Raw genomic sequence first — 210,519 nt, 5'->3', positions numbered from 1 at the left:
TTTTTTTAACATCTCAAAAACCTGGCATTTAAATAGGGGTATATAGACTTTTTACATCTATTGTATCCCATGAGATTCTAGGAAAATATGGGCTCATGGAAGAAAACAGAGCATGCAGCATTGCAAGAGATTTGCAATCATTTGAAATCCTGTGCTGTGTGTAAATGACTCAGATGAGAGATTACAAAGTATGATTATTTGAATTTTCAGAGACAGTAGATATGTCAGATTCTATTAATCTTGAATATTCAGGAAGATTCAGGAATGAACATTTAGGAACGGACCATTAATAGATACATCAATAATATACATCAATAGTGTCAAAATCAAGAGAAATTATAAATCCTCAACATTTGCAAGTCACACCAATGTGGGTCAGAGGTGGCATTCAGCAGGTTCTGACCAGTTCTGGAGAACCCATAGCAGAAATTTTAAGTAGTTCGGAGAACCAGTGAATACCACCTCTGACTGGCCCCGCCCCCATCTATTCTCTGCCTCCCGAGTCCCAGCTGATCAGGAGGAAATGGGGATTTTGCAGTATCCTTCCTCTGCCATGCCTACCAAGCCATGCCACTCCCTCCAAACCACGCCCATACAACCGTAGTAAAAATGTTTGAATCCCATCACTGGTGTGGGTCACTACATTTTAAGAAGAGCATTGACAAACTCAAGTGTGTCCAGAGGACAGCAGAAAAGATGGTAAGGAGGCTGGAAGGAAAATCTTCTGAGAAATAGCTGGGAGTCTCAGATATATTTAACCTGGAGAAGATGTTGGGAAACATAATCACATTCTTCTAATTAGGGGCTATGATGGAGAAAGGAGGCAGAATTATTTAGTATTGTTCCAGGACAAGAAACCATGGGGTTGAATTACAAGGAAGTAGATTTCAACTGGACATCAGGAAAAAAAAATCTCGATGGTAACAGCTGTTTAACAATGGAACAGAATTCCTCAGGAGATGGCCAAGTCTCCTTGGTTGGCAGTATTTAGACAGTGGCTAGATGGCCTTCTCTCAAAGCAAACAGTAGATTTCTGCTCTGGGAAGGGGCTTGGAATAGAGTTCTCTTAAGATACCACTGAATCATTGCATTTATTGATTATGTATTCCATGTATGAAAAAAATGACATGTAATGGGAAACTGAAGCATCTAAGAAAACTACAGTCCCTTCCATACTGGTACTGTTCAAAGTACTACTTTCCTGGATTCAGAGATTGCAAATTAATCTCTCTGATTACACTCAGCATTTTTAATACAATCCCATACATGTTTACTAGAGGTCTTAGTCTCAGGTGAGTATGCATAAGATAGCAATCTTATAAACTGCTGTATCTCCATTACAGCTCTTTGTTTTTTAACTCCATAGAAAGAACAAGAGTAAACACTGCATTGTTGCAAGTACTGTAATAAGAAGTTTGAACTCCCAATTTTTATTTTATTACAACATGCTGATCTGGTTCACACGTATTTTGTTAGCTACACAGTACTACACCGTTAATGTAGGGTATGAATTAGGCTCTGGTTAATTCAACATATTAAACCGCATGCTATGCCATTTGTTTAACGTATTGACTTATTGAATATACTGCAATAGACTATTTGCACAACTTGCTAGACAGAAATCAAACAAACAATGTAGCAGCAAAAGGGAAACACTGTGTGTGAGAGAGAGCAATAGCAGTAGACTTATATACCGCTTCATAGGCCTTTCAGGCCTCTCTAAGCGGTTTACAGAGAGTCAGCATATTGCCCCCAACAATCTGGGTCCTCATTTTACCCACCTCGGAAGGATGGAAGGCTGAGTCAACCCTGAGCCGGTGAGATTTGAACCGCTGAACTGCTGATCTAGCAGTAGCCTGCAGTGCTGCATTTAACCACTGCGCCACCTTGGCTCTTAGAGAGTGGGGAGGCTCTTAGAGAGTGGGGAGGGAGGGAGGGAGGGAGAGAGAGATAGAGAGAGAGAGAGAGAATTGCTTGGTAAGAAAGATTTGTTAGTCTTTATTTTCAAATGAAACTTCATTGATTTTTAGCTGCCTTCTCATACTTTGCATCTGCACCTCAATGATTAAAAATTATTTTCTCATGCTATCCTTCAAGTGATAAGCAGAAACAAACTTCCTACTTTAGAATGGATATTGTTACTTTAAAAATTGATTTTAATGACAATGATGTAACTTCATTTTTGAATGACTCCCTTGGGCTACTTCATAATGAAAAGCAACATCAGAATACAAGAAGCTGACCTAACCCAAACAGTCACAATCAAACCTTAAAATGTGGCTTGGGGTGCTATGTTGCCCAGTCAATTCTAATGTACTCACTAAATCATGATCAAGCAAACCATCATCTAGTTTGATATACAAATCTGGAAGCAGATCTCTGGTTTTCAAAGACTTTGAAGCCTAAGATGGTCACCAGAAACTAAATCTGGTTGTAAATTGTGTGTTTTGCTATGGATTTAGTCATTTCTCCCCTTAGACAGTAAATAAGTATGTTGAATTAAATGAATGGAATATTTAATAAGCCTGTGAACGGGGTGCAAGGGGAACCAACTATATATCGAGCAAATCCAAGTTAGAAATAAGAAAGCAAAAGCAAAATAAGAGACCAGGGTGACAGCAGGGCAATTCACTAGAAGTTCCTGTATTACTATATGCAAGAATTTTACATTACAAACATCATTCCTTAATCTGATCTACCCATTTGGGAAGAGGTCTGGAGTAAACCTTGGCTAGAGAGCTTTCCTTTCTTCCCCAGGTTTTTGCAAAGGCGATGCTATTCCCCTTAGGGAGAGGTGGGGAGAGAAGCTTAAGTCCTACCCAGGGCCCCTAATCTTAAACCATGGTCCAATCCACTCTCTCTTCTAGGCAACCAGCTGTTCCCATCAAGCTGCCAGCTGTGTCAGAACATTTCAAACAGCAGCCTATTGTAGTGGGACTGGAGCATTGCCAGGAAATGGGTGTGTTTGTGTGAGAGAGAAAGCTGTCCTCTGAATGTCCCCCACCCCATCCGGCAACTTAAGCTGGTCTCCTCAGAGCCCCAGCTTCTGTCAGGCCCCCACTGTGAGGCCCTCTCTCTCCTCCCTGGGACTGAAGCCCACTTTCTAAGCCACCAGTTTAGGAAATGTTTCCAGATAGAATTGGAGAATCACTGCAAATCCTGACAAGCAGATCAGGTCTCGTGCGTTTTTATGAGGCAACCTTCCTTCTCATTCTGATTTCCATTCTTTCTGTCTGAATTAAGGGGAAGAGAAAACAGCAGTTAAAGGCATGATACAGGTCAGGCAACAGGAGATTTCCTCTTTATCCACTGCATTGCATATCCTTCTTTTCAGGGGTTGCTGAGGCAATCCCAACTCCTAGTATGATCCATTTAATAGAATTCTTTATTGACCAAGTGTGATTGGACACCCAAGGAATTTGTCTTTGGTGCATATGCTCTCAGTGTACATACGTAAGGAAAATAAAATATATTCATCAAGAATAAAAAGATACAACACCTAGTGATAGTCACAGTTACTAATAAGCTATCAAATCGTACTATACAATAAAAACAATATAAATTTAAAGATACAAGCAACATGGTTATAGTCATAAGTGGGGAGAGGTAGATACTAGGAAGGAAGAGAAGAAGAATAGTAATACATTCTTAGTAAATTATTAAGTGTTGTGGGAATTAGTTTTTAAGCAGAGTGATGGCATTTCGGGGGGAAAACTGTCCTTGTGTCTAGTTGTTCTCTATAGTGTCATTTTGAGGGTAGAAGTTGAAAGTCCAGGATGTGAGAGGTCTGTAAATATTTTCACAGCCCTTTTTGACTCATGCAGTATACAGCTCATTTTGTAATCATCCTCCTTTTGGTAGATGTTGATTTATAATAGCATTTGATGCGTTGTGGTATTTCCCTAGTTGTCCAATTTGCCTGATAAATATTGGATTTCCTTTAAGGATTTCACACCCATTCCCAAGGAGCAATCTTCATCTCACATTTGCAAGGGAAGCCTAAGACAGTAAAGATTTTTCTTTTGTATTCGAGGTAGGAAGGCAGACATTGATTGAGCTGGAATGACACACTAAAGCCTACTCAATGACTTACCAATAGGATTCCAACTCTTTCCCAGTGCTTAATTCAGATTTTCAATCCCATTACATACACGTGCCAGCAGAGGCTCAGACAATTTATCAGCCTCTGGGTTACTTATTTTTTGTTATTGTTCAGTTGCTAAGTTGTGTCTGACTCTTTGCAACCCCATAGATCAGCAATCCCCAACCATGGCTGCATGAACCAGTGGCATGTGGCAGCGAGAGGGGGGGAATGAATTTGTGCACTCAGTGTAATGCCACATATGTGCAAATGAAGTTTTGCACACTCGTCCGCTGATAGCGAATCTGGAGCTTGGAGACTCCTACCATCAACCATAGCATGCCAGCCCTAACCTACCCACCCTGTCCTCCATTGTATCCCAAATTCATTTTCCTTGCATCCATAACACTATCTAACATCTCACCCTCTACCCTCCCCTTCTCATTTTGCCTTCAATCTTTCCCAATACCAGAGTCTTTGCCAATGGGCTCTCTTCTGCCACAAGCCATGTTCTACCCTAAGTTTATGTGCTCCTTCCTGGAATATTGGAATAATTTTTTTTTAAATCCCAGCTCCCTAGAACTGGAGTCATAAACTGACCTTTGCGAATTCAGATGTAATCTAGAATACATCTTAATTGTTTCTCAACTGTAGGATTTTAAGACCCTGTGGACTTCAACTCCCAGAATTCTTTGCTGTTTGGGGGAATTCTGGGAGTTGAAGTCCACTGGCCTTCCCATGTTTGAGAAAAACACTGCTAAATCTTTCTTTTTTGGGGTAGGTGGGTGTTACCCATTCAACAGTTGAAAACACCCTTGTAAAAAGCTACGATGAACGGTTGCAGGAACTGGGCATGGCTAGTCTAGTGAAGAGAACCAGAGGAGACACGATAGCAGTCTTCCAATATTTGAGGGTCTGCCACAGAGGAGGTGGGGTCAAGCTATTCTCCAAAGCACTGGAAGGCCAGAAAAGGAATAATGGTTGGAAACTGAACAAGGAGCAATTCAACCTAGAAATAAGGAGAAATTTCCTGACACTGAGAAGAATCAACTAATGGAACAGAAGTTGCCTTCGGAAGTTGTGGGAGCTTCATCCCTTGGAAGTTTTCAAGAAGAGACTGAACTGCCATCAGTCAGAAATGGTGTTGGGTGTCCTGCTTGGACAGGGGGTTGGACTAGATGACTTACAAGGTCCTTTCCAACTGTTATTCTGTTATTCCATTCTGTTACATTCTATGGGCAGCTGTATAAGTATTAATAAATAAACAAACAAATGATTCATATTCTGCAATTGTGGTAAATTGAATCATCCTGAGGGAGGGGACAGGCTATGAGCAAAGAAGCAAAGTCAAACGGATTTAAGAAATTTACCACCATTCTGCAATCGGTCAGAAATGGTGTGGGGTATCCTGCTTGGCCAGAGGGTTGGACTAGATGACCTACAAGGTCCCTTCCAATCTAATCATTAGGTGGCCAAAGTACTTGAGCTTCAGTCACCGTCCTTCCAAAGAACAGTTAGGGTTGATTTCCTTTAAGGATTGATTTGAATTACTTGACGCAGTGTTTATTGAATATGTCTGAATTTACTGCTTTTGCGCAACTCGGGGAGCCACAAAATAGCCAACCAGTTAGGCTACCGCCTTCACCGAAGGGGGGTGTACCGAGTACATGCAGTTTGGCGGGCAGCAGCCAACAAGATCAGGCAAACTGCTGCACTGCGCCCTCTGCGGGGGCCGCCCTGCTGCAGTTGTTACTCGAGTCTCGAGGCAGAGCCGCGGAACGATTTCATCTCGGTTCAGGACACGGCTTGACATCGGCGCTTCCGCGGGAATCCCCACGCCGGAAAGCTGCCTCCTCCACGATGCGGGATTACGCATTCCCTAACCTGAAGAGGCAGACCTGTTTGGTTTAAGGAAAGAATTTGCGCAGCCCGTCGCTGGTTACAGCTTCAGGGACAGCCCTTCACCCGATCCAGATCGGACTCCAGCACGTAAACCTGGCGCTGGAAATCCGCGCCTTTTGTCTCTCTCTCTCGCGCGCGCCCACTTCCCGGCCTGCCTGCCTGTTTTGGCGACTTCGAGCACGCGCGACGGCAGCTGCGTCGCGACGCGCGCGCGCACCTTTTCCCTCCCCTGCAGGAGCGAGGAAGTGGCTGCCCCACGGAGTGGAGTGTCTTTCATCAGCTGCCTGAGAGCCACAAAGAGAAGAACTTTCTCTGGACCGTTTTTTTAACTTTTATTTTACTACGTGGCAGCTTTAATAGGAAACTTTTAGCCCAGGTGTAAAAGCCCTGCGCTCCAGGAAACACTGTGCACCTTTTGGGTTTTTTTTTCTCTCTTTTCTTTCTTATTTTAGGCAAAGTGGAGCTCTTAAGTCATGTATTCTGGGCATCTTCCCCCAAGCCTTTGTGGCCCTCTTGACTCCCCTTATTAATAACCGTTCTTGTTTACGATGTTTGCAGGATGCAGTGAACCACAAAATAGCTACTCTCTCCGCATTTTAGCCTAGTGTGCCATGTGGTTATCTGTGTGGTTATTTTATAGTGGCTTGTAAAGTAGACACTCCCAAAATAGGGTTTATTAAATAAACCATAGTTAATGTATTATAACACATGCTATATTGAAATGTGAGTCCAGCCTTTTTTAATTAAAAAAATTAAATAGGAATGCATGGTGTAACATGGTAGTACTGAGTATCATCCTGATTTCCAGGAAAGTAGATGGTCCAATTTTGATATTTCTGGTATTCCTGGAAACAACATGGATGGCTGCAACCTAGCATTTTCTTTGGAAATGTATTCAACACTTAAAAAAAAAAAGACAAACCCAGGGTGATGAGTAAGGGGGACTGGCTTTGCCTGCTTGTCCTGCCCACTTTGGCAGCATTTTGTGTACAGTCACCCCATGGCAGCCATTTTGTAAAAATGCCTTAAATCTGTATAAAGGTTATTCAGTATGCCTAGTGAGTAGCACTTAACACATGCTTTTAAATGAAGTGGCATGTGCATAATGGCCAAGCCAGCCTTTCATAAATTTTCTTTACTCGTAGGCATCCACAGCAATCCAAGATGACAGAAAATGAAGTCATGAGGTCACTACATCCCATGCAAATCTTTGCCTTTCATATGTGCATCCCTGCTTTGGACAAATAGTATGTTCATGGGGTTTGGGTTGAGTTATCACGATGGTGCGCGTGTGTAGAAGGCAGAAGCAATCAAGGACAGGAGGTAGAGTGGCTACAAAAGCTACGGTCAGATAAAAGGAACCTGAGTCTAGGCCAAGAGAATATCTTGAGTAAATGCCTCATAAAAGCAGATCTCTAGTTCATACAAAAAGGGAGAGGGAAACACATTCAGACTTGCGAGATTCTGTTTCTATAGCTGTTACAATAACATTAGAAGTGGTCCTTGACTTACAACCAGTTGCTTGTTGACTGAAGTTATAGTGGACCCCTCCCTCCAAAAGTACGACCTCATTCTGAACTTCTGACAGCCCTCCAGTATCTTGGATACTTGGCAACTTGCCTCCAACTTGCAGCATCCCATGATTACATGACTACCTTTGCAAAGTTTGCCGTAAATTGGCATTTATTTCTGTTTTCCCACAAAAACGCTCCATAGCAAATAACTGGTTTGTATAAGGACCACTTAACAATGGCCATGTTTGCTTAACTGCTACAAAAAAATAATAATAATGTAATAAAATTGGGTCAATCACATGATGACCATTATGGTCATAAGTAGAGGACTACTTACAATCTTGACCTAAATGGCATTGATTTCCAAGTCCAGTATACCTTGTAAGGCTGGCTTTTCTTTCTTTGCTTTCCCAGTAGATGCTGATGTGTCTCCCTTGAAAGAAAGTGGAGGAGAGTCTGGGTCACAAAACTCCCTGGGCAAAATATATTCCCTAGATAAACCATCTACAGCTTATTATTACAATTTGTAATGTATATTGTATTAGTCACGCTTGATGGTACATCATAAAACATGTTCTCCTTATGTTTATCTATGCAAACAACCTCAAATGAGGAACTGAAAAAGAAACACAATTTAAAATGAATTGTGGAAATATATTTTTGTCATTTATACCCCTATCCAGCCATCGAGTAGCAAGTTAATGGGAAATCTCTTTGTGATTTAACTTTTACTACTGACAAGAAGATGAGACTGGGCTAAAACAAATGAACTGTTTGACCTGCACTATAAGGCCGCTTCCTGTATTTCTCCTAAGGAATAATTAGAGGTAGATTGCAAAAACAAAATATAAAGAAGAGCTCTTGTGTACAAACATCTCTGCAAGACATCCAAAGCCAGAACTTCCTGCATCGCTAGAAGGCCGACCAACCCAGACTTGGGCAGATAACAGTACTCAATGTTTTTGGTTCCCACTCTTTTCTACTCTTTCCCCACGAGACCTAACCAGTTGGAGAAAGGATGATGTTAAAAATAAAGGAGAATGGAAGAAAAGGTCAGAAGGGAGCAATGCCCCAAGTCGTGGGACGCAAATAAATGAGAGGACCAGTAAGGGAACAACGCAGAACGGTATAAATAGCTCTGAATTGCAGACGGTTCCCAGCATTTCGGTCCGTTCTTGTACCCGCTGCTGAAGGCTTCCGGTTAAGCTCACACCAGTACACCCCACCGGGTCAAGTTCATGGCATGGCCCCAATAACAGCATTCCTTTCACTTCTGGCAAGAGATTCAGGATAAAAGGTCTCCTTCCCCACCCCCCCTCCTGGTAGGCCTCGCAATTTAAAAAGACGTATGCAGAACTAAACCTTAGGAGACCACAGCATGGGTTGTGGAGTTCTCATTATCCTCAGTGAAATTCCTAGATTGATGTCTTAATTCTGTGGCCTTGTTCTATTGTATGACTTGACTTTGCCTGGATCCTTTCACCTTTCTTCAGTCTAGAATTTGTGATTTCCAGCTCCCAAGGTCTGTGCCTATATGTGCATGTCTGTGTCTACAGAGGTGGGTTGCTACCAGTTCACACCAGTTTGGGTGAACCGAGAGTTGAAATTGGGATTGGGTCGCCAAACTGGTAGGGAAGGCAGGCTGGCCACGCCCCTGAACCGGTTCCCCCGTCAGCCATTTTTAGTCAGATTTTTTAGTCATTTTATAACAGGCAACTACGCATGCACAAGCAACGTGCAGCATGCCCAGGCACCAAGCGAATTGGCAGTAACGCCAGCAGCAACCCACCCCTGTATGTCTAAGTATAAGCATGCATGCAAACATTCTTTCCCTAATACCAGTGGGTAAAAATATTTGTTTTAATATTTTTTCATTAGAAGATGAGTATTGGTTATAGCACACCACATATGTTATACAACTTACAAAAGTTCATTTAGTGACCGTTCAAAATTATGACGATACTGAAAAAAGAAACTTATGACCATTTTTCACACTTACTACTGTTGCGACATCCCCCTGTTCACGTGATCAAAATTCAGAGACTTGGCATCATGTCTCGCATTTATGATGGTTGCAGTGTCCCAGAATCATGTGATTCCTTTTTGCGACCTTCTGACCAACAAAGTCCATGGGGAAGTCAGACTCACTTAACAACCATGTTACTAACTTAACAACTGAAATGATTCACTTAACAACCGTGGCAAGAAAGGTTGTAAAATGGGGCAAAACTCACTTAACAAATGTCTTGCTGAGATTTTCTGTTGCTGATGGAAATTTTGGTCTCAATTGTGGTTGTAAGTTGAGGACTACCTGTGCGCATACAAATGTATAAAGGATATAAATGTTATTGAATTTATTTCAGTTCCTAGTGACTGATTCATTCATGAAGTTTTCTTGACGGATACAAATATTGTCTTCTTTGGGTTTTTTTAAACTTTCAATGCAGTCTATCAACTTGGACCATAGATCTGGATGACTCTCATCCAAGTGCTGGCCAGTTTCACTCCAGATTAACCTTTGAGCCCATAACAAAAGGCATATCGCTCTCAGATAAGCTCTTGCGCAGCTACTGCAAATCAGGTGGAGGGAAAGGTACGAATATTTCTGAAGATACAAAAGGCCCAGTTAGCCTTCTCTAAATATAGAGAGCAAGCACAGCAGTTAACAATTTCTAGAGCAGTGTTTCTCAACCTTGGCAACTTGAAGATGTCCGGACTTCAACTCCCAGAATTCCCCAGCCAGCAAATGCAGAATACAAATTGGTAATTTTTCAGGAATATAACTAAGATAAGAAATTACAGTATTTAAGAGCCAGTTATTAATTAAGGAATGCGGTTTCTTGGGCATGCGTTGTTTTAAATTGTTGTTTCCTAGTCGTTTTTGTGATTTGGGTTCTTTCCTTGGGCCACTGCTGTGCCAGTTGCTGGATTTCCATTCTTGTGTAGATGGATTAAATTCACGGATAGGGAAACACTTTTTTTTCTAAAAAAAAAAAAGAGGGTTCAGTGTTATCTTACCACCTTGGATATTCCTGGTCTTTTGCACCTAAGTGGACATCCTATGACCCTAAATCAACTATCAACTAAATGTAACTCTTGGCCTAGATTGAAAAACCTGGTGAAGCATTCATCTGCAGACCTTTGGGGTATTTTCTTCTAACAGACAGCGAGAAGGGGAAGGAGTTTCAAAGGATAAAAAAGTCACGACTTGGCCTGGGCCACATTGTGAGTGGTTTCCCACATCCTGTTTGTTTCAGCCCACTCCATCACCAGCAGGTGACCCTCAGAACATTATATTCAAGGGAGTAGGCTACAATAACAAAAAATGGCCAACCCTGTTCTAAAGCAGGGACGTGCAGTCAGGGGAGGCAAAGCCTCACTATTGTCATCATGAAAAGAAAAAAAATGTAAAATGAAAAAGGCAAGAGCTGAGGTCAGGCTGAGCTAGTTGCTGCCAAAGTCACCATGGATGACTCTGCTTAGTGCTTAACTGTTTAAAAAAGCCTCTAAAAAGTGCTCTCTTTAGGAGGCGGCAGGAGAATGTGCCTCATCTAGTTTGACTTTTTATGATCACTCGAACAGAGTTAAGCAAGGGTTAAAAGCCGAATAATTCCTGACATAGATGAGGCACCTCGTTCTCCTGCTTCCTGCAGAGGGCGTTTTTTAAGAGGCTTTTTTAAACAGTTAAGCAGAGTCATCCACGATGAACCTGACAGCAACTAGCTCAGCCTGACCTCAGCTCTTGCCTTTTTCCTTTTACATTTTTTTTCTTTTCATGATGGCAGGCAAGAGCAGAGTTGAAATCCTCTCTGAAACAGTTGGAAAAGGTACGTGTGGGTTGGAGGGAGGGGGAAGAATTCAAACTTCATCCTCCTGATGCAACTTTGTGTGTGTGTGTGTGTGTGTGTGTGTATGTGCGTGTTTGAGAGAGGGGGGAGGGAGCATATTGAGACAGCTCTTTAGTTTATGCACTATGTAACTCTAATACTATGCCTTTGGATCTTCTGAAATTTTAATTATCCAATCATAAGCAAAAATTATGTTTTCAGTAGAATGAATTTCCACTTCCACTTCCACCTGCCAGCCAAAATGCTGCTAGTGGTATTGCTAACATGGGCTGAGGAAAAAAAAACCTAAATTTTCTGAATCCTGGTGCAACTTTGTGTGTGTGTGAGAGAGAGGGGGGGGGGGAGAGGGAGGAAGGAGGGAAAGGGAAAAGAAAAAAGAAGGAAACTTATTTAGCAAAGGACAAAAACAAATGCTATCACTTTAAATTGGAACTGAGCATGCCTGGCTGTGGAATTCTGGGAGTTGAGTCCACAAGTCTAAAAAAATTGCTGCCTCACCAGTCATAAACCTCACTGCATGTCACTGCTTGACTGCATGGGTGGACCATTGATGGCCTTATGTCTGATCATTTTCTTAATTGCCTGGTAAGTGCACCCACCTCTTGGACTAGCTACCTGGCCTCTATTTGCAAGGCACACTGTGTATCCAGCAAGGGATCACCCTTACCACTCCCTGACTAAAGCCCAATGGTCAGGAGTGGTGTGGGATCTGCTTTCTCTTGCTAACAAGATGGTAACAAGGTAGGGAAAAAATCCTGCCTGTTTTTCACGCACTGGCAAATGTAGAAAAGGGACATTCGGCATAGCTGGGTGAATTGCACAACCCAGCTGGATCCTGTAAAGCAAAGATGGCTGACTAAACCTTCCAGTAACACCATAATATTGTGTTTCCCCAAAAATAAGACCGTGTCTTGTTTTCTTTTTGGCTTGAAAATAAGCATTTGGGCTTATTTTTCTAGAGGCCTTTTGTTTTTAGCTGCAGGAGGCGGGAATGGTCACTCCATGGCTGCTGAGCCCCTTAACCGCGGCCTGCAGATCAGCTGATCCAGTGAGGGCTGGGAGTTCTGTCTCTCTAGGTGTCTGGAGATATTTCAGCGCACTCTTGCTAGGCCATGGCGCCAGGCAACGCAGCTGAGGGCCCCTCTGTTCCGCACGTCACCTTGTGGCTATGTAGCAGGCAGTGAGCATGGTTTACGCTCTGCCTGGCCTGGAGATTGGGTGTTGCTTAGGCAGCTGCTGAGGTAAAAAGCCATGCGGCCTGTCGGAATTGGCTTTCCTTCGTCTCTACCCTGCTGCTGCTTCAGAAAAGGGCAGGCAATTGTGGAAGATTGTGGGAAGTGTGTGCCTACCATAGAAGCAAAGCCGAACCTGTCCCTTTCAAGCGATCAAATGTCTCGGTATTTGTGAGTGAGAATGAGGGAGAGAGAGAGAAATGACGGATGGGAATTGCAGGGAACACTGTTTGAAAGGATTTCCTCTCCACCGTTTTTCTTCTCCGCTCCATCTGCCTGCCCGCCCACTGCCCCTGGGCCTGCCGGGGAGGGGTAGGCACTGTCTGCCCCAAACCAAGTGAAGGGGAGGCTTCGGGACAGCACCCTTCTGGTACCCATCACCCTGGTAAAGGCAAATCTGAAGCAGGCAGGGGCTGCGTGGGCTTCTCCGATGGCCCAACCAGCCCAGCCCCATCGGGCGTGGCCCATACAAGAGGTATGAGTACGGGTTGAGTTTGGCATTTCACCTTCCTGCCTTTTGTGAACTTTGGCTGCATGAAACGAAAGCAGCAGAAGCAGCAGAAGTCTCTCTTTCTCACCTGCAAACTCCACCAGAAATTAGTCTTTGTGAGACTCATTGCGCCGACGCAGCCTCTCAGAGCAGGACGCTGCAAGACTTGTTGTGCTGTTGCGTGAACGGCAGGGTTCAACATACCGGCACAGGTGAGAGCAGCAGGACAATGGCTGTGCCAGTGTGCTGCTGTTTAGCTGATCTGTGGGCCACACTTAAGGGGCCCAGCAGCCATGAGGTGACCTGGGAAGGGAAGGGCTGCCTCCTGTGCTCGCCACACCCACCCTTTTCACCAGGGCTTATTTTTGGGGTAGGGCATATTGTCAGGAAAACACAGTAGAAGAAAGAGGAATGGTGTGTATCTCACGGGGTAAAGACTATATGGTTTGTTTGCTTATTATGGAGCTTGGCAGGATGCAAAAATAAGAGTTGAAGCTGGCAACTCGGGAACAGCAGATCTCAGGCCTGACATAACCTAAACATTAAACAAACTGACATAATTGCTACCTAAATGTTAAAAAAATCCAGATGTCTCCTATTCTCAAAGCTGTGAAAATAACAGTCAAAAGTTCATTAATTCATGAAGATAGAAGGCAAAGCCCAGACCTTAAATCTTGCAGGGGAGACGCACAAACACAGAATGTTTTCTTTGTTTTTCAGCGGGCAGATCTTATGATTCATTTGTTTTCTGTAGCAAAAAGTGATGGAGGCATTAGTTGGAACCTGACACCCACTTACCGAACTGTAATTTCTTCCGTAAGGAAGTTGCTGAGCAGAGACACTCAACTGAAAAAAGTAGATCCTACAGGTAGAAACCAGTGGTGAGATTCAATTTTTTTTACTACCAGTTCTGTGGGCATGGCGTGGCATTGTACCCGTGGCTTTGTGGGCATGGCAGGGGAAGGTTACTGCAAAATCCCCATTTCCTCCCCATCCCACTAACCTGCTTTCCAGCTCCATTCTCCTGTTCAGGGCAATAAAAGAAGATTGGCTGGGAAGCAGTGAGGGCTGGGCCAGCCTATTTGCCGGTTCTCCGAACTACTCAAATTTCCGCTACCGGCTCTCCAGAACCTGTCAGAACTGGCTGAATACCACCTCTGGTAGAAATCCTGTAAAAATATGTCAGAAGGTGATAAAACAGGTTGAAGAAGTAATTATTACTACGACCAGCTTCCCCTGTGAAACTACGGTTAGTTTGTGCTGGTATACAGCTAATTTTTGTTTTTCAATTCTCTTCAGTGCCTTCCAAAAGAGTGTTAGAGTAGAGGCCAGTCTAATGTCTAACGTAATATAAATATATTAATAGTATTTAAGAGATTGTTTTTAATTGTTGCTGTGCATATTTATTGTTTATTTGTATTTTTCAATGTTTCTTTGGGAGAATAACACAGTTTAAAATGATAAAACTTTAATTTTTGTATACTGCTTCCAAAAGAAAACATTTAATATTCGCCTGGACTTCAAAATATAATATAAAGTTGAACAAAGCAGATTATTTCCACATCTAATTCCATGAAATTATATATTTAACTAATCCTGAGGTAAATGCTCCCCCTACTGGACAAAATGTATCATTGTCCAGCCAAACACCATTGTTGGTAAACTGATCTTGTCTGAACTCCCAAAACTAGCTAGGATCAAATTGGCTTAGTACACGGATTGGAGACCACCAAGGCTTACTAGGTCTCTAAACTAACTTGGAAAATTTTAAAAACGTAATGTTGAATCATTTCTGTATTAACACTCAATAAATTACATAATGTGCCCATGAGGAAAAAAAACATGGAGCAAAATAGCTGTAGTGGAAGTAGAAAATAGAAACTGGTTGTTTGCTTGTCATTAACCATGGTTGATTGAATCACATAGCACTCAGCCCAATTTCTGTACACCTTGAACTCTAAATTATTTGCATTAATTAATTCATGTAATTGAAAATGATGCTAGACTTGGTTAATCAGTTTGCAGTTCAGAGTGCAGTTACTATATTGTGGTTGCAAAAACATTGAGTTTTTTTAGATGTTTGCAGCCAAGAATGGTAACAGATACGTAAAGGACAAATTCTTTGCTATCATTTCATGGTTGTTTAGCGTTTGAGCAGCCCAGATATATGTGTGCCTAGTTCAGGAAACATGACTGTGTATTCATTTTGTTTATTTGTTATATTACTTTCTTCCAGATAACACCCTTTCCAACTGCTGTTTCTTGTCTTAAAGACAAATTTCCTTGGTTTTCTATATTTGGACAAAATATGGGAGCCACTGAGTTAACAGACCAATGCATCAATAGAGTCAGTGACTTTTTCTCCCTTGTTTTCTTATATATTTTAAATGGCTTGCTAGCCTTGGGAAGAGTATGGTTTCCTAGGATTTTAGACTTAATCTTGGTTTCCATATCCTACTAAGCAGTAGTCTATGTTATTATGGTATATAATAAAGCACAACTGACTAGGTGTGCACAAGTAAACCCTAATAGCTATGTTTATGTAACATGGTCATATTGTCTGTTTGAGCAATATGGGACAAAGTCTTAGAGGTTGCTGTGCTGTCCTCCCAAAATTAGTTGATAACAAATCTAATATCTGATGCCAGTTGACTGTAGAAGGTCCTGTAGAAGAAGCCTGGAAGAGAGAGACATACATCCTAGGATTGAAGCTCTAGAAGTTTCTTCATCTGTGAGGTAGATCCTGCACCTCTCAGTTATCCAACTTTTGGTCATGCTGGTTGGCATTAATAACAATGGAAGCCCAGCAAACATTTGTAGGGAGTATACCATTTTTTGAAAACTAAAGAGTTCTGTAAAAGAAAAAAAAACTCCTCTGGAAATTCCAAGCAACTGCTTCACAGGCTGTCCCCCATTGTCGGTGTATTGGGTTTACACAGCTGCCTCATTGGAGTCCAGTTATCAGTACACACAATTATCAGGTGTTTTTGAAATATCAACTCAGAAAAGTCACTTTCACCACAATTCTGTTCCACTTTTTTTTCTATGCTCCTGGCTTCTCTCTTCAATCTAATTGTGTTATACCATATATCTATTTACAACATAACACAACACAAGCCCAGGTGTTATTGATAATGCAATCTGTTTCTTAGGTCACAACCTGATTCAACAGTAGAACTAGGGGTGAAATTCAACAGGTTCTGACAGGTTCTGGAGAACCAGTAGCGGAAATTTTGAGTAAATCAGAGAACCAGCAAATACCACCTCTGGCTGGCCCCAGAGTGGGTTGGGAATGGAGACTTTGCAGTATCCTTCCCCTGCCACACATCCCAAGCCATGCCCATGGAACTGGTAGTAAAAAAAATTGAATTTCACCACTGAGTAGAACCCTCCACTGAGGAAAACAGAGCTGAAAATAAGAAAGTAGGAAGTCCACTTGGGTCCTGGAGATTCCCTTGGCAGCCAGAGTGTGTTGGGCCATTTTGGAATAAAATTGACTAGGATTACAACTGAAGAAAAGAGTGTGCTTTTCTTGTGTCTTTATAAGGACCAGAGTCCTGAATAACACCGCTGAGTTGAAAAACAAGTGTCCATTACTTCAAAGGCCTCAGATGCGAGGATCAGTTGAAACTAAGCTGCATTTTCCTCTGGTTTCCACCTTGAACTCAGACTGATTCCTGCATTTAATGCCTTGCATTGTAGCAAAAAGCCTTACGCAGATAACACATTTTTCTCATTCTGAAGCCCTTCCACAGAGCTAGGCCTTTGAAGACAGAATGCTGTTCGTAGGCAAATATTTCCTTCTTGAAAAATGTACATCTCCAGTCACCGAGCTAACACAGGCTTCTTTTAGACCTCCGGGCAATGGGTGTGCCTCCCCCAAACCAAGTTACTCTCCCCTCTTTCAGTTTAAAAGGGAGGGTGGCTTTTCTCATACAAGATCAGGCCCAAGTGATCCATTCCTAAGGCTAGGCCCTCCTGCCATATGCTAAGTGTTAGAGCCAAGCATTTCCGGTGCCTGAGGAAGATTGCATTCCCACAGTGGAACAAACTGGGGGAAGGGAGCTGGCAAAGAGCCAAGCAAGCAGAGATATGGCTCTGTCTTCCAGGAGTTTAATTCACAGCATCCTCTTTGAAACAAGCGCACGATCTTGACCGTCATTTTATTTATAGAGGGGTGAAGCTGCCCCTGCTCCTTCACCATCTCCAGGGAGCCTTTGGCAATACTGCTTCCTGAGCAGTCCTCTTTTACCTAATTCTCAGGGCTCCGACTTGTCCTTGGCCCAGTCAGCAGAGGTGGGTTGTTGCTGGTTCGGCCAGTCGTAGCGGTGGCGGGAGGCTCCACGCAACTGCCTGGATGCTTCTGCGCATGCGCAGAAGTGTCACACATGCACGCAAACATGTGCGCAGGAGCACACCTGAACCAGTAGTTTAAAAGTTAGCAACCCACCTCTGCCTATCAGTGCTCCTTTCAAAGTCCTGGATGAAAAAGTGCATATTAGGAGCTTTAGGGGATGGTTTGATGTGGAATTCTGCATTAATTAGATCCTCCTTGATAGTATGATCAGGCTTTCCACTTCTTCAGGGAAGCCAAAAAGCCAAAGGGGCTTGTAGGAGAACAACTGCTTGGGGAATACCCCTTTTGCCCATATGTATGTGACATACTCAATTTCTGCCCCAGGTGTTATCTCTTATCCCTGCAATTGAGGGTAAGAATACCAGATAGCTGAACAGGCAAAAGAGGACATGGTGAATTGGAAAGGAGGACAAACAGGGGCAAAAAGGAGACACTCATTGTTTAACTTTCTTGACACCCGCAACCAAAAATACAGCAAAGAGCTGCAAAAAATGTACTTGGGGCTACATGTATTTGAAATTATTTTTTCCAGCATCAGAAAGACATCTGGTTTTTAATTTGCAATATTTTTCCCATAAGTCTTTACTTTTCAGAAAATGTGCTAGAGATAATATAAAATCAACATGCTTTTCAAACTTTGCCGTAGAAACATATGATAAGTCAATATGATCTCCAGACTACAGGGATAGTAGATTTGAAGGGGGTGGATTGTAGCTGAATATTGGAAACAGGAAATGAATTAAACAACATAAATATTGGGCTGCGAAATCTGTCAAGGGATAAGGGAAGGAAAGAAGCAAACTATTTTAAAAGTCACAAAACATGAAAGTTTCCATGATTGCTGATGTGAAAACACTCCAGAAAAGTAACCAAGACTCTGAAAAAGATGGACAATACTTGATTTTAAGATTGTGTCTGCGAGATGGAGGACATGAGGACAATTTGGCTGGACATCTCATAACCCTAAATGAGGCCATTGCTGCACTGTGTGCCTATTCCTCTGATGCAGGAGCTGCGCCTGCCCCAAAAAACAGAAGAGTAGCTCAGTTTCACTTCTCACTTTAATCTACAAGGCAACCTAAGCAGTTTTCCTACATTTGACATGAATATCAGTGCCACTCTTGCAAAAAGTGTTATATCCCCCTCATAAGACTCAAAGCTACTTTGTAGACTCAACCAGATGGCACTGTCCTCTCATGTTCTTGTTAGTTGCGAAGTCGTGTCCGACCCATTAGGACCCCATGGACAACGTTCCTCCAGGCCTTCCTTTCCTCTACCATCTTCTGGAGTCCATTTAAGAACACGCCTTCTGCTTCGGTGACTCCATCCAGCCAGCTCATTCTCTGTCATCCCCTTCTTCTTTTGCCCTCAATCTTTCCCAGCATTAGGCTCTTCTCCAGTGAATCCTTCCTTCTCATTAGGTGGCCAAAGTACTTGAGTTTCCCTCTTCAGGAACTGGCCTTCTAAAGAGCAGTCGGGGTTGATCTCCTTTCATACCAATTGTAAAATATGGCCCAAAAGCAGATGTGAAGAAGTTACAGGAAAACATGGACATACCAAGACATTTGTATACAGTTTGGAATTGACAAATGTGCAACAATGGCAACCAAAGCAGGCAAGGTCATAGAAGATGATGGAATAGAACTTGAGAATGAAGAAATGATAAAGGCAGTAAAATCAGAAGAAGGCTACAAGTACTTGGGGATTTTAGAGGCCTCTGACTTAATGCATAATAAAGTCAAGGAATTAACTTCAGCCAAGTACATTTGATGAATTCGCAAGAGATTAAAGTCCAAACTGAATGGAGGAAACATCATAAAAGCCATAAACACCTGGGCTATACCTGTGATTCGATACTCTGCAGGAATAATTGACTGGACTCAGATGGAGTTGGACAATTTGGACAGAAAAACAAGGAAGCTTATGACAATGAATCACGCTTTGCACCCTAAAAGTGATGTTGACCGATTATGTCTACCAAAAGCAGAGGGTGGTCGAGGACTCCTACAAGTAAAACAGACTGTGGAAGAAGAAAAACACAGCCTGAATGATTACATCCAGAAAAGCAAAGAACCAATGATTAAGGAAGTAAATAAAGGAGGCCTTTTAAAGACAACTAAGTCAAAAGTTGAATATAAGAAAGAAGTAATTGAGAAGTGAGCTGAAAATTGGAAAAACAAAGTTATGCATAGCCAATACTTGAAAAGTATTGAAGGCAAAGCTGACCAAAAGCTAACTTGGAACTGGTTAAGATCAGGAGCACTGAAAAAAGAAACAGAAGGCTTTATTTTGGCAGCTCAGGAATAAGCCTTAGCCACAAACTGCATGAAGGCAAAAATTCAACATGTTACCACCAACAGCAAATGTCGCTTCTGTAATGAGAAAGACGAGACAGTCGACCACTTGATCAGGGGGTGCACCAAAATTTCACAAACTAACTACCTACAATGTCATGACTGTATTGCTAACATCATTCACTGGAAATTGTGGCAAAAATTTGGATTTGAGTACAGCAAAAACCACTGGGAACATCAGGTTCAGAAGGTTTTAGAGAATGAGAAAGTCAAGATCTTGTGGGACTTCAGAATTCAGACTGACAGGCACTTGGCCCACAACACACCTGACATAACAATAGTTGAAAAGAAAAAAGTATGGTTCATTGACATTGCAATACCTGGAGATGCACAAATTGAAGATAAACAGCAAGAAAAAATCCCAAAGTACCGGGACTTGCAAATTGAAGTTGAGCGACTGTGGAAAAAGAAATCATGTGTTTTCCCGATTGTAATTGGAGCCCTTGGAGCAATACCTAAAGGGCTACCTCGCTATTTGGAAAATTTAAATTTATCAGACTTGAACATTCTGATTCTACAAAAAACCACCCTACTTGGAACAGCTTATATACTCCGACGTTACCTTAACAGTTCTTAGGTCCTTGGTTAGGACTCGAGCTGTTGAGCTACCAACCAGCTCCAAAGGCTGTGAATCTCACCAAAGATTAACCACATAATAATAATAATAAAAAGGGAATTGCTCTTTATGTCTTGTTGTCTCTGGGATTTATATTCTCTATGCATTGTGTGCAAATTGTGTCTCTTATGCAACATGGACTTACTTTCCAGCACAGTTCCTCTAACTTAAGGGGGATCAACATCAATTGGAGACTACATTGTGCTTTGCTGTTCTTTTATGTGAGATTTTTTTTAAGTTGCAATCTGTAATTTGAATGTTATTTCCCCATTATCTCACCTAAACCTTTAAATGCAACTGCCTAAAGCTGAAGAGGGCTGTTATATGTTCTTTCCTTTTTTAAAATGACTAAATCTTATTTCTTGTGACATTGGTCTATCAATCCATCCAAGAAGTTGCTCAAGAGGAGCCATATAGCCTTAGCTGTCTGCACTGTCTACAGTATGTCAGCAGGTGGCAGCATAAGGAAGGAGCATAGGCTGTATGTCTTTTCTTATCTTCCTTGAAAAGGAAGAAATGCTAAGCAAGGCACTCCCTAAAAAAAATACTACTAAGCCACAATGTGGAATTAGTATGTATCAATCTCAAAAGCTTCTGGGAAAGAAAGATTGGGGCTTCCAACCTTGCATTCTCCACATTCAGCCCTGCACCAGAGCCTGCTGACCCAAACAATCTATCAACTCAACCTTTTAAATAAATATCAGGTCCAAAATATGAGGATAAATGAAATCTCAACAACCCAAAAATCTTTTATCACAATTGCAGGCAACAATTATATTACCCAAATCTTGCATAGGGAGCATTTATATTACACTAAAATACACACATCATCATCCTTTTACATACTGAATAGTCTCTTTCCCGCAATTTATCATATATACATACAGTATATTTGACATTTCCTGCTACAGAAAGTCTTTGCTTTTTCTCTGTTTAGATTAATGGAGTGTTCAATATTTTTGCAAATAAGCTCTCAGGTAATTTTATGATATCTGCCAGCACAGTCATTCTTCCAAGTCTTTCATGGGTCGTGAAACAAATTCTTCATGAGGAATTGATAGTACATCCCAGGTTCATAGTTCAACAAGAGGCTGACTTCGTCATGAGAACTTTGATTTCAATATGATTCAAGCCAACAACTTCTTGTCTTTCAATCTTAGGCAGTAAGGAAGAGTTCAAGACTCAGCCACAGCAAGGCATGTCAACAAATATAGCTGAGACTTGCTTTTCTATTGTATTTTAATTCCATGGCGGTGCAAAATAGGAAGTGGAATCTGGGGAAATGCCAATTAAACGTTACCTGAGACTGGATTCCAATACAATGCAGACATCTCACACAAAACAAGGATCAGAAATCCAGAGCCAAGTGGCTGCTATTTCTTCACGCCAAGTAGTACAGATGCCTTTACTTTATAGAACAGTTACTTTAGCTCCTTATCACTTTTCTTCCCTTGAAGGAAATCCCATATCACTTTATTGACCTTGTCAGGCTGCTCCTCAGGTAGCCAATGGCTCGCGTCTGGGAAGAAATGTATGTGATAGCTGCCTTGGAGATAGGGCAGTATTTGATTCACCAGTCCTTCTTCCATGTATGCATCCTTCTGGCCCCAGAGCAGCAGAGTGGGCACCAAAATATCTTTGTGCTTTGGTGGTATCCAGCTGTAAAGGCAGGCACATGTTGATAATCATTAAAATGAGCCCCGTCTAATTAATAGCTTGCTGCTTTTACATGCTAAAAATGCTTTTACATGCTTACAACACCCTCACCCTCCCCCAGGTTTCATGCACACCAATCACTAAGAAGAAGCTAGGAGGATTTGTTAAGGACAGCATGTTCATATTTTAGCATCACGAATGAAGGGAAATATACATGTCCCGGGATAATGTTATAGGATCCAAACTGGGTCAGTCACTGGGACCAGAAGTTTGTTCTTTTGAGCTTTTGGACTCGTACTGGAACCCATCCTCAGGGAACTTCTCTCTCACCAGAATGTGTACTTTAGCATCAGCCTACCACCCAATACCTCCCAATTTTACTAGAAATAAAGGTCTGTCAGACTGCCTTTCAGAAAACTAGCAGGATTTTCTCTGGCCTGACATATTAAAAGAAACTGGGTTTTAGTTCAGACAATCCCAAGGGAAGGAAGAAAGGCTGATAGTACCCAAGACCAGAGCCAAGGTGGAGTGTTCTCCCACCTGAGAATATTCCTGTAGTAGTTAATAGGTGGAGTCAAGGCGTTAGGCCTTGAGAAATTATACAAAGTGAGGCTGCAATTCATCTGCTGTGAATCAACATTCTGGATTCTTGTCTTCTCGCATGGTGTGCCCACTTTTATTACCTAGAAATAAGACAAAACATGTAGATACAAGTCAGACACATATCCCTCTTGTATAACACCAGGTCTTTTGAGACAGAGCAAACCGTTGAAAATCCTTTTGAGAGTTTAAACATTTATGCATAACATTTATAGCCCTTTTTTCTTTCTGCAAGGAGTGTATGTAGCATTTGCACATCCATTTGTCCCATGATGTAATTTAACTGAGAGATAATGACTGGCCCAAAGTGAGCTTCTATGATTGAAGGTACTGTTGATTTGAACCTGAAACTTCCTGCAGCCCTAGTCCAACACCTTCATGATTAATACCCCACTGGAACTCTTGAAGCAATATGAACTTGTCTGATGTGTTTATCCTCCTGGATTCTGATTTAAAGAGACTAGATACCTGACAAAGTTGCTTCACTTAATCCAGAAGTATGGCTGTGTTGGTTGCAATTAAAGATTTATTAACCCCCAATAAATCAAGGAAAGAATGCAATCTTGCTTCTAGAATGGTTCTACTATAAGCCTTCTACCCATAGCAGCCACAGGCTTCCATGAAATAAAACTATGTGTTACCTGCATTTCTGTCTTTCCCACCTGTACTATCTGTACGTGTCTGTACACTGGGAAGCACAGAGGAAGCTGTGTATACTCTTCAATGGGTTGCATGACCAGCAAGGAACAGACAAGGGGACTGAACAGAATGAGGATTTTTTTTCCTCTGGATCTTTTGCATTTTGAACTCAAACTTCCTTTTGCCAGCTTCCCACTTTATCTGTTGTGGCTCAGCAGCAGAGCTGGCAGCAGACTCAGACAGTGAGAAGGTTGGGGAGGAACATGAGCCAGTCCTGGAGTCTGGGGAAGGCTCTGATGAGGGCTCTGTGTCAGAGGCAGAGACGGGGCCAGGGTCATCTGACAGTCATCGGCTACCTTCAGAATCGGAGATAAGTGGGACTGAAGAACAGTTGGAGCCTGTTCCCGATGTGCTCATGGGAAGAGCTGTCAGGAGGAGGGAACAATTAAGGAACAGAGGTCAACTCAGGAGTAAAGGCACAAGGGGACGCCAAATGGCCCCTCCCATAGGGAATAAATAGGAGCAAAAGGCGAGTAGTGTTTGCAGGAGACAATTAGTTCGTTAGTGTGAAGATTTGCTTATTTGAGAGACTGCTTGCCAAATATTTCCTTATACAGCATTGCATCTGGAAGCTATTGGCCTGGCAACTATCCAAGGACTGATAAGGTCAGTGGTTGCAATTGATCCTTGAAAGACTGTTTGCCACAACTTTGCTGGATGTGAATGGTAGGAATTCACATAAGCCAAATAAAAAGGGTTTTTTTCACGACAAGGAGTCTGTCTGAGCTGTCTGAGTCTGCTGCCAGCTCTGCTACCGAGCCACAACAGATAAAGGGGGAAGCTGGCAAAAGGAAGTTTGAGTTCAAAATGCAAAAGATCCAGAGAAAAAAAAATCCTCATTCTGTTTAGTCCCCTTGTCTGATTTGGGTGAAGCCTAGATCGGAACACTTTCTATCCCCACCAAACCTGCTCCCATCCTGTTCAGTTTCTAGAGCAGTGTTTCTCAACCTTGGCAACTTGAAGAACCTGGCTGGGGAATTCTGGGAGTTGAAGTCCAGACATCTTCAAGTTGCCAAGGTTGAGAAACACTGTTCTAGAGTCTTCCTGCTGACAGATGGACAGGCAGGCCTGTCCATCTATCATTCTGTTGTGTTGGAAAGACTATTGAGGATCAGAGCAACACAACTCTAGGCAGAAATGCAGGAAAATACACAGCAGGCTCCTCCTTCTCTTTCTAAACATATCAGAATCTAAGCATTTCATAACATCTTTCAGGTAATTAGAGCTGTTCTTTGTTTATCCCCAAGTCCTTCATGAAACAAATTCACCTTTGCCTCACATTCCATGGAGTTCTTTTACCCCTGAAAAATCCACTCTTGTCTGTTCCGCGAAGACAAACTGAAAACATGGAACAGCTTCACGGAAAGCACTATGGAGGGAAAGAGTCTGATTTTCTTTTTTAAAAAGTAGACAGCATCAAAGGGTTCAGATAAAACCAGGAAACCTGACAGAGGGACCAAAAGAAGAAAACTACCACCAATGTAGTATGACAAACCCAGGCTTAAAGAAATTACCCATAGTTCCTCCCATCAATTACTATATGTTTAATTTAAGCTTACTCTTTTAGGAGAGTAAGATCAATGCTCTTTAGACCAAGAGGTTACAAATTTTCAGGCTATTCCCTAATCTTTACTCACATGGAAGTCATCCAAGGAACACAGCCATTCCGGTATCTTTGGTAGTTGGAACAGGAATATGTACTTGGATTTAATCATTTGGGAGAGATTTTTGGGGACATAATCTGCAAGATTGAAAAGGAAAATAATCTGAGGCAAACAAGCAATGCTTCATATATATGAAACATCTAAAAAAGGCCACCTTGAAGAGCTAAGAAGCCTCACTGGAGTTATTTAAGCTAATTTTCAGATTATGTTTCTCTTGACGCCCTCTTGATACAAACATCTTTAAAATAGTCGAAAATTCAAATATTCAGTTTGGATTTCTATTCTTAGCATTTGGATCAGCTGCCAGCCCAAGCAAGGGAAGCAACTGATATTTTACAATGAATTCTGGGCCAACGTGCTATGCAATTAAAGCTTCCATCAAGACTGAGAACCTTTTTTTCATGCCCAGAAACACAACTTGATGTTGAAGAAGCACAAGTCACTTTAAAGAGGGTGGCTGACCCACAGGGTCAGGATTTTTATCCTTTTTGGGTGGATTGTTCTCTTTTTTGGTACAGAAGAATTTTCATCATTTTAACCAGGCCCATCCTATTTTAGGGTTCACTCTATAAAATCCCATGCTGGAGATGAAAGTCAGCAAACCTCAAAACGTCCTCCCTCTTCTTACTCCAAGTTCTTTGCCAAGAAAGATTGGCATTCCTGAATGTGATGGCATTGCTATTTGGCCTCCACTTCACTTCCCCTTGGCCTTTATTCTCATTCTAAAACAGGGTTTAGCACTGCCTCAAATCCCTCATACCCGGTTCCTGAATTCAAGTGTTGCCAAGGTGAACCAATATCGGTATCTATTGTCTCCTAGCTACTTTGAGCTACAGCTACTTTCTCACATGTAAATGTGCCACACTCATCTGATGCATTTTTAATAACTTGGGCCAGAGACCTCTCTAGAAACGATAAACAGATTGGTCTGGGCTCTCAGGTTGCCCAGCTCTAGCTTACTGAGATAGAATACCTGATTTAGAAAAGGCTTCCTTCCTCTATAAACAGTCTGATCCCCAAACCACTCACTATACAATTCCAATGGCCACTGAACCCTGAATAAGGAATCCCTTATGGTGAGCCCAAAGACACAGAAGATTGGACTTACCGAAGAGAACATGTGTTGGAATACCATTCATAAAAATCAGCTTCTCCACCATGTTAGGATAATTGGCTGCAAATTCACATGCAATTGCTGCTCCCCAGTCATGACCTACCAGGATGCACTTGGGACCCCCTAAAGAACAAAAGAGGAAAAACTTCCAGGAGGAAAGAAAGCCTGAACAAGTATCTTGGCCATCAATTCACTCAGTCACAAAAAGCTCCCTGGAGTAGTTTTGAAATATTTTTGAAAGCTTAGCCAGGAAAGCAACAGCAAGCGTGCCCTTCCCACTCCCACACCCAAGAATAAAGGGCTATTATAGCCACTATTATAGCAGATCGGATTGTCCAATCAGGGGGAAAAAAACCTTCTTACTGAACTCACCATCTTTTTCACTGGAGCCCAGGGCTTTGATGACATCTTGTATGTCTTCCAGAATAATATCCCTTTGATAGCACTCCCAAGCCAGTGGTGCATCTGAAAGGCCATAGCCCTTCAAATCAAGTGCCACTACCTTAAAGGCTTGGCTGAACTCCTTCAGTTGATGGCGCCATGTAAACCTGTATAATATATACCGAAACCACATAGAGTAAGGAAAAAGGACAGGGAAAGGCTCCCTTGCCATCACGTATTTTCTTAGCATAAGTTGATATCATTCATATTGACCTCCTAGTTCACTTGATTAGGAGTCATTATATTCCACCGGACATATATTTTACATTTCATTTGACATGTAGCTAACACTAAATAAATGGTGTATTTTGCAATTGTAATTAAAATTGAATGCCTGACAATGATTTAACTGCCAATCACCTCCCTACGACCAATTAGATCCCACAGATTAGGCCTCCTCCGGATTCCATCAACTAGCCAGTGTCGATTGTCGACCCCCCGGGGGAGGGCCTTCTCTGTGGCTGCTCCGGCCCTCTGGAACGATCTCCCCGTAGAGATTCGGACCCTCACCACCCTTCAGGCTTTCCGCAAAGCCGTTAAAACCTGGCTGTTCCGGCAGGCCTGGGGCTGATGAGTTCCCAACCCCACTCGAAAGGTTGTGGCTGTTGATGAGTTTTTAATTTGTTTTTTTGTGTGTCTTCTTTGTCTTTTGTACTTCCCCTTTCCCTATTTGGTTTGTTAGCCGCCCAGAGTCCCCTGGGGGAATAGGGCGGCATACAAGTTTAATCAAATCAAATCAAATCAAATTTATAGTGTCTTTTAGAAATGTAATTCCAATTAGCTGAATATCAGTTCTCTCTGGGTAATTTCCTGTCCCAATTATGTCATGCATCTCTCCTACATTTGTAATATACCATGTGTATGATATCTTTGGATTTTTTTGTAGCTATGGACATGATTGCACACTTATTCATTTCCTGAGTACAGATGTGTTACCTTATCATATGCTTAAATCTAAATTTGAAGTTCATTATTGTTCAAATCCAAGATGATTGCAATTTTGGATTCCTGCACATTGGGTTGTTAACTTATGCCAACCCTCAGTTTAAAACTGTCTGCACGACCATGTTCTACCACTACCACACCAAAGTAAGACTTACCAGCTCTGGGGAAATCCATGCAAAAAAAGCATCAGGCAGGCCCCTTCTTCGCCAGCTGTAACGTAGTGGAGCCGTATCCCTGACTTCTCAAATGTGCCAAGACAGAGAAAGATGTAAATAACACACCGTTATGCAAGAATCATGTGAGAAAGCACATTTTGCCTGCAAGAGATTTGATCTACAGCTAGAAAACTGGGTAAGAAGTCCTCTTCCTGCATTCTTGACAGCAGCTGCCATTCAGAAAGAAATTATTATGCTAAACAGGCAGGTAATCAAGGCTTAAGACATGCCCCTCCCAGCCTTTCAAATATATTCCTTCGCACTATGCTCCAAGATCTTATCTTCACATCTGAAGTAAACTTTGATTAATGTGATCTCAGTAAACTCTACCTTTACTTAAACAGGCTCACCTTGAGGGTCAGATACTTGTGTTCACCATAAGAGGAATCAGTGAGGATCTTTGGTGGGAGCCTCTTAATTTTCCGGAACACCCGTCTTGGGCCCTTTGTTAGTATCAGCTTGAACACCCACATAAAGTAGAAAAGAGCAGCAATACAACCAGCACCATAGAAGGTCAACTGCATCACAATGTTGGAGGCCTTCAGCATTATGCGAGTGGGCACCAGTAAGGAGCGATAGAGAGATACCATTTTGGGGATATAATCCTGGGCAAAAGGGAAGATTATTTTTTTCTTTTAGGTATTTTAGTTAAAACAACAGAGTTTTAATTTCAAATAGCATTAGACACCAACAAATACTTCAAGCTACATCAATTGCAACAACTCCCAGAGAAAAAGGGATTCCTGTTTGCCTCTGTGGCTTAGGATGTGCAGGATGCAGAAACAACTGTGGAATAGAAAACGAAAATCCATATCCAAACTCACTCTGATCAGGCCCAACCCTTCGTTTGAATGCTATACAGCTTCATAAAGGGCAGCCAGGATAATAAGAATATACTTTAGATAAATTTGCAGATAACACCTCTAAAAGGGAATAGAGAGCATCACCTGGCTGGCAGGAGAAATACATTTACATTAATTGACATTTTCCACAAGGACCATAGTTGCTTTCTTTCAGAAAAGGGGAGAGCTGGAAATTCAAAAGTTAATAACGTTTCTATTTAGGTTTTGCAAAATGATACCTCTTATTCAGCTTTGCAAAAGCCTTCTCGCTTTCCTAAATTCTTTAGTTTTCCTTCTCCACCTCGAAACGATCTGACAGATTTGCCGAAATTGCTTCTCTCGAACCTCTTTACCCACAGGGTAAAACCAGGGTTCCCCCGGGGAGCTAAATCCACAGCACCGGTTGCATTCACATGAACTCCGACGTTAAAACGCGATTGGCTACAACGCGGGCGCCCAGACTACCGAATGCCAGCCGGTGTCAAAGAGCTTGGGAGCTTGGCATGCCCCGACCCCAATCTACGAGACAGTTACCCGCACAAACCGCAGCACGAATCAACGAGGGTCAAACGGCCAAAGCTCAAACGTCGCCCCAAATCCCAGCTCCGACCTTCAGAGAAGCGGAAGGACCGCGCTTCCTCCGTTTAAAGCCAACTTCGCAGCTCCGCCCCACCAAGCGAAGGCTGGCGCTATTCCTGCGCACTGGCGAGGGCGGTGAGAGCGCCCACCGGCGGGCATCCTCCGCCGCCGGGGTTGGCAAAGGCGGCGAGTTGGTCGCTGCTCCGGGGAAGATTGGAGGTGGCGGCCGGGCCTGGATCTCGTCTCCAGAGCCTAATTGGGAGGGGTGGTGGGGGAGTGTGGGGATCGGCTGCTGCAAGAGGCCAGAGATCACGGAGGCGTTTTGTTTTTAAGGCGGAAGAAAACAACCAAGCTCAGGGAGCAGCAAGGACCCCCACAGCCTCTCCAATTGCTGGCAGGTTTGGGGTAGACTCCAAAATATTCTTGACTTGGGACAGGTCAGGATTTTTTTAAAATACTGGAATAACAGAATAACATAATAGCAGAGATGGACCTTGGAGGTCTTCTCTAATAGCATAACCATGAGCTATTTATTTACTGCTACTGGAGGGAGCAGCAGCTTTGAGCTTTGCTCTCCTTTTCTCTCTACATTTATCCTTTAAAAAAAATATTCTTTCTACTTTTAAATCATTTTTTAAAGGCGCAGGCTCGCCCTTCCAAGAACCACAGGAAGGCCCAGCTTCAAAATTCAACTAACGCAGCCAATGTAATCGAGCCTCTGGCATGCTGGGCGGTCGAGGCCTGTTTATTTTTGAAGGGGCAGCAAGCCGAGCAGGGCCAGATCTGCTACTGGTACGGGGAAGCCTCCGGGAGAAGGCAGCGATAAGCTGCTTCAGAAAACGGAGTCCAAGCCCACAGGCAGGTGCCTTTTTGGGCCCTCTGGCTGCACTTTCTTAACAACAGCCAAGGAAGATGCGGCTCGGGGGATGCTCACAACATTAAGGCTCCCCCTCTCCGCTTAATGGGAGAGCCACTCCAGAGGTTTCCCCTGCTGACCTCCGCATCCACCCCGTGTAACTATAGGTAGTCCTCATCTTATGTTTGTGAAGGTTAAGAGCAGTGCAAGGAATAGTGGCGGAAGACTGAACTTCATCTCAAGGGTAAAGGGAAAAAAATATAATACAGCCAATCCTTGACTTGGAACCACAATTGAGCCCAAAATTTCAGTTGTTAAATGAAACATTTGGTAAGTGAGTTTGCCTCATTTTATGAGCCTTCTTGCCACATTTGTTAAGTGAATTGCTGCAGTTGTTAAATTAGTCAAACTGTTGTTAAGTGAGTCTGACTTCCCCAATTACTTTGCCTGTCAGAAGGTCGCAAAAGGGGATCACATGATCCCGGGACACTGCAACGGTCATAAATATGAGTCAGTTACCAAGTGTCTGGATTTTGATCCTATGACCATGAAGATGCTACTATGGTCATAAGTGTGTGAAAACTGGTCCTAAGTCACTTTTTCAGTGCCGTTGTAACTTTGAATGGTCACTAAATGAAGTGTTGTAAGTGGAGGACTTCCTGTACAGGGTTAGTTAGCTACCTGTATAGGGTTAGTTAGCTAAGATCCATTTTGACTTTGCACTGGACTATATAAACTATGGAATGAAGGCAGATATATGTGTTCCAGGATAATGTTGCAAGATCCAATCTGAGTGGGTCACCAGAACCAGAGGAATGGATCTCCACATCCTGGTGATTGAGAAGTTCCCTGAGGATAGAACAAGCTGCTGGTCCCACTGACTGACTCAGATTGGATCCTGCTATTCAAACTACGTTTGGAGCCTTCTTCAATTATGAGATCCATGGCTAAGCACAATGTATGAACTCAATCCTTGTGTGCATTGTTTATGGGATAGTAAGCCACTAGGCTCCAAACAAGTCACTTTTAGTTTCCTGGAAGAAAACCATCTACCTTTCAGTTGTTGCAAAAACAGAGAGAGGCAGCTGATGTTGGATGAAATGCAATTCCAACAGTAATATAGAAATAAACTCTATAAAGTATGCACATGACTGATTGAAATTCCAACTGCTTTACAGTACATAAAACTGCAAGGATCTTGTTTGATTCATACTCCGGCTACTTCCTAGGTAGCTGACCCTGGAGCCTAGCGCAAGCATGAAATCCTCTTTACTACCGGTTCAGAACCAGGAGCATGTTTGTTTGCGTGCATGCTTCACTCATGCACGGTGCTTCTGTGCATGTGCAGAGCGTCTGATGATGTCTGGGCAGGTGGGCAGAGTCTCCCACCATCGCCACTACCGGTTTGCCCAAACTGGGGCGAACCAGCAGAATACCACCTCTGGCCTGCAAAAGAACTTATTTATTACACAGGTCTGCGACTAAAAAGCTGTTTGATTATTTTCATCTAATTTCCATGTATTTTGGTGTGCTAAAAACCAATAAAATATTGAAAAAACTCCTAGACGTCATGATTTGCCACTACATGCAAAATTGTCTTCAAATTTATCAATTTTTGGCATTTTTTTATATTATGGGTTTTTAACCAAATTTAAAGTCCAAATTACTATTAATTAATTCACATAAGTGCATTTAAGATATGAAATGCCAAAAAACCCTTAAAGGGTTTGTCCGAGTTATGTAAAAAAAATATAGCACTGTAAATTTGATGGCCAGCAATATATACATGAACTAAGTAAGTTTTAAGCAAGTTTAAAGCAAGAACTGATATGTTTCCAACCCAGAACTAGTAGAATTTCACTTCCATTCAGGGCAGCAGAATTTTTAAAAAAAATCTCAGATAATCTTAACTAAGGATGTATGAGTTTGTTTATTCAACTACTTTCACTCCATCGCAAAGAGGTTAAATACAGTGATTTGATTTTTCCCATTTTTACTCGGAATGCCACATGGTTGGCTAAGTTTATGTCGTATGTTTTGCCTCTGGGAAGCAGCGTTCCTATTCCTATCCTTCAAATCCCCCCCACAGTGGCCAAACAATGGATGTGGTGAAAATACAGGTAGCCCTCCACTTACGACCATAATTGAGCCCAGAATTTCTGTTAAGTGAGACATTGCTAAGTGAGTGTTGCCCCATTTTACGACTCTGTTTGCTTCAGTTGTTAAGTGAATCACTGCAGTTGATAAGTTAGTAACTGTTGTTAAGTGAATCTGGCTTCCCCATTGTTTGTTAGAAAGTCATAAAAAGTGATTGTGTGACCTCAGGACACAGCAACGGTCATAGATATCAACTAGTTGCCAAGCCACTGAATTTTGATCACATGATCATGGAACTGCTTCAAAGGTTGTAACTGCGAAAACGTCAGAAGCCCCCCCTTTTTTCCAGGGCTGTTGTAACTGTGAACGGTCACTAAATGAACTGTTATAAGTTGAGGATTGCCTGTAGGCTATAGCTATTTTAGTGAGGCCACATTTTCAACAATGGTTTCCTGTGGTCTTTGAGATCAAATTACACTACAGTTTAACATGATGTATCAATTGACATAGTAGTTCTGTATGTGTAGCTCAAGATGGGCAATCAGTGACTCCCCACCACTACCAAAAATCGGAATGGTCTCTTCTTTTGTTTATTTCCCCGTGAGCACAAATCCAAAACATGAAATCCAATGAGGAAATAGTTTTTTTGACATCCTCCCACACAGGGAGATCTCTACAGAATCAGAACTAAGTCAGCTATTAGTACACAGCAGCCTTCCTTGATGTGATATCATTAGGATTAGTGGAAGGTGTACACTAAAAGATTATGCAAAACAGTGCTGCCCTGCTGGGAAGGCCAGCCAGGATGCAAGGTGGCCGGGAAAAAGCTGGAAGCACAAGTTTATGTATACAGGCAGTCCTCAATTTACAGCTGCTCATTTAATGACTGTTCAAAGTTACAATGGCACTGAAAAAAGTGACATGATCGTTTCTCACTCTTACGACCGTTGAAGCATCCCCATGGCACATGATCAAAATTCAAATGCTTGCCGTGGTTCATATTTATGATGGTTGCAGTGTCCCAAGGGTCATGTGATCACCTTTTGCCACCTTTTGACAAAGTATTACTAACAATTTCACTTAACTACTGTGCAAGGAAGTTCATAAAATGGGGCAAACTCATTTGACAAATGCTTCACTCAGCAACCTAAATTTTGGGCTCAATTGTGGCCATAAGTCAAGGACTACCTGTAATCAGGAACTCCTGATATCAATAAATGGTGAAAGTGTCATGTTGAAGGAAGTGAGGGACCAGCTGAATGTGTTTAAATAACTGAAAATGTTAATTCTGCTCTCTCCAGTAATTTCACTATTGTCATAGATTTGTGTCCCTCAAAGACCTAACATTACAAAAATCCTTCAGTCCTTCAACTCATCCCTCTTCTAGATTATCTTTCTTTTGCAATGTGCTTCAGACTGGAATCAGACAGTACAATAAAATAAAACATGGTTTGTCTAATGTAGATACGTTGTGTGAATCCAGTTGCTGATGAGCATATAAGATTCAGAATGTGCACTAAATTCACAGCTGTGCTTATTCAAAGAATCAGTATAGTAAATGATAACACAGCATGCTATGTGAGTATTCAAGGCATTGTGTCGATGCAACCCATTTTCAGCTACACAGAAAGGACGTTGGTCTTACCTGAACGTCTATTTTCTGATGGGAGGAGGGAATGGTCACACGTGGGTTTTATCACAGCCTGATTGGTCCAAGGCTGAGAGGAAATCTATAAATACCGGTGCCTGTCCATTGCTAGCCCAGATTCTCGAACATGAACGGTACAACTGAAAAACAAGAAACAACACAACAAACCCCGGGAAACACCCCCCGGGCCCTCCCCTTGGCCCCAACAGACAGAACTCAGGGCGGGTTGTGACCATTCCCTCCTCCCATCAGAAAATAGACGTTCAGGTAAGACCAACGTCCTTTTTCCAGAATGGGAGGAGGGAATGGTCACACGTGGGACATACCCAAGCTAAAGTCCCAGGGAGGGAGAACAGGAACTCTAGGAACCAAGGGGAGCCTCAGCTGCCACCCCCTGTAGGACCCTACGACCGAAAGACGCGTCCGCTGACGCGAAAGCATCCAGACGATAATGCCGGATGAACGAGGTTGGAGAGGCCCAGGTAGCCGCCCGGCAGATGTCTTCAAACGGGGCCCTCGTGGCCCACGCTGCCGAGGTTGCCGCGCTCCTTGTAGAGTGCGCCGTGACGCCTGACGGAACCGGCCGCCCTGAGGCCACGTAGGCCTCCGAGATGGCCTGACGCAGCCAACGGCCGATGGTAGCCGAGGACACCCTCGAACCCAGAGCTCCAGGTAGGAAGGAGACAAACAAGGCCTCCGACTTGCGGAAATCCTTGGTCCGCCAGAGGTAGATCCGCAAGGCACGGCGGACATCCAGACGATGCCAAAGACGCTCCCTGTCAGTGGACGGACTCGGGCAGAAGTCAGGCAGGACGATCTCCTGAGCCCTGTGAAAGGGGGTATTTACCTTGGGGACGAACGCCGGGTCAAGGCGAAGGACCACTCTGTCCTGGTGAAAATGACAGAGGTCGTCCTTACAAGACAGGGCGCCCAGCTCGGATATACGCCGGGCGGAAGTGATGGCCACCAGGAAGACCACCTTCAGTGATAAGAAGCGCAAGTGCACCGAGCGGAGAGGTTCAAACGGGGCTCCCGTTAATGCCTTGAGGACAAGCGGAAGATCCCACGTGGGGAATCTATGAACGGGGGGAGGCCTGAGATTTGCCGCCCCCTTGAGGAACAGCTTGACCAGAGGAGACTGGGAAAGAGAAGAAGATCCCGCCCCCCCCAAGACCGAGGACAGAGCCGCCACTTGGCGACGCAAGGTGTTTTGCGAGAGCCCGTCCTCCAGGCCCTTCTGAAGGAAATCCAAGACGTTGGGGATGGTGGCTCTGACGGGAGAGATGCCCTTGGGGGAGCACCAGCGGACGAACGCTGCCCAGGTGGAGTTATAAATGCGGGTCGTTGAGGGACGACGGGCCGCCTCGATGGTGCGAATGACCCCGGAAGACAGATGAGCCCCCCTTAGAAGCCGCCGTTCAAGAGCCAAACGGTCAGCTGAAGCCACTGAGGCTCTGGGTGAATCAGGGCCCCCTGCCGTAAGACCACCTCCCCCTGCGGAATCCTCCACGGGGAAGTCACTGACAGCTGAACCAGGTCCGCAAACCAGGGTCTCCTGGGCCAAAACGGGGCCACCAGAATGACCAGGGCCCTTTCCGTCACCACCTTCCTGACGGTCCCCGGGATGAGTGGAATGGGGGGAAAGGCATAGAGGAGGCCCGGGGGCCACTGGCTCCTGAGGGCATCCGTGCCCTCTGCCGAGCTGGATTGGAAACGGGTGAAGAAACGCGGGAGTTGTGTGTTCTCGGGAGACGCAAACAGGTCCACCCGGGGGGACCCGAACCGACAACAGATCTCCCGGAACAGCGACGGGTGGAGTTGCCACTCGCCGTTGTCCAGAGTTGCTCGACTGAGCCAGTCCGCCTGGACGTTGGAGAGTCCCGAGATGTGCTCCGCCACCAGGGACTGTAAGTGTTTCTCCGCCCACGACCCCAATCGCAGAGCCTCCAGCCAGAGGGCTCTCGAGTGGGTCCCGCCCTGACGATTGATGTGCGCCTTGGTGGCCACATTGTCCGTCAGGAGGAGAACGTGGCTCCCTTCCACCGAGGAGCGAAAGTGACTCAGAGCCAGACGCGCGGCCTTCAGTTCCAGCCAATTGATGTTGTGATGGAGGTCCGAGGCCGTCCATCTGCCCTGAGCCATCCGAGAGCCCACCAGGGCCCCCCACCCGAACAGACTCGCGTCCGTGGTGACGGTCACCCTGTTCGGCTCCCAGAACAGACACCCCCGCTGGATGGCCGGGGAGAGCCACCACACCAGGGATGCACGGACTCCCGTCGAGATGCGGAGAGTCCGAAGGGAATTGCTCATTCGTCCCCTCTGATAGGGGATAAGCTCCCATTGAAGGGGCCGAAGATGGAGTCTGGCCCACGGGACAATCCCTATGCAAGAGACCATCTTGCCCAATAACTGCGACAGAGAGAGGATGGAAACGGAGCGCTTTGTGCGAACGCTCTCTGCCAGCCGACGAAGGCTGACCTGCCTCTCCTGAGACAGACGCACCTCCCCCAACTTGGAATCTATGACTGTCCCCAGATGCAGAATGCGAGTGGAGGGAGTGAGATGGCTCTTTTCGAAGTTTACCGAGAACCCCAGGGCCTGGAGGCTTCGAATGGTAATCTGAAGATCTGAAACGGCCTGAGACAGGGAGCCCGCCTGAAGCAAGACATCGTCTAAATAACATTGGAGGCGGACCGGGACCGATCTCAGATGGGCCGCCAGAGCCGCCAGGACCTTTGTGAAGGTCCTCGGGGCCGAGGCCAGGCCGAAGGGAAGAGCCCTGTACTGGTAATGGTGGGGCCCGTGGGAGAACCTCAAGAACCGGCGATGAGCGGGCAGGATGGGGATATGAAGATAGGCCTCCGTGAGATCCACGGAGGCCAGGAAATCGCCTTTCCTGATGCCCTGAAGGATGGACTTGAGCGATGACATTTTGAACCGCCTGTAGACCAGAAACCTGTTCAGGCGCTTGAGGTCTAGAATTGCTCTCCAACCCCCCGTGCTCTTCGGGACCACGAAGAGATTTGAGTAGTGGCCCCGGCCCCGTTCCCCTGCGGGAACCGCCTCCACCGCATGGATTTCGAGGAGGTGGGCGATCGCCTGACTCATCAGGCGGCGGCGCTCTCGACTCCGGGATGGAGGGAACGACCGAAAGAGATTTGGAGGAGTGGAGAGAAATTCTAACCTGAGCCCGTAACGAACCGTGGCTCGAACCCAGGCGTCCGACGTGATGTCGTCCCACCGGTCCGCATAAAGAGCGAGGCGGCCGCCGATGGGATGACTCGGGTTCGAGTCACTTCCCCCTGCGGAAGGGACGGCCGCCTCCCCCCCGAAAGGGCCGCCGAGCCTGGCCCTGGAAACGGCTCCTGTCCTGGAAGGGCTGCCCCAAGAAATGCCTGTCAGAAGAGAAAGAAGAGAAGCGCTGGTTATAGCCGAAGTTAGGGGCCCTATACCGTTGCCTACGGAAGGGACGTGACTTGTTCTCGGCCTTCTTAGCCGTGGAGGGTAGGACCTTCTTCTTGTCCTTATCCTCCACGAGGATGCGAGTAAGAGCCTCCCCGAAGAGATCGGGCCCCTTGAAGGGGGCAGCCGCCAAATCCCATTTCGCTTTGTTGTCCATTTGCCAATGGCGCAACCACAGGAGCCTACGGGAGGTGACCGAGGTGGCCAGGGCGCTAGAAGCAAACTTGACCGTGTCCAAGGTCGCGTCAGCTGAAAACTGACACGCCGCCAGAATCTTGACCAGATCCTGATGGATCCGGTCCTCCTGTATGGGAATGCGTGCCTGCAGCTTCTTGAGCCACATGACCGTGGCACGATTAAAGTAGGAAGCCGAGGCCGCCGCCTTAATGGCCCACGCTGTGGCGTTGAAGTTCTTTCGCAACGTAAGCTCTGCGCGCTTATCCTCCGGCTTCATCTTATCTGCCGCATCGCCCGACACCACCGGGGAGGAGGACACCAATGCGGCCACAGGGGTGTCAACCGTCGGGAGCTGAATGGCCTGAGCAAAGGTCTGCTCCATGTTATAATGCCGACGGTCGGTACTACCTGGAGAAGAGAAAGTGGAAGGTTTAGCCCACTGGTCGGTCAGAACCTCTAGGAACAAGGGAGGGGCAGGGATCTCTTCCTTGTTGGTGGCCGTGGCAGAGAACATGACCATGTCGGGATCCCTTGGGGGGGGCACAGAGGGATCCCCAGTTCCGACCTTGGTGGTGTGCCTCGCCTTATCCAAGAGAACTTTAAACAAGGCGGGCATAAATAGGACCTTAGAAGAAGGCTCCTCCGAAACAGTGGTATTCTCATCATCTGAGAATCCCATCTCCTGGGGTAACTCCCCCCCACCCAGGAAGGAAGCCTCACTGATCATGGAAGGGGAGGAAGCCCGAAACTGAGCCCTGTTCAGCCCCCCATGCCTAGAGTAAAGGGAGCCTTTGTCCCGCTGGGCAATGCCCCGAGTGATGGCTGCCGAAATAAGCCTCTTAATCCCTTCAGGGAGATTATCCAGATCCTCCACATCCCCATAAGTAGAAGCAGGGCCCTGAGGAGCCAACCTTTCGGGGGGAACAGGGGCCTCTGGACGTGCCCTCCAGAGGATCATCTATGGGGGATGGAGAACGCCCCCTCCTGGAGAAGGCCTGCGACCTACCAGGGGAGCTGCATGAAGAAGCCGGGCTAAAACCTCTAAGTAGAGACCTTTCTGAAATGGGCCTAACAGGGGACCTGGATCTGTCCCGAGATAAAGGCTTGGAGGACTGGGCCTGCCTTTCTGCCCTGGCAAAGGTCCTTTCCAGCGCCCTATGGCGAGCTGCCTCATCCCTAGAGACAGAACTGGAGGGGCGCCTTGAAGAAAGGGATCTCTGAGGGGGAGCCCCCCTCCCCACCTCCCGATCCAAGGCCTCCTCACTCCCAGTAGGGCCTGCCCCTTGCCCCTGGGGAATCTCCGCTCCCTCGTCCATGCCCCACTCACGTGTCTGACGAAAGGAGCAGGAATCGGCCTCCAAAGTCCCACCTGAGACCAGGGCCTGAAGCCTGTGGGGAGACCTAGGCTCAAGGCCTCTCACTAGGCCGCACTAGGCCCGTCAATAAGGCAAGGCCTCACGCACGTGGCAGCCTCCAAAATGGCCACCGGAACTCCGTGCGCGGGAGAAAAGGGCTGGAAATAATCACCAGCAGCCCAGCCAGGCTTCTAGCCGGCTTCACTTTAAATTGAGCAGGGAGAGCCGCTCTCCCCCCCTGCTCTGTCTCCCCGGCAACACAAACAAAGGAAGCCTGCAGCGAGGGGCCCCCTCCAGAGCGATCTGCAAGCTGGAGCCTCGAGGCTTAAAGTTTCACTTTCACTTTCCTGCTGCAAAAACACAGCCTCTTCAAGTAGTTTGAACGAAGCAGTTTGAATGCTGCAAAAAAACAGCCCCTTCAAGTAGTTTGAACGAAGCAGTTTGAATGGAACCGCACCCCCGCACCCGGGGACGGGCAAAGGTTCCTGGCCTGCGGGGGGGAGACTAGTGCCCCACTGGGCCCTCCCCCAGCCGCCCGAGGCAGAGATCTGTCCCTTGGGGCCGCAGCAGATCAATTTAGAATTTGAATTTAAAGTGCCCAATTAGCCAAATAGGAATCAGATTGAATAGAACTCACCCAAAAGGAGAAAACAAACAGAACCTATCCAACTACTCTACAGCTTGGACCAGGCTGAGAGAGAATCTGGGCTAGCAATGGACAGGCACCGGTATTTATAGATTTCCTCTCAGCCTTGGACCAATCAGGCTGTGATAAAACCCACGTGTGACCATTCCCTCCTCCCATTCTGGAAAATGCACTGTTATTTGTTTGGATTTAAAATGTTGCCTGAATCCAGTCATTGGGGTTTGTAAGGGAGGACAAAGTATAGATCAGTGATGGGTAACCTTTTTGCCATTGTATGCCAAAAGCGGGAGAAGCGCAGGGGGGGTCATGCGCAGGCGTGGCCACACCCATAATTCTATGCGCATGACCCTTCGCATGCTACCCCCGCCCTCCCCCGCTTTTGGCGTGCGATGGACCCGTTTTTCGCCTTCCCCAGGCTCCAGAGGCTTTCTAGGAGCCTGGGGAGGGCGAAAACGGCCTCCCTCACCCCCCTGAGGCCCTCCAGAAGCTTTAGGAGGCTTCACTGAAGCCTCCGGAGGGAGAGAAATGGCCCTACAGGCAATCCAGAAGTCTGTTCCTGAACCTCCGGTTTGCGTGTTGGGTTGTTTTTTGCCCTCCTGCGGCTTCAGGGAAAAACGGCCCAACACACAAACCAGAAGTTTGGGAACAGAGTTCCGGGTTGCCTGTAGGGCCGTTTTTCTCCCTCTGGAGGCTTTCCTAAAGCCTCTGGAGAGATAAAAACGGCCTAACGCACTAACTGGAAGTCTGTTCCCGAACTTCCAGTTTGCACGTTGGGTGGTTTTTTGCCCTCTGGAGGCTTCAAGGAAGCTGCTGGAGGGCAAAACACATCTGGAAATGAAGGCCGGAGTCAGCTGGCCAGTGCACGCATGAGCGCTGGAGCTGACAGGGCAACGCCTCGCATGCCCTAACAAATGGCTCCGCATGCCACTTGTGGCATGCTTGCCATAGGTTTGCCATAGATAGTCTTCAACTACAACTGCAATTAGAACCAGAGTTTCCAATGATAAGCAAGGTTGTTAGGTGAGTTGTGTCCAATTTTACATATTTTTTTTTGCTACAGTTGTTAAGCCAATCACTCCAGTTAAGTTACAATCATTAAGTGAATTTGGCTTCTCCCATTGACTTTGCTTCTCAGAAACCAGATGGGAAGATCACAATTGATAATCATAGGATTCCTGGGATGCTGCAACTGTCATAAATACATGCCAGTTGCCAAGTGCCCAAATTTGATCGTGTGACTGCAGAGATGCCACGACAGTTGTAAGTCACTATATTCACTGCCATTGCAATTTTGAACAATCCTTAAGCGAATAGTTGTAAGTTAAGAACCATTGGTAAAAGTTTTTCTAAGTTAAATTGACCACTCTTACCAATTACATCAATAATGATATGCTTTTATACAATGGCTAATATAAGCCACACAGCGTATTAATTCTGCAACATATAATTGATGCAATCACATTAATCATTGTATTTTACTTTCCTAATGTCATATCAGTCATATTGTTAGTTTATTTATCTCTCTGTACTGTTACTCATTCACCATTTGAAAGACTTGGATTTGAATAGAATGTACTGTTAACGCATTAGCCTAGCATTTCCATTTTGCATATTGAAGGGCCCCAGACTTTAGTTTTGAAATGTGTGGCATTCCTAATGCAAATGAATCTGAGCCTAGAATTGCAAATTTTGCCTACAGACTTATAAGATATTTTGATGGCCAATAAGCACTGCAATAGTTATTATACAATGCCAGTACATTTTGTGCAGATGAAAGTGAACTGGGATTTTCACCTATTTTTTTGATGGGCTTTATTTTCCCTGCAGCTTTCTCATTTCTTATTTTTCAAGGAAGGAAAAACACAAGTTTTTAATGAATGGGAAGACTTGCAGCTTCAGGGCCTAAGTTTCACCACTTGAGACTAGAACCCGAGATATTTCAGGCAAATTGCAGATACTTTTTTATTCAATTTAGCCAGAAAGCCAACATATTAAATGGCATGATAGAAAAGTTTAGAGGGTTTATGGCTATATTTTACATTTTGTCACATGATACGGATTATTTTATTTTGTGTATCGATTGATACACCATGTTGCATCAAACACTAGATGCTATCTTTAAATTTAGTAGTATTGTTGCGTTCATCTGCTAATCTTCTCATACAGGTACTCTATTGTTACTGTTTGGAATTTTGGATTTGGCCAGGTAGGTTTCTCATTTAAATTAATTCTCAGTATGGCAAGACCTGAAATGTTAGAAAAAGCTTCTGCAGCTTGACTTCCATCGCACTTTTAGAATAGAAGCTGGGATTAAAGCCTCTGGAAATGTTGGGACCCATAACTCAATGCAGTCTTATCCAAAACTTGCTACTAAAGAGTGAAAGATGAAAGGGAAAAAGTTTACTTCATATATTCAGTACAAATGTTTATTTTTGCAATGAGAACTGCACAAAAAACCTTTAGTATATAAGTGAAAACTCTATGAATTCCCTTCTACAAATGTCTAAAGTGTTTAATACAAGTTTCAAATTCACTGACATAATTATTTGCCAAGCGTTCCGTGCGTTAAGTACAGTGGAATTGTACATTTCATTTATTTATTTGTACAGGACTGGAGGGAGAAAAAAAATAACCAAGGTTACATCATTTAGGCTAGACCCCTACACTTAAAACTCTGTAGTTATTAAACTTATACATGGAGGAGGGGGAAGAAGGAGAAATTAAATAGATGTCAGTCTGAATGATAACCATATTATAAATTCAAAACATTTTATAAAAACAAAAATAAACCACACTTATAGCCAAAAGAAAGAAAGAAAGAAAGAGAGAGAGAGAGAAAGAGAGAATAGCAATCCTTTGGCAGAAAAAAATGTCTCCAATTTAATGATACCATCCATGTTCATCATGTAGAAATATATAAAAATCAAAGACCAAGTACAGTTTAAAAAAAGAAAAGAAAATTAAAGTAAATAAGTGAAGGCCTGTAAACATTTCAAAAAAGTTGTAAAACACAGAAATGATCAGAAGAGGAAAGCGAGGAAGAACAAGACAACGGAGAAAGCCACCAAGCTAAAAAAATTTGCTATCACAGTTTGAAACTCTCAACTACAGACAAGAAAGTTTGGCAAATGTTCAATGCAAAAAGAAGGTTAAACATTAAAATAAAAAACAACTAATCTCGCTATTGACTAGATACAGGGAATGGGGTGTTGTTCATTGCATACATATAAATTATTTATTTTAAATTTTTTACAACAGAGGGTGCTCTCTTGATAGAAGTTCCAGCATCTCCACTTCGTTACGTTTTCATTTTTGTCAGTGTGGTGCGGTTTTGTTATGTACAATTGCAGTGAGTCATATGTGATCAACTTTCACAGCGGATGTGCACTTAAAGTACCCCAAAAACCCTGAGCATAAAATTAATAAAGGAGGGAGATGTTCATCCAAAGTGCTTTGTAAAAGAGGTGACTGGGAAGAGGGGATGGATAGATGGAAGGCCAAGGAATACTGTGAGAAATGACTGGCAATGAAAATGAAAGAATGGGAACATGTTCAGAGGAAAACCAACATTCCTACTTCCTCATCAAGGATCTAAACAAGAGCTAAGAGAAGATTAAGGCTAGTTAATTAGCTCATGGTAAAAAGACATGTGCAGTAACACAAGGACAACAAGAAGGGGATGCAAGGGACTTATTTTCATTCAAGTCTGAGCCGTTGCCAGAGATAGAAGCCCCCTTTCCTGACAATTCCTGGGATTAAGTAGAAGACTATAAGGGCTAATCCAACCATTAAGCCTTCATGAAGAAATTGTGTGAGCTGGTGATCTAACATTTCACCGATTCTGAAGTGTTAACACCCACACATAAGCAGATCAAGGGAGGAAACTAGTGTCCTATACAATCCAGCATATGGTAACTACCTTTATGTTGGTCCGGAAACAGAACATTTAGATGTTCTGTACGAGAGGTAATCTGAGGCCCAAGCGTGGTCCTCAGGAATTCAGATTTTCAGACCACTCAACTGCATTTTAATGTTAGATGTGGTTACTGGCCATGAGCCTAAGCCACTCCAGACACAAAAGTACTGCTTGGAGGCAAAGCACAACACTTCATGGCCTTCTCAAGACTGGCAACTCCCTGATAGAAGGAAAGCACAGTCAACTTTTTGTAATAGAAAACCTGATCTGCACTTAATTGCACATTCTTTTCAGCAAGAAGCCTTCAGAAAAAGCTGTCTGAGGGGTAATATTGCCCCTTCTAAACCTTCCTATTTATCTTTTTCAACAATTGAATACTTGATGGAGAAAGGCAGAGATCTTCTAATGTTGTAGAGTTAAAAGGCACCTTTAGGTAAAAATTCAGCGTGAGAACTGGCTGTTCACAAGACTGTCAAAGAAACAACTGCCTCTAGACCCAGTCTCATTTCTTCTGTACATGGCTACTAACCTGAGTTACCTATATTAATATGTGTGACCGTGCACTTCCAACTGCTTAAAGGCCTGGAAATTTTAACTGCACATTGGAAAGCCAAGGCCAAATTAGATTGAAAATAGGCAACAAATGACCTATCACTTGATCTTGGTGTTGTATAGCAGGTCCTATTATTCAACTCCTACAAAAAGACCTGAGAATGATGTTGAAGCAAATCGCAAGGTTAAGGGCAATACTATTTGGAGACAATAAATGCTTTCTTAGATGCCCCATTTCTCCTGATACATAACTATAATCATTTCAGGAGGGACAATTCAGGTTTTTTCCCCCCAGGTGTAGGGGCCTGGAAGTCGACTAACAGAAATAGCTACCTTCTTTTACTCCATCTGGGATCTCTGCTCTCTTAACGTGAGTGTCTCTCCATATTAGATTAGTCATAATTAAATTGGGCAGATGGTGTAGTTGTTGAAATCAGTAGTCCAATATGATAAAAATGAAGAGTTGAGACATTGGCAGGACAAGAAGTTCTGTCATCAGGAAAAACAGAGGTGTCTTTGGCTGAGGGTGCAAGTACAAAGTTGGTGGAACTACCCAAAGAACAGTTGCCTTCTCTACAGCTACTAACCATACCATTCTTGACCAAAATAAGCACTCTGAATAACTTTAATTCACAGTCCAAACCCACTACTTAGGCCAATTAAAGTTTTGAAGCAAGCAGTCGTGTTTTTTCAAAAGAAGTAGCAACAGAATGGCAATTTGCAAGCTCTGAACTAGAAAATCCATGTCCAGCAATTCATATTGGAACACTAATTTTGACCAACAGTGCAGAAAAGTGAAGTACTATTATCTTCCTCTGGATCCTCACAGGGTCAACTACAATAGTTCAAGCGCTCTTAATTTAGCACAATACAGGAAGCTGGGCTAAATTTTATTGCTGGAAATTATGTTACATGTTGAGATTCGCCCCAAATGGGAACAAGACTGAAAACAATCAGTGTGCTGTTCTCCTACTTTTGGCTTGATGCTACAGTGTGAAACCAGCCATGCTGAGAAAACACTATCTGCTTGATATTTGGTGTTCATCTTTCTACCATTTCTACAGAATGCTGTTGCTCCACTAGTACGACTCCCAGGGTAAATATTAGCTAGCTTGCTGATAAGATGAAAATTGTATGAATTAGCTGGAGATTTCCCTGCCTGCTAGAGCAAGACAGATGAATGGAACAAGTCTCCTTACAGCCTTTCTCACTTAAGCCATTTTACCATAAGCAAGATTAAAAGAAATGTCAGTACGACACCAACTTTAAAAAAAAAGAGATGAGTTTATTCCATGATCAGTACAGACCAAATGCATATTCACCGTATTAAAGTAAAACCAATTAATTACTCCAGAGATTGGCCAATACTGACACACCAGTATTGTACTGTATAGTGGGTATTTATGGCACATAAACGTGGAACATTTGAAAGAGTAAAATGAAAAGAATATGCTAAAAGTGCTGAGAAAATGATTACTGCTAAAATGTGAAAGGACTTAATGGAAGACAACAGGAACAGGTCTTCCTTCCTGCCAATCCAAATCCATTCCCACCTCCCTCCCCAGAGCTGCTCTGTTGTGTATAAAAACTAATTTTAACAGACTCCATGACATTTAAAACCCAAAATGTAGTTTTCTGGTATTACAGTTAAAAATATAGACTAAAAGTCTGGAACTGAGCAAAATAGAAGCAGTGTCTTTACAGAGTATGGTGAGCTCACCATAAAACTCAAACAAATATATGCCAACTATATTCACTATACAATACAGCCACAGTCAAACACTATTGACAGGGTGGGAGCTTCCCCTGGTGTTAAGTTTTCCCCACTCCACTCCACTCTGTAATGAAGAGACAAGAATACCTACTCAAAGAGTTGAGCAGTGCCAATGTATCTGGAGGAAAAGAAACAGATTGAAAGAAACTGACTTTGGTTGGTAGTCTAGCTCAGATTCCTGTCATCCACACAATGCTAAAACAAAACCTCACTCAAATGGCCAGTTACACTTACTTGACACCTCCACTAAATTATTCCCTTTTTCACAAGCAAACACTTACAGAGAATGGCTCCCAGCTAAAGGCTTGTGGGAAGTTTAGTTAAAGGCAAAGCCAGTGATGAAAGGACCCAAAACAGCTTGTGTGTCTTCCCTGTTAAAGCCCAGGCAGGGTCTTTCTGTACACAGCCTCTCAATGCAGAGTGTCTGGTGCTGCCAGCATACAGCACAGTAGCATCAAAGACATTCTGGAATTCAGAATGCTTTTGAATAGAAAAAGGGTAAACAGCATCAAGTTCTGGATATACTGCAAGTAGGTTTGGCATAGAGAATATCAAGTGATAGGGGGCACCCTTCCCAGCAACTGCATGTCCACTGATGCAAACCTAGTACAAAGTTGACTCATCTTGGTCTCGCTTTCTTCAGTGAGGTTGGGGGATGGGGTGGGGGTGGGAATTAAGTCAAATCGTAAGGCAGACTCTGCTGATCCTTCTGAGGCCACAACCGTCACACATGCAGAAAGGCTGCAGGAATGCTCTCCTCCCAGCTGCCAACAACATTATGGAGAGTCAAAAATTTGCTGGGAAATTAAGGAGTTCAGGTGAAGAAAACCAGGTGCTATTAGAAAAGATTCTCTTCAAATATTGCCAACAAATCACTCTGGAAATTCATGTCGATAGTAGATGCCATCTAAAGGGAAAGAGAAAAAGAATGCAGCAGTCATCCTGGTTCACAGAAAATTTTTTATCTCAATAGATTAACAGCAACTACCTGATCTAGAACTCTAGTCTATAAAAGTTTATCATGCAGATTAACATTAGCAGAGACCGAGGGGAAGCCATATTCACTTATCAGAAATCATTTCCCTGTCTTATAAAAAAAAGCCCAACAATACCAAAAACATTATACACTGAGGAATTTCCTGTGAAGGGGTGAAAAAAAAGAAAAAGAAGGTAAAGGAAAGAAACTGGAATGAGATTATAAAGTGATGGCGGCAGAGGATTTAACTTGCGAGAACTGATGGTCCAGATGTGTGAGACAGAGTTAAAAGAAAAAGGGAGGGGAGGAAGGTCAACATTTTGGGAGAAAGAACTGACAGACTTCAAAGTATATATGTGGAAGATATATATGTATTTATAGCATGAACAGCACGAGTTTTTCATGGAAGGCAAGTAGTTAAAAGAAATAAGAAACGGGGGGAGGGGGGAGAAAAGGTAGATATCTGGAGAGGAAAAAAATCAGAGGTGTAAAAAAGATCTTTCAAATGAACAGTACAATGTACAAGTATTCTAATTTCCTCAGTATCAACTGGCCCTGCTTCACAATGATTATTTCTTCCTAAATTCAATAGAATCAAATTCTAATCTCCAAATACACACTGTGATCTTTCTTCAAAAGGATCGAGGTACTCATTTTACTTTGCCTAATTTATATTAGGGATGGCAAGTGTATTTTGTTTTCCTGCAAAATTCCAATAATATTTCTTTTACAGAAAAGTTAAGTGCCATTCAGGTATGTTTACTGGAGACTAGCGTCACACTTGGGCCAAAGGCTGGCATTTCTGGCACTTTGAAAAAGACTTCAAAACTAAATTTCCAAGCACAGCCTCTTGCGCTACGGGAACTCTGAACCTTTTCAAAGCCCAGAGGGCACCGTTATCCTTCACTTACTGCCTCTCTGCGCCTTCGCTCCTGTTCCTGTTTTCTGAGTTCCTCTCTCTGTTGGTCCAGCATGGACTGCGAAGCCTGTGGCTGAGAGCTCTGTGACGGGGGAGCAGAGGCTGCTGCTGACACCTGCTGCTGAGCCTGGGGATGATGCTGGGGCTGCTGTTCCTGACGCCGCCGTGCTTCCTCGTGAACTCGACGTGCCTGCTCCAGAGCCTCCTCTTCTTCACGACTCCTATTCATGGATCAGGAATAACAGCGGAAATGATGATCTGGCCTCCGTTTCACAGCATTAGGGAAACTAGACATCCCACCTAGCCACAGGACATTGATTGGAAGGTACTGGAAGACCCGACATCCCAGAGAAACCTTGAACACATTGGCAGGAACTGTAGCCTGCAATACAGGTAGGCTTCATTTAGCTTTCACAATTGAGATTGACAACTTGGTTGCTAAATGGAACACTTGTGTCCACAACTGTGCTTATGATTTTATTTCAGCTTTGCTTTGCTTTGTAGTGACAGGACATGGCCCCAAATGGCTGGGTGAGCCCAAACAGTGGGAACATTTCCAAAACCTGACTCATGACGAAGCGGTGTAAAAGGGCAAATCTCCAAGCTGCCTTTCCCCACTCCTCCAAACCCTGGCATTGAGATAATTCCCAAGAAGAGAATTAATGGATTACAAGAAAGGAAGCAGGCACACCATGGGGCATACACGTACAAGGGAATGCCCCGCCACTAGTTGTATACCTAGCTGCTCATTGAACAATGTAGGAGTTAAACAAAAAGCTGAAGATGTGAACCTAGTTAAAGTCTTGTCTGTTACAGGAAGCAGCTGGGAACCAACTAATTAAGATGAAAGAGCTGAACTTGTTAACTTACAATTAGCATTTTTGGGGGAAGTTACAGCAGCTCAGGAAGAGATTGGTTGTTTAGGCAATCTCTTCATTAACAGTGCAACATGTACTGTCTGACTGTAATGGTGAACAATGGGACTGAAAATGATGCCATGAAGGCCATAAATGCCGATATTTAGGTGGCAAAGTTACTTTTCCATCATCACTGTAACTGCTGAGGCAGTCATTAAGTGAAGTCTACTTGTATGAAATTTCCCGTATGGGACTGAAAAGAAATAAGGCATGGAGGGCCAGCAGAAAAGTGAAATGAACAAAATAAATAAATAAAGGAAAAGTACCAGTTGCCAATGATTTAACCAGTAGTAAATACAAGTGCTTATGTTGTTGGCTGCCTTGTCTTTGAGTAACATAAGTTTCAAAAAGGATGAGGTCATGGCCAGAATATTTTGAGATTTTTTAAAAAAATTAAATTCATATGCAACCTGACTCCCAGAGACTCTGGTATTTTACAAATGATTTAAATTAAAAAGTTAAAAAAACCTGGACAATAAAAACAATAAGCAACAATAGAAGGGTAAAGATGGCAGGACAACAAACTGGATGGAGGGAAAAATAAAGGAACCAAAATAAAAACAATCTAGGTTGAAAGTAAGTCTACAGTCAACCTCATCAAAGCCCTAATGAAAAGCTAGGTCTTCAGGCTCCTTTAAAATTCCAGCAGAGATATGTTTATATTAAAGTACTGTTTTAGTTTTTAATGTAACTGGCAATGTTTTTAAAATTAAATTAATAAGAAAAGAAGTATTGTAATCCTTAAGATCAATAGTTTCCCTTGATTCCTCCTTGCTGCACTGTCTTCTTCCAGTTATGCCTTTTAATTTTTATCACCAAACTTCAAAAGCTATTAGCTATAGTCCCTGTCCAATGACAAGGAAAGAATGAATTCTGTTCCAAACCTTCACATGTGTTAAATTAAATTGATATGCTGACTGACTCCCAGCTACTCTGGGCAAAACATTTAAAAAAATAGGACAAAAATCACAATGACAACATAAAGCAATGGAACAAAGATGGCAGAGCAAGCAAACCCCGATAGGAATAAAGAAAAAGAAAAGAGCTTCAGTCAACTGCACCAAACACCTGGACAAAGACCTACTTCTTCATAGCCCTTTAAAGTACTGTGCGTGGGGTGGGTGTGTTTGAATCTCAGAGAAAATTCCCATTCCAGAGGGCAGGTATTGCTACAAATAAGGTGTTTTTCCAGATAGCATTGTTTAATCAAAGGAATCCTACCTCATCGGATCAGCTGGGCAGATGCTATGACCAGTAACCAGGCCTGATGTCATGAAAGGTGTTATAGATGGTAACCAGCATTTTGAATCACATCAGGAAACAAACTGGCAAGCAGTACTGCTTGCAAAGGTGAGGTATTACAGGAGCATCCACCAAGGTATGCTCATCACTGCCTACATTGCTGTTGTGGATCAGCTGAAGCTTTCGGGTGGTTTTGAAGGGTAGCTCTATTAACCTAACGGGGGGGGGGGGAGGGGGGGAGAGGGGTATTAAGCTGTTAAGCTGTGACCATGGCACGAGCTGCACAACCTTCAGGCACAGGGATAGAACCTCAATAGCCTCACTTAGTTAGCCTGGCATCAAAAGATATAATTATAAAAATATGATGATCATGAACCACAAAGTGGTAAATGTCCTCACCCAGCGGTTTCATGTACATGTTAAAAAGGAGAAGAGAGAAATAGCCTGCAAATATTAGCCTGCAACACATCATAAATGAGGAGTCTAGGGAATGATCTCCCCATCATCCAACACTGACTGGAACCAGGCTAAGAAAGAAGAGAAATCAACCCACAAAGCCAGCTCACGAGACACCATGGTTGATGGCATCAAGAGCCACCAAAACATCAAGGAGCATAAGAATGGATCCAAGATTGCCATCCCTGCTCCACCACAAGTCATCTATAAGCATGATCAAAGCAGTGTAGTACTAAATTAGAGTCTGAAACCTGTCTGAGGACTGTATCCAGAGTTCTTATTAGCTACGGAACAGCTATCTTCTCAACAACCTTTCCCAGAAAGAGAAAGTTGGTCAATAGTTATCAGAGACCATTGGGTCCAAGGAGAGCTTCTTGAGGAGGGAGCACACCAATAGCTCTTCCAAGCCTGGGAGCACCATGGCTTTTATATCAAAGAGGCTGACTCTATACCAAGGGTGTCAAATTGGATTTCTTCGAGGGCCGGATCATCATTGTAGTTTTCCTCTGTAGGTTGGGCGGGGTGGGGACACGGGATGGATGCCTCCTGCAGTACCCTGCCGGCCAAAACTATTTTGCTGTTGTCACGACAGTGTTTCCTTGTTTATTAGTTTTCTAGAGGGAAGGCTCAGAATTAATCTTGAAATCTTCCCAAATGCTTTCCTCCCATAACATGCGTTTGCAGAGACTTTAAGGATAACATAAAGTACCTTCTCTGTCACACAAACACAATGGAAGAATATAAATACACACACACACCTATCTCAACTAATTATGTTTCTCACCTCATTCTTTCCTGTTCCCTCCTTTGTCTCTCCTTTTCCTTCTCTGCTTGTTCAGCTTGAGCTTTCAAGGCTTTCTCACGCTCTTCCTTTTCCCGGGCAGCCCTCTTGAAGTGCTCAAAGCTGTCACTGCTGGATTTTACTGTTGAAGATGGTGTGGTGGGATGTTTCTGCACTAAGCTTGCCCAAGATCCCATATTTTTTATTTTCAAATCCTGGGGAGAAAAGAAGTGCAGGATCAATAACTAACTTGTAACATGATGTAATTGGTGCACATGAAAAACCAGAATCTTCCCTTGCCTTCAAGTAAGAGATGACTGAGATGATCCTAATGACTTACAATATCCATAGAAATTTAGCTGGTAACTAACAGGAAAAAAACCCTCCAAGCTAACCTAGGCTAATAATACCCATTTCTAAGGCACACAATAAAGGAGCTTGAATGCCAGGGGATTTTTCTGAATGTCTTTTGCATCAAAAATTGTGTGGTAGAGTTAAATTAGCTATTTCTTATGGGTGGTGAGGTTGGGAATATATTCACTACAGACAATCCTAGCCTTTTTGTACACCAAAGGCTAAACTAAAATTGTAAGTGAATATAAGCAAGGAAAGAAATATCCTCTGATTTCCCCAACTATTAAAATCAAGCTTGGTGATTCTTGAGACAGTATTTAGAAAATCAAAGATAGAAGTCAAATTGAAGCAAATATTTTCTTAGCTGATCCTCAAATACAACTTGGAATTAATCTAAGTATTATAAAATTGTACTTTAAGCAATGAATAATGAATGAAAGTCAATGAAAAGAAAACTAACTACTGCTACTATTGTGTACTGTTACACACCCAACTGATTGCAGTTAATCAATAGATAAATAGTAAGTCTAACCTATAACTCAGAGAAATTATAATAAGATGGGTTGGTAAATGAGGACCCAGATTGTTGGTGGCAATATGCTGACTGTGTAAACTGCTTGAGAGGGTTGTAAAGTACTATGAAGTGCTGCTGTTATTACTAATATTTCTGTATAAACACTTCAAACAATAACATCCTCTTACAGATTATCATAATTCAATTAAAGATTTAATATTGATCACTAGAGTTCTAAAGCCACACTAGAAATTTAGAAATACTAAAGCTGCTATGAAGGTTCATTATAACACAAAGTGAGCAAATCTTATCAACCATTTCTGCTTTTTTTTCCCCTATCGAGGAAAACAATATATAATTCAGTTACTTTTTTAGGTGCTACTGGTGTTTTTGGTTCTTGCTTCTGTCTCTCTTTGTCCTGGACTCCTGGTGGTGCATTTTGTTCTGAAGGTCTTATAACAGGCCGTCCACTGTCCACTGTCTTCATTTCTGTTCCTGAAATAAGAATTACAACTTTAACAATCTTTCTGTCTAGTCAGCATTATTGAAACAAACATCCTGAAAATAAACTAAATTGAAGAATTGGGCTGTCCCCCTTAATGTAAACTAAATCCAACAAAACACATGGGGCTTCTAGACAAAGTGATAAATCACTTACGTTGTTGGATATGTACAGGTGGCTTGATGCTCTCTGGGTGTTTGGTAGGATCTTGCCGCAAGGCAGGGCTAAAGGTCTCATTTCGAATGACTGGGGACTGCATCTTCTCCTCTTTGACCATAGGCTGTGACTGAACTACGGATGCTGCTCTCAGTTCCTGGCAAAGAAAGATAGACAAACAAAAGACCATAGTAATAATAATGTCTTTTCATGGCTTTCCCTGTATTGTCTGAGCCTCCCCACCAATAATAAAAGTTCTTGAAGGAATCTGCTTTCTAATGGATGCTGGAAAAATGTTTATGGAAACAAACATCTGTATAAACTTTTTTTTATAAGATGCCTTTACCTGCTTTTTTGGCTGAACATTTGATTGTGGTGGAGACTGGTGCGGCAACCCCTGGAACGGTGGCATCTGAGGGGAATGCATCATGAGAGGGGAAGGTGCTTCTCTCAAGTGGCCTGGAATAAGTCAGCACCAATGTTTTCAGAAAATAATAAAAAAAACTTTGGAAAATGCACTTATGATATTCAGCTGACAACTTGGAGAAAAAAAAGCTTTTGAGTTATCTGAGATTTGCTCATTTAAACACCTATTTACGTTCAGTAAATTTTAATTTGCAAAACTGTAAATGAGGAAATGTCAGTTTTACAGTTATTTGAAAAATAGTGGTATAGAAATGACTATAATAGAATGCAAGGTCAAAAAGGCTATAGTCACTTTTGAATGGGACAAATTCCATCAAAAATATTCATGCATGGCATAAAAACAGGACTATATTGTGGCAGGCCTGGACTAAAATTCTAGTGTTCCAGGCAGTTGACTGGGCAGGAATTGGGTAGACAGAGAGCAAGCTGACAACACAGACAGTAGAGGCTGGGGGTACAGCAAAAGAAACTGGGAAAATCTGGGGTGGACTACCTTGTTTCCCTGAAAATAAGACTTCCCCAGATAATAAGCTCAATCGGGCTTTTGAGCGCATGTGCTAAAATAAGCCCTCCCTGAAAATACTGCAACACAGCAGCAGCCATGAGGTGACCACGCTTGCTGCCTCCTGCACCTCAAAAAATAATAAGACCTCCCAGAAAATAAGACCAAGCGCTTCTTTCAAGGGTCAAAGAAAATGAGACCCTGTCTTATTTTTGGGGAAACACGGCAAGCTGGTGGAATAAACCATTCTGGGAATCACAATTTACTGTGAAGATTACTGCAGTCACGAATAAATGCACAGGATAGTACATTAACAGTGGGAGGGAGGTAAGAGCCTAGAAAGGTCAGGGTGGGGAGAATACATTGCATTGCCACATTAGCATTGGATCAGAAGTGAAGGAAAGGGAAAGTGTTAGGACAGTGGAGACAGCAGGGGCTGAAGCCAAGCAAGTAATTGGAAATACCACATGTGGATCAGAGAAGTGGAATGTACCCACACTAGGGAGCGCCTAAGAGGAGGAAGAATGCACACCAGAATTTTCTACTTGTCAAATAAATCATTCTAAGTTTTCTCTAGATTCTGCTTCATTTGAAACTTAGAAGAATTTAAAAGTTCTGGGTTTCTCTCTGCCAAAATGTGCCTGACCCCAAAAAAATTCAGCAGAAATTTCATACACCAAAGGCCTCAGAACAGAAATAAAACATTTTACATGAATATCCCTATTCTATTTGAATATTTAAAAAAAAACCAAGTTGTTTGACAATGGAATCAATTACTCGAAGATGTAGTAAAGTCTCTTTCATCAGAGATGTTTATTAAATGCTGGATCATTTTGAATTGGACTACAGAATGAGGGGTAGACTTAGTAGCCTAAACGGCCCCTTCCAGCAATTCAATTCTGTAATACCAGAGAGCAGGCAATGAAGAGGCAAAAATATCATTTGTGTATATCTTTGACAGGTAGCTTTTCCAATAAAGCGAGTCCACAAAGAGGGACATGGCACTGAAATGAAATCTAAAAATCTAAGCCACTAAAGAGTATTCTATTGCTCTACAAACATAACTGGATGTAGACCTGCCATTTTTGGAATTTGTAAAGCAAGACCAAATGAAGGATAGGGGAGAAACAAATGAAGGATATTTCACTGGACAAAGAACAGCAAGCACATTATTCCTCTTCGGGGATTTAGCTGAATGCATGGAAAACTAGAATAGAAAAGAGAATGGGGAGGAAAAGCTGCCCTGTCTTTTTCTGTCTCCAACTCCACCTCCAACTGAAGGTCTGAAACAAAAATAATGTTGCATTGGCTTGAATGCAAATGCAACTTTGTGCAAATCTGTACATCTCTTATTTTGGACTCTGGATTGCTTGTTGAACTCTATTTCTAGGAGGTTATGGAGAGGTAGAAAATAAAATGCATGTTAGCAAAATTTCAAATTTTTGGTTAAAATGAAATCAACACAGAAAAAAATATTGAAAACCATGCCTTCAGCAAGTTTTTAGGTTTGTATTTTATGAAGTCAGCCATCTTGAGTGTTCCCTCTGAATATGGAAGTGGGACATAAACTGAATAAGCAAGCAAGCAAACAAGCAAACAAACAAACAGATGATCTTAAGAGAAAAGGGAGTAATTTCCATCAGAAAAACCCAGGTTCCTTTAACTTGCTTTACTATATTTCCTCTTTACAGAACTCTCTTAAAGGCAACAAGCAAATTTTTCACAAGTGTTAAATCACTGTTATGACTTTCCTGCACCTATCCAGATGGCAAGCATTTATAGACCCATCCGTTCAGCTGCCATGTTTCAGACTCAAACAACTCACCTGCTGCGTAGGGGTCTGGCTTGTGATGTCTTGGTGAAGAGTGGTGCTGGATGACTTGCTGGGGTTTTGACGACTGCTGTGGGACTTGAGGCTGCTGAGGGGGCAGATGCGGCTGGGGCGGTGGAGGAGGCTGTGGGATATGGGGTGGAAATTGCATGGACTGCATATGCACTGGCCTCTGCTGGGACTGATGTGGTAATTGTTGCCCTGGAGGATGAGGAGGAGGTTGCAAGGAGGGCTGAGGCTGCGACTGTACTTTCACTGAAGGGAGGAGAGAAGTCTGTGGCTGCGCCTTCTGCAACTGCTGCAAGTAGATCTGCATCTGACTATTACTCAGCGACAGGGTGTGGTGAGGAGCAGGAGGCTCTTCATCCTCCAGAAGCACCTGGGGAGGTTGGGGGAGTGGGGGCTGGGGAAGCAGAGGCTGCTGGTTAAGAGCTGGTGACACAGCTGGAGGCCGAGAAGGTTTGGGGGGGAGTGCTGCAGCTCGATTACTGGGTCTTGACGGTTGCTGAGGCAGGGCATTGTGCAAAGCTGAAGAGAAAACAGTAATGTTATGTTAAATACTGCGCAACAGGACCTGTGATATTATTATTATTATTATTAATGTATTTTTAATTGTTCAATTAATCAGTTAAGATTATTGTTGCCTATTTCAAAAGAGTCAAGACAAAATCTATACAAGCAGCTGAGAACTAGATAACTCATTCTGGAGTAAAACTGTAGGAAATATTATAAACTATTTCATAGAAGGAAACTCCTCCTTCCCCCATCCCCAACTACTTCCTTCAAACTACTTTTCTAATTGAGTACATTTAACATAAAGTGACATTAACTAGATGTTAGTCTCCATTTGGAATAATGCAGTCCATTCTATCATCTCAAAATTTTGTCTTTGCTCCATTAATAGAATTGCAAACATAGGAATGATAGTCTTTATAACATTAGTTATGATTGTAAAACATACAACCCTGGTTGGCAAATTCCACCCTTTCCATCTAGTCTCTGTTTATGCGCTATTCTATGTAATAGAATTACAGTAATTGTAATTTATCTTATATACAATTATATTATTAATAAGAATTATTATTATTATACAATTGTATCACAGCGGCCAGTTGTTTCGCCGGATTTGGCATTGGTTACTAGTCGGGCTGCACCCAGGGGCCTAGGACGTCGTAACGTATTTTCGTAATATGCGTGCAGATCCAAGCAGTGATTTTGTCCATTTTAACTGTTTTAAATGTAATTCAGTGCTTTTGGAATAGCACCCAGTGTGCCGATTACCACTGGAATTACCACTGCTGGTTTGTGCCATAATCGTTGAATTTCGATTTTTAAGTCCTGGTATTTTGCGATTTTTTTCATATTCCTTCTCGTTGACTCTGCTATCACCTGGTATTGCGATGTCTATGATAGTAACCTTGTTTTTCCCAACCAGTGTGATGTCTGGTGTTTTATGCACCAGTATTTTGTCCATTTGTATGTGAAAATCCCACAAGATCTTGACCAAGATCTTGATTAACAACAACAATAATAATAGTAATAATAATAATATTATTATTACTGGGATTTTAGTAGGCATATGCAAAACCTAATATTCTGGGAATAGAATTTTCCAGACTAACTATGGAATTTCAGCAGTAATTGGACTCTCTTCAGAAAAGTACCAGGAAGAGACATAACATTATATAATCTGCAGAGAAATTGAAGCATTCTAGAGTTCTCTGGAATGTTCTTTCTTTGAAGGAAGATTTTCCACATCCCCAGAGTTTGGTTCAGTTAAACCAAGATTTAAATCAGTTCTCTTTCCCAGGTATCAGGCAAATGTAGCCTCACAATCAAATCTGATATTACAATGGACCTAGTCAGCTGGAAATATTTACAACTAAAATTGTAGTGTGTCTCACTTTGAACTGCTACTTCGTTTATAGTATTCTGGGTTGATCTGATGCTCATTTACTGCAAAACTCAACTGGGAAAGAATGATGTAAGAAGAGGTAGATTGCCAGTTCTCACAAACTCAACGTATATGTTCTAATGCATCTAAAAATGGTTTACCTGGAGGGGACACTACTGCATGTTGATTTAAATGAGGAGGAGTGCTGTGCTCAGGCTGCTGAGGGAGATGAGGTGGCATCTCAGGTTGGGGAAGGTGCAGAATAGGCGTAGTGAAATGTGAAATAGTGTCAACATGTTCCCTGGAAGTGGATGCTCCATAACCGGGATCTGCGTTGGAACAAAAGCTGGAGGAGAAGTCTTGATTGCAGGGGCTGCTTGCTGAGGGACAGGTGGAGGTGGCGGGGGTGGTAGCTGTGGTGGTTGCACCTGCTGCTGCTGCTGCACCTGTAGATGGTGATGATGATGATGCTGCAAGAAAAAAGCCAGTCCTTCAATCAATGCAAAGCAGTTTTGGAACGAGCCATTTTTGCACAGGAAATTAATAGTGGAACTTCTCCCTTTTGACAGAGGCTTTTTTTCTGTACATTTCCTCAACCTCTGCTGTTTTTTTTAAAAATATGAATACTTTGCAATTCTTTGCAACCATAGAAAGTGAACTTGCTGGGGACTGGTAGAAAACCATGCCGTGTCAGTCCCTACACATTTTGTAAACATTTAGGAGGAAAACATCGAGGTTCATATATAAATGATAGTATAAGTTGTTGGAAGCAACAAAACAACAGATGGATTCTGCTATGAAGGCAAGACACATGCAATAATTAAATATTTAACTTCTTGTCCCATCCAAGCAGCTATTTTATTAACTGAGTTAACTGAGTAATTACTTTTATTCAAGAAAATCATATTAGTAGTTCTTGGGAAAACTCAATGTATAGGAAAGCCAACACCAGCTAAAGAACTGGCAATTGTGACTTCACATTGTTGTGAATAGATGATAATGATAATGATGATGATGATAATAATAAGTTTCATGTTAGCTGAGTTTCATGTTTACTGAATAAAGTAAATAATAATAATAATAATAATAATAATAATAATAATAATAATAATGCCACACTTCTTGGCCTCTGCAAATATGCTACACTGATTCATTGGAATATCCTAGGTTATCTAGGGAAGAATTTTAGAAAGCAAAGGGCAACACCAGTTAAAGAACTAGCAGGTGGGAAGGCATATTGTGTATATATAATAAACAAATAGAACACCCTTGAACACTTTTCACACTGATCAATGACCATCAGTCTATTGCAAAAGTCAGCCTTACTTGGAACAGCTTGCATGCTGCGACAATACCTTTAACACCATCAAACGGCAACATCTGCCTATCTTGGATCCTCACGAATGACTCAATAGATGGAAAAAAATGCCAAATCCAGTTTAAACATCTGACTGACTGTGCAATCAGCTTTAATAAGAATACACCAACTGACTTTCAACTCTAGGCTGCTTATAACAAGTAAAAGAAATTACAGCAAAATCAATGAAAATAAAAGATGGCAGGAGTGATGAAGCAAGGTGGCTCAATCTCCTTTGCCACAAAGGTGAACACCCAGGTATTTGCAGGTCTTCTAAATGGCAGATGTTGTATTTTTTTAAAAATAATAATATTTCCCCGTTGTCTATTCTGCCAACTTAGTTTAGTTAGTTCCAACAGTAAACAAATTCTTGTCTGTGACCATGGCTAAGAGCAGAAATAATTAGAATAATTTGAAATTATTTAGAGCCAAAGCCCTGAATATAATGAAGGTAAACTATTCCTAATACCAGGAACCCTAAATAATTAAAACTCCTCCTTTTCCTTTCAGTAGGGCCTAAAACATAAATTGTTTAGCAAACAATTATCATTAATCAATGTGTTAATTTACCCCCTTAAAAATCTGTATTATAACATACCTTCTTTTGTTCTCGACAGGATGTCCTTTTTTCTTAATTTTGGGAGGAATTTCTGTAGGAAAAGAACAATAAAAGATTACTGAATGGCAATGTTTTTGAACATGAATCATTTATGATCAAGACACTGAAATCCAAAGGCACAACACTGATACTTCTAACATATACTGAACATTTGAATCTATTTGCTTACTTATTTTACAATATATATATATTTTATAATGAACTTTATTAATTAGTGTAAGTGTTTAGGCAATGCCTCAATAGTTCATTTCCCAGAATACCTCTCATTGTGTCTACCTTCCATGTAATTTTAAAGGCAGTAAAAAAAAACTGATTTTTTTTTGCATTAATGGGTAACACCTGAATTTACTACATTATTTGCTCAGGTTTGTGCTTCATATAAATCATCCAAGGTGTTTTTCACTCACACAAAAATTACATGTTGCTTTCATAACTTTGGCTGCTCTTTGGTACGTTATATACCAAAGTTTATATCGAAAAGGTATTTTTTCCTTTGGGGGAAAATTAGAAAACCTGAGGTAACATAACTGTTATCTGTTTCTGGAAGGATAGTTAGGGCTATTCTGCTTAAATTCTTAAGTAGATATGATAAAGCTGCACTGTATATGTCTCTTTTTCACCAGAAATTTTACACAATCCTATTATAAAATGATAAGAAAAATGTGGTCTAATAAAAGATAGTAATTCTTGAAATTCATTTTGAAGATAAATGTTTGTGAGAGAAGAAAAACAAAATTCCATCTCTACTCTCACAAACTAAAGACAGTAAATATAGCAAAATATTTTATTATAGTTTATTTTAAAATAGCAGTCACTCTTTTTCTACAAAACAGAAAGCATTAAACCAAAACACAAGAATTTGATAATTCAAACTATATTATTACTTTGCATATTGTGCTTCCAGTCCTTCTATTTTAATTTCTCTTCAGGTGAATTTAACTCATTATTCACAACTTATTTCAGTTTATTTTTTTAAAATATAGTGGCTAATTATATGAACTCAAAATATAGCATTAAGGTATTTTTTTTTTGGCACTAATGACAGCAACTTGCCAAAACTAACGGATTATTAATCTATTGTTACCAATTTGCTTCACTACAGAAAATTTACTATTATCTCCCTTTACTCCTTCAATATCCTTGCAATTTGTACAATGCTAAAAATTGTACTATTTGTCAAATCTTTATTGTGTCACATTTAGATAATTTATATGTGCGCAAAAAATGTGAAAAGTCACCACTGAAACAATTTATCCAGGAGGCAACAGCTATCTATGCACTGTGAGCCACAAAGTAAATTGAACAAAAGAATGATAGACACTCAACACTGAAAACCTGAAACTGAGGGGAAAATAGTGTCACTAATTCTGACCAGACACCTTAAAACAGTAATACTTGGGCTATTTGTTAAATTTTAAAATATGCCCAATACACAATAAACAGTAACGCTTTGACACACTAACACTATGAACATTAGAAAATATTATGTTATACATTTTGTTGGAAGAGAGAGTATATGTTAAAAACATAAATATATGGCAGCCTCTCCAAAATATATGCTTTGCTGGCACTATATATTCACCCAAACATAAGAGCTAACCAAAGAGCTATACGGCAATCCCATTTTATGTAAGAGAACAAAGAGGAATAAAGATATAAAATAATGATTATGGTTTTGATACCAAAATATGAATCTGTATTTGCATGGATGAATAGCTTTATTATTGTATTTGGCAAGATTAGGTCCCCAATTAGTTCATATAAATAAAAAGTTTAAAAAAACTTGCCAAGAACTTTAAACTCACAATCAAGATTTTCATAATCTAGTTCATGACATATTTAATACGTAATATAATCAAATATAATCAAATTCTAGGTTAATTTCCATCTGAAAAATCTACTCCTGTAAGAATGATACAGACTGCTTTTATCATTTTAATATGAGATGATTTCTAAATATAGAATTACCTTGTTTAAAAAGAAAACCTAATTTAAAAATAGTTGATGCTACTGTTCTATTGTATTGGGCAGACAAAATTAGGAAAAGCTTGGTGATGTGTTCAGCTTTTAAAAGCAAAACGGCAGGCTCCTGATTTCTTCACAGAAATATCCAACAAGTTTTCTTGGCAACAAACTTGGATAGATGGTTTGCTGCTATCTTCTTCAAGTATTTTACCACCACTCCCATTTTTTAAAATCCTGATCTAAATTATAACCATGCTTCCTCAAAAGTCTCCTATTCAAATACTTATTTTGAGCCCGACGTGGAAGTAGCTTTAGGGGGTAAACAAGTTCGGACATGTGCTGCCATCTCTTGAGACATTAGGCATAGATGTAATATTTAGTTTAAAATAAGATAACATTATTGTAATGTAAGGCATTTTCAAGGTCAGTTTGGCAGTATGCCTTCCCTGAAAAATCACTCTGCTGAGATTAAATCACCAGAGACTATTCCAATGTCTTCATAAATGGGAAGCTTTTAGTAGTATATACTTGTAATTTTAGTAATACACTTTTATGTTTTTCCTTTAGGAGCTTCAAGAGGAAACATAGGGGATAGTAACTGCTCAGAGTTATCCAGTGAGCTCTCCCTGGTAAAGTAAGAATTTGACCTAGATTTCTCGGGTCCTCAGTGCCATATCTTAATCTCAACATTTGCTTTCGCTGCATTTTATGTTCTCTAGTGCTGTATTTTACAATAGGGCACTATATTACTTTACATTATGTTATGTATTATTTGTTAGCATTTCAGATTTACTGTGCATTCTCAATTGGTTAAATCTCAGTAGAGGTACACAATAATATAGTCAAGATACATTAGTGCTGCATAAAACCTCTAGAAAATTAAAAAAATTAGAATCATATGGTAGTACAGGTACCTTGGTACTAAATTGCTTTGAAACTCATCGAATTTAATACTCAAAGCATTTTGACCTGAAAATTTTCTCCTGGTACTCATTGTTTGTTTGGTATTCAATGCATGAGCTAGAATTTGACAGTCTCAGCTGCCTTATGACTCACTACATTATTCCTTATGAGAAAAATTTGTTTGGTACTTATTTTTTGTGCTCATCGCAACTCCCGGAACCAAGGATGAGTAGTGAGATACCACTGTATATGGGTTGAACAAAAATGTAGGTTGGGTGGAGACAGTTGTTTGGTTTACAAGAATGCATTAAAACATAAATCAAAGTAAAGTTAGACATAGCTGTTCTATGGGAAATACATTCTAATTGGACAGCACTATAATATTTTTTTTGTGATTGCGTAACTCTGAAAGTTCAAAATAACTTTTGCACAAAAGGGTACAAACTAATTTTTTAAATATAAGTTTATATAAAACTTATATAAGTAACTTTGGTGGGGCAACTCAAATGAATAGTTTTTCAAACAAAATATTTTGGTCTTCTCCTTCCCCTCCTCTAGTTGCACTCAATGTGCATTGTCTATGTTTGTTTTAGATGATCATCCTGTAATCTTCCACAGAAGATTTGGAGAGGGGATTATTTCCCCACGCAAACACCCACTGGATTTAATTCTTAAAATATTTCTGGCATCATTTGACTGTAGTTCATTCTTGTAATGTGTGGTCATGCATTGCCTGAACTATTTCTCTTATATCCAAAGTATATTCCCCAAATAATGCAACATAAGCCAGAATTTCACTTTTAGTGCAATCTAAATTACACTAAATTTAATTGTAACAATTTAATAAACTATCTACAACAGTAGTTCTCAACCTTCCCAATGCTGCGGACCCTTTAATACAGTTCCTCATGTTGTGGTGACCCCAACCATAGAGTGGCATTCGGTTCCTAAGACCATCGAAAATGTTGTTTCCGATGGTCTTAGGCGACCTCTGTGAAAGGGTCATTCGACCCCCAAAGGGGTCGCGATCCACAGGTTGAGAACCGCTGATCTACCAGATCCTAAGTTGTTCTTCATTATAGGAACATGTAGCAACACTACCTAAACACAAGTTCTGAAATTAAGGAGTAGGCCAAAGCTGAAGTGTGTATTTTGTTTTAATGTCTCAATAGAAATCTTACTAAATACAGTTTCTCTCAATTTATGACCAAAATTGAGCTCAAAACTTCCACTCATAAGCAACATGGTTGTTGTGAATTTTGCCCCATTTTATGACTTTTCTCGCCACAATTGTTTAAAAGAATCACTGCAGTTGTTAAGTTAGCAACATGGTTTTTAGTGGATTTGGCTTCCCTACCACTGACTTTGCTTTCAGACGGAACACTGCAAGTGTCCAATATATGCCAGTTGCCAAGTGTCCAATTAATGATCATGTGACCATGGGGATGCTACAATGGTAGTTAAGTGTGAAAAGGGGTCTTAAATCACTTTTTTTCAGTGCCACTGTAACATCAAATAGTAATAAATGAATGGTTGTAAGTTGATAAGTATCCATAGCTAGGAGTTTAGACAAAGTAAAAAGAACATTTCAGAAATCTTCAAATCTGCTTAATCTCAGTTTTAAAGTAACATTTAATTAACATAACATTATTGAACACCTGTCACTGAGTGGATTCAAGAATCCATTTATCACGTGTTTGCCAATCCTTAACAACCATTCTCAAGTGGGTTGCCTTGAAAGTAGTGTATGGCTGCTCCTGTTTATATAGGTGAATCTTCTACCAACCGCCTAACTATTATTCATAAGATACCTACAAAGACTGAAGATCCTCTGTGAAATGCCTTTCCAGGGGGCATAAAATAGTCTTCCCTCAGCTGTTTATGCAGAAGTACTCTCTACACATAAATAGGGAGGATGATCCAAGTTTGTTTTTCCTGCACACTTCAAACAAGGAAAATAAAAATTTTGAATTCCTATTTGATAATCACACAATAGATATTTATGATGTAATGTTTAAATAATTGTTTATTCCTGTGAACGTTTAAAGATAGAGACTACTGTCTTATTTTAAAATGGGGACATAAATATTCATTTTCAGATGTCAAAATTAAGTGTTATTACAATGTTAGTTATCATAGAAAAAGTAGGTACATTTTTTTCCAGAAAAAAATAAATTCTTTATTTTTATTATTCAAACAAAAATATAGTAACTGTACAATGACAGCAGATACTCAATTCATGATTAATGCATTTTGAACAGTCAAGGGAAAGAGGAATTACAGCTTTACTTAAACATGCAATTTATACATTCCAATCAAAAAGGTCAATTTTTATCCCATCCCTTAATAAAAATTAAAAAACAAATGGTAGAAACAAATGCAAATGGAGAAAAAAATTAACAATATTAATAAAGACATTTATTTTAAATCCCCAAATACATATTTTTGTTTATAAATAACCTTCCCAAGTAAACTATATTTTTATGATGGATTTAGAGAATCAATATCTGGGTTTTTGAGTGACTAATTTCTTTGGAAGTTCTGTGTTTTCTTGAAACTGGAAGAATATAGCCACTACTCTCTCCAATATCAAAATTTATTATTATTAGATATGTAACCCAGTAAAACCATGAAAGTTTGGATAGTAACAATTCATATATTATTCTTTTCACTGACTGTCAAGATTACTGTATGATTCTGCTCCAAACGATCATTAAATGTGGAACTTAATATTCAGATTTTTCTTACATGTTTATTTGGGTGTGTACAAAAAGGGCAGCCACATATTTCCATAAGTTTTGATATATATCACAGTTTCATTTTATAAAGTTGTGTAGCATAAAAACTCATTGTTTTTTTTTAAAAAAAAATACCTGTTTAGAAACACATTTAATGCTATACCAAAATTTTGTAGATAATTGACTAAGTGCTTCAAATCATGGCTATCTTTATATGATTTTCCATAAGCTGACACATCCTGTTAGCATTGTTATTTTCTAGTGTAAGTTTTCTGTTTCTTTCATGTTCTGATTACTGAGCTGCTTTTAATGGAAGAAAATTTTAAAAGTTTCCCCATATAACATAAAAGCAACTTTTGTATATAACAATAAAGTTTCTGAGTATATGCACATACACAAGGTGGGGGAGGGAGAGAGAGATAAAATTTCTGTAAAAGCCTCCTCAGTCTGGATAATTCTTAATCAGGATAAAAAGGATTGATCTTTTTCCCCCCTTCAGGTCAGAAGTAATTAATAGGTTACAATACAAATTAAGATACAGAGACAGTAAATAAAAGAATAACAGATCAAGCACTAAATTATGCCATGCATTTAATATACAACAGAAGCGCGTTGCTAAGAAACTTTTTTTTTAAATATAGTTTGTTTGCCATATATTAAAGCAGAGGCAACGTTTTGAAGTGCACATTGTAACAGGTTGCCTTGCCTTGTGAAACAAGCCAGCTGATTTCTAGTCATTATTTAAAATTTCACAGCTGAATCATATTTCAACGAAAATGTTCCTCAGTGAATGCAATACACTAAGTTATGATGTAGATCTCAGGAGTAAGAGAGAATTTGAGAAAAAACATCATAGTTTTTCAAAAAGGCCTTAGTTTCATTCAAATAAAAATATGAACTAGATATAGTCAAGGACGGGGCATGAACTTTCTTCTTCCTGAAGGGAGAATTATGCAAGAATATAAATATAATGCAGGAAAGCACAGCCTCATTATTCACCTGACACTGTATATAAGTTCACAACTGATTCTCCTCCTTACTAAGTCACTATTAATTGTAGTTTGAAAAAACTGTGAAAGACTTATTTATGTCACCTGCTTCTGGAATATAGATTCTGGTGCAATCTATATTCCAAGGTAAAAAAAGCTTCTATAGGTGATCACCGACTTTAGGATTATTGGGACCAGAATTTTGGTTGCTAAGCAATGCAGTTGTAACGCATAATGTTACGTGTCTGCATTGCTTAGCGACGGCAATCCTGACTCCTAATTTGCTATCCTAACTCCAGATGTGCAGGTCGTTAAGTGAGAAGTGGAGGTGGTCCAAGGGTAGCAATACAGAGGATGAGGACTGTGTAGGCTGCCTTCAAGGGGGTGCTGCAGTGTGGCATAAGCTCAGGAAGGCTGGGGCGCACACATGCATGTGTACAAATGCAGGGAGGCCAGAAAAAGAATATGCTATAGCTCAGGGACTTCTTGGAGCATTGCGTTTCTGGGTTTTCAAGAAATCCCTGAGCTGCATCAAACTGCAGCTGCCATTGAAAGCCTCAACCTGTCTCAACACCATGGTATACAGGGGCTTCTTGTTGCCCCAGAGCTGTTCTATTTATTTATTTGTTTGTTTGTTTGTTTGTTTATTTATTTATTATTAAAATTTATATGCCGCCCAATCCCGAAGGACTCCGGGCGGCTTACAAAAGAAGAAAAAAGAAAGAAAGAAAAAAGGACAGTTTAAAATCATAAATTCACATGCAGTCATTCTAATCGGGGCTGGACCTCAATAATGAGGTCAACAGCCCATGGCCTGCCGGAACAGCCAGGTTTTAACAGCTTTCCTGAAGGCCATGAGAGTGGGTATGGTCCGGATCTCTGGGGGTAGCTGATTCCAAGAGTTGGAGCAGCCACCGAGAAGGCTCTCCTCCGGGGGCCCGCCAGCCGACACTGTCTGGCTGACGGCATCTGAAGGAGGCCCAATCTGTGGGATCTTACTGTTGCAATTCAAGAAGCCTCTTTCTGCCAAGCTGCTGGGCCAGGCCTGTAGCTCTGGGGCTGAAAGAACCCCTAAACCACAGTGCAAAGCCTAACACCAGCCCTGTCCAGCAATGTGGTATAAAGAAGCTTCTTGGCGCACCACGGGTCTGGTATACTAAGAAGCCCCTAAGCATCATGCTGCTGAGCTAGGTCTCAACTCTGGGTTGCAAGAAGCTCTGAGCAACATAGTGCAAAACCTTTCACACAAAAAGCTCAGCTTCATCCGAAGCACAAAGGGGCTTCTGGTGTGCCATGGCTCTGGGGCTGCAAGAAGCCTGGGTACAAGTCCAGCCCTAGCCGGGCCCACTACTGGCCACCCTGAGAAGCCACAGCTGCAGTTGTTCTGGCCACCTTGCATTCCATGGCTCCTGCTACCCTGCACTCTGCTGCCCCCACTTGACCTTTCTCCAGCGGCTGATGAGGCGTTCCAAGCCTGGTCCCCAGCAGCTGTTGACCGCGTGAGGCCATTTTCCACAATTCTCACAAGGAAGCCATTGTGCACAACCTGGGGAAAAAAAGTCTCATGTGTCAGCAGCTGCCTTGCAAAGGGTCAGACTGGCATGCTTGGTCAGCTATGGAAGAAAGATGGTGAAGGTCAGCTAGGGCTGCAGAGGCTGCATAATGCAGAGAACCAAAAGGACATAGATGGGGTGGGGTGAAAAGATAAATGGCTGAAGGGAATTGAAGCAATCCTGCAGGCGTTTAATTGTGGGCAAGCTGCCAAATGTCTGAATTTGGATGACATGACAGCAGGGGCATTGCCACAGCTGTAAGTTTGGGGACCAGTCTTAAGCCTCTTCATTCAGCACGGACATATTTGTGAATGGTCCCTGAATGAAGGGTCATAAATCAAGAACTAACTGTATTCAAGCAGGTATGCAATACAGGTAAAATATACAAAGTTACTGCATTATCATATTAATTAATTTGTTGAACTTCATTAACTGAATATTACTAATTTAAAATAAAAGGGTGAAGGTAAAGTTAAAGGTTTCCCAGCCAGTCGTATCACTCTAGAACACAATGCCAAGGGAGCCAGCATTGCCTAAAGACATTTTCTGTGGTATTTTACCAGCATGTCTACACACCAAAGGCGCACGTAACACTGTTACCTTCCCACCTAAGTGGCACCTACTAATCTACTCACATTTGCATGCTTTTAAACTACTCGGTGGGAAGAAACTGGGGCAGGACGGGAGTTCATCCTGTTGCACAGTGCTCGGGTCTCTAATCTGAGTTATCAGCTTGCAGCTGACAAGCTCAGCGCCTCTAACCACTAATATACAAAACAACTTGTATTCAAACTGGTTCAATTATTTTTGGAGAGTTTTAATTATCAACAACAACATAGTGTACTGTTTCAAGCTTAAAACACTCCCAAAGGAATTGAAATAACCATTTTGCAACCGAAATGGCACATTTCAAATTGGAGACAATTTAGACTCAAAACATACTGTACATTCATATATACAAGATACACTTTCTATGTTATGTGAAAAAACAGAAATGGATGAACAATTAAGCTCTCTTTTTGCTTTATGCCCGACTATCTAGAGATGTGACATTGGGCATAGTTTAATAATATATCTTTTTTAATATTCAATCCATGAAGCCACGTTTGCATTTTAAAGTGAAATTTTATCCAACCATAGTTTACCTATTGAAAACATACTTAGACCATGTGTGGAATGATCATTAGTACCCTTATCTACAAGCCCAGTTAAAACACAGAACAAGAGAAAGATCTCATTAAAAACCAATACTGACAAAAGACCAATATATTATCAGCTATAAGGTGGCATAAAATTTTATTTAAGCTGCTATCTGCCTGGTAAATACTACTGCCTTCTTTATATTCCACTTCTAGAATAAACCTCTTTAAGACACTTTATCAAAATACAATCCATGCTAAACCATCTAATAAACAAGCATATCAAGCCAATAATTAAAAATAAGTAAAAAAATACCATTTTACATTGATAAAAAACAATAAAAACCTATTAGGAGATACTGTAAAAATGCCCTTAAGGAATGCCAAGAACAAGGTAAGTCAACAGTCTAGTCATTTATGAAATAAATGAATAAACTCAATTGCTAACAAGAATTTTAAGGTCTGATAATAAAGTAAAGAGCAAGCCCTCCCTTTCCCCTTTTTCTAAACAACAACAACAACAACAACAACAAAATCCTATGATAAAAATGAATACTAAAGGAAAGGCAAGGCACATCATCAGAGCTATCTTCTGTGCTGCTGATGTTTTAGAAGGAAGACAAAATTAAAATGAGATTTTTCATTACACCAGTCTATGTAGACTATGTAAGGATTGTGTCTCAGATCTGGTCAAAAGCTGGTAATTTTTGTCTAGTATCAGGGTTTCAATCAAGATGACTTCAAAATTTATAAACAGCGGTTTAGTGCAGAAATATAATTAAAGTCAGCACTATTAATAAAAAATAAAAGCAGCATATAATATTGTTATACTCCTCTACACAGAAAGCTTCATTGCAGAATTGTGATTCTAAAGAACCTGTTTTTGAAATATATGGTAGCTTGAAGAAGAAAGGAAACATGAAATGATACTGTGTTTCCCCGAAAATAAGACAAGGTCTTATTTTCTTTTGATCCCTGGAATAAGCGCTTTCCTTTATTTTCAGGGTAGTCTTATTATTTTTGAGGTGCAGGAGGTGGCGAGCATGGTGACCTCATGGCTGTTGCTGTGTTGCAAGGGCTTATTTTCAGGGAAACAGGGTATCTATATCTGAAATTAATTTTAAAACAAAAAAAGCCTTTGTAAATTCCCTATCGCTTCAGCCAATATAATTTTTAAAAGTCTATTTGTATTATTTCCCTTTCCCTTTTATGAACCAACACCAACAGAAGTCTTTTTACAAGCAATATAAATAAAAAGAAATAAAGCTGCTTGTTTCTTACGTGAAATCCCAATATATTATACAGATTATTTTTAAGTAAAAATTGAGCATACTGTACAGCAAAATTCCATCTATTAATTCCACTAATTTTAGATCTATTTCCTTTCATGCAGCTGTTTTATTCTGACATAGTGTATATTGTGCTGGAAAGCAGCCAATTCCTCAACCTTCTGGAGAAAGTTCAGGCAATGAAAAAGAGGTAAAGATGAAAAATGGTTGTTTGAACAGCCTTCCATTTTAAAAATTCAGACTCAATTAAATATGTCTATTCAGAAAACTAGTTTGGTATAATGTTAAGGCACCATTGTAGAAACTGGGAGTCTTTTGAGTTCTAGTCCCATTTAGGCATGAAGCTAACTCAATAACCTTGGGGCCAGTCACTCTTACTTAGCATTGGAAAGAAGCAATGGCAGGACACTTCTGAACCATTGCCAAGAGAATTGCAGAGACTTGTGCAGATAGTCACCAGGAGTCAAAAATGGACTTGAAGGCACAATCACATTTGGAATAGTAGCTTAATGGATAAAACTATTCTTTGAATTGGCCAATACTTAAAAATGCTGTAAATGCCAAACATCTACAAAATTAACTGTGTATAAAATTTTATGTATTGTAAATACTTGTTCATTAAATTGTAAAAACTGTTGCCTCTAAGAGGATTAAATAACCATGTATGTTCTGAATTATACAAATATCAAACTTTCAATTTAAAAAAATTACACATACAAGTATAATCCCTAACGTTATTTTACAATGTTTGTATATTGAATTATGCGAAACTGGTAAAACCTCTCATAGCTAATATAAGTTAATATAAAGATTCTATCTGGCAAAACAAATATAATTGCCCTGCTTCACCTATTTTCCTCAAAAATCTTATTTTCTCTACATTATTTTTCTTACACAGACACACATGCAGGCTTTTATCTATTTGTTTTTTCTTTAAAACTAGTTTGACGTTCTGTACAAAAAGTGTTATTTTAGGCAATAAATCATTGTTTCTCTTAGCTTGTGAATTTAATTCATTACATATAAAACTGTATTGGCATAAATTATAAAAAGGTTCTGTCAAATTAAATTAATTACAATGTATAATGTAGTTTATATCAATTATATGGCACTTGTTCAACATATTATTTGATCCAAACTGGATGATTCCACATACATATACATACATATTACTTTAAATACAAATACCAAAATTAAAAATTAAAAGACCAAGCCAGTACTAAAAATACATTTATTTATACAGGAAACAGGTATGAGACTGAGTCTTTAAATAATCTGCATCTACCTGTTTCTGAATCTTCACTGTCGGAGGAGCTGGACTCACTGGTGCTCTCAGACTCTGAAGAGGAGAATCCCTTCATTTTAGAGGAACCAGCAATTACATCCACTTTCCTCTGCTGCAACAAGGTAATAGCATTGTCATTGGATCAGACAATAATCCAGAATCTATTCTTGTGCCGCGAAATATTCCTATTAAATATCAGACGTTTCAGTATCTGTTCATACAGTGGGACTTTATCTTGTTTATCTCCCCCTACCCCTGCTTTAGAAAATAAGGGAACAGGAGTTTGAAATTCCTCAAATAATGTAGCATTTTCATGCTCTTACTATTTTGAAATCTGGCTCACCCAGTTCTGGTCATCAACTGATCGCACAAGTCATTAAATGGAGAATTAGGGTGAGGACCCTCTGCCCTGGTATGCCTGGGAAGTCCTCTCCCCATCCCGCCCAGGACTGTCCCCCCTCACCATACCCAGGTCCACTTACCTTCGATCTTTTCTGCAGCAGGCTTCATTCCCGCCATTGCTGGAAGGTTTCTCCTCCAAACTACACAGTTTGGAGAAGGGGCTTCCAAAGTATTACGGGGAAAGATTAGAAAAATATTTCTAGTCTTTAGAACAATGGCGTTTGCTAGTTTTCCAGCACTCTTCCATGTGCAGAAGAGGACCCTTCTGCCAAGCTGCAGAAATGGATGCTCAGATCTTTAAGATCCGAGCACCATTTCTGTAGCTCAGCAGAGGGGCTGTGCAAATCACCGTGCGTGGAAAGGAACTCCTCTGCTAGGCTGCTGAAATGGGATCAGATCTTCAAATTCTGAGCAATGTTTCCACAAACTAGCAGAGGGAGTGAACTCCATTTGGCAGGCAGTACTTTCCAGTCATCCTCCAAGAGACTAGTTGTCTCAGCAGGTGATGGTAACTTGCAATATTCCCTGCTGGTTTCCCATTGACTTTCTGGAGAAGACAGGAGAGAAGATTGCAAATGATAATCACCTGATTGCAGGGCACTTGGCAACCTGTCATAAATGTGAACAGGTTGCGAAGCACCCAGAGTTCAGTCATGTGATCATGTGAGGGTGCACATCTTACAATAGCCAGAAGTGCTTTACGGATCATAAAGCGACCTTTCTGAGGCCGTTGTAACAACAACCTGTTATATGTTGAAAACTACTGTTTACTGTTCTGGAATAAAAATAATGTATTAATTGCTGGAAAGAGTACAATTTCAAAATGACTGACTCTGCATAAAGTTTAGCATGCTCCAATATTAGTATATTTTCTATCTCTGCACCATAGAAAGTGATTTAGTACATACGTCTGGTATTTGAAACAACTATTCTGAACTTGAAAAATACCTTGAGGTTTCCTTTTTTTCCGTAAACAAGATGTTACATATCGCTCCAGCTCCCGCAAAGTGGATGCCTTTAATGTTTCAAAGTCAATTTCAATCTCATCAGGATTGGAGTTTTTGAGCGAGGGTTCTCTTGATTGGATGATATGGACAACCCGGCCTAATTTTTCACCAGGGAGCTTGTTAATGTCCAGGCTCAATTGTCTTTTTTCTTCATAAGACATTGGCTTACATTTCTCCTCCTCCTCAGACTCATAAACTGGAGGCGGCTTGGTATTCTTCACAGTCACAGGCTCCTTCTTATTACTTTAAAGAACAATTATAATACATTATTATATGGAACAAAATGATTCCCTAGTTTCATACAAAGATGTTATTCTAGAATGTATTTAAATTTATTAGCATGATGTTCAACATTTGCAGAGCCACGGTAATGTCTATTTCAATGAGCTATAGCTTAAAAATCCAAAGTTTAATTTTCAAAAATTATTAGGTAGCCCTTCATAAGCAATTATAACAGCAATGCAAATCATATAGAAGGCAATCCATATTTAATTATCTTCTGAGCATTGATACAGATATACTTAAGAGGATCAGAAAAGACTTTGAAGTAGCTGAACTGAAGTTGTAAGGATTGTGCTCGCTTTTATATTTCAAACTGCAGATTCAGAAGGTTCTTTTTTGAAATTCCTGTATAAATGACTAGGCTGAGCCCAAGGGCAGGGTCAAATGACTAATCAAGGCAAATTGGCGTTACATAAAAGCCAACTGAATTCAAGCAGTGGGGACACAATGAACTTTGGGTCTCTTGTGGAAACATAGTGACTCCAAACTGATGGAATTTCCTGACAGTGATAACAATTAATCAGTGGAACAACTTGTCTTCAGACATTCTGGGTTCTCCAACACTGGATGTTCATAAGAAGAGCTGGGACAAATATCTGAGATGGTATAGGCCAAGTCTCCTGCTTCAGCAGAGGGTTGGACTAGAAAACCTCTAAGGTCCCTTCCAACTCTGTTATTCTGTTATTAAATTTGACCCTGCCCTTTAGCTCAGTCTGGTCATCTCCTACAATTTCCTTCTAAAACCCTCTGGCAACTCTACCTATTTAACAGACATACAATTTAAAAATACTGGTTTCATCTACACAGCTTTGGTGAGATGCTACAGCACCTTTAAATGTAAAATCTTTAATATGACTTTCATTTTCTAGAAGCACAAAAAGTGAATAGAGCTACCTGAATTAAAACAGAAGTCCTGTTTCTTATGCAATACCCTGCATTTTGTATACATTATTATACTTTAAATTTGTTTGTAAAGCCAATGTAAAACCTGCTTTTTGTGTTGTGATGTTCTAAGCACTGAATTAGGAGGTGGATGGCTGGATAGAAAGGAATAACCACAATAATTTTCCTGCATATATTTCTATTTCTTAAACAGGCAGAAGAATATTCCCTATTTATAGAGAATCCCCTAACAGGGTAACCCCATCCAATAGGGTTTGTCCCTTGAACCTCTTTAAAATGAATAAAACATTCATGGATAAACCTTCCAGACTACAACTTTTAGAAAGTGGTGTTGCTGAGGTAAAACTAACACTGAGATTGTAATTCCCAAAGGTATGCAATAGACCAGTGATGGCTAACCTTTTTTGGATCCCGTGCCAAAAGGGGGAGAGTGCAGAGGGACGTCTTGCACGGGCATGCCCACACTCATAATGCTGTGGGTGTGACCCACCACGTATGTGTGCTCGACCCAGCGCACATGCACGCTTGACCAGCACTCCCCCCCTGCTTTCGGTGCAGTTTTTTTCGCCCTCCCAAGGCTCCAGAGGCTTTCTAGGAGCCAGGGGAGGGCGAAAAACAGCCCTATGGGCAACCTGGAAGTTTGGGAACTGTGACTTTCAGTTTATCTGTAGGGCTGTTTTTTGCCAAAACGTCCCTAAGGACAAATCGGAAGTCTGTTCCTGAATTTCCGGTTTGCCCGTAGGACCGATTTTGCCTGTACAGCCTTAAAAGATGGCCAAAATCAGCTGGGCAGCGCGCGCATGCATGCTGGAGCTGACAGGACAACACCTCGTGTGCCCTAACAAATGGCTCCACGTGGCACATGTGACACGCGTGTCATAGGATCGCCATCAAGGCAATAGACAATCTTTATTCTGAGAATGTTTTGAAGAACGGACTGCAAATTGTAAGACAACAACAATGTAGTGAGAAAAGCCTCCTATGACTGTAATTTTGCTTCTTGATTGGGGTGGTCCCAGTTTTTTTTAACCTAACAGGTTCTGAGGCCTACAGGAATTTTTTTTTTGGGGGGGGGGGGAAGTGTTCTAGAATAATTAAAGGACTGCTTGAAATTGGACTCTCTGAGAACAGAAGAACGGAGTACAGCCAGAATCAATTTATATAACAAATAAATTACCCAATTATATTACAAATAAATTGCAAAAATGGAGCTGCTGAAATGGTTTCTTTAAAATGTTGTCCTGTATGTGCCTCTTTCAGATGCTATTCACTATTGTACTACATTGAATTGACTTAGGGATAGAAACCTTAACTATCTCTCAAAAAGTGGAAACAGAACTTCTACCTGAAGTGAGGCAATGGGCACTTATCCAGATAGCTTTAAAGGAAGTCCCATCATTCACAAAGAAAGACTGGTTATTTTAAAACTATATTCTAAGTCTTAAGAAATTAAAATAGTTTACCAGTTTTGGAAATTTCAATACTATAAGCAAAGAATATTCAATTCCAGAGAGAACACTACTGTAGAATTAGACCTTTAATATTATAGAACACATCTGCTAAAACCAAAACTGTACTTACACCTCAGTTAGCTGAAAACCAAGAAAGCATACAGTATATAATTTTGGAATCTTAAAGGTCAAATGCATGGCAACATCCTGATTTAAATTACACTGTTTCTAACCATATAATAATTACCCTTATTATATGGTTAGAAACAGTTGTATGCAAAATGTTCAAACTTGTAATGTCCTGCATTCAAAAATCTAGGTTTAATAGCAGTTCTGATTTGACCAAAGATACCAATATTCCAGGAGTGATCCAAATTGGAAACATTTGCTAAGGTCAGAATAACTGGTTTGTAAGTGTTTTAAGCCTGAAAATTTTTGCACACTTTGTTTAAAATTATGTAACTTCTACCAGGAATTCAGATAGATAAAATATAGAAGTTCTATATTTCTACACAAAAAAGGCCTCATACTACACATAAAACTGTAAAAAAAAAAACACCACCCTACAGATTAGCATATACATGGATATAAAGAGGGAACTGACCTTGAGCTATTGCTATTGCCATTATTCTTCTTAACCTTCTTAGTTGGTGGGTCCTTGGCTTTATTTTTTTATTTTCTTCTACTTCTTCTTTCTTTTTGTGCTTCTCTTTTTTCTTTTCTTTCTTGTCTTTCTCTTTTTTCTTTGGTTTATTCTGTTGTGGCTGTGACAGGGCAGCCAACTGTTCATGCACTGCTTTAAGCTAAGGAGCAGACACACAGATCAATACAATTTTGTTTTTTTAAAAAAAATATTGTTTTACCCCCTGTCCTATGATGTGATGACCCCACACTCACTTTGGTGTGGCAACTAATTGTTTTTTCCCCAAACACCTGAGCTATATGTTCCTTAGTGCTGTGCATGCTTCAAAATGATCTGCAGTTGATTTGGACCCACACCAAGCAGCAAAAGCGTTTCCAGTTTCTATGCAAGCCTACAAAATTTCCCCACCTTCAAGTGTTACACAAATTTCAATATGTCCATACTTTTAAAGCAGTGCCGTTTTTCCAGTCAAAAACCTGAAAAATGGCCTGCTTTAAATGAAACAGGTGCTGTGTTCATATAAGACCAAAGGTCTTTTTTCCAAATCATTTTCCAAGAATGCACACCTCCGTGTGTGCGTGTGCATACATACAGATATGTGAGAGAAAGAAGAAAAAGTGCAAAACAGCACAGATGAGCAGGAATATATTCAAACAGCTATCAATAATGCTGCTTAATTATCAAACGGCAGTAATTTGCTGTCCTTTCCTAAGACTGGAAGCAACAGAGTCAAGCTTCCATGATAGATTGGAAGGCAGAAATTGTATTGCTGCCAAGAAAACGAAATATACATATCCGTATTATCACTAGTGATTTCAGCTTGGCTTAAGGCCATCTTTATCTTTTTCTGAGTGGGTTATGATACTGAAAGTTTTCCTTAGCATTGTTAAATGTTGAAAGGAGAGCCTAGTGGCTACTATGTCCCCAGCACAGGCAATAAAAAAGCTTTTGCTAGTCTAATACTATCTGGTGAGCTTCTGTCTTGGAATTTCTCCCCTTACCCAATCAAGATAGGATAGATAAAAAAAGACTCAGGCACAGGCCCAACCAACCTCTTGTTATTCATGCATGTAGTGAAATATTAAAAACTGGAAGATGTGGGCTAGAACAGGGGTCACCAGCCCCTGGTCCGTGGACTGGCACTGGTCCGCATCATGTCAGAAACTGGGCCCCACAAACAAGCGAAGCCCCTTCTGCAGGATGTCGACAGCACAAAAAACTATGTCCCTCCCCCAGCTCCATGGAAAAACCTCTCTCCATGGAACCATCCCTGGTGCCCAAAAGGTTGGGGGCCACTGGGCTAGAACTGTACATGTGTAGTGGGTATGGAGGAAACTAAGCAAAACCTGATTCCCATCTAAAAACTAGAATTAAGAAAGTAACTGTAGAAAAGAGGATACAGTCAGAATCAAAAGCAGGATACACAAACGTTTTACCTGTTCCTGGAGCTCTGCTAGCCGCTGAGCTCGTTCTTCTTCAGAATCATCTGATGAACTGTCACTATCAGAAGAACTATCACTGCTGCTGTCACTGGATGATGGTGGGGGCACTTTGGGTTGTGGCTGCACTACTACTGGAGAGGAAGCTGGAACCACAGGTTCTTCAGGTTCATCTGGCATTTTAGCAAACCGCATTTCAAAGACATCCTGGCAAAATACAGTGGGCATATGAATGCTATGCTTGTAAAAACATATCCCAGCATTAGTCTGAAGAAGTCTTCTTGTGGTACACACCAAAATATTGGTATCTTCAAACAGAATTAATTCATAAAAATACTCTGATTTGTTCTTATCCTGAATATCCCCTTTCCTGGAGTTTATCAACCTAGACACTTTCTGATCAAAATCAACTTAATCTTGAGGTCCCGTTATATGTAAGAATAGGTGAAAGGTGTTATCCTATTCATTTGGCCATGGCGGAATGCAAGATGCATGATCAGCAACATAATAACATAATTGCAGGTGGGATTTCAAGGATTCCAGAAGTGTTGTTTGGATATTAAACAGGCTTATTAATGCTGACACAAATTTAATTTTTTCATGACTATTCCTATTAAAAATTAGGCCAAAGTATATGAGTGTTTTGCTCCTACATTTCATTTGTGTTTGAGGAGGGGAATCAGTAACATCAAAATAAGGTACAAAGGCCTTTACCCGATATTTGGGATACATATTTTAAAGATTGAGTAACAAATGAATTGAAGCCCCCCCAAATATAAAACATTTATAAGTTACTCTGAAAATTACTCTATGACTTATTAAAAATCATACATTTATGCATTTAAAGTGGGACATGGTTTTAAATAAATTTTAAGTTACCTGTAGTTTCCGTGCCATGGCCACTACCTCATGATCTGGAGGGTTATATTTGTAACAATTGGAAAACATCAATCGGACATCAGCTGAAAATTCCTGAGCATCTCTATAATCCCGGTTCTCCAATTTCGACTGAAGATTAAACAAAGAACTTTAATTATAAATAAATTTTAGATCATTTTAAAATACCATGGGTATTGTTTCCTATAAATAGAGCAAAATATTTTGGCATTTCAGAGATAAGATTATCAATTCTCTATAGAAATACTCTGCATGTTTTCTGAATGTATATAAAAATAACATTATTTTCAAACCAAATAATATTTAAAAAATGACAGGGTATCTCATTTGTTGATAATCCTGTTGGTTTTCTGTTTTAGTTTGTATATTCCATAAGATTACAAAGATACAGAAGTATCTACCCATGGAAATTAGCTCCACTTTTCAAATTGCTTTATTTTGTAAGAACAGAATGTGAACAATAAAACTAATATAAAATATATTTTTGAAACAAGAAATATTGCTTTAACAATAATTCTAACACAGAATGTTACAATTTGTGCAACTGCTTTCTTAACAGTTGATCCCTGATTTACCACTATTGTCTCAAAACTTTAGGTACATGACTAATTATTTACTAAATAATTCTAAAGTGTTTTTGATGAGAAATAATGTCTAGAAACTATATTTACCCAATTTGGGATAATTTACTCAGGTTTGGGAAACACTGCTATAAGGATAAAAGAGAATCCCTGCGAGGAAATGACTGTTAATACTTCCACAAAAGAAAGAATAAAATACTCTGCAAATATATTGTCAAACTTGTATGTTAGATTTCTACCATCTGTCAATGTTTTAAATCTGCCTAAAAGGGTTTCTGTTTTATATTATCCTCTATAAATTAAATTAAATCAAATCAAATCAAATTAGAAGTACAACTAAAGCCATCCTATTGCATAAGGCAAGGAAGACGCAGAAAAGACAGAGTAAGCATTGCCACAGATATTGATACTCTGTTTCAGGCTTGCACAATTCAGAGGGGAAAGGCCCATATTAATAATTAAAAACAATTGCCATAAAGACTAACTGCACACAAATCAGCTGTTTGGCAGCTAGCAGCTTGGCAACAGTGATGGAGCTGACAGTGTCAATGAGGTTTGGAGGCTCTCAACCATACAACTTCAGGACCACAAGTGTTCCTTCCTGGCAGTGGCAACATTTGGCAGAAGTAGATCTATGGTGGGCCACAGAGAAGGCTACTTTTCAGAGTGTAAGAGATCCATGGATGTTGTGTAGACTTGCTCTATTTGGTGCTGTAACAGAGTAGATCCAAAGATTTATTTCCAAAAGGAAACTGGACTTTGATTTTTTTTTTCTTTGAAAACATTTCTTCAATGAACTGAAGAAACTTCCTCAAATGAAGTAAAGAAGCTTCTTGGATGAGAAATGAAATATTTTCAAGAAAAAACCAAAAAAGTCTAATTGTCTTGAAAAAAGGACCTTTGGGACAACCATATTTTTAACATATGTATTTATTACCACATGAGAGTTAAAAAAATACACCCACACTTACTTTAATTGTACTCAGGTCCATGGGATGCTTAATGATCTCACGATAATCATGAAGTCCAAGAGCGTCCACATCCACAGGTTTGTAGAAGGGCCACGCATATGCAGCATGTTTCTTAGCAAACATCTCCTTTATGATGCCACCACAATACTTTAATTGCTCTGACACTTTGCTACTGTTACTTTTTTCTATTACATGTTGCTGAGAATCCGGAACATCCTTCTTTGGAGGTTTCACAGGTCGGCTTTCCCTTCGTGGACCTGTCTTGACAGACTTGGGTTCAGCTGGCAATGATGATGATTCATGAACTGGGTCTATTGTAGTAGGAGTTGTAGTGTCTGCTTTCCTCTTCACTCCCTTTTTTGTCTACCAAAGCAAACAGACATTCTATGTAGCCTTCTGTTCTTTATTTGCCACAATGTATACGTGTACATGAGGTTATGATTCCTTGACATAGGAATATGTTATTATCTATATTTTTAATTGTTGATTACTTTTGTTATCTTAACCTTGTTTATGCATGGTGGGAATGTAAGCCGCATGGAATCAGTTGACAATTGTAGCGGCATATAAGCCTATTAAAATAAATAAAATAAATGAATGTACCATGGAATTCTCATAACTAAGCAAACACTCCATATATATGAAAATAACCAGACATCACGTATAAGTATCTAAAATACTATATAAGGAACAGAAAACAATCAGAAAATCTGGCATGGAATTTGTAGTGAAGCTGAATTTGATGAAAAATCTGAGTCATGACTTCACTTAATAGTTTAATAAATTCAGAATATTTGCAATTTTTTTTGCTGCTATTACTTTTGTATTATTGTTGGTTGTGTTATTATTATTTCAGGGATGATGATGATAATGATTATTATTATTATTATGCATCTCAATGAATAGAAGGATTCCTTTCCCTGGTAAAGAAAGCAAAGACCAATAGGAAATCTTGCTGAGGGAAGAACTTGGAATAGTTACCGTATTTTTCAGAGCATAAGACGCATCAAGATTTTGAAGAGGCAAATTAAAAAAAAAAGTTTTTGCACTTTGCAGACCTCACGAAAGCGGGCCCATTTTTGGGGGGTTTTTTGGTCAAAAAAGGGCATGTATAGCCTTTAGGAGGCTTGTAAAGTGCTCCTGGGGACTGGGGGCAAAAACCAATCTGTTTTTCGTTCATTTTTGCCCTCCCCAGCCCCCAGGAGCACTCTGGAAGCCTCCTAAAGGGTATCCACGGCCATTTTGGTGAAGGGGCGGGGTTTCAGACCAAAAATGCTGTGTTCGGTGTATAGACGCACCCAGATTTTCAGCCTCTTTTTTTGAAGGAAAAAGGTATGTCTTATACTCCGAAAAATACGGTATTTCTGTCAATTCTTTTTATAGCCTTTCTCAGACATTATTTCACAATTCAAAGTAGATTTTCCACAGATTTTCCATATTCCACAGAAGACAAATAATTTAAAATAGGAGTGGAATTCCAAAATTGAAATGTTTTACATATCTATTATATCAATGCTATATGTCTTTATTTCAAGCAGGTTAAAATTGGATGTTTGCAATGACTCTCTCAACAAAAATGTAATATAGAAAAACTTCAGATTTAAGAATAAAGGGTATTTTAACTTCAGCCAAATAAATTTGGTGATCCTTACATCCTATACATTTAAATGTTCATACCCTAATAAGGAACACATTATTCAGCCATATAATTCAATTTATCTACCATGTCTCCCTGAAAATAAGACAGGGTCTCATTTCCTTTACCTCCCCCAATAAGCGCTTGGCCTTAGTTTCGGGGAGGTCTTATTATCTTTGAGGTGGAGGATGCGGCAAGTGTGGTCACCTCATGACTGCTGCTGTGTTGCAATATTCTCAGGGAGGGCTTATTTTGGGGGAGAGCTTATTTTAGCGCATGCGCTCAATAGTCCGATTGGGTTTATTATCCAGGGAGGTCTTATTTTCAGGGAAACAGCAACTATACATAATTTCAACACTTTTTCTTATCTACCTAGAAGTTATAACAGTGAATCTTATAATTTTATAAGCTAGGATCTCTTGTCCAAGGGTTTCTGCAATAATAATTAATCTTAATAAACCCCTGGTGTTAAGAGTCCCTAAAATAATAAATGTCTTGCTGAGTTAACGTTTTCATTTAAGATTTTCTTTGAGCAACATTTAAAAATTGAATTTCTTGACAGCATACAAACTGTGCTAGTTATTGGGAGCCCTGCAGAAATAGACCATTGCAGTGTCATAACATATTCCTGCTTCCTAACTTTCAAAAACAGAAGAATAAAAGCTAAGAATTTAATGAAGCAGTCTTAAGGAAAGCTATAAAGTACCTGAGCACCGTTTTGTATAACTTACGGCAAGTTTTTCCCTTAGGTGAACAATTAATAGGAGTTCTAATGTACGCACCTTCATGGGTTGTGCAGATGTTGGGATAATCGGGGTGTGTGTCTGAGAGGGCTGAGGAGCTGAGGCTGAAGGTGGGAGGGGAGGAGGCAGAGCTGCAGGAGGCTGGGGTGGCACCACTGTCATTACTGGTGTCTGAACAATTAGGTCAGGGGCTAGAGAGGGAAAGGAATGAGTTGTTTGCACCGGCTGAGAATTTTGGGGTGGAGCCTGCGTCTGTGGTGGGGATGATGCTTGAGTTGCATTCTGTACCGCTGATGCTCCTGGCTTTGATGTCACTGTAAGAGAGTCAATGTATATCAAGTCTCTAAAAATACAAAAGGACATTTTTTTTTCCATTTCAGACTTTTTCGTCTGAGAACTCATATTTGTATTTGAATTACAACACCATTTCTCAATGACTACATACTAATAAACTGATATTCCATTAGACCATCCATTTGAAAATACGTATTCTTTCTTTTTTCCTTTCTCCATTCTATTTTTGTTAATTATGCCCATTTCCCAACTTTCAAACTAAACTGCCAGGGTAAAGCTTTACTTTCTGGAAATATATACCCTTTCCCTAGATTTAATAATGAGTCAGCTTTCAGGCTGCACTAATCTATGGGTTACTTGAACATGACTTATACAATATAAAATATAATTGGCTGGATTCACATATGCAGAGCAGTAAACTACAGTTTATACTCACAATGCTTGGATTCACGCTACACATTAAATCAAAACCAAACAAATTGTATTACAACTGAGTACAATCTACAAAATTATCTTTTATCTGAAATATTATTTTTCAAGTACAATTACAAACATACATACACATAATAATATTTGCTAGTTCAAACAAAGTACAAAAACTGAAATTACAGAATGCAGCAAATGAAATATCATACCTGTTTCCTTTCTACCACGTCCTCTCCCTTTTGTTTGGACTACAACGATTTCTGTTTCTTCCTGGGTCATTTCAGAGATTTTTTGTAGGAAGAGTTTTTCTAGAGCTTCTGCCATCAAAACAATATCATCCCCTTGCTGAACAAACATATGTATATAAAAATAATCACACATATTAGGAGTCATCAATCTGAAGACAAACCAGCCATATTTTTGCTATTATATGACATTGTAGAATATACCATGAAATATAGAAGTTACAATGTAATCTGCATATGATCTTTGTAAGTAACTTAGAACTCACAGTGTGATGCAATTGTTGCTTAATTCATATGTCCTCTGCATTAAGTGACTAAAGTTTTATTATGTTGCTCTTTTATGCATTGCATCTTACGCTGTATATTATATTTTGATTTTTCATTTATATGTACTATGTTAGTTCCTCTTTTGTCATTAACAGATAAAAAACTGCAATCATTTTAGCTATCACCATAGAGGAGGACTATTCAACATACAGCTTTATACATTTACTCTATTTCATGGTTACAATTACTAAAAGAGATATATTTTGTGTGTGACCGAGTGAGAGACAGATACCCCGCACAATTAATTTACTAAGGTTTTTTGTTGTTGTTATCAAATGTAACTGTTCTGGATAGAAATTTAGGAGACTTCAAAGCACCTTTTCCCATTATAATCTCTAAGTATGAAAAACTGTGGAGGACAGATTCATGAAAAACTTATGGAAAAAACTTGGATCTGACCCTTTTTTTAAAACTCACAACTCTACAAATTCTTTGTTTCTTGGTTATATGTCACTCTTTCTTTGTATTAATTTTTGCAAGGAGAAAACTATGGTCTTCTGGATGATCATCCCCACTCACAAGGAAAACTGATGCCCCTGACTGATAGCTTTCCTAATGTAATGCTGAAGAACATATCATTTTAAATATAACAAAATAATGATTCAGCAATCACGAAAAGTTTCAAACCATTTTCATTCTACTATCAGACTGCAAAATATGCATTCATAATTGGCTCTTTCAGGGAAATAGTGTGAAATCAAAATTTGGAGGCATTATTTTCTATTTTTCATCAGTACAGCATATTAATATTATACGCTTGAAAGGTTTATTTAAAATATTTAAGATTTGTATTAAGGAAAACTATTGTTTTAAAAATGCTTACAATAATAAACTACAGTTGTAAAGTAACAGAAGTCATGGCTAGTGAAACTCTTAAACAAAGTAGCATTGATTAAGTGTGGAATTCTTAGGTTTTGTCTAAAGTTTGAATTTTAAAATAAATTATATTTATGTAAACTAAGAAGTGTGTACCTGTTATCCAGGGTTACATAAGACCTTTTGTTACATTCATGCATCTGTCATCAATTTCAGACCTCCTCTGGAAGAGTCTGTTTCAAATATCAGGCAAGAACAATCTGTTTCCTTCCTGTAACCTGCTCTCAACAGAGGAGGTACATTCAAGGTTGTTAGACAGAAAAACACAACTTTTCTCATTTCAGTTCAACAGGTCATCCCTTAGACATTATGGCCTTTTGAGTGAGTGAGTGAGAGGGGTGGTGGTGGAAAAAGAAAACTGTCCACATCTGAAATAAATACACCAAGAAAGGAAAGAAGGAAAAGAACAACTAATATACCCAGATTTAAGTCCATTCTTAACCACAAAACTCACTACAAAATTTATTATTTATTTATTTAAGTGATGATGAGCCAGTCACACACTATTAGTCCAATATAGGTCACATGATTGCTGCTGGAGAAAATGGGGGGGGGGGAAGAGGAGCAGCATGCACCAACTTCAGCTCCTTTAATTTAATAAATGTATTTAAAATTTAAATTTAATAAATACATATGTACAAACTAAAAACTGAAATCTCAAATTGGAAATACATAGATGATATATCATTTGAAAGTCCAATTTATGAGAAAACTAACCTTATTATAGATGTAACAATTTGTAAACATTGTATTGAAGTCCTGGATACATTCTTGAGCATTCCAGTAGTAGTTATTCTCCAAACGTTTCTTTATTGTTCCCATGTCCATAGGAGTTTTAATAATTTTGTAATAATCCTATGGGAAAATAAATATAGCCAATAAAAATTCCTTCAAGCAGCAACATATTTTCAAAAAATAAAATTTAAAACATTTTTCATATCTATTATGAGTTGTTGATGCAAATTATTTCATGACTGAGAAGCAAGCAGCTAGTCCTCATTTGCAACCATAATTTGAGACCAAAATCTCTGGTCATTGAGTGAAACGGTTGTAACAAATAACAGTGTGACTGCTTCATTCAATAACTGCAATCTCGGCACTCCAACGTGTAGTTGTTAAGTGATCTCCTGTGTTGTTAAAAATGTCAAAGCACAAAAGTTGTATGCTAGAGGAACACGGAAATCCTCAAGCAGGCAGCCTTTTTCCACTCTCAAAGAGCTGGCTGAAAAAGATCCATCTCAACATTCAAGCAGGATTTTGGTACACAGTGCTTGTAGCATGGGGTATTACAACCAGTCTGGAAAGACAAGAGGAAATTCTCTTGTTTATAGATATAGCATGCCATGTAAACAAACATGTGTTTAATAATGAAGGTTTATGATATAAATTACATTAATCTAGCCAACTGTTGATTTAACTGGGTGAAGGAAGGATTAGTGAGTTGTGCAATTCATTCAATCATCCTGACAATATTGTAATTGAGGGAGAGTCCAATTTTAGTTTAAAAACATTTTTAGCACTGTCTGAAGCTAAACACACAGTCAGCTACATCACTATCAACCAGTATCAATATAAACCAAAGTAAATCCTTTTGGCAGGGGCAGCGGCTTCTGACATTCTCTGGTAGTGTCCCTTGGGGAAGATGGAGAGAAGATCACAAATGGAGATCATATTTGTGAAGTGCTTGGAACTTATTGTACCACATTTTCCCGAAAATAAGACCTGCCCTGAAAATAAACCTTAGCCTGATTTTTAAGGCCTACTCAAAAAATAAACCATAGTGAAGATCGTCATCAGCCTGGGGTGGGGTGTTTGTGGCCAGCACCAGAGGCAGTGAGGGTGCAGAGGCCGACAGAGTCGGGCAAGAGCCACAGCCTGCACTGCACAGCAATGAGTTGATTACCTGTCCAAGCAGCAGACAAAGGCAGAGGTGGGGAGGGGGGGGGAGGCAGGTGATCCAATGCACCATGCGGGGCCACAGGCAAGCCAAGAGATGCGAGATGAGTCTCCCATGATTGGCTGCCCCCTGCATCCCATCATCTCTTGTTTGCCTGCTCATTGCAGCCGCAAGCAGCAGTGGGTCGGCAGCCATGTGGGGTTCTGCTGGATAGGGCTGCTGGAGCCACTGCTGCAAGGATGGCTTGGCTGCAGGGCTCTCATATGGGGCAGTGCCACATCCCCATTTTGCAGTAGCAGTACTGGCACGCCGTGTGGCCTCTTGGGGCGATTAAGATCACGAGCAAACAGAAGTGGGCCGCCCCATACATGGGGAAAAAAATAAGGCATCCCTGAAAATAAGCCCTAGTGCTTATTTTGGAGACACCCAATATAAGACAGGGTCTTATTTTGGGGAAAACATGGGGGAAGTGTGAATAGGTTGCCAAGGGCTCAGATCACAATCAGGTGATCTTGGGAGATTGCAATGGCTGTAATTTCTGGCACTGCTCTAAAATGCCTTCAGTCAGTGTCACTGTATTGTGAACAATCACTGAACAAATGGTTGTTAGGCAACAACTGCCTCTATCTTGATAATCTGATAGTCCTACTTAGACAAAGTATGGAATCTGTATCTAAAGTGCCATCAAACCAGAATTTTAATTATACTGACTAGACTGGGCGTTGCCAAAGTTTCAGCTCTTCTCCTAACCAATAGTTGAAAATTGGTTGTTGGCCAATTCTTTTTTATTACTTCTACCTTACTATATCTTTTTTTCTTTGAGTTCACTTAATGCAACTTACCATAATCAAGTTATAGACAAGTTCTGTAACTTTTAGGTTAGAATACTTCCACAAACAAAACAAAGTAATAAGCAGTATCTCTACTATAAGATTACTCCAGGCAATTATACTCTCAAATACAAATGAGGCCAAGAAGCTTTAGGGTATGTGTGTATATATGTATATAAATAATTTTAATTCACTAATTAAGAAAGATAAAGAAGCAAGAAAAGTAAAAAAGGTATCTTTTTCAAAACTTCAAAAACACATAAATGGTCCCTTTTCCAAGTAAAGAGCAGGTAGTCCTTGCTTAGTGATTGCCTGGACAGCAGTTACTATGGTGATGAAGAAGTAACTCTGCAACCAATGTCCTCATTTACAACTTTTTCACCATCTCTTTCGGTCACATGTCAATCATGAATCAATTAATGCGTATTGGCCTGAGTAAGATCATAAGCATAGTTGCAGTCATGATTTTTCACTTAGCAAATGCTTCACTTAACAATTGTGTTCTTGGCCCCAATTGCAATTGCTAAATAAGGATTACCTGTATTCACATCAAAACTTTCATTTGTCTAGAATTGGACAATGACTAAATCAAATGCATTTTCCCTCTGCAGTAAACTTCAGTAAGAACACAGCTTGAGCAGGACAGGGAAAAAGAATGGTCATGTCCAGTCAAGTCATAATAGAAACAGATTTCTAGTTGGAGAATACAAATCACATATGGCTGTTACTATGACTTTAAATACACTTTACACATCTTTCTGTTAAGACAATATTGTCCTATAATAAATACTTATTTAACACTGTTAATTCAGAGTGTAGAATGATATAACTTCTACTCAAGAAATTATGTATCTAAATTAGACAGACACGGTCGAAGAACTGAGGAATTGCATATCCAGTACCTATTATGGCAACTAATATAATCTATCTATATTACTATCCTTATTTACTATTCCTCTTTGGCTTCATATTCATATTTTAAAAAGTAGCCCACAGCATGTTTTTGATGTTTCCAATTTATCAGGGACTCTGAAGAAAAACTAACCATATTTGCTTTTTCATCCTCATAAAACAGCATATTTATAGTTTGTGGTTGTTATATCTTCCCAAACAAACCCATTCTTGTTTGCTGTCCACAAATGGTTTTTTAAAAATTCACTTACGTTTAAATTTCCTTTCCCTCATGTTAGGTGTACTTACAGGGAGGTTTAGCTTGACAGCATCCACAGGCTGCTGAAAGGCCATGAAAACTGATGTTTCCATAGTGTCTGAGCACCACTTTGAGTAGGTACTGTAGTTGGTTGGTCATGCGCTTGGGTTTACTAGGATTTGAGGTCTCAGGTGGAGATGGGTTAATGGATGAAGGATTGCCTTGTTGGGGTTGGGTCTGGCCTGTGTTGTAGACATTTGTGTAGCTTCTAGTCCATCCCCATTACTGACAAATTTCTCAGTCTTGTCCCAGGGCCACTCTCTGAAGACATGCTATCGATCCCATTGCATTCTGTACCAGTCACTCTGCAAAGCAAATTCATAAATTAATTAATTGTATATTCTGCCCAACTCCCAATGATGTTACAAATTATTAATACATTTTAAACAGTGAACAATATAAAAAGCACACAAAATAAACAATGGTAGCAGAGAAAAACAAAGGTGATAGGAATAAAGGAAATATGGCTTTAATCACCTTTGCCTGGGAAATAAGGGAAAATTGATGAGTGGCTGACGAGGTTCTAATCTAAGCAATAATATGGCTGAGGGCAATTTTGAACCAAGGTGAAGTCAATCCTAAATTGAGATTCCCCAATGATTTAAGTAATATATCACTTAGAACACGTCACAAAAAATATTAATATAAGAAAAGTGCTCTGGTTTTTCATAAAAAGAAAACCAGAGCAAGCCAATATGCATTCATTTTTCTTCTAAAGAATATGAGATAGCTGATGGTCCAACACTCATAAAGGTTTAAAAGTTAAATCCTGACTGTTTTCTCTAGAATTATTAGTATATCCTTAACTTCATTCTTGCCCTTCCCCCCCCCCCCAGTGTCCCTTTCAGAAACATACCGGAACCTAAGATTCTTTTAATATTCACCAAACTGAAAATATTATTTTAATAGTAGAATAATAATATACTTTGGGGGGAAAAAAGCAGAGACATCAGTTGTGTTGTGGCTATCCTAAATTCCACATTTATTCATTTTACATCCCTCTAATCCAGTGGTTCTCAACCTTCCAATGCCGCGACCCTTTAATAGTTTCTCATGTTGTGGTGACCCTCAACCATAAAATTATTTGCGTTGCTACTTCAAAACTGTAATTTTGCTACTGTTAGATTCATATGTAAATATCTGATATGCATGATGTATTTTCATTATTACAAATGGACATAATTAAAGCATAGTGATTAATCACAAAAAGAATATGTAAGGTATATATTGTGAAATGGTTTGCTAATGAAATAATATAATATGATATAACCTCTAACCTTGTTACAAAAAGTCCATGAAAATTTCAGTTGGTAACAAAATAAAAATAAAACGGAGCAGACAGACAGTAAAAAAAAATGGGTCAAAAAGAAATACAGTACTAGGTGGATATCCCCTCCTATTTTTCATCTGTTCTACTGGTCTTTATGATTTATCAATTGTTGTTTGTAACTATTGATTGTAACTATTATTATGACCTATGACCCTATTGCTGTTTATATGTACACTGTGATTTGGTGCACTGGAGACAATTCCTTGTGTGTCTTATCACAGTTCACCAATAAACATTTCTATTTCATTCTATTCCTATTTCATTCTATTCTATTCTATCCTATGCCTATTTCATTCCTATTCCCATCCCATGCCATTTTCCTATTCCATTTCATTCTATTCTAAGCATGGAAGCTTAAAACCTAAAACTAAAAAGAGGTAGTGCTTTATTTTTTTTTCAAAGCGGCTGCTGAAGATGTTTTGGGACTGCTACCTTTTTCCCCCTCCGCCCCTAAACTCCTGGAATCCTCTCGCTCCCAAGTTTTCCAACCACTCATTATTCATAGATATCGCGTGAAGAACGAAGGTGGGTCTTCTTGTGAATGGACAGAAGTTTTTAACAGAAAAGGGAAACCCGAATGTCTGGAGCCAGCTGTTGCAGAGCACCCGCGTAAACTGTCCGAGCCTCCGAGGAGGTGGAAGGGACATCGTCCGCCATCCTTCCCGCTTCGGTTCTCAGCTCCTTCTTCTCAGCGTCCCCTCCTCTCCCCTCACTGCTGGGAGACCGAACTCAGCCTGGCCACCTCTCAGGGCGCTGCCTCGCTGGTGCTCAGGCGCTCCATTCTCCCCTCCCTCGTCAAGCCCAGCTGTCCGATCCGCCCACCGGTGCCTCTCGTGTCACAATTGGCTGGGTGCCAGTTGTCCTCGTGCCGCGGCTGTCAGTAGCCCCACTCTTTCTCAAGGCAGCGCCTGCCGCCACCACTCCCCTGGCTCCAAACACTGGCACGCAGGTGTCTCGGTTCCTAAGACCATCAAAAAATATCTTTTCCAATGGTCTTAGGCGACCCCTGTGAAAGGGTCTTCGACCCCCAAAGGGGTCGCGACCCACAGGTTGAAGAACTGCTGCTCTATCCCTTTTATCAGTGGAGTCAGGGTGACTGAAAAGAGCTGAGCGCTTACTGCCTGGATGCCCTTCTTGCACCTATGCAGAGTTCGCAGCAGATATTTACTCTTTGTTCCCTGATAGAAAAACATCAGTTGCTGCCTAGGATGAACTCTCAGCCTCCTGAGTGTGAGGGCGACATCTTCACCTCTAGGCCACTGCGCCGCTCATCCTGAATTTAACTTATATCTAAAATACAATTTTTAGAAAAACAAAACTACAGTGATCTGCAATTCAGTATGAAGTTTATTCATAAATGCATGGCCAACATAGAAAAGAAACCCATCAGGACTAGATTCAGCAGTCCATCTGCATTTAAAAAATAGGCCACTGGTTTAAAAGAGGGGTCAAAGGAACCATATACGTCAAAACTTGAACAACCCTCTCTCAATATAGGGGGAGGCATAATGACAGCAGCGGTCTCCCGTCTAAAACACAGGTCCGTTCAAGACAGTTCCGAGAAGGCTCCACATCATTTGCATCACTCAGGTGACCCTGAGGATACAGATAAACCTCCTGGTGCCTTAATGACTCTCTAAAAAGATGCAAATTTCCAGTTGTCTGCAAGGAGTATAAATCATTCCGTTCCCCCACCATCCAGTCAGCGGCTGAAGAAGCTTCTTGGATGAGAAGCTAAACGTTTTCAAAGAAAAACCAGAAAGTTCAGTTGCCTCTTGAAAAAGCACCTTTGGAATACTTTGATAAGCGATGCAGTGGGTTTTTAAAAAATGTTATACTCAACTTTCAATGAGAAAACTAAACAATTCAATGCTTTTAATATTGCCATCCTAAAATAAACATTGATAGAATTTGAGTATTTTATTTTTATAATCTCAATAATCTATGCTACTTAATAATAGATGTTAATACATTTTAAACATATTATACAAACATACTTTTAGAGATACATTACTGGTATGACTAGTATATTGATCTTTATTCATTAGTCATTTTATTCATTATTTTGTTATAAGTCCTAATTGGTCATGTTTTAAAAGCTGGGGGAAAAATTCTGAAATGCTAAAATCATGAACTTAAATTTGTTAGCAGTTTATGGAAAGTGAATTTTTTTCTCTTTCCTATGCTTTAGTCTTGCATCCCAAAACAATATTTTGTACTATAAGAAACTGCAGTGAATACTCTTCTTACAAAGCACTGCAGTATAGAAGACACCCAGGAGAGGGTGCCAAAAGAATAGAAATATTACCAAGGACATTCAAGTTCACAGTTCAGAATTCTGTGTCTGCTAGCTACATTTACAGATACCCATTTTAAATGTTTCACTATATCGTTGGGCCTTAACAATAAAGCAATAAAACAATAAGCAATAAAACCAAAATCAAACTAGTGTTTAGGCTTTAAGAGAGCCAATTTCAAGGAATTTAGGATTGGGAAGGATTCCGTGAATGAAAATCTTAAAGGAGAAAATAAATGAAAAGGCTTGGGAGACTCTGAAAAATGGGATTATAAAAGCCCTGAAAAAATAAAAGAGATTCAAGAAAAAAACCAGGCTGGTGGCATAAACAACACCCAATAACTGAAAGTCAAAATGGATAAGTACAAAAAATGGGAGAGAGGGGCACATAACTAAGGCAGAATACCAACAAAGGCAGAACTTGCAAAGATAAAGCCAGGAAACCTAAGGGTCAAAACAAAGTAAGACTTGCAACAAATGTCAATAATAATAATAATAATAATAATAATAATAATAATAATAATAATTTACATCCACGTGGTGATACTGATAGACTATATCTGCCCCGAAAATCAGGTGGCAGAGGATTATTACAAGTGAAGCAAACAGTTGAAGAAGAAAAACATGCACTGGCTGATTATTTAAAAGAAAGTCAAGAACATCTATTAATCGAAGTAAAGAACAAAAATCTACTGAAGGCCCAACAGACAAAACAAGAATACAGAAAAGATGTGATAAAATCAAGAATGGAGAGTTGGCAGAACAAAGCACTGCATGGTCAATTTCTGGAAAAAATAAAAGATAAAGTGGACAGTGAACAAACTTGGTTATGGTTAACAACAGGTACATTAAAGAAAGAAACAGAGTCACTACTCCTGGCTGCGCAAGAACAAGCTATCCGCACAAATGCCATTAAGGCCAAAATCGAAAAATCCTCTGATGATGCCAAATGCAGACTTTGCAAAGAAGCTGATGAAACTGTTGATCACATACTCAGCTGCTGTAAAAAAATCGCGCAGACTGATTATAAATTGCGGCACAATTCAGTAGCACAAATGATCCATTGGAATTTGTGCAAAAATTATAATATTAAAACAGCAACAAACTGGTGGGAACATCAGCCTGAAAAGTCACCGAAAATCAGATGGTCAAGATCTTGTGGGATTTCCGTATACAAACCGACAAAATACTGGCGCATAATACACCAGACATCACACTGGTTGAGAAAAATAAGGTCACAATCATAGACATTGCAATACAGGTGATAGCAGGGTCGCCGAGAAGGAACATGAAAAAATCACAAGATACCAGGACTTAAAAATCGAATTCAACGACTATGGCACAAACCAGCAGTGGTAATTCCAGTGGTAATTGGCACACTGGGTGCTATTCCAAAAGCACTGGAATTACATTTAAAACAGTTAAAAATTGACAAAATCACCATCAGTCAAATGCAAAAAGCCGCACTGCTTGGATCTGCACGCATATTACGAAAATACGTTACGACGTCCTAGGCCCCTGGGTGGGGCCCGACTAGTAACCAATGCCAAATCCGGCGAAACAACTGGCCGCTGTGATACAATTGTACAACAACAACAACAACAACAACAACAATAATAATATTAATAATAATATTAATAATAATAATAATGGTTTCTTTCAACTTGTAAAAAACAAGAAAAAAGAAAGGAAATGTCCACAGCAGGAAGAAAGTAGAATTGCTTAATTCATTCTTTGCATCTGTCCTCATGCAAAAGGAAAAAATAGACGAATCTGACAGAAACAGACTAGAAATATAAATTAAAATAGGCAAGAAAATGGTAAAATAATACCTGCCTATCCTAAATAACTTCAAATAACCCAGGACCAGATGGATTACATCCCAGAGTTCTCAAAGAGATGGCAGATGTAATCCCGAAATCACTGAATAATATATTTCAAATATCTAGGAGCAATGGGAACTACAAGAGGTCTGGAAAAGAGCTGATGTGGTTCCTATCTTTTTAAAAAACGGAGAATAAAATGGATCCAGGAAACAGATCTATCAGTTTGACATCAATCCCTGGGAAGATTCTGGAAAAGATAATCAAGCAATGGATCTGTGAACACCTGGAACCATAGCTATTACTACATGGGTTCTAGTAACAGATCACATCAAACAGATCTTATTACAAGGCTCCCTTCCTAAAACTGGGACTGAGTTTATAAGGTATAGTCAAATGTGCTTACTTGGAAGTAAAGCTTAATGATTAGATTTGTTTAACTATGGAGGGTAGGCAAACATTCCAATCACAACCACAAAAATGTTGGCATGATTTTCCAGCATTTTGGCTGAAAAATATCTTAACACTGTACTGTACCATAGATTTAATATACATTAAAAGTGAACAAACAAAACACCCCTCCTTTTTCAAGAGGAAAAAATGAAAATCGTATCTTCCAGAAAGTCTTCTGGTCTCAATTTCAATTGTAAAAAAAAATATCAACGAAAACTAAACTGTACTACCATATTAAAAGATAACTGATTTGATTTGTTTGAGCACAGCATATTGTAGGAGTTGTGTAATTATAGTTGGGTGAAAAGTTTCTTACTATACAAGTGAATAATTAATCTATGAACATTCCTATGCCTCCCACCAGCTCTAGTAAAAAAATAAAAAGCTGCATTGCCAGCACATGCAAGAGAAATTCAGCAACTCAAGTAAAATATAAATGTTCTTAAGCTAGGAAGTGGGTAATGGGGAAGAGAAATGAATATGTTTTAATAGTTCTGCAAAACCATGGTTTTGTTGTTTTCTATTGCATCATGTCATGGCTTAGAAGTACCAATACGTGTGCGGGAAGGGAAACCTTCCCAGAAATAATGCATATTTGTAGTGTTAAACATGTGAAGAAGTCACAGAAATAAATGAATTAAAGATCATGCCTAACATTCAACTAAAACACTTTGGAGGTTAATGCATTTTGTGCATTTACCCAACTGCATAACTTGTTAAACAAGGCATGGTTTAAATAGATATGTTTTACAAAAACAACAATTACCACAGTTCATTGTTTGACTTAAAAATATGAACATTTACCCAGAAAAACAATGCATTTTAAACATTACAAATAACTGTATCCTGGAGACTAAAGATGGAAAAGGGAAATATCCTCATTAGTTTGCTGTTCTGGTACAACAATCCATATCATGTTAAGTGCCAACAATATGCTCTTAAGGCAGGGGTCACCAACCTATGGCCCACAGCCCACTAGCGCCATGAGGAAATTGCAACTGGGCCACAGAAACGACCAGCAAACACAGGCAATCTCACTTGTGTTAGTAGTGATCACATGCTGCATTTGAGTGAGCAGCAGGCGGGTGTGCAAACGCTCGTGTAAATGGAGCGGCCTGCATGTATGCTTGTCGTCCACTTGCATGAAACAATCCACTTCCCCAACAGTCTGAAAAACTGGAAACATTGGGGAACACTAGCCAGCAGAGAAGGGTGAAAATGGCTATCACATAAACGTGGGGTGCTGCAACAGTCCTAAGTGTAAGTCAGTTGCCAAGTGTTGCAACTATGTAATCATGGGGGTGGCGTGGCATGAGGGTTGAAATTTTGTTAGGCAGTGAGATGGGGTACTCTAGCTACACCATCATTCTGCTTCCTCTGCCAGCTCTATCACTCTGCTGCATGCATCCTGAAGCTCTGTCTTCACCCAGCATCTTTATCCTGGGCCAGCATCAGGAGCAAGAAAGTTGGTGGCAGGGGGTGACAAAGTAGGCAGTGGAGTGTGAGGCACTCAAAGGACAAGATGGGGAAAGAAAGGTGAAGTAGAGCCAGTTAGCACAGGGAAGAAATCATGACTATGGGATGCTGCAACAGGTTGTAAATGTGGATCATCACCAAATACCCAAATTATGCAGGGGTACTGCAACACCAGGAATTTTTGAGAAGTTGTAACTACCATTTGTCCCGTGAGGTTGTAACCCTGAATTGTTACTGAACAGATGGTTGTAACTCAATGACTACTTTTAAGTTGTCTAGTAACATAAATAAACCATGCAGAACTGAGAAGGAGAACAAAGCAAAAGAAAAACAATAGACAGCCACTGGAGTGGCTAAGGTGCTGGCCTAAAAACCAGGAAACTGTTGATTGTAAGCTTCTCTTAAGCATAAAAGGCAGCTGAATGACCTTGGACCAGTCATTCACTCTTGGCCTATGCATGCATACATACATCTAATAATAATTAGAATGGCTGAAGCAGGAAAAAAAATTCACATTTTGGAATGATTGAGCGAAAACTCCTAACCTTAGTCTGAACTGGCTGCTATGGCATAAGCTGAACAGAGCAGTTCATACAAGACAGCTAAAATACCGTATTTTTCAGAGTATAAGACGCATCTTTTTTTCCTCAAAAGAGGCTGAAAATCTGGGTGCGTCTTATACATCGAATACAGCATTTTTTTGCCTCCCAAAGCCCCGCTTCCTTCACCAAAACGGCCGTGCATACCCCGATGAAGGTTTCAGAGAGCTCCTGGGTCTGGGGAGGGCAGAAATGAGCAAAAAATGGACCATTTTGCCCCCCCCCAGCAGTAAAACGGGCCGTTTTTTCGGAGGTTTGCAGAGTGCAAAAACTTTTTTTCCCTTTTGGAAAGCTCTTTAACTGATGAGAATTACAATGATCAAGAGCTGTGCCAGCAGAAAAAAAGTCTTAAGGTATGTCAGTGATTTCCTTCTCCAGCACATGGATAAATACACCTGGAAACATCTACCTACCTACTCACTCTCTCCCTCCCTCCCTACTGTATTTCTCTCTCTGTCTATCCCTCTATCTACCTACCTACCCACACACCCTCTCTCCCTCCTGTATTTCTCTCTATCGCTCTACCTGCCTGCCTACCTACCTATTCTCTCTCCCTATCTACTGATTTCTTTTTCTATTTCTCTCTATCCCTCTACCTATACCTACCTACCTACCTACCCACTCTCTCCCTACCTATCTACTGTATTTCTCTCTTTCTATTTCTCTCTCTCTATCCCTCTCCCTACCTACCTACTGTATTTCTCTCTCTATCTCTTTATCTACCTACCTACCTACTCTCTCTCTACCTACCTACTGTATTTCTCTTTCTTTCTCTCCCTCTCCATCCCTCTATCTATCTACCTACTTTTAAAAATTTGCCTCTTCAAAACCTTGGTGCGTCTTATACTCCGGTGCATCTTATACTCCGAAAATATGGAATATCAATGAAGATGCAGTTCTGTAGAGCAATGGGCCAAAATGCTTCCTAATCAATATGTGAAACTGATGAGGTAAAGGAAACATCCGATTGAAATTGCTCATTAAAGGAGGTACTAAATCTTATGAAAACACTAATAGTACTTTGAAAGTAATGCCACAATTTTCAAATCTGGTTTAGTTCTTTTGCTTATTTATCTAGTCTGATTGTGAGAACGTATGTAGAATAATCGTGCAGAGTGCATTAAACATTTGTAAAAGATATCCCATGATTTCTTAACTTAAAGATATTTATAGTTGGTTCTTTTTTACTAACTATTCATTCAATAACTGTTTGAATGGTACTGAAAAAATAACTCTACAGCTCATTTACAACCTTCAATCCCTCAGAGAAAATCTCACGTGGCACCTGGGGCTGGGAACTGCAGCAATTACGAAAATAGCTTACTCTTCTGAAATCACTTTCTCTTCAATCTCTCTGCTCTGCAGAGGCAATGGGAGAGAAAAAGCAAGCAATTTCTGTAGACAATCTCTCCTTTGCATGACCTTTTTCCACTATCAGCATGATCACAATGCTTTCACTGTGCAGAAGAGCAAACAGCTTACTCATTCTCCAATCTCCCTGCTCTGCAAGGGAGATGGAAGATAAAGCAAGAGAGAGATTCTCTACAAAAATCTCCTGGTATTCCATCCACCCCTGCAGAGTACAGATATTTGAGAGAAAGAAATTTCAAGAAAATAAGCTATTTGCTCTTCTATGCATTTAAAGCAATGTGATCATGTCACATCAGTTGGGAAAGGATCAAAGAAAGGATTCTTCCTACTCTCTTGCAGAGCAGAGAGACTGGAGAAAACAGACTGCAAGTGTCTATGGAGATTCTTAGTCATCCAGGTCATGTTGTCGCAAAGGTGCTTTTTCAAGAGGCAACTGGACTTTCTGATTTTTCTTTGAAGATGTTTCACTTCTCATTCAAGAAGCTTCTTCAAGATTTCAAGAGAGTAAAACACATGCTCTTTTAAACTTTGAGAGGATGTGTTTATGCTGACAGTAGAAAAGTCAAGCAAAGGAAAGATTATCTATTAAAATTGCTTGTTTTTTTCTTCCCAAACTCCTTGCAAAGTGGATTGGAGAGCAAAAGATTTCAAGATAGTACTGTAGCTATTTACGTAGCATGCCCATGGCTCCCAGCTGCAATATAGATTGCGTTGCTTTAGTTTAAGACAGTAAACAGATACTCAAGTATCAAAAGGGTGGGGGAGTGGTTAGGAGGCAGACTTAAATCTGACTAACTTTGTCTCTTTAGGAATGGAAAACACAGATTTTCCAATTAGCAACTGCTTCAGGTTGCAGCGGAATTGCCAGTCCAAATTAGGGTCATTAAGAGAGGACTATGTGTACATAAATTTAGTTATGAAAACCTTATGGGGTGTGAATTAGTTTTCCCTGTTTTAAATTTTGTAGTCATCATATATGCTCTTATACTTTTCCCAATGACTATAACAAATGGCTATGTATGATGTTACAAACTTAAATGCCTTTATCTATGTAAGTATTCCATGAACAAGAATATGTATTGTTACAAACCCCAATAAGTAGGGAGAGAAGCTGTTGACTAAACAAAATTTGTTCATATTCATCTTGGAATAATCCTCATATTTTGTATTGTCACTTAGTGCTCCATGTATCCCCACCCGAAACCCTAACTTTAAGAATGAGATAATTATTTGTACATACTTGTCTAATTCTGGCATTCCAGCAGTATGAAATAATGGAGTGGCATACAGAAGTAGCAGCATGAAGTTGAAGAAAGGATATATGCATTAAATAAATATAAGTTGCTATTATGAAAAGGCAAAATAATTGAACAATATTTAGCTGATGTGTTTAACTTGAATTATATTTTGGTCAATTCTAAGAAGTATGCAGATACAAATTGGTAATGTGCTTTTAAAGCAATTAATGGCATCTATTGATAATCAAAATGAAGAGATGAACAAATGTAAAAATCGCTCTGAAGATAGTTTTTTCCTTACAATAATTAAATTATTGAAATAATTCTAATAATTTAACATAAAACTTGATGATGCATCAGTCTCACTTGATGTAAACAGTAAATGGCCATATCTATGCAATTAACCCACTTCCAAAGGTTCCACCACAAAACCACGTTCGACTAAACCGCGCTCGACGAAACCACGTAGCTGACGTCATCAACAGGGCGACAACAGCACGGAGACAGAAGCTAAACCTAAAATTAACCCCTAAACCTAAACCTAACCCCCCTAAACCTAATCCTAATCCTAACCCTTAACCTAACCCTAAACCTAACCCTTAACCTAACCCTTACCTTGTTGAATCGGCTTGCTTTCAAAGCGCTATTTAAAGCGCCCTTCTTTCTCCGCGCTGGCTGTTGTCGCCCTGTTGATGACATCAGCGACGTGGTGTAATCGGGCGCAGCTTAGTCGAGCGCGGTTTTGACGGGTCACGACTTCCAAAATCAATTCCAAAATTAAATTGATATTTCTACAGACTACTGCATGATCAAATCGCCAGAATGATCTTATTATCTGGGTGGATAATGCATAAGTCCTCCCTTACTGATAACGCTGCTAACTCTGAAATTCTCCTGGCCGATGTGATAGCTATGAGAAAGGTGGTCTTAAAAGTCAGATGCCGGAGGCTAGAGTATCTCAATGGTTCAAACGGAGCAGAAGTGAGTGCTTGTAAAACAATGGAAAGCTCCCAGGTTGGCTATCGATGAACTGCCTGGGCCAATGGGGAGTGACTAGAAGAACGTCTACCCCTTCTGCTGAGATCTTTCTGATCACCCTGGGGAGAAGAGGGAGTGGCAGAAAGGCGTACAGGAGACCCCAAGGCCAAGGGCAGCAGCGGGCATTGACACCCTCTGCTCTGGGTGACTAGAACCTGGAAAAAAACCAGGGAAAATGGGTGTTCTCCGGCCACGTAAATTGGTTGACTGTTGGTTGGCCGAACCTCAACGACAGCTGCTGGAAAAGGTCTGGAATGCAGGCGCAACTCTGAGTGATTGATGGTGGTCCTGCTCAGCCAATCCGCTTGGGTATTATCTACTCCGGAGATGTGCTGGATCTGACATACGCTCTCTGCCCACAGTCCTAGGGCCTCTGCCTCCTCCATGAGGGACTTTGATCGAGTGCCCCTTTGATGATTGACATGAACTTTGGTTGCTACATTGTCTGTCAATAAAAGAACATGGCGATCTTGTATTTCCTTCAGGAAGTGGCGGAAGGCCAGCCACGCTGCCCTCAGTTCCAGCCAATCGATGTTGGGGGACAGGTCCTCTGAAGACCACCTGCCCTGAGTTACCCGAGTCTGTAGGTGGGCACCCCAGTTGAATAGGCTGGCATCTGATGCAATGATCAGGTGGTTGGGCTCTTTGAAGAGGCAGCCCTTCTTCATGGCCAGAGACAGCAACCATCTGAGGGAGCGGATGACCTTTGGTGGAACATAAACTGTTGCAGTGGAGCTGCTGGTGCTGAGTCTCTGCTGTGGTGGGAGGAACCACTGGAGGGTTCTTGCGTGCAGCCAAAGAACTACTGTGATACACGAGATCATCTTCCCCAGAAGATGGGAAAGAAGGATCACTGTCAACAGTTTGCGACCTCCGAACTAGGGTCACAAGAGTTTTGATACTTACGTTCCTGGGAGAGGAAAACCTTGCAGCCCAAGGTGTATATCACTGCTCCCAGGTGGAGCAGTCTGGTGGTGGAAGGTGACTTTTCTCCAGGTTTATGGAGAAACCGTGGGTTTGGAGTGTTTCCATTGTAATCCGGGAGGTCTTGTGATGCTTGTGGTAGGGACGACGATTGGATGATGATGTCATCCAAGTAACATTGAAATCTTACTGGCCTTACCCTGAGGTGAGCTGCCACTGCGGCTAACAATTTAATGAAGGTCCTGGGCGCTGATGACAGGCCGAATAGCAGGACCTTGTATTGATAATGCTGCCCTGTGTAGTAGAACCTCAGGAATCTTCTTTGGGACAGGTGAATTGGAATAATAGAGATAACATTTTAGATCTATTGATGTCAAGTGGTTGCCCTCTCAGATGCATCCCAGGATCGTTTGAAGGAATTGCATTTTGAAACATTTGTACGCCAGGTGGACGTTGAGCTTTTTCAGATCTAGGATTGCTTTACACACACTCACACAGACACCAAATTATTTGGCCCTAGAAAGAAGATGGAGTAGAAGCCCCTCCTGTCCTGCCCTACAGGAATTGGTTTTATGGCCCTGATCTCTAGCAGATGCCACATTTTGGTTCCCATGAGGCTGTTTTTGGAGAGGCAGGTAGGGGTGGGACAACAGAAAAAGTGCCTTGAGGGCAAGGAGTTGAACTCCAAGGTAAGACCCAGCTTTATTGTCTGTAAATCCCACACGTTTGTGGTGATCATCTCACATTGGACAGCTACTGCCTGCCTCTGTCTCAAATGGCTGTCTGTCCTGAGGACGATCAGTTCCCTGGGGGTAGGATCCATTGAAATGAAGGGGAATTATTATTTGTGTCAGGTACCCAAAAGGATTGCTACAAAAGTAAGTTGGAGTTCTGCGCTCCACCCCACTCCACTCCATCATGTAAGGCAAAGCCTTCCTCTTTTCCTTGGTCTCGATTAGAATGGGATCAAGTGAGTCCCCAAAGAGGTTGCCTCCCTTGAAGGGAGCAGAGTCAAACTTCCATTTTGACCTCATGTCCACGTGCCAATGGTGAACGACAGAAGGTGACGTGAAATAACGTTGGACACTAGGGCCCTGGATGTGAACTTAGGGTAGCATCTGAGAAAACTCTGCTGCAGCTATCAACTTGTTAATGTCCTGGCACAGCCTGGTAACCTCTGGGGGCAACCTAGCCTGCATTTGGCGAAGCCAGAGAAGGAAACTATTGAAAAATGAGGCGGCAGTGGTAACCTTGATGCCCCAGGCAGCTGCCTGATGTGTTTTATGGAATGATTTTTCTTCCTTCTTATCCTCTGCTTCAAACCCTCCATCAGATCTGAAGGGAGAATAGATACTGAAGTCAAAGATGCCACAGGAGCATCTACAGAGGGCAATTGCAGAAGCTCTTCTAGGCTAGGACTGACTGTATAGAGCTTCTTATCACTGTCACGGGGGGCTGCTAGGGAGCAGGGCTGTGACCATGAGGCTGGATCACGTCTTCAAACATCTTAGGAGATGGAATAATCTGCTGTGCCTAACAGGTTCATTAAATAGTCCCTCACTGGGATCCTGAAGATCCGTGGTTATCTGTTCAGGGGTGACCCCATATGAGTGGTGGTCTTAGCCTTGTACAAAAGAGACTTGAAAGAGCCCGGCTTAAGGAGCCCCGTGAAGGCAGGCTTGTCCAGAGTAAGAACTTTGTCCTCCGATAGGTCTTGGTCAGCCTGGTCTTCCTACCCCACATGGATTCCTCACTGCATAAGGAGGCCTTGTGGAAGTGGCCGTTTTGGAGCTAGTCTGGCAGGACGCTGGTCCCTTTGTTGGAGCCCCTCAGCAATTCATTGGGAAATGGCCTGAGAGATGACATTGCACATCTCCTCAGAAAGGGCAGGTCCCTGGTCTTCTAATTGACGCAGCCCCGTTGCAGTGGGAGTGAATGTGGCCTATGGGGGTGACCATCTGATTGGGCCTGTTGCCTCCCTATCTGCAGGGACATTGCAGTCAAAGGGTACAAACTCCTCAATGGAGGGAGCTGGGGAACCTAGGGCTCCTGTGGTGCCATATAGCGACCAATCTCGATGTTCCTCTTCTAAAATGGGGGGGGGGGGAAATGTTCCAGTTGCAAGAACTTCTATATCCACCTCTCCAGGTAGGCTGTTACCTTGGGCTCCAGCTGAGATCTGTATCTGCACCTTAGCAAATTGTTTCTCTAACGCCCTCTGGCGTCTAGCAGCATCCTTGTCTGAGCCCCTGGCTCCCTTCCAAATGGGGGAACGTTGTGGCCTAACTCCCCTCAAGGCCTCTCTCACTGAAGCGCTAGCCTTCCTAGGGCCGGGCCTGCATTGGTGGCTAATTGAGAGCTCTGCCTGTTTGCTGTTCCCTACTAGGTCTTTCTCTCTGCAATCCTGGAATAAGTCCAACTGTTTCACTATCTGACTGAGGGAAAAGTGGCTGAATACAGCACGTCTTAATGTCCAGAAGGGTCCTGCGCCAACCGTCAAGGGGCAGAGTCCGCAGAAAGAGAGGTCCTGGAGGTCGAGGACCACTCACCGATGGCTGCAAAACTGGATACTAAAATTGCACAAACCTCAATGGCTCTGCGGCACTCAGGTTAATCAGTGGGCTGACTGCAATAGAGAAAAAGAGTGCAAATCACCAACAGCAAAGATCTGCGCCAAAGCAGATCTGTAACTCACAGAGTATGACCAGTGTTGGCCAAGAATCCGACGCTGCTGCGGTGATAAAAGGTGGTGGCGATCCACTCAGCGACCCGAACAGGATCCATCCACTCACCCGTGGCGATCTGCAAGGGAAAACAGGTGAGCGACAATCTGTAGCCAAAAGCGCACGAAGGAAAAAGTTTTGAATTTGTCGCTCTCAGTGCAAGGGAAAAGCCTGCCACTGCATCTGCAACGTGGTCCGAAGTTCAGAACCAACACCAAGGCTACCTGACCAAATTGGCGGTCGGCGATGGTGACGGTCCACTGGCAACCCAATTGGGCCAGTCACACCCCAGCAGCTGAGGTAGTTTTGCCCAAACCACACACAGCAGAAGGGTTAGGGCTGCATTGATGGAGAACCCATGTGACTAGAGAGCTTGAATTGTGAGGGAAAGATCAAGGCCTGCCCGTTCCCTCGAGACTGATTGTACCAAGATGTCAGGATTGCTATGTATGACCTTAGCAGTCACCTTCAAGCTCTTCTTGGGCTTAGAGGTCTTGCTGGCCTTGGAAGCCTTATTGTGGGCTCTGGTTCCCTCTCCACCCTGAGAAGTAGAGGGTCTCGCTGGAGAGAAGGGAGCCTGTGCTGTTGCTATGAAACCTGGACTAGCTTCGAATGGCCCAGACATGCTGCTGTCCGCCATTGTGGGGAGACTCAGAGCGCTTGACAAAATGACGGGCACATGTCTCTTGCTGCTTAAAATAGTGTTTTGTGTCTTTTCCGACCGTCTCTTATTGTGCCTTGAGGTGCAGAGAACAATATGGTGCCCCCCTCTCTCTGCCGCCCGACCGCAGTCAAAAATAGCACTTTGCGCCATTTTAATTTCCCGTCGCTGTTAGAAGCCTCAGAAGCGAGGCAAAGGACCGCCCGGGTGAAGGTGTGCTGTGCACTGGCTGTGGTGCTCCTCCGGCAGCATAATCAGGCTGATAAGCCCTATCGTGCTACGCGACTGCAAGGGATCCGGTGGAGAGGGATCGAGCTGTACGCATCTCCGATCATCTTCTCATGAGCGGCCACGACTCAAAACACTTGATAGAAGACAGCTTGCTCCACGCTTGCAGAAAGGTCTCGTAGCTATTGCTACAGCAGCAACCATCAAAGAAGAATGTGGGGGAGCAGGTCACTCGTTACTGCCAATGATCGTCTGAGGCTGTCAAAACTCCATTTCCCCCCCACCGATAGACCCAAAGCTGGTGCCTCAGCGAGGCGTGGATCTGACAGGCCTAGGCCTTTGTGGCCCAACATGGCCAGAAGGACCGCTAGAGTTATTAGACCTTTATGATAAGATATCAGCTGTACCCACAGAAGGTTTACTGCAATTTTGAAATAATTGAGATAATTTTGAATAAATTGAGGTGAAGACAAATCATACTAGAGCAACAGGATAACACAACCATCCTCATAGTGGACTGAGTCGAAAGCTGGGTGGAGCTACCCATAGGGATGGGTTATAAAGGGTATTAATTAATTATTAATCAGACTCAGAGTGTGGACAGTGTTAACCCATGCATGGATTCTATCTCCACTGTATTGAGAATTCTTTGGATAGATCCTTACTGGGCTAGACTGAGATGAAAACTAGATGCAGTAGAGAACAGGAGGCATAGCCAAAGAATTTACACTCAGTCTCTGGGCAAATAGACAGAAGTTAACCCATGCTTGGACTCTCCAAGCAGCACACTGGAGGTGGCCAAATAGCTCTCCCTTCCACAGATGAAGAAAAACTATAAATTTTTGATACTACCGTGTTTCCCTGATATTATGACATGTCCTGATAATAAGGCCATGCCATATTTTTCCTGTGGGCAAAAATATACGCCCTCCCCCAATAATAAAGCCCCTGGACACCCCCCTCCAGCCAGGCAGAGCGCCACTCGCCAACCTAGCGATATCTTGAAGGCGCAAAGCCACAGGAACTAGGGAGCAAAGGTGCTCACATTGCTTGACGCCTTTGGTATACCGCTAGGTTGGTGGGTGACACTGTGCCCAGCTGGAGCGGGGAGTTGCCAGGCAGCTGCTCTCAGCCGAGCAGAGCGCCATTCATTGACCCAGTAATATCCCAAAGATGCTAAGCTGCGTGGTGCTCTGCCCAGCTGGAGAGGTTGCGCGATCACTTGTTCTGCCCACAGCTCGCGTGCCTCCCAGCCTCAACATGCCCAGCTCTCCCTGCACGGTGGCCCCACTGCCTGGCTTCCAAACTCCGGAGATTCACTGCCGAGTCTTCCGGCAGCGGCCGCTCAGGGACTACGCTTCCCACAGCCAGGCCACAACCATAGAGCTCTAGGCAGCGGATCTCTGGAGTTTGGAAGCAAATTATGCTTGGAGCATGGTGGCGGCGGCGGCAGCAGCAGCGGGGCTGCGACACCCTGGCCCGGCCCTGCAGGGAGAGCTGGGCATGTTGAGTCTGGGAGCCACGTGAGCTGGAGGCAGAACAAGTGCTTGCACACCCTCTCTTTCCAGCCGGGCAGAGCGCTATGCGGCTTAGCGCATTTGGGATATTACTGAGTTGGTGAGTGGTGCTCGGCCCGGCTGGAAAGGAGCGTTGCCGGGTGGCTGCTCATGAGCGTAGTCACCTCATGGCAGCTTTATTGCGTTGTTGTGACAACGCAACACAGCTGTTTGCCCCTGAGGCTGCGCCCAGCTCTTCGGGCACCTGCTCGCAAGAGAGCAGCCACCTGGCAACCCCAAACCAATAAGACACCCCCCCCGCCTGATAATAAGGCCCAAGCAAAATTTGGGGGTCAAAAGAAAATAAGACCCTGTCTTATTCTCAGGGAAACACGATATGAATATCTGGTTCCAGATTTTAGAGACACCCTCTGCCCACCCATGCGGCATAGTTTCAGTCCTCTGATGGAATTACCACTTGAAGCAGCAAAATAGATAAATGGTGCAGAAACATTAGCTTGCAAAGTTGCCTTCAAAATATCTACAATTCCTTTCTACTTGCCATCTCATTAACAAGAGGATGCTGGGAACTTGTATATTGGGTGAGTCATCTATTTTCTCTGTACTTACTACAGTCCAATTAAAGGCAGCGACAGGACTGGAGGAGGGAATCAACTGGGCACAAGTATTTGCCTGATCATAATATGAACTGGCAACAAACCTGACTGAACTGGAACTCTTCTAAATAACTACACTAACCAGAAATACACACAGATAGGTATTCTATTGTGATATGATGCACATCACAATTTAAAAAATGTGCTACTTAATACACGTAGACCTCTATTTACAACCACAATTGAGCCCAAAATTTCTGTTGCTATCGTGTTTTCCTGAAAATATGACGTGTCCTGATAATAACACCATGTCACATTTTTCTGGTGGGAAAAAATATAAGCTCTCCCCTGCAAATAAGCCCTCCGGACAACCCCCCCTTCCGGCCAGGCAGAGCGCCGCTCACCAACCTAGTGGTATCCCAAAGGTGCCAAGCCACGGGAATCGAGGGGGGAGGTGATTGCGTTGCTTGATGCGTTCAGGATACAGGCGCTCACGCGGCTTGGTGATACCTGTAGGTCAGTGAATGGTGCTGTGCCCGGCTGGAAATGGGATTTGAAGGTGGCTGCTCGTGAGTGTGGTTGCTTCAGCGCCACACAGCTATTTGCCCCTGAGGCTGTGCCCGGATCTTTGGGATCTTGCTCATAAGGGAGCAGCCACCCAGCAACCCCAAAACAATAAGCCCTCCCCTGAAAATAAGGCCCAAGCCATATTTTGTGGGTCAAAAGAAAATAAGACCGTCTTATTTTTAGAGAAACACAGTAAGTCAGACATTTGTAAGTGAATTTTGATCCATTTTATGACCTTTCTTGCCAGTTAAATGCAATACGAATTATACTAGTTAAGTTAGTGACGTTGTTAAGTGATTCTGGCTTTCCAATTGTCTTTGCTTGTCAGAAGGTCATAAAAAGTGGTCATATGCCCTGCAACCCTCACAAATATGAGTAAGTTGCCAAATGGCCAAATTTTGATCATGTGACTATGGTGAGACTACAACTGTTAGATGAAAAACTTTTCAGTCCTGTTGTAACTTTGAACTGTCACTATACACATTTTGTAAGCTGAAGACTCTTTACTGTTGAAGTGTTTGCAGTCATGAACAAATAAACAAAAGAATCCTGATTTACTGTACATTATGCAACTTTTACATAAACCCCTGATAATAATTTTTTTCCAAAGCATTTGAGTCTAGATGAAAGTATTAAGGAGATCTGGATATGTTATTTCCTATTACTTTTCTCAATGGAAACTTTCATCAAATGCAGAAGTTTTTGACCAGTTAAGCATTACCAAGCAAGAAAGACATCTAGCAAATAAGGGTACAAATATCATTCAGATAAAAGTTATCTTATATGCCAGCATTACTTCGGTGTGCATTATTGTCACATGAATGACCATTTTGCACACGTTGGTTGCAAAATTTTGGTATTTTGGTATTTTATTATTTGTATGCCGCCCTTCTCCGGGAGGACTCAGGGCGGCGAACAATTCAAAGGGGAAAAAAGGGGGAACATAAAAGACAAAATACAAATAATAAAAGTAGACAACAGTCGCACAACCATACATGTCGAGAGGGGAGGGAACTCATCACCCCCAGGCCTGCCGGCAAAGCCAGGTTTTGACGGCTTTTCGGAAGGCCTGGAGAGAGGTGAGGGTCCGAATCCCTGCAGGGAGTTCATTCCAGAGGGCCGGAGCTGCCACAGAGAAGGCCCTCCCCCGGGTAATAGCCAGGTGGCATTGGCTGGTAGATGGCACCCGGAGGAGGCCAACCCTGTGAGATCTAATGGGTCTGTGGGAGGTAATTGGCAGCAGGCGGTCTCTCAAGTACCCAGATCCAATACCATGAAGGGCTTTATAAGTTACGACTAGCACCTTGAAGCGTATCCGGAGACTGATCGGTAACCAGTGCAGCTCGCGGAGGATAGGTGTAACGTGGGTGTACCGAGGTGCACCCACAATCGCTCGCGCGGCTGCGTTCTGGACAAGCTGAAGTCTCCGAATACTCTTCAAGGGCTGCCCCATGTAGAGCGCATTGCAGTAGTCCAGTCTTGAGGTCACGAAAATTAATACTTGATTACCATTGTATTTGCAAATAGTTGCTAACGGAGGTACTGTAATTGTTAAATAAGAGCAGGTGTACTTCATTTAAAAGTGTATCCATAGGAAAAATAAAGCAGAAGAAAGCTGACATTTTGACAAGTATTCTAGAATTCTAAAGATAATGGTAGTAAGTAATTGCACTACTGCAGTCTGGCCACATTCATTAGGTAAGTCATTTAGTCCAAATCTCAAACATGCCTATTAGTTAATTCATGCTATTTATTTAAACTATGGGTGGCCAACTCTAGGCCACAATGATTGAAAAGGAATTATCTTGGGCTACATATAAATATATACAAATAATCCATGGGTTACGAGCATTCCTTTGGTGACTGTTCGAAATTACGCGATAAGCATCCCCTAGCACCGTGATGGTGAACCTATGGCACGCGACCCATTTCTTAGGACACGGGAGGCATTACCCTGTCAGCTCCAGTGTGCATGTGCACTAGTCAGCTGACTTTGGCCTTTATTTTTCGCCATTTTTCGCCCTCCAAAGGCTTTAAGCCTCCAGAGGGCAAAAAACAACACAATGCACAAACCAGAAGTTCAGGAACAGACTTCCAGTTTGCATGTTGGGTTGTGCTTTGCAACAGCTGGCTTGGTCGGAGCGACGCTGGCGGGGTCGGAGGGAGGCATAGCCCAAGCTTTCTGGGACCGATAAGCAAGAATGGGGAGGCGAAGGAGAGATAGAAGAGAAGAGAGCTGGGCAGAAGTCACAGGAGGGGTAAAGCGGCAGCCAAAGGGGCGAGGAGGTCCCAGCTTGCACTCAGGAGCGAGGGCGCCTTTAGGCTTGCGGCTTTCTCAGCGCCATTACAAATCGTGCAGGGACTGCGGCCCCGATGCCCAGCACCTTCCACCCACATCAGCTGCCTTTGGAGGCAACAGAAGCAACTGCTTTTCTTGGTGGGGTGGCTTGTGACCTCCCCTTCTGCTGGGCCAAAAGCAGCTGACCTGCGAGGGTGCCCTTCCTCGCCATCATTTGCGGGGCTAAAAAGCCGCATGAAACAGTCTCTCCCACCCCGGCTCGCCTGTCTCTTTAATTCACACCTCTTTGTCTCCCACTGAAATGACCTCATCCTCAATAGAAAGCAATTGGGAAAGATATGTGTGTGTGTTTATGTGTGTGTTTGGGAGTGGGGAAATAAGGTAAGGAGGAAGAACAGAGGCTTCTCAGCTCGCTCTGACCTCCCAAATAGCAGAAGTTCCTGTGTTGGGATGCCCCGCCTTTTCCTCCCTTTCCCATGTTGGGGGGAGGGTGCTGGAGGGTGAGAATCTGATGTCTGTAAGGAGGCAGATGAGCCCAGAAGCAGTGCACCCATGAACCCCAGCTGGGCGGAGGGACACAGGGTCTGGGAGAGAAGAGAGCACCAAAATGCCTCCCTTCTTCCTCCTTATCTTATTCTCCCCCCTCCACATCACATAAACATACAAATCCTTTCCCAATTGCTTTGTCCCGCTCTGACCCTTTAGGCAAAGAGACAGGCAAGCCGGGGGGGGGGGGGGAGGAGGGAGGGAAGCGACAACAGCCCCGGCACATATTCCTCCTCGCCCACACATATTCCTCCTCACCCATCGTGGCTGCCAGGGCTTCTCCTTCATAATGGGCTCCAGGAGGAGGAGGGAACCCCATCTCCCCCATTGGGAGCTCTGCCAGAAAAGCCATCTGGGAGGTGAGAGCGAGCACACACTCTCCCTCCCTCTTTCTCAAGTCCATGGAGGGAGATTTCAGAGAAGTTCTACGGCCAGTGGGGCGCCTCAGCCCAGCGCTGCTCCCTCAGTGGGCTTGAAGGGAAAATAAGCCCCCCCGCGATGTGAAAAATGTTCACCATCACTGCCCTAGCATTTATGAACAAGTCCTGAAACTACAAATTTTACAGCAACACGGCAGTTGTTCGCCTTTACGAACAACTGCAGAAGCTCTTCAGCATTCATCCAGCATGTTGCATGTCAAAATGGAGCTTCCAAGCCCCCCCCCCCGGCCCATTGCAGGCTGAAATGGAGCTTCTGGGGGTGTATTTCCCCCTCCAATACTCCATTCAGGCCTTTGTGGATCGCCTGAAAGCTCCATTTCGGCCTGCAACGGGCCAGGGGACGCCTCCAGAAGCCCAAACAGCGCATCGGAGGGGTGCACACAGCTGTGAGGCTAGAGAGGAAATTGCTTGCTAGATCTTCACAAGGTCAGTGACCCGGCACAGTAAGTTGGGTGGGTGGGTGGGTGAAGCAATTGTGGGGAGCATGAAGTATTTCAGTGGGTTGGGGAAACCTTGAATGGCCTTAGGCAGGTGGCCTGTTCCATCACTAGGTTCCCCCATGGCCTTCCCCACCCTGAAATACCTCATGTGCACTTAACAAGCCTCACATTTGATTAGAGAATGCGTGGGCGAAAGGACCGAGTGATCCCATTCAAGGTACGAGATTCACTCTCAAGAATCTTCGGGTTACAAATGGAATGGTCATTCCATCCGTAACTCAAGGACTACCTGTACAATATAATCAGGGGTGGGTTGCTGCCGGTGTTACTGTCGGTTTGGTGCGCGCTCTGCACGTGTGCACAGTTGCCTGTAAATAGGTCTGCACATGCGCAGAACATTAAAAAACGGCAAAACAAATGCTGCGGCAACCTGGGAACCAATTCAGAGGCGTGGCCAGCCTGGATTGCTGCTAGTTCTGCGACCCAGGCCAACATTCCACTACTTGTTCAACCAAACCGGTGCGAACTGGTAGCAACCCATCTCTGAATATAATTAATAGTATATAAATAACTTCCTTTATTTTAAAATATTTTTAATGATCTTGTGGAGCCAGATTACTAGCTATCCAGGGCCGCATGCCCCCATTGGCCATGAATTGGACATGCCTAATTTAAATTACAAGTAGTCAATGTAAAGTCCAGAAGATGGTTTGAATGGTCATCTAAGTAAGTAGTACGTAGTCCTCGCTTAAATCATTCAGCAACCATTCAAACTTCTGATGGGACCCCACAGTTACATGATCAAAATTGACAAGCAGCTCACTTTTATAACTACAGTGTGCACTTCATCTGCTCCATCCCTCATCTCAGTCCTTTTGGGTACCCTGCCTTTTAGGCCAAAAATCTCTAGGTCATGCAATGGTTTTGTTTCAGAAACTATATCATACCACATGAGTAAAAAAGCAATTATGTAAAGTCTAAATTATATAAGTTGGAACCTGAGCTTGTTTTAACCATCTAAAACAGGGATTGATAGGCCACATGTCTCCTCTGGCCACCAGCTATCTCTGTTAGTGCCTACCAAGTACCCTAACATGATTTTTTTTTAAAGTTGAAAATAGATTTCTAACAAACTTGAGCCCCATCTATTTACAAAGGGGATGGACAGTATGTGATTTCAAACTGCTCAAGCTGTAACTTCCATTATTCTTTATCACTGGTCATAGTGATTGAAACTTATAAATCTCAAAAACATCAACATCTAGAAGACCCCATGTTTTCCATCTTTGATTTACCATACTGCCCCAGCCCTGAAGGAACATCATATAACTTCAAACAAAATGTGCACCTACAACAGAGAATGTTGACTGCAATGTTTCCACCGTCACTACTCCAAAATCAAAGATAGAATGTAAAATATGAAATGTTTAGGCTGGAGGAAAATTATATATCCTTGGAAGGAAGCCAAACAAACTATTATTTGGTAAAAAGTTTCTTTTTGATTAATCCTAACCATCACATTATTTATCAAATGTTTATACCACTCTTCTCATTATCTAAGTGACTCTGGGCAGTTAATAGATTAGAACTATAAAACTTTATTAAAAAGACATAATGAAAGATATTTGGAACAGGAAACTTATGGAACTAAAACTTATTTTCAAATGTGCTTTCTCTGATAAAAGACTAGATATAGTCGATCAACACAAAAAAGCCCAAGATACACACAATTAGCAAGCCAAACCTTCCAATGCAAAAAAGAAAGAAATATTACCTTGAAGCAGAGCTTATCGCTGATTACTTCCCTCTAGTAATTATGCTCTAATATCCATTTCTGGCATAGAACAATGAAGTACAACTCTGTAAAAACAATGAATTAGATCAGTATCAAAATAAAGGTGTGAAAAGAAAAATATTCTATTCCTAACATTTAAATTTGGATAATGAATCTAAACTTGATTTTTCAGCCCTAATTCGAGTTTTGCTAAATACATGCCTTAAAAGCCCTGATTTTTTTAAAGGTGAAGGTTTATGATAAACTAGTCATTTATTTAGACCAAAGATTTATCTATTCTCAACAAATACTTCTTAAAGCTTACAAGCAGGTATTAATAAACTGTTAAACTCACAAGCATTGAAATACAATCTTAGTAGCTAATTCAAGTAATCTGACTATAGCTGTAGATAGTCCTCTTCATGACTTTTGTCTTTTAAGCTCCTTGTTTATTTATTTATGGCATTTGGGTCATTCCATATCAAGTGGTCTGGGGGTCCCTGCTCGACAATCATGGATTTCGATGAAATTTTGTGTGAACATGCACACATATTCCCAATGAACATTAGTAAAGTGTTACATGTGCCAATGCAATACTTGCGGAGATGAAAGTAACCATCCCCTTCATCCCAGGAATTGAAAATAATTTTAATAGCTTATTACCATCTCTTAATACAACAGGTACAACAGAGCCAAGGTGGCGCAGTGGTTAAAAGCAGCACTGCAGGCTACTGCTAGATCAGCAGGTCAGCGGTTCAAATCTCACCGGCTCAGGGTTGACTCAGCCTTCCATCCTTCCGAGGTGGGTAAAATGAGGACCCAGATTGTTGGGGGCAATATGCTGACTCTCTGTAAACCGCTTAGAGAGGCCTGAAAGGCCTATGAAGCGGTATATAAGTCTACTGCTATTGCTATTGCTATTGCTATTCTCCCCATAATTCATCACTTAGTTAAAAAGCAAAAAGCATAATGCTTTTCATTTGTTCTTTATTAGCAAAAGTCTTTCAACAAAATATTGCCAGAGATATTATGTCTCAAAGTTGCTGGAGCCTCAGAGTCATACTGTAGAAGGCTGTGGTATGCGGTCAAACAAATGACTATTTCTCCCTCCCCTTTGAAACTTGCTTTCTTTTTCTCCTATTTTTTGTAGTTTTTATAACTACATTTGTAAAGTGTAAAAGTATCTGGAAAAAGAATAAACCAGTAAATCTGACATAAAATAAGGCACTGTAATTACTGTTAGCTGTTTCCGATAATGCTGAAACAGGGCTATGAATAAAAGAAGTAAAATGAGTCAATTAAAAACTCATGCCCTAGTCATCTGGCAGCTCTCTACGCTTCTGCACACAGAAGTAGCACTTCTGCTTCATGAGCTGCACCAGCTGCCAATTTATTCCAAGTGTGGTTTTAAGATGCTGGTTGTTACCTATAAAGCCTACATGACATAGGGCTGTCTCCCATAACCTAGTTGATTCAATCCTGCAGCACTGGTGCATTCAGGTTCCTTCAATTAAAGAATGTCATTTTTTAGGACCCTAGAAGCACATCTTCTCTGTAGTAGCACCTGCACTCTGGAACTAGGTTCACCCCAAGATCTGGATAGCTTCCACTCTACTGTTATTTAGAAGAGTCGTGAAGATTTGGCTCTTCAGAGAAGTCTTAGACAAAAGAGAGTGAGACTCCTTACTTCATGCTTGCCATTTTAAAAAAAATGCATATATTTGATTGTTGTGAGTTGCCCAGAGCCATTGAAAGTTAATACAAGCTTCATATATCACTATTATTATTCTAGCAAAGCCAGCCCATAGAAATTAAAAGAAAATTATTACCCAGCATATTTGCATATAATGTGTGATAAAGTATACAACTTCCTTCATGCTATGTAGTAAGGAGTTATATAATCTTTTTGACTATTTCTGATCCCTAATGCACAACAGAAATCATCGTACATTTGTTCCAATCTTAAGAGTTAATTTTATTTTTATGTACATGACTTGTTCACATATTACCTAAATTTTCATGATAAAGCAAGTTTGATACATATCATCTGATTATTCCAGCTTTTCCTCTTTTTTCACACTGGTGTATTGAATAAGCAGCTGAACTAGGTTTCCTAGTTTGTTACTCTTAATGCAACAAGAAACAGCTCAAAGGAACCATCCAGAGTACAGTACTAATCTCATAAAAAATCTTTTCCTGATCTTTTCAAACAAGAATTATATTAAGAATTCTTAGGTCACATTCAGTGCTCAATAAAAAGATGTACTTAATGCGAAACCACAAGTGCTTCTCAAATCTGCTTTGTAAGATTGAGAGAGTCCATGGATCAAATTTAAAAATAAAATTTTAAATACTATGAAAATATTTCATGATTTCCATTATCAATGATCAATCCCAGAAATTATAAAATAGGCTATAAAAATTAACTACAGTACCAACATTAAACTTTTAAAACTGCAAGTGATTTTTTTCTACTCTATCTCCTTATATTGAAAGACTGTGAGTATCAGAACAAAAAACTCCTAAAAATTACTGCCTAACAAAAATATATTACAACCCAACAACATTTATTCCATTTATCACATATATAATAAATCATTTAAAAATAAAATTGATCCTTTAAAGATTTTAAAATAATTTACAGAATGACATTTTGGTGCATGAGACACAATAAAGCATTGTTTGTTGTTGCAGACTTTAAGTAAAACTTGCATCAAATGTCTGATAACATTTGTCTTAACATTATATCATTTATTAAGTTTTAATAAACTTACAAACCGCAGGATGATAAATTGGGCTTGTTGCAAAACCATGTTTTTATTGCATAGAGATCTTCAATCCTACTGGTAAAGACTGAATGCTATGCAACTTGTTTTCCATACTAATACTATTGCTGTGTATTTCATCATCTCAGTATCAATTCATAGTGTTAAAAGGACAATTGAGGATCCCAAGATATCTCTGCTTTGGTAAATGGGAAAAAACTAAATGAAAGCATTCTGTGTGAATCTCTAAAACCAGAGAAAACTGTACTTCAGAGTTCCCATGGCAGAATCACCATAGCCCGTATTTTTTTGAATTATGAACCATCTAGAGTCAGCCTAGAGTTTGATGGAACCAAAATAGAAATGAATAGTTCTCTTTTACATATATACTATCATATGATTTAAGATAGCCTATTCAGCTGAATTAGCCCACAACAGCACACAATTTCCAACTACGTTGGAATGTTTTAACCTTTCTTCTTTTATGTCAGCTCTGTCTGTAATAAAGGTTTCCTCATCCATGATTTTGATTATAGATAACAGGGCAAACCAGGTATATGTAACTGATTACCTCCAGCTGTAGAACTGGTGTAGCTTAGAATAACAAATGCTGCTGACAAGTCTATTAAGATTTCTTAAATGAAATGAAGAATCAAATAGAGCTTCACAAAACACAAATTTGTGGGTGTGAATCAGAAAAGCTAGAATGCAAAAATTATGCCAGAATGCTAATTATTTTCTATTCTGGCAAATTTTCTTCAGTTTCTCCACTATACTGCATTGGTCCTTATTTGAGACTTCAATGATTGACATTTTTTTTACAACCACAACAGATGGTAACATAATAAAATGCCAAAATTATACCGTTTGGAAAGACTCATCTCTATGATTACATCATCTCATTTCAGCAGAGTTGCAACAGGCCAAACCATATCAGCATCATCCCCTTACTGATACTTTCTTTCTGCCTCTTCTTCAAGCATAAAAAGAAATCACTCAAGTAAGAAAAGGTGGTAGTTATTACTCCTCTCCTATTGAGTTGAGTCTTGGATTTATGTTGACATTGCTGAGGAAAGCCTGGTTTGGGTTACCAACATTAGAAAACCGCCTTCAGAGCACTGGAAGGGGTGTTGGTCTTACCTGATACGCTCCTTCTTCTCGCTGTTCTGAGAGAGAATCCAAGGAATGGGTTAACTTTCTGCTCGGAAACTGAGTCTATCTAACTTCTGGCCACGTCTCCTTTGCCTGTGCGTATCTCCAGTTTCGATGAAGGTGTAGTGATAGACTTGATGCGTTTGTGTCTAGATTTTGGTCACTCCTGTACTTTGGACTAGATGGTCACCAGGGTGGGGTTGAATTATCTCTCAGCACACTGAGAAGGAGCATATCAGTTAAGACCAACACCCCCTTCTCCAGTGTGCTGAGTGCAGAATCCAAGGAATGAGATATACCAAGCCATCTGTCCTAAGGGTGGGTAGCAGTCGGTCCTGGGTCCCCAAGTCCGTATGCACTCTCTAGAATACCCCTCTTCCAAAGGTCACTTCAGCTGAGGCGAATGTGTCCAGCTTGTAGTGTTTTACTAATGGGGATGGAGGACCATGTTGCTGCTCTACAGATTCTCTTGATAAGAGGCCCATGTCGCCCACGCAGCTGTTGTGGCCACTCTTCTGGTGGAATGGGCTGTCACCCTACTAGGTAATGGGAGAGCCTTAAGCTCAGAGACTTTGGCGATGCATGCCCGTATCCATCAGCCTATGGTCAGTACTGTAATCTTGTTGCCCAGCAAAGAGCTGAAAGGAAACAAGCAGGGACTCTGCTTTTCTAAGATAGGTCACTCTCTTAACGCAGGTGCGTAGGATCCTCCTAATATTCAGGGTGTGCCACTTTTTCTCCAGGGCATGGGTCGGGTCTGGACAGAGTCAGGCAAGATTATTTCCTGTGCTCTGGGGAACTAGGAATTCATTTTGGGAAGGAAGGGGGAATCCAATCACAGCATCATACTGTTTGAATGGAATATGCATAGGTGCTCTCTCACAGAGAGGGTCACTAACCCACCTGGCCTAGGTGATGGCCATTAGGAAGGCTACCTTAAGAATAAGGAAGCATAGGCTGGTTGACCGTGATGGCTCAAACGGGCTGAGTACAGTATTGGGGGACAGTGGATGGCTTTCTAGTGGCTTGATCGTCCATATGACTGTTGGAAAAATTGACCTCTGCTCAAGTACCAAGTGGTCAGTTGGAGCCATTGCGGCTCTGCATGAACTATGGCCTCCTGGCTGAGGGAGATTCTGTCCTGCAGAATCCTCAAGGGCCTGGACATCAACAAGTTTACCAGGTCAGCAAATTATGGTCGTCTGGGCCAGTGCAGAGTCAGAAGGATGAACTCTGCTCTTTCTGCCAGCACTTTCCTGATTACCCCTGAGATGAGGGGAAGAGGAGGGAAGGCATAAAGTAGCTCTTGGGGCCATGGACTGCGGAGTGCATTGACCCCTTCTGCCCCCGATGTTGTGAATCTGGAGAAAAACCTGGGCAACTGGCTGTACGACGGAGTGGCAAACAGATCCAGGATTGGGGAGCCGACCTGCTCTGAGATTTCCCTGAATAAGGCAGGATGTAGATGCCACTCTGAGTGGTCAATTGTGGTTCTGCTGAGCCAGTATGCCTGCATGATCTTCACTCTCAAGAAGTGTTCTTTCTTGAGGGACAGATGTTTTTCTGCCCAGAGGCCCAACTGTTCAGCCTCTTGCATGGGAGACCTGAGATGGGAGCCCCCTTGGCGGTTAATATGTGCTTTGGTGGCCACATTGTCTATCAGGATGAGTGTATGTCAGCCACATTCCTTGCCTGGAACCTGTTGAAGGCCAGGTAGGCTGCCCTGAGCACCAGTCAATTGATGTTGTGTTCCAGGTCTGCAAGAGTCCACTGACCTTGTGTCATCAGGGACTGGTGGGGCACACCCCAGCCAAAGAGGCTGGCATCTATGGTGATGGTTAGGCATCTGTGGTCCCTGAAGGAGTATCCCCTGGCAATCGCCTGGGACATCTTTCTGGTTAATATTTGGCTGTACTGGGCCCACCTTCTCTTCCCCTCTCAGATAAGCACCTCATGGTTCTCTGAGGCAGCAGCATCCTCCATCCTTTGTTTCTCCTGCTGTATTGGAGGCTTTTTTGGTGCCTTGCTGGGGAGGCACCAGGGTATCTGCCACAGAAAAGCGTGCCAAATGCTGGCTCTGTTTGACTGAGTTGGAAGATGGTGGTGGTGCTAGGTGGAACAAAGACACCAGCTATGTTGCTCTATCAGCTATCCCGGTCACAGAGCTTAGTCATTGCATAGGCTGTTCCGATCAAAGAGGAAGTCAGCTGAGTCGTTGCAGCAGCTATACCAATTGAACGGGAAGCCAGCCGGGCCATTGCAATGACTGTGCCGTTCAGATCGGGGTAGTCACCTGAGTCGTTGGGTGGCTCATTTCCCAAAAATTAGCTGATAATTACGGCGACAATATTGCTTGCTTGCTTGCTTGCTCTGTTAAGATACAGTTCGCCAGGGCCTGTAAGCTTGTTTGGCATTCCTGCGGCAGGGAGACCTCACAAAACATAATATCTATGACCGCCCCCAGGTATTGCAATCTGTCAGTTGGAGCCAAGTGGCTCTTTTCAAAGTTGATGGACAACCCTTGATCCAGAAGGACCTGGACTGTGACTTGCAGATTCCATCACCTGGAGGGGAGAAGAGGACTGTATCTATATATCGTCCAGGTAAAATTGAACGAGCACTAAAATCGTCCTGAGGACGGTTTGGTGAGTCCTGGGCCCTGAGGATAAGCCAAATGGTGGGGCCTTGTACTGATAATGTTAGCCCGTGTAGTGGAACCATAGGAACTGCCGGTGGGATGGCAGGGTAGGCGTGGAGGTATGCCTCTGTCAGATCTACAGATGGAAGTCGTCTTTTTGGATGCTCTACAATATTGACTGGAGAGACTGCATCTTGAATTGCCTGTAATTAGATGTCTGTTCAATCTTTTCAGGTTCAGAATTGTTTTCCACCCGCACCCTCCTGAGGTCTTTGGGACTACAAATAGGATGGAGTAGAACCCCTGTCCCTGTTGGCCCTTTGGGACCGGTTTAATGGCTTGGATGACGAGCAAGTGTTGAGTTGCTGTCTCCATGAGGCCTCTTTTTGCCTTGTCCTTTGATATGGAGAAATGTATGAAGAAACTCTGGGTGTGGAGAGTAATTTAGGGATGAGGCCTAGTCTCACCATATTTAGGACTCAGGTATCCTTCGTGGTTCCCTCCCACTGATGGGCGAATAGGCTTAGTCAGCTACCAATGGGATGGTTGGATCTGTCGTCACTTGAAGTGGTGGAAGGGGTAACTACTTGTGTCCTGAAATGGCCGCTTGCCTTGGAATTGTTGTCTACTTCTAACCCTGAATCCGGATCTGTCCGGTTGTTGATCTTGTCTGCAGAACTACACCCTCTGGGGGTGAGGGGTGTAAATCCCCATGTCTGTAGACCAAAAGGAAGGCCTATGGAAATAGAGTGAGGGACGATGGTCAGCTCGCCTGTATAAGGAAGGCAGGACCTTTCTCCTGTCCTTAGTCTCCACCAGAATAGGATCGAGGGCTATTAACTTGTTAAAGTCCTGGTTGGAGCGGAGGTCACCAGGCGGAACCTTTGCTTGCATCTAACAAAGCCAGAGCAAGGAGGCTCTATTGAAGAACGAGGCAGCTGTTGCTGCCTTGACTGCCCAGGCAGCTCCGCCTTTCTATCTTCTGTTTTCAGGGTGTCATTCTTGCTTGGGGAAGGGCAAACCCCTGGTTGGACCATTATCTTTGGATTATTTCCCGGCATAGGGGAGGGGATTCCTCACTCTCTGAGGTTGGCGCTGAAAGAGCAACTCACTTGGCTCCACTAGATCTAATGCTGGCTCCATTGTAGCTGGTCAGTTCCAAGTGCACTGTGGCTTTGGCGACTCCACTTGAGAGTCTATTGCGTGGCAATAAATTGTCTGACTTAACTGCTGGGCTGGTAAGAGTGGGAAATTTGAGCCATTTCCACTTCCAGGGGATTTCCTCCTCTTCGCTCTGCTTCCCTCTCAGCCCTGACAATTCTTTTGTCTAGGGCCTTCTGACGCTATCAGGTGTCCTTCTCCTTGGCTCTTGAAGCTCTTTGGTGGGGGGGGGGGGAAGGCTTTCGCATTTAGTCTCCCCGCCACTCCTTTAGTGGCCGATTTTGGCTCTACAGAGCTTTTCGGGTGAGTCTGCGGCTGGTCCTCCCAACATACTTCTGGGATTCCTGGAGTTACAGGATCCACCATTTTTGGCTTACTACCCTTCTGGGCAAGGCAGGCTTGTTCCTAAAAGGAACCCTGCTGCTGGGGTTTTTTCCTCTCAGCTGCTTTTGAGTATGCATCAGGATTAGCTGGGCAGTGACTCCAGTCCCCTCCGCTGCTCCAGGTCTTAGTGAGGGACCTCGGCTTCATCCTGGAGCAGGAACAAGGATGTTATGCTGGACGGACCAGGGGAACCAGTCTAGCTATTCGCTCCTTTGCAAAGGTTTACACAGAGCCGGAGACCTTAATTGAAACTTCCAGAATCTAAGGAAAAATTCTGTTCTTCTGTTCTAAGAGCACTTTTCCACACATCTCTTCTGAGTGCAGACTGAATCGAAAACTGGGGATACACACAAGCAAAGGAGGCATGGCTGGAAGTTTGTTAGACACAGTCTCCAAGCAGAAAGGCAGAATTAACCCATACCTTGGATTCTCTACTCAGGACACTGGAGAAATTCTCATTCCTGGAATCAGCTGTGCCAAGAAATAGTGTTATGAAAATCTGCAAAGCATACTATAATCTGCCTCACTTAAGTCAGAAAATCATTTTTATATCCTAGAGATTAACTGTAAAAAATTTCCTGCCAATCCTTTTGTTTGTGTGTGTGTCTTTGTGTGTGTGTTTGTGTGTGTGCACGCTTGCGCATAGTTCCAATGTTCTGAAGGTAATTTTTAAGGTAATTTTTTAATGTTAGTAACCAAAAGCAGGCTTTCTTCGAAAGTGTTACATTATTCTGATAGTTATTCGTTTACCCTTCTTTTCATTTCTCTATTTATTGCTGTAAGCTGCCCAAAAGATGGTAGTAAATAAACAACCAATGATAGAATGAAAAATTAAATATTTCCATTTGTAAGACATGCTAATCAAAATTAATAAGCAATATAAAAATATTATAAATTAATTACCAGAAGACTCAAAATTAATAGGAATCAGTGCAACATTAATTTAACCTAAAATTTCTTTGATTAATAATCAGAAATTAAAAATAATGTATAGACTGATATTTAAAATAATCAGTCTTAGAATAATTCAGAAATAAATACACAAAATGAAGTTATGAAGCAAATCATTAAAATCATACAAAAGCTAACACATTCAGGAATAGCTAATACATCAAGTAGAATAAGTAAATATGACATATATGATTTAACCACCTGGAGAAAATCACCTCCAAACTGTATTTCTAAAGGCAGGTAAGCCCCCCCCCCCCCAGCATTGTAATCACAATGAATTTGTCCCCACTTGAGATTTCAAATAAGAAAATGTTTTATATTTACAAGTTATTTCATTAAAAACAATATCTAAATGCTTTCTTTTTTGTTCAAGATAAAATCTATACAGTTAATACACTTTTAAAAATCAATTTCAGCTATTTTAAAGACACTCAGAAATGTATAGATTTAACATGATATTTGAGGAACAAAGGTGAAAGTCAGAAAAGCATATACTATATACTAAATAATATCCCAGTTGAGGTATAACAACAACAAACCAATGTTTTTTTTAAATCAAATACAAGTTTATGATGCCATTAAAATTGCAATAATCAAGATTTAAAGCATTAGTAAAATATATTAAAATTTTATACAAAACAAGAAAAGATAAACAAAAACAGAAAATGAAAATGAAAACAGTAATAAAAATCAGAGCAACATAAACTACAAAAAAAATTATCTCTGCCTGGAGCAAAAAAGTCAATTAAGGACAGCAACTGGTACACTTCACTGACTTTCTGAAGTTAAAGGGCTACCTCTGAAAATGCCCGCTCTATATGTTGCACAGATCAATTCAGGGTTTAAGCTGGAACATGGGGAAAGTTGTGGTCTATTAGATACTGTTATCCAAGCTGTGAAGAATTCTATATATTAACAACAGAACTTCTATGTTAAATTGGAACCCAAAATTACTGGGAACCAGGAAAGATAATTATGAATTGGTGAGATGTATTCCTGTCACCCAGTGGCAGTCAAATACTCTTCCTGCAGCATTCTGTCCCAAATAAAAGTTTCTAAACTACATTCAAGCGCAGTCCCACATTTTGCAACAGTAATATAAACGAAATTATATCATAGCATAGATTATTACAATAACGGTATGCAGAATGTGAGCGAAAGTGATGCATGCACGCAGCCACCGCCCGATGGTGGCTGAAGAGACCTTGCGGCCCTGGGATGCTGGTTGAAGGGATACGAAGAGGGATTTGGCCATACGTCTTTCGTAATACGTCTTTTGTATTTTTGTAGTGCCCTATGAATGTCGAGCATGTGCCATTTTTTTCTTGGATATTTGGGGCGCGGAGAAAAATCCGGGAAGATGACCTCCTGGGCCCGGTGAAACCAGGAGTTGATCTTGGGAATAAAGGCCAGGTCCAAACGGAGGATCACTCTGTCAGGATGAATGAGGCATAGATCCTCCCTAACCGACAGGGCCAACTCCGAGATTCAGCACGCAGTGGTGATGGCAATTAAGAAGGCATTTTTGATACTGGCGGATCGCAAAGGTTCAAATGGTGGACCGATAAGCACTCATAGAACGACTTCAAGCTCCCATGTTGGCTATCTGTGGACAACAGGGGGCCTCAAGTTGATGACTCCTCTGAGAAAACTATGAATAGTTGGATGACATTTTAGGGATGAGTGCTCTTCAGGGTACAGGATCGTGGACAAGGCCACCACTTGGCGTCTGAGCATGTTGGGCGCCAAGCCCTGATCCAGTCCGTCCTGCAAATAGTACAAGATTTGAAGAACAGTAGTCGAAATCACCTCCACTTGGTTCCTTGTGCACCATTTTGAAAAGGACCCCAGGTGGAGTCTTGGATCTTGGACGGCTTTCTGGAAAGCCGTCTGGATGGTCTGGATGACCTTGTTGGGGAGCCTGGCCCTCTTCAGGAGGTCCCTCTCAAGTGCCAGATAGCCAACTGTAGCCACTGGGGCTCCAGGTGGTGGAGAGCCCCCTGGCTGAAAGAGACCTTATTCTGTGGAATTTGCCAGGGTGGGTCAATTGAGAGGCTCCCAAGGTCGGTGAACGAGGCTCGTCTGGGCCAGAAGGGAGCCACAAGTAGGATATCCGTTTCTTCCATCAAGATCATCCAAATTACCCTGGGGAGAAAAGGCACTGGAGGAAATGCATATAGCAGACCTTGAGGCCAATGACAGTGAAGTGTGTCGTCCCCTTCCACTTGTGGGGTTTGAAATCTGGAAAAGAACGTGGGAAGGCGTGTGTTCTCTGGGGTGGTGAATAGATCGATTAGCAGTTGGCCTAACCTCTACAACAGTTGGTGGAACAGATCCAGATGCAGGGGCCACTCCGAATGGTTGACTGTGCCCCTGCTTAGCCAATCTGCTTGGATATTGTTTACCCCGGAGATGTGCTCAGCTTGAATTGAGCACAGGTGTTTTTCTGCCCACCTTCCAAGGGAATCCGCTTCCACCATCAGGGACCTGGAACGGGTTCCTCCTTGGCTGTTTATCTGCGCTTTGGTCGCTACATTGTCCTTGAGAATCATCACGTGGTGTCCCTGTATGCTACTTTGGAAGTGAAGAAGGGCAAGTCTCGCTGCTCTCAACTCTAGCCAGTTGATGCTGTATGTTACTTTGGATGCTGACCACCTGCCCTGTGCTATTTGGTTGTGCAGATGCGCCTGACAGCCGAAGAGGCTGGCATCCGTCATGATGGTCAGACGATCTGGTTTCTTGAAGAGATTGCCTTTCGCCAGAGCGGGGGAGAGCCACCACCTGAGGGATTGACGAACCTGTGGGGGAACCAGAATCAAGACGGGTGAGGTCCTTGCGTTGGCACGTTGATGTGGTAAGAGATGCCACTGGAGCTGGCGAGAGTGAAGCCTTCCCCAAGGTATGATGTAGAGACAGGATATCATTTTGCCTAAGAGCTGGGACAACTGCACAATTGAGGCTTGATGTGACTGCTGAACCAGGCCCTTGATGCTTGCTATCCGTTCCGGAGACAGGGAGACCTGACAGTTCACAGTGTCTATGATGGCACCAAGATGTAGTAACCTGGTGGTTGGGACCAGATGACTTTTCTCCAGGTTGACAGAGAACCCGTGAAGGGTTGAATCTTGAAGGGTTCTCATTGTGTATTGAAGATCTTGCATCACGTTTAGGCAGAACGACTGAATGAGTATGTCGTCCAGGTAGCATTGAAGCCGCACTGGACGAGATCTGAGGAAGGCTACTACCACTGCAAAGATCTTTGTAAATGTCCTGGGGGCCGATGACAGGCCAAATGGCAGGGCCCTGTACTGATGTTGGCCCGCGTAGAACCTCAGAAATCTGCATTGAGCCTTGTGGATTGGAATGTGGAGATATGCTTCCCTGAGATCTATAGATGTTTTGGGCCTGCTGCAGCCCAAAATTGACTGGAGGGACTGCATCTTGAATCTCTTGTATGCTAGGTGGCAATTTAGCTTTTTTAAGTCTAGTATTCCCCTCCAGCCCCCAGAGTTCTTTGGGATGAGGAATAGTATGGAGCAAAATCCTGTCCCTTCCAGACAGGACAGTACTGATCTATGGCCCTGATGTTCCTTAGATCAAGGATCTCCTGTTCCATGAATGCCTTCTTGACTGGGCAGGAGGGGGTGGGGCAATGAATGAAGTGGTGAGGTGAAGGTGAGATGAATTCGAGGGTCAGACCTATGCGAATCGTTTGCAGAACCCACTGGTCTGATGTAATTCGCTTCCACTGGGCATGTAATTTGCTTCCATTGGGCATGGAACAGTTGAAGACGCCTTCCAATGGGAGCCGTCCGATGGTGGTCACTTATAGCAGTGGTCCCCAACCTTTTTATCGCCGCGGACCAGTCAGCCTTTGATAATTTTACCGTGGCCCGCTGAGCGCGCGCAGGGGTGGGGGGGCGAAAATGGGGGAATACAAACATACTTTTTAAATCCACCTTCCCAATTCAACACCTGAATCATATCCCACCTTCCATTTTGTATGTAGATTTTAAGGAATAAACAGCTGAATTAATCAAGGTCAAAGATAAAAAGAGCAAGGGCAAAATTAAATAAGCCAGAGGATAGCAATGTAAAAAGAATACAGTATTAAGCCCATTCACTCTATCTAAGCCCCCCCACCTCACAAGGTTGTGGTGGGGGAAATAGGGGGTGGGAGTATTAGGTATCTTCACTACGATATATAAAAGGAGATACTATCTTAAATAACAAAGTGGGCCTCCACCTCCAAAATATACTAAAAGAAAAAAGATTCCATGTGCTCAACTAATTTTTTTTTAAATCATCACTATATTATGGACTACAGACATATATATATATATATATATATATATATATATATATATATACACACACACACACATATATACATACATGCATATATACATACCGTACGTACGTACGTATATATATATAATGTCCAAATAACAGGAAAAGCGCTTCAAGGACCAAAGTATATTCCTTTTTTGCAGCCTTAAGAGAACTCTCGTTTTTTGAGGCTCAGAACCAGGCATTCTCATGGGCTGCAAAAAGGAAACACGACCCGGGAGCGCAGCCTCCAAGAGTGCATATCGCCAATAACTACGCGTGGGGGGAAAGGAAATGTGTTTTGTGAGGAAGAGAAAGAGCGCGCTTCACCGATGCCCGTTGGCGAAATTTTGGAAGAGAGGCAAGAGACTTCAGGCACCGAGCCCCCACCCACAACTGGAGCGGGCGGGAGGCAGGCAGGGAAGGGGTGGGCAAGACCGCCGTTTTTCCACCGTGCGCTGCAATAGCGGCAGCGGCGGCCTGAATCTGGCGCCAAAATCGCGCACCCCCCCATCTCCCCTCAAAAGACCCCCCCCACCCTCGGCTGCCCGACGTTCTCTCTCTCTCTCTCTCTCTCTCTCTCTACCTCTCCCGCCGTTCCTTCTCACAAGCCAAGGCCGGGCGGGAAAAAGAAGAGAGCAGCCTCCAAGGGCTCCGCTTCCAACGCATGGTCCGCCCCCTCCTCGCCTCGCTTCCAGGCGAGCCGACTGAGGCGAGAAAGGAGAAAGAGGCGGAGGCGTTCACTGAGGGGACGGCTGACTCGGGGAGGGGGCGGAGGTGGTGTAGTAGCGGGGGATTCTTCCTCCTCGCCTCACTTGCTCCTGTGCTTCCGCGCAGCTCCCCCCCTCCGGCGACGGCACTGCATGAGTGAAGTCGGCCGTTGCATGGCCCCCGGCCGCTGCGCGGCCCAGTGCCAGGTACTCCGCGGCCCGGCACCGGTCCGCGGACCGGGGGTTGGGGATCACTGACTTATAGCACCGGAATGGTCTGGAGCCAGACAACACACACACCCCGCGCGAAAAGGATGTGTGGAAAAGGCCTGTTGGTGGCCTCTGTTGTGAAAGGGCTGACGGTCCTGGGACCTGTCCGTACTCTGGGAGTAGTGGCGCTGAAAGAACCCTGTGTTAGAGGTCGGCTCTATGGCCCGAAAGGATTGCTTCCTGTAGAAGGTGGGACCCCTACGTTCAGGTTTCTTAGTGACCAAAGGCATGACTTTTTTCTTGTCCTTATTTTCAATAAGGACCAGGTCTAGGGCCTCCCCAAAGAGCTTGCCTCCCTTAACGGGGCAGAGGCCAGCTTATACTTGGACCTAATGTCAGCATTCCAATGTCTAAGCCACAAGAGGTGACTGGTGGTGACGTTGGAAGCTAAGGCTCTGGATGCAAACTTAGCAGTGTTTAAAGTGGCATCAGCTGTGTATTCTGTTGCCGCTATAATCTTATTGACATCCTGTCATAATCTGCCTTCCCCAGCCGGAGGTTTGGTAAGCAACTGTCTAAGCCATAGGAAAGAGGCTCTGGAAAGGAAGGATGCAGAGACGGACATCTTAATCGTCCAAACCGCCGCCTGATGTGTTTTGTGGCAGGCTTTGTCTGCTCTATTGTCCTCTGCCTCCAGGAAATTAGGGGGAAGCACTGAGGATGATGTGAGCGCACTGAGAACAGACGCGCCCACAGGAGGTAACTTCAGTAAGTCCTCCAAACTTGCATCTACGGTATACAGCTTCCTGTCGCTACCACTGGGAGTGGCCAGGGTGCCTGGCTGTGCCCATTGCCTCTGCACTACATTGAGGAATAGTTTGGGAATAGTAACAATTTCTTGAGCCTGGACCGGTTCCTCGAAGAGGCCATCACTGAGATCTGAGAGATCAGGAACTGCCTGTTCGGGGGTGGATGAACCCAAATGAGTAGAGGCCTTGCTTTATTTAAGATAGTCTTGAAGGTGGCATGTTTGAACAACCCAGCAAGGGCGGATTTGTCTGGAATAGTCCCTTCATCCCCTGAGAAATCAGGCTCTGGCTCAGGTAGAATGTCCTCCTCCCAGGCGGAATCCTCACTGTCCAGTGAGGAATGGGGAGAGGAGGGGCGTTTGGCCTGAGGAGCCTCCCTGGAGGGAGCATGGGCCAGGGTGGGCTGGGACTTGCGCGGGTGCTTAGCATGCTGTGGCATACCCTTCGATCCCCTGAGAAATGGCCCTGGCAATGACTTCCTGCATTTCAGCGGAGAAATTGGGTGCCCGATCCTCTCCAGGGCGGGTCCTGGCGGAGAGTTGAATTAAAGGCTGTTGGGGTGCTAGGGGTCCTACAGGAGTTAGCTCCTCCTCCGCCTCTAATTGACATTTGAAAAGGTCAACATGGTCAGCCATTGAGGGCCCAGGAGAACCTGCCACAGCCAGCGAAGCATCAGGGGACAGTTCCTGCCCTTCTCCTTCACTTTCAGAAATGGGATGTCTTTGCCTGGATGGGACCTTGGGCGAAAAATCCCTAGGGGAAACCTGCCTGGTAATCTGGGCCTGTTGTTGGGCCTTGTTAAATTGCTTCTCCAGTACCTTCTGGCGACTGAGAGCATCCCTATCCAGGCCTGACCCCTGCTTCTTTCCCTGCCTAGAATAGCCTGGAAAAAGCCCTGCTGGTGGAGAGGCCTGGCTATATCAGCTCTTCAGGGGCCTGGTCTGCCATCCCAGCGATCCTTGTGGAATACTTGAATGAGTCTGGGACTCCTCCACTTACCACCTTCACAGCCGTGAAGACATATGGCGTAGCGCTCCCAAGGCAGAGACAGTGAGGGCAGCAGGAGATTGAGACTTGCCAAGTTGATGAGAAAAATTCTGGTGTGAGCCGGATCACTTCCCAGCACCCATGCAGATCTAATCACCAGGAGTATGACCCAGGGAAGCCAAAGACTCTGCTGCCACTATCCCTGATGACAAGGAAAAGCCAAGGAGCAGACCCTCCGGAAGACCAGACAGGAGGCTTCAAGCAGCGATCTGTGGAGAGGAAGGCAGTTCGGCAGCTGCAGGTAAGAAATCATGGGAAAATGCAAAAACAAAATGGCGGCTGTGACAACGATCTTCATAAAATAGCTGCTGGAATGCAAAACGATGCCTGCTGAGGGTCCGCACCAGCCGTCGGTGCTTCCTGACAGACACAGAGACTGCAGAGTCCTCAACCATGAGTCCGATCGCAGTGGGTATCACTGCGATTGCGTGGGCATCGGCACTCCAATCCACATGCCTCAACTTACAGCTGCCTCCGACCTCTGAGACACCCGGGCGAGCCCAGGACACCGTGGAGGCTAAAGAGGTGAAAGAAGGGGAAAAGACAAAAAATGTGGAAAAGCTCACCAATCCTGCTCTCTGAGAGAAAAAAGGGAGGAAAAAAGGTTAAAAAAAGCAATGGAGAGTCAAAGCTAGCTGTCCAAAGAGTATAGGAAAAAACCGGAGTCAAGTCAGCATCAGAGGTGTGGCTAATATTTCAATTCAGTCCTGGGCAGATAGGCTGAGTTTAACCCATGTTTGGACTCTCTAAGCAATGCAAAAGAGAACTGATATGGAATGGCCTACATTGTAACCAGCTCGCAATCTGTTCCAGAATCAGCCCTTTGCCATGTTTTTGTCATTATATCTAAAATTCTTTTCTTCCTTCTATCAATTAGATTTCTATGCATTCATCTGGAGTTTATGTATCTACTGGCTTCATTCTGACTGTTTGAAGACTGAGTTAGCAGTGAAAAAATCACTGGTTTGGCAGAAATTGGTACAGAATTCTACTGCTTCATTTCTGTTTCCTAGGTCATACAATCTTTCCAATTTGGCATTTCAATCTCCAGCCATAAGCAGACTATCTTGCTGGCGTGTTAGTTTGTATTGAACTTGATCATAAAACTCATCAACCTCTTCTTCTTGATCAATAGCTAAAGCATTAATTTGTGTAATTGTCATAGTAAACAACTGTCTATGAAGTACAATTGATTTGCCCAGTCATTGACTGACTGTATTATATTCAGGTAGTGATTCTATTATATCTTTCATGACTAAGCACAGCTGCTCTTTGCTTTTCTTGTCTTAAATAGTAAATATGTATGATCGTCTCACTGAAAGTGTCCAATTTAGTTGCACCAAAAACACCATTCCAGGTAGTCCTGACTTATGACCATACTGGAGTCTGCCCATTACAATTTAAGTCATTGACAGTCATAAGCAAGTCAGCCTTTCATCCTTCCGAGGTGGGTGAAATGAGGACCTGAACTGTGGGGGCGATATGCTGACTCTGTAAACCGCTTAGAGAGGGCTGAAAGCCCTATGAAGCGGTATATAAGTCTAACTGCTATTGCTATTGCTAATTATCATCAAGGCTATATACATGGTTTACTTGGGAAAATACAGGGGTAATCTACCATTGTGTTCTGTTATGTACAAGTGGGTCTTGCTTAACAACTATTTCAACAACCATCCGAAGTTACAACAGTGCAAACAAGTTGGTATTCATGATCAGTCTTTGAAGTCCCAGCCATCCCAGTGTTCCCAATCATATGTTTAGAATACAGCCAATTAGCAACCAGCCTGCAATTACAGCATCAGGGCCCTGTAGTCACAATTGCCATTTATGACCTTCACTGCAAGCAAAGTCATTGGAGAAGCTGGTGGGAGGTTGCAAATGGCAATCACATGATGTTACACTTAATCACAGAAACTCGCTGAGCAGTGCAGTCACTAAGCAATGCAGTCATGTGACATCATAATTTATGATCTGGTCAGTAATCTGCACAATTCCAGTCCCAATTACCAGCATAAATTGAGGATTGCCTATATGAAATGATGCCTTTGTCATTAATGTGATAACCTGACTCTATTATCCCCCATATTGATGCCGCCCAGTAGAGATATGCCTGCTTGTTTTAGTTGAAATTTGTGATGATCTTCCTATGTGGATGACTCTCATGAGAGTACATACTTTTGCCATATGTTCCTGGCATTCTTTGTTCCTTCCCAGGAACACTACCCACCACTACTCTATAATGAAGCAGCACTGCGGTTACCAGGGTTGATCTAAAATTAATTTTTCCCCAGTTTAAAACAAATCTTGTTTCTGCTTTGTGCACTTATATTGTGAAGTGAAAATGAAATATGAAGTGTGATACAGTAATAATTCTATAAAAAATGTTGCATCTTGACTACATTTAAGAAACTGAGAATTGTATCCTACCCCTAAACTATCCTCAACGTATCAACTATACTCATAGTAAAGGCCATGAAAGGAATTCAGATTGGAGATTCAGAGGGAATCCAATTAAGTTTAGACAGTTAATTTTAGACAAATCTAATTAAACCTGCTGGTGGTGTGGTCATTTCTGTTCTGAAAGCAAATAGTGGAAGCATATGGAACCATGTACAGGTAGCCCTTGATTTATGACCAGCTGCGTAGTGACTACTCAGTTACAATGGCCCCTGAAAATGGGACATGGTCGGGATGTGGAGTTCTGATATCTTGCAATTACCTGACCACAACTTATGTTTTTGCCAGAAATCAGTGTTTACTTCCAGTCTCCAGGAAAAAAACCTCATCATAACAAACAATAGGTTTACTTAATGACCACAGTGTTTGCTTAAAATATGATAAGCAGGCACAGTCACATGATAATCCACTATATCACCATCATAACTTATTACCAAAATTGTGCGCTCAATTACGGTCATAGTACTACCTGTAACTACAAGGTTAAGTAATGAACAATGTATTGACATGTTATGTATTAGCTACTTCTTAAGGAAAACAGAAAGCAGTTTGTCAATATTTTTCAATGGAAAGTCAAATTCTAGTACATTGAATGATATTATGAATATTAAGACCACTCATTCAAGGGCCGAATGATTCAATCTAGTGAGGGAAGATGCATATGTGTAAGTATAAAATACTCAAAGTACCTAGCTGTAAAAATATTTGCACGCTAATAGCAGAGAAGTTTCTATGAGCACATTTGATTACCGTATTTTTCGGAGTACAAGACGCACCTTTTTCACTCAAAAGAGGCTGAAAATCTGGGTGTGTCTTATACACTGAATACAGTATTTTTGCCTCCTGAAACCCCACCCCCTTCACCAAATGGCTATGCATAGCTTTTAGGAACTTTGCAGAGTGCTGCTGGAGGGCAGAAATGAGCAAAAAACAGCCTTTTTAAATCAATTTTGCCCCCCCTCCCTCTGGAGCATTCTGCAAGCTTCCTAATGCCCCCCCCTTTTTTTTTACTAAAAACGGGCTATTTTTTGCTCGTTTTTGCCCCCCCTTCCCCAGGAACACTCTACAAGCTTCCTAAGGGCTATTCATGCCCCTTTTTGGGGGGAAAAGGGGGGGCTGTTTTGGGAGGTTTGCAGAATAATAAATAAAAAATTATTCTAACAGAATATATTTTTTTTAAATTAGACTCTTCCAAACTTTTGTGCGTCTTATACTCTGAAAAATACGGTAACTAAAATTTTCTGCTCCCCAAAGTTTGAAATGAGAGACAAGGAATTTCTCCACATTACCATACTCATTTTTAGTTTTTATTTGATAACATTTTATCACCAAGCCCTCTCTTGTATTTCAATATATTTCTCTTTTTCAGCCAAGAACTTCACTCAAGCAGAGTGGACAATTATTGTTTAAAAATTGAGAGAAGCAAGCATTAAGTATATTTAGAAAGTCAGAGGTCGTTCAAATCAAAGGAGTCTCTAAATATTCATCTTCAAAACCTAATGAATATAAACTTTTAGATAACTGAATCACAAGAACTCATTTTTTTAACCAAATGTTGAAAAGTAGCCTATTTGTATTGAATAATTTATTTATTCTAACTTGACTTTCTTCCTCTAACAGAGAAGAGATAAAAGAACTGATAATTAATTTAAACAAGAGTAATAAAGTATCAACTGTCATCTAGAAAACTTTAAATTGGTAAGATTTACAGCACTCATTTTTCTTCTGCAAGCACCCCAAATTAAATACAAAAAAGTTTTAATCCTGCTGATTCTGTCAGCAGCAAATGGATGCTAGAGCCACCTATATTACAGTCAAGAAATCTATGTTAAAATCTTTGTTCTAGCACAGGTTAACTGTACTGACCTACATTCCAGTAGACTATATATATAGCAAACTGAAACAATGAGAAATGCAATCTGAGATTTTCTTAAAGAATATCACTGTCCAGAAAGCCCCTGGAGGTTTGGAGGAGCAACTACTGTGGGAACCTCTTAAACTCATGCTTTTTGATCAAATGGACAGGTGGAGATCATAGTCAAGGAGGCTTTTGCACAGATAAGGTTGTTATGCTGATGTGCCTACAGCAACCTATCTTGAGTGAAAGGTTTTTATGATTGTAGCTCATGTCCTCATAAGCATTTACCCAATTTACTGCAATACCTTTAGATGGTGCTGCATTTGAGGACTACTGAGAAATTTCAATTGATCCAAAATGTAGCAGCGTAATTCTTGGCAAGTACTTGTTGACATGACATCCATGTTTCACACCCTATAATATGTATCATTTACTTGTTGAAGAGTTCTCAAACTCAAAAACTGCATGTTATTAATGCTAGTTTGGTTGGATAGAATGGTGGCAGGGTCTTCTACAGAAGCTGGCAGCTGGACCAAAGCAGCCACCACCTGGTTTTCTCCTGCAATGTAAGTATTAATCAGGGACACTGAGATCTAAAGTAAACAATTCCCACAGACTAATATAATTAAAAACCACAATACTAGCTGCTGTAATCAATTAACTATAGAATCTAGACTGATATTAACAGATACTAGAGGCATTTGCTATAGCATCAGCTACACTTCGTACAATAATCCACTTGCCTCTTAAATACAGAATTGCTTAGAAAAAACAGGCAGAGGTCTTTCCAATCTTTGTTCTGAGTCAATAATACAAATACATTATATAAGGCACGTTCATATGACAATTTAAAAATGTCCCTAAGATATTTTCAATGCAATACCTATAATCTTGGGCAAATACAGCCAATCCAGAATAATAGCTGTAATTTTAAACAATAGGAACAATATTGTTTCTATTTGGTGCTCTTAAGCCATAATGAATAATGAAACATAATAAATGAAGGCATTCCTAGCTTTGAATTTTCTTGAAAAAGCATGGGGGGAAACTACAGGCACTTGAAGACATGTGTAGAATAATGAATTTTTAAACAAAAGATTAAAGGGAAAAACTTGCAGACCAAAGTCACATTAACATATGTATCTGTAAAATGGCACTTTTATTAACAGTAAACTACAGTATCTTTCTTAGCTACATTTTTGATGCCTGATTTGAGTGCAATAAACAGTTCATATTCAGGTAAGATCAGAACTTTAATTAAAAAGGGCATTTCAGTTAATAATCACAGGTATGAACTCCAAAATTCTACCTCACATATTACTTGTATTGGGTCATCCAATAGAAGTGACACAGTTTCTTAAAAAAACTTTTCACTTTTAAAATCCTAGAACTGCAAACTTTCCATATTGCCACAACTGCAGGGTTACCTACTTTCATCCTGAACAAGAGAAATTGATGTGTCTATTAAAAGATATACTGTTTGGACATGAATTGGAATGAGTATCTCTGGGAATTTCAAAGATAACTTCTCATAGTATTAGAAGACTCAAGACATTTTAAAATCTGATTCATAAGACAGGAATGGGGAAAAAATATATGCACTTAAGCATCTGAAATATTGGCAACTGAAAAAATGATGCCCTTCACCAGCCGAGAATGAGCAAGAGCAGCCACAATGAAAGGGGAGGGGGATGACACCATAAAAGCATGTCCTGAATCATCTTCATATTCTACGATAAGGATAGGAAAGTTGATGGATGTAAAATGTGTTGGACTACATGCATCATGTGTTGGCTCCACCTCCGCCCAGTTTAGTGAAGAGGGGAAAAAATCACGATGTCACGTGATGCTGCCATAATGATGTGAGTTTGTTACCCGTGTTGTACAATAACAGCAACAATCCCCGATCATCTGTCATACTGCTTGGAGGACAGCAGGTTCTACACTGCTGCTCTTAGGAACAATTGGCTCAAAACATATATGGATCTAAGTCTAAGATCTCAAATCAGCAAATCAAATTTGTAAAACCACTACTAAATCTTTCCATTTAGTAAGAAGCAAAATGTGAAATAAATTCAAATTTTACTGCAAGAGATTCCTATATTTCCAAAAAAATCAAGCAGAAACTTCCAGAGCAAATTGTCATTGTAAAGACATATTCTAGACCAGTGTTTCTCAATCATGGCAACTTTAAGATGGGTTGATTTCAACTGCCAGAAGCCCTAACTCAGGGGGTTCCCAACCTTTTCTATACCCCACATCCCTAAAATGCTTTTGATATATTCTTGCACTCCTTACAAAAGTAAATAATTATATACATATAATTATGAATATACATTATAATTTTTGAAACTTCTAAATCCAAGTTTCGCACCCCCTGGAATATCCTCTCTCGCACCCCTGGTTGGGAACCCCTGCCCTAACTAGTGGTGTCAGCTGGGTAATTTTTAAGAATTGAAGTCCATGTGTCCTTAAGTTGCCACGGTTACCGTGTCCTAGGTTTTCTTCTCATTTTCCATCTATTCCCCCATACAAACACTGTAATACTGTAAACTTCCAAGTATTGATCCAGAGTTCTAAATATAGTGAAATCATTATTAGCACCAATTACATCACTGCTACTTCTTTTACTACAGGTATCCTCAACTTATAACCCTTTATTTAACATCTATTCAAAGTTACAATGACACTGAAAAAAAAATGATTTACCACTGATCCTTGCTCTAACTACCATGGCCATGTGATCAAAATTGAGGTGCTTAGTAACCAGCATGTATTTACAACTGTTGCATGACCCCATGGTCATATGAACATCATCTGCCACCTTCCAGTTTGTTTCTGTTGATGAGGAAAACTGGATTCACTTAGCAACGGCAATAATTCATTTAACAACCATGGAGAAAAGTTTAGCATCAGGCAAGACTCATTTAACCACAGCTTTCCTTAACAACAGAAATTGTAATCTCAATTTGTGTTTGTAAGTCAAGGACTTTCTGTTGCTAAGCTCCTGAATTTGATGACTTATTTGACAGGTTGGATTTTAACTCTCATCTGTTGCCACATAACAATATATTTAAGAACTGCATATTGTAGGCCCACCTCCATCAGAATGTAATTCATATAGACATCAGATATATTCGTGAATATTGACTACTTATGCTAAGCAGTCGACCTTATAATGATAAGTGCTTAGGGCACTTAGGAATTGATTATTATTTGAGGAAAAGAATACTCCACTGATACCAGATATGACTCATATATTTCATATGTGCAGTCTCATATATTGCCCCTGTGTAAATCTCATTAAGGGTTTAGTATACTTTTCAAAAATATAATGCAAAGGAAATTTTAACCTATACTCAAAGCAAATGAATGGCAGAATTCTCTCCCCAAATATCAGCTTTGCCTACATGACCCATACAGTCTTTGTGACTTTTTTTGCCCAGAAAAAATCCTAGAGAAGGGTAGCTATGATACAGGCAAATCTGCAATGAAAATGGAAAAATGTTCATGTATGACAAGCTAAATTGTAATTGTAACACCTCTGCCAATCCTAAAAGTTTCTGATGACAATTTTAATAGTTTATATTTTTCAATTATGCACAACTGAACTATCTAAACACTTCTAATTGAATTAATCTTTTCATCAAAAAAGGGTATTTCCTTGAGTAGCAGTTCCTTTTTTAGTAATCTGCAACTATTTATCCTTCAATATAGTATACAAACTACTGTATCAGATAGTATTGATGACAGAAAGTTAATTTAAGTAAAACTCTCTAATCTCTACTATTATCTTTGCTTGGGGTGATGTAATTGAGAAAGGAAAAAAAAAACAAAGTACGTTCTTCTGCAGAAATATTTACTTCAAGAAACGTATCTGAATTAAATTTCACAACTATCACATATCAGCTGCTGGAATCAAACAAAATTCCTAAAATAGCATGACATAAGGTGAGTTGTCCATTTCTAAGTCTTCTAAATAAGTTGCAAACAAGTTCTTACATTATAATGTACTAAGAATCAAGATGAAAATGTAAATTAACTACTTTCATACAAGGTGAGTAACTGCACAGTCAGGGAGATACCTGATTAGGTCACTATAAGTATAAGTATATTATATATATATATATATATATATTATATATATATATATATATATATATATATATATATATATATATATATATATATATATATATATATATATATATATAAAAATATATAAAACCAGTGAAAGCTTGAGTGATTTTAATACAAACGTACATATAATAATGAACTGAATCACTTTGATAGTTGACCAGGATTTCCAACTTTTATTTTATTACTTACAAGAAAAAAAACACTGTACTCCCAAACCAACCTGTCAAGTTTAGAGGCTGATTAATAATACGAACAAAATCTTTGGTATTGTAAATTTTATTAGCCACCTACACTTGCAACATACCTCTAAACAAAAAACAGGAGCTGATTATGCCATAGCATAGTGAGCATCATGCGGTTACAGAATCCAATGATATGTTAAATAAAAATATTTCTAACTATCTAGGTACTATTTATACAAGAATTAGTGGCAGTAATCTCCGGTTTATTAAAATGGGAATATTTCAGGTTTTGAAACGGCTGTCGAAGGTGAGACCGTTTATTAAGAATCCCATTCATGGAAATTTTATTTTGGAAAGCCCTACTAGGAAAGGTATCCTTCAGAAATTAAGTAACAAGAGCAATAGTCCCTTCTACTTTTTCCAAATATTTGGATTGCAATCATGCTTACATTAAGACCACACAGAACCTTTCGCCCTCGTACTAGGCGTTTTATTTGGCCGCCTGGGAAAGGACGGGAAAAGAGAGACGGGTAAGGCGTAGAGAACATTTGAAGGGAAGAGAAAGTTTAGGGGAATCACCAGGTAGGCAGCTGAGTTTTAAAAGGAGCCGTTTAAAGGGTCAACGGTCGGCAGCGCGGACCATCCGGTCACAAGCTGCTACCGAGCTCGACACGGAGACCAATTGCGGCCTGGCTAGTCAGGATGCCGCTCCACCCCGCGCCACTTCAGCCTTCCGGTCAGGTTACAAAACACGAGAAAGGCTGTTGCCCTGGGAGCCAAGAAAGGCGCCAGTCCCCAGCCAAAGGAAACAGCCAGCAAAGGCCTCCGCTCTTGGGGAGTCTCTGCGAGCCAAGGCACACAACCCCCGAGCTCTCCTGAAATGCCAGGTGGGGCGGCGCTAGGAGAGGAGCAGCGCCAGGCCGGGCCTACGGGAACCGCCGCCTTCAGCAGGCGGGCACGGCGCGAAAGGCGGAGCGGCCAGAGGCGCTCCTTCCTCCAGAGCCAGCCAGCCTTCCCGTTCCCCCTCCACCAACTATCGCTGCCTACCAGCCGGCTGCCCTTCAGGCCCGGGCCGCAGCCGCTACCACCACCGCCGCTTCCCCCTGCTCGACGACAAAATGGCGGCGGCAGGAAGTATCATCAGCACCCGCCCCGCCCAGGCTCCCTCACTGCGCCACCCGCGCACTAAGACCGGACTCCCCGGCGCCGAGAGTCTCCTCTCTTTCGGCGCACGGACGAGATCTACCCGGCGCGCAGCCATCCAGATCAGCCGGCAAAGGCGGGAAGCGCCCTGGAAACGGGAGTCCGACTTCCTAGCGGTACGCGCTGAGGACACAGACACGCTTACGACAATCACGTATCCTACAGGGGGGAAACGACGACGCTTTTACGCAACTCCGCATCCTCTCCAAGCCCTCCTCAGCACCTACCGCAATCCGCGTACCGTGCAAAATACCAAATCGACTACCACGCAATAGCTCCCGCAGACAATATGTCCGGTAGCTGCGAAATATGCATAAAGCCAGATGGAGAAAATGCTCCTTCCACTCTCGGAAAAACTAGGAAAACCCCCATCAACCAACGGCGCAGATTCAAAAGACCTTTGCGCAATAGGCCCCGGCGCAAAATACGTAATCCGCCTGACGCAACGGTCACATTACGCAATGCGGGTTACGCCGGCAAGGCAACGTAATTACCCAAGGAGAATACCAACCTCCGCAGCCTCTCCCGGCCCGGCCCAGCTCTTACCTGATAGCAAACGATAAACCGCAAGCAGGCTGTGTTGCCAGCAATCTTCTTATCGGGGCAAATACCGCATAAACCCCGGCCGCAGACAAGCTCCACACTCCTCTTGGAGGGCCGAGTATTTCAAGAAAAAAAACGACTAAAGCAGACCGAGCGACGGGCAGCGGGACCAGCAACGGCGGCACTACGCTGACCTCACCGCGCAGCGCGTTACTGGTCATCACGCAGCAAGGCCCCGCCTCGCGTAAAACAGAGGACTTCGAATTCTCAGCCACGCCTCTTGAATCGAACGGCGGTGGGACTGGCGAGGAGAGTGAAATTGCCTTCATTCTGCGACAGGACTCGGGAGCGAGCGGGAAGTGGAGTGGATGACGCCTCCGTATTTAAGAGATCCCTATTGCTAAGGAACGCTGCCTTCCTTCAATAATGCCGCAGTTTCGAGAGGGTTTTTCCTCCCCTGTCATTGCCTCTTAGCCTTCTCTCCAGCACGACACCAGCACCAAGAAGCCAGGTGATCAAGGTCCCTCTCCCTCTTGCCAAGATACAGCATTCCAGATCGGTCCATTAGGAGGGCCACTGTCAGATCGATCTCCGAATTCACGTGCCGCCGCTTTGTCTGAAGGGTTTTAAACGTGACACCACACCTACTTTATCAGCTCTCTGCTGCTCCCGAACTTAAAAAACGATGGCTTCTTCGATTGAGTCTCCGTGATGATTCACTTTCTTCCATAAAGCGGAGCTCCCAGATCCGAACCTGCCAAAAAAAAAAACACCAAGATCACCGCTAGATGGATTCGCGGTGTGTTTATTTTTTTAATACCTGTGATGCCTTCAATTTTTTTTTGCTCTCCACCTCTGAAGATCAGACCGAATATAAGCAACGGAAGGCATCGCTAATGCACATAGACCCAAACAAGCTTTCTCGCCGTGCAAATGTACTGATTTGAAAATTCTGAATCTGTCCCCAAAAGTGCTTTTTCAAGAGGCAATTCGGCTTTCTCGATTTTCTCTGTGAAGACGTTCGCTTCTCATCAAGAAGCTTCTTCTGAGCTGAAAAAGCTGCTTGGATGAGAAACAGAACGTCTTCAAAGAAAAACCAGAAAACCCGAATTGCCTCTTGAAAAAGCACCTTTGGGACAACCATGACCTGGATGATAAGAGTCTCTGCACGTACTCAGAAGCATCTGACGAAGCAATGCCTTTTAGAGCGGTTGCTTGTAAGCCTTTCTTCTCCTCACCTCCTTCTCCACAGACCGAAGGTTGGTCCGCCAATCGTTCCTCTTCAGCACTTTATGAGAAAAGAGCCTCCGTGTAGTAAAGGGCGCCCTCGTTCAAGCGTAGGCATAGCGAGCCGGCGGAGCGGTAGGAGCGGCCTTGTTCTCGCCAAGGACTTTAAACCATCCAGGCACCCTTAGCTCCCAACCTTCGCGGCTGCGGCGCAAATGACGAGCGGCCGCCTTGGAGCGGAAGCTTTGCAAGAGCGGGCAAGGAAAACGACGCCAGCTTTCTCCTTGACAAGTTAAGTGAATTTGGCTCCTCAGTTTTCTTGTCAGAAGGTGGTGTAGGAATCCACCCCCCTCCCCAGATTAAAATATTCTTTATTCTTAATATTAAGAGAGGCGGAGTATTATATTACCTCAAAGGAGAAATGGAGAAACATGCTCTTAAAGGCAGAAAGCAACCCCAGTTCCCGGCAATGGTAAAACAGCCTCCAGCAGATACCTGAAGTCTTTAGAGATGGATATTTTGTGCCCATTCAGGAAGACTGATCCAATCTATTCACAAACAAAACACCTTCAGCTCCAGATGATGAGATTAAAATTTACATTTCCCACCCAAATTCTAATAACAGGACATGACCTTTAGGACATAATAGGATTAACCTACCATCATTAAAATAGCAAGAGACACAAGTCTCACTACATTGCACAACCCCCTAGAGCAGAACCCTCTAAAAATCCATTTCTAAACCAGGGGTTCAGTCACCCCAGAAACATGTTTCTGTCAATGAATTTTCTGCAATCCAAATAAACCTTTCCTTGCAGCCAGTCAACCTCCATTTATTTCTAGTGCCTTTCTCCTGGCTAGGAACTGGACCGGATTTTTCTTCTAACAGTGGCAAATGTTGATCACATAGCTCTGGGACGCTGCAACAGTCATGAGTAAGTTGCCAAGCATCTGAATTTTGATCATGTGACTTTGGGGATGCTGCAATGGTCTGAAATGTGAAAAATGATAATAAGTCACTTTTTTCAGTGCCATTGCAACATTGAACGGACATTAAATGAACTGTTGTAAGTCGAGGACTACCTATAACTTCAGCACTCTCTGATACCACTTTTTACTCCAGATGATGAATGAGGATTTATTTTGCTTCCATTGTCTGTCTTAATAGCACATAGATTAACTAAGTGGATGTGGAGAGAGACTAGTGAAAGCATAACAGTCAGAAGCATGGCTACCACTGGCAGTTATTAGCTACCCAACTATCGTTCATCCAAGATTTATTTATCTGGGACCTTTTCCAAATAAGACACACTGCTCTGGAAGCAGCTATGTACTGTGCAGAAATAAATTACATAAAACTTACTTCGGTGTTCTCACTACATTATAAAGAGTAATGCTTGTATAAACCAATCAATCAGTTGCAGAGAAAATGGGAATGCCTGTGGGCAACAGACAAAAATGTATCTAGAGGCCTAGACTAATGAAAGATAAATATTCCTCTGGAATTTGCCTATTCATAATTTTTGGAAGAATACCTTATATATCTGTACAGTAGTATAGGTAGACCTCGACTTTCAACCATTCAGTTAATGGCTGAAATTACAATGGCACTAAAAAAAGTGATACAACCAATTCTCACACTTAACAACCATTGTAGCATCCCCACAGTCATGTGATCAAAATTTGGAAACTTGGCAACCAGCATGAAGCGAAACGTCTTCAAAGAAAATCAGAAAGTCCACTTGCCTTGAAAGAAATTTACCTATTATGTTTTACTGAGAAGAAAAAGTAATTCAGTCATTAGCTCTTCGTTTTAATTTGAAGAACATGTATAAAATTCAGCTGTAACATTTATTAATCCTAATCACGGAACCTGAACTATGAAATATGAAAGAAATAGTACTGGATCATAACTATATTTCTTTCAAGTTTGAATAAACTACAAATGGGATGTAGAATGAGATCCAACAAAATTCTAGAATTATACAAGTTGGAAGGAATCATTTAGACTATGTAGACCCATATCCTGCTCAGTATAGGAATCCAGATTAAAGCATTTTATTTCAATGTAGCTTGTAGACATCTTAACAAAAATTGGTTATCACCAGTCTGGATAATTGAGTGCACAATTGAATTGCTATTATTACTGGGTGGGTGTGTACTTTTTCTAATTCTCAACCTTTTCTCTACCATAGACCTCCTTTAAATTAAATTAAACCTTTTGTGGCCACATACCATGGCCACAGACCAGCAAGACTTAACTCAAGATTTAAATCTTAACTTAAAACTTAAGTCTTCAAGCCTTTGTGGACCCCCTATGAGGACATTGTGCCTCCCTGGGGGTCCACGGACCACAGGTTGAGAACCACTGTTTTAATTTAAAAGAAGCAGTTTATTTATTCTGTTAATTTGCAGAATTCTGGCCAATAACCACAATGAAGAGCTAACTGAATGACTGGTTTTTTTAGTTTTTTTGTGCAGAAAAGAGTTATCTGCAAGGAAGCAGACATGTTCAACATCTACACATTTAAGCTCAATTCCTTTTTTGGGAAAATGTGTGGATGTAGCACATCCATTGTGTAAAATGGAAGCACATCTGCTAACTGAAGCAGAGGAATAAATTATACATTATACCTCAAATGCTGCCCCAAAGTCCCTACTATAGTGTTAAGCTGAGCAGAATTTGAAAACCTTTGTAGGTTGCAAGTACAGAAGGTTCTGTCGTATTATAAAAAATCCACTAAGCAGGCCTGTCAAATTAGCAGCCCGCGGGCCAGATGCATCACGCACAGGCCACACCCACTCTTGCTCCGCAAAGGCAAAAAAATGTCATGTTACATCAGACGCGATTGAGTTTGACACCGGTGCACTAGCGCAAAGTTGAATTCTAAACACTAATATTTTTTCCAACATCCAAGGTTGATCCTTAGCTCTTTCGATTCCACAATTCTCTGATTGCTTTAATTTGTATCACCAGAACTACAGAATTAAAGCAAATGTCATAAATTAACACCAATGTCATAAATTAACACCAATGTCACAAATTAACAATTAAAACCAAATCAATATATTTGCAAAAGCCTTCTCCAACAGAAAAGCTCCAAATTTTCCACTGTGACTCTTTTAGCTATCCTTATCTTTTTCTCCAGTAGTTTTGCTTCCTCTTCTACAAACATATCGGAAGAAAATGTTACCTAACCAGTATAGTAACAAATCTGTGGGTTTGTGGTGTAGTTTTCAGTAGCACATGACTATGAGCAGACCGTTTGAAACTGTAGCTCAAAATATATGGAATAATCACATGATATACCCTAATTCACTCACTATGTCTGTATTATATGAATAGTTTGCAGATCTTGACGAAAATCACATTTATTGTGAGGAACTTCTTTATACTGAGTCTGTATGTCTGGAAACAATGATGAACAGAAAACACCTATATTAAGTAATATACATGCAACTTTTTCAGAACTGTGATGACATAAGAACATTGTTTCAGATGTAAAACAGGGTTGTTATACAAAATACTTGCCAAACAGAATGGTGAAGGAATGTTCCATTCTCATACAAATTGATAGGTAGAACATACCATTTTCCAAATTCCATCAGTAGAGGGAATTTTTTCATAAGGGTTCTATCCTGGGCCAAGTACTTTTCAGTATTTTCATAAAGCTGTTAAAAGAGGGGATAGAACTATGCTCAGCAAATTTGCATATGATACAGTGTTGGGGTGTATTGTTAAGCGAAGCAAAGTTCAAAGGATTTTGATAATCTTGAACACTGGACTTCTAACAAGGGTGTTAGAAGAATACCCTTCTAACAAAACACAATTAATTGCTAAGAAATGTAGGGCTGTGAACTTGCATAGGAAAAAATGGATGCAAGCTACAACATAGGAAACATCTGGATGTCCTTGTACACCAAAGTTTAAGTATGACTCAGTAATATGTGACAGAGATGCTACAATGTCTAGCAGTATCAACATATGTATGAGATTGCTGGAAGTTAGTTTTCTATGCTGACTGATCAGATCCTACCTGGAATACTATGCCCAATTCTTATCACCATAATACAAGAAAATGCTGAACTGGAAAGAATGGAATGAAGATGGTGAGAGGCTTGAGAACTGGGTATGTTATGCCAAGAAGTCTGAAGAGTGTTCCCTCCATTAGTAGGTCAGACTAAAGGATAAACTCCATGGGAAGATATAACTATACAAGTAGTTGTCAGGTGATGATGGCAATTGGCCTGCCATTGCTAAGCATGCGGTCATACAGTGCAATATCATGTGAATCATGTGACTTAGCAATGGCAAGTTCTAAGATTGCAGTTAATCCTATTGCAGTCATTAAGTGAGGACCATAAGGGTTGTTGACCAGAACTCACTTGACTACAATTTTTGACTTCCTGCTGGCTTCCCCATTGACTTCACTTGTGGGGAACCACTAGAGAACACTGGTAAATGTGGCCGTGCAATAGTGAGGACCCTGCAACGGCTGCAACTAAGGATCAATTTTAAGTACCATTCACTCAGTGCCATCCTAACCTTGAACAGTGGTCAAATGAATGGTTGCAAACCTGAAGACTATCTGTACTTTATTGAGATTAGTAATATCAAAACTTTGAATATGTGATTGTGTTATCCTTCCTGAATGGGGGGATGTTTCTACTTCCAAATATTACCTTGCTTTCCAGAACTTAAAATGTTTCAGCCTTCTTTGACTATAATAGCCATTTCCCAACACTTGGTGCTGTCATGGAGAAAAGGGTATGGATGTATTATCCATATCTCACAAGGTAAGAATAGAACAAATAGGTTAAAGTTTTGCAAAGGAAGAATTAAGCTTGAAATTAGAAGGAATTTCCTGAAAGCAACATTAGGCAGTCTGCCTTCAGGAGTCATGAGTTTCACATCATCACAGTAGGCTTTCAAGCAAAGTTTGGAAAGCCATTTATCTGGGATAGTATAAGGATTCTTGTCTTGGGCAAGGCACTGGAATACACCTCCAAGGTCGTTCCAAATGCTGACTATTGTGCAAGTATCGGAAATTGATCAATAAAAAAGTTATATAATTAGCAGTTTGTTATTCATTAAGTAGACATGTGACTGTTTTGCTTGCAGAAAATGAACATGGGCTCCCCAGCTGGAAATTATACACAAATTTGAAAACTTATGCCCACAAAGCAGACTGTAGAAAGAGTGCTGAGAAAAGCAACAAAAATGATTAGGGGACTGGAGGCTAAAACATATGAAGAACGGTTGCAGGAACTGGGTATGGTCTAGTTTAATGAAAAGAAGGACTAGGGGAGACACAGCTGTGTCCCAATATCTCAGTGGCTGCCACAAAGAAGAGGGAATCAAATCTATTCTCCAAAGTACCTGAGGGTAGGACAAGAAGCAATGGATGGAAACTAATCAAGGAGAGAAGCAACTTAGAATTAAGGAGACATTTCCTGACAGAACAATTACCATAATCAGTGAACAACTTGCCTCCAGAAGTTGTGAATGCTCCAACACTGGAAGTTTTTAAGATGTTGGATAACCTGAAGTGGCTATCTGAAGTGGTGTAGGGTTTCTTAAGAAGGGGGTTGGATTAGAAGACCTTAAGGTCCCTTCTAACTCCGTTATTCTGTGATGAAAGCACATGTTTTGCTAAGTAGTTGGAGTTATAGCATATCAGCCATGTATATAGTGTGTAGAGTCCTACTACTGTGGTTTATTCAATAAAGATTGATTAAACACGTCATGTAGTACAATGTGATGATTAGGTCCTTGGAAATGAGCACTCATAAATGCAAAGGAAAAATGTTTATGGCCAACAGTAGGGTATTTTAATTCCAGGCTATCAACAGTTTTGAATGATCTTACTAACAAACGTTGATGGAATCTAGATAGTCTGCTTTACAAGCTGTTGTGAATGGAAGCCAATGCATTTACTAAAATAGGTAGTCACACATTGAATAACTAGATAAGACCTCATTCCCATGCCATCCTTGGTTCTTGTTTTATGCATAGTGGGTTGTCTAATTAGGAACATGGGCAGAATATAAATATATTAAATGAAATAAATAAAACTTCAATAATAGCGCCCTTTGTGGGGAGTTTTATAATATGATCTTAGTGAACATGTACATTTTTTTCATAGCAACTGGATAGAATATAAAGATTTCTCTGCCCATTTTGATTATACAACTACTGACAAAAGAAAAATGCTTAGAAATCATTTAAAACATGTTATTAGGTACGGCCAAAATTTGTAAGCATAGTTATGCAATACATTTTAAATCATTTATGTGCAGAAAAAAATCATAAAATATTGTTAGAGAATATTTTTGTCTCTGTTTTTTTTTCTCATAAAAGTTGAAATTGCTATTATTCTATTTAATTGATAAAATTGACCTGGAAGTAATATCTATTCAGCTTTTTATACACCATCAGAAAAGTTTAATTATTTTATCTAATAGCTGTCATTTTGAAATAAGAAAAGAACTCAGCACCCTGAACTACAACACTCAATACAGATCTTTTAGCTTGAGTAAATTATGTTTTCAGTGCCTGTTTTGGAGCCAATTAAACTAACACCAGACAGTAATTTTCCATGTTGGAAGTTTATTTAATTGCTAATTCAACAAAAGAAGAGTGTTCATTCTACTTTCAAATGCTATGCTACAAGCATCAATCATAACAATTTATGTTTTATCTATGATATTGCTTCCTTATTCCTGGCCTGGAGCAGTTTTTTGGCAATCTACTCTCTGAATAATACCTCTCTGACAGATTTTGGGAGACAAAGAGGGAAGTGAGACTACAGTGTTGCTATAACATTCCTCCTTGTGTATGCTTCTCTATCAACATAATGAAGAAGCACAGTTTATCATTCCCTATACAACTTCTGAAATAATGCACAGCATAAAAGACAACTCAAGTGTGATACACAGTAAGTTTGTGCTTAACATTTTGTATATACTTACAGATGCTATTTTTCATGCAATACTGCAAACTGAATAAATGACATTAACAGTCGTTATGGCAGCAAGTTCTTTTTCCAGAAAGTTAAATGAATAATCAATTTTACGGTGGGCAGGGGGGGAAATAAATACATTTAATACCTACTCCCTCCCTAATAAGAAGGTTAATTCTGTTTTAAAAATGAAGCCATATTTCCTTTTTGCATCGGAAAGTGAAAGCCAAAGAGATTTCAATATCAACACATTTATTTATTCTAGATGCAGGAAGGTATCAATTTACAGCTAAGGAACCTGACCAGCTTGCCAATTTCTATCTTATTCACAATACAGTACAAGACTGTTTCCCATACAGAAAGATGAATCCTTTGCTTCAGACAAAAACAAAGCTGGCAGCAATTCAGGAATATACATCAAAAGATTATGAAGAGGAAATACTGAAAAGATTATATAGCAAAGCAGGAAAAACACCTTCACATAATCATTCATTCCTGAGACAGCTCTGTATTTGTTACCCCCACAGGAATCCTCCTCAATACTGCTGTTTTCAGATATTATTATTTCAGGGGCATTTTCCTTCCCTTCCTCCAAAGCTGCTGCTTTCCACTTGGTCTTCTTCGGCTTTTCATCAAGATTTCTTGAGGAGGTTACTTCTGCTGTTTCTGATACACCTGGACTCTCTTCTGCCTGTTCGTCCTCACGTCAATTTCACCTTTGAAGAACCTGTAGCAGAGCAAGGTGCTTCATCCTCTTCTGCGTTACCAGATTCACTGGCTTCGATCACCTCCCCAGTATTCTCCCTTTCTCTAGAGTAGCACTTTCCTTTTCACCTTCAGAGCACTTTCTAAAACTTCAGATTCTTCAACATCTTGGTCAATACTTCCATCTGTAAATGGATCATCACCCTGATGAAGGGAGGGAAGTACAAGGTTATCAGAGTTTAACCATCTGATCTTGTCTAGACTCTCAGACCTAGAACACAGAGGTTTGAAGACTGAATGTCTGAAAAGTGAGCATCTACTTCAGTGCAGAAGGGCTCATTCTTTCTCAAATTCTCCAAGAAATTTTTTCTATATTTTAGTCAAGTTTTTAAAAAACATATCATTGTTTGGCCAATAAACATCCTGAGACTGGCTAAGTCTCCAACTTACAGTAGGAAGAAAGGACTCCAATGAGTTCACTATAGATTTATAAGGGCAATGTTACATAAATGGAGTAAATACTTGCTAAAATACAGTATTAGTGACCTCTGAAGACTATTCATGTTCTCAAATTACTTTTAGAGCATACAAGTTAAGGGCAGAAACGCCATCTTAAGAATGGCGAGTTTTATTTAACAGCCACAGTCATCTCTCTCTGATCCTATTAGCAAAGTCCAGCAATGACTCAGAGCTATAATAAGAATGGATACTTACAGATTTCAGTGGTAGTATTAAGTAGATTACTTTTGTCCAAGAACTCTCTGTGACAACTGTACTGGGAATTGTACATATAGAAGCCATGCTAATTTTATTCGATTGAGGTCAGGTTTTGGCACTGTCTACCACAGGATCAGAGCTTTGTTTGGTTCTAAAGAGGCTTTTAGTTCTTTAATAAAGAAAATACCATATGAAAGCATGAGGCATACACTAATGATATGCCTGTCTATACCACGATAGTATCCAAAATCACTGTGTTCCATACTCCCATCCTTGTAACTCTTCTCTAATATGTGTACAACAAATAGCAGGAGCATGCTAAGGGCAGAATCTAGTCAATTACCTCATTACATAGAAGCAACAATTTCTGAACTCCTATTTTCATGGGGACAGTAAGTGAAGAGACCCCTGCCTCTCTGTATCCAATGAATCCCACCCACAAACCTGGTTAAATAATAATGATTCCTTTATCCAGGAATTAAGAATCTGTTCTATGATCCAGCAGGATCAAATTCAGACCCGATTGCTTCCATGAAAGAAGATTCATGCATGTGTAACATAAGTAGCGCCATCTTCTTTGGCTGACAAATCAGCCAACTGGCCTTATTTATTGATATTCTTGACTTTTTAAAGAGCATTAGGCTCTAACCCTGCAATTTGGATTTGTCCATTATCACTATTAAAGAAAATGGGTAGAGGATTCAGAGTCCCCGACTGTAGAGACTGTCACAGGCTTCCTCAGGAAGGGCAAGGTGCCATCATCCTTTAGGACAGGAAGCATTAGGTTAGTATTCAAGACTCATCTCCTCATCTCAATCTCACCCTGCCTTCAGCCTTCCTTTCTTGGGGAGGGTGATGAGAAGTGTTTTGATGGGGCATCTCTGGCATTACCTGGAATCCTTAGATTTCCTTCACCCCCTTTCAGCTTGATTTTGCACCTGGGTATGGTACGGAGACAGTGCTGGGTGGGTCGAAGATCTCCTCCTGCTGATGGACAAAGGTCAGGGGTCCATGCTGATTCTGTTAGACCTGTCGGCAGCCTTTGATACTGTTGATCATGAGGTGTTGCTGAGGCACCTGCGGACCCTAGCAGGGGTAGACGGAGTTGCGCTTGAGTGGTTCCATTTTTTTCCTCCGAGAGATCCCAGAGGGTGGCATTGGGCAACTGCTCATCTGCCCCAGGGCTCTCTCATGTGAGCTACCGCAGGGTTTATTTGTCACCCCTCTTGTTCAACGTGTATGAGAGGCCGCTAAGGGAAGACAGCCTCAATATATGGGCCATGAGTACCAGTAAGAGGCTGATGTTCTCAGCTCAAAGTCTCTTTCAATGGACCCGGAGAGCAATGTCTCGATTTTGCTAGTGCTTGCCTAATAGGAACTAGTTAATTGGCAGGTGGTCAGTCTGAGTAAGACCAAAGTGTTGCCAGTGGGAGTGGGTGCAGACACACAAGACCCCATGATTCATGTTTGCCAAAAGAGGGTCCCTGTTGAATCTTGGATGGCTCCTGGATTCCCAGGACATAGTAGCAGCCAAACTGGCTTTTCATCTTCACTTGGACGATTGCAAATCTTTCCTCTCAGAAGTGGAAGTCATCAATTATCTATGACTAGGTATGTTACATAAGAAAACCCTTGATGGTCACCAGAAGTTTTCACAGGCATGCAAGTGCCCATTAGGCATGCACTCTTTCCATCATGGGTTTATCACACTCCTGCTTTGGAGACTGTACTGTCTTTTCAATTCTTAGCAAGGCAAAATGCTAATCTGATCATGACCCACAGAGCTATATGCAAGTATTTTTGTCACCTAATATATCAGGGTCTAACACTGAATTTGGCTAAGCTGATGTCAATTATTTCCATACAGGATTTTTGGGAATACAGGAAATAATGCTTGATTTTGGAATATTGGGAGATCAAAGCAGAGCTATTTCATTCAAGAAAGATTATTCCTTGACATAAGCAAGAAACCCAGTGCTTATCCACAAACCAAAAATATTTCAAGCAGTGCTGATTTGGGGCACTAAGTTCCCATTTAGGGTTTTACTATACTGTTTTCATCAGATTTAATTTTAATTCCTTCCTCACCACTTAGAAACAGCTAAAGACGTCTTATACATTTTCTTTTAATCATTAGAATAAGTATCCAACTTATCCAACATATCTGGAAAAAGTGAATTCCATACTATTTCTAGGCTCAACTATACGTAATTGTACAAATAGCATTGTTTTCTTCATTTTATATGAAAGTTACATGCAGCATACTCAGTAACTAATAAAATGCTCAGTCAAGTTCAAACTGGAGTTCTGCTCCACTGCTCTGACAGAAGTGGACTGAGCAGCAAATATCCTGCTTTCTTACCTTGAGGTACTTTTCTAGCATTTTCACAATGTGCTTGCTATTTAGGACACTTTTAGCAATATGAAAACTAGCCTTCTTCAAATGTTCAGCAAGCCGTCTGAAAAGAACATATAAAATGTGTAAGTAATTCTGATGAGTAAGTACAAAATAAACATGAGATTGACATGGAAAATTGCAAATATTTAAGATTAAAAAACAGTCAGTAAATTCTTTTTATTAAATCTTTTGGGTTTTGGCCTACAGAGTTACATAGGACTCAGTCTATAGTTTCTCTTATAGGACCTTGTTTTTAAGATAGAGCAGGATAAAACATTTTTCCTGCAGCTTGCCTTGTCCGATGAAGCTCCACTATACTTGTCCTAGTTTGTTCCAATTTGGAGAAAATTAACCAAAATCATTTTCCTTCAGCAGACCCTCAAATAGATTTCATTTCCTTTTATGTCTAGAAGACATTTTCCACTCATGGAAGTATTTCAAACCATGTTAATTAAAATCTTTATAAAACTTGAATATAGAATAGGAAATTAAAATATGATTGGGTAAAGCAAAGGTTCTTTAAATGTGTCTGTTATTTATACCACCTATTAGTGAAAAAAGTGATACTATATTTCTACAATACTTCAAACCATTTATATTTCAAAAACTTTCTTAGGTCTATAAGTCATAACTGTCCTTTTTCCTTCCTGCAGTAAGAATGATTTATTTCAGGTCGATTAACAGCATTCCTTCTCTTCTTTTTTTTTTTTCCACTAATAATCACAATCTAGTTTAATGGCAGAACAAGTCAACTTTAATGCTTCTGAAAAATGAAAGCAAACCTTATGCTACGGAAATATTCTATAGTATTCATCATTTCTACTTAAATTGAAAAGTATCTGTCACCATATAAAGAGGATTGGCAGTACTGAGAACACAATCGTAAGTATCTGATTTTGAACCTTACATTAACCTCTGATTTTTATACAGCAGGTTTGTTCGTATCAAACTGGAACTATCGCACATACAATAGTGAAAGAGTAAGTACACTCCTTTAAAATTTTTAACATATTTTTCACATATTTTAACATACAAATATTTTATGTTAATTTCATCATTAATTAAAAAAAACCATAAATGCAAATTTATGTGGAAAAAGTATGTATGCCCCTATAGCCCTCATCAAATATGAATCAAGGGCATTATTAAGTTAGGTGCCAATGATTAGAAATCATTAGAGATGATCTGGAAGGAACCTGTCTTAGTTAAACCTCACACATTTAGTCTGATTACTCTTCGTTGCTGAAGTGCATGGTACAACTTGGTCTAGATCAAAAGCACTCTCTAAGACTTTTAGAAAGAAGTGTAGAAATGTCTTTGAGTCTGGGAAGGGATTTTAAAATATCACTAAACAATTGAATATTAATCATCCCACTATTTGGAAGATCATCTACAAGAGAATAGGATTTCAAACAACTGCCAACTTGTCCAGGCCAGGTGGTTCCAGCAAGTTCAACCCAAGAGCAGAATGCCAGATGCTGAAGGAAGTTGCTAAGAACTCCACAATTTTCCCGTCTGACCTTTCAGTTAGACCTTGCTACTACGCAAGCCGAAGTGCATAGGTCTACCATAAGAGACCATTAACAGTAACTGTGAGAGGGACTTTGGAGTCCTAGTAGATGATCACTTGAATATGAGCCAGCAGTGTGCAGCCGCTGCCAAAAAAGCTAATACAATCCTGGGTTGTATAAACAGAGGCATAGAATCAAGATTACATGAAATATTAGTGCCACTTTATAAAACCGTAGTAAGACCACACCTGGAATACTGCAACCATTTTTGGTCACCATACTACAAAAAAGATGTTGAGACTTTGGAAAAAGTTCAAAGAAGAGCAACTAAGATGATCAAAAGCCTGGAAAGTAAACCATGTGAAGAATGGCTGCAGGTTTTTGGGTTTGGCTAGTCTAAAGAAAAGAAGACTTAGCGGTGACATGATAGCAGTATTCTAGTATCTAAGGGGCTGCCAGAAAGAGGAGGTCAAATTAGTCTCCAAATCATCGGAGGGCAGGGCAAGAAACCAATGGTTGGAAACTTATCAAAGAGAGAAGTATTTGGAAGTAAGGAGAAACTTTCTAACAGTGATGACATTAGGAGAAGCCTGGAACTCAAGCAAAATGGATCTTCAGACATGACCCTAAATGCCAGTAAATCCATCAAGGGATGGTGAAAACAAAATGAATAGAGACCACATGGAATGGCCAAATCAAGCCCAGATTTAAATCCTATGAAGATGTTGTGGGGTGATTTGAACAAGGCTGTGCATGCAATAACTCCTCCAACACTGTACAATTGAAAAAAATGGAAGAATGGAAAAAAATAATCCCAAACAATATGAGAGACTGTGAGAAAGTTATAGTAAAACCCTCACTTGAAGTTGTTTCTGCCCAAGAGTTGATATAAGTATTACAGCCAAGAGTGTACTTACTTTTCCACAGGAGGATATGGCATGTCTGCCAATTGTTGATTGAACAAATGATTGTTAAGTTGATTTTTCATAGGTTTTTTTGTGTAATTACATCCCCTTTTTCTTTATAGGTTATCATGAATAAAATATTGGTATGTCTACATACATTAAAAAAGAAAAAAACTACATAGGGTGTATCTACTTTTTCATGGGACATTATTAATAGTCCTGAGGTCTTATAAAATAATTATGTATACCACCTTGAAATAGTTTGGCTGACAAAAAAGGAGACCTGAAAATTCTTTCTACTTTAAGTGATCCCTGGATGAAAGATAGCTAACAAAATTAATTTATTTGTTCTTTCTACACGCCCATTTGCTGCAAGGCTGTTATCTTCCAGAGGTAATAGACTTGTCCAAAAGTAAATGAATTTATTTTGCTTACTCTGCGATTTCTATTGTGATCAACAGATCTCAGATGCCTCTGAAGAAGATGTTGTTGTGCGGGAATTAGCATGTCACAAGCCATACAGTGAGCAGCTTCTATCTTCTTAAAAAAGTGCTCCTGGCCAATTCCTGAAAAAATATAAATTGGAACAAAAGTTATTGACAACATTCTAGATATGCTATTAAAATTATAAAAGTTGTTCCCATAGAAATGAAACACATATTATTTACCAGAACAATAGCTATAGTCTGAATACATAAACCAGACTTCCTTGTTTAAAAATGTGCATATTGTCATAATCACTATTAAAATATCTATCAACCCTTACAACATTTAAAAGTAACATCACTGAGAGCCAGTTTGGTGTAGTGGTTACTGTGCTGACCTAAAAACCAGGAGACTGTAAGTTGTAGCCCTGCCTTAGGCATGAAAACCAGGTGGGTGACCTTGGGTTGACCAATAGGAGGAGGAAGGAGTGTTATGTATGTTTGCCATCGTGTTATTTATAAAAAAAACTAAGACAAAATAAAAATAAATAAATAATCATGAAGAAAATTGTCTTTTTCAGATTGTCATGTAATATCTAATAGCATTATCAGGGGCGTAAACATAAAATAAAGTAACATTAATGAGAAATTTTAGGTGCAAGGGGAAAAAAGATTTTAGAGTAAGGAGTGCTTACAAGTAATTCAAGATTCCCGATAAAGTTTTTATGAGATTCTAAGGAATTGGTAATATAAACTTGAAACTGATTTCTTTCACTACTCTCTGCCTGTTTTTGGTTCACTCCATCTTATATAGGATTGCACAACATTTGAGAAATTAGGAGCATAGTTCAATTCCCTAAACTTCCAAATGCAGCAGGAGGCCATGACCAGAAGAGGTGTGACTGAAATCAAAAGTCCCACCTTAAGCAAGTTTTATTCAGTAAAGGCATTACAGAGTTGTTAAAGAAAGGGTTTGTCCCAATATTAATTTTATTAATAGCAAATAGCACATAGACTTGCATGCCACTTCATATTGCTTTATAGCACTCTCTAGGAAGTTTCCAATGTCAGCATATTGCCCCCAACAATCTGGGTCATCATTTACCGACCTCGGAAGGATGGAAGGCTTGAGCCTCAATAGGATCGAACTCTAGACTATTGTCACAGCCACTTGCCACGGCCAACTCACCAGGGCCAACTTGCCACAACTAATATCAAAAAAATGGTAGAATAGTACCGTTAAAGAAAGGGTGCCAAAGGAGGGACAGAATGAAATGTGAATGACAAAAATTATAATTTTTAATTTTTAAAAAAATAAATTGAATTGTTAAATTGTCCTGGAGTGATTTGTTCCATGATGAATATCCTGTGGCAAATTATCCATGGCGAGTTGTCATTTGCAGGACTCATATCTATACATTCATACTCTACTCTACTCTACTCGACTAACTCCCTGAAACAGAACAACGGTAGTTTCACATGCTCTGGCTTTCTGATGCATAAGGCAACTTTCCTAATCAGGTGCCTGTAGACAAGTTGGCTTATAGTAAAGACTGAACCTAAAAGCATATGCTAGATCAGTCTCCCACAACTCAGTGTTCTAAGTGTCAAATCTCTACATTATCCTTGGAAATGCTGAAAGTGACCAATTTAAACCTAAAGTCAAGGCACTCTCAGCAATTGAACTATATTGAGTGATATGCTCCCAAGGACTGTCCAGTCCAACCAAGGAAAGCTTTGCTCTAGTGGGAAAGTTTTGGACAAGGGATATGCCTTTTTGAATTCCTGGAGGGAGGGGAATAAAAAGAAATTTCTTAGCCTAAATGTTTCACAGGGATAAGATAAAAATAGAATAATCTCATATTTAATGCCCTGATTAAAGGAAGACCAAATAATGTAAAATAAAAGTCATTTGATAAGAGATAAATATCTTGTCTCCTGGTTGTTGTTGCTTTGTTCCTCCTGCATGGTACTGCATTGTCTACTATATTTATGCTGTCTCAGGTTAGTAGTTGTCGACTTTCTTTTCTTGCATTACAAGTTGCCTTTGTTCAACAACACTAACCTGACCAGAATTTCTGTCACTAAGTGATGTGGTCCTTAGGTGAAACCTCAAGTGAGCATACCGGTTAGTAACAGCAGTTTGAGTATTCCCAGTTACATTTCTCTATTAGGCCAAAACTATGCCATCGTTAAGCCAGGATCCTGCCCTGCTCCGCTTGCTTCTGCTTTTCCAATCCCTGCTCTTTTTGCCCATCCTGCTATCCACTGCCTCTAGTGTCCATACCGTCCCCAGCTAACTTTCGCCATCTTCCTCCCATTGCTGACAAGGCAAATCTAGTCTAGCTCTTAGTGAGTCAGTGGGCTGTACAACGCCCTGGAAGGCTTCAGAAAGGCTGTGCACAATGAGGAGCTGAAGCCAACAAGAGCCCAAGCCAGCTGTTGACTCGTCAGCAGTGAGAGGAAGATGAGGAAAGTCAGCTGGGGGTGGTAGGTAGGGACAATAAGTGCAGGGCATCCAAAAGGACAGACATGGGGTACAGGCAGGTGGAAGGTCCCATGCAGGAGAGCTGTGGAGTGCCCACATTTTGGTCACATGACAGAAGGGGCAGTTTAACATCTGTTATTTCAAGGACCAGTTCAAAATATCATTTGTTCAGCAATGATATAAGTGAGGACCACCTATATAGGTTACTTAAACATTATTTCTCAAGGGATTAAGATCACTGCAGCATTGCGTACAATATCTAGATGACAGTTAATCCATGTCAAATGGTCTTCTACATTTAATAATGCTGTTCTTACCTTTAAATGGGTCAAGTTTTGGTTTTGTACCCTCTTTCTCACTCAGCTCTTGTCGGCGCTTCCCAATTTTCTTGTTTCTGTTCACAATGTATTTCTAGGGAATGAGAATAGACAATATTAAATATACAAGTTACTGGCCTTAAATTATAAATAAAAGCAGCCCAATAAGATATGTTTTTGCCAACTACACCTCCAGCCTTATGGCAATGCAATATTCCCAGAAAGATAGTTAATAGTTTAGTAACAATGTTCAATTTCAATTACATTTTTCCAATGAAAGCCTTACTTACCACTTATGAAAATGTACAGCAGAAGCATTTCCAGTGGCTCTAACAAATCATTTATAGCAATTATAAATTTAGTTTTACAAAAACCCATGAACTAAAATGTGTAACTCTTCAAGAAACCTTAACATCTTGTCTAATTGGAAATTTAACTATTTAAATGAGTAATGAAATATTCAATCTAGATTTTATGTTACAGAGGTATTTATTTATTACTACTAACCTATGACTATCACTAAATGTTGTATCTTATGATTCTTGATGAATGTATTCTATTTTATTTTTCTTTATCTACATTGAGTATATATGCACCAAAGACAAATTCCTTGTGTGTCCAATCACACTTGGACAATAAAGAATTCAATTCTATTCTATTGTATTCTATTTTTAATTGCTTGGAATCTTTTGGAGTGAGTTGTTACAATAAATCTAAGTAATGATAACAACAACAAATATTTTAATAGTTTTGCACTTTTTTGAATGATTAAATTAATTAAATTGTTCAACACAGTGCACACAGTTAATTGTTTTTCATTATTTATATCAATTTGGATTTTCTGAAGATATACCTGCAGGAATTCCACTGTCTTATCAGGTAATTTGGTTCCAATGTATCGCAAGACTTCTTTGTGAAATTTACTTTGCAAATGTTTCTCCATTTCTTCATTCTCAAAAGTTCGGAACTTACAGATAGAGCAGGCAAACTGAATTCTACAAGAAACCATTTTGTTATAAAATGTAGTTTCAAAAGTATGAAGCAGTATGAAGTTAAATTTGTAAATTAATAAAATAAGCACAATTCATCCCATAAATTTGACCAAAACCAAGACCTAATTTAATTTTGAAGTGTTTTCTCCAACATAACATACAGCATTTTAATAAAGCAAATACAGCAAGTATCCGGGTTAAGAACGCCCTGATCCAAGGATGAACCATAGTTAAGAATGGAGCCTAATATAGCAAAATTCAAGTTAAATATAAAATAATTCCAAATAAATAGACAACAAGTTGTTCGTTATGCAATACTACTTACACAGTATCTCACAATAATACTGTTCTGTGTTACATACACATTCAACTTAAGGACAGATCTTGGGAATGGAGCTTGTTCTTACACTGGGAAGTCTATGTAGCACATCCTTAGATTGATAGCAATAGCAATAGCAGTTAGACTTATATACCACTTCATAGGGCTTTCAGCCCTCTCTAAGTGGTTTACAGAGTCAGCATATTGCCCCCACAGTCTGAGTCCTCATTTCACCCACCTCGGAAGGATGGAAGGCTGAGTCAACCTTGAGCCGGTGAGATTTGAACCGCCGAACTGCAGATAGCAGTCAGCTGAAGTGGCCTGCAGTACTGCACTCTAACCACTGCGCCACCTCGGCTCTTCTTACATTTTCATTTTACCATTATAAAAGAACAATATTTTAGCAGTATTTTTTTCAACAAGACACTATCTTTACTCTCATAGATATTTTTCTGGAAAACACTGCATTGTTCTATATTACATTCATTTTTATTAGTAACCCAATTAAAAATACATCTTAATGGTTACAATATTGTTGGTTTATCCTAAACAGTAACATACAAAATACAAAGAGAAAGTGGGAAACAATTTTTGAACAACTGAAAAATATATTATTAAACAACAGCATTTTAAGGTTTTCCACTTTTTTATATTACATGTATTTAGTCTATGCAGTCAATTAGACAAATATTTAGTAGGCATATTATAGAATAAAATTGAATACAAAATCCCAATTTTAAAATCAGTTTTTTGTCTGTGTTGTGTGTTTTAATGTTCTTTTATAGTACCGTGTTTCCCCGAAAATACGACAGGGTCTTATTTTCTTTTTACTTACAAAATATGGCCTTGGGCGTATTATAGGGGAGGGCTTATTGTTTTGGGGTTGCCAGGCGGCTGCTCCCTTGCGAACTGGCTCCCGAAGAGCCGGGCACAGCCTCAGGGGTGAAGCAGCCATGAGGTGACCAAGCTCACGAGCAACCGCCCGGCAAACCCCCTCTCCAGCCAGGCAGAGCACCAATCACTGACCTAGGGGGTATCCCTAAGGCGCCAAGCCATGTGGCGTTCTGCCCGCTCCCCAGCTTGGCACATTGGGAATACCCCCTAGGTCAGTGCATGGAGCTCTGCTCGGCTGGAGAAGGGGGTTGCGCAAGCGCCTGTTTTGCCCCCAGCAGGCATGCCTCCTAGCCTCAACATGTCCGGGCCCAGCTCTCCCTGCAGCAGTCGCCGCCGCCACGCTCTGAGCAAAAGGTCTTCTCCGGTTCCAAACTCCAAAACTCAGCTGCCAAGTCTTCCAGCAGTGGTCGCTCTAGGAGTGCGCTCTATGGTTGTGGGCTGGCTGCTGGAACTCTCTGCTTGCGCAACCCCTTCTCCAGCCGGGCAGAGCTCCATGCACTGACCTAGGGGGTATCCCTAATGTGCCAAGCCGCGGGAGCTGGGGAGCAGAGCGCCACATGGCTGGCGCCTTAGAGATACCCCCTAGGTCAGTGAATGGTGCTCTGCCCAGCTGGACAGGGGGTTTGCTGGGTGGTTGCTCGTGAGCGTGGTCACTTCATGGCTGCTACGCCCCTGAGGCTGTGCCCGGCTCTTCGGGAGCCAGTTCGCAAGGGAGCAGGTGCCCGGCAACTCCCCCCTCTGGCCAGGTAGAACGCCACTCCCCAACCTAGCAGTATCCCGAAGACGCCAAGCAATGTGAGCGCCTTTCTCTCCCCCGGCTCCTGCGGCTTGGCGCCTTCAGGATACCGCTATGTTGGTGAGCGGTGCTCTGCCTGGCCGGAGGGGGAGGGGTTGTCCAGGGGGTTTATTTTCAGGGATGGGCTTATATTTTTGCCCACGTGAAAAATGTGGCAAGACTTTAGTTTCAGGACAGGTCGTATTTTCGGGGAAACACAGTATTGAACAATTCAGATCTGTAGATGCTGTTTTTAATAACATTAGTCCAAACTAAGTTTGATTTAAAGTGTTTTTTGACAATTCATTTTAAGCACTTATTGGGACTTTTTCATTTTAGTGCCACTAAAATTCCTTATTAAAATATGCAAAAAATCAATTGCAGCTTTCAAGTCAATAACATATTTTTTAAAAACAAAAATTTAGAATAATTTGATGCAGTTACATAGCTTATGTAACACTTGATATAACAAGTTTCATCTTTTCCTATGAACCACAGGAAAATAGTTTTAAAAATGTGAAAGTAATGGTAGTAGAATATAAATGTTTATTTTGTATATATTGTACACTATAGCAAATATTAATAAGAGTTGAAATAATTGCCCTATAAATGAGGACACAATTAAGGAGTTTGAATATATTTGTCGATCTGTTACATCTTTGCAGAAATCTATGATTATTAGCAGATATTTAGATCAATTTCTGTATTCCTAAGTTATATACCTTATCATCTATATTCCTAATATTTGTAAACTAGGAATTGTAGATGTATCAAACACCTGACTAGATGATAGATTACATGCATCAAACCACAAATAACTGACTGACAATTAGATCAACCAAAACAGAGTTAACACTATTCTCAAAAAGAATGCTAACAACCTGATGACTGCAAGAAATATAAATCCTTCCATTCTTCACCATTCAGCCAGAACTGAAGAAGCTTCTTGGATGAGAAGCAAAATATCTTCAAGGAAAAACAAAGTCCAGTTGTCTTTTAAAAAGCACCTTTGCTTATCTAGTGATCTGCCTTGAGTTGGTGAGGTCAAAGTCTCCTGCTAAATTACTGCCTGTAAGATGCTTGGTGGAGGTTTGTTGCATGGTCTAGCCATAGCTGGGCTTAAGTACTACTGGAACACAAATGTGTCCAGTTATGTTGTTCTGGATGCATCTGTGGTACTCATGAATCCAAATGTACTAGAAATGTAGTCTACAAATACAAGAGGCATATATTATAAGACCTTACAGAAAGATAAACTTCCACAATTACCATCAATGGGGTAAAAAAGACATCAAAATTGCCCATCCAAAGTAGGAAGCCTGCCTCTACAACTGCAATGCTTTCTAACAGAAGCAGAGATGGTCATAAACCCTATAAATGCCAAGCAAAACAGTCAAAACTATGAAAATGAACAAGCAACATATTACCACTGTGGCACTCAGAAAACAGTTGGCAGGAGCCCCCATTGCTTCATACAGAATGCTACAAAAAGCATAGCTCGCTCCAACATTCCAAGCACTGAAACATTCCAGTGCCAAAGAGACCAATATTGTATGTTAATCACAGCAATCATATTAAACAATACAGGGTATTTTCTTCTGACTATAATTTCAGAAATTTAGAATGTTTCAAACTAGTGATACCTAATCACGAGCATATTATTAATACTGAAATAAATATTTTATACCAGAGAAACACACCACCTCAGACTGCAGGTTCGCATATATCCCACAAAAGTTTGGCTATAAACCATAAAGGCTCCAATAATTGTCAACAAAGTATAATACATGAAAAATGGTAATTAAATAAGTAAATAACTTGAAAATAATTAGTGACATGTAATTATACATTTATCCTTATCTATAAATTAGTTTAATTTTTCTCTTCATCCCAGCCACTAGATTTTGATATGTAGCTCTGTAAGTACAATCTTATGCATCCCTACTTTAAACTGATTTTTATTTGTTTTAATTACCTGTCCATTGCACGGTCACGCATTCTATCCCTTTGCCTCTGTTTCTCTTTTCTTTGTTTTGCCTCTTCATCATCATCACCACCGCCATCACCAGTTGCTACAGAAAGTTATATTTAAGAGGCAACATTCGTTTTAGAATAATTTTTTTAAAAATTCTACATATTCTCTTTGACCTATATGCTGATAACCTTGAGAATATTATTAAGAAAGAATTACCACAATTTCATATCTAATGTAATTTCAAACATTTATTTATACATCATAGACTCAGACATATATGCAAAGTCTTAACACAAAATACGAAGCTGACCTAATTTGGCTAATCTGAAAAGATAAGCAGTTTCAGACCTGTTTAATACCTGGATGGGAGATCACCAGGAAACAGCAGGGCTGTTCATTAGGCTGAGAAATCAAAGTAAACATGTAATGAAAGCTGGCAGTATAATGTAATAGTTAAAGTGTTGGACTAGAAGCAAGGAAACCTAGTCCACACCCAGCCAGAGAAAATTTCTAGGTTGCTCTCTCTTTCAGACCAACCTACCTCACAGGATTTTTGTGCAGAAAAACAAATGGGAGGACTTTTTTTTGCCATCCTGAGCTTCTAAATGAAAGACAAGTTACAACTCAGTCATTCAATCGTACTGACAAGGAAAATAACATATTTGAATTTATGATGCCAGTAGGAGCTGGCATCATAAATTCTCAGCTGAATTCAAAGCTGCTTCAATTTTGATAAACTAACAACAAATAAAATACTGCTTTCAGTTCTTCTGAGGTGTTGCTTATAAGCTTTTAGGGCAGACCTCACCAACTATTTTGAAACAGTAGGCACATGTAGAATTTTGAGACCTCTGGGATTTATGGGAAAAGTCAGATATGAATGGAAATATGGATTGTTCCTGAGGCTGATGGTTGTCATCTATATTTTTTTCAATTAAAATAATCTAAAAATATAAAACTAGATGAAGAAGGAAGCTTCCAAGGAACATGTTCAAGGTTTATAGATATCTGGTGTATTATTACAATATTAACTTCTAGATTTAATGAGGCCATGACCATGGTTATCGATAAAAAGGCTATTACTATATTCTAATAAACTAAAATGAAATCTTGATTGAGCAGACTAATTGAGAAAAGTGAAATTTATTATTTGGGAATCTCACTGAATTAAACAGAGGGCATTGTGGAGATTTGCATCATTTGTGGATGTCATACCAATGACACAGCAGACATTTGTTTCACTGAATCCAGTTTGTTATATCAAGAGGTGGTAAACCTATGCAGGAATTGTACAACTTATTTATTTATTTATTTTAAAAATGCATTCTAAGCAGGAAAGCATGGATACTAGAATGCTATCCCCAAAGAAATAATAATAATTCAATCTAAAGTTAATTTATGTTTCCAAGTAAAAAGAAACATAGGTCTTTCAATTGCATCTATAGATCTTACCCTACTTTTTTCCTTTGAGTGCTTCATTTCCTCCTTTATACTCCTTTAAAAAAAGAGAAGGAAGAAACAACACATTAATTCTACAGTTATAGAGGAATTTATGTAAGTGTGTTATCAATGATTTCTTATATTGATTGAAAAATATTTACCAGAAATACAACTTCTGAATTCAACTTTAAAGACCGAATTTGTAATCAACTTTCTACAAGAAAGCTGATAAATAAATAGACTGATTTTATCGATTCAAATATAAACAACATATTCATTTATTTCAACTAGAGATTAAATTCTGCATGGTTCTTCGAACTATAGCCTCTTCTATTTGAAGATGTATTCATTCCATCAAGCATTGTACAAATTCAGAAACAAGATAAGCAGCCCATATTTAAAAATTATGGAAAGCGTAATTGGACTTTCTGGGCAGCAGCTAATTGAAAATTAATGAAAGGAAGGAATTTCAGGATTCACAAGTGCTCTTTTCAAGCATGCTTTGCAGAGTGAATAATATTAAGCTCAATCTGCATTTAGGTTACATGAAGCACAATTGTCTCATAATTGGAAATGACAATGTGGACATGAGATAAAAAGCTTCTTTTCAAATAAATGAACTATACTGACAGTGCTGGTTATATGAAGAGGATGGTAGGCAACTATGAAATTATCTTCTCTATTACATTGATTTTCTCAGGAGGCAATAATGCTTGCTGTATCTTACAATGATTTAGCTTTTGGCTGCTAGACCAGCCTTTGCTGACCTAATGAGAGGATGGGAGACAAATATTTATCTGAAAATGAATTGATGATTAGATTTATATCCTGCCTTTACTTTGCATCATTTTAGGTACTGTAGATAATGATGCTGCCTCAAACAGCTGATCCAGCTGTTCTTGCAGTGGCCCAGAGCAACATCGTACAACTTTTTAAAACATTTCCTTTCTGGAGACAGAATGATTTTGCACAGGACCAGTAGCATTCTCAGAATGCACAAGAATTACAATTCCCAGCAAGCATAATTATAATCATGTTGATTGGAACATAAGAGTTGTAGCCTCAAAAAATCTGGAGTCCAAGAAACTCGCAGGAGTCTTCTCTAGCACCATAGTTCAAAGGCCTCAATTCTTTGGCACTCAGCTTTTCTTATGATCCAACTTTCACAGCCATACATTGCAACTGGGAAAATCCTAAGGGTTTATAACTGGGACAAACAAGATGGTCTGGTACTCCTATCTCTTTTAAGAACTTGTCACAATTTTTTGTGATCCACACAATCAAAGGCTTTAGCAGTCAATAACACAGAAGTAGATGTTTTTCTGGAACTCCCTAGCTTTCTCCATGATCCACTGTATGTTGGCAATTTGATCTCTAGTTCTTTTGCCTCTTCGAAATCCTGGCTGTACTTCTGGTAGTTCTTGATCCACATACTGCTGGAGCCTAGCTTGTAGGATTTTGAGCATAACTTTACTAGCATGTGAAATGAGTGCAATGGTGCAATAGTTTGAACATTCTTTGGCATTGCCCTTCTTTGGAATTGGAATGTAAACTGACCTTTTCCAATACTGTGGCCATTGCTGAGTTTCCCAAATTTGCTGGCAAATTGAGTGTAGCACTTTTACTGTGTTGCCTTTTAAGATTTTGAATATTTCAGCTAGAATACTGTCACCTCCACCTGCTTTGTTGTTGCTCAGATTTTCTAAGGCCCATTTGACTTCACATTCTGTGACAGTGATGGTGAACCCTTTTCTTACTGAGTGCCAAAATTGTGAGCATGCATGCTATCACGTCCGTGTGCCCACTCAATTTCCCCGCCCACCTGTGCACGACTCCCCACCCCAGCTTCCGGAGGCTTTCCTGAAGCCTCGGGAAGGCGAAAACAGCCTCCCTCGGCCCCCTGGAAGCAGGAAAAGGATCATTTCCAAACTTCTGGTTGGCATTTTGGGGCCAGTTTTCGCCCTCCCCAGGCTTCAGGAAAGTCTCTGGAGGCTGGGGTGGGTGAAAAACGCCCCCAACGAGCCAACCAGAAGTGTGGAAGCAATCCGTTTCCCGGGGGGGCGGGGGAGGCTGTTTTGGGGAATAAACTTCCGTTTGGCCTGTTGGGGCCGTTTTTCGCCCTCCCCAGCTTCCAGACGCTTTCCTGAAGTCTGGGGAGGGCAAAAAATCAGCTGGCTAGTGCACGCTGACAACTAGCACGTGCCACCTGTGGCACGATTGCCATAGGTTCACTATCACGGTTCTAGGATGTCTGGCTCGAGGTCAGTGATCACCCCATTTTGGTTATCAGGGACATTAAGCTCGTTCTTGTATAGTTCTTCTGTGTAACTTTGCCATCTCTTCTTAATCTCTTCTGCCTCTGTTAGGTCCCTGCCATTTTTATCATGCCCACCTTTGCATGAAACATTCCCTTCATATCTCCATATCTGGTCTTCCATATTCTATTATTTTCTTATATTTCTTAGCACTGTTCATTTAAGAAGGCATTCTGATCTCTTCTAGCTGTTTTCTGGAATTCTGCATTCAATTGGTTGTATCTTTCTCTTTCTCCCTTGCCTTTCACTTCCCTTCTTTCCTCAGCTATTTGCAAAGCTTCCTCAGATAGCCATTTTGCTTTCTTGCATTTCTTTTTGTTTGGGATGGTTTTAGTTGCTACCCCTTGTACAATGTTGCAAACCTCGGTCCTTAGTTCTTCAGGCACTCTGTCAGATCTAATTCCTTAAATCTATTTGTCACCTCTACTGTATATTCACCAGAGATATGATTTAGTTCATACCTGAGTGGCCTAGTGTTTTTCCCTACTTTCTTCAGTTTCAGCCTAAATTTTGCAACAAGAAGCTCATGACCTGAGCCACAGTCAGCTCCTGATCTTGTTTTTACTGACTGTATAGAGCTTCTTGGCTGCAGAGCACATAGTCAATCTGGTTTCTGTGTTGACCGTCTGGTGATGTCCATGTGTAGAGTCATCTCTTGGGTTGTTGGAAAAGAGTGATTCCAAAGACCTCAATGTTCAGTCTTGTCATCTTTTGTCTGACAACATTCAGCTTGCCTTGATTCGTGGATCTTACATTCCAGGTTCCTAAGGAGTATACATCTTTACAGCATAGGACTTTCCTTTCACCATCAGATACATCCACAGCTAAGCATCCTTTCGCCTTTGGCGCAGCCGCTTCACTCTTTCTGGCGCTATTAGTACTAGCCTTCTCTTTTCCCCAGTAGCATATTGGATACCTTCTGACCTGAGGGGCTCATCTTACGGCATCATATCTTTTTGCCTTTTGGTACTGTCCATGGGGTTTTCATGCCAAAGATACTGGAGTGGGTTGCCATTTCCTTCTCCAGTGGATCACATTTTGTCAGAGCTCTCTGCTATGACCTGTCCATCTTGGGTGAGCCTGCACGGCATAGCTCATAGCTTCATTGAGCTACGCAAGCCCCTTCGCCATGACAAGGCAGTAATCCATGAAGAGGAGAATAACTCATACGATATTTATATTAGTTTTAGTTTCAAAGACATGTCTGAAAACAACTACTTACAATATTTTTTTCTCTTATTTTGGAAAGGTACTTACACCTTTATCTCCATCTGCTGACTTGTCTTCGTCACCATCATCTGTCAATACACAAAATATAAAACTATTGTGAATGCATGGTTTCTATTCTTCAACAGTCCAAACAACAGTTTAAAGCAATAGTACCTTTATTTCTCACTCACTGTTTAAAAACTGCACAAGATCTCTTTTCTGAACTATTTTTCATCTAGGTGTGAAAAATTATAATTATTTTAAAAATGACTAAATTATTTAAAAAAAGACAATGCTGTGAGGTTGAGTTACAGAGAAGCATTTCTACTGAATGTGGATGTTGCCATGGTATACTATAATAGATTAGAAGCTAGGTATTAGGGTCAGCAAATAATGCATCCAAATCTCAAAATAAACTGAATGTTTACCATTGTCAGAGTCATCTCTTTCACTTTCTGCCTTTGCCTGCTTGCTGTCAGGTTCCTCTCCACTTTGGGGTTGTTTCCGCTTGTATAACCCGCCTTCATTATCTGAACGCCCACCTAGACGACCACGGAAAGCTCTCCTCTTGGGCTAGGGACAAGTTGAACAAAACATTCTTGGCCCATTTATTGACACCAGCAATGTACCAGAGAAGATTTTGAGAATGCTTCTTACTATTCCTTGCTGACCTTATCAACATCATTTCCGACGAAAAGTTAAAAAATTGCAAGGAAAGAGAAAAAATAAGCTGTATGCATTTGACAATGTAAAAATGATAAGACTATCACAACTTTCTTAGTTACTGAAGTAATCTCATTTATAATTATTAAAATAGTTATGAGAGTACCCAGTATTAGCATGTTAAACTTACTCTGCCACGTGTTCTGCCGAATCCATAGGGCATGTTCCCAGGAATCCTTCCCATTCCTTGCATTCCCATCATGCCATAATCATAATCCCCATAGTTGCCATACTCTCCATAGTCGCCATAGTCGCCATAATCACTGTAATCCCTATACTCAGGGACAGGTGCTCGAGAAAAGAGTGATGGAAGCCTGTTGGGTCCAGGTCCTCCCATGTTCCTCCCGCCCATGTAATTCATTTCATTCCAGTGTGTAGACAGCCGTTCTGTACTTGAGGGCATGAAGTGGTCACGATTGAAAGTGTTTGGACGACCTCGATTTTGGACCCTCCCTCTAACAAAACCATAGTTGTTTCCTCTGTTACCAGGTTGATCTCTGCGGTTATCAGGACCATCATAGTGGCTTCCAAAAGTATCATAGTCATAGCTGGTTTTGTACAGATCACGGTCAGGAACTGCGGCTCTAGAGTCGTATGATTCAAAAGACTCAAATCTGAAAGAGCTGTATCACAAGTAAAGAATCCAGTCAGTAACTAGGAGAGATTTTAAAGAACTACCAATTCCCATGTTGGGGATGTCAGTTTAGTTGCAACAACAAAATCTATTGAACAGCTAACTATCTGTCATTTGTGCAGAAATCCACAGCCATCACTCCTTGACAGGTTGTGAAGTAGTTAGGCTAGGAATGAACTACATCTGAGCCTCTAAGCAGTCAGAACTGATAACATAGGCAAAACAGATTTGTCATCTGATGTATTGGACAACAGTTTTATACTCTTTATAAGATTTATGAGTAAATACTCCATAATTTTTATCATGGGCTCATGTCAGAGACTTTGAGGAGACCCGAACCCACTGATAGCCTCACATTAAAATGAACAAGGACATACATTCAATTTTGCAGCTGCTAAGATGGTTGGCCATGCAATTACGAAGACAGCCAGGGAAGTGATTAAAGCCTGGGAAATGGGGCCCCTTGTCAGTCAACAGGAGTGCTGATTTACCACCAGCTTATCAGGTACTTAGGAGCTGAGAGATTGGCAGACCAAGGAAACAACAGCCAATTGCCAACTATTAACACACCAATCAAGCACTAGGAAGGCACCACATAAACACAACCCATAGAGCAGCCCAAAACACATATTCCAATAGAGAGAAGTTCCCTGAAGATGTTATAGAACAAGTCTGAAACCTTGGAAGAGTAAACCTCTGGTCCCAGTGACTCACTCAAATCTTGCTCAAGGCAGTCTACGGAACACTCTATCCCCTCATTTTGCTCCACAACTATCCTGATAGGTTGGACTGAAGATACTGTGTTTCCCCGAAAATACAACATGTCCTGATAATAAGGCCATGCTACATTTTTTGGGTGGGCAAAAATGTAAGCTCTCCCCCAAAAATAAGCCTGCTGGACAACCCACCCTCCAGCCAGGCAGAGCACCACTCATCAACCTAGCGGTATCTCGAAGGTGCCAAGCCACAGGAACAGGGTGGAGGGGCAAAGGCTTGCCTTGCTTGGCACCTTCGGGATACCACTATGTCAGTGAGCGGTGCTGTGCCCAACTGGAGAGGGGGATTGCCGGGTGGCTGCTCTCTTGCAAGTGGGCTCCCAAAGAGCCAGGCACAGCCTCAGGGTCAAACGGCTGTGTTGCACTGTCGCAGCAACACTACACAGCAGCCATGAGGTGACCATGCTCACGAGCAGCCGCCCAGCAACCGCCCTTTCCAGCCAGGCATAGTGCCATTCACTGACCTAGGGGTATTGCCAAGCCGCGTGAGCGCCTGTTTGCCGTCCTCCGGCTCCCACGGCTTGGCGCCTTCGGAATGCCCCTAGGTCAGTGAATGGGGCTCGGCATGGCTGGAGAGGGGGGTTGCGCTTTTCCGCTCCCCGCTCGTGCACCTCCCAGCCTCACGATGCCCTTGCCTAACTCTCCCTGCAGAGCCAGGGCATCTCCGCTGCCGCCACCACCACATGACTTTTTCTGCGGCTTCCAAAGCACAGAAGTAGGATGCGGAGTCTTTCGGAAGTTGCAACTCTGGGAAAAGCGCTCTATGGCTCTGCCTCAGCCAGCCCACAACCATAGAGTGTACTCTCAGAGCAGCTGCTGCCGAAAGACTCACCTGCGGATCTCCGGAGTTTGGAAGCCAGAGAATAGGTTATGCTCGGAGCGCGGCAACTACAGCGGCACAGTGGCTCTGCAGGAAGAGCTGGGTCAGGGCATGATGAGGTTGGGAGGCACACCAGCTGGGGACGGAACAGGCACTCACACAACCTCCCTTTCCAGATGGGCAAAATGCCATGCACTGACCTAAGGGTATCCCGAATGCGTCAAGTTGTGGGAGCTGGGGGGAGGTCAGAGCACCATGCGGTTTAGCGCCTTAGGGATATCACTGTGTCTGTGAGTGGTGCTCTGCCCGGCTGGAAAGGAGGGTTGCCGGGTGGCTGCTCATGAGCATGGTCACCTCATGGCTGGTATGTTGTGCTGCTGCGACAGCCCTTTGCCCCTGAGGCTATGCCTGGCTCTTCAGGCGCCCACTCACAAGAGAGCAGCCACCTGGCAACCCCAAAACAATCAGCCCTTCCCGATAATAAGACCCAACCAACATTTTGGGGGGGGGTCAAAAGAAAATAAGACCCTGTCTTATTTTCGGGAAAACATGGTAGTATCTGTCCAATGCAAGCTTCTAGGCTCACTTTGGTCCTTCCAACACCTTTTCCATTGCCCCATACTGGCAGTCCCATTTCCCCCCACCCACATGGATTGCTACCTTTTTGTTGTTGTTGTTAAGTTACCTGAAGCATCAGAAAAGGAGGCCTATAACCAAGAAATGCGCTCAAATAGATTATTTCCCCTTTCCCAGAGTTTTCTTATTTTAAAATAATATTATATAATATTTATATTTACTTTTTTTAAAAAATACCTGGGTAGCAACTTTAAGGGGACCATTATTCTAAAAGGCTGTAATGATTTATCTGGAGAAGCAGGACACTACTTACTATGGGTTGAAACAGTGCAATAATTCAGATTTGATTTGGATAAGGCACTTCAAAATGTGCAGGATGGCAATCTCAAAAACAGTTATGTGATTCACTATTAAAGTTGTGTAATCAATTATCAGTGCAGCATTTGCACTCTAATCATTATGAAACATCTTCTAAATCAAGCCTGAAGCACTATTCCACTCTAGTAGAGAAAGGAAGTTCCTGTATCAATATATGAAATAGCAATTATTGCTTTCCTTGGGACAGCCTAGCCTTCCATCAAAATAAATGTTTTGGCTTTTTGGAGGTGTTATAGATACATACAATAGAAGAGTTGGAAGGGACCTTGGAGGTCTTCTAGTCCAACCCCCCTGCCTAGGCAGGAAACCCTATACCATTTCAAACAAATGGCTATCCAAATCTTCTTAAAGACTTCCAGTGTTTTTGAAGGTGTGTGTGAGAGAGGGGGCGGGACGGGGAGAGGGAGAGAAATCTTCATTCATGGCAATTGCCTGGACAAATTGCTGTGGTTTTCTTGGCAATATTTTTGGAAATATTTTTGGATATTTTTGGCCTTCCTAGGGATGAAAAGAAATGATTGGTTTTAGGTCACCTCGCTGCCTTCATGCGTAAGGTGGGACTAAAGTTTAGCTTCCTTGTTTCCAGCATGATATCTTTAAACATTATATCTAAATGGCTGACTTTGGACTAATCTATGCAGGCAAAACAACATTATCCCATCAGTTATTTTACTGCAAAACTCAAGTCTTAAAAATTGATTAAAAAATAAAATTTAAATTACCTTCCCTGATCTTCCATGCCTTCTCCAGCATTGCCACTTTCCTTTGATAACATATCCAAACGCTGGTTTATTTTTGCTATGATGGAATCAGAGTTTTCTACCTCCATTGTTCCAGTATTGTAATTTACAACTGGCATACTTGTACCCATTGTCATGTCAGAAGTTTTTGAAGTATTCCAGGTAGTTGTGGGAACAGTGGCATCATAGTTATATGTGGGAGCCGTGGTAGTATTACTGGCTTGAGCACCATAATAATCATAACCTTCATAACCTGGTTTAAAAAAAGTATAGGTTACACTATCAACAAAAACAGAACCTAAAAGCTTGCTCTTCCGGTTTCTGGTGCTCCAGCATGTGCGTGCCAGAAAACTGTTCTTCCAGTTTCCAGCGCTCTCCCGCACGCATGCACGTGCTCCCGTTTCAGCACTTGGTGCTGAAAAGGTTCACCAACATTGTTGTAGTTCATTGATCTTATTTTACTATTAATACTTTGTGACAGAGTTCAAAATGAGAAAAACATGAATTTATGTAGCTTATGTAAGTAAAGTAGATGTCACTTTATTTCTTTAAAAAAAGTGGGGAAATGTCTCAGATTCTCTTTCACTGAAAGGCAAAACTTTGGAAAAGTAAGAAAAATACATACCCTGCCAACTTCCCATGTTCGTGGCATATGTACCTTAGTGAGACACAGAAACAAAGTTTATTTTTACCTTAAATACATCAAGTTTTGTATTTAACAAATGTACATAGCAACTCATCTATCCAAAAAACAGAAACCCGAATGTATAAATCAATTAAAAATAAATGGATAAAATTTCATTATGAACACACTGAACCATAGCTATACTAGGCCCAAATGCCACCATTATTTTGACTTTAGAGCCTGGGGAATTGCCAATATTCACAGGCTAACAAGTTCAGTGCTATTTGTAACTCCAGAGGGAGGCTGCATTATAAGTTTTGCCTTGTCTTCTTATGATGCTCTAAGCATCTGTTTTGCTGCTTCATCTCCTGGTTCCTCTAAAAACCAAGGAGCTCTCCAAGATAAACACACATAGAGAATCTGCATAAGCTCTATGTGGTCTAAGGCAGGGGTCCCCAACCTCTGGGCCATGGCTCAATAGTGAGCTGTGAACTGTTTGAAAACGCCAGATGAATGCCGCACAGACATGCATCTCCACTTGCACAAGCAGCAGATGAGTGTGTGCTCCAATTGAGTGAGTGGCAGGTGCGTGTACACACCACTTGTGAAAATGAAGCTGCGTGCACGGTTGCCAGCCACTTGCAGAACCATCCCCTCCCCATCCTGTCGGTCCATAAAGCCAGAAAGGCTGGGCAACTCTGGTCTAAAATGGCTGCATTCTAATTTCAAGCAATGGCTAAAATCTTGGTGAAACTGAAAACCAGTGTTTTAGGAACTACCCCGTATGCTTTCTGAAACCCCTTCAAGCAACCTGGTAACTGGGCTTTCTTTCTTGCAGTGGGAGAAGCTTGGAAAATTCATATTAGAATAAGTATGAAGTTATTCTTTTTTATATCTCATGGCCAAAATTTAGCATTAATATATTACACAAATCAGAAATTAAACTAGATTGGTTAGAATTAGTGAAACAAGTTATTCCACAAATTCCTTATAAAAAGGATATTAAATGATTCATGTCAAGAGGAAGCTGAATATTTTAATTTTATATAAAATCTAAGCTCTAATTTATATAAATTTGGATAGAAATTAGTACAATAGAAATCTGATATAAACTATAGTCTAATAAGACCGAAAGGAAATTACTCTCAACATATGCCTGTGAAAATATTCTGCTATTGAAAATTCATGCTATTAAAATTATCTTATTTTGTGACTCAGGTTTAAAATAGTCAGGGTTATAATCAACTTATTAGTGTAGCTATATTTATTTTCTTACCATGAGTATTGGTGTTGTCAGTACCCCAAGAACTATAACCTGTAAAAGAAAATGTTATTATATTAATAAATTTAAAAAACTAAAGATTTGCTCTGTATCTTTTATATCCATTCAGAGGTTTATCTTCAATACATTTTGTGTATTTGATAGGAACCAAACCTTTGGGAAGTTGTGTGTTTTCCATTGCCTACAAAATCTTCTTAAGCAAACTCTTATTAACCAATCATGCTTCCCAAATGATTAGTAGGAATTAAGGGTTGTCAGATTTCATCTCTTTCACATGTGTAAACTAAGAATACTGAAATATAGAAGATTTTACTTATAAAATAATTTAGGTTCATATCATACAATACAGAGAAACACAAATCCTTGTGTGGAAGCAAGATTTCTTATGAAAAGAACCAAAAACCCTTCTGAAAGGGAGCAAAATAAACAATTTATTATAAGTGAATATTTCAGGAAGGAAACACTTGAACATAGCGCCAAGGTGGCGCAGTGGTTAAATGCAGCACTGCAGGCTACTGCTAGATCAGCAGGTCAGCGGTTCAAATCTCACCAGCTCAGGGTTGACTCAGCCTTCCATCCTTCCGAGGTGGGTAAAATGAGGACCCAGATTGTTGGGGGCAATATGCTGACTCTCTGTAAACCGCTTAGAGAGGCCTGAAAGGCCTATGAAGCGGTATATAAGTCTACTGCTATTGCTATATAAAGCTAACATTATGTACTTTATGGAGTCCTTGGTTGTTTGCTTCCAAGTATTTCATTACCTGACTAGGTACTTGCAATGTGGGGTGTACTCTCTGTTTATGTACAATAGCTTTCCCTGCCAACATTGGGAAGGCTGTTGTTTTCTCCTTGGTGCTTCCTTCATTAGGTATTATTTTCTGCCTGACTGCCTGGTGGTGATCCCTACTTATCTGAATGTTGGTTGCTATGGATGATGGGGTTTTGTTTCCTTCTTAGCTTTTTATTTTTTTGTCCATACAATTGTTATTTTATTGTCAACCCCATAATCAACCACCTAGCTGGCTGAGGAACTCTGGGAGTTGAAGTCCACAAGTCTTAAAGTTGCCAAGGTTGGAGACCACTGCTCTAATCTAAGCCACTGGATACAATTAAAGAAAAGCAATAATGTACATAGATATTCCTAAATTACATTAAAAAGGTATTCCCTTGGTGTATTTTCCTCCTCCCTCCCTCCCTAAACTGTCATACTGTTTACAAATAAAATATTTTAACCAAATAGGCAATATATACGTACAATACTCACAAAGAACAATTTTCTAGTTTGACAAAATGCACTATAACTCAACAAGTTGAATTCACTAGGCTACAATGCAACTGGCCTAATTTGCGACTCAGTGTCTGGTACCACTAACAAAGTCAATATACCCTTATAAATGTCACAGAGCCCTCAGTCCCTGAGTTTCCCCACTGCTCGGTTGAAACACTCTAGTATTTATTTATTCATCCTTGAACTGGCAAACGGGTACACATAAGCTTAAAATGTATTGTTTCCCTTCATCCTATTCTGGCTGAATTCCAAAACGATGAAACACAAAACCGATTTCAAATTCCTTTATGCTTAGGGTGTGTGAAAACAAGCCTACAAACATTACTTTAGCACTTAGGGCTGGAACAAGATAAAGACATCTGGGGACCTGACAAGAAAAACGATGTGGCCAGGCAAGTTTGTTCTTCCTGACAGTTAGAACAATTAATCAGTGGAACGACTTGCCTCCAGAAGTTGTGAATGCTCCAACACTGGAAGTTTTAAAGAAGAGATTGGATAACCATTTGTCTGAAATGATATGGGGCTTCCTGCCTGAACAGGGGGGGGGGGGGTTTGGACTAGAAGACTAGTCTACTGAGCCGAGGTGGCACAGTGGTTAAATGCAGCACTGCAGGCTACTTCAGCTGACTGCAGTTCTGCTGTTCAAATCTCACCGGCTCAGGGTTGACTCAGCCTCCCATCCTTCCGAGGTGGGTAAAATGAGAACCCGGATTGTTGTTGGGGGCAATATGCTGACTCTGTAAACCGCTAAGAGAGGGCTGAAAGCCCTATGAAGCGGTATCTGCTATTGCTATTGACTTCCAAGGTCCCTTCCAGCTGTTGTTATTCTGTATTCTGAGATAGGTAAGAAAGCAGAGGATGGCCTGTGGAGACTCTTCCTGGGCATGTTGGCAATCGTAACACACTGCGAGAAGGGTTGTGAGGGACGTGAAGGGGGGGGGGCTATTACATTCCTCGTAATCTGCCCCCGCCTGCCTGTCATTTATTTATTTTTAACTATGGAAATACAACGCGGGCCAGGATGAGCTTTTCGACAGACCGGTCCGCTTCTTTTGTAGCCAGAAGCGCGGTCGGCGGAGAAGCAAGACCCATGAGCCACTGTTTACAAACTGGAAGGCATCGAACCTCCCCACCCCCGCGACTGGAAGGAAGAAAACGCGACGGTTTCTTCCACGCCATTTTGTGTCGTCTTTAGAAATAGGACTTCGGTCCTCCTTTCTCGCTCGGTACCGCAAAGGGGGGGAAGTTAAACTCGAACCCTCCGCCTCGCCGGCCAAATAGCACTCCAATCAACAAGCGGGACGTGAGTGAGGGACAAGCGCAAGGTCCAATCACCGCTGCCGGCGCCTCTCCGAGAGAAAAGGCACCGACACCGGGGGCTCGGCGTACCGCGAGTCCTACTACGTCATTGAGAAGAGAACCCGGTTCTGTCAAAGCCCGAAGCTCTCCTTGGAGTTGCCGGAGCATCCATCGCGGCCGGTGGTGCCTCCCCCTGCAGGACTCACCGTAACTTTGATCCATGGCTTCACTTGCCGTCCTTCTCCCCACTACGAACAATTACCCACCACCATCCGACTGCGCGAGCGCCATATGCCGCCACAGATTGGCTTCTGCCGCTATTCCCGGAGTTCGATTGGCTGGGGCTTTAAACTTAACAGTGTTTGTTGCTCCCGCCTCCCCGTATGAAGGTCGCTCCCATTGGGTCGTTCGTTCGCTTACCCGTCGCTGGACATCTACGTTCTACGCCTCCCGATTTCCGGATAATTTTCCTATTTGCGGCTAAAACGGCTTGTGCAGCTCGAGATTTCCGGTTCCCATTTCTGTCGATATCTTCCAATAGGAGAGCAGGGCGGTGCGCATAAGCATTCAGAGGACTGACAGTAAACGAGGCAGGGCGGACTAAGGTTCGCTTTTATTACTTGGGAATAATTGAGGACGCCGCTAGAAGATAAATTTAACAGCTCTAGCTTTCTTGTCTGGAGACAACCTCCAGGGCTTTAGAGTCTCGTCTTTTGCTTTTGCGGGGCGGAGGGCAGGCTGACATTTCTCTGGTTGAAGTCCACGTGCCTTTTTGTATTGCTGGGAGTTTGGACCAATGAGCTCTTACAAAAGGGCTTCCGTTATTTTGCCCGTTCGTACTTTGCCTTTCTCTAATCCTTTCCTGGTTTGGTGGGTCCAATTTGAAATGCGGTTTGTCATCTTTCTTATTTTCGTCTCTGTTCACGCGCTGGCCCGGTAAACTACTGCACTATACTTGAAAGGAGTTCCGCGACCGTGTTCTTTGCAATGAAGTTTATGGTGCAGGAAATAGGCTGAGGAAACGTCAGGCAAGCCCAGACTTTTTCTAAATAATTTTCTATGTAGCTCAACTGTTTGACAACCCACCCACCGCTCTCATGTAGAAGTGTGCTGCAGTAGGAAATGGATGCAGGTGCTAATTTTTTAACTACTTTCTGCCCGTTTCTAGCCCCACTTACATGGCTAGGGATGCCTTTTATTAACGCGCTTATTCATCGAAGATGCCTTATACAGAGTAGGACTATTGGTCAATCTTCCTATAGTTTTGTTCAAACTGACTGGCAATGGCTCTCCAAGATTCCAGGAAAGAAGTTCTCATGGGAGACATCAATCTTTGTAAAAATACATATGCAGTATCTTAACAGTACAGAATTCCAAAACAGTCTTGTCTCCATCTGTCACTAAAAATAGTTTATCAACTGCTGTTGTAGCTAGTGATTTAACTAACATCTTAAAGGATTGTCACAGACAATATTGGTATAAAATATAATAAATCTTGTTGGATAGGCTCTAAGGATTGGGAGGCACCATTGTGTTGGCCTTTCTCTGTGGCCAATGCTAGTTATGTGGGAGTGTCTTAAGACATACCTTTCTCCCCTCCTATTTAACATCTCAATGGAACTGTTGGGAGAGGACATCTGTGGTAGGTTTACTAAGCTGATAATACCCATTTATCTATTCCATGCCAGGTCAAGTGATGCTGTTCAAGTGCTGTAAAAGGCTTGGATGAGGAGAAACTGGTTATGATTCAAATTGAGCAAGATGGAGTGTTTGTGTTTCTTCTCAGGGTGAAGAGAGTTGACCCTGATTCTGAATGGGGCAACATGACCTCGCACAGATCTGGTATGCAGTTTGGGAGTCCTCCTGGACTCTTGGTTCCTGCTGGAACAGCAGGTGGCAGCTGTGGCCAGGAAGGCTTTGCATAAATTCCTCTTGTGAACCAGTGCCCATTCCTGATCCAGAGGGCCTTGCTCATGGTCACTTAAAACAAAGGTTTAATAGTGTGGGAAGCCTCCCCTCCCCAGAATAAAATATTCTATAGATGAAAAGAGGCAGAATAGAATATTTCCCCTGAAAGAAGAGAAACATCTCCTAACAAAGGCAGGTAATAGCCCCAGTCTCTCTGCTACAGGAAAACAGCTTCCAGCACAAGCCTGAAGAGGCTAGGCATTATGAATGGGTATTTTATATCCATTCATAAAGCCAGGCAATTTTATTCATAAACAAAGGGCAGTCCACAACTTCAAATAAGCAGCACAATAGGCAAGGAGCCGAAACTGACAAGATTATCTCAGACAAACAAAACACCTAGGATTTGCTGTTCCCCTTTTGAATGTAGAGCCAGTCATGACCCCATAGGAATTTGGCAACAGCCATTAAATATTAAAGGACATATTCTTGCACAGGAACAGGCATCTCAATCACAAAGCCCCCCAAACTGTATAAAAGCCCATCTACTCTCAATCCCAATTTGTTAGCCACCCAGAAACATGCTGTTGTCACTGTTGTTTCTGGCTACCTCCTTTCTAAATGCAGCCTGATTCATTTCTCCTGCACTTTTCTCCCAGCTTGGAATAAGAATGGAACCAGATTTTATTTCCAATAACAGCTCTGAAGGCGTACAACATTGGTGTTTGTTTCTAAATAAAACAAAAAAATTACATGAAAGAATAACAGTTCTATCTTGCATTTATGATCAGTTTAAACAAGGGTTTGTTGCTAATGTTAGTTGTATCACCAATGAATGTATTACAGATTTTCCACTGTTTCTAACAAAAGATTTTGTGTCAGTTTTAATTATTTGTATTATTTATGTGCGTGGTTACATTACCTATTCAATGGACTACCTCCAGATGCTGTCAGCCACATCCATTCACTGCTAGCCCTGTCATTTCTCTGTAGCACTGGTTGAGGAGCTCAATCCTGCTTTATTCTGCCAATCCTATGTGACTGCAATGTTATCTGCCAGGTTATTTGGGGACACAAGTGTAGTGTTTATAGAAGAGTATTACAGTTCTGATCAAAAATATCCTCACTGAAACGAAACAGGAACAGAACAGCTCGATATATGCAGTTTATTAGTCAAACTTGGTGTCTACAATTAATCAGGCATCCCAAGCACCTACATCCATTTGTCAATCATTAATGAAATTGGTGGTTCTAATAAAGGACAATATTTGTAGCTCAGAGTTGACAAGGTATCCTTGGTGCTCTCTGAACTTGTTTTCTTGCAGAGGTTTCATTATACAAGCTAGGTAACATCACCAGTGCTACTGTAGTAAGGAGTGTGGTTTGCTGTCAGTTTATATTCTAGTACCTTGCCCTGTAAATGTTGGTGGGGGGTGATCTTAGAGATTTTTTGATTGAACTGTTTGCTGTTGGCTTTTTTGGCAGTTTCTTGATTGGGGTATTGCTTACTTGATCGTTGATCTGATGTTAATCTTGAAGTTAATGTATGCTGATCTGGCTGCTGATTGCTGGTGGAGAGGTGCTTGGTAATTTTGTTCCCTTTTTGGCTGGTTGATTGTTTCCAAGGGATTTCTAGAAGCCCGGCACTCTGACAAATCAACCACCAATAGACACATATAACATCTATAGACTATGCAAAAGAGACTATCACCCAGCCAAAAAAGGAGGTTACAACAAACTGCACTCCTTACTAGCACTGATGATGTTACCTAATTTGGATAATGAAACCTCTACAAAGAAACAAGCAAGGTCAGAGAGCACCAAGGACATCTCAAATTGGTGGTTATTTTCCCACTAAGATGACATTAAGTGGGAGGGAAAATAAAGCCAGAAGAAGCTACCAAATATTTTTCTTAACTTGTCCTACATTAAGGCAATAAGGATAGTATTTGCCAAGTTAATTATTGAAGTAGAACAGAAATTGATGACAAGGGGAGGACAAATTGTTAGCAATAAAGGAATTTCTTGTACTCTTAAAGCTAAAACCTGTAATAATAATACAAATGCTAATAGACTGAAGGAAAACACTTCATGGCTGTCTGAATGAACTCTTTTTAAATAATGAAATCTGAGCAGGTGGTTCTATAAATCTTTGCCATTTGAAAAGCAAAGCAGGATTAACCCTGGTTAATATTTGAATGGAAGAATGTCTGACTCTAGGGCTCACTAGACGGAGAAGGCATAAAAACATCTTAGAAGGTGGTAGTATCAAATCACTTCCATAATGCTGCCAAGAAAACTGCTGAAATGCAATCACTAGGAGTTGATTTAAAAATGTCTATACAGAGAGAATATTGTTGTTCATGAAAAATACAATTTTAAAAACAATTGATGTGAAAATTTAGTATTTCATATAGGAACACAGTCAATAACATTCAAGCAGAAGAGAAACTTGTGCTGCAGCAGTGACAGAAGATGAGATGAAATTATTCTGCTATGTAACTCTTTATAATGTAAGAATATTTATATTGTTTATAAAGAAAGGCATTGATCCTGGCATTCTTCTCCTATGCAGAGATAAAAATTATAGTATGCGTTATATGGAAGTAGGAGTAAAGAGAGTACGTTTATATAATAATTTTTAAACAATCGGAACTAGAGACAAAAACAGTCTCTTGGTTATCTGGCCTAGGAGAATACCAGAGCTTCTGGAGAATTGCTGCTCCAACAATCAGATATGCCACTATAAACTCTTTCTTATGCCTATCAATCTATTCCTACAAAAGTAGAACAAGTCTTTCTCCTCACTCTGTAATATGTCTTGCTGCTCTACCATACATTTTGTTGTCCTTTTTAAGTTTTTTTGGACCAATTCCAGAGATACGACCTTTTTAACCTCTTTTCTCAAAATATTTAATCCATCAATTTCTCAAGTGCTTTCCTACAATTGTCAGTCAGACTCAATTAAAACAATATAGGCAAAGTAATTTTAACATTAACTTTATAATATTGCAAAAGAATGCACCCATTCTTTTGAAAATACCATTCTGTTTGTGGATGAAATATCCACAAGCAGAATGGTATTTTTAAAATCACTTGCCTTGCCTTTTAATAACGAAAAGCATATATTTGATTAAATCCACAAAGCTTATGTCAATCACTGATTTTTTCCCAGTTTTCTTGGAATATAAAATTTTAAAGCCTTTTTCTAAGCCTCTTAAGTCATAGGAAAACACTTCCTGAGATACAAAAAATGTATGAAACTTGAGCTATTTGTTCAGTGACAGCTAATTACAATATATTCTGTAATTCATAGGAAAAGGGAATTACAAATATTTTTCTATTTATTACAGTTTTTTTCATTCAGAATCTAATAGTTGGAGAACATCAACACTTTACACCAATATGAATTGAAATTCTTACATGAATATGAAAAGTGCATAAAAGAAAATTATTCTACCATTTCAGTTATAGTCAGCAAGCAAAATAAACTGGTTATTGTAATATCTTCTTAGAAGTTAAGAAAACCATGGACAAATAAAATCAGATATTAAATTTATAAAGTTGGGCTATTGATTGTTTTCTTCCACCTTTCAGACTTCATATGCCCTCAAATTTTGTTAAGAAATATTTCTAACTATCTGGACAAATTAGGTAAAGAAGTGAGATTTTAGGGGGGCAGGTTCCATGTGCTCCAGCAGAAGAAATTTTGCTGGAAAAATGGAAGTTTCCTTTAGATTCCAGGAATGTGGAAACTGTAACTCCAGAGGCTAGAATAGGGCAGACTATTTCTTTGATTCTATCAACAATACCAGGTATGCAACAATACATACATATAACAGCTCAATAATTTCTTAACTTTGAGTACAACGGTTTTGAAATGTGCTTTTGTATTCTCCAGATTGCAATTTAGAAAATAGTGTTTTAATCTAATAATGGTTCCACAAAACAATTATAGATAGCTTAAATAGCTACCCCTACATGAAAGAAAAAAGGCTGAACTCAAAATGCAATGTGGAAACCCATGGCCTGACCCATGGCCAGATCCGATGCATATATATTTAGAAAATATCTATTTAATTGAATAGACATAGTTCAGTCAATTGCAATCATCTGCCTATGTAATTTGAAATAAAACCACTAATTACAGTAGCATTTTCTTTCAAGTATACAGATTCAAATTTTCAAAAGGCAGAAAAACTGAGTTATCACCATATGTTATTATGTACCTGGAGTATCAAAGCATCATTTGCAGATGAGGCTCTACAAAATAATTGGTTAATTCCCAACCTCATTAATTCTATTCAAGACTGCTTCCCATCCAGTAGTACCTTATTTCAAACAGAAGGGGATTCCTCTCCAAGATTTATGTCCCAGCTGGAGTATATTGGAAGGGGGGAGAGAGGAGAAGGAGAGAACAGGGTCAAAGGAAGAACGTATCAGATACTGGGAAAAAGTTAGCATCCTTCATCAGTGCAAACTGCCCTGTACAAATATCACAATCCAGAGAGAGAAACTGGAAAGCCAGTATGGTGCAGCAGTGAAGGTGCTGAATGAAAAACCAAGACTTAGAGTTCCAGTCCTGTTAGGCATGAAAAGAGGCTGGGTGAATCACTCACTCTCTCAGAACAATCCACCTCACAGCGTGGTTGTTGTGAGAAAAACAGGAGGCAGGAGAATTATTTTCCCCCTTGGGTTATATATTAAAAAGGCGGGATAAAAATATAATAATAAAAAGAACACCCCTGGTTTTAAAGTTATATGAAAATATAGATTTGTTTTATGTTTATCTCAATACATAGTAAGACTGAATCCCAAGTATAAGTACTCAGACTATGAGTAAATTTGCCTACAAATTGACTAATAGTCCAAGAAATAATGAATTTGAGTTATTCTAAGGTAATGGTAAGTACTATTCATTTGGAATTAACATGTGGCTTGATAAACATTCATTTTTCTGATTTAAAGAAAATTCTCATAGCAACTAATACCATTTTGCAAAAACATACCACTGGCATGTATGTGGACCCAAATGTTGAAAGAAGATGGAATATTTTACTCAAGTGCTATATTAGCAATCTCTGTCTCTGTCAGTTATTTCCAGAAAGCTAATACCTCAACGCTGATTTGTAAACTTCTCATTCTTTGTTCAGCCCACTAATACCTTTTAAGATGCCAACCCATATGTATAAATACAAGTTTATACTGGAATTTTAGTACTCCCAACATTCATAAAATTTATTATTATCTACAACTTGATTGAGTACAAGACAAAGCTACCACTATGAACGCTTGAGTCATCATACATTAAAAATAAGCAATACATTGAAACTTTGCTAAAAATTTTTTACTCACAAACATATTTTTACATGTTTCTCCACCAGTTATTTGGTGCTTGAGTCTAAAGGAAGAAGAAGTATTATATGGCTGAAAGGTCTCCACCCAGTGTGTAATGATTCCTTCACTCACCCTTGTCTTTGCTAATGTAGCAGGTTTCCAAGAAAATATGTCCATTGAATATTTTCAGGTTCCATTGCTTGATCTCCACTACAGGAAAAGGCATGTACATAAAGAGAAATGAGAGGATAATAAATTGAGCATGAACAAGAATATCAGTATCTGTACCACTATTGCTTGGAAAGCAATTGGGGTAGCAGCAAGAGTTGAAATAAACTTATGGCATTAATGCCTGCAATTCTTAATAAACAAAGGAACAATGAAGCAATACTATATTCTTGACAAATGCAGTAGAGATGATTTGGAGGATTTAAAATGAAACAACTTGAAGACCCGCTTTGAAGGGAATATTTAATGTTTTGTAACACTTTTCATCAGTAGATTTTTGTTGGGCTGCTACAGACTTCATTTTCAGAACATCCATCTAAAATAAGCAGAAACTAAGAAATCCTCCTGATCTCAAACAGAATAATATAAATTGCATTTTTGGAAAGTGCCAGAATGCATTTATTTCTCCTTGAGGCTTTCTGCACAATAACAAGCTTGCTGCTTCTGTCAAAAACTTAACACATATAACCCTAATAGTGTTTTATAATCAACTATTGCAATGTTCCCTCTTAAATAAAAGCACTGCAAAATTATTGTGCTGACCAAAGTCTTTTTTGAATATTAAAAGTAAAAAGATAGAAGAATGCTACACTTGCATGGAAGATATTCCAATCATGCAGAATTTAAAACCCAGAATTCTGCTACTGACATTTTCAGACAAGACTAGCTATGGAACTAAAACATTTTCAACTATATACAAAAGTAAACAGGAAAATTTAGAGGTTATTTATCCTTCCAAGGTTTAGTATGGTATAAGCCAATTGACAAAATTTGATTTTGATTATTTACTAAAAAAAGTATATTTCCTAGTACAAAGCCACTTAAAAATTGTACTGCACAAAATCTAGCTAATACAATGAAAATTTGGTTAAAAAAAGCTATTTTCAAAAACACCTTACAAATAAAGGCTGTTAACCAGGTGAAAGTGAGGTCAATGAAAACCAAAAGCCACGTGCCATGGTGTGTCACAAATACAGGTATGGTTTTAGAAGATTTAATGCAGAGTCTCAAAATGATTCAACCTTCTTTGCAAGTTCACTCATCAGGTGGTTCCATCTTCTCTGAAGGTACAATGTCTTGTTTCTCTTGTGTTTCTTCTTTTTCTTCTTCAGGTTCTGTATTCTGTTCGGTAGCAACACCTTGAGATGTGGTCAAATTCCATTCCTCCATTTGTCCTTGTAGTTCTTCTCCTTCACCTTTGCTTTCTGCACTTTTGTCAGCCACTGGATTTTCCTCAGGATTATCATCACTTTTACTTTGCTCTTCATTTAGGTTTCCTTCACTTTCAGCTGCTGTTTCCTCAATGATCCCACTTGTTCCTGCCTCACTTTCTTCATGTTCCTCTTTCTCTTCAGGATCATCTGTGAAGGGATTCTCGCCCTATAAAATATAACACTGTATTGAGTTTTTGACATTTTAATCAGAAATTATCAATGCTCAGAATTATAAAAATATATCCCTTATACTTAATATATAATTGGGGTAGTAATTTTTATTAATGCAATGGAAATGACACTTGAAATTAATCAAATGTCATAATTCCACTAAATAGCCAATAGAACACCTATTCTGTTTTAATACATCAATGAAGTTTCTGCTCCAGATTTGGAATGCATATTGGATTGGAAGAAAGGAAAAGCTGAAACTCTTGAATATGTGCTGACATTTGCTAGCCATGCTGCTAACATCTTCAAAGCAGATCCGAAACTTAACTTGGGCAATAGATGGCACTAACTGCCATTTTTCTGGTATGAATTATTTGGATCCTTATACATTTCTATTGTTTCTCTAATCATTTTGATAATGTTGGCAGAATGCTGATACTCTCCAGATTTATTTTGTGAAATGGTTCTTGCGGATGTCTGAACATAAAAAACAATAATTGGATAAGGATGAAACTGAATAGATGTATTTTGGAAACCATGACATTCCAAAGCACATCTTGATAATGTCCTTCAGTAAAGTTAGTTTCCAAAAGGACAGAATGTGCTGTCCATTAATGAGCATCCCAAAGATGCTCGCAATGAATTGGGCACCAAATAAATTTAATAAATAAATAAAAATTAAGTAGCCAACACATTTCGTAGTTTTTATTCTTATGATGTGTCATTTTTAAAAAAAATCCATTCTCATAGGAAAATAAATATAATTGAGAAATTCCAAGTACATTTACAATTAAATGTCAATAATCCTTAAAACTGCAGCTAAAGTTGAGTATAATAACTAGCAGTAAAGGAACTTGTTGCACTCTTAAAGCTGAAACCTGTAATAATAAAAAATGTAATCTAAGACATAGAAGATTGAAAATCTGAACTCAAAAACAAAGAATTCGAATGCAAGAAGAGAAAATAAGCATGAACATAATACAAACTGAAAAAATATAGCGTATCTAAAAGTAGGTATCAGAAATATTTTTTCTAACCTTTAGATACCTCTCCAATTTTTTACTGATAAGTTTATTGTTAAGAATACTTCTTGCAACTACTAATGACGATTTCTTGGACTGTTCCATCATAGCCTAAAAAACAAAACCAACAACAAAAAGAAATCATGCACATCATTATTTACAACATAAATGTACATCTTTTTCATTTTAAAGTGACATTCACCTAATGTTAATCATTCACTTAAAGGAGGACATGGTAAGGGAAGAGGCATAGGTTCAGCTATAACAAAAAGCAAGTAGCCTGAATATGTCAATCAATTAAGTTTCATAATTAGTCTTTTTTAATAAGTTACAATGATGACCAGAACAATGTGTCTGGACCACTCACATAAAGATTCTGTTAGCTTCAAGATAGAGAACTCAAAGAAAACAGTGAATTACAAGCAAAGATGTCTATATATTTTGTATAAGAACAAATGCACAAAATCAAAAGGGAAACTGCATCTTCAATCACAGAAATGAAAGTATAAGATGCCATTTGTAACTATTTATATAATATACTTTACTTGGAAGAGAAGAATCTTATTACACAAAAATAAAATAAAATAAAATACTAATTTATACTGAATTCAGTTATTTTGAAATGAAACAGGCTATTTCTTAATTTTATTTTGAAATGAATAGGCATTCATTATGAACAATTTATATTACTATTTTAGTAATGAATCTGCAAAAATTTGGGCATTTACCTGGATTGGATTGGATTGTAGACTTAGATTTTAGACTTGAACTGGGCCTCAGTTAGGCTTTTTTTTAGAGAATTTTTTTGGAGCTGGTTGATTACAGACAGATTGTGTTTGCTCTCTGGCTGTGGATACTGCATTGCCATGCCCACACCCATCCTGTGCCTATTCATGGTGGAGTTGCAAGGAGCTGCAGGCACTTGAATGCGAGAGTGAGCGTGATATTACATACGAGGTTGAAGTCAGCTGCAGTATTTTTGGAGGCCCGCTATGAGCATTAGAGTCTGGGACAGTGATCTAACTTTTGGGACACTTGGCAGTGGATGGAGCTAGCTGGAGCACATGGACCTGCTGTTGGTTGCCACTGTTGACCTGTATTGTATTTTCATTACTTTACTGCTGGCATCACTCATCACACAGGCCAGATGACTGCATGGGACTTTCCAGCTGAAGAGGCCATCCAGGACTCTTGGGCTTTATTGTATATCCCCCAGGGTTTCTTGTTTGTGAGATGGGCAGTTATATAAATTGTATGGATAGATGTATAGATGATAGCTAGATAGCTAGATAGCTAGATAATACTTACTCTACGGTTGTGGTTATGATCAAGAGATTTCAGATGTTTCTGGATGATTCCATATTGCATTGGGATGAAAAGGTCACAGGCAACACAGTGAGCAGCCTCCACCTTTTTTACAAAATGTTCCATACCTATATCTAAGTAAAATAAAATCCATTATATTTTACAGCCTGTAAGACAATATGCATTACCACATAAGAAGACATCTGTCTATCAAGGAACCTAGAAACATTGACTCTTCTATAAGATTCCAACAATATTATCAGATTAATTCAAAAAATAAATTTAGTAAATATTGATGGAACTGAATAATAACAAAAGATGAGAACATATCCATACAAATTAGAAAAAAGAGAGCGGGGATAGACCTTCATTTTTTTAGGGTACTTGTTACTTTTAAATAAAAATATTTTTTCTAAGAAACATCCCTATTCTGTATAATATCCTGAAATTGCTTGCAATAACATTATTACACATTCTTTCCCATGAAGTAGTTATGAAATTATGTGCACATGGAGACAGCTTTCAAAGCTGTTTATAAGTCTGGAAAAATTAATTCATTATTATACCAATTTCTATGTGTTCCTGTATATCGTGACTCAAGAGATCTTAGCCAGCAGAATATAGAATTTAGGACCATCATACAGAGAATAATGAAGCATTTGCTGATCAACACTCTATGGCATCTTTATAATAGTTATACAAAAAAGAAAAAACAATATACATCATTTTATACCTGAATGTTAAGATACTTTCAGATCAAAAACATATACCTTGTGTAAGATCTTGGTCTTTGTAAATCTGTTGTATAACTGCATTAATATCTTCAATTGCTTTACGACGTTCTTCTGTCTTCTTTGTTTTGTTAGCTACATATTCCTGCATTGAAGAAAACTAAAGTTAATACTAAACCGAATGCTAGTAAAATTCAGAGTAAGCCTTCCAATCAACATCCATTCTCAATTCCTCTCTCAATTTCTTCCAAACTACATTTTCATTTATTTCTAAGAATTAAAAAGAAAGAGCAAAGCAATCATGTTACTTTATGGTGAAAAATACAAGTAAACAATCATTTTCTGACATGTATAGGTAGTCCAGAGTTAATTACTGTAATTGGGACTGCAAACTCTCACTAAGCACTGTGGTTCTAATGAGAAAAAATGACTGTGCTGAAATATGATGACAGTTCTTATTGTACTTCCTAAGTGCCATATCATGTGATGTTTACTTGCAAATTCTTGCTAGTTTCTCTATTGATTTTGCTTATTGGAAGCTGGACACAAAAGCTGTACGTGGAATCATGTGACAATGGGATACTGCAACTGTTATATGCTGGTTGCCAAGTGCCTGGGTTAAGATCATGTAACGGCAAGTGTGTTATAAAGGCTGGAACTTTGAGAAATGGCCACAAATCTCTTAGTTCAATACCGTTATAACTTCAAATGGCCACTGAACAAGGGGTTGTTAAGCGAGGGCTACCACTCCTTGATATTTTTCACAGGAAATTATCACTAGTGCTTTTGGAAATATGAGTAGAAGGCAAATTTAAGGAGAGAAAACTCACTTGCAGGAAGTCAGCAGTCTGCTTGGGTAGCTTGGTTCCAACAAATGTAAAATGCTCTTTATGAAATTTGCTTTCCAAATGATTGGTCATCTCATCTTCATAGAAAGTGCGATACTTGCACAATGAACACACAAACTGAATTCTGTAAAGAAATAGCAAATAAAACAATTATTTATTTACTTTTTTGGGGCAGTATAATCATTGGGAACTTCTCTTGAATTTAGGAAAAGAAGCTGATATATTTTAGATAGATATCATCTTTTCCAGCACGGAAAGGATTTCCACATGTTGTGTTTCATAAAACCATTCTGAAGTATTATAATTTTACTCTCTGTAAATCATCTGTCCCTAAACATAACTTGGGAATTTCTGGGACTATCAGTACCCTAATCTTAAATCTGCTTATTTTCCTTCTGTATAATTGCTCAAAATTCCAGGAAAAAAAACCTTCAGTGCAAGGCAGAATTATGAGAAATATTGTTTTTTTTCTCCTCTGTAACTTGTTTTTCTTTTACTGTTTTCTCTAATCCTAACTTAAAAATAAGATATCAAATCAGCTTTGCTTATGTTAACAGAGTTTAGATATATTGTTTTACAAATCAAAACATGTAAATATAATGAAATAATCAAATCTGAAAGGGAAAAGACCACCACACAAAAAAGGACAATCTAAATACTAGCAAAGAGCTCTGGTGGCACAGTGGTTAGAATGCAGTACTAACGGCTAACTAAACACAGAGTTCGATCATGATACAGCCCTTCATGGCATCGGACCTAGGTACCTGAGAGACCGCCTCCTGCCAATTACCTTCCAAAGACCGATCCGATCGCACAGACTAGACCTTCTCCGGATTCCATCTGCCAGCCAATGTCGGCTGGCGACCCCCCAGGGGAGAGCCTTCTCTGTTGCAGCTCCGTCCCTCTGGAACAAGCTCCCCGTGGAGATCCGGACCCTTACTACCCTCCCGGCCTTCCGTAAAGCAACTAAGTCCTGGCTGCTCCGGCAGGCCGGGGGACTGTTGAAGTATCCAGCCCCACGGTAACTATGAATGTTGTGTGTATTTTAAACTGTTGTTTGTCTTATTTATTCCCTTCCCCTTTGTATTGTAAGCCGCCCGGAGTCCTCTGGGAGTGGGTGGCATACAAGATTAATAAACTATAACTATAACTAGCTCAAGGCTGACACAGCCTTCTATCCTTCTGAGGTCGGTAAAATGAGGACCCAGATTGTTGGGGGAAATATGCTGACAATTATAAACTGCCTAGAAAGTCTTGTAAAGCACTGCGGAGCAGTATATTAGTCTAAGTGCTATTGCTATCGAGTCAAGCCTTCCCAAAGAAACAGCTTACCTTTCTACCATACGATCACGGTAACGTTTTTTTTGCCTCTCTTGAGTTTTCTTCCCAGCTTGCAATTTGCGCTTAATTTGGCTGATTTCTTCTTGAATTGTCAGAGCACCTAAATATATACATACAAACATATATTTCTATACGCATACATATTGAAACAATATCTATTGCTTTAAATACCTAAATCAGTTGTTTATAACAACTTTAAAGAAGCATAGGAACATATTTACTCATGCAACCTTTGGAGTGATGTTCTTATTTGCTATTACAAATTAGCACTAGGTGGGTTTAGAAACTATGAAACTAATTTATTTTGGTCAAAAAATGTTGCTAATAGATCTTACAATTTGTTCAGTAAAGATTGGTTAAAAGTGCTATATTGTTCAATGTGCTATTCAGAAGTTAGGCATTACCTTACAGGGAATAGGCTTCTTCTACCACCATCAAATTGTGGGCTAACATTCCCAGATGCCTTCAGACAATGTGATTTATATCAAGGATACAAAATGATTTCATAATTATATCTATAACCTCAGTTTTGAAATGTAGTAAGGCATCAAGAATTAGAATTTCTGAGTGGGAGGTGGCCAAGAGTTATTAACACAGAAAATATGAATTTACAACTGATTGCAACAGTAAATTACCAATAATGTACTTATTTCCAAACTTTTTAATTTCATATCATCTATGGTCAAATGACTTCATTTGTAAATTCGATATAATTTGTTAATACTAAACACTGAAAAATGAATTTAGTATTGTATTTTTTCTTTGTTCATTGTTGTGATATCACCATTAGTTTTTATTTGATAAAGAAAAAAGATGACTATTAATGATTCAATGACCCTTTAAAAGAGCCAACTGAATCATTACATACACCCTTGCTACAAATGTTAGAATAAACATAACTGATAAACTGATTTTATTTCTGCTTTAATGTTTTATGCTGCTTGGATACGAGATGGGTGGCAAATAAATTTTCTAAACAAACAATGGTATTGCACAAAAAGTAATAGTTTTCCTAATAGCTTTAAGTGGAAAACTGAATTATAGTATAAACTAATCTTGGATTTTATCCCACATACAAGCTGTACACAGAAAGGTCTTCTCCATCTATTGACCTTTAGATCAGGGTCCTCAACCCCCAGGATACAGCCCACTACCAGACCATGAGCTCTTCAGAGCCAGACTGCCCAAAGCACAAATGGAGCTGTGCATGTACACATTCACTTGCCCGCCACTCTTGCAGAACCATCCCCTGCCATCAGCCTGCAAAGTCGGAAAGGTTGGAGAACTCTGCTCTAGAAATGTGGAACTACTGTTTCCATGCAATTACAGAAGTAGTAAAACATATGTCGATTGCACCATGTTGGGAAACATTAAATAAATCTGAAGACTACACAATTTCCCTGAGGGATTTGCTGATTACATATAGCGTGAATCTATTCTAGTTGGCATTTCTGTGATCAATATATATGTTTTGATAATTTATTTCCATACTACTTAAATACAAATTCAGTGGATTATAATCCTAAAATATTTTAGCTAAAGAAAGATTCTGACCATACTAAAACTAACAAATAGAAACATCCAAGCTTGTGCAACGAATCAATGAATTGAATTGGAAGAAAAATAAAACAATATTGAGGGATAAAAGTAAGCGGAAGACAAATTAAATAACAAACTGAAATCCCTACTTGAGATTTCCAATAGGAAATTTACCAGCAAACTAGAAAGAAACTATGCTGCTTGGAGACAGGCGATGGCTCATTTTAACAAGCTGTATCAGAATTATAAAGATGAAAGGAATGCAAGGCATTCATAAGTAGGAGACAATTTAGGCTTCTAATATTCTTCCCATGAAACAAGTTCTCTGTGTAAACTATCTTCTTTACAGGCAGCAGTACACTAAAAGTAATCATTTGACTTAGGTGGAAAGCTCCTCAGAATGCTAGTCAAGGAATCTGGAATCTGATACCTTCTGCTCAAAACAGACCAATCCATTCCACATCTTCACATATAGTTTGACAACAGTAACTATTATTATTAAAAACAAGCCTATCCAATTATACCATTATTATTCTCATGACACATTATTTATAATAAGAATAAATATTATTAATTTGGCTAATTAAAAGAACTTAACCTAACTAAAGAGCATTAACTGAATAAAGTGTTATTGGCCTTTAAAGGTATTTTCCCCCTCTGACACTTGTAAAACAAGGTTTGGAGTCTAATTAGTTTATTAATTAATTATTAATCTATTGCTGAGATTGCAATGATCTGGAGAATCAAAAGTTCAAAATAGTATATTTCCATTAAGAAAGAATAACATTTCTTCTAAAGAAATGTTAAGAGTTACCATTTTCCAATAAATTTTGTAACACTACTAATTTACCAGTAAGCATTTTGATCATGATGAATTTACATAACAACTACTAAGACAACAATTTAGTTTTCTTAAGATTATGGCCTAACCTGTAAATAAACTTGACATTAAAGATGAATGAAATACTTCCATTTGTAATAAAACAGGTATTAATTAATTAATTTTTACAATCCCAGTTCTTGCTAAGAACACACAAATCTACCCATGCTTATACTTGCCTTTCTCCGATTCTTCTTTTCTTTCTTCATCTTCAGCACCATCCCCCTCTCCCTCCTGAAATTATAATTAAGAACAATGAAGAATGGGGCTTACAGTCAAGGTCACAACAGATGAAGTAATCAGAAGTACTATTAGCTATCAAGATGATTTAGAATGAGAGAAAAAAATGCTATAAGGCTAATTAATATAATAAAATACATTTGTATAATTAATATTAACAATAATTAATACTTTCCTCTTTGCAATGAACCCTCAGAAATATATAATGTTCAAAATTCTATACAATCCTTATAATTTCAAGTTTTAGGAAATTATAATTATTCTGAGATAATGATTATTTAAAACAAAAGCAGTTAGTCTTAGAATTAGAATTAGCTCTGAATTTGGAGAGGAATAAACTTAGTATATGCATGCAATCTAACTGTCTGATTTTAAATCTATTCAGTTTCAGATAAAACAATCACTATGTTAAGGAACTTCTTAAGATACTGTATATGCAACCTTAAGTATATGATGGAAAATGGAAGTATGCCAAGTGCTCCTTCCCTATTGATGTTCACCACCCAACTCTAGCTCTGACAGAAATCTATGTCAATAGTAGCCCAGAGTTTTGTACACAATGTAATACAATGATATCGTAAATCTGTAAACAGAACTACACAAATAAGACACATGTGAATTGGTTATATACAACAATGATATCCAATGTATGAACATCAGAGCGAAGAGCAGGGGCAACTGAATTAATCACGATCATCTTTGCATCGAGCTAACCATACCTACCCTGGCCCCCCGAGGTCAAACACGATCCTGATGCGGCCCTCAATGGAATTGAGTTTGACACCCCTGCTCTAGGCTAATGCTTTCTATCAGTAAAATGCAGTCTATATTAATTCCCACGTAATAACAGCAAATATATGTATGAATATATAATGGCCCCTTCCCTATTACTCTATTTAACTATTCAGTTCTTCATCATGTGTTTTAATTTTAACTCACTAATAACAATGCTATCCTTCGATGTGGTTTCAGTTTTTTTGTTTCCTGAGTCATTAATTGAGGAATACTATTATTATGATGATATCTAATATAGCAGTACCACAAAATGAATACATAAAATGACAAAATCTATTTTACACTTTTCCTTCAAAACTACAAAGCAGAACTGCGCCACTGCTACATTTAAAGAGAACAAATCTTCACAACATAGTTATTTTTATCAGATCAATCCAATTATACTACATGTTTTTACATGATCCAGCCACCCAATTTGATGCATTGCTCAAACTACTGAGTACCTCAGATTGCTGGTTTTCTGTAACCATGTATTTTAGTAATAGTGTGTTGTTTTGTTTTTGTCTTTTACAAAGCCCTTGACCAATTATTTATTCCATTTTTCTTCTTCAATGAGCCCTAGATTGCTTTGGCCAAAAAAAACAACAAATGGGGCAAAACTCAATAACTGCCTTGCTTAGCAATGGAAATTCTGGGCTCAATTGTGGCCTCACATCAAGGACTACTTATACTGCATAGAAAGATAAACAAAAGCTTTAAAAGTTGACATTATTGGTAATTGACATGTTTAGAAAACTGCAAAGAGTCAGAAAAGGCTGCCACCTCTGTTCAAGTCACCAACTCATTCCCTTTACATTTCTTTCATTAAGAAAAATATCAACACATTGCCCAGAATTCCTATTTAGCACAGCTCAGTAAAGTTCTGTGGGCATTACTTATGGGTGCCAGCAAGATTTTAAAAATGTAATAGTCACATTTCTAAATTATTTTTGATAGCTGGATTTCATTATATAACTATTTTTTTCTTCAAAACTGCTCAATTTAATTGTATTAGATTAATTGTATTTCCAGTAAATCCCTATCCTATATCCCCAGAGATTTGTTGTTTTCACATTGTAGAGTTCAATGATTTACTTATTATCCCTATACTCAACCATTCATTTAATGACAGCTCAGAGTTGCAAGGGTGCTGAAAAAAGTGACTTATGAATGGTTTTCACACTTATGATAATTACAACATTCCTCATGGTCACGAGATCAAAATTTAGGCAATGCCAATTGGCATTTACTTATGACTCTTGCACTGCCACAGGTTCATGTGATCACCAACTATAACCTTCCTAACCAGCTTCTGACAAGCAAAGTTAATGGTGGAAGCCATATTTGCTTAATGCATGATTCACCTAACTACAGAAATTCACTTAAGAACTTGTGGCAAAAAAGTCATAAAATGGACAAAACTCTTCTTTGCTTAGCACTGGAAATTTTAGGCTCAATTTGTAACTATAGGACTCCCTGTACTGTGTGTGTGTGTGTGTGTGTGTGTGTGTGTGTGTGTATGCAGGTATGCGTGTGTACACACACACACACACAATCTTTTTTTAATTTATGCCCTTTGGAGCTCTTCTTATTTTTTCAGTTTTGGCATTCTTACTAGAACATTTAGGAAGTCCTGAGAAGGTTGTATATTGCAAATCCATTTGAAGGGAATTCAGATTAAAAATAGTGTTTTAGATACATACAATAAACCCAATTTCTCACCTTGTGTAATCATCTTTTTGCAACTGATATCTTATTCACAGATTAGATGGAGTACAGAGCACCAATTATACATAGGCCCCTCAGCAACATATCCTGTAATAGCCCCACTCTACCACTCAACACTAACTTTATTATACACTTCTGCTTACCTCTACTGTGAGTCTTAGTGTTTTAATTTTTCTAGCCATTTCATTTAATGTTTTGCTAGGTGTTTGCAACTGCAGTCTGACTCTTTGAATGCCCGGCAAGCTTCACTTATTTACTTGGTCCCAACATAGTTCACACACATGCTTTATTTTATCTATATTTAACTCATTAACATTATATGACCAGTCTGCATTTACAAATTATGGTTTATGAGAAAAATGACTTATAAGAACTGTTACATTAATTTCTCAAAGCAATTTGTTATATGATTTTATTCTAAAGGACTAAAGAATCCACAAAATTGCTTGTCAAAGCTATCATTCCACAGATTAGGTCTATAAAGGTTTAACCAATTATTTCTCTTTTGCAATCACTAGTTTAATAAATCTTCATAAAAGTGGAATTTTGGTTATAATTAAGTTATATGTTATGTATTTCAGAAGCCTAACAAGATGTAGAAACCATCAAAGTAAATTTGATTGAATAAACTGGGGAAAAAATCATAGTTATACCAGTTCTATCACTGTAAAATCTAGAGTATACTTTTGAACAACTGCTCCCTTAGAATCCCCATTTCATATACACCCTACTGTAAAGTAGATGTTTCCAGCTCAGGGATTAAAGTTCCTTGAGAGAGTTTTGTTCATTCCTTCAAAACTGCCCTAGCCTCTGCTCTTTGTTCTTTGTCCAACAAAAGAAGGAGCAATACATCGTTCATCATTACACAATGTTAGCTTGCCAAAGGATCCTTTTCAATCCTTGTCTCTATTATATCAAATGAGAATGATAATCTTTGTAGTAAGACTAAATTCAAACTCACATTTTTAGAACCCTTCTCAGCAGCTTCTCCTTCAGGCCCTTCTTCTAAAAAGAGCAGCATATCAGGTGACTATGCATAATACAAAATAGCTGAAACATTTAGTCAAAAATACTGGTTTTTATATTGTCACTCTAAGTATGCAATGAAAATAAAACAGGATTTCTCAGTCTAAGTAGACCTTAGATGTAAGTTCTTACCATTATCAGAGTCTGAGTTATCTGAGTTATCTGTTTTTGCTGCTTTGCTATCAGGTTCATCAGAACTGTTAGCTTGTTTACGTTTATTACCAGTTGTCTCATTCTTTATTCTTTTCTTCTATGAAGAGAAACATAGGAGTATATTCAGCCTTAGTTAATAACTAATTATTTTCTTATTATCAATAAAAATGTATATTGAGACATACTTTTTATACTCAAATTACCTCAAACAGCTAAAAACATGCCCAGATTTAATTTGGTCTATTTCATACAAAGCTGAAAGAATTTTTCTCCAAGGACTTTTCTTCAAGATTATTGGTTCATATATGGGATGCAATGAGAGTATCCAGGAATAGGTTTTTTAAAAAAGCAAACATCTGAAACAAGGAACCTGTTTCCTATAATTAAAATAATAAATACATCACTTAACAGATACCTTTGCATTCTATTTATTAAATTTATATGCCCCCCTCTCACTATCCAATTAGCAACGATAAGCAATCAGTGCACCTTGCATAACAGTGATGTTATATGTGCCACCCTAGAGGCCTTAGAAGTGTCTGCGTCACTGCCTTCTGAAGCAATTGTAGCTTCCAAATACTCTTCAAGGGTAGGCCCATGTAGAGTGCACTGCAGTAATCCAGATGAGAGCTGACCAGGGCATGAGTGACCGAACACAGGGCCTTAAGATTCAGAAAAGAACTTGTACACAACACAAAGTTGCACAAAGCCATTTCTAGCCACAATTACCACCCACTCTTTGAGGATTTGACACTGGGCATTGCTGAAGAACATAAAAAGTAGTAAAGAAGATTGCACAAGTACTTACTTTAAAATCTGCATCCCACATTTTCCAGTTTCTCCTCATTCGTTGTTTCATGCTTCCTCCTCCAAAACGCATATTGCCAGAGTAACCTCGCATACCCTGGAACATGTTGTAATCAGGGAATAGTTTGTGGGAAAAAAGTGATGGTGGTCTGTTGGGGCCATGACCCCGTCCTCCCATTGGTACTGGTGGGTCATTCCATTGTCCACCCATACGCCCATATGAAGGTGCCATGCCTCTGTTATTTCTTCCATCTCTGGCCCAATTTTGACCTCTGTGGCCAAAGTTGTCACGTGCCCTACTGTGGTACTGGTCCCTGCGGTTGCCATAGGAGCTGTCATAGTGACCTTCATAGGTATTGTCGGTTTCATGTTTAGCCTCACTGTAATCATAGCCAGATCTGTATGGATCACGGTCATTCATTGCAGACCTTGAATCATAGGGTTCATATGTATCATACCTACAAGAGTTGCAGAGCAAGGTGAGAATCTAGGTCATTAGTATACAGAGCACCATATTTAAGAATCTATAGTAGAAGCAGGTTATGTCAAAAATAAAAGCAAAAAAACAGAATTATTCTATATTCAGTAAAACCATAAAAAGCTGAAATCAGAAGGCTTACTCATTGTGCATTACAGTAGAAAATAAATACTGCAATTTTATACATATAAGGGCTGAATAAAAGAATAATACTCAAGTTTAATCTCAATAAATCTTCATAATAATATTTATCTGATTAAATTTATAAATATGTTTCAGCTGGGAGAGTTATGCAAATAATTATATTTTATCTATTCCTGATTCATATACCAATTTCTATGCATATTTGATGATGTTAAACAAATGAAATCCCTGGGAATACTTTTACAAAATAAGTTTTTACCAATTTATTCGATGCTGTCAAGTAATTTTTGAAAGAACCACAAATCATTAGCTATATAAAACAATATATTTCATGTATGACACCTAGTCAGTAATCTCTTCATTGTTGAAAAAACTAGAAACAACATCTAAGAAAATATTGTAATCCTTTGTGCTTCTTATAATGAATGGCTAAGACAATCTAACTTGGATATTTTTTCAACTTGAAATAGCTTAGTTACCACTATTTCATGATAACATTCCAAAAGTTCCAAAGATTCAAGTTACGTTTATTAAATTGTAATAAAGTGGCTGCATAGTCATCCAAATGTGATGACATATTTGAAGCTAAACCACTTTTATTTCTGTAGCATGTTGTTTTGAGTGCTATGGAAAAGTAAAATTAATGCTGTGTAAATAAACCAGCACTGGACACAAGCACACAAATTGTGTTTGGTATCGAGGATCTGAAAGCAAGGATATGGAAAGGAAAGAATGGCTGAGGAGGAGACTTTAAAAGCTAACTCAGAATAGAAAAGAAGGCAAAGTGAATTGGATCATCGGCCAATCTTATAATATACCAAAGTACAGCATAGTATGGCTCACCACTGCAACTTTCTGCGGTGTTTTCTTGGAAATTTATTTCAAGTATTTAGCCACAGTTTACCATTAGCCCACTAAGGTCAAATAAAAATCCCCACTCTGTATGATAAAACTGAAATCTGGAAGATGCTGAGAAGGAAATTTCACTGATTTAAGTGTGCACAAAATTGCCGCTTTAGCCATTCTCAACTTGGAAAAGTTATTTTGTTAATGTAATGCTTAGGAATCCTTATAACCCTTTCTAAGCTTTATGTGTAGAAACCATTCCAGCCTGTAAGGAATGAGTCATAAAAACAGAAACACTTATTGGAGTGTGGCATAGTTATCTGCAACAACTCTTTTTCTCAAGGCAAGAGACATTATTGGAATGAATAGAAAAAGTAACAATGTACCACAAAAACATATTTCATGCCATTTAAATTCTAAATAATTTTGTTAATTTCCCAAATATACTTTTATAGCAATGAAAAACTGCTGGGTGGAACAATACAGTCAACTATTCAGTAGCATTTTAAAACTAAAAACTATATTAAATGGCTCCACAAAACCAAAAGCTAGTTTGGAAAGCTAATGCTGTATTTATCAATATCTGTCACTTCAAAAGAAGACAATACAAAATATGTCTAATTCAGTCACTATATTTCAACTACTCAGCTCTTATTCAACAAAGGAATATGTAATTAAGAAAAAGTTGGAATATAGTAATCATTTGATTTAATGATATTTAAATATTTGTAGCTCCAGATATAAATAGTAGGTACATCCTATTTAGACCAATCTCTAGATCAGTGATGGGAAACCTATGACATGTCAAAACCACAACATTTTGGATGATGACAACTATTCTCTAAAATATGCCTTCTTATTGTGATTTTTGGAGGTTGCATGAAAATGGTGTGTGTTCTTATATGGCCTGTGGAGGTGGCGCAAGAGGTTTATGCTATTGCATGACCTCTGGAGACTCTGAAAATCACATGAAAATGGGCCGTGTTTTCAGATGCTGTAGAGGCCATGGAAGTGTCTTCTCTGAAGCCATTTCATGAATGAAGAACTTGTGCAACTTGGAGCTGCCTCAGATATCTTACAGGGGCCTATCAACAGAAAGAGAATACAGCTTGATGGCAATCGGTACATGGCACACCCTGGGGATCACACACAAAATTGGAGTTTTTTTGAATAAAAGAATGTATAAGTTGATTGTCTTGCTCCAAGGATGTTGTAATATGTTAGCAAAGTCAACTTAAGCGTTTTCCTAACTTTTGAGAAGGCAAGCCTAAAGGTTCACCACCACCGTTCTAGATATACATTTAAAATACAGAAGTACTGTCCAACTATTAATTCTAGTGTAAATTATCAAGTGTCTATGGAACATATATTTTAATTATTAAAATTCATATTAAAATACAAAGTACTTTATTTTAATCTATTTAAAGACTTTAATATGCAGGAATTTCAAAAGCAAAAATGTATATATTCCAAATGTATGGATTTGCTTTAAACTAACAATGTATACATTTACATTAATAATGACACATACTGTAGATTAAGGAGAGATTTTCTTGTTATATTTTTTTTTTAGTAAAACTGATGCAAAATCCAGAGAAACTCTGCCCAATGGATGTGCTATTTCAATGGGATGTAAAAGTGCAGTCTTTGGATAGGTCTCTGTTTTTTCAGAAACTGATCAAAGTACTCAAACCTGCATTTATTTCCGAACATTTTATTACAATTCAGCTACCATATTTTCATCATTCAAATACATATTTAAGCATCTTACTTATAAAGTTCAATTAAAAACTTAGCTAAGTGTGTACTTCCTGTAAGTTTTCTGTAGTAGTATGGAGCAACGTTTAGGCAGCAGCACAAGGTTAGATCAACATGCCTTCCAGAAGCAGAAACTAGCCTGTTCTATAACTATTACTGAACCTTTGTCTCTACACTCACCTGTCTCCACCTGAGCCATAATGTCCTCCTTGCATCGTTTCAGTGTCTAGATGAGATACCATATCTAAGCGCTGGTTAAAATTTGAAATTACATCATCAGCGCTGGTGCCAGTGGATGCGTTAAAGTTCATGTCTGTATTTGAATTAGGCATTTCCCAAGAGTTTGAAGTGCCCATACCATACCCATAATTGCCAGAGTTATCCTGACCGTATCCATATCCATAATTATAATCTTCGTAACCTGAAATGAAAAAAGTTACTGAGTTTTCTTTTTAGATTTTTAGAATGCTAAAAGGCCTATCTAATACAAGATTGGCAGCACCAAGAATATCTCTTTCATGTTACAGTGGCTACATTTAGAAAAATAAATTTCTGTATCCACTTCCAATTCAACGTATAAAATTAAATCTTACTTCTATGACAGTAACATTTGATACATGTCCTGAGAAACATTCATTCCCATCATATCTAAAACTAAGTGTTGCTAAGTCTTCATCTACAATACCTCAATTCCATCTGTAGATCAATTTTAGGTCAAAGCCTTACGATACCAAAACAGGTTGGGGGCCACTGCTATAGCTCATAGAGTATACCAAAATTCATTAAGAAGTTCAAAGATCAGTTACACCCAAGCAGCAATTTTACTGATTTACAGGGGATGGTGCAGTTATATAAATTTGGATTTAATCATAAATGAAAAGTCATTAAAAGATCACACATTGAATTAATAAAAATGTGACATTTTGGTATTTTTTTCTGTTTAAATTAGTGATTGAGTTATCTATAAAACAAATGCTAGTATTCCATTAAAACTGTACTTACCTCTATTTGTTCCAGAATTCCAATTTCCATAACCTAAAAAGAAATTTCCAAATGAATATTTCTCAAAATGATTTTGTTTATATGTAAATTGATAGTGCTCCATACTAAATGCCACATTGCAGTAAGCAGTAGTTTGCAACTCTTACTCTACAGTTTTAATCTCATTTATGGGTTTCTCTTTGCTAAAATCTTAAATTTGTGATTATTTCTCATATTCTGCAGTACAGTGTACAGTGAAATAGCACTGTACACCTCCCTTTCTAGATTTTACTGTAGAAATACAATGGCGTGATCTGTTGCTGAAAATTTAAAGCAATACACTAATATATATTCTCAGATTAGAAAACAATGAAATTATGTTTTTTAATAAATCAATCAATATTCTGAAAGTATAGGCAGAATTGCTTAGCATTCTCAAAGAGATTACTGGAAACAACATACATATATATATATCCTTAGATCTGTCCTTGCCTGAATACTGATAGTAATATATGGAAACTTTATCAAACTACCATAGTATTAATCTACAGTGTCACTGTATCCATTTCACAGTATACTGACAAAAAAAAATAAGTATCATTTTTGCATCATTTATACATTTATTACTTCCTGGTAATAGTTATTTAACAATAAAGAAGAAGCAAGATAATTATTTTAATGGGAGTACCACCTTTACTGAGATATACAAAAGCAGGTCACTAAATTATTGTCTGCCCACATGAGAATATTTAAATCTTATACCTTTATTCATAAACACATATTACCAGTTGTTGGTTATTTAAGAAAATACCTAAATACAATTTCTAAATATTCTTAACAAATCTATGCTATAGAAGTTGAGAGTAGTATCATTTCTGTAAACCCATCATCAATTAAGCTCCAATAATCCCCAGTAAATCATACCTATATATCCAGACTTAAAAAGGATAAAAACCTGATTACACAAATAAAATTTACAGCAATGGTGAAAAAACCCAAGCTATGCATTAAACTATCAAATTTGAATTTATATTAAGCTAACGTTAATGGCCAGTTCAGAGAACCTCAAATCCCACCCCTGTCTGGCTCCTCTCACCCTGCCCTGTGAGGTAAGTGCAGGGCCTGTGTGGAGGCTCAGGGAGAGGGGAAAATGTGAGGTTCCAGAAGGCCGGAAATGGGCTTGTTCCAGAGCCCAGGGGAGGCAGTTTTCACCCTCCCAGAGGCTTGAGAAAAGCCTCCGGAGCCTGGGGAAGGCGAAAACACCCCCGCCGACGCCATGGTACAGAAGGACGACTAGGCCACGCCCAGCAAGCAAATGGGCAGAGAACTCGTTGCTGAAATTTTTAAGCCCACCCCTGGGTACAGCTAATCCTCAACTTATGACCATAATTGGGATTGTGAATCCAGCTTTCCCAAGGGACATTTTTTGCCAGAAATCACATGATAATAAGACTCTGCAGCTAGTTGCAAATGTGTTGGTTGCCAATTGCTCCAATTGTGATCCTGTGATTACAGAGGTAGTACAATGATTTTAAGTGACTTTTTCTAAGACTGTCATAACACTGAACCATCATTAAACAAACAGTCCTAAGTCAAGGACTACCTGTAATAAGTTGTATATTACCTAAATAACTAATTCTTAAGTACTATCCTAGAAGGAAAAAAAAATGTCTGAAAAGTATTTTTGTAGTTAACTAAAGTGTATTACCAGAATAGCCCCATGTGCTCATTGTAGCAACAGCGCCCAACCTTTTTGGCACCAGGGACTGGTTTTGTGGATGATAATTTTTTCACCCACAGGGGGTGGGTGTGGTTCAGTTTCACTTGGTTGCTCATCCACCGCTTCATCTACAGCTGTGCGGATCTACAGCTGCCACAGACCAGTGCTGGTTCGTCACCCAGGGGATTGGGGATGCTTATATTAAAACAAGTTGAATCTCAAGCTGCTATCCAGGCAATCAATGAAAAAAAATCAACATGCGATATGAGGAAGTATTAAAATGTATCATCTCATCCTGGCTCTTCTCTATTCCACATTGATATGACTGCCCAATACTGCAACAAACTTTTTTGTGCAAATTTTTTGCAATTTTATCTACAGACTACTGAAAATCTTGTGCCCGTTTGTTTTTAGCCTTCAATTGGGTTAAATTGTGCATCATAGTGCAAAAGTTTGGAATCAAAGAACTTCAAATGGGCTAACTTAGAGAATGCATGCAAAATCTAGGACCAATGACTTCCACTGAGTTGAAATGTGGTAAAGTTATAGCTTCTTCAGTACTACTGTGCTGCTATGGTCAGCTGTGGCCAAATGATCATCATTTTTAATGCTTCCCATAAGGAAAGTCAATGGGAAAGCTGGCAGGAAGCTGGATTTCTCAAACCAGACCACCAGTAAATGGTGGCAGCTGCTGGAGATGAAAATGAGGGGTGCATGGGGCTCCAGAGAAGAAACAGTGCAACTAAGAGAGGAAATAAAAGGTGCACAGGAGATGCCACATGAATTCGGAAGAGTGCATAGGGGAGGTATTATGTGAGTCAGGGAGGTTCCGTAGGAGTATTGGGTATTCAACTAGAAGAATTGAATTGGAAATGGGCTGGTCACATAGCAAGAACAACTGATGACAGGTGGACCAAGGCAGTCATAGAATGGATCCCACTTGATAAAAAGCATCCACGAAAGAGACCTAAAACAAGATGGATTGATCAGCATGTATTGCGGGCCCAATCGGAAAAGGAAAGTTCAGGACCATATAGGTTGAAAACATGTGGAAGAGACCTTCGTCCTGCAATGGATAGACAATAGCTAAAATGATATTATGAAGAGATGCAATTTAGCTGATAACATAAAACTTCTACATGTCTGAATGAAGACAATTTTTAGCATCTAATGATAGCTAACTGACAAAGTATTTGTAGTGTGTTTCTCATGAAATTTTATCTGCATAATCACCCTAAATCCCAACAGTTTTACTTCAGTGCCTCATATTTAATGTTAAAAAAATAAAATCTCATTTCAAATTAGCCATCCTATACATATGATTGAATTGAAAATCTCATTTCAAATTAGCCATCCTATACATATGATTGAATTGCAGCTCATGGAAGCTTATGTGTTATAGTAAAATATGTAAGCCTTAAAACCTACTATGAGTCTACCTCATTTGTAGGGAAAAAATCTTTACTTAAGAACAAAGTAGGGTAGTTAGAATTACACAAAGGTCATTCTACACTCCACTCCAATATCAAGGTTTTATTGAAGTATTTTAAATCAAAAGTGACACTAGAGTTTTAAAAATTACTTACATGGCTTGTTAACACACGTGGAGAAGTAACTTTATCACATCTAATGAACCAATTTGTTGAGCAATTATAAAGAGGATTAAGGATTCAGCCATACTCCTCTTTAGCACACATTTTAAGACTTTGGAGCACAATTGCTAAAGATTCTGTGCACAATCTGACAATGATCACTTTGGAAGAAATTGAGGCAGCATATTTACCTAAACATAACACAGACCTCACAAAGCTATTACAGAAAAAATGTTGCATGTATGAAGACGCAGAAAATATCTAAAAAAACCATAAAGATTCCAAACCTTGCACCCAGCTTTGAAATAATAATAATAATCTAATATTTCTAATACATATAGTTCTCAACTTACGACCACAATTGAGCCCAAAAAATCTGTTGTTAAGTGAAGGTTAAGTGAATTGTGCCCTATTTACAACTTTTCTTGTCTCAGTTGTTAAGCAAATCACTGCAGTTGATAAGTGAGCAACCTGGTGGTTAAGTGAATATGGCTTCCCCATTGGCTTTGCTTGTCAGATCACAAAATGTGATCACATGATCTTAGGACACACTGGATGGATGGTCATCAATATGAACCAGCTGCCAAGCCTCTGAATTTTGGTCATGTGATCATGGGTGATACTGGAAAGATCATAACTCTGAAAAACAGTCGTAAGTTTTCAGTGCCGAGGTAACTTTGAATGGTCACTAAACAAACTATTGTAAATTGAGGACTACCTGTACTGAAGGACGAGTAATGCAACAGGCCAAGCAAACCCATCTTTGTCCTATACCCATGATGGCGGACCTATGGCGTTGCTTTTGCCCTTCTTTTGCAGCTGTTTTTTGCCCTTCTTTTGAGGCCGTTTTGGCCAGCCCTATGGGCAAACTTCCCAAACTTCTGGTTTGCCCTTAGGGTCGGTTTTTCGCCCTCTGGAGGCTTCAGGGAAGCTCCTGAAACCTCCAGAGGGCCTTGGGGGGGGGGCTGTTTTTACCCTCCCCAGGCTCCTAGAAAGTCTCTGGAGCCTGGGGAGGATGAAAAAATAGTGCCAAAAGCAGGGAGGAGTGCTGGTCGCGCACGCATGCCTGCAGAGGGGGGAAGCGCATGCATGTGTGGCATGCCCACGCACAACCCTCCTGTGCTCTCCCCCTCCCCCCTCCCGCTTTTGGCACAAGAGCCAAAAAAGGTTCGCTATCACTGTCCTATACTATAGTATTGCAACTGTGCATTGGTTGTTTGACAGACGGAACCCCAAAACAGATCCATACTGAGGGCTAAGAAGCAGAAAGCAACCCCAGCTTAGTATATACATTTCTACCGGGCTATTTAAAAGGAACCATTGCCGACATGGGTTCTGTGCATCTTCCTTCCTCCACCTATTCATTAATTTAATTTTAACTTTATTGTCATTACACCTCGTACAACGAAATTAAATGCCATCTTCAGTGTACATTATGCATAAAAACAAAACAAAACAAAAACACACATCCTTCACATTCCATACAAAATTGTATTGAAAGCCCGTATTTTCAACTATTACAACTACTCGCAAGGACGGGGCGGGAGAGGGGTGGTCTAGGCGTGCAGACGACAGCCTATATACCGAGGATGCCCAGCTTCCTTTCCCTCACGCCGGCGGGCGCAGAGGATCGATAACCGCTCTTCGTTTCACGTGCCTTCCACAAATGGGGGTGGGGGGGAGGTTGAATCCCGGTGACTAGAATGAGGCGAGGTCCCTCACGACCCCTCCTCTCCAAATGGCCAAATCCCCCGCCTCCCCGCCCGTTTCACGGGAACGATGAACGAAAGGAGGCCGGGCAGAGGCTTCCGCTTCGACCACGGACAGTGGCGAGGAGCTCCAGTCAGCAATGCCTGAAAACGGGGTGGGGGTTGGGGGGTGGCAAGGCTCGTGTGACCGCACCCCCGGAATGTTGTCATGGGCTGGGCCTAGCCCTCCTCTCAGTCCCCTCCGCAGAGCCAAAGCCTCCCCCTCTGCTCGAGAGCCCTTCTTCTACCCACTCCCCTCACCTGAATAGCTCATGATGGCGGTGGCGGATCGCTTCCCAACGCCTCTCCTTCCCACCCGTTACCTCCTGCGCCAGACGGCAACTGTAGCTGGCCTTAACCCCGCCTCCCGACGCTGTTCGCCCTGGTCCCTTTCCCCAGCTTCAACCTTCTATTGGTGACTGTAACCCTCCGTCCCGCCCCTTTCCGGTTCTATTGGGCATGAGGGGCGAATAGGGTCCAAAGCCCCTCAGCTCACTCGATAAGAGAAACGTCCGTCAGATCTACTGGGTGAGCGGTAGGTAAAGAGGGATGTCAGTTTTATCCCGTCAAGCAAATGATGTCCTGACCGAGGTTATTGGGTCTAACGAAACTCTAACGGGCGAATAAACGTCGGGGGCTAATTTGCGTCCGCTGCTCTCTAGACTGCAGGCGGGCAATGAATGGTCTTTCAATGGGAGGCACCCTGAATCCTTGCGTTGGCTGGGATGAGCGCGCCTTCTATCGGCGGCTGCCCATCGGAATGTAACCTGTGGTGCCGCCCACAACACGAGTACGCACCGTAAGGGGGTGCGGTGTCCTTTTGTGTGCGGCGAGCGAGCTCCTTTCCTTTGGCTCCTGGAAGAGCCTTTGAAATGCTGGGATGTCAGTTCCCCCCGAGTCGCTTCTAACCGATGCAGTGTGTATTCAGATGACGGGGGGCGGGGGGCGGGGGGCGGGGGGCGGGGAGCAGCCATTAAGTGTATTGCAGACCGATCGGAGGAGGTCCGCGATGACAGCCGGCGGGGATTGCGATACTGTTAGCGAGCATCCAGCGGCGTGCTTTGTGTAGGCCGGGCCCATCTTGATTGGCTACTTGTGGAAGTCGTTTGAGCCGCCCCCTCGAGCAGAACACCGGCGTAATAAACTCAGGGAGGACGTCGGTCGTTAGGAGTCGAAATTGATGGCACCTCATCAGTGCAAAACAGCAATAAATAGGCTGTTTGGTAAGGGAAAAAGTTCCTACTCAAGGTACTTCGGGAATCCTAGTTCTTATGTTGGATTAAATTGAAACCATTTGAGGCAGAGGTCCTCAAACTTGGCAACTTTAAGACTTGTGGACTTCAACTCCCAGAATTCTCCAGTCAGCAATGCTGGCTGGAGAATTCTGGGAGTTGCAGTCCACAAGTCTTAAAGTTGCCAAGTTTTGAAGACATGATTTGAGGGATCCTCACATAAGATTTATCCCGAGTTATATGCAAGTTGAGATTGACATTAAAACTTTTGAGTCAATTCCTGGTGACCTCGTGGACATAACCCACACATTGTTGTTTTCTTGGCAGTTATAGAACTGATTAGTCATTGCCTTCTAGGTCCAGTTTCAGGTTTGTTTTATTTCTTGTTCTACAGCACAGATCTGCAAATAGTACTTTGGAGCCAAAGAGTCTGCAAATTTGGTCCGCAAATTTTAGCCTGCTAGCTATAGTGAATATATAAAAGTATGGCTGCCTGACAAGAGAAAATAACTCTTGGCAGTGAGATAACGGCTACTGCCTTTTCATTAAATGGGACTCTGCAATACAGTCTATTGCAATGCAGCATCGTCCTCTAATAATGAAACACCCCTTGAAAGAGTCCAGCTAACAATCTTGCTAAATCTGAGTCTGACTGTAAAGCAGGGGCTTTGAAGTATGAGCTGACAGCCTTCAAATATTGGGTGCTTTTTAAGTCTCTGGCATTGCTTCCTATTGAGGCCCTATGTTTTCAAGTACTGCTACAGAATGACAATGAAACAAAACCCGTGAAACTGTGTGCAGGTGGGAGCATCTAGTGGGCCATGGCTGGGCTCAGATAGTTTTTATCCAATTATATTACCTGTCCCAGGATTGCAGTGTAGCACCAATCAAACGCACAAAAATTGTTACTTCACTAACACATCTTCGGAGGAGGCAGACAACCAGGAGCCAGGACAGGGTAAGCACTAAACAACTGGACCCTGTTGCTTGTCGGTGCAATTGGATGTCCAAGAACTTTGGCTGCTGTTATCCTTGTTCAAATATCTAAAGACCTGTTTATGGGTTTTCTATTGACTGTTTTGTCCCTCAGGAGGTGCTCCATTCTCCTTGAATGTCAGACTCAAGCCATTAAAAATTAGTGTTTAACCACTTAAGGAGCATGGCTTCTCTCTAGTCCAGACATGAAGCAGTGTACAGACTTGGTTGTTCCACTTTTAGGTGCCATTTCTTTTATTACTAAAGGCAATCACTTATCAGGCTGCTAAAGGGTGTAGACTGCTGAAGAACCTTATATTGTTCATTCTTTGCACTTCTTCTGTCTGGTATTGTTTTTGAGAAGTTTCTTTCAGTTTGGAGGAGATGAAACTTTGTAGCCCTACGGAAGCAGCAGAGTGAGCTCTGGAAGGCAGCAGTGGTAGAGACCATAGTTCTGAGTTGACTAGATCCATTCTAACTAGGAGATTTCATGTGGCTTAAAAAGTGCCTGGTTTCATAACAGATGGGAAAATGAACTGTTGCTGACTTTGACAGACTCTTGGACGTTGCCTGATGAACTTTTGGAACCACTGCTTTAGAGCAATTATTAGGGTCTGTATGTAATTTATTCAGAGCTTCAGAATTTAACTATAATAATTTCTCCCTGACAAGAAACAGGGAAACCTTTCAAAGAGATCAAAACGCTTGGGATTTGGATGATAGATTAGAGTGGGTGAAGCATGTACTGTTTATGGGAATGGCTATGATTGCCCTTCCCTTTCTTGGAGGTTTAGTATTCTTCAGTGTATCCTTTCAATATCTACAACCCAGTGTTGCCATTATTCTTAGTTTTGCCCCACAGGACACTCCCACCATAGATCCCATGCAATGTCAAATGTTAACTGTTCACTTGCTTGATTAATTAAAGGGTGATTTAACAAATTAATACTTTGAGAAACAAATAGGGAATGTATTACCTGGAATTAGCATTTTAATAAAGGTGATATTAAGCATTTTAGCATAGCATCGTCTTCTTTTGAACTTTAGGAAACCATGTTTTTTTCTTTGAGCCAAAATTTTCCCTGGGTGGGAAGAGATGCAACATATTTTAAGGGTGTCTATTTGTTTTTCATTTCTAACCAATGGCTTTTATAGTTTGATTAATGCTGATGTATGAAACATGTGTCATTTGTTTCTGTACCAAATATAAAGATTTGACTTCCCCCACTTAGTGTGGTTTGTTTGAGGGGGTGGTGGTGATACATAAACCATTTTTCAAAGACATTGAATATTTCTCAAATTCAGAAACTAGGTTCTTTCCTGTTCCATGACAACCTTATGGGCAATAAATACACCTTGGGAGACTCCTGGATCTGAATCTAATTTCAAACAATCTCACCTTCTTGAGGATTACTGGCTGGTGGATGGAGATATCAGGATTTGTATTTTAATAAATTTGAGAGAATGTAAACTTTTATTATATTTAATTAGAATGTTTGTAGCCCATCCTATATCCATCTTAAAGTTGACAACTCTGTGATTTCAATCCTCCACTTTTTTTTATCATCTCTTCTGATGAAAAGTTCAGAAAAATTCAAATTGTGAGTATTTACCTAATAGTGATTTTAAAACGGGATTTTTTAATAAATATAAATGCAAAAATGTGTAGCAAAAAATGACATACTAAGAGTAATGCATACTTGAAAAACCTAACCTAAGTCCAACAATGGAACTTAAATGTAGTTTGTTTAGTAAAAGCATCATCTGTGAATTCAACTGTTGTGGATTGATGAGTAAATTAATCCAGGCTGTAGTGTACTTCTGTAAAGCAAGCCTCACTTTTTAAAAGTAGATTTGTTTTCATTAGTGTGTTAAATGTTTTTTTTCATACTCTTGATTCCAGATTATAATTAAATGTATGCAAAAGTTACCTATTTATTCAAGTTATTAAGCCATTAAATTGGAAGCCCCAAGGTGACTTACATTTAAAAAATATCATTATACATCATTCAGTGTGATCACACATCAGCTCATGGCCTATTTGAAAAGCCCAATTTTTCACGGCCTTTCTAAAACCAAGTAGGAAGAATAGGGCTGAGCAGACAGGAATGTTTTCCAGAGTCCAGGGCATTCCAGGGCATTTCTGTGGAATCCAGATGGCATTGTCTAACAGAAAGGACGCAAAACATATCATGGTGAAT

At 40.5% G+C, this 210,519-nt stretch overlaps 4 protein-coding genes and 2 long non-coding RNA genes across 8 annotated transcripts; all 6 read right to left on the bottom strand.

Annotated features, from left to right (window-relative positions):
* Positions 1-2,623: 2,623 nt before the first annotated feature.
* On the bottom strand, positions 2,624-9,536 carry LOC116523892. Its single transcript, XR_004257174.1, has 3 exons — positions 9,497-9,536; positions 7,835-7,930; positions 2,624-3,233 (listed from the first exon to the last, which is right to left on the bottom strand). It is a non-coding gene; the product is annotated as an uncharacterized LOC116523892 (long non-coding RNA).
* A 230-nt stretch (positions 9,537-9,766) lies between these two features.
* LOC116523893 lies at positions 9,767-15,446 on the bottom strand. The gene is made up of 3 exons (XR_004257175.1): positions 14,071-15,446; positions 13,734-13,815; positions 9,767-9,808 (listed from the first exon to the last, which is right to left on the bottom strand). It is a non-coding gene; the product is annotated as an uncharacterized LOC116523893 (long non-coding RNA).
* Positions 15,447-21,118: 5,672 nt separating this feature from the next.
* Positions 21,119-30,323, bottom strand: EPHX3 (epoxide hydrolase 3). Of its 2 annotated transcripts, none has more exons than XM_032209379.1 (8): positions 28,810-30,323; positions 28,079-28,333; positions 27,669-27,751; positions 26,500-26,675; positions 26,122-26,250; positions 24,987-25,090; positions 22,591-22,733; positions 21,119-22,053 (listed from the first exon to the last, which is right to left on the bottom strand). In XM_032209379.1, exons 2-8 carry the CDS (start codon positions 28,316-28,318, stop codon positions 21,816-21,818), a joined length of 1,113 nt encoding a protein of 370 aa, XP_032065270.1. In that variant the 5' UTR covers positions 28,319-28,333; positions 28,810-30,323; the 3' UTR covers positions 21,119-21,815. The 2 variants fall into 2 exon arrangements, with proteins under 2 accessions (XP_032065270.1, XP_032065272.1); XM_032209381.1 differs by having other exon boundaries at positions 29,105-30,323.
* An 11,475-nt stretch (positions 30,324-41,798) lies between these two features.
* BRD4 (bromodomain containing 4) lies at positions 41,799-139,124 on the bottom strand. Its single transcript, XM_032239027.1, is given in 28 exon segments — positions 41,799-46,539; positions 47,520-47,748; positions 50,927-51,138; positions 52,159-52,286; positions 52,450-52,606; positions 52,796-52,908; positions 55,203-55,736; positions 57,264-57,395; positions 57,398-57,572; positions 59,058-59,074; positions 59,077-59,109; positions 70,940-71,051; positions 71,806-71,888; positions 72,290-72,591; positions 75,589-75,652; positions 75,655-75,787; positions 77,064-77,273; positions 77,946-78,074; positions 79,516-79,878; positions 81,934-82,208; positions 82,824-82,959; positions 84,780-84,917; positions 87,990-88,024; positions 88,027-88,059; positions 88,062-88,181; positions 88,184-88,222; positions 88,225-88,304; positions 138,881-139,124. Coding segments are annotated over 28 exon segments (4,269 nt in total). The 5' UTR covers positions 139,099-139,124; the 3' UTR covers positions 41,799-46,470.
* Positions 139,125-146,639: 7,515 nt separating this feature from the next.
* AKAP8 (A-kinase anchoring protein 8) lies at positions 146,640-175,956 on the bottom strand. Its single transcript, XM_032209203.1, is given in 18 exon segments — positions 146,640-147,594; positions 147,596-147,770; positions 147,772-147,868; positions 147,871-147,904; positions 147,907-147,975; positions 150,851-150,941; positions 153,733-153,868; positions 156,533-156,626; positions 157,386-157,527; positions 161,488-161,584; positions 162,940-162,982; positions 166,500-166,540; positions 166,880-167,024; positions 167,305-167,797; positions 171,081-171,351; positions 171,724-171,756; positions 173,000-173,038; positions 175,799-175,956. Coding segments are annotated over 18 exon segments (2,055 nt in total). The 5' UTR covers positions 175,815-175,956; the 3' UTR covers positions 146,640-147,555.
* A 3,080-nt stretch (positions 175,957-179,036) lies between these two features.
* On the bottom strand, positions 179,037-206,475 carry AKAP8L (A-kinase anchoring protein 8 like). Of its 2 annotated transcripts, none has more exons than XM_032210210.1 (13): positions 206,373-206,475; positions 201,073-201,105; positions 200,251-200,491; positions 196,846-197,302; positions 196,017-196,134; positions 195,820-195,863; positions 192,296-192,350; positions 189,689-189,797; positions 188,339-188,480; positions 187,548-187,653; positions 186,781-186,911; positions 185,488-185,583; positions 179,037-184,445 (listed from the first exon to the last, which is right to left on the bottom strand). In XM_032210210.1, the coding sequence occupies exons 1-13, from the start codon at positions 206,383-206,385 to the stop codon at positions 184,101-184,103; spliced, it is 1,890 nt and encodes a 629-aa protein (XP_032066101.1). In that variant the 5' UTR covers positions 206,386-206,475; the 3' UTR covers positions 179,037-184,100. The 2 variants fall into 2 exon arrangements, with proteins under 2 accessions (XP_032066101.1, XP_032066102.1); XM_032210211.1 differs by having other exon boundaries at positions 200,434-200,491.
* Between the last annotated feature and the right edge of the window lie 4,044 nt (positions 206,476-210,519).

The sequence above is a fragment of the Thamnophis elegans genome, chromosome 2 (genome assembly GCF_009769535.1).
Source record: "Thamnophis elegans isolate rThaEle1 chromosome 2, rThaEle1.pri, whole genome shotgun sequence".
Taxonomy (NCBI): Eukaryota; Metazoa; Chordata; class Lepidosauria; order Squamata; family Colubridae; genus Thamnophis; species Thamnophis elegans.
This window is presented reverse-complemented; position numbering and strand designations above follow the sequence as displayed.

What these genes read in the sequence shown, in the direction of transcription:
- EPHX3 (XM_032209379.1), bottom strand. Translation starts at nt 28,318, where the DNA reads ATGGTATCTCTCTATCGCTCCTTACTGGTGCCCACTCGCATAATGCTG. An exon ending in CATGGATTTCCCCAGAGCTG is followed by an intron (nt 26,676 to 27,668) that starts GTAAGTCTTACT and finishes TATATTATACAG; the next exon opens with GTTTACATGGCGCCATCAAC. An exon ending in TCCAACACATGTTCTCTTCG is followed by an intron (nt 25,091 to 26,121) that starts GTAAGTCCAATC and finishes TCAATCTTGCAG; the next exon opens with ATTATGTCCCCAAAAATCTC.
- AKAP8L (XM_032210210.1), bottom strand. An exon ending in AAAAGAAGAATCGGAGAAAG is followed by an intron (nt 189,798 to 192,295) that starts GCAAGTATAAGC and finishes GTATATATTTAG; the next exon opens with GTGCTCTGACAATTCAAGAA. An exon ending in AATTGGAGAGGTATCTAAAG is followed by an intron (nt 184,446 to 185,487) that starts GTTAGAAAAAAT and finishes TATATTTTATAG; the next exon opens with GGCGAGAATCCCTTCACAGA.